Genomic DNA, 288358 nt, shown 5'->3' on the forward strand with positions numbered 1-288358 from the left:
CTGACTTAATTCGACTACATTCCATTATCTTCCTTTTGCTTTTCTTGATGATCATCTTATGTCCTCCGTTCAACTGCTCTTCCAAATCCTTTGCTGTCTCTGACAGAATTACAATGTCATCGGCAAACCTCAAAGTTTTTATTTCTTCTCCATGGATTTTAATACCTACTCCGAATTTTTCTTTTGTTTTCTTCACTGCTTGCTCAATATACAGATTGGATAACATCGGGGATAGGGTACAGTCCTGTCTCACTCCCTTCCCAACCACTGCTTCCCTTTCATGCCCCTCGATTCTTATAACTGCCACCTGGTTTCTGTACAAATTGTAAATAGCCTTTCGCTTCCTGTATTTTACCCCTGCGACCCTCAGATTTTGAAAGAGAGTATTCCAGTCAACATTGTCAAAAGCTAAGTCTACAAATGCTAGAAACGTAGGTTTGCCTTTCCCTAATTTTTCTTCTAAGGTAAGTCGTAAGGTCAGTATTGCCTCACGTGTTCCAACATTTCTACGGAATCCAAACTGATCTTCCCTGAGGTCGGCTTCTACTAGTTTTTCCATTCGTCTGTAAATAATTCGTGTTAGTATTTTGCAGCTGTGGCTTATTAAACTGAGTGTTCGGTAATTTTCACATCTGTCAACACCTGCTTTCTTTGGGATTGGAATTGTTATATTCTTCTTGAAATCTGAGGGTATTTCGCCTGTTTCATACATCTTGCTCACCAGATGGTAGAGTTTTGTCAGGACTGGCTCTCCCAATTCCGTCAGTAGTTCCAATGGAATGTTGTCTACTCCAGGGGCTTGTTTCGACTCAGGTCTTTCAGTGCTCTGTCAAACTCTTCACGCAGTATCGTATCTCCCATTTCATCTTCATCTACATCCTCTTCCATTTCCATAATATTGTCCTCAAGTACATCGCCCTTGTACAGACCCTCTATATACACCTTCCACCTTTCTGCTTTCCCTTCTTTGCTTAGAACTGGGTTTTCATCTGAGCTCTTGATATTCATACAAGTGGCTCTCTTTTCTCCAAAGGTCTCTTTAATTTTTCTGTAGGCAGTATCTATCTTACCCCTAGTGAGATAAGCCTCTACATCCTTACATTTGTTCTCTAGCCATCCCTGCTTAGCCATTTTGCACGTTTTGTATTCCTTTTTGCCTGCTTCATTTACTGCTATTTGATATTTTCTCCTTTCATCAATTAAATTCAATATATCTTCTGTTACCCAAGGATATCTACTAGCCCTCGTCTTTTCACCTACTTGATCCTCTGCTCCCTTCACTACTTCATCTCTCAAAGCTACCCATTCATCTTCTACTGTATTTCTTTCCCCCATTCCTGTCAATTGTTCCCTTATGCTCTTCCTGAAACTCTGTACAACCTCTGGTTTAGTCAGTTTATCCAGGTCCCGTCTCCTTAAGTTCCCACCTTTCTGCAGTTTCTTTAGTTTTAATCTACAGTTCATAACGAATAGATTGTGGTCAGAGTCCACATCTGCTCCTGGAAATGTCTTACAGCTTAAAACCTGGTTCATAAATCTCTGTCTTACCATTAGATAATCTATCTCCAGGCTTCTTCCATGTATAAAATCTTCTTTTATGATTCTTGAACCAAGTGTTAGCTATGATTTGGTTGTGCTCTGTACAAAATTCTACCAGGTGGCTTCCTCTTTCGTTTCTTACCCCCAATCCATATTCACCTACTACGTTTGCTTCTCTTCCTTTTCCTACTGTCGAATTCCAGGCACCCATGATTATTAAATTTTCGTCTCCCTTCACTGTATGAACAATTTCTTTTACCTCATCATACATATCTTCAATTTCTTCATCATCTGCAGAGCTAGTTGGCATACAAACTAGTACTACTGTAGTAGGCGTGGGCTTCGTATCTTGGCCACAATAATGGGTTCACTATGTTGTTTATAGTAGCTTACCCACATTCCTACTATTATATTCATTATGAAATCTAGTCCTGCATTTCCCCTATTTGATTTTGTATGTATAACCCTGTATTCACCTGACCAAAAGTCTTGTTCCTCCTGCCACCGAACTTCGCTAATTCCCACTATATCTAACTTTAACCTATCCATTTCCCTTTTTAAATTTTCTAACCTACCTGCCCGATTAAGGGATCACATTCCACGCTCCGATCCGTAGAAGGCCAGTTCTCTTTCTCCTGATAACGACATCCTCTCGAGTAGTCCCCGCCCCGAGATCCGAATGGGGGACTATTTTACCTCCGGAATGTTTTACCCAAGAGGACGCCTTCATCATTTAACCATACAGTAAAGCTGCATGCCCTCGGGGAAAATTACGGCTGTAGTTTCCCCTTGCTTTCAGCCGTTCGCAGTACGAGCACAGCAAGGCCGTTTTGGTTAGTGTTACAAGGCCAGATCAGTCAATCATCCAGACTGTTGCCCCTGCAACTACTGAAAAGGCTGCTGAACATCTTCAGACACCACACGTTTGTCTGGCCTCTCAACAGATACCCCTCCATTGTGGTTGCACCTACGGTACGGCTATCTGTATCGCTGAGGCACGCAAGCCTCCCCACCAACGGCAAGGTCCATGGTTCATGGGGGTAGGAGTCTTAGTCATAGGAAAGAGGAATTTTGTTAAAATTCAGTAAATGCACGGTTGAGCAATGAAATCTGGGGCCACTGGCAGTGTGTGGTAATAGTCGGCAGCTAGTAGGCCAGACGGAGTAAAGATGGTGCGGAGCTGTAGTGGCATATTGTTCGTACGATTTGGGTAACAGCGAGGCACGGAACTGCAGTGTTGCTGGTAGTTATTGCGATGCATGAGGTGGGACACTAGGCCAGAGCCAGGAGGGCGATGATTAAGTGACTGATGAATGAGAATTTACCCCTGCCATAGTTTCTCTTTCTGACACTGCGTCAGAAGCGAGGGGAAAAGCAGTATAAATAGTCGGGCAATTTTAGTTAGAGACTGGTGTGTGCCACTTTTGTTGAGAGTCGGGTCGGGCGTGTGCTTGTCTACGCTTATAGGGGCCAGTTTGGCAGCGATGTTGTAAATATTCTATGTACTTGTTCGGGCTGTATTCTGCCTCCAGGGCCACAACACTGGGGTGGGACGGAACGGCAGCCAGGTACTTGGACACTGCACAGTTAGCCTGAAGGAGTGCACTGACAGCAGTCTGCAGCGAGTCCAGGAGGGGCGACGTTTGCTTCCCACCTGGCGTGCCGGGGTCTGGGCGAGGCGTACGCTGCTGGAGGTGTGGCAGTGCTGCACCGGCGCCGGAGACGGCAGCGGGTGTTGCCATCCGGCAAGCACCATTAGCGGCAAGTTTCAGCACGGCATCCAGGAGGATGTGGGTTCGAGTCCAGTCCTGTCCTGCGAGCAAGGGCGGCCTGAGGGCCACGGGTGACCAGCATGTCCACCTTTGTGCCATAGTCGGACAGAGCAGGCCCAACTGGGTTGAAGTCGGCGGGCACCAGGGACTGTAACAGTCTCCGGAATCGCGGTCAGTTACGCGACGCAAGATGCGAAGCATTGGCAGGCGGCGACCGGGCAGAGTGCGACCGGCTTCCAGCTGAGCGGCCTTGCAAACGGCAGCAGCGGTATCGGCATACCAGGAGTTGTTGAGCCACCTGGACTTTCGGAACGGCAGCCAGGTACTTGGACACTGCACAGTCAGCCTGACGGAGTGCAGTGACAGCAGTCTGCAGCGGGTCCAGGAGGGGCGACGTTTGCTTTCCACCTGGCGTGCCGGGGTCTGGGCGAGGCGTACGCTGCTGGAAGTGTGGCAGTGCTGCAGCGGCGCCGGAGACAGCAGCAGGTGTTGCCATCCGGCAAGCACCATTAACGGCAAGTTGCAGCACGGCACCCAGGAGGATGTGGGTTCGAGTCCAGTCCTGTCCTGGAAGCAAGGGCGTCCTGAGGGCCACGGGTGACCAGCATGTCCACTTTTGTCCCATGGTTGGACAGAGCAGGCCCAACTGGGTTGAAGGCGGCGGGGACCAGGGACTGTAACAGTCTCCGGAATCGCGGTCAGTTACGCGACGCAAGATGCGAACCATGGCAGGCGGTGACCGAGTAGAGTGCGACCGGCTTCCAACTGAGCGGCCTTGCAGACGGCAGCAGCAGTATCGGCAGACCAGGAGTTGCTGAGCCACCTGGACTCGCGGGACAACGCTGCGGGCGGGCCGACACTACGCTGTTCCCATTGTAGTACTGTCAGTTATGTGAACTCCGCTGTATCACTCTGCACTGGCCCTGGACGCTATTGAACTTGCTCGGCCTCTTGCCGAGAAGCGGCCCGGTGGCTCCCGGCTTCAGCTCAGCCATCTGGAGCCTTGGGTTCGATCATCCAGATGCGGTGCCAGTTACGATGCTGGTACCGGATTTCCACTCCCACATCTAATGTCGAGCAAGTAGCGTTGAGGTGTACCTGTGTAGAGAGGTAGTTGAGGTGTTCGGTTGCGTTCGTGATAGGTGGTCGTACACTTCTTGTTACGTCTTCTCGTTCGGGAAGTGTTCGTCCATACCAGTATAGGAAGGAGAGCAGGGCAGTCACCTGCGCACGAGCACGATGGGGATGGGTGAGTGACGTTTGATTTATTGTCATGTGTCATTCTTTTGTTTTTAAGGGGTTAAGTGTCAATTAGGATGGACTTTTTGAAGGTGTCTTTTGGAAGGCCGGAGGAGCCTGTAGATTTATCTGAATTCGGGGGAAATGGGGGACATGATGACATAGCACCTAAGCGATGTAATTTTTGTAACCTGTCAGGTCATGGATTACCGAGTACAAAGTGGGTACCAACGAGTTGTCTTATTTGTAACAGATTGGGACAGTTGGCGCCCAATTGTTCAGAATGTAGGTGGGCAATGATTCGCCGCAAGAACTAAGTTTTAGGAGTAGAAGAATGGAATAAATACTAACAGTAGAGCTATAAGCAAGAAGAGTGGAAACACGTCAATCAGTGGAGCCTTTGGCAGTGACTACAGCAGAAGCTGTAGCCGCTCTAACAGAAAACTCGGGTATTGTCGGAGGCAAGGCTAAGGGACAAAGAAAAATTTGAAGAATTAGCGGTGAGATTTGAGGCATTCCAAGTAGGGGAAGGGACGTTGGATGAAAGTAAACTGCAGGTCGGGGAGTGTCGTGGACCAATCGCGTCATTGATTAACCCCTTTTTGCGGATGGAGGATGTGTCGGTGTTCCTCAATGACATTATCACAATGGCTGAGTACAAGGGGTGGTCGGATGTTGTAATGTTGAGAGTGGCAAAGTTACGCTTCATACAGCACGCCAAGTCGTACGTATTTTACCATGAAACGTGGAACAATGTGGGGACGTTTGCAGAGCTTGAGGCTGGGTTACGCCAGAGGTAGCAAAAACAGAATAGTACCAAGTTTTTTCGGGAAAATTAAGTGACTTCCTTGGCAAACATCGTGCGAAGATAGACCTTTGGGAACAAACAGAGGAACTCAGTGGAACAATGTTTTGCATCGGGGAATTGGTTGCAAATGGACGAATGTCGTAAGGCGCACTTAACACAAAGGTGACGCCAGCTAAACTGCTAATGGATTCATTAAAGGTCGATCAGTAGGATAACATACTGGCAAGTACAGGGAAGGTAGTCTGGGTTTCGATAAATACGGACGCACGAAAGGAGACGTTGTACATGGTGGAGCCGCTCTCGAGTAATGAGGAGCTGGATAATGTGCACTGCTTTGTGCGGAGGAGTTTAGCTCACGTAAGTCATGTGGAAGGAGAGTATAGAGTACCTGTAAGTATAGATAACTTCGGCAGGGCGGATTTTAGCTTGTCGAAAGGATTGTTATGGGCCACATTGGGGGTTTTTGATGAAGATTAGCTCGGTAGGGAGGATTTAGAGGCGAGCCATAAGCTAAACATCGATGCAGCGCAATTGAGGGGAAAATTACAGCATTTGCAGGAAGGCGACAGGGTCGTGTTGGAGGAGTTGTTATTGACATTTAGTGATTTATTCGGAACGGAGGGTAGGTTACTGGAGGGTAGGTTACTGGCAACACCGATTATGAAGCATCACATACCAACGGAGGATAATACACCAGTGTTTAGAAAACCATATAGGATAGCACGTCATATGCAACCGCTACTAGAGGAGTTTAAAGAACAACTACGCGATAGTCCATATTCAAGCAATACAGTTCTCGTACCTAAGAAGTCGGTGGATGGTACAAGGAAATATAGGTTTTGTTGCGATTATAGGTTTCTGAATGCGAAAACCATTTCAGACGCATATCCGATTCCGAATATCACGGACACATTGGACCATCTGGGACAATGTATTTTGCGACGGTGGATTTACGGAGTGGATACCATCAGTTGGAAGTAGCGTCAGAGGATAAGGCAAAGGCAGCTTTTACTGTTCCTGGTGAACACTATTAGTATATACGTATGCAGTTCGGGTTGAAGAATGCACCGGCAACTTTTCAGCGATTGTTAGATGGGAATTTAAGGGGATTGAAACCAAAGACTTGTATGATTTACCTAGATGACATTATAGTATTTTCGAAGGATATACCAGAACATGTATGGCGTTTAAGAGAAGTCCTTAGAAGATTGTGGTCGGCACGGTGAACATTAAGTTTAGAAAAATGTAATTTTGCGCAGACGTAGGTCAGATATTTAGGTCAAGTAATCAGTGAACAAGGGGTTCAAATCGATCCTCGGTTAGCAGAGGCAGTTCAAAATTTTCGACACCACGTACAACGAAGCAATTACAAAAAAAATGGTTCAAATGGCTCTGAGAACTATGGGACTCAACTGCTGTGGTCATCAGTCCCCTAGAACTTAGAACTACTTAAACCAAACTGACCTAAGGACATCACACACCTCCATGCCCGAGGCAGGATTCGAACCTGCGACCGTAGCAGTCGCACGGTTCCGGACTGCGCGCCTAGAACCACGAGACCATCGCGGCCGACGAAGCAATTACAATCGTATAGAGGATTATGTTCATATTATCGTAAATTTTGAAAGGATTTTGCTAAATAGCCGAGCCATTAACAAAGCTTTTAAAGAAAGGGGTTAAATTTCAATGGACAGAGGAATGACAACATGCTTTCGATGAATTAAAAATGAGATTAGTTTCTGGTCCGGTGTTGGTGTTTCCGAATTTTGAAAGAGACTTCATCTTATCTTGTGACGCTTCAACGGCACAGTAGGATGTGTTCTGGGGCAAATGGTAAACGGACAGGAGCATACGGTGGCGTATGCTTCCAGACAGTTAAATAGGGCAGAGCGGAATTATTCCACAACGGGAAGGAGATGTTGGCTTTAATATGTGGAGTAACGTATTTTCCTTGTTACCTTTCAAATGGTTCAAATGGCTCTGAGCACTATGGGACTTAACATCTAAGGTCATCAGTCCCCTAGAACTTAGAACTACTTAAACCTAACTAACCTAAAGACATCACACACATCCATGCCCGAGGCAGGATTCGAACCTGCAACCGTTGCGGTCGCGCGGTTCCACACTGAAGCGCCTAGAACCACTCGGCCACTACGGCCGGCTGTTGTTACCTTTATGGGAGGAAGTTTAAAGTCGTGACAGATCATGCAGCGTTGAGATAGTTACTGGGACTCAAGGATCCTTTCAGTCGGTTAACACGGTGGGCTCTAAAATTAAGTGAGTTTGACTCTGAAGTAATTCATAAGCCATGGAAGAAACACGGGAACGCAGATGAATTAAGTCGCAAGTTAGACGCTTTAGAAGTAATGGGTAAGAGTGTCGCAGAATGGCGAAGGGCACAAGCAGAGGATGAGGAGTGCCAGAGTTTTAGAACTCAACCACATTTCATTGTGGAAGGAAATTTGTTGTGTAGAGTTACCAGGTGTGGGCCACGGGTAGTGGTACCAAAGAGTTTGAGAGAGGAAGTCTCAAAGCAGGCCCATGATCATGTTCTGTCAGGGGATGGGGGTTGTCGAGCAACGGAAAGACGAGTAACAGAACGATTTTGGTGGCGCACCGCTGAAGGGATGTGGAACAATACGTAGCAAATTGTGTACCGTGTGTGCAGCGAGCGGATGTGACGCACGCAAGAATTCCATTGCAACAGTTACCAGAGGCTTCGGAACCTTTCGAATTTATCGGTCTGGACGTCTGCGGGCCATACAACAAAACATCGGCAGGGAATCGTTACGTTTTAACTATAATTGATCACTTTTCGCGTTTTCTAGACATGGTCGCAATACCAGACCAACAGGCAAGTACGGTAGCACAAGCTTCAGTCAATAACTGGTTATTGAAGTTTTGGGTGCCTGGTACTATAATTACGGATCAGGGAACGAATTTAATGTCAGAATTAATGACACAGTTGTGTCTGTTATTGAGAATTAAAAAATTATGGACCAGTCCATTTCATTCGCAGGCGAATGGGAGAACGGAGCGAGTACATAAGACAATTTCAATAATGCTAAGTTTTAATGTGAATGGAAACCATGATAACTGGGGCGTATGTCCTCTGTACGTGGTATCAAGTTATAACACCAAAATACTTACGGGGGTCGGAATGTTACTGTTCGAGGTGGTCTATGGAAGAAAGATGCCATCACCTTTTGACGTTCTATGTCCGAAATCTGGAGCTAAAGGTGACACAGTGAGGAACTTTGTACGGACAATACAGGAAGTCTGGAAGAGGGTACAGAAGGCCAATACGAAAGCGTTGGAAAGGCAGGAAAAATAGAATAAGCGGTTGGGATCTATACCACAGAACAGGGTAGGTCAATGGATACTGATCACGAATCCATATACACCTAAGGGAAAGAGGAAAAAATTCTTGAAGTACCAGGGATCATACCAGGTCGTGGAGATGACTTCGCCTGTAAATGTTAAAGTACAGCTGCAAACAAAAACATCCGTTATTCACGTAAGTAGAGTAAAGCCTTTTAAAGGAATGCTGGACGGATTACCTCAATTACAAGGAAGTGACCCAACTGCAGAGGCTTGGCAAAGCAAACGGAAGTAGGTCTTAGCGGAGGGACAACAGCGGACACATAACGTCTGTATGCGTTATGGTCACGGAGGGAGTAAATTATTACATGTGTAATATTGTATGGCATGTTTACATTTTGTTTTTTTATGTTTTGGTGGGTCAGATAATAGTTGTGTTTTTCTTATTTGTTGTTTAGGTTTTGTCATGGTATGGGGGAGACTATTTTATTTTGTTCAGAGAGTTCGATACGGGCGGAGTGTACTATCGGGAATTTTTGAGGACGTCGTACGATGATGTAGTAACTTGTAGCGGATAAAATAAGTAGATTACAACTGCAAGAGAGTGGAATAATTATAGATGGTGTGGTTTATGAGATTGTGGGGAAGGATTTCCGTCTTCCAGCATATGAACGGGTGAAACAGCTTTAACTTTGTCACAGGGAATGTTGCTTTGTCCGGAAGGGGTCCTGGAGATATTACCAATGCCGAATCTGACATATTTAAACTCAACGTTAAGTCCAGAGTTTTTCGAAGCGTTGCATTCCTTTATCCCAGGAAGAATCTACCACGGTTAATAAAGTATTGGAACACGTTCGAATGTTACAACAGTATCACACCGACAGAATAACGACAGTGAGCATTTCAGCCACAGGGTGTGCCGTCTTTCTATTTTTCTTGAGTATAGCTTTATGGAGAGTGTCGAAAAGTGCACCAGAAGAGAAGGTGCCAACACATCAGTTGCCTACGGCATGAGCAACCAATGTAAACAGTGTAAAGGGGTATGGTTAATGTTTCTATGTTCTCGTTAGTTTTAGTCTGTAGCATATACGTTTTGTGAACAAGGTATGTGCGCAGCCACGGGCCACGGCTGTTATATTTTGATTCAGGACGAATCTTCTTGAAAGGAGGGAGATGTGCTGCGCTACTATTAGTCTTAGGAAAGTCGCAGGAAGCAGGAATTTTGTTAAACTTCAGTTAAGATGCGGTTGGGTGATGACATCTGGGGCCACTGGCAGTGTGTGGTAATAGTCGGCAGCTAGTAGGCCAGACAGAGTAAGTAAACATGGTGCGCAGCTGTAGCAGCGTATTGCACGTACGATTTGAGCAACAGCGAGGCAGGGAACTACAGCGTTGCTTGGAGTTATTGCGATGTATGAGGTGGGGCACTAGGCCAGAGCCAGGAGGGCGATGTGCAAGTGACTGACGTATGGGAATGTACCCCTGCCATACTTTCTGTCTCTCTCTGACACTACGTCAGAAGCGAGGGGAAAAGCAGTATACGAGGGGGGACCCAAAAGAAACCGGATTGTTGTCATAAAAAATTTATTGATGAACCTTTTTATAAAATTACGTCAGTCACCTTCAAAATACTCTCCATTACATGCGATGCACTTGTCAAGTCTCTTTTCCCACTGTTGGAAGCATGTTTGGAACTCTTCAAGTTTGATATTGTCCAGTGCCCTTTACGAACCTGTTTTAACCGTCTCCAATTCGCCATAACGCTCCCCTTTTAGCGTTGTTTTTTTTTCATTCCTGGAAATAGGAAAAAGTCGCACGGGGCTAGGTCCGGCGAATACTGAGCGTGGGGAACGACAAACCACCTCTGAGATGCCAAATAGTGGGTCACTCGTAAGGCCGTGTGTGCTGGAACGTTGTCGTGATGCAGAAACCAGTCACCCGATCGTAAAAGTTCCGGGCGTTTCCTCCTCGTATCCCTCGCAGACGCCTTAAAACATCCGAGTAAGCCGGCCAGAGTGGCCGAGCGGTTCTAGGCGCTACAGTCTGGAACCGCTACGGTCACAGGACATGGATGTTTGTGATGTCCTTAGGTTAATTAGGTTTAAGTAGTTCTAGGTTCCAGGGGACTGATGACCTCAGGAGTTAAGTCCCATAGTGCTCAGAGATATTTGAACCATCCAAGTAAAAGTGCTCGTTAACAGTCTGGCCAGGGGGTACGAATTCCCAAAGCACAAATACACGAACATCAAAAAAGACAATGATCATCGTCTTCATATTTGACCTCCCTTGCCTTTTTTTTTTTTTTTTTTTTTTTTTTTTTTTGGTCTGTGAGAGTTGGGAGTCCTCCACTGGCTTGACGCTTGATTGGTTTCTGGGTCATACCCGTAACGCCAACTCTCATTCCCTGTAATGACTTTGTTCGAGAAGTTTAGGTCAGGTGCAATGTCTGTTTTCAAGTCCTGACACACATTCATGCGGATGGTTTTTTGCTCCTGTGTGAGAAGGCGCGGAACAAATTTAGCAGCAACACGTCTCATGTGTAAATCCTCACTCAAAATCCGCTGGCACGAGCTCCAACTGATTCTTGTCTCTGCTGAAATGTGGTCGATCGTTTGGCGACGATCCTCGCTGATCTTTTGGCGGACCTTTTCAATGTTCTCCTCATTTCGCTACGTTGAAGGGCGTCCAGAACGAGCTTGGTCTTCAACACACATCTCACAGCGTTTAAAGCCCCCACCCCACTCGAAAACCTGTGTGCTGCTCATAGCGTCCTCCTGGAAAGCTTCCTGAAGCATTTTGTGTGTCTCCGTTGCAGTTTATTTAAGCAGGAAACAAAATTTCGCACACTCTTTGTTCTTTTAAAGTTGCCATAACGACTTTGCAGAAGTAACCCGCCAATAGTCAGACAAAGACAATACCACACTTGCACGTTCAGCTCTACACTGAAGCCGTCTGCACATCTGTTTCATGAAGGTCTCTAATATCACCATCTAGCGTGAGAACCCTGCACTACGTCTACGAGTGGCAGCGCCCTCGGAGTCTGGTTTCTTTTGGGTCCCCCCTCGTAAATAGTCGGGCACTTTTAGGTTGAGTGTGTGTGCCAGGTCAGTCGAGAGTTGGGTCGGACGTGTGCTAATCTACGCTTATGGAAGTCAGTCTGGCAGCGATGTTTTAAATATTCTGTGTAACCTGCACTTTATTTCTGTGTTCTTGTTCGAGCTGTATTACGCCTCCAGGGACACAACACCAGATACTTGGAGATTGCATGGTCTGCCTGAAGGAGTGCAGTGACAGCAGTCTGCAGTGGGTCCAGGGCGGGCCACGTTTGCCATAGACGGCAGTGGGTGTTGCCATCGAGCAAGCACCAATAGCGGCAAGTTGCGACACGGCACCCAGGAGGGCACGGATCCGAGTCCAGGCCTGTCCTGGGAGCAGTGGCGGCCAGAGGGTCGCCTATGGTCAGACAAAGCAGGCCAAATGGGACAGAGGGCGGCAGGGACCAGGGACTGTAACAGTTCCCAGAATCGCGAGCAGCTACGCGACGCAAGACACGATGCATCCTCAGGCGGCGACCGGGCAGAACATGGCCGGCTTCCAACTGAGCAGCCTTGCAGACGGCAGCAGCGGTATCGGCATACCAGGAGTTGCTGAGCCGGCTGGACTCGCTGGACAACGCTGTGGGCGGCACGCTGACACTACACTGCACCCATCGTAGTACTGTAAACTATGTGAATATAGGAATACGTCCGAATACCGCTGCATCACTCTGCACTGACCCTTGACGCTATTGAACTTGCTCGACCTCCTGACGAGAAGTTGTGCAGTGGGTCCCGGCTTCAGCTCGGTCATCTCGAGTCCTGCGTTCGACCATCCGCACCCCTGCAACGAGATAATATGGTGATATGAAATTTCTGGATCATTGAAAGTGTGCACGCCAGAAAGAGATTTGAACTCGGGACCTTTGCTCTACCAGCTAAGCTACTCAAGTATGACTCATGACCTGCCCTCACAGCCTTACTCGTCTTCTATCTTCCAAATTTTATAGATGCTCGCCAGTGAAACCTGGAAGAAAGAAATTTGCAGAGGCATTGCTTGGCTATAACCTGGGGCTATGCCACGTCTCCACAATATCCTTTCTTCCAGGAGTGGAGGTCTTGCATGTTTCGCAGGAGAACATCTGAGAGGTTTCGATGTACACAGAAGCGCCAAAGAAACTGGTACAGACATGAGTATTCAAATACAGAGATGTGTAAGCAGGGAAACTGCTGCGGTGAGCAACGCCTATATGAGTGTCTGTGCAGTTGTTAGATGAGTTACTGCTGCTACAATGGCAGGTTATCAAGATTTAAGTGAGTTTGAAAGCGGCATTGTAGTCGGCGCAACAGCGGTGGGACACAGCATCTCCGAGTTAGCGATGACGTGGAGATTTTCCCGTACGACCATTCCATGCATGTACCGTGAATATCAGGAATCCGGTTAAACCTCAAAACTCGGACATCGCTGTGGCCGGAAAAAGATCCTGCAAGAATGGGACCAATGATGACCTAAGAGAATCGTTCAACGTGACAGGAGTGCAGCGCTTCCGCAGATTGCTGCAGATTTCAATACTGAGTCATCAACAACTGTCAGCGTGCAGACCATTCAACGAAACACCATCGATATGCGTGTTCGGAGCTGAAGGCCCACTCGTGTACCCTGTATGACTGCACGGCACAAAGATTTACACCTCTCCTGGGCCTGTCAACACCGACATTCGACTGCTGATGACTGGAAACATGTTGCCTTGTTGGACGTCGTTTCAAAATGTATTGAACGAATGGACATGTTCGGGTATGGAAACAACTTCATGAATCCATGGACCCAGCATGTCAGGTGGGGACTGTTAAAGCTGGTGGCGGCTCTGTAAAGGTATGGGGCGTGTGCAGTTGGAGTGACATGGGACTTCTGGTACGTCTGGATACGACTCTGACAGGTGACACGTACGTAAGCATCGTGTCTGATCACCTACATCCATTCGTGTCCATTGTGCATTCCACGGACTTGGGCAACCCCAGCAGGACAATGTGACACCCTACACGTCCAGAATTGCTACAGAGTGGCTCCAGGAACACTCTTCTCGTGTTTAACCACTGGGATGCCTTGCTGTGATGTTCATAAGGGATCTCCATCCACTCGTACTCTTACAGATTTATGGACAGCCCTGCAGGATTCATGACTTCAGTTATCTGCAGCACCACTTACAAATTATTCGAGTCCATACCACGTCGTGTTGCGGCTCCTCTGCGTGCTCGGGGGCCCCTAGACGTTATTAATTTTCTCAGCCTTTCAGTGTATTAGATGATTTACTGAGGAAAGTAAGGCGGTGAGGGTGTTGTTCTCGGCGGAATTGACCGAACACTACAGCCCATTTACGCCCCTATTATTATCGCTGTACAGTTCCTTTAATTATACGGTGATAATTGTCCGCATACACTATTAAAGTAAACAACAGCAATCACGATGTGACGTAGTTTTCAACAATACAGGGGTCGTTGAGACGGCCCGTGTCGTTTCTTAGCAACAGTCTGGGTCGAGTCGGATGGTTGTAAGTAGGCTGTTTAGTTTATTTTTTTTTTTTTTTTATTGGTAACGCCGCCGCCACGTAGCGCTCTGTATAAAAATCACCGGCTGTGCTGTGCGCAGTCTGTGTTTAGTTTGCATTGTTGTCTGCCATTGTAGTGTTGAGCAGCGGCAGCTGGATGCTAACAGCGCGTAGCGTTGCGCAGTTGGAGGTGAGCCGCCATCAGTGGTGGACGTGGGGAGAGAGATGGCGGAGTTTTGTAATTTGTAAGACTGGATGTCATGAACTGATATATATATATATATATATATATATTTTATGACTATAAAGGTAAATACATTGTTTGTTCTCTATTAAAATCTTTCATTTGCTAACTGTGCCTATCAGTAGTTAGTGCCTTCCGTAGTTTGAGTCTTTTATTTAGCTGACAGTAGTGGCGCTCGCTGTATTGCAGTAGCTTGAGTAACGAAGACTTTTGTGAGGTAATTGATTTTTGGAATGTATAGGTTTATGTTAATCAGGGCCATGATTTCGTAGGGATTTTTGGAAGTCAGATTGCGTTGCGCTAAAAAACTATTGTGTGTCAGTTTAAGCACAGTCGTGTAAAATTTTTCTAAGGGGACGTTTCATATGTCGACCCTTAGCCAAGGATACCTCACTGGAATCTTCTGATTTTTTCTTCTAGTTTGTGTAGTTAGTGTAGCCTTTGTTTATTGCTAGCGCGTAATCATAGAGAGAATTTCCTTTGTAGTTGCAGTCTTTCATTGTTGTACAGTAAAATAGTTGTGGCATGCATGTAGTTTTGCACAAAGTATTTCGCAGCTGCGCTTGCAATTAACTAGATATTATTTTCAGTGCTATGTTAAAGAGTTCTCTTATTTTTGTTCTTCAAATTGTGTTTTTCTGTGTTGTCGTGTGAAAAATTGTGACAATAATGGCGTGTGAAAAACGTAACACTAAGCTCCAAAGTAAACTGAGAAATGACAGTGAAGACGAAAGCAGTGTGTTAGCGTCACCATGTAAGGAATTCACTGACGTTCAAAGTAGTAATTTGGTAATAGCGCGTAGGGAAATGGAGCGGGCTACAAATAATGGTGTAGGCAGTGAAACAATTAGTGAACAGGGAAGCATTATCGATCGATCGGTCGGCAACAGCTCGCCTCACGATTCCGAAATGACAGGACACAATCTTGCAAATACTGTAGATTCAGATTTTGCGTCCTCAACGTTTTCTCAAATAAATCAGGACACATTTTCTGTTTTTCAAACTGCGAATATTGGCGGTTCAAATGCATTGCCGAATAGCACTAAGGAACATGTTTCAGACACCAGTGCACTGTTATTACAATTAATGCAACAAATGGGACAAAAGCTTCAAAAGTTAGACACAATGGAACAAAATCAGTGACAAACACAGCAACAGTTGGACACAATGGAACATAATCTTCAAAAGTTAGACACAATGGAACAAAATCTACAAAAGTTAGACACAACGCTTGAACAAAATCAGAAACAAATGGGACAGAATCTTCAAAAGTTAGACACAATGGAACAAAATCAGAGACAAACACAGCAAAAGCTTCAAACGTTAGACACAATGGAACAAAAGCTTCAAAAGTTAGACATCACACTTGAACAAACACGTGAAGATTTAACTAATGAGTTACATAACATCGAATCGAAATGTCAAAAAGTCTGTAATGACGTAAAAACACAAATTTGTGAGCATTTCCAAGCTATTTTTTCGCGGCATGAAAATGCATTACAGAATCACGAAGCAGCCATAAAAGAACTGCAAACTATTGTTCATGAAAATCATGAGACCTTGCAAGCTAAAATTGACTCAGTTGCATCTACCGATTCGGTTACGCAACTTGCAAAAACTCAAGCGAACTTAAAGGACACACACAGTAGATACTCTGAAAATTGGTTCAGAAAGACACACAGAGGAAATAATTTCACTGTCGGATAAAGTAGCCGAACTTTCAGATCAGTTCACTAACTTATCTACGAAGGTAGATGATGATCTGAATGACACAAAACCTGTAGCCTTCACTGACACTGAAGAGTATGAACAAATTAGGAAATTCAAACAGAATCAAAATCAAATCAACACACAGTACAAAAGAGAAATGCGGGAAGTACAAGATCAGTTGGCTCAAGTAATACAAGAATTACATATTTCGGAGGACACTCGCGCCCCAGTGTGGGAAGAGGGACATAGCAATACAGAACAACCACAAAATAATAACACAGGGCATTTCGGAAATCATGAAAGTAATTGGCAAGGTGCACCGAATTTTGAGATGGAACCGCCGATACGACGTAACAATGACCGATATGCTACCCGCCGACATGATGATTTTGACTATAAGCTGTTCATTACTACACGTAAATTCAAAACATTTAAGAATTCTGGCAACGACATTCATCCACAAGCGTGGCTTCATCAATTCTCTCATTGTTTTCCTCCCAACTGGTCACTAGAGCACAGATTAGAATTTATGTGTGGCTACTTAGAGAATGAACCAGCTGTAAGAATGCGATCGGTCATTCACGATTGCCACAGTGAAGGAGAATTTTACCATGCCTTCCTCTCAGCATATTGGTCCCAAGCCACACAAGACCGAGTAAAACATGGCATCATGATGATGAAACATTTCGAACAATCTGAATTTTCCAGTCTTGTGAGATATTTTGAAGACATGTTGCACAAGAATCAGTACCTGTCAAACCCATATAGCCCTTCAGAACTCATCCGCATTTGCATAATGAAATTGCCTGAACATTTAAGGAATATTATTTTGGCAGGGCGTTGCAAAGACGACATTGAAGCTTTTCAGGGACTCTTACAAGAATTAGAAATTGACACAGACAGTCGCGGGATGCGAAAACAGGAAAACAATCACTACAGGTCACATCCGCCGCAATTCCACGATGAAAGAAACAATAACTGGATACGACAGATACGACAAGGCCATTCTCACAACACAAATCGTGACCAAAACAGACACCACCAATATGACAACCACTGGCAGAGTAATAGTTACAGAGAAAGATCGCATTTCCGTAGTAATGAATATCACAGAGACAATCAGAGAAACAGACAATACGGGAACCAAAATAATTATTATCAAGGGAGACGGAATAACTTCAGACGCAACGGTCCAGCGCGCAGTTACGATTCAGGGAGAAATTCTCCACCACGTGACCGACAACAAATTAATTATAGAAATTACCGACATGACAACAGACGATATGATCATAACGACAGACCTGAATTGCATCAGAACTGGCGGGATTCAAACAGAGCAGGGCCCTCTCAGCAAGGTGAATTTGTAGAAGTTAGGTCTCCTAATCCCATTAACGACGCGCGCCAACAAAGAAACAGACAATGACTCGCACCGCAGGCAGCCGCGTGCGCCGGCTGGCTCAGAGAAAAATAACATAGACGCTAACCTTGAGAAAAATTCCAGTATTCTTTACCGACGCATACCGCATGATAATTGCGTTCAAGTTAACACTGAGCTCTAGGAAAAGTAAAGGATTGTACTACATTTCACACGTAAATCCGTTTATTGAAAGATAATCTGCTTTTTAACTTTGTCTTTGCCATAAAACATTTCACTTCACATTTCTAGTATGCTTTGTCACACAGAGAAACTGTTAACATGCAACAATGTTTTGAAGTTAACTATCCAGTCTAGAACCTAGGGAAGATTTATAACAGAAATTACGAATGCATTGTTATAGTGAACAGACGACACAGTGTTGTATTTGTACATTCTTGCTTGTTAGTTGCACGATTATGTAACGACTATCAGGCTTACATACTTAGGACATATACTGGTACTGCTAATGAGATTTTAATGCAACATTTTGGTTTACTTGAAAATAAATTCTGGATTTAAAGTACTTTCTGTGAGATACCAGATGACTCAGTGGTTAGTTTATGTGAAAGCTATACGATTTTATCACCACGCTACTAATGAGTGACAATTTACAATGTTGCTTTTGCACTGTATCTGTTTTATATCTGCACAGTTTTTCTGTATTATTCTGGAAAGTAAAACACGTTTTATTAGTAACTTTGTGGTATAGCTACAATGAGACAGCCTTTTCTGTAGCACAACAATACGTTACAGTACAGTACTTACTTCATCACGGCAATAAGGGTAGTAACTACGATATCTATACGCAAAGCATTTCAATTTTGTTTATCATTAGGTGAGTACATTGACTTCTGCAGAACGTAGCTTTCGGAGGACGATAACTACGACACTTCCACAGAGATTATTTTACAACACGACGCACAGTTTAGTGTAGTTGAGTGATTAATTTTGTACTGAAAACATTTATTTTTAAAGATATATGAAGTACAATGATACAAAGGTTTTCCGTGATACATTTCATTCCATTGCTGTGACCTGTAACATCTGAGGATATAATTACATTATTCCTCAGGGGGGTACACGCTTACTTTGTGTACCATGTGTTTGGCAAGCACAAGGAGCCCTAGCTAATATGGTATTTGTTTATACAACTTTACACATCGGTACCATATTTCTCTAACACATTAATTACACAGCTATCTGATCATTTAACTGAGAGAGACAAATATTTATTTTACTACGTCAGTGACAGATGTTTACGTAATTACACAGTTGTATAACTTCACACTTATGAAATTGTATATTGTCTGTACTTTGTGAAATTTTCGTATTTTTCGGAACCATTGTGATACTATGAGAGCTTTGAATGATGTATTTGGTATGGGGTCGTGATTTTTAAAGTACGTTTGAGGCAGGTGACACGTTTGACATGAGCAGAGAATTTTTTTTATGTTTTGAAATTATGGAGGAAGCTACGATGATTTTGAGATTTGACTGAGGTGTTATGATGTTATTATTACGATAACTATGTGTATTATGCTGTTGTGGTATGTTTATGGTCAATAAGCTGATGCTATATGAGTTATTTGATTATGCTATGTATCTGTTATGATGAAATATTGAAGAAGTGTCGACGAATAAGGTAAAGAATAAAGAGTAGTGGTTAGGGACTCTGGTTTGTGAAAAAGAATTTCGGAAACCGAGAATCGTACTTTAAGAGTTATGAAATGTATGTAAATGCGTGAATGTATTACAATGCCGACGAAATTTTTTTGGACACTGTTATATCAATAGGATTTTGTTTCTACAGATGTGTAACGCAAATTCTTGACCTGTGAAATATTTTTACATGAGACAGCCACTGTAGCAGAAACTGGTGTCGTAAATATTTCGATAAGACAGTTAAGTGAGCACCTGCACGTAATGCGTCGTGGGCACCCAGCTGCTCGACAACCACCTGACAAAAGAAAGCCATTAGTGTGTGCCTTTCAGAGGCACAGGTGAAAAAAAAGGAGGCCATTATCCTCGCTATTGACATTCCTTTGTAGAAAGCACCGCAAATACGACACGCTCATTACTGAGAAAGATACTTACATCTGACACCTGATTATAACAAACGTCTTTCTACGAGAGTTGAGAGAATTCTACTAACTTATGAAATGTCACATGACTATTGAATGATATTTTTATGCTTTGTCCATAGTTGCTTATTTCATTTGATATCTGTTTTCCAGCTGTGTTGCAGCATTGGTTATATAAAATTAAATGCATTTGCTAATGTGAACACTTTCTGTCGACAGATCTATTAAATAATTATTTTATGATCCACATTCTTCGAAAAAGGAGCTCTTGGAATGGAAAGAGCAATAAGAAGCGACTAATAACAGTAATTGTATATTTAATTTTCTTTTCAAGTACTTGGTAATTTATTTCATTGAATAAGTAGTGGTGCACCACTTTAATTGCATAAACATTAAGATGTGAATAGACATTGTCCTTATCTGCATTGTTGTCTTTAGTGTAACATTTTTTCTGATTGAGCTTTGTCATGTTTAGGTATAAGTTATAGCATTTGCTGCGGCTGTTTGCCATTCATAGTGCTACTGAATGTCACTTTGTATTACTAGGTTAAGCCAATTTTATTACTGATTTATTGTTCTTGTTTGCTGCGCATTGCCTTACATTAGTTGTAATATTGCTGCCTGTTTTTGCCAATTTCCATTTTTTTATCATTGCTGTTTGTGTAAATTGTTTTGTGCTGCTGCATTGCCTCGTCCCTTAGTTAAGCATCTGAGCTCAGTAGATTTAAGTTAGCTTAAGAGGGGGTAGCCTATATAAGAGAATGAGTTGCGATGGATTTGAAGAAATGCACTGAGAGGTTATATGAGAAAAGTACAGAAAGCAGGTATAGATAGGACTTTGTGGAAATAATGAAGAACGAAGGGAGATCTCCGAGAAGTAAAGAAAGTTTTGTTTGCAAAATACTGCAGTAAAACAAACCCATCCCTTTCCTTGTGTTATCCCACTAATTGTTTGTGTACCCTTGTGTATTTATGTTCTTCATGTCTTTATATGTTTATCTGATAAGACTTATGTTGTAGAATTTTCTAATATTCAGCTACATTCATTATGAGGAGGAATACTGTTATCATCAAATATAATTTGCATTAATAATACGTCGTTTTCTTTGTAAATATGTTTAGAAATTATTTATTCTGTTCTGTTTTAATGCTCATGTGTGAAGTTGATGTTTCAAAAGTTATTCTGATCTTTTATGTATGTACTTATGTCGTAATTTTTGTAACACTGATGTATTTGGTATTTCGATTCTTTTGTAAAGCCTGTACTACTGCAAATGTTATCTGTATTGTTATGTTCTTTAAAGATGTATTTTGTACCTTTGTTATTGTATTCTTATGTTATAAAATTATAATTGACACCAGTTCATCAAATTAAGTAACTTGTAAATTACATTTCACTGCACACGTTACTGTTGGTCATAGTATATGGACAATATGTGAGAAGTAGGGACTGATAGTGTTTGCACGTGTGTTAATAATTCAGTAAGGGACTGGATAACAGCATTGCTGGTTCTAAGGACATTTCAAAAACAATTTTTGTGAGTGCACAAGTGGTGGTTATGGACTTGCTATATTATCCGCAAGACTCTTCAATGGTGATTGTGCGCCTTCACAGTCAAACAGATGGCTGCTAGCCATCTCTACAAGGACTACAGTGTGTCTGCACCTTCGATGGCCCACCAATACCATTATTTCTACCAGGACTACAATGGGTCTGCTCTGTGATGACCTAAGTACCGATAGTCTTCTACTTCGACTGACTCTGCTGTGGGTTTCCTCTGTTGTGGCCCATTACCTGTCTGCATGTCAAGAGTCAGCACTGTCTTTCCATTGGAAGGACAACACTACTTCTTCAAGACTGCATGGAAATCCACTATTTCCGTGTGCATTTTCCTTTACTACTCACACCTTGAGAAAAACACTGCAATTTTACTTTGATGAATGATCAGGACTGTCTTTATGGACTGTGAGAAAATTTTAGCTCTTGACCAACATTGTATCAATAAGTGTGTGCATTTGATATCTTTGTTACAGTAATTATGAAAAATTTTATCAAATCATTATTGGCCACTGCCCAAAACAATTTGTAAAAATTTTTTGTGGGGAGCATGGGGGCTATGTAAGTAGGCTCTTTAGTTTTTTTTTATTGGTAACGCCGCCGCCACGTACCGCTCTGTATAAAAATCACTGGCTGTGCTGTGCGCAGTCTGTGTTTAGTTTGCATTGTTGTCTGCCATTGTAGTGTTGAGCAGCGGCAGCTGGATGCTAACAGCGCGTAGCGTTGCGCAGCTGGAGGTGAGCCGCCAGCAGTGGTGGACGTGGGGAGAGAGATGGCGGAGTTTTGTAATTTGTAAGACCGGATGTCATGAACGGATATATATATATATTATGACTATAAAGGTAAATACATTGTTTGTTCTCTATTAAAATCTTTCATTTGCTAACTGTGCCTATCAGTAGTTAGGGCCTTCCGTAGTTTGAATCTTTTATTTAGCTGGCAGTAGTGGCGCTCGCTGTATTGCAGTAGCTTGAGTAACGAAGATTTTTGTGAGGTAAGTGATTTTTGGAATGTATAGGTTTATGTTAATCAGGGCCATGATTTCGTAGGGATTTTTGGAAGTCAGATTGCGTTGCGCTAAAAAACTATTGTGTGTCAGTTTAAGCACAGTCGTGTAAAATTTTTCTAAGGGGACGTTTCATGGTGACCAACGAGAATAGTGCTGTCCGCATTCAGCAAAATCTTAAGAAATGCTGAAATGCCGTATGGGCAACAATAGCGGACTCTGGTAAGCCATTAAACAGCGTTTGATTTCCACCAATCCATAGCAGCAAAAAAACATGCGTTAAATTGATTGCACCTTTCTGCGGATGCGTAACATTAATTCTGGCATCACGTATTTTGAATGAGAATGGGGATCTTCAACACAGCAGTTATATTCGAGCTGATTTAGTTTTACGCGGTTCGTCTAAAGCAGTTTGTGTTGGAGAACCATTAAGTACATAAACCTTGTAATTAGAGTAACATCTGAATACGGCAAATTATACGTGATCCTACAAAGATGCCCATGCCAATTGCTTGCTTTTTTCGCTTGTGTAGATAACGTTCGACAAGTTTAGTACTTCACCAAACACACGTTTTCCATGGCCCTATCGTAAGAAATAATACGTTTTTATAAGACTTTCTAACGTATTTTATATGAATTTCAGATATTGAGCTCTATTTTGAGTCAAATCTAGTGTCCGAGTCCACCTGTCATCTTTGAACATCGCGAGTGAACGACGCCAGGAGTTTACGATGCGAAGGATGAAAGTGGCTTGTTACAAATTTTATCTGTGGTTGTATTAGTAACTGTCGTAAGCTACGCAGTTTATTACAAATACACTCCTGGAAATGGAAATAAGAACACCGTGAATTCATTGTCCCAGGAAGGGGAAACTTTATTGACACATTCCTGGGGTCAGATACATCACATGATCACACTGACAATACCACAGGCACATAGACACAGGCAACAGAGCATGCACAATGTCGCCACTAGTACAGTGTATATCCACCTTTCGCAGCAATGCAGGCTGCTATTCTCCCATGGAGACGATCGTAGAGATGCTGGATGTAGTCCTGTGGAACGGCTTGCCATGCCATTTCCACCTGGCGCGTCAGTTGGACCAGCGTTCGTGCTGGAAGTGCAGACCGCGTGAGACGACGCTTCATCCAGTCCCAAACATGCTCAATGGGGGACAGATCCGGAGATCTTGCTGGCCAGGGTAGTTGACTTACACCTTCTAGAGTATGTTGGGTGGAATGGGATACATGCGGACGTGCATTGTCCTGTTGGAACAGCAAGTTCCCTTGCCGGTCTAGAAATGGTAGAACGATGGGTTCGATGACGGTTCGGATGTACCGTGCACTATTCAGTGTCCCTTCGACGATCACCAGAGCTGTACGGCCAGTGTAGGAGATCGCTCCCCACACCATGATGCCGGATGTTGGCCCTGTGTGCCTCGGTCGTATGCAGTCCTGATTGTGGCGCTTACCTGCACGGCGCCAAACACGCATACGACCATCATTGGCACCAAGGCAGAAGCGACTCTCATCGCTGAAGACGACATGTCTCCATTCGTCCCTCCATTCACGCCTGTCGCGACACCACTGGAGGCGGGCTGCACGATGTTGGGGAGTGAGGGGAAGACGGCCTAACGGTGTGCGGGACCGTAGCCCAGCTTCATGGAGACGGCTGCGAATGGTCCTCGCCGATACCCCAGGAGCAACAGTGTCCCTAATTTGCTGGGAAGTGGCGGTGCGGTCCCCTATGGCACTGCGTAGGATCCTACGGTCTTGGCATGCATCCGTGCGTCCCTGTGGTCCGGTCCCAGGTCGACGGGCACGTGCACCTTCCGCCGACCACTGGCGACAACATCGATGTACTGTGGAGACCTCACGCCCCACGTGTTGAGCAATTCGGCGGTACGTCCACCCGGCCTCCCGCATGCCCACTATACGCCCTCGCTCAAAGTCCATCAACTGCACATACGGTTCACGTCCACGCTGTCGCGGCATGCTACCAGTGTTAAAGACTGCGATGGAGCTCCGTATGTCACGGCAAACTGGCTGACACTGACGGCGGCGGTGCACAAATGCTGCGCAGCTAGCGCCATTCGACGGCCAACACCGCGGTTCCTGGTGTGTCCGCTGTGCCGTGCGTGTGATCATTGCTTGTGCAGCCCTCTCGCAGTGTCCGGAGCAAGTATGGTGGGTCTGACACACCAGTGTCAATGTGTTCTTTTTTCCATTTCCAGGAGTGTATATAGCTATTTCCCAGGTGGTGGTTAAGCAGAAATCTAAGTGCACCGCTTAAGAAAAGAATATCTGAATGACAACTCCTTCTACGCAATAGATGAATTCTTAGATGTGAAGTAGTAACTGAAAAATAAATAAATTAATTATTTTGTGTAAAGACTACTTATGTTAAAGTGACACGTTCCACATCACGAAATGTCGTATTCATGATCTATGGAGCAAGCATTAATGTATGTATGTATGCTCGTGAACCAAGTAGCAATCATAAATATATATGACTACTTTTTTCCAAATGTGGCACCATTTCCAAAGGCTGGATCGGGCACAAACTTATGAGCACAGCTGCAGTTGCCGGTACATAATCTTGCTTCTCACAAATATTTGGCTGTTTTCCCCTAATGTGCCACGATTGCCGAGGGTGAGATTAGGCAGCAACCTAAGAGGACAGTTATATAGGTCAATTCTAGTTCTTCATCCCACGGTTCGTTATTTTTCGTGATTTTTCAATAAGTGCTTGTTGTTATTTCTACCTTGTCTCTATATACTTAGATGAAGTCTAGTTGTGGATTCCAAAGTTAGTTATGTTTCTCGTTCATCCAGTAGCATTTCACGAAATAATTAACAGCCAATAAAAATCATGAAAAATAACGGAACATGGAATCAACAGTTGGAGTGACACCATACATGGCAAGTCTCAAAGAATGCACAGTGCACACCTACACTTTTAAAATTTTCATGGATGATACCGTTCTAACTGTCGACTGCACGTTCCAGTATTATGTCATTTTCATTAGGCGTGGCTCTCTAATTCCGTCAGGATTGACCTGTATGGTATCACTTCCTGTACTACTGCAAAAAAGCGATAAATAACCTTGGAATCGACAACTAGAACTGACCTGTACAGCTCACTTCTGGGTTATCGATTCCAAGATTTCTCATTTTTTGGTTACGTATGTAGTGACTTTTCTTTTAGAAATTCTGTGTTGCTTTCTCGTTATTTCCCGCTGCTACCCTGCTTACGTTTCCTACGTGTTGCTGTTATTTCATTTTGCGGTTGTTGTGTTACATTTTAGTATGTGCCCATTCAAAACCCCATCCCCTACGATTCAGTACTTGCTATTAAGAACTACAACTATTCCGTAACATTACGAGTGTACTGTGTGTCATACTGCGATGAACTTTAAAGGTAGTCTGTGATTCTTTCACTTACTAGCGTGAACTATGATCATAATTCAGCCACTGAGAACCATGAGGGCCCAAAGCACATATGGAAAGTTTATAGAAAAACAGATATTTGTGAAAATCAAATTTGCAGGGAAACCACCAGTCTTGTTTCTTTTTTTAATGTCACGTATTTCCTATAAAAACCATTTAATATTTATTATTATTGTTGATCTACAAATTTGTATATATAGGCTAGAGGCAATTGCGTCTTTTAACTGTAGTGTGATTTGTAATCAATGTAAAACTGGAATCAGAACTTAAATAATAGACACTTAATGCACCACACATAGTTGGGACTTGTCCCAACACTTCACATTCCTCGTTATCATCATTTTCATTAAGTAAATTCTCTAGCTTGAGGTTACAAACCTATCCGTTTACTTTAGGCATGAAATATAGTAGTTTTTTTAAGTCTATGTATTTCACGTTTGATACAGTATTTTCTTAAGTGTTTGTGTTTCAAGGTCGGTATTTGCCTTCCTTCAACGTATTGGGGCACTAGGCTTTACGAGGCATCTACAAATTGTAGAGAAATAGCAAATTGTGGTCTCCTTCGATGTGACTTGAAGAAAATGTTCGCCTCCCAAGTTTCCATTAAAGAATACGTTACTTTAAACAACTGTTCACGGAAACCTGTTGAAAATTTCATAATTTCAAAACTTATTAAAATTACGTTGTTACGATGAACACCAGTTTTCGGTGTGCTAGTGAGGTCGATAACACTCAAAGGTTCTACAATCCTCCATTTTACAAACTGGAATGCTGAAACCACAGAATGTGATTTTATGGCGGGGCATTTCCCCAAGAGCTTCCAGATTTTATGAAGAAATGGGCGCTATTGTAGCTGGTGAGCGTTACTACAGCAATCAAAATTTATGCTTTGGCAGCTATTCGCAACCGTTCACATACAGGGTGTTTCTAAAAGGACTTTACAACCTTAAAAATTCATATAACTTTATCGAAAGAAGATATAGTTTTATTTTGTAGGGAAACACATCAAGTATTTTTTTTTTTTTTACTTTAAACTTAAGATGTTGTATGTGGCTTCCGGTGGTTATTCTGCACACATTCGATCGGAAGTCAATTTCTTTCCAAACTCGTTGTAGCATTGCAGATGTAACTTGCTCAGTGGCGGCGTCAGTTCGTGCTCTAGGCTCAGTTAGAGAAACCGGCACAAGAGGTACAAACACGATATCCTTGATGTTGTTGTTGTGGTCTTCAGTCCTGAGGCTGGTTTGATGCAGCTCTACTTGCTACTCTATCCTGTGCAAGCTCCTTCATCTCCCAGTACCTACTGCAACCTACATCCTTCTGAATCTGCTTAGTGTAGTCATCTGTTGGTCTCCCTCTACGATTTTTACCCTCCACACTGCCCTCCAATACTAAATTGGTGATCGCTTGATGCCTCAGAACATGTCCTATCAACCGATCGCTTCTCCTGGTCAAGTTGTGCCACAAACTTCTCTTGTCCCCAATCCTGTTCAATACTTCCTCATTAGTTATGTGATATACACATCTAATCTTCAGCATTCTTCTGTAGCACCACATTTCGAAAGCTTTTATTCTCTTCTTGTCTAAACTATTTATCGTCCATGTTTCACTTCCATACATGGCTACACACCATACAAATACTTTCAGAAATGACTTCCTGACACTTAAATCTATACTCGATGTTAACAAATTTCTCTTCTTCAGAAACGCTTTCCTTGCCATTGCCAGTCTACATTTTATATCCTCTCTGCTTCGACCATCATCAGTTATTTTGCTCCCCAAACAGCAAAACTCCTTTACTACTTTAAGTGTCTCATTTCCTAATCTAATTCCCTCAGCATCACCCGACTTAATTCGACTACATTCCATTATCCTCGTTTTGCTTTTGTTGATGTTCATCTTATATCCTCCTTTCAAGACACTATCCATTCCGTTCAACTGCTCTTCCAAGTCCTTTGCTGTCTCTGACAGAATTACGATGTCATCGGCGAACCTCAACATTTTAATTTCTTCTCCATGGATTTTAATACCTACTCCAAATTTTTCTTTTGTTTCCTTTACTGTTTGCTCAATATACAGACTGAATAACATCGGGGAGAGACTACAACCCTGTCTCACTCCCTTCCCAACCACTGCCTCCCTTTCATGTCCGTCGACTCTTATAACTGCCATCTGGTTTCTGTACAAATTGTAAATAGCCTTTCGCTCCCTGTATTTTACCCCTGCTACCTTCAGAATTTGAAAGAGGGTATTCCAATCAACATTGTCAAAAGCTTTCTATAAGTCTACAAATGCTAGAAACGTAGGTTTGCCCTTCCTTAATCTAGCTTCTAAGATAAGTCGTAGGGTCAGTATTGCCTCAGGTGTTCCAACATTTCTATGGAATCCAAACTGATCTTCCCCGAGGTCGGCTTCTACTAGTTTTTCCATTCGTCTGTGAAGAATTCGCGTTAGTATTTTGCTGCTGTGACTTATTAAACTGATAGTTCGGTAATTTTCACATCTGTCAACACCTGCTTTGTTTGGGATTGGAATTATTATATTCTTCTTGAAGTCTGAGGGTATTTCGCCTGTCTCATATATGAATCCCTATAAAAAAAAATCGAGTGGTGTCAGGTCTGGGAAATGTGGGGGCCATGCGAGTGGCGCACCACGGCCAATCCGTTGACCTGGGAAACGGTCACTGAGAAAACTCCGGACGTGAGCCAGGTAATGGGGCTGTGGTATCAAAAAATGCTGTAACATATCCAGGTACGCTATCCTGCTAATGGTTCTCTCACGAAAAAATAGGGGCTGTACACTTTGTTCTTGATCAATGCATGAAAAACGTTCAGTTTAGGACTATCACGAACATGTTGTAATGTTTGATGTGGATTTTCACTGCCCCAAATCCTACAGTTATGTGTGTCAACGATGCCACTTAAGTGAAAAGTCGACTCGTCAGAAAAGATGATTTTATTTCAGAAATGTTCATCTTCATGTTATCGACTTAACATATCTGCACAGAAGTTCTTGAGAGCAATTTTATCAGTGTCTTTCATTGCTTATACAATCGTCAGTCTGCACGGTTTCAAATGCAAACAGTTTCTCAACACACGTCAAAGGGTCGTATGTGTTCGCGAGATGCACGCCGGGTCGATTTCGAAGAGCTGTTGACGAAACGTCATTGTCAGATGTGCTTAGACGACCTGATGATTTCCCCTGTCTTACCGAGCACCCTACTTCTACAAATCATTTATGCCACTCTAGGAGGATCTTTAGAGTACTTGGAATGGAAATTACTCTGGACTGTGTCGGCGTCTTCGATTCGTCAAAGCAAAACACACAACTAGTACGCTAGAAAGTGGTCGATTCCGATCCCCCCCCCCCCCATCTACAGCGCCGAGTGTCAACTTTCTTTGTAGTCTTTTAGTAGGAAAAAGTTTAAAATCTAAAGTCCGTTTTACACAGGACGCGGACAAGAACAAAAAAGCCGCCGTCCACCGCAGCGCTCCACGCGACAGACGGTTCAACTATAAAGTAGTGGTTACTAGAGGTGGGCCAAACGGTTATTCTGGAGTAATCGTTATCACAGTTCCAGTTATTCTTTGATAACCATTATTGTTATCGGTTATTAATAACCGCCAAATTATTTTTCGCTAGCGAATACCGAATGTCCGAATACTTCGAGGGGCTACAGTTAAATAACGACATAGTTGGAATCCATCAGTTTAGTTATCAGTATAACTGCGAGTAGTGTTAAATAGCAGGAATGTCGTATGAATCGTGTCATAACCTTAGCTTATAAACTCCGGGTACATTTTAGTGGATCTTCGAACGATTATTAGTGTTTCATATTATATGTTTGTAGGTTATCGGTCGCTATTAGAAATTTTATCTTTGCAGCTGCAACAGAAAGTACGCGGAACTTAGCCACAGTTTAGGTAAAATGTTAGCAACGTGCGTTTTTAAGTATGAAGTAATGTGTAAACTGAGTACTGTAGGTTAAATTCGAAGCTTAATGTCTTGTGATGCTCACATAATAGAATAAAGTGTACAGCCTTGTAATACATCAAAAATATATGTAATGTGACAGATTCGTTTACTCCTGTGCTGTAAAAGATAGTCCTATTGGGGAAAGTGTGAGTACGATAATCCAAGTTTTATGTGAGATTTGGAAACTGCTCGATTTCTCCAGCTACAGCATGTTTATAACATATGAAGACATGCAGATCGAAAAGGTTGACAGTGTTACATTTCTGGGACTACAACTCGAAAATAAATTCAGTTGGGAAGGGCATACCACATTTTTTCACTCTATTATTTCATAAGGGAGAATATTCTGTGGTAACTCATCAAACGTAGCAAAAGTTTTTCGCATGTAAAAGCGTGTAGTAAAAATCGTTTGTGGTATAAATTCAAGAACATCATGTAGGAACCTGTTCAAGGAACTTTGTATTCTAACCACTGCTTCCTAGTATATTTATTCCTTAATGAAATTTGTTACAAGTATTTCCAACCAATAGCTCAATACATAATATCAGTACTAGAAATAGGAACATCAACCTACATAAAGACCTAAAATCACTTACCTTGATCCAAAAAGGGTCCAATACTCAGGAACATGCCTTTTCAATAAACTGCCAGCAAGTCAGCAACCATTAAAAACTTGGTTTCAGATAAAGCACAGTTTACGGTGTGTTTGAAAGACTTTATGATACAGAAGTGTCTGATTCCACCCATCATCATTATGCCGGAAATGGCTATTTTATGTGTCTATGACGTCACTACATACACATGGCAACAAACACGAAGATACATACATATAAATAATACAATAACATCTCCCACCAAAATGTACAATCAAACCAATGGGACAACTGCGGTAAGTTGGGGGTTTTAGGGTGAGGACAAGCTAGTAAAAAAAACACACCATGATCCCAAAACACAAAATGAAGAACAAAAAGAAAAAAAAATACAGCATTCTGCTACACCAAGAAAAATCTACAGGAATCGGACACTTCCCTTGAACACTATAGGTCAACCATAGGTGACCATACCAAAACACCAATACCCATAACTAAAAACACGAAAATTGGAATCAGACCTACATAGGTCAACCTCAGATGACAATACCAAAACATCAACACGTACAACTATGAAAATGGGAATCGGTCATTTACAGTGACCTATATAGGTTCACCACAGCTACTGATGCCAAAAAACCAACACCTACAACTGCTAAAAAAAACACAATCCCAAAAGACCACATATCAAACATCCCTACATAAATTAAATCACATTCAATACTCCATAAATACACAAAACATCACAGCTAGAAAAAAAATAATTACCACCAGCAAATTCAGGCACTGCAAACTAGATCGGCCAGCCCCCCCCCCTCCTCCCACACACAAACCAACTAATAAACACCGTGCCATAATGACATTCACACACCACAACACCTTTACGTTGAAGCAGACGGGTTGAATCGGAAGCTTCCATTGACCCCTCCTTCTACTCTGTAGATGAATATCGTAACAGAGACTGATAGACCAGCTTAGGTAAAAATTCTGCTATATTTCAGTTTTGACAGCACTTGGTTGCAACAGTCAAGGTCGGGTATTCTGTGTATGATAAATTTATTAAAAGTGCGTAACTGTGTTTTTTTCTGACAGTGTATCAATTCTGTAAATATTAGCAGTTACTGTAATATATTCACATATTTTGACAATCTCCTGACAAATGATGAGGATAATAATTATTATATTCAACTGTATTATGTTATACTTTCTGACATGTTATTTGTCATTCACGATGGCCAGCGGCTATTTCCGAAGAAGTACGTAAATATTTGTCCAGTAACTATCATCTCTCAAATATCATCGGGATCTAAGACTGGAGTCACTGTGTCAGGAACACAGACACACAGTTATTCCGTTACCAACTTCCAGGTTACTTGTAATGTATTGGTGGACAGGAAATCACGTATCTGTTAGAAATCATAGTGATTGAGAAGTCACAGATATCACAATAACAACTTTACAAAATCTAACTGCGATTTCAGTCACAGTTAGCAGTCGCAAGTAGCATTTCACATTCAACGCCGTGAGCCATCTGTTGGTCGAATTCCGTACTGCTTTCTGCGATTTCAGTGACAAGTCGCGACTTGAAGTCGCAACTAGCAACTAAAAAGCGCAGTTAACAGTGCCATCTGTTGGTCAAAGTTCGCACTACGCTCATCTCTGCTACACGCTATCGAGTCCAACTGCAATTTCTGTGACAAGTCGCAACTAAGAGTCGCAAGTAGTAACTAAAAAGCGCAGTTAACAGTGCCGTCTGTTGGCCAAAGTTCGTACTACGCTCATCTCTGCGACACGCTATCGAGTCTAACTGCGATTTCCGTGACAAGTCGCAACTAAGAGTCGCAAGTAGCAACTAAAACGCGCAGTTAGCAGTGCCATCTGTTGAGCAAAATTCATAATACGCTATTCGCTACCGAGAAACTGCGATTTTCGTGACAAATCGCAAATAAGAGTCGCAAGTAAGAACTAAAAAGCGCAGTTAACATTCTTTTCCTAGTGCCATCTGTTGACCGACGTACATACTTCGTTATGAGAGCCTTGTGCCTCATGAGATGAAGGACTTATTTCATTAGTGGTAAAAGTCCATTTTTGTTCATTTTGAGATACATAGTCGTAAAGTTAAATGAGCGCTGAAAAATCTGCAGTTGAGATACCAGAAATATTCAAGCATATGGCTTCTTGCTAGAGATGAACCTTTATTTATGTTTGTTTGGCTCGTTAATTTCAGAAGCATTATAGACAGAAAAGTGGAGGCAATGGACTTGTACCACTATTGAAATAAGCCCTTCACATTATATGACGACATGCACATTCAGCATCAGTTATGGTTGGTCAAACACAGCTGTGCCTCTGAAAGTATTATATTAATAAGAAGCAACATTGCCTTTTTCCCTTGAAAATATCAAGTAACGTAACAAATGTGTTTGATTCTGCTTCCAGTATGACAGTTTTGCTTAATACTCCACATGCCTACAGGACTTTGCAATGTTAACACAGCAGAGCTCAGACATCTGTATAATTGTAGTGAAATGAAAACAGTATTATTGAGTCATATGAATGCCTCACTTTTGTTCCGACACAGTTCAAGACTCGGGATGAAAGTTTTACACCTGGTATTCTACGTGCAACTTCACACACAAGAACTTTTTGCCGACACTACTACCATCTACATAAGTAAACTTTTCCCGTGTTACTTTCAAGTAATGCACTTAAGCTATTCCTGATTTAACTGGAAGATCTGTACTTCCCACTTTCATATCAACAGCCTCAAAATGCATATTGTAGACTTTGGGATATGTTACAGGTCAGTGTCACACCAAGATTGTGGAGAAGGGGAGGGTGGGGGCGACAGTCACTCTCCAACTAGTGTTTACCAGTAAATAAGTGGCGGAAAATTACGGGTATAGGACGGCTTAAACATGTGGAAGATGAGATTTTCATTACTCACTCACTGTATTTAACATTTATTATTCCTTTAAAATCGCACAACAACTTCAATAAAACGCAGTTTAATCACTCAGCTACACACTTATTTCACAATTATGTCACTTTTAAGCTGAAAAATCTTCTACGAGAGCTCTTGAATCTTTACGAGTCTCTCTCAACAGCCTTGATGTGGACAGATACGCACAGCAACCAGTAATCAGAGTCAGAACTGTGCAAAATCACAAGGATTATTAAACAATTTTTGCTGTCACTTATTACAAGTAATATAATTGACAGAGTGGATTGCTAATATCTGCTCTAATGAAAGCCACTCAATGGGTTATATTTCACATTTGCAAGAACGATCTCAACCTCTCGTCTGACAAAAACGGGCTAAAGACGCAGTGGCAATTTCTCCAGATCTGTTGACAATGATATTTTGAGTTATCACTTTACTGAGTGACTGAAATGTCGTTCGGGTACCTGTGAACATAAAAGTATGTTAGATTTCATTTTATAAACACGAAATATTACGCTACTGTATGGCTACTTACATATTAATTACACTATTAATATTTTCACAGTTGTTTCTTTAATACAAAATTAAAGCCAACGGAAGAACAAACGTAAAACATACTTACCAATGACAGGTTTGTTGAGATGCAATTTTGTGTGTGTACAGATGTAACTTTTTCATACAGTGGTAAGTCGCAGAAATCGCAGGAGTCACAGAAATTGCAGACATAGCAGAAATCGCAGAAGTAGCAGAAATCGCAGTGGCGGAGGGATACGTGACCTATGTTTCTTAACTGCGACAAATCACAGTTAAGAATAACAGATACTGAAAAGTAGCATTCACAGAAATCACTGATATCCGAAAATTGCAGTTTAGCCCATTACTACTGTAATGGTAGTCTGATAACTGCCAAAGAGCGATAACTGTGAGCCAATAACGATAACTGCCAGAGGAATATACCGATCTCTGACAGTTATTTCCATAATCGCTCGAATTCCTTATGGTACCTCTCTTTATACTACCCGTCCAAGCTAAATTGGCATATGAGGCGGTGGCTTAAGGGACCGACCGTACTTGTTAATGCCTGTACTGCAGCTCCTATCAGCAACCGCTCGGACATTAACTTTATTTAAGTGTTTGTGCTAAAAGTAACGAAGACGCACGATATAGTACACAGTTCTTATCAACAGATGGCGCGCAGTCTCACAGTTATTCCCATGGCCTATAGAACGCCTTCCAAACGGGCTACCCTCTCCTTGGTTCCTATTCAGATTTCCATTGAGTTGACAGGAAAGCATAGTACGATCTTTGGTCAACAGATGGCGCGAGGCACTGTTGACATTACGCAGTTATTGAAATAACTGCCTGTATCAGAGGAACGGTTATCGCAATAACCGTTACTCCTCAGTAACCGGTTATTTCTATCAGTTACATTATTTTTTGCCACCTCTAGTGGTTACACGGTACATGCCTGTCTAGTCGTCTGCTCTACGTATGAACTGTTTTTGTTGTCAACTGCCACCAAGTGAACCGGCGGCTTAAATTTACTTTTCGTGACTATCAAGTATTCTATGTCCTTTTGTAATCATTACTATGTTTAACTACACTCCTGGAAATTGAAATAAGAACACCGTGAATTCATTGTCCCAGGAAGGGGAAACTTTATTGACACATTCCTGGGGTCAGATACATCACATGATCACACTGACAGAACCACAGGCACATAGACACAGGCAACAGAGCATGCACAATGTCGCCACTAGTACAGTGTATATCCACCTTTCGCAGCAATGCAGGCTGCTATTCTCCCATGGAGACGATGGTAGAGATGTTGGATGTAGTCCTGTGGAACGGCTTGCCATGCCATTTCCACCTGGCGCCTCAGTTCGACCAGCGTTCGTGCTGGACGTGCAGACCGCGTGAGACGACGCTTCATCCAGCCCCAAACATACTCAATGGGGGACAGATCCGGAGATCTTGCTGGCCAGGGTAGTTGACTTACACCTTCTAGAGCACGTTGGGTGGCACGGGATACATGCGGACGTGCATTGTCCTGTTGGAACAGCAAGTTAACTTGCCGGTCTAGGAATGGTAGAACTATGGGTTCGATGACGGTTTGGATGTACCTTGCACTATTCAGTGTCCCCTCGACGATCACCAGAGGTGTACAGCCAGTGTAGGAGATCGCTCCCCACACCATGATGCCAGGTGTTGGCCCTGTGTGCCTCGGTCGTATGCAGTCCTGATTGTGGCGCTCACCTGCACGGCGCCAAACACGCATACGATCATCATTGGCACCAAGGCAGAAGCAACTCTCATCGCTGAAGACGACACGTCACCATTCGTCCCTCCATTCACGCCTGTCGCGACACCACTGGAGGCGGGCTGCACGATGTTGGGGCGTGAGCGGAAGACGGCCTAATGGTGTGCGGGACCGTAGCCCAGCTTCATGGTGACGGTTGCGAATGGTCCACGCCGATACCCCAGGAGCAACAGTGTCCCTAATTTGCTGGGAAGTGGCGGTGCGGTCCCCTACGGCACTGCGTAGGATCCTACGGTCTTGGCGTGCATCCGTGCGTCGCTGCGGTCCGGTCCCAGGTCGACGGGCACGTGCGCCTTCCGCCGACCACTGGCGACAACATCGATGTACTGTGGAGACCTCACGCCCCACGTGTTGAGCAATTCGGCGGTACGTCCACCTAGCCTCCCGCATGCTCACTATACGCCCTCGCTCAAAGTCCGTAAACTGCACATACGGTTCACTTCCACGCTGTCGCGGCATGCTAGCAGTGTTAAAGACTGCGATGGAGCTCCGTATGCCACGGCAAACTGGCTGACACTGACGGCGGCGGTGCACAAATGCTGCACAGCTAGCGCCATTCGACGTCCAACACCGCGGTTCCTGGTGTGTCCGCTGTGCCGTGCGTGTGATCATTGCTTGTACAGCCCTCTCGCAGTGTCCGGAGCAAGTATGGTGGGTCGGACACACCGGTGTCAATGTGTTCTTTTTTCCATTTCCAGGAGTGTATTTCAGATGGACATTGTAACGCTGTATTTAGCTGTTTCCATGCAGTTTATGTAAAAGTAAGTCACTTACATGTGTAAACGACCTCACTATAAGAGATGGAAATCATGGATAAACTAATAGATGTGTTGCTTTTCTGTTGCCAATATTAATGTACTAGATTAACTTATGTTTTTCCTTTCATTAAAAGACAATTTATGGCTTTTGTTCGAGTGTATGTGCATATGCGAGTGAAGGAGAATATTTTTCTTAAAGAGCAATTCCAGATAGATCCTGATCACTGGTTTTCATTCAATTCTTCATGCAAGCGTCTTATCGTTTAAATTCCAGTGAATACTTATAGCGAAAGTTCGACCCATTGACTCTTTTTATGAGATGAACGAACTACAACGTTTCGTTTAGCAGGGAACACAATTCACAAAGAACGTCGAGCGGTTTGTCAGTTGCGCTACGCACTTGAACGTCTGCGCATGCACAAAGCACCTACATACGCGTGACCATAGGATCAATCCTATTCACCCTTCTAGCGATCGTATGCGTGAATCTCATTCAAGTAGGCCCCTCTACACGGTAGGCGACGGCGGAAATGGTGCATCATGAGTAATCTTGCAAGGTCGTAAGTCGTGTGTAGAAAAGGCTTAACACAGTCGCTGACCAAGGAGCTAATCAGTGTCGCCAACTCTGGATGGAGATAACGCTATAGAGTGCGTCCGATCTCCGTCAGTTCTGGGTGGGTCCGAGGAGGTGAGGTTACAATCTGTTAAATGCAAGAATTAGATTAGATTTCAACCTCTGAGTGTGGGATGGATACCACGATTCCTCCGTGATTGGAAATGAGTTCTGCAGTGCGGCGTTTGCTATTAAAACAAAAAAAAAAGAGGTCGATAGCCTATAAATGAGCTATTTATGTCTTGAAAAGAACTTGTACACTCTGTCGTCAGTTATTGGAATTACAAGTTTTACGAATAGATGAGGGGGAAAACGCCATGCCACGGAAGTTAAAAAAACGCTTTAACTCTGTGAGACAACTTTCCTTCTCCCACCACCGATTAGTATCCTTGATGTCTTTCATGTTTATGCGTGTGTATTACGAAATATGTACTTGGCTTCAATGATACTTCACATTAAGGATCTCTTCAAAACACTTTGTTTAAAGTATTGTTTAACGTTTGTTCACACGTTCCAACAGCGCAACTACGCATGCACAATTGGAAATGGAGGCTGTGCATATAGCGCGTCTTCACACTCTTCACCAGATGTCGGATAACTGGGGTCCGTATGTGTCGTTTATGTGGGACACATCTTCCAAAAGACGAAAATCAAATTTCGAAAACCATTTTTTGCTGTCGTGTTTACATGTTAAGGTCTGAAGCGGATTTGCTAGTCCAGTTAGACCCTCTGCACACGAAGTGACTCAAATGCAACCCGTTGCCGATGCGTTGGCAACCAAGCCATTTCCTATATTTTCAAATGGGGCTCCGCAGACGGCGCGACTCAATGGTACATCAACGCTCGCAACGCGTTGTCAACCAGTTGCGCGCGACTCAGCGCAAGCGATCCGAGTTGCGTCGTGTCCACGACATCATCTTTGTTTTACGTGATTATGACAGTGGCGTAGCGTAGTTGTAAAGGTTGGGGAGACTCTGCAATTATTAGAGGGAGACAAAATAGTACAATAAACAATAATTTAAACAAATGAAACAAAATGCATCAAATAAAACAACAACAACTACTACTACTACCACCGCCACGAATAATAATAACAACTAACTGCTTCAAGACATTATGACAAATTTGTAGAACTCCAGCAGCAAGAGAAGAAGCGCTTATATTTTCTTGTACACAAGTGCAATGCGCATGTCTTTTCTTTCCACGAATAAATCTATTACTCGGTCTACAAAGATCTGATTACTGGATAACTCTCCAAGTAGTGTCTTTTCTATTGCTAATATGCTCAATCACGACTACCGGATGTAGGACATTGAATTCCTTAAATACTCTTTCGTTTACGAGTGCTTATGATTCGTTCACTGCTTGCTGTAGTTGCGGGTAGGGTGAAAACTAAACGCAGGAACTTCGTTGTTTCTTCATAAACGGAGTCTAAATCATTGTTGACAATGTATCTTAAGAGTATTCTTGGAGACGTTTTTTCTCATCAGTGTATATGTTACACAGTTCATTTTCAAGTTGTTCTTGTTTGAAAAAAGGGTACTGTTCCAATAATTAAAGCAGTTTCAACTTTGGGAATTCTTTTTGATAGTTCGGGAAACACTTTTCTTTCTAAAGTTCAACAAACTGAATTTTGGGAAGTCTTTAAACCTTCTTTCCATCTGAACAATTTGCAAATCCAGTATCTCGTAAGTTAGTGCCCTGAGAGATATATTTTTGACTGTTGCAGAATGATAAGTTGCCATTCAAACACAAGCTGCATTTAATGCATTCATCAACGAATGTTTCCGTTCTTAATTGTCGTAAGTTTCTCAAAACAGTTCTTATTTCGTCGTGGCAAGCAGATATACTGACAGTTTTCGACTGAAGAACACTAAAGAGATGATCAACATAAACAAAGCACCCTCGGTAGAAGCGAAGCAAGTAGACAAACCTAGGATCATCCTTCCGTCGTTTCATTCACACAGCACAGCTCAAAGATTCTGGGTCCCACTGAGAGTCTGTATCATCAAATAGATAATTAAAAGCACTATATAGCCCTGAGAAATAACTAAATGTTGTTGAAACTGCCCTGGAACGAAAGTTCCGGCGAGTGTTCCTTGCATGTTGCAGTTTAAATCCTTTCTCAGTTAGCAATACAGTCCGTTTTGATGATTTGCTGAAAAACGAATGAAATGCAGTAAGATCACTTACAAACTTGCGTACATGTCGTATGATTTTGGAAACATGTAACAGTACCAAATTCAGTTGGTATGCGTAACAATGAATAAACAGCGCACAGGGACAGAACTGCTTCACCAATTCTACCGTAGTCCACTTTCTCTGGCCGCCATTACTGAAGCGCCATCATATATTTGACTAACCAATTTTCGTTCCACATTCCATTCTTTCAATACTGCATGAATAATGTTTGCCAAACCTTCAGCTGTTTTATCTCCAGAAACATAGTAAAATCCAACGAATCTTTCCCCAATTTTGTCAGCAATACAGCACCTGAATATTACACTCATTTGACTCTTGAATGACACGTCTAATGTTTCATCAGACTGAATCGAAATGAAATTGCAGTTCTGAATTTCAGATTTTATTTCTCATTAACTACGAGAGTTATCGTTTCTATTACATCATTCTGTATATCTGGAAAAGTTCCTTTAAAAGTTGAATATCATGATACATTGTCTCGGATTACGTGCTCTCCTTGAGCTAGTAAATCCAACAATTCCAGATAGTTATATTTGTTGCTGGAGGATTAGTCTTCTCGATGACCGCGAAAGGCTCGTTCTTCTTTACAAAAAAATACAATTGCCTAAATAAGACGAGCCAATACTTTCCTGCTGGATGCAACTTGTTTGTTGTATTTTATTGCTGTCAGACGGGAGGCTTAAAAAGGGGCGTGCTCAATTCTCCTTTGCCCAATAACTGAAATTATTCTTTGTTCTGCAGGTGACATTTTGATATTTGATGCTTTTGTGCTTTCCTGTCAAATTTCTTTATTGTAAAAATGCCCTCATTGCATCATTCCTTTTCACCACCAAACAGAATATATCTATCAATATAATCTGTTATTAACTGCATTTGCAGTCAGCCAAGCATACTTTTCGTACCAGGCTGTCTGAAAAGTGTGTTTTTGTTTGGCTTCACTTAAAACTACAGGTCGTCGTTTGTTCTGCAATTCGCACTTTTGTTCGTGCATTAATGTAGAAAAAGGCGTTTTTAATAAACGTTCTATAAGGTATTCAGTTGCTGGATCACTCATGTTGGCGACACAACGAAAATATGCACTAAAATCACACAATAACGATTATGAATACAAACAGCGTGACTTCACTTCCATGTTAAAAGCCAGCATAGAAGCGGCAGAGACTAGTCTCGATACCTGCTAGCAAGTGCAGCGCACCGGCCTTTGTGGAAAACGGGAAGTGGAGGGGAGCCGAGAACACAGCCAAGTAAGGGAAGGGAGGCAGAGACTGAGAGCAGTCGAGACTCAAGCAGGCAGATACACCAATACTCAGCGTGCGAAACTGATGTCTTCGCACATTTAGTGCTCTCAGTAGAAAGTTATGAACTACTTTTGCATCTTTTTGAAGCACGAATTCTGGGGAGACTAAGTCTCAAAGTCTTCCCTCACGCTACGCCACTGGATTATGAGGATGAACAAGCAAGTTTTTAAACATTACTTCTGTGCGAGAAGTAGGCAAACATTCCATTTTATATAGTTACAAGCTTCCAGGCTTCTGCAAGAGAGATTTCACAGACAAGTTGGAAAAAAAGTTCACATGACAGGTATGTAGTGTACTGTACTGTATATCTATTTTTTTAAAATAAAATTACCAATAAATCAGTGGTAACAAATGTACACAAAAATAGATAATTCATACCTGGAGTATTCTTTGTGTGACAATGCCGTTACATTGTTGTGTGGAAACAAACCTGAAAACGGCGGAAAAGACAGAGATGCCTTAAATCTACTATATTTGTTAAGGACGGTGGTGCTCAAATACAAATGATTTAAAAAACATACACCACTAACACCACGTTTCCATGTGTATAAATGTAATCAAGTTCAGGGTTTCAAAATAACAGTAATCCACAACACATCAAAGTGAAGAATGTAGGTTTCATTCATTCACGGAATTTAATTATAGTCAACATGAAAGGAACATTCAAGTACAGTTTATGTTCCTGTGAATGTATGGATGAATGCAGAATTTCCTTCTTTCTTAAATTCATAAGTAATAATAATAACAGAGGGTCAACACCTTGTGTGCTCGAATCTGTACTCAACATGGCCTGTGTAATCAAAAGATGCTCAGGTACAAGAAACAATACTCCTTCTCCGCCAAGTTTGCAAATGGCAACCTGTAGTTTCACATTGCAGAGTTGCGCCATGTGCGGAGCTGCGTTGCAAGCCAGTCTGCAACCAGACATCGCTGACCCATTGCGTTGCTTTTCAGTCACTGTGTGTGCGAATGGCCTTAAATATGGCGCCTAGAAAACAGCTGTCACAGTGTATGATTTACTCAGTGGCATCTATATTTCTCTGTGATTAGACGTGGTGTCAACAGCTCCAGCCTAATATTTCTACTTACCTATCACTGTAAAAAAAACCACTCCATCCATATCACCTGAAAATTTTTAAAAAGAAGACGAAACCTGGCAGCTCAAGAACATCTCAAAACTAGCTGAATTTACATGGTACTGAAAATCGATTGCGCAGTTGCAAAATCGGCAACCAGAAGCGGATTTCCAGAATTGATTTGGAAGTGTTTACATGATCACCTGAAAGCGGTATTTGAAAATTGGGTTACGATTCCAGTGTTAGGAGCCCCATGTTAACGGGGTGACTGTGTAGTGTGTTGAGGTTATGGTGTAAAGTGATTTATGTGTAATACTCTCTGTTGACACAAAAAGAAGCAAGCTTAAGTTTATAGATGATTACGCACAAAATAAAAAGTTGTGCGGAATACCGCATCTGAAGATTACTTGAATAAAATCTCGTGTATGTTGCCCTGAGCATCAAGTATTAGATAAAAAGTCTCCAATCACATTTCTATAAAGAACAATACACCATAAGTAGTACCTTAAGTAGGAAAACTGAGAAGATTAAGCCAAAAATAAATGAAAACTGTATATGAAAACTATGTAATTATATTCATACTGTGTCGACTTAAAAGAACAATTGATGAGCCTGACATCTGAACAAGTGAAGTGATGTACCAGTATGCGATGATGAAAAAAATATGAAACTGAAAAACATGACAACCGTTCTAGTGGATTCTGTCGTCTAAAAAATTCCAGATTTGTTGAGTCTGAGGATATTAGTCCATATACTGCAAAATGGGGTAAAATAGAACAGTGGGGTAACATGAGCCATTTTGACATCGATTGTCTTAAGTGCACATTGTGGCAACACTGGTGATCTAGTGATACTGCTTATGTTATGAGGACATCGTCAGAGAAGCGCTGGTTTGTTTAAGGAAAAAATAAGTTTTTTCATTTGGTGAAGCTGAGTTTGAGCTTATTTATTAACGTCAGGTGTATAAATTACTGTTAAAATATGCCTCAAGAAACTTTGATTGTTCTGAAATGACCTTCATTATTGAATCAGTACCAATGCGTCTATAACATAACCTCAAATATTGCTGTTACAGTAGAACATTTTAAAGTTCAGTGCTGCCAACACAAGTAATGTTCCTTGTGAAAATTCTTTGAAGGAGCAATGATGGGGTAACATGGGGCAAGTGTCCTGTGTTACCTCCTTGGGTTTTCAGTGTCCTATGTTACCTCTCTTGTTATTTGTAAGTGCAATTTCAACATATTGATAGCATTTGTTCTGTTTTAGGAGAATCAGTATGCTTGGAAATCCAAAAAGGAAGCCTGGCCACATAAATATCATCGTTACACTCATGAACAACTACAGACAGCGATTGATGAAGTGAAAAATAACGGTATATCTCTAAGAAAAGCTGCTGAAAAATATGAGGTCAACAGATCCACTGTAGACCTTCATATACAGGCTGAAGATGATAAGTGTGTCATCATGTCTTGTATAATTTCTGCAGGAGACTGCAGCTTCCCTTTGATACCTTTAGACATTCATCTAGTTGTGAAACCATTCCGTGACCATAAAGGAATTATTGAGAGGTGATTCAACAATAATTTACCAGGCAAAGATTGGGTTTTATCAGTTTTATCTTGTCACAAACGAAAACTCAAACAAAGATTGTCTCAGAATGGGCAAAGATCAAGAACTCAAGTCACTTCAGATATAATAAACCAATATTTTGATGAATTACAACAATCTCTTGTATCAAACCACATCTTATTATAAACTATGACTGATAACTCAGGAAGAAAATCAGACACTTTCAAACGTGGCTGACGACATCCTGAAAGAATTGTCGATTCAACTAAATCGAGTGTTTTGGTCATGTTATGAACATTGGTTTGAAATGGTAGCTTTGCCTATTTCAAACAATTCAGCATTGAATCTCCAAAAAAATTCATTAGATTCAATTTAAGCAGCCACATATCAGCAAAGGTAAAATCTGAATGTCAGAATAACAACATCAGATTTGAAACTTACTGGCAGATTAAAACTTTGTGCCGTACCGAGACTAGAACTAGGAGTCTTTACCATCTGAGCTACCCAAGCACGACTCATGACCCATTCCCACACCTTCAATTCTGCCAGTACCTCGTCTCCTACTTTCCAAACTTCACAGAAGCTCTTGCTCGCGATTGACAAAGCCCCCAAGTTTGACTATCTGTCCAGTACACAGTTTTAATCTGCCAGGAAGTTTCATATCAACGCAAACTCCACTGCAGAGTGAAAATCTCATTCTGGAAATATCGGATTTGTTTTACTTCCTCCCAAAGGCACGGCCTTATGCCGACCACTTAATGTTGGCTTATGCCGACCACTTAATGTTGGCTTTTGCATCCCTTTAAAAATTTGACAATAAGGAACTCAGCCTTCAGCTCCAAGGTAAAACTTTTTTACCTTGCAAGGCTGAATTTCTTATTGTCTGAAAAATTCACAGTTGCTGAAGTGCTGCATTATGTTAAAGACTTTATAAATTAAGCAGAAAACTGTTGTTGATGACTGGACACACATGAAAAGAAGAAGTCTTCCAAAAGGCAGGTTTCCTGGACTGCTAAAAAAATGTCTTGATGAATTTGGTGACAATTGTGGAAAGCATCTGAAATCAGAGTTCTGAAGTACAGGCATTGATCTTATAGACAGAGAAGAAGTGCTGAGAAAATTGTCTGGACCCAAAATCACCAGTCTCAATCTTGAGGGAAATGAACCAGAATGGATTCAAACCCTAGAAAATTTTCTTGAGCAAACCAGAAGAAAAGAAATACAACCCCTCCAAAGTAAAAGGAAAAGAATACGTTTTTCTGCAGGAAAAACTATATTACCAAGTGATTACACTACACATACAGTTCCTGGGACTTTAAAGAAACATGTCAACAGCAACAAAGATAAGAAACCCGACACATCATGTAGTGATCAATGTGGGATGTGTTCAGTTCATGACTCTGACTCAGATGGTAACATGATGTCCTTTCTTGAAACATCTGTAGAGGAGACAGCAGGAGAAAATGAAGAAAACCAATTTCCATCTGAAAGTATAAAGTTTTCTCCAAGCTGTGTACTAGAAGGTGCATTTTTAGTCAAAACTTCTGTACAACGACACTAAGAAGGAACATGAAAAGAAGTTTTATGCACAAGTGCTATTCACTACTAATGATCAGGGAAATCTTCAAGGCACGTTCTTGATGAAATCATTAAAATGTAACAAAACATGTTTTCCCAGATGATGTTGATTTAATGAAAGTGGAAATGACATCAAAGATTGAATTAGAGGATGTTACAAGTTTCAATTTCAACTACGATTTGTTTCAGTTTTTTTATCGATTAAAATTTGAAATTATGACCAATGCTTGGTATTAAAATAAAACAAAATTCTTTTTTCTTCATTATTACTTGATTCTGAATACCTTTCATTAGCCTTCCATTGGAAAACACACAAACAACAGCTTTTTTGTAAAATAAAATCTCAATGTCATATGTTACCCCTATCTGTGGGTTAACAGAGGACACATGAATTTTCATTTCAAAACACTGTCAGATGTGAAACTAAATTGAAAATGTTCACAAAATATTTGGGGCTACAAAGTCACCAGGATTTTGGGCATATAAAGTTTATAGGTATACTTTAATTAAATTGGAGAAACCATTAGAAGAGAAAAAAAGGTGTCCTATTTTACCCCATATTACAGTATAATAATTCATGATTAAATGCAGCTGACACATTCAAAGTAAATTGAACATAATGACTGAGTCTTCAGTTTCAGGAATAATCATTTTTATTTACTTATTCGTGTTCCATTGATCTATTTGCAATAGAACAGCATGGATATGGAATGGATCATATGTAATTATACACGAGCACAATACTTAATTATGCAAATAGATACAAATTGTAATACTGCATAGGAACAAAATGTGCTAATCGTTACAATTATTCCACATTACAAGTTACAAATTTGATAGAACTGAAATGCTTTGTTTTCAAATGAGGAGTAAATAATTCAAACAGGTATAAAAGTAGTTACTAGCTAAGGACATTTTATTCCCAAGCAGAAAATCTAAAACCTGGTAGTAACCTCCTGAAATTTCCAGACAAAAGATTGTCATTACTTTGTATTTAACATACCTCTGTTGTTCTTTAGCTACAGTGGCATTTTTGTTTTCTTGCTCTGTTGCCTTTTCATCACAAGAAACACAAAATAAGCTCTCAAGTAAAGAAGGGGATTCATATCATATTGCTTAATACACAATGAGGCAATGTGTGGACACATGAACACCCATGTGTACACACATTCTTTCCACAAATTTTTGTGCTTGCCTTTTTATCCCCATGCATCTGCGATTGCACGCAATGAAAGGGGTATCATGTGGACATACTATACATGGAAACAAAGTTGACACTTGGTGCAGTGGCTGATAGGAGTGACTTTAAAGGCATTTCCCACTTACAGTTGGAACCATCAGCCACCACTCTGAATGTCAACTTCGTTTGAGTGAATATTACCTTTACCATATTTTTCAACCACACCATCGTCCGATGTTATTGAGTGATCTCTGCCAACAGCACCTAACTACCATTGTGAATACAGTCTTTTACAGCAAATTCCATGTGCCTCATGAACGTATTTTCGTATTGTGGCCTATAGCACGGCAACCATTTTTGCAAATGACGATGATCCATTGTGAGTCCAGACTGCCTATTTACACATGCTATCACAGACACTTCTGTAATCTTGCAGGTACATTTAGGGATACACATAGATCTGCCTACAAAGTCGAGTACAGTCGGTAGTAAAGAAATAAAAAATTAAATGTCATGTCTGATGCTGAAGTATTACTGCATGAATAGCGAAAATGTAGTAAGTGATAAACTTACTTACTTTCATCATTTTATGGGGGATATCAGCAAGAACAAATTTTGTTAAGATTTGAAATTATGTGTAAAGTTTATTGGAAGTCGCTAAGAGCTCTCATTCTCACATACTGAATGAATAAAGGCCAGGTATTTGCACACCATCAGTTACACTGCCTCAAGCTGTTTAGTTGATTTGGAGGAGGGGACCAAACAGCAAGGTCATCTGTCCCACTGGATTAGGGAATGATGGGGAAGTATGTCGACCATATCCTTTCAAAGCAACTGTCCCGGTATTTGCCTCAAGTGATTTAGGGAAATCACAGAAAACCAAAATCAAGATGGCCGGATGCCAATTTGAACCATTGTCCTCCTGAATGCAAGTCTAGAGTTCTAACAACTGTGCTACCTCACTTGGTGCCTGAAGGCAAACACACACTTTCTAACAGGAAATCTTGTCTTTGTGTTAAACTTTTAACATAAGAATTTACCTCTTTAATGATTTGATCACAGCAGCATTTTAAATTTTTAAATTCGCTCAATTATTACGTGAAATAAAAATCAAATATTTGTTGCCCCAGAAAGTCATTACGTATGCAATCTGCAATTAGTGGCCAATTCAGAGACTGTCAATTTATAATGAAGATTAATTGCTGTTACTGTCTACAGATTTTGCAAGACAGCAAACTGATCAAAAGATCAAACATAACCGATGTAACCGGTAATTCACCGCACATTATTTGGGTTGTGTAAACAACCCTAATAACATATTTCATCAAATCTTAACACTTCAAATATTACTATCAGAGCCATCGAAACCTTCACAAATTAAAATTTATGGAGAATTTCATAGCCACTCAACCTCTGAGTACCATGATATAGGTAAAGGTATTGGTAAATTGACTCTCACTTCATGGGGCCACCGACCACAGGCAATTATGTTAACTTTGTTTATGACCTACATCAAGACATGGAATCACACAAATCAAATAATGTTGTTTTAACCATTGTCATCATCATTCTTGAAATAAGTAACTTACATACCATAATCACGGAATTATCAAATGGCCACATTGTGCAGCTGACGTCCTGTTGTGTAGTGGTTCCTATAGATGTTAGGTTATATCAGGTGAGGCAGGCACATGGAGCATATACAACAAACAGGCAGCAACAACACATTACACCATACTGTAAAACACGTTCTCACACACAACACCCAAGGCAAAATTTAAATTCTGAGCAACTGATGTGAAACACAATAGCCTACTACTATAATGAGACATAGATCTTGACACCAAAGCAGCACTTTTAGTTTGTTAGTTTGCACTTGGCTAAAGTGAGTACGACATCTATTGACAACTCACCCCTGCCCATATGAAGTGAAGTAAAGTAACATGAAACAAACAAAAAGTGAATACTATTCCTGTGGGGCTACAGTGTGGATTATACAACAGTCTGGTTTGAAGCAGCATACTCGATTGATGAATGAAACAAATAGTGAAATATAGGTCATTTACTATAATTTTGTTCTCATTCTGGAAATAATTGGAATTGATCAGATAAAGATATGTTTATTTTAAGAGTTCTAAAGTCATTTCGGTTTTTCCTGCTGGAAAATGCAAGTCATAAGCCTCCAAGCTCTCATTATCCTTTTCTCATGCCCACATATTATAGAGGGGTGGACAAAAACACAGAAACATCACGAGAAATGTATTTCCCCACTGACATTGCAAGTGTCAGGCATGGTAAGAACAGTTTTCTGTGCAGTTGTGAGTGTATTATGCCAGAGATAAGTAAATTGAAATGTGGGCAAATTGTTAGTGCTCATATGGTGAGATATGCGCATTTTTATAACCAACGTAGCCCAAGTTTTTGGTGTTGCAAGAGGTACCGTATTGAGGATTTGCACGACATGGAATGTGGAAAAACTTCATCCACTAAGTGACATTGCTGGTGTGTGTGTGTGTGTGTGTGTGTGTGTGTGTGTGTGTGTGTGTGTGTGAGAGAGAGAGAGAGAGAGAGAGAGAGAGAGAGACTGTGACAGACGCTCAATGAATGTGAAAACGTAAGAGGGTGACCATTGCAAACGTCACTGCAGAATGTCACACTCATGAACACATTCATCACTAAGACAACACAAGCTAGGATTTTCATGGTGAGCTGGAATTCCTAAAACCAGTGATACAAATGCCTGAATCTATAAAGCCTGGACTGCAGAGCAATGGAAGGAAGTCATTTTGGCCGGTGAGTCTTTTTTCACATTGCTTCCAACTTCTGGTTGAGTTTACATTCCAAGAGTGAAACACGGTTCAGTGATGATTTGAGCAGCATATCATGGTAATGTGTGGACTCCAAGGTTACAGTACTCCCAATCATTATGTGACTATTTTGGCTGATCACATGCATTCCAGGGTACACTATTTGTGTGCATTCCAGTGTACACTATTTGTTTCCCATTGGTGATGCTGTGTCCTGGGCTAACAGAGCCCCTATTCACGTAGTTCACATTCCCCAGGACAGGTTTTGTGAGCACCTGGATGAATTGCCACATCTCCCTGACTAACACAGCTAACTCTCAATATTATTGAAGAAATGAACGCGTGATCGCTATCCACCTCAAACATTGCTACTAGCACTTCCCGTTATTTTGCACGAAGAATGGTATAATGTTCCACGGAAAACCGTACAGGACCTGTATTTACCCATTCAGATACAACAAAGTGTCTGAAAGCCAATGCTTTACCTACACTGTATTAGGTGGGTAACGTGCTGTTACCATATTTTTGTCCAGCCCCTCCATTTTCAATGAGTCATACTGGAGGTAATACATGGTCCAGTCACATTAATGTGACCACCGCCTATGTTCGACATCAACATGCAATAACTACTCATAGATAGCTGGTGACAGCAATAGCAATGGAGGGTGTACAAAATGTGTCAATGGGACACAGAAATCAGAGCAGCCATTGTTGCAATACGTAAATGGAGTGGTTTATCCAATGTCCAGTAGGGCAGGATGACTGGCTTTTCAGGCCAAGAGTGGGACCATTTTAGACACGGCTAAGTTTCTAAATTGTTCGTGTGCTGCTGTGGTTAAAGTATACCCAGCATGGAAAAACAGCACTATCCTGAACCGGAACTGAGACAACTGTACTGACCAATGGGCCATATATGACAGGGGTGAGTGATGACTGCAGACATGTGTATTGGTGAATAGAAAGTACAACTGTTGAGCAAATGACTGCCCACATTAATTGAGGGGCTACCAACACTGTCTCCTCAACAACCGCTGAAGCGAAAGTTGTTGCATACAGACGCCTGCAGCAGGTACCTGGATCTTGCACCTGTGCTGACATGACAAAGGTTCTTGTAAATTGTCTTATTATTTTCTTTGATACTGAACAATTCTCTTAATCAAACATTTTGTTACATTTGATATTACAGATTTTCTTCGAATTTTCTTACAACCCTGTGCAAAACACCATAATAACTTCATTGTATGTATTCTCAAAGTTTATAATATTATTATTAGATGAAAGACTCATTCAACTTTAGTTAAAAATATTAACCTTTCTTAAGACAACACTTTTCAGGTGTGATACCTAAAGTCATACAATCTCGTACAAATTCAGTGACCGACACTGTGTGAGGGAGATACTGTAAGAAGTCAGGACCTGACAGATCTTTCACGCAGTTAAAGAAATATGTGATACCAACTAAATCCTGGACAGATTTGGATTCATTGTAATTCGTAAATTATATTATTTATACTGTGGATGCTCGCAGCGTTTTATAATCGTCAGGAGCTATTTTGCCGTAAATAAAGGAAGAGGCAGAAATGACGGACATTTTTAGAACAGATAGCATTCAGGCTCAGGTAGTAGGAGTAGGAGGACTGATGTGGTCACATGTTTGGTAGCTCCTCCCACTTTGTTAAATCGAGGTCATTGAGTCGTGCACAATGCATTTTAGTCAAAGTGCATTGCACGAGTATACTCGGGGTTTTATACTTGTGATTTTCAAAATTTTGTAAGTCATTATTTTGAGGTTTAAAAGCCATCTTTATAAGTCTTTACATAATGTCATTCATTATGGGAAGTTTTCCTTCAATCAAAAAACATTATTTTTTGGAACATAATTTGAAAAAAATAAATAAACAAAACCATAAAAAGAATTATTAAGTTAAAAGCTAAGGAGTTAAGAGACATTGCTGTAGGAAAGAGAGTGGTTCAACCTTCAATGGTAAATTGGCATTGCATGCCAAATGCAGATAGTCAGTTATAAAATGGCCCAAACGGTCCTTACATCATCCTCCATAACAGGGGGAAGAAAATATGGAATAGATGGACCCTGGACAATAGCCCATAGCAAAACAACAATTTAATTACTTATAGACTATCCAGCACATCCTAATGACAGCCCACAAGTACAGTGACAACATGACGACCACAATGACTGTGCAGCAAAGCATCGGTGCTCGGAGCGTAGTGCTTGTCGCAGCTGGTCTCAATAGTGCAACTGTGCAATGGGACAAGCAACAGGTTAACCTCATCCTGCATACCTGTAAGCAGCCGGCAAAGGTTTGGCCAACTACAACAAAAGCACTAAGCTCCGAGTACCGGTGACTTGCTGTGCGCTCAGTGTAGACCGTTTGTGGCTTCTATCACTAGGATGTGATCGGTAATTTGTTAGTATTCAAACTCTCGGTTCAGTACACGTTATTGTCCAGGGACCTTCTATCCCTTATTTTTTATTATCGGTTATAGGTTCTTCATCGCTTTTAAGGAAGATGATATATACACACCAGCAAAGGTTGCACAATCCTTCTTTCCTACATCAATTTCATTGGTGACTTAAAAGTACTGTGAGTATGTTTAGTGATTTTCATTACTATAGTTTTGTGACTATAATATTATGACATAGATCCACTGTATCAAACAGATAATCATTCAGATTTTTTCTGTTTAGATATACACCTCCCATTACAGGTTACCATACAGTTGTATGTGGTGTCCTTTTTGCAAGATGTATTGACACAGCTGCAGATGCCAGAAGAAGAGCTGTCTTTAACTTAAATTTATGTGCAGTGTTCCAAAGTATGCACCAGTAACATTTGTATCAGTTACAGCACACCAGTCAGTCACCTTGGGACTATTTAATGGTCTCTCGTGCATTAGTTTTTGATTTTCACTCGTGCTTTAATGACAGTTCTGGTGATTTACCATGTTCAAATAAAAATGAGCGTCAGCACTCGGGCAAAATAATGCTGTCATTTTGCTCAACTACGAATTCCATTTCTTGAGCAAAATTTAGCTCCTGTACGTAATGTTTAGGGTTCAATTGTTGCACCACGACCATTTTGTAACAATAAAATCCTACATCAATAGACAAAATACACTTTATGGAGTGATTACTGAGGTTCATTTCAGCAGAATGTCTCCTAGCAGATCGACAACCAGCTTTTACGGCTTGCCAAACTCTTTCTACATTTTCTGCAATGCGTTCCGCGTGAGGCATCCCTGATGGCTTTCCACTCGTCACTGTTCCTCATAAAAGAAATGATTCAGCCCAAAGTAAAATGGTGTTGCAAGTGGGAACACTATCACGTCTCGCACGATTGAAATGGTGACAAAACTCGTGCTGAACTGCAACAGTAGACTCATTATTGCCCACAAAGTACTCCACTTCTCCTTAGGGGCTGACTTAGTGACTGAGATTGTCACTTGCTGTCAGCTGCTGTGTTTACACCAGCTGTCAAAGACTTTGCACACCAGTTGTGAGAGGCACTGGATTTTGTTTTGTTCTCTGTGTACATTGACATTTCATGAATATTTTATAATGATAATTTCTTGGCAGTAATAGACAGTTCTTGTCAAACTCTTCTCTAGCACTAACTAGCCTCAGGTCTTATCCATTATCTATTCTGTGTTTATTTGGTTAATAAATGTTTATTCATTCCTGGCACACCAGAATTCGAATCTCATACAACTGGTTGTGTGTCTCGGTATCCACAATTATAATTGTTCGGGTGCCAGCACGGTTTTTATTGACCAATACCTGAGTTACAAGTAACTTCCGGTTGAGAGTTGAAAATTGTATTGAAGAGAAGGGCTGCCACTTGGATGTTTTTTTAAGTGGCCATATAGATAATAAAAAACATTAACTTCTGATATTGAATAAATAAGCTTTTTCTTATCTTAAATATTTACATACTGCTCATTTGAAGATGATCCATTTGCTACTGCTCACCCTGCAGCAGGTGAATTTTGGTATTTGGCCAGCAAAATAAATGACAATGCCAGAAGTAAAAAGAGTATACAACACAGACTAGTAACAGCAATAAAAACTTTTCTGAGAAAAGATAAATGTATTAATCACTAGAATCAGACCAAGGTTGACTACAATTAACAGTTTCAAGAGGATGCAGGGTATACACACACACACACACACACACACACACACACACACACACACACACACACACACACACATTTATGAAGAGGAAAGCACAGGAGAGACTAACTTGGAGGGCAGCGTAAAACCAGTCTTCAGTCCCACACTACAACAGTAACTAAGTAAGCAGACATAATTATAGTTGTTATGGGAAGTCTGAACTGGCAATGGAGGCTGAAAAGAGTTCAGAAATTTTTATCTAGATTGTAGTGATATTCTGAAAGCCTGAAGAAACACTGACTGCAGTTCATCATGATAAGGAGGACAAGATCATTAGAGATGGAGCACTACATCATCTACAGCCATCTATAAAAAATAAAATAAAAGCCGAGACACTCTCGCAGAAATCTGTTCTGGAAACTACAGGATTTTATGGGTTAGGAAAACTCAGAGCTTCAGTGGTGAGACAGGACTGAAGACTGTTAATCCTTTGAGGTCCTTCACTCGTCATAGGGACACAAACCTCTTTCTCTACCAAACTGCACCACAAACACACACCTGCACATCACTGGCATCAATTTTTATGGTTAAATTAATATCCTATCCTTTGTTGCTTTGAGTAACATCACCTCACAACTAAACGCACAAGGAATAAAAAAAAAATCACAAGTTTTCTTTTACTGTAACCACCATATGTAGTCACACACTACTACATACCAAAAACTGGAATCTGCAATCATGGAAAGAAATATTTTCGGCCACACGGTATTAAAAACATTGTGTGTCATTCATAATATTGCAAAAACTAATTTCTATTTGTATCAGCAGACCTTCCAGTAACATACATCGATAATTAAATGTAATAATTTAAACCAAAACTGAGACACTTGAGACATGTTCAATTACTAAAATCTTCACTGTTCACGTATTGTCAGGTGTTTTCCTCTTCTGATTTCCATATTTTGGGTGCCCAACGCCCTGTTGAAGCTGAGGACAGTAAGCAAATGGAGGCACAGGCTGAGTTTTGTAGTCAGGGTCTTTAGAACACGAGAGCAACTTCCAGCAGTGTGTCGATCCCACAGCTACCCCGCTCCGCGTGTGCCGACTGTGTGCAGACCCTCGAAATGGTGTCACTCGGAGTTACCCTCTTCATAATATTCGTATTCGTCGTAACTATCATCTGTGATTTGTGCCCCGAGTGTGCCCTTCACCCTCAGGTCTGGCATCTGGGCACTGATTCTGTCCAGTACGTCCTGGTCTCCGTCACAGTAGTCAATCTCCAGCTCTCTGCTTGCACAAGACAAGAGACACGGTAATTATCAAGAGTTGCCACAGTCAATTTTCATTCTGCGTAATATAAATACACTCATTCAAAGCTTCCATTGGCTAAAGGAGATAAGTCAGATTACTGCTTCTACCAAAATTTTATTCGGGCTGTGTGCAACACGAAGCAGGAAAGCTACTTATTATTGAGGAATATGTTGTGCTGTATCAAATGTGAGAACTATCAAAAAAGAAGCTTCACTCAGCTATGAATAAAATACTTGAATAGTTGAAGCATATCTATTAAAACCATCCTCAAAACTACACTTTATTTCTCTGTATAACCACCATTCAGATTTAAATGTTCACCATATTTCTTAATCCTTTCTGCATCTGTGACTCCAAATGCCACCGTTAAGTATTCCTTGTATCTTTGAGCTTCCAAATACTTCAGTGATGGTGTTTGGCATTGGTTTGCATAGTTCTGAGTTTGGCTAACAGATCGCAGTGGCATTTGGTTTTGTGACTTGTCGTTCGTTTGATGTACAGAAGACGGAAGAGTCATGAGATTTGCTATTGCATTTGTCAGTGAACAGCACGTTTTGTGTTTAATTTTGTTCTGTGTATACTGAAAGTCTCGGCTACGGAACCAACTTTACTTTGTACCTAAATGGGAAGGGGAAAAAACTATGAAAATACAATAGAGTTATGTATGTATTTTTACCTCTAATTATTACGTAAATACTAATGTCACCATTTGGAGTCATTGATGCATTAGTATGTATGAGGTATACAAAGATGAATTTGTATCATGAGATTGTATTGTTTTTGTTCTTATATAATATTTTGCAGTTTTCATTCTTGCATCATATTTTCTTTATGGGTTAAGCATGGACAACACAAAGCTCTACAAGATAGTGAAATTCTACATCTACATCTACATGACTACTCTGCAATTCACATTTAAGTGCTTGGCAGAGGGTTCATCGAACCACAATCATATTATCTCTCTAACATTCCACTCCCGAACAGCACGCGGGAAAAACGAACACCTGAACCTTTCTGTTCGAGCTCTGATTTCTCTTATTTCATTTTGATGATCATTCCTACCTATGTAGGTTGGGCTCAACAAAATATTTTCGCATTCGGAAGAGAAAGTTGGTGACTGAAATTTCGTAAATAGATCTCGCCGCAATGAAAAACACCTTTGCTTTAATGACTTCCATCCCAATTAGCGTATCATATCTGCCACACCCTCTCCCCTATTACGTGATAATACAAAACGAGCTGCCCTTTTTTACACCCTTTCGATGTCCTCCATCAATCCTACCTGGTAAGGATCCCACACCGCGCAGCAGTATTCTAACAGAGGACGAACGAGTGTAGTATAAGCTGTCACTTTAGTGGACTTGTTGCATCTTCTAAGTGTCCTGTCAATGAAATGCAACATTTGGCTCGCCTTCCCCACAATATTATCTATGTGGTCTTTCCAAATGAAGTTCTACGTAATTTTAACACCCAGGTACTTAGTTCAATTGACAGCCTTGAGAAGTGTACAATTTATCGAGTAATCGAATTCCAACGGATTTCTTTTGGAACTCATGTGGATCACCTCACACTTTTCGTTATTTAGCGTCAACTGCCATCTGCCACACCATACAGCAATCTTTTCTAAATCGCTTTGCAACTGATACTAGTCTTCGGATGACCTTACTAGACGGTAAATTACAGCATCATCTGCGAACAACCTAAGAGAACTGCTCAGATTGTCACCCAGGTCATTTATATAGATCAGGAACAGCAGAGGTCCCAGGACGCTTCCCTGGGGAACACCTGATATCACTCCAGTTTTACTCGACGATTTGCCGCCTATTACTACGAACTGCGACCTTCCTGACGGGCAATCACGAATCCAGTCGCACAACTGAGACGATACCCCATAGGCCCGCAGCTTGATTAGAAGTCCTTGTGAGGAACAGTGTCAAAAGCTTTCCGGAAATCTAGAAATACAGAATCAACTTGAGATCCCCTGTCGATAACGGACATTACTTCGTGCGAATAAAGAGCTAGCTGCGTTGCACAAGAAAGATGTTTTCTGAAACCATGCTGATTACTTATCAATAGATCGTTCCTTTTGAGGTGATTCATAATGTTTGAATACAGTATATGCTCCAAAACCCTTCTGCAAACCGACGTCAGTGATGTAGGTCTGTATTTCGATGGATTACTCCTACTACCCTTCTTAAACACTGGTGCGACCTGCGCAATTTTCCAATCTGTAGGTACAGATCTATCGGTGAGCGAGCGGTTGTATATGAGTGTTAAGTAGGGAGCTGTAACATCAGCGTAATCTGAAAGGAACCTAATCAGTATACAACCTGGACCTGAAGACCTCCCCGTATCCAGTGATTTGAGTTGCTTCGCAACCACTAAGGTATCTACTTCTAAGAAACTTATGCTAGCAGCTGTTCGTGTTTCAAATTCTGGAATATTCCATTCGTCTTCCCTGGTAAAGGAATTTCGGAAAACTGCGTTCAATAACTCCGCTTTAGCGGCACAGTCGTCGGTAACAGTACCATCGGCACTGCGCAGCGAAGGTATTGACTGCGTCTTGCCACTTGTGTACTTTACATATGACCAGAATTTCTTCGGATTTTCTACCAGATTTTGAGACAATGTTTTGTTGTGGAACCTATTAAAGGCATCTCGCATTGAAGTCCGTGCCAAATTTCACACGCCTGTAAATTTTAGCCAATCTTCAGGATTTCGCGTTCTTCTGAACTTCGCGTGCTTTCTCCCATGCCTCTGCAACAGCGTTCGGACCTGTTTTGTGTACCACGGGGGATCAGTTCCATCTCTTACCAATTTATGTGGTATGAATCTCTCAATTGCTGTTGCTACTATATCTTTGAATTTGAGCCACATCTCATTTACATTTGCATAGTCAGTTCAGAAGGAATGGAGATTGTCTCTTAGGAAGGCTTCTAGTGACACTTTATCCGCTTTTTTAAATAAAATTATTTTGCGTTTGTTTCTGGTGGATTTGGAAAAAACAGTATTAAGCCTAGCTACAACGGCCTTGTGATCACTAATCCCTGTATCAGTTATGATGCTCTCTATCAGCTCTGGATTGTTTGTGGCTAAGAGGTCAAGTGTGTTTTCGCAACCATTTACAATTCGCGTGGGTTCGTGGACTAACTGCATTGTGATGGGTTGTGTTGTGATGAATCTGAAATATCAGATGACGAAATTGTTTCAGATGGTGAATTTGATGATGATCCATCAGTGCAGCAAGTATTGCCTCAACAGACAGATGTTGCACTGGACAGTTTTGATGATCCTCCTACTAATGATGAAACTCCTATAGCTGTTATGCCTAGAAAATGCAAATTGCCTGTGCTATGCATGGGTATGCAAGGATCTGCAGGCCATGGATGTTCGCTGTGCCGTGCAGTTTTCAGATCCACTAAGTGAAGAACATACCCCCTTCTAATATTGTGAAAGTTTTATTGATGAGACTATAATTTACAATTTAGTTACACAGATACTCAACTGAACGGTAAGGCGAAGTATAAATGCTAGTGCCAAAGCAATGAGACAGTTCATTGGCATTCATTTAGTAAATGGTATTGTGAGTGTTCCCAGTTACAAGATGAATTACGCAAATGAGACAAGCTATAAACAGATAGCTGACACGATGCCACTCTGTCGATTCTACAAGTTGAGGAAGTATTTGCATGTGAATGAAAATGCAAATATGTTACCCAGATGTGACACACAGCATACAAATTGTTCAAGGTGGAACCATCTTTAGATCAACTAAAGAACAATTTTATCAAAACTGAAATTGAAGAATACAATGGCATTGATGAACTTATTGTCCCTTTAAAATCACACACTTCTATGTGCCAGTATATAAAATCGAGGCCACACAGATGGGACATAAAAGTATTTGTTTGAGCTGGTGCAAATGGCTACATTTATGATTTTAAAGTGTATGTTGGGAAGGGAACAAACACTGCATGTAATCCTGAGTTAGGAATGAGTGGAAATGTAGTGATGTGGCTGATTGAAATTGGCATGCCTAGGCACGTTCTCAAAGTCTTTATGGACAACTAGTTTACATCCCTCAACACAGCAGCAAAGCTTAGAAATGAAGGAATATATGTTGTGGGAACCACCAGAAAAACCGAACTGGGTGGATGCCAACAGAAAACATGCAGAGATGAAAAAAGCAGCCAAAGGAACTTGTGATTATAGGTTAGATGAAGAAAACAAAATTATAGTTTTGAAATGGTTTGACAATAAAGCTGTCCACCTGACTTCTCTTTATAAAGGCAAGGAACCTGTTGCAAATATGGAACATTGGAGTAAAAGAAACAGATTGTACGTAGAAGTTCTATGTCCCAACATTGTGCTGAAGTATAATATGCATGCAGGAGGAATATGTCCGTCCTGATATACCGAATAAACATAAAAAGCAAAAAGTACTACCTGAGAATTATTTTCCATTCCATAGATTTGGCTTGTGTAAATGGTTGGCTGTTTTACAGATAACATTGTGGTCAGAAAAATGAGAAATATACACCACTGCTGAAGTTTCGAGCAGACAGAGCAAGTGCTTCACTGAAGAAAGGAACTGGCACACCAGAAAGAGTGGCCACCCAATCACAGATTCTCTAAGATCACCTGCTCCCAAAAGAAAGCCTAAGGCAATCTGCCCAGATGCTGACGTGCACTTTGACCAAATCGGATACTGGCCTGAGCATTTAGATTCAGAATCAAGATGCAGACTTTGTACAAAGGCCTATTCAACAGTCAAATACTCCAGATGCAATGTTGCATTGTGTTTTAACAAACAAAATAACCGTTTCAAAAATTTTGATTAAATATAAATCAGTAAAAAATCAATTTTGCAGAATGATTTTGTGTTAAAAATAAATGTAAGATTCAAAGAAACATGCTGTTTTATTCCTTAACTAAACAGTAAAAAGTTTTAACACTTTCTAATAAAATAAATAAGAAATTAGTTTATGTATTTGTACTAATTACTTTAAATCTAAGTAATACTTACACTGAATTTCAATGACAATGATGCCATTTAGAATAATTACTTTATTTTTTAACCAGTAGCATCAGAACAACTTCAGCAAAAGCATATGGCATATGTACAACATATATAGTAAATATTCATAAAAAACATTTTTCCCAATTTTTCTCTAAATGCAATGCACAAACAGTTAATGAGCAACAGATTCTCTCTAAGTGAAACCCTGTTAGCTAAGATTACACTCTTCCTGTTACAGGATCTTCAAGTTCTTTATTGTAGCCGAGCCTCTGTTCAGAGTCCATGAAGAGATGGAAACCAGTTAGAGCGAAGTCTGGGCTATAGGGTATATGTTCAAAAATGTCCCATTTGAACTGATGCAGCAACAATTCTCACGTTTGTTGGGCAGAATTTAGCCAAAAACTTTCATCTTAAATTGAGACACCAGAATACTAGAGACCACAGCACTTATATTGAATGGTTATTTTCACTTATCCTGATAACTCACAGTAGTAGTAGTAGTAGTAGTAGTTGTAGTAGTTGTTGTTGTTGTTGTCTTCAGTCCTGAGAGTGGTTTGATGCAGCTCTCCATGCTACTCTATCCTGTGCAAGCTGCTTCATCTCCCAGTACCTACTGCAACCTACATCCTTCTGAATCTGCTTAGCGTATTCATCTCTTGGTCTCCCTCTACGATTTTTACCCTCCATGCTGCCCTCCAATACTAAATTGGTGATCCCTTGATGCCTCAGCACATGTCCTACCTACTGATCCTTCTTCTAGTCAAGTTGTGCCACAAACTCCTCTTCTCCCCACTTCTCTTCAATACCTCCTCATTAGTTATGTGATTTACCCATCTAATCTTCAGCAGTAGGCTTGAGAATTAACTGCCATTCACATTCCATAAAATCTAGGACAAGATTCCTTTGATGTCCAAAAAAGATAGTATCCATAAACTGTCCAACTGACAGGGTTTAGTATCATTTTTTCTGTTTTGTTATGGTACGCAGTATGACCTCACACAACGGTCATCCATTTAGTTCCCTGTTGGAATCTACTACTTGTCTCTTACCACTGGTCACAATTTCGTTCTGTAGGACTTCCCCTTTCACATTTTAGTGATCACAGAGGTCCAGAGAAGAAGTCACCTGTTGAGTGTTGTGGTTCATAGAATTTTTGGAATTCAATGACAACAGAACTTCTGGCAACCAGCTTGCACCTGCTGTATAACACTCCAAGGTGTTTGTGGAAGTTGCCACCCCCCCCCCCCCCCCCACACACACACACCTGTTAGCTAGACTACTACACTAGTATGAATGTAGTGTTACCTGAGGTTCACCAGTCTGCCAGGAAACTTGTCAAATGGGATGGCCCAGCAAATACAATCCTTGAAGAAAAGCCTGCGGAGCTCCGACATTTCAAGAATGCAGTCCACACTGGGCTTTAATTTATAAAATTTAACAGAATTGAACTCCAAAGTGTGCAATGCTGGTACCTTAGCTATGTATGATATTGCTTTTCCACCAAGACAGTGACAATAAGTAATTTTCAATCTGAAACACAGCAAAATTATATTTCTGTAAGACTGCTAACAGAATATATTTGAGCAAAACTTTTTAGTAAAGTTTATAAAGATTTTTAGGATAATATAAATAGTACACTGTTGTCAGTAGTTCAAGTCATTGTTAAATCAAGCAATAGTGTAAAAGAAGCAATATTTTACCAATCTATAATCTATCATTAAGCATTTAAATACACTCAATTTCACCACTTTGTGTACATACATGCACACAAACACATGTGCATTGTGAAAAGGATACAGTAAGACACATTGGGGTTATAATTTAACTTTTGCTACTTGAGCCAGTAATGACAAAATTATTTACTGTATGGGAACCCAACATTCTATGAATTATGTTCAGACTGTGCACTGCAGGATTTGTGATGTTAGCAGTATTAGTGTCGTGACTTGTCAATATATGCCAGTACTGATAGTGCATTACAGCTGAAGACAGTCTGGACAAGGCATGCAGGGCTTTATTTGTAAGGTTGTTTTATCAAAACATCAGCAATAGTGCTGCTACTCTTCACAAGTATCAATGCATTTAAGGAATACGGAGAGGTCCTCTTTCCACATTGGGGTTGAGGAATATTATTCATATATTCATATTAATTGGTGATTTAGGAATTGCTCCTTGGAGAGGCTGACAGCCAACTGTGGTGCAAATTTTTGAAGAAGTTATGTTGCCACGGCTGAGAATGCCGAATGCAATGTGTGGTGTCACAACCAGACACCACACTTGCTAGGTGGTAGCCTTTAAATCGGCTGCGGTCCAGTAGTATACGTCGGACACGTGTGTCGCCACTATCAGTGATTGCAGACCGAGCGCTGCCACACGGCAGGTCTAGAGAGACTTCCTAGCACTCGCCCAGTTGTACAGCCAACTTTGCTAGCGATGGTTCACTGCCTACTTACGTTCTCATTTGCCGAGAAGATAGTTTAGCATAGCCTTCAGCTATGTCATTTGCTACGACCTAGCAAGGAGCCATTATCAGTTACTATAGATATTGTGAACTATGTACCGTCAAGAGCGATGTTCATCATTAGTGCATTAAAGTTAAGTATTCCACCAGCTACATCCAATTTTCTAAATTCTAATTTCCTTGTCCTGTTCCAGACCTCATGCCAGTCTGCGTGAGCTAAAACGTGTGCCTTTCGGCCTCCTCTAGTAACACGGTGTTGGCTCTCCTGCCAACCACAAAATTGGTGACGAGACACAACCGCATTCTTATCAATATTGCCCTGATTTACTTGTGTAATCTCCAGATGTACTGTCCGAATTTTATCGCTTACAGAATGAGCAGACGCAGGTCTTACTGGATGCCCTTGGACAGCTCGCCCAGGGTCAACATGCTATTCAAAACAATGCGGCAGCCGCAGCTCCACCGTTAATGCAGCCACAACACGCTGTTGCACCAACTTTTCGACCTTTTGATGCTGCACTGTAAAGCTGGACGGAGTGGTCACACCAATTTGGATTCCATCTCACCACCTACAGAATTCAAGGTAACAAGTGGCAGCCATTTTTGTTGTCTTCAGTTGGCGTACAAACATACCATGTGATAGTCAAATTATTTCCCCGCCGCGACATAGCAACTCTGTCCTACGCATAAATTTTGTCTGCATTAGATGCATATTTCAAAGAATCAGTCAATGTAGTTGATAAAAACGGTATACCTTCTTTCGTACAAAACGTACGGCAAGTCAGACTAATCAGGAGTGGGTTGCAACCTTGCAAGCCCTGACTAGGGATTGTGCTTTTGAGTGCCAATGCGGACTCCCTTATTCAGATACTATGGTACGTGATGCAATTGCACAGAACGTTTCTGATGTTCGTATAATGGAACAGATTTTGAAACTAGTAAATCCGTCCCTTCAACAAGTGATGGACATCTTGGATCGGCAGGACACACTTGACTTTTCTCAGGAATCATTTGAAACTTCGCCAACAGTGTGTCAGGTTAACCGGCCCGCCGGGCGAGCTGCACGGAGCAGTAAACAGCCCTCGCACCCAGGCCGTGCCGCTGCCGCCAGGCTCTCAGCCACGTGTAGCGCGCCGGCAAGCAAATGCAGTGATCAAATCATGCTCGCTGTGTGCTAATAAACATTTGCGTGGGAATTGCTCGTCACGACAAGCTATTTGCTTTTATTGTAATAAGAAAGGACATGTTTGGAGTGTTTGCCAGAAAAAGCTCAGATCAGAAGCTCAAAACCGTTCCAGGCCCTTTGCTTCGCGCCGGAATCGGAATCGAACCAAGGATACTCAGGCTCACGAACCTTGCCCATGGAAATTCATGTAGTTCATTCCACTCCGCCCAGTGCCACTCTCTCTAACAGTGACTGTGTTCGTCCCAAAAAGTAGCAAGTAGCATGTGATTATGTACCTGTGTCAGTTCACATTGCACGAGACAGTCGCTCTTGTCGTCAGCAGGACAATAAAATTTTTGTAGTCTTGGATATTAATGGCAAAGTGATACCATTCCAGCTCGATAACGGAGCTGCAGTTTCACTGATCAATCAAGACACTTACAAACTGCTGGGCACACCTCCGTTGCGTGCCGCAAATGTTAACTAGCTATTCAGGTCAAGAGATCCCTGTGTTATGACAGTGTAGCCTTCTTGCAACATACAAAGGACAAACAAAACTTGTGTCATTTTACGTCCTTCATCCTTCTTCTGCAGTGAACTTGTTTGGTTTCAATTTATTTCAGTTGTTTAACTTTTCTATAGTAAATCAGGTCCTGTCAGTGAACCAGACGGTGCCTTCGGACAGTGTTTCTCCTCTGTGTGAAGAATTTGCAGACATTTTTGCACCGGGCCTCGGTTGCACTAAGAACTATACAGCACATTTAGAACTGAAAGTAAACGCGCAACCAAAATTTTTCAGAGCGCGCAATGTTCCCCACACATTGCGTGATGAGGTCGCAATAACATTACACGATTTGGAGTCACAAGGTGTAATTGAACGTGTGCAGGCTTCTCTCTGGGCATTACCCTTAGTAATTTTGCCAAAACCTTCCGGAAAGTTTATACTTTGTGTGGACTTCAAGGCAACAGTGAATCCACAACTAGTGATTGCAACTTTTCCTTTACAAACTGTGCTTAGGTAAATATTTTTCGAAGTTGGACCTCGCAGATCCATACTTGCAAATACCGGTGGACAAAGAATCCCAGCGCGTTTTTGTGGTTAACATGCATCTTGGTTAGTATCGATTCAAACGACTGCCATTCGGGTGTGCATCCGCCCCTGCATTGTTTCAGCAATATTTACAAACTGTTTGTGCGCCAGTCCCTACTGCAGCAAATTATCTGGACGATATTGTGATCTCCGCAAAGGTGGAAGAAGAACATTTGGCCACTCTCAGAACATTATTTCAGGTCTTGCGACAAAATGGTCTTCGCTTGCGGAAGGACAAATGTGTGTTTTTTGCTCGTGACTTGCCATACTTGGGACATGTACTCAATGCCCAAGGTATACATTCCAGTCCAACGCACCTCCATGCCATACAAGACTTGCCGTCGCTGCAGAATTTGAAGCAGCTACAGAGTGTGCTAGGAAAAATAAATTACTACCACCTCTATGTGTCGCATGCCTCTTCCATTTCAGCTCCGCTTCATCGCTTACGCCGTAAGAGTGTTCTGTTCATCTGGACGACGGAATGCAAACGCGTCTTTCGCCAGTTGAAATCTGCGTTGCTTCCCAATATTTGCCTTACACCATTCGATCCCCAGAAGCCACTTTTGTTGATGGTGGATGCATCAGATTTCGGGATCGGTGCTGTGCTTGTGCACAAAGATGGATCGCACGATCGCCCTATTGCCTTTTCGTCCAAATTGCTCTCATCATCTGCTCAAAGAAATTATTCACAGATCGAGAAAGAAGCACTGGCTCTCGTATTTGATGTTACAAAGTTTCATGATTTCTTGTATGGTCGTCACTTTACCATAATCACAGACCACAAACCTTTCTGACATCGCTTTTTCATCCGACCAATCCTGTACCTCCACGTACAGTGCAGAAATTCATTCGCTGGCCTATTTTCCTCTCGCATTACCGCTACAATATCTTGTATCGGTCCACTGCTAAGCACAGAAACGCCAATGCATTGTCCCGCTTGCCTGTTGCTGAGGATAGGGCATTCGATTCCTCCGAACTTGCATGTCCATTGATGCGGAAACCGATGACGTGGTCGAATCGTTTCCGATTGATTTTCGTCATGTAGCTACAGCCACAACTGCCGACCCTGTCCTTGCTCCCGTTCTGCGTTTTGTTGCTACGCAATGGCCCCTGTCAAAGTCACGGATCGGGGACCCGTTGGTTCGCCGATTTTTTGCTCACAAGCAGAGACTTTTTGTACGACGTGGTGTTTTGCTGTTGCGTTCTGATAAAGATCAGTCCGGGGTCGTGGTACCACGTTAGTTACAGTCCTCTGTCTTACAGCTTCTCCACCGAGGACATTGGGGTATAGTGAGAACGAAACAACTTGCACGTCAGCACTGTACTTGGTTCAGAATCGATGCCGCAATTACGAATATGTGCTCTTCTTGCAAGGTGTGTGCCGAACAACAATCAGCACCACCGCGGAAATTCTTTGCATGGCCAAAAGTCACTTCCCCTTGGCAACGCTTACACATCGATTTTGCTGGTCCATTCTGGAATGGTCGATCGTTGGTTGTGGTAGATTCATTCAGTAATTTTCCTTTTGTTGTCCGGATGTCTTCCACGACGTCATCTACCATCATCCAAGCGTTATCCGCTATCTTTTGCATTGAAGGTCTTCCACAGACTATTGTTTCTGACAATGGCCCACAATTCATGTCTGCAGAATTTCAATCATTCTGCAAGGCCAATGGTATTCAACACCTGACGTCCATGCCATTTTCGCCACAGTCAAATGGTGCCTCTGAACGATTGGTCACAGACATTGAAGTTAAAAGAGTTGCATTCGCAGGAGGACGCGTTATTGCTCTTTTTGTCCTTGTATCGCTCTCAGGCTGAGTTGCTCCACGGTAGTCATCATGGAACCTTGCTGTCTTTGCTACATCCGCCGCATCAGGTTCCTGTGCAGCGGCAGACACCAGCTTTTGCTCCAAGCGATGTTGTCTGCTATCGCCACTATCGAGGTTCACGGCGTTTGCTCGAAGGGTGCATTCTTCGCTGCCTCGGCAGCGCTATGTATCTGGTTTTGGGGGCCTCTGGTAAGGTGCGTCAGCATCTCAATCATCTGCGCCTCTGTCATCGCACGGGATCTGCCACTCGCTGTCTGCTTTCAGCGACGGTGCCGTCTGGTCAGCGCCCCGGGGACCCATCTACTGGCTTGCCTCAGCCCCAGGTGTTACCGACGCTGCCTTCCATTTTGCCCCATGGCGACGCGCCGCCACCGCCGCTGCCTGTTCTCCCGCCGGCGATGCCCGCAGTGGACGTGTCGCTGCAACAGCCGGGCGCTTCCCTGGGTCACACACCGCCGATCGCTTCCCGTGACCAGTTGTCCTCCGACATGGAACTGTTGCCCGCTCTGGACCATATGTCGTCTTCGCCCGTCGGGTGCCCCCGGCCCGATGGAGGTTGACCCTTCAGCCCCTCCTGTCTCTCTACGGGTGCATACACCGCATGTTGGCGTGCACCCTGGAGTAGGTTTTCAGGCGTTTCCTAGCTCCCCGCGGTCCGAATGGCAGCGTGCGGGTGGCACAGCCTTGCCTGTTGTTAGCCTCCCCACCTCGTCGCATATGTCAACATGGGGTCCTCCCCACGGCAGGCGGAAGCCTTATGCCACAACTGTATGCTGATTTGCGGGACAGGAATGTGGTGTTACTGCCAGACACCACACTTGCTAGGTGGTAGCCTTTAAATCGGCTGCGGTCCGGTAGTATACATCGGACTCGCATGTCGCCACTATCAGAGATTGCAGCCCAAGTGCCGCCACACGGCAGGTCTATAGAGACTTCCTAGCTCTTGCCCAGTTGTACAGCCAACTTTGCTAGCGATGGTTCACTGCCTACTTACGTTCTCATTTGCCGAGAAGATAGTTTAGCATAGCATTCAGCTATGTCATTTGCTACGACCTAGCAAGGCGCCATTATCAGTTACTATTGATATTGTGAACTATGTACTGTCAAGAGTGACATTTGTCATTAATGGATTAAAGTTAAGTATTCCACCAGCTGTGTCCGTTTTTCTAAATTCTAATTTCCTTGTCCTGTTCCAGACCTCACGCCAACCTGCGTGAGCTAATTCGCGTGCCTTTAGGCCTCCTCTAGTAACATGGTGTTGGCTCTCCTGCCAACCACAACACAATGTGCTATTTTCGAGCAGTGCACGAGCTGTGTCAGGACAGCTATATATTCTACGGTCCAGCATTTGAAAAGTGCTACGAACACTTATGAAATGGTATCCATACAAAGTTCCGGGCTGTTGTGTATGCAGATGGTCATCACACTGAGCAACGCTTTGTAAGCCAGAACTTAACATTGTATGCAATTAACAAATGTTACCCTCTCATGCAGAAATTAAGATGTGTTTCTTTCAATGGTTTATTTGTTATTTCTGTTCTGCATGTCCTTACAAATGTTTCCACAAAGTTTCACCATCCTATTATCACACTTTTTTCACAGAGGCCCTCTCAAGTAGCAAAAGGTTAAAATAAATGCCCTGTACATATGCACGTTATCTGCTGCTATTACCAATATAGATACTACAGTCTATAAGCTGGGGCAGTTTTAAATATCACAAAATACTACTACTCCATTGTACAATACATGACATTTATTATGTACCGACATACATGTACAATATAAATGAAACAGCATTAGAACTCAGAATCAGATTCCACTATCAGTTTCCATACTGGGGAAGGCTGCAACATTTAAAGAGTAGATCTGTGGTGCCACAAATCTTTAAGGAGATTACAAACTGCATCTCCTTCGCTTTTTGTAATCAACTACTAAATAGCACCAAAAGCTAAATCTGAGATAAGATCTATAGACATTATGTTATGATACTGAAGCCACATTTTCTGACATTTTATTATGACAAACACATTCTGGAGAGATCTTTCATGTGGTGTATGTTAGCTCTGCTGTGTACCTGATGTTTTTCATGTTTTCAGTTCTGTGGATGTTCAATGCATGGCCTTTAAGAGGTTGTGTGATGAAACAGTTATATTACTTGTCATCAAGGATCCTGTGCTGTGTGTGGCTGACGGAAGCAAACTGATCAGCCTCCATCTTGATTTAAGCATTTGTAAAGCAAATGTACTGTATCTGTCAGGTTTTTAATGTATTGCAAATATATGCAATTTAAATGATACACCACATAAAAGATCTCTGCAAAAGGCATCTTTTTTAATACCTTTTTTGTTGTGCTGAAGTATCAGGAAATGTGACGTTGGTGACCAAACATGCTACTGTACATTGATCTATTGATATTACTTATTATACTCTTGTATGGATATGCACTGTTTTTTGGTCTTGTTTGATGTTTGGTTGGGTACGAGTGTTCCAAGTTTCTTCAGTTTCCCTAAGCTCTTGTTTCAAATTTTTACCTAATAAACTGTACACTGAATTCATGTTGTGCTATTTTCAGACTCATGGTATGCTATGGATACTCATGATAAAATAAAACGCACAATAACTTAGGAACAATACGTTCACAAAAAGGAATGCCGTCAGTGAGTGAGGAAATTGTTGGTAACTACCAGTGATGGGATACGTTTTGCATGCTTATTTCATCTAATTATTTGTGAAAATCTCACTAGCCATATTCTAGTGAACTCTAGTGAGCCATTTACAAACTTCGTGTGTCTTTCCAGCAGTGGATCTAAAAGCCAATGTTGGGAACAAAAGACTGTTTTCAACATAATGGAAACATTAATATTGAATGTAGCTTAATGACCCATCAAAGTATAATAAAAATGTACAGAGCCAGAGATTTGATAACAAAGCTTCTGCTGCTCTGTTGATTCCCTTTCATCGTAAGCAACAGTACGTGAGGTGATGGTAGGAGACCCTTAGGCAGGATGAACAGAGCATTCAATGGATCCGTACTACATGGGACTTAGGCACTCAAACTTTTGATACATAGAGCTAATTGGAATTTCAACGCGCACCCTTAACACTTAGCTACTACCTGTTCGAAAAATGTCACTCGATGTCAACAGTTCCAAAAAAGTTTACTGTCATTATTTACACCCTTGTGGAAGTACACAAAATGTGTCTTGGTGATTTCAGCTCTGTAATTCATTACTGAGAAATATATTTTAATACATGCTCTGCAGTGGCTCCACCTCAGATCATTTTACTACAAGCCACGCCTGCTTAACAGACATTCCAGGAAACCTAATAAATTCTCATACTGCATAAAACATCTTTTGTGTAGATGTTTTGAACACACATGTTCCTTCGCTGGCAATATGTTATATAATTGTAAACCCATGTATGTCATAATGTGCTGATTTTTTTATGTATGGAAGCTGGGATGTTAATCTGCTTTTTAATCAATGGACGAATAACGGACGCAAAGGCTCAACCAGTGTAATACAGTAGTTCAGTGGTTACCTGAAAAACGTGTCCATGAGCTGTCTAAGGGTTGGAGATTTCTACGTGGGAATGTGGCTCTCTGGAAGAAGGATGACTGATTTAAAGTCCTGTCAAGATCAAGGACATTAGAGATGGAGCACAAGCTCGGATTGCATCAAGAATGGAGAAGGAAATCAGTCGTGCCCTTTCACAGAAACCATCCCAGCATTAGCCTGGAGCAATTTAGGGAAATCACAGATGTGACTCTCTGGAGTCTCCCCATGGGTTTAAGTCCTTGGCTCATTGCTTTTGCCACTGTATATCAACAATATTTCATTTGTAGTCTACAAGGTGTGATAAAAAAAAGTAATGGGAATTTTTGTTTTTCTTAAAGAATCTTTATTCATTCATCAGGATCAACCTTGTTCCTTTCTAAATAATCCCCCTCGGATACAAATACTTGTGGCAACACTTCTTCCAATCTTGGAAGCCCTTCTGGAACACACTTTTCATTATGATATTCCGCTCTTTCAGTGATTTTGTTTTTATCTCATCAATGGTGGCAAATGACATTCTTTCACGGTTCTCTTTAGCCTTGAGAATAGAAAGAAGTTGCATGGGGACATGTCCAGCAAATACAGTGGCTGAGACAATGTAACAGTTTTGTTTTAGTTTTTAGTTTTTTTGTGGTTGGGGGGAGGGGGATAATCACGAACAAGTGTGAAAGTGAGAGTGGGGAGTATTACTGTGATGCAATTTTCTTCAGATTGCTTGATGCAAATGTTGTACAACTTCCAGGAAATACTCCTTATTGACCATACAACCATAAGGCAGGAAACACACAATGCATTATCCCATGGTAACTGAACTTCTCAAATTTCTTTTCGGTCTTGGCTCTTCAGGCAGTGTCCAATGGTAGGATTGGGTGTCAGTTTTGATGTCACACCTGTGTATACATGTTTTATCACCTGTTAAAAAGCACCTTTAGACGTTCTGGATTATTGTCAACATGATTCAGCAATTCCTGAGCAATGTCCATGAGATGTGTTGCGGCTCGCGTTGGTGCCGTTGGTAGGTTGGCATCATGTGGTGTCATGTTTTCTTCTTGTGTTTACTGGTGCCTCTACGTTTGCTGGCGTTGTCTGTCCAGAAGTGGCAGCAGCAGCATTAGCGATATCTAGTACCGTGGTACTATCTTTGGAAGGAAGCGAAGTGCTTTCTGGGTCGGGTGTGTCGGCAGTTCGGTTGGGACAGAGCAGCAGTGAGGTCTGGCAGCACGAGGACATGCCGGGACCACTGGCGGCACAGATGCATTGCCGGATCGAGGGCCACTACCTCGTCGTCCACCAGACCCAATACGTTTGAGTTGAGTGAACATTAACCCAGTAGCGAAACCTCCATTATTACGAGATCACACTATTTGTTCATCCACTGCTGCTTGCAGGGTCGCTGAGATGAAGAACAATGAGCAGAGGGTTTGGGGTTGGCGAAATTAATTAGCCGTTCTTCACTTCTTATTATTAAGCATTGAATTCCTTGTGTTTATTGATGAATTTCAACCAGCAGTATTTTTCCGTCTAGTGGTCGCTAACGCCCCAGTTACCTGCCCTGGAGTTTAGCATATTTTGCGGCAGTGTACCTTTCCTCGCCTTGCTACTGCTGTATGGTAAGGCATGTAGTTCGACAGTCTCCATGATTGTGGTTCGGATATTTTGTTCTTTTGGATTACCTTGGTCGTAGTGGTTCCTTCTGCTTCTGGATGTTCTAAACACCAGATTCTCAAGATGCAAGCAATGCTGTTCACCAGTTCCGCATTGCCAGGGTTATTCCATTGTTGTGTTGGTTACCAGACGTTAGGTAGATTTTGGAAGTGTGTTGGTTTGAGTTGCCATACAGTTAAGTGACAACTCTTGGCTGAATGCTCATCGATTACGAAGTTGAGCGACTTTCCCAGGCCAATCCTTGGAGCACTGTCTGAGGCCCGCTTCTCTCTTGTTTTGATCAGATTGCGATGATTATTTTTTAAAAATTTTTTTTAATATTTTAATTTTGAATTATTACTATTGGGGCCTTCAGCTGACAAGTAATTTGAATTTCTTGTCAATAAGGCCTTCAGCCATGAATGCAATTTGTCTGAAGAATTTGCAATTATATATTGTCTCTTAATTGTGAAATTTTGATGATTGTGTTTTATAAAATAGAAAGAACCATTCCACATGGGAAAAATATATTAAAAACAAAGATTCCATGACTTACCAAGTGGGAAAGCGCTGGTAGATAGGCACAATAAAAACACACACACACAAAATTTCGAGCTTTCGCAACCCACGGTTGCTTCATCAGGAAAGAGGGAAGTTGAGGGATAGATGAAAGGATGTGGGTTTTAAGGGAGAGGGTAAGGAGTCACTCCAATCCCGGGAGTGGAAAGACTTACCTTAGGGGGGAAAAAGGACAGGTATACACTTGCACACACACACACAGATACAAGCAGACATGTTTAAAGGCAAAGAGTTTGGGCAGAGATGTCAGTCGAGGCAGAAGTACAGAGGCAAAGATGATGTTGAATGACAGGTGAGATATGAGTGGCGGCAACTTGAAATTAGTGGAGATTGAGGCCTGGTGGATAACGGGAAGAGAGGATATATTGAAGGGCAAGTTCCGATCTCTGGAGTTCGGATAGGTTGGTGTTAGTGGGAAGTATCCAGATAACCCGGACGGTGTAACACTGTCAAGATGTGCTGGCCGTGCACCAAGGCATGTTTAGCCACAGGGTGATCCTCATTACCAACAAACACTGTCTCCCTGTGTCCATTCATGCGAATGGACAGTTTGTTGCTGGTCATTCCCACGTAGAAAGCGTCACAGTGTAGGCAGGTCAGTTGGTAAATCACGTGGGTGCTTTCACGCGTGGCTCTGCCTTTGACCGTGTACACCTTCCAGGTTACAGGACTGGAGTAGGTGGTATTGGGAAGGTGCATGGGACAGGTTTTACACTGGGGCGGTTACAATGGTAGGAGCCAGAGGGTAGGGAAGGTGGTTTGGCGATTTCATAGGGATGAACCAAGAGGTTACGAAGGTTAGGTGGGCGGTGGAAAGACACTCTTGGCGGAGTGGGGAGGATTTCATGAAGGATGGATCTCATTTCGGGGCAGGATTTTAGGAAGTCGTATCCCTGCTGGAGAGTCACATTCTGAGTCTGGTCCAGTTCCGGGAAGTATCCTGTCAGAAGTGGGGCACTTTTGGGGTTCTTCTGTGAGAGGTTCTGGGTTTGAGGGGATGAGGAAGTGGCTCAGGTTATTTGCTTCTGTACCAGGTCGGGATGGTAGTTGCGGGATGCGAAAGCTGTTTTCAGGTTGTTGGTGTAATGGTTCAGGGATTCAGGACTGGAGCAGATTCGTTTGCCACGAAGGCCTAGGCTGTAGGGAAGGGACCATCTGATATGGAATGGGTGGCAACTATCATAATGGAAGTACTGTTGCTTGTTGGTGGGTTTGATGTGGACGGATTTGTGACGCTGGCCATTGGACAGATGGAGGTCAACGTCAAGGAAAGTGGCAAGGGATTTGGAGTAGGATCATGTGAATCTGATGGAACCAAAGAAGTTGAAGTTGGAGAGGAAATTCTGGAGTTCTTCTTCACTGTGAGTCCAGATCATGAAGACGTCATCAATAAATCTGTACCAAACTTTGGGTTGGCAGGCTTGGGTAACCAAGAAGGCTTCCTCTAAGCGACCCATAAATAGGTTGGCATACGAGGGGGCCATCCAGGTACCCATGGCAGTTCCCTTTAATTGTTGGTATGTCTGGCCTTCAAAAGTGAAGAAGTTGTGGGTCAGGATGAAGCTGGCTAAGGTGATGAGGAATAAGGCTTTAGGTAGGGTGGCAAGTGATCGGCATGAAAGGAAGTTCTCCACTGCGGCAAGGCCCTGGACATGTGGGATATTTGTGTATAGGGAAGTGGCATCAATGGTTACAAGGATGGTTTCCGGGGGTAACAGACTGGGTAAGGATTCCAGGCGTTCGAGAAAGTGGTTGGTGTCTTCTTTGATGAAGGATGGGAGACTGCATGTAATGGGTTGAAGGTGTTGATCTACGTAGGCAGAGATACGTTCTGTGGGGGCTTGGTAACCAGCTACAATGGGGCAGCCAGGATGTTTGGGTTTGTGAATTTTAGGGAGTAGGTAGAAGGTAGGAGTGCGAGGTGTCGGTGGGGTCAGGAGTTTGATGGAGTCAGGTGAAAGGTTTTGTAGGGGGCCCAAGGTTCTGAGGATTCCTTGAAGCTCCACCTGGGCATCAGGAATGGGATTACCTTGGCAAACTTTGTATGTAGAGTTGTCTGAAAGCTGACGCAGTCCCTCAGCCACATACTCCCGACGATCAAGTACCACGGTCGTGGAACCCTTGTCAGCCGGAAGAATGATGATGAATCGGTCAGCCTTCAGGTCACGGATAGCCTGGGCTTTGGCTGTGGTGATGTTGGGAGTAGGATTAAGGTTTTTCAAGAAAGATTGAGAGGCAAGGCTGGAAGTGAGAAATTCCTGGAAGGTTTGGAGAGGGTGATTTTGAGGAAGAGGAGGTGGGTCCCGCTGTGATGGAGGACGGAACTGTTCCAGGCAGGGTTCAATTTGAATAGTGTCTTGGGGAGTTGGATCATTAGGAGTGGGATCAGGATTATTTTTCTTCATGGCAAAGTGATATTTCCAGCAGAGACTACGAGTGTAGGACAGTAAATCTTCGACAAGGGCAGTTTGGTTGAATCTGGGAGTGTGGCTAAAGGTGAGGCCTTTGGATAGGACAGAGGTTTCGGATTGGGAGAGAGGTTCGGAGGAAAGGTTAACTACTGAATTGGGGTGTTATGGTTCCAGATTCTATTGACTAGAATTTTGAGGTGTTGGGGGCAGTGGAGCTGGAAGTGGGAGATTGAGTAGATGGGAGAGACTGAGTCTGTGTGCAATGAGAGGAGGTTGAGGTTTGTTGGAAATGTTGTGGAGTGTGAGTGAGTTGCCTTTCCGGAGGTGGGAAACCAGGAGATTGGATAGTTTTTTGAGGTGGAGGGTGGCATGCTGTTCTAATTTGCGGTTGGCCTGTAGGAGGATGCTATGAGCAGCCGGTGTGGATGTGGGAGAGGAAAGATTGAGGACTTTGATTTGGGATAGGAGTTGACGGGTGTGTTCATTGGCCGAGTCGATGTATAGGTGAAGGATTAGGCGGGTGAGGGCTATGGATTGTGCAGTTTGGAACTGGTATAAGGACTGATGGAAAGAAGGATTGCAGCCAGAGATGGGAACTTTAAGTGCGAGGCCTTTGGGGGTAACGCCAAATGTCAGACAAGCCTGAGTACATGTAAATGTAAATAAAATTAAATGGGGTCGTTGTAGGGATGTTGTGAGGTTGACATGGTACTAGAAGGTTGAAAGGGTAACATGAGGTTAAAGTGAATATTATATATATATATATATATATATATATATATATATATATATATATATATATATATATATACAGGCACATGAACAAAACACACAAACACACACACAGAATTACGAGCTTTCGCAACTGGCAGTTGCTTCGTCAGGAAGGAAGGAAGGAGAGGGAAAAATGAAAGGGTGTGGGTTTTAAGGGAGAGGGTAAGGAGTCATTCCAATCCCGGGAGCGGAAAGACTTCCCTTAGGGGAAAAAAAAAAAGGACAGGTGTACACTCGCACACACACACACACACACACACACACACACATATCCATCCGCACATACACATGTATGGCCAGCACATCTTGACAGTGTTACACCGTCCGGGTTATCTGGATACTTCCCACTAACACCAACCTATCCGAACTCCAGAGATCGGAACTTGCCCTTCAATATATCCTCTCTTCCCGTTATCCACCAGGCCTCAATCTCCACTAATTTCAAGTTGCCGCCACTCATATCTCACCTGTCATTCATCATCATCTTTGCCTCTGTACTTCTGCCTCGACTGACATCTCTGCCCAAACTCTTTGCCTTTAAACATGTCTGCTTGTATCTGTATATGTGTGGATGGATATGTGTGCGTGTGCAAGTGTATACCTGTCCTTTTTCCCCCCTAAGGTAAGTCTTTCCACTCCCGGGATTGGTGTGACTCCTTACCCTCTCCCTTAAAACCCACATCCTTTCATCTTTCCCTCTCCTTCCCTCTTTCCTGACAAAGCAACCGTGGGTTGCGAAAGCTCAAAATTTTGTGTGTGTGCTTATTATTGTGCCTATCTACCAGCCCTTTCCCACTTGGTAAGTTATGGAATCTTTGTTTTTAATATATTTTTCCCATGTGGAATGTTTCTTTCTTGTTTTTTTGAGTTATTACTATTGGGGCCTTCAGCAGACAAATAATGTGAATCTCTGGTCAATAAGGCCTTCAGCCATGAGTGCCACTTGCTTAAGAATTTTTTTATTAAACATTGTGTCTTAACAGCCAGATTTGATAACTGTTCCTTATTGTCAACCTTGTTTGCAATTGGTTCCAAATAAAGTGTACATAACTAAAAAAAAAAAAAAAAAAAAATCATCATCTTAGCAACCAACGGTAACTGAGTAAGGCCCCGTCCACACTGAATCCTACCTTCCCTAAGTACCACATCTCAGTCCACATGATGCTGTTTTTGGTTGAAATTAAAGAATTTCAGAACAAACTTTCCTGCTACATGTTTGACGCCCAAAATATCTGAAAAAACTGCTTAGTATGAAGACACACGAATCACATCGTCATCAGTAACCTCTCTGATGGTGATTCAGTGATTTTCCATAAAAAAAAAAAAAACAATTTTCTTACTTCTTCCACACTGTCATCAGTAACTGATTTGCTAAGGCGTCCAAGGCAGTCACTGTCTTCAACGTCTTTTCTACTCTCTTTAAAAAATTTTATGACTCGGACAATATCTGCTAAAAGCCAGTCAACAATTCAAATTCTGTGCTGCACTTTATTCCATATTTCAAGAGAAATTTAATGCAGACTCTTTGATCCATCAGCTTTGAAAGTAAAAATTTGCCGAACACTTGAAAACACATATAACCTATTCAACTGCCAACAATAAACTAAATATTCAAAACAGCTGAAAATGCAAACACACATCAGAAATGTGTGTACCAATAAGATAACGAAACTGGAAAAACTGCAAGCTCTGAGAACATTGCTACTGCCGTATCACATTTTAATGATGACTAGAATGAAATTTCCACTCTGCCATGGAGTGTGTGGTGATATGAAACTTTCTGGCAGATCAAAACTTTGTGGTCTATCACTAGAGCACTTGTCCACAAAAGACAAAGGTTCCGAGTTCAGACATGTGCAACATCACTAGACATTTCTCACCCCATACAGTGTGTCATTTTTCTTCTCTCTTGGTCTGCACACTATACAGTTTCAGGAGGATGTTTTCTTGATGGCATTGAGGATAAGGGGGGTAAACCTAGCAAAATGTGCCCAATTTGCTGCTTCCACTTTTAATAGGTAATCCCATATTGAAGCCGTCCATGTCTAGAATAATCTGGTAGAGTGACTGTTTCTATTATGTCCTCAGCCAACTGACTTCTAAACTGATTAAAACAAGATTTTTCTCCTGTCAATTAGTTTAGTGTGGCATATGAATTGAAAATCCCAATGTCCATCAGGTACAAGAAAATTTTGTTCTATCCTTTGGCATATCTTCTCAAAACAGAGAAAGATAACAACTGCTGGTCTTGTCTGTCAACTGCATTCATTGAATTACTTGTGTTGTATAACTGCTTGGGACTTCTGGACTGGGGTTTTGGTTTTCCTGTCAGTTTTTCCTGTTGCCGTCATACTTACATCTGTATGGATAGTTGATAGAATATTTACTTCTTTTATATCCATCCACTTCAGAGCCAGTAGCTTGTTTGAAAATAATATGACAGGAAAGTGTAGCAGCTGTCAACATATACCATTTTCTAAATACAGTTTCAGGAAGTCCATACCAACAGCTTCATTAATCAGGATTTCTTTATTGCTTGGCTCAGGCTTTTTTCCTGAATAAACACCAAATCCTGAACAGTAGCAAGTACTTGACTCACAGATTTTGAAGAACTTTGTTCTGAAATACACCCTTTTTTGGGAACTGAAATGGATGCATCATTCTACCTCTGAATTTCATGAGGCTTCCATCAATTGCAATACTTTCTTTAGCATACTAATCACTTTGAAAATTTTGTTTCAGATGGCCAACAAGAAGCTCAAACTTGTTCAGACAGTTGCAGGGTCAGCATTTTCACTGTTTACAACACAAAGGAACCTAGAAATACAATATGTGACCAAAAGTAGCCAGACACTCCCCAAAACATATCTTTTTCATATTAGGTGCACTGTGCTGCCATGTACTGCCAGGTACTCGATATCAGCGACCCCAATAGTCATTAGACATTGTGAGAGAGCAGAATGGGGCTATCCGCAGAACTCACGGACTTCAAACATGGTCAGGAGATTGGGTGTCACTTGTGTCACACGTCTGTATGCAAGATTTCCACTCTCCTAAACATCCCTAGGTCCACTGTGTCTGATGTGATAGTAAAGTGGAAATGTGAAGGGACATGTACAGCACAAAACTGTACAGGCCAACCTTATCTGTCAACTGACAGAGACCGCTGACAGTTGAAGAGGGTGGTAATTTGTAATAACGCAGGCATCTATCAAGACCACCACACAGGAATTCCAAACTGCAAGTACTATAATAGTTAGGTGCGAGGTGAGAAAACTTTCATGCTCGAGTGAACAACATCTCGCGCCAACCGGTGTGGCCGTGCGGTTCTAAGCGCTTCAGTCTGGAACCGCATGACCACTACGGTCACAGGTTCGAATCCTGCCTCGGGCATGGATGTGTGTGATGTCCTTAGGTTAGTTAGGTTTAAGTAGTTCTAAGTTCTAGGGGACTGATGACCACAGATGTTAAGTCCCATAGCGCTCAGAACCATTTGAACCAACATCTCGCTTGGTGTAATCAATGGATGATTGAACAGTGGAAAAACATTGTGTGGAGTGACGAATCACAGTACTCAATGCGATCATCCGATGGCAGGGTGTGGGTAAGACGAATGCCCAGTGAATGTCATCTGCCAGCATATGTAGTGCCTACAGTAAAATTTGGAGGCAGTGGTGTTATAGTTGGTGACGTTTTTCATGGAGGGGACTTGCACCCCTCATTGTTTTGTGTGGTACTATCACAGCACAGGCCTTTTTTTTATGTTTTCAGCACCTTCTTGCTTCCCACTATTGAAGAGAAATTCAGGGATGGCAATTGCATCTTTCAATGCAGTCGAGCACCTGTTCATAACGCATGGCATGTGATGGAGTGGTTACAAGACAAAAACATCCCTGTAATGTTCTAGCCTGCACAGATTCCTGACCTGAATCCTATAGGACACCTTTGGGATGTTTTGGAGTGCTGACTTCGTGCCAGGCCTCACTGACCGACATCGATACCTCACCTCAGTGCAGCACTCCATGAAGAATGGGCTTCCATTCCCCAAGAACCCTTCCAGCACCTCACTGAAAATATGCCTGTGAGAGTGGAAGCTATTATCAAGGCTAAGGGTCGACCAACACCATACTGAATTCCAGTATTACCAATGGAGGGTGCCACGAACTTTTAAGTCATTTTCAGCCAGGTGTCGGGATACTTTTGATCACATAGTGTATATAAGAATCTTCTATATGGAATAATGTGGAAAAGAAAGGAGTATATTTTTTTTTATCTTTTTGGGACCAGTATGACAGATGCTCGGCTTCTTGACCTGTGCCATAAGAATACATACTGCAAAATATGTTTTTGAATTTTGTCTGATGATGTAGGAAACCAAGCACCGTTTGATTCCGAAGTAGGACTTTTTAAAATAACAATCTGTTGCATATCTATTTCTTTCCACTGCTACATCCTCCCAGAAAGACACATGAACCATTTTTCTGTATATATATTAAGGGGGCTGGTTGTTGAGAGAGTTATCTTTGACCCCCAGGATTGATACCACTAGAATCAGAAAATGAAATTTTAAAAGGTTTATTCTGATTTATTCACCTTTTCATTTTTATGCCTTGAGTTTTTCAGCAACACTCACACCTGCTGCTGCAACATCATTGTCACCATCTGTTTCATTTGCATCACTGTCATCATTATCAAAACTATCAGAAACATCACATTCAAGGAATATTACTTTCAAGGGACATCACTTTCAAGAAACATTGCTGTAATTTTGATTCAAGAGAATTTTTATGTTCTTGTCCGAGAGAAACTTTTTGCAATACAGCATTGCTTGCTATTACACAGCTGGTGAAAAAGCCTGAAAATGATTGCTTATAACTCCCAAAATACCAAAAGAAATCAAATGTGGTATACATCACTAAATAGATCAATTTTTCAGCTTTCTAATGATATATAATCCACCACACACCATCTATTGACATATTGACAGAAAATAAGAAACACTAAGAAGAAGCTATAGCTGACTGTACTACCAGCCAACAATTTAACAGCAGCTTGAAACCTGCAGCCAGCTGTATAAGCCAATGGGTTAATAAATGTCAATACGGTACTGAGTGAAATGCTTTTCCAAAGTCAGAACACAGTTCTGCTGACTGGATAGATCAGTGGCTTTCCATTTGTCGTGTAGGAAAAACACGAGGTTGGTTTTACATCACAAATATTTTGTACTCCGTGTTGGCACAAGAGAAAATTATTCTGTTTGGGATAACTCATTACATTTGAGTGCAAAACGTGTTCTAAAATTCTGCAGTAAGTGGATGTCAGAGAGATCTGATGGCAGCTTCACTAATCACTTCTGCTACCAATCATATTGATGGTATGATCTGAGATTTCTTTTCACAAACAAGCAGTTTCTTGTTTGAGTGATCCATAGTAAAGTACTCTAAAATAGGTGCTGGCCCATACATAATTACTGTCTCGAATCCAAGGATTCCATGGAACTAGTTCACTCTAGCACTTTCAGCTGTTTCTTAATGACAATTAAACTAACATTTTTATCACTCTTCTTTTCAATGGTGTGAGAATTGAACTGGGGCAGTCCTCCTGTTATTTCCTTTGTGAAAAACATTTTAAACTGCAGTACAACATATATGCTTTTGCTCTGCTACACTCAGTATGAGTTACCGTTTCACCACGAGACTCTGGACATTAACTTTGGGGCCACTAATTGTCTTTTCAGTCAGCGTGGATTTTGTTTGAGTTCAGAAGAGTCCTTTTGATAAGATTGTGCCACAGTTGTTGTTGAGCTAGAAGTGTGACTGAACCAAGTACAATAGCGAGAAAATTTTCGAGATTGTTATGTGTGCAAGCTATGTTGCAAAGAAACTTTTTTTCTGAGATTAAGAAGGAACATGGGTATTTCTAGAGGGGGTGGGGGGTGGGGGCATTATCTGATATGATAAAGATTGATGATAAGAATTTCTAGAAATACCGGTATTACAGTTTGTCTAGGATAGCATTGAATGATCCTTTAGAGTCAGTCATAAGAATAAAACAAAAAATAAAATAAAAATAAGAATAAAATAAAAATAAGAATAAAATGAAAAAGAACAAAATAAAAAAGAATAAAATAAAAAAATAAATAAAATTTCCCTTTCCAAACTCATTTCTGAACACAATTGAGCACAGCAGCAGAGTTCAAGGAGGTGTGAGGCAACTGTGTTTGACCACTGTTACTCATAAAAGCACAAAATGGCTGTGGGAGAAGCGAGGCCACTAGAAGTTGGAGAAAACTGTGTTTATGGAGAGCAGCGAAAGAGGCACCCCGAATGTTCTGGAAGGTTGATATAGGAGCATCTAACGTTAAATTAAAAGGAAGATACAGTTTTGAGAAGAGAGCTACTCTTTGGCAACAGTAGAATGGACTTGTCCATGCACACTGAAGGAGATAAACATGAAATAGTCAATAAAAATATTTTACGATAATTTCAATGTTATGCAAGGTGATGTATCTGACATCAGATGTTTGTTGAGGCTCAACATGATGGACGTTGGCTGAGAGCAGACAGTGTCACCTGAGACAGCACAACCTCACTGATGCTCTAAGCGGAATTGGTAGTATATCTGATGTTACAAATTAAAACCACGTACACCTATGACAGTCTACTGCACAATGTCTCTCAAATGCATTGCTACATGGGCTATGGACACTATCTTGCAGTGTATATAGTGGAAGATGATTGTGTTTCACCTTATGGTCATAACTGAGTGGGGAAAATCAACAATAGTGCTGGATCTTATTGTGAATGGTGCCGAGCAGTGTGTTAAATATCTAGTGTTTCACAGATAAGGTCCCTTATGGCATCATATTTCATACAGCCACTTTTGCACGAGCAGGTGTAATGATCACCCATTGGCTTATCTTCCACTGGTGTTGCTAGTTCATAGAGAGCACAGTGGGTGACAGTTACTCAGAATTATTGGTTCCATGAACGTTCCTCAAATTCTAACATGATATATAACATGATGCATATATATCTTTGAGTTGGAATATGATAAATATGTATACCAATAATGAAAACTCCTGGATGGAAATATACGTAAGATATGTGAAAAGCAGCCACTTACCTTGTAGTGTAACGTGTGACTTTGGTGAAGTGATGTGCCGCAAAAATAAATGATGACTGCCAGTGTAAAAAGTTTAGTTAGGTACTGAATTTGTATAACCTGACGTTTGGCTGTACGTTTTATTTATGCTCATGTATCACGAGACAGGTCGACACAGTGTATATGCTAGTTGGGCCAACAACAGACATCTTAAACCCATTCGTGGTGGAATGTAATGCACCTGCCATTGTTCAGGCATAGTACGGAGGTGGACTGTGTAAAGGTTTTTGTGGTCGCTATAAGTTATCTATATTACCAGCCTGGCCATGTCGTTACATCTGAAGACAGCAGACTCCTTTCTCCAAGATGCAGAGTCTGTGTCAGCTATAAATCTAAAAGACCAATTATGAAAAAATAAATTCATGTGCTGTATTTCACTGCCATTGTATACATTATGCTTTATACTTTATCACAGTGTACAACTTTAACCAAACTCACAACAAAGACTGGTCTTTGCCATTTGCACTAGACAGATGGAATATCCCATCACTTTTCGTGAATGTAATAGATTACGTCTCAGTGGTAACTGCTAGTCGGACAGCTTATTCTGAGTAGTCAGGTCCAGCCTTAGAGATACAGTGTGAACCACGGAAGAAAAGTGGCTGTGACAATGCCTATGACATTCTGGGAAGAAGGGAAAACTTATATCTGCATATCCAGTTGGAATCTGTTAACTAACACAGACCATTTGTGGATGTAGTCTATATCAAACTATTTGTGATGGTCCGCATAATTAACCAACTTCATTATGCACAGTCATTATAAATGAGAACATAAAATTTATATCTAAAAACAAAGATGATGTGACTTACCCAACGAAAGCGCTAGCAGGTCGATAGACACACAAACATACACATAAAATTCAAGCTTTCACAACCAATGGTTGCTTCATCAGGAAAGAGGGAAGGAGAGGGAAAGACGAAAGGATGTGGGTTTTAAGGGAGAGGGTAAGGAGTCATTCCAATCCCGGGAGCGGAAAGACTTACCTTTTCCCACTAAGGTAAGTCTTTCCGCTCCGAAGATTTGAATGACTCCTTACCCTCTCCCTTAAAACCCATATCCTTTTGTCTTTCCCTATCCTTTCCTCTTTCCTGATGAAGCAACTGTTGGTTGTGAAAGCTTGAATTTTGTGTGTATGTTTGTGTTTGTTTGTGTGTCTATCGACCTGCCAGTGCTTTCGTTGGGTAAGTCACACCATCTTTGCTTTTAGATATATTTTTCCCACGTGGAATGTTTCCCTCTATTATATTCATATCAGAATATAAAATTTGATACACCAGCTTACTCTACATTGCCACCCAATATCGCGATAAAGTAGAAGCAGAACATGGCAACCTATAGACGATTGATGTGTTGGCCACACAAACACATAATAGAAAATGGTTAAAATTAGCTTTTGAGCTCTCGATTATTTTTCAGTAAGAGTACACACATTCACACATGCAACCACACAGATACCAAAATGTACACACTCAACACAGCAGAATGAATACCAACTTAGTTGAGAACACAGGGCATCAACAATACAGTCTGTTCTTTCTGGGCATGTTGAGTACTTACTTTCTGGCCAGCTATCCACTTCCCCATCCTGTAATTTCATTCAAAGTGTACGCATGTGCCACCACAATCCGAGAACTTTCGCAGTGAACGAAAGGCAGGTGAGTATTGCAGGTTGCAGTGTAGCTAACGTGCACTGACTTTTAGGAACAAACAACGCTTTAGGACACAAATGCGAGTGCCTGTACCTCAAAGTGCCACCAATGTGTGTATGTTCCTTCTCTAGAGATTTTGTGTGAGTTCTGCTTTTCACCTATCTTGTATGAATAAAAGTTTATGCCATATTACGAAATTGGACACAAAGTTACAAGCATTTAATGCAAAACAAAGACACTGTCATGTTGCTCACACTTACGTTTCCAGCTTTTTAAGTCGGCGGAGTGGCTCAAAAACAGCATCTGTGTGTCCCGCACATCTGAGCAGTTCAAGTTCTCTTAGGTCCGGGCAGTGCTGTACCACGGCGCGCACCATATCATCCTGCACCATGTAACTCAGCTGAAGGTGCTGTAGTTTCTGCAATCGTCCATTCCTAAAGGGACAGTAAACAGGCGTATACTAGACTTATAACAAAACGTACAATATACAAAAACAATCTAATGCAAAATGTTGGAAACTCCGTGAGGCTTTTCGCAGACAATACTCTCGTCTGCAGGGATGTCACAAGCCCAGAGTATAGTACCACAAAGCAGGAACATTGCAGAGGATCTGTGATGTGTGACTGGAAGATAACACTAATGTACATAAATGTAACGTACTACACATAAATAAGCAGAGACATTGATTAACGTCCGGTAATGCTGTTGGTGATAAATCGGTGAAAATGTTAACAACAATAAAATATTTAAGTGTATACACCTGGAACAATATAAAATTAATGACTATAAAAAGTTAGTTCTGTTGTAAGTAAATGTCAGGTTATGACTCCTTGGAAGATTAGTAAGGATATTCACCCAAAAAAGAGATTTAAAAAAAAACTGAATCAACTGAACCTTACATATTCCTTCACCTGGTATCATTAAGTGAGGAAGTATATGAAAGTGACCAAAACTGTGAGAATGCTCTTCATTACTACATGGAACTGAAATTTCAGTTCCTCAATATTATCTTCAATTTCCACTTCTAAGTGTGATAAAAATAATAATTAACAAAAGCTTGCATGGACCACACCCATTTGTTGGCCTGTATTTCCACATATTATTTATTCCAGCAGTGTTTTCTTCCAGTTTTATGGCGCCACAATGTGGGGAATATTTTGGTGTTTGCGGATTCAGTATGCGCATGGAAAACTCAAAACCCTAATGAAATTTCGAACTCCCTGGTAGGGTAACCATGCCCCAAGACAACATTTGTTTCCACAACTGCTGATGAATTTGCACCATATGATGCTTGTTTAGTTTTGAACTGTACTAATCTTGCAGACTACAGACTCTAGAGAGGCTAGTATTTGCTCCAAGAGCTTTCACACTGGAGACATTGAAGGAAATCACCAGCAGGAGAATTGATGCTGCTGACATTACTGTTACTCAATTTGAAGATCAGATTAACCTAAGAGGACAAGCAAAGTAAAGACTACTTGAGGATGAAAAGGAGAAAGCATATGATTTGCACTGATAAGGTAAGGCCTAATATAAACACTGTCAAATCTTTGACTCAGGCTCCCCACAATCTATATTTTGCCAATTTTATGTAATTACATTTGGCATAAATCAGTCACTACTATAGTGACACATTCTGTGGAAGGAATTTTCATTTACTACTATAGTACGGCAAACCCCTAAGATTTTTTCCCCTGGGAATAGCTGTAAAAATCTAGCAAAAGAAGGTATCAATATTCTGTTCCAGAAATATTTGTAATAATGAAATATCAAAGTTTGTACACAAGAACATTAATTCCAGTCTGACAGAATTTCATAGGAGGGACATTTGTACTCACCTTGTTGAAAAATTTCAATTATTTATAATTAAAACATACAACTTTAATAAGCATGACAACTTATGTGTGTATTCATATGACATTCTTTAACAACTGTGCCAAATTTAGTTACATAGCCCTGAGAACTTCAGATTTTTTTCAAAGTACTGCAACTTCACACGTGTCCCCCCTTAAAAGAGCAAATAGAGAAAATCCAGCAAAGACCAGCCAGTTTTCTCTCTGCATTATATAGTATGTGCAACACTATAACAGAAATCCTATGAATTCCAGTGGCAGATGTTACAGGAGGCATTCTGCTCTGTGCAGAAGCTTACTGTTAATATTTTAAGAGAATTTGTTCCATGAAGTGAAACGCTAGATACCGCTTCCTCCTCACACGCAGCTTGTAAAATGATTGTAACTGGAAAATAAAGAGAATTTAGACCTCGCATGAGGTATTATATTACATGCCCTGTGCACCATTTGCAAGCAGAGCAGGCATGTGGAGAAATGACAGTTCCCTCCACCACACACTGTAATGTGCTACGTGGGGAATACTTGGAGGTGTACAACTACATCATAAGTTTATGTATGTTGATAGGCCTGTGCCTCCTGGTATGTAACATGGTAAAACATTCTTTTTTGTGCTGATAAGGAATTCCTACATTGACACAAGGAAGTCCTACCTCGATACACTGTTGTTTATTGCCAGTGTACCTTGTTAGACACTAATTAAAATTTTACGACATGAAATGACTTCTTTTCCAGTATATATGAAACACTCATACTCAGTCATGTGAAACTCATTTATTCATTTGTTGTGTTCTGCAGTCCTCATTAATGATCACAGCTTCCCGGAACCAGAGAGTCAGAAAACAAACAAATTAAGATTTAACTAATTCAAATTTAACAAGCAGTAGGTGTATTTTCTATGGAAAAGATGAGAATCCAGCTGAGCTGTGATGCCATAGGAAGTGTTGAAAATCAAGTTAGTTTCACGTTCCACAATTCAACTGCACCATAAACTGTAAAGTGGAACGAGTCATTTTTCGTTCACGTTGCAAGATAACTTGTAAATATGGCTCATCCTGAACATTTATAATTGTACTTACAATCACTTTTCAAAATACGTACGTGAGTTAGTAATTCCTGCCCGCCACCTTTTACACATCACAATAACAGAACTTTTTTTTTTTATGAAGCAGAAGGAGTTGTCGATGAGAAACTTTATTTTGTTTTCAAATTTTTCTTTTTGTCAGTCAGACATTTTATAACACTGGGTAAGTTATCAAAAATTTTAGTTGTAGCATTGGGCATTTCTTTTTGTGCTAAAGACAACCTTAATGTGGAGTAATGAATTACATTTTTCCTTCTGTCCTTTTGAGTAGCACTGGTTTCTTCAAAACAAACTGCGTGAGGGAATAGATATACTGTGAAGCACTAGTCAGAATGCCCAACTCCTTAAACAGATGTCGACAAGACGATCATGAGTGAGCACCACGTATTATTCTTACAGTATGTCTTTCAGTAATGAAGACTTCCTTTTCTTATAGATGAATTACCCCACAACAGTATTCCATATTAAATTCTTGGATGAAAATACGCAAAATATATCCACTTACAGATCTCTCTCTCCCCAAGATTTGTGATGATTCTAAGTGCAAATGTGTCTGATTTAAGTCGTTTCAGGTTCCAAAATGTGCTTTTACCAATTTAAATTTTTGTCAACATGGATATAAAAATGCAGTAAATGAAGCAGGCAAAAAGGGATACCAACGTCTCAAAAATGAGATCAACAGGAAGTGCAAAATGGCTAAGCAGGGATGGCTAGAGGACAAATGTAAGGATGTAGAAGCTTATCTCACTAGGGGTAAGATAGATACTGCCTACAGGAAAATTAAAGAGACCTTTGGAGAGAAGAGAACCACTTGCATGAATATCAAGAGCTTAGATGGCAACCCAGTTCTAAGCAAAGAAGGGAAGGCAGAAAGGTGGAAGCAGTATATAGAAGGTTTATACAAGGGCGATGTACTTGAGGACAATATTGTGGAAATGGAAGAGGATGTAGATGAAGAAAAAATGGGAGATAAGATACTGCGTGAGGAGTTTGACAGAGCACTGAAAGACCTGAGTCGAAACAAGGCCCCGGGCGTGGACAACATTTCATTAGAACTACTGACGGCCTTGGGAGAGCCAGTCATGACAAAACACTACCAGCTGGTAAGCAAGATGTATGAGACAGGCGAAATACCCTCAGACTTCAAGAAGAAAATAATAATTCCAATCTCAAAGAAAGCAGGTGCTGACAGATGTGAAAATTACCGAACTATCAGTTTAATAAGTCACAGCTGCAAAATACTAATGCGAATTCTTTACAGACGAATGGAAAAACTGGTAGATGCAGACCTCGGGGAGGATCACTTTGGATTGCGTAGAAATGTTGGAACACGTGAGGCAATACTGACCTTATGACTTATCTTAGAAGAAAGATTAAGAAAAGGCAAACCTACATTTCTAGTATTTGTAGACTTAGAGAAAGCTTTTGGCAATGTTCACTGGAATACTCTCTTTCAAATTCTGAAGGTGTCAGGGGTAAAATACAGGGAGCAAAAGGCTATTTACAATTTGTACAGAATCCAGATGGCAGTCATAAGAGTCAAGGGGCATGAAAGGGAAGCAGTGGTTGGGAAAGGAGTGAGACAGGGTTGTAGCCTCTCCCCGATGTTATTCAATCTGTATATTGAGCAAGCAGTTAAGGAAACAAAAGGAAATTTGGAGTAGGTATTAAAATTCATGGAGAAGAAGTAAAAACTTTGAGGTTCGCCGATGACATTGTAATTCTGTCAGAGACAGCAAAGGACTTGGAAGAGCAGTTGAACGGAACGGACAGTGTCATGAAAGGAGGATATAAGATTAACATCAACAAAAGCAAAACGAGGATAATGGAATGTAGTCAAATTAAATCGGGTGATGCTGAGGGAATTTGATTAGGAAATGAGACACTTAAAGTAGTAAAGGAGTTTTGCTATTTGGAGAACAAAATAACTGATGATGGTCGAAGTAGAGAGGATATAATATGTAGACTGGCAATGGCAAGGAAAGCGTTTCTGAAGAAGAGAAATTTGTTAACATCGAATATAGATTTATGTATCAGGAAGTCATTTCTGAAAGTATTTGTTCGGAGTGTAGCCATGTATGGAAGTGAAACATGGATGATAACTAGTTTGGACAAGAAGAGAATAGAAGCTTTCGAAATGTGATGCTACAGAAGAATGCTGAAGATAAGGTGGATAGATCACATAACTAATGAGAAGGTATTGAATAGGATTGGGGAGAAGAGAAGCTTGTGGCACAACTTGACTAGAAGAAGGGATCAGTTAGTAGGACATGTTTTGAGGCATCAAGGGATCACAAATTTAGCATTGGAGGGCAGCGTGGAGGGTAAAAATCGTAGAGGGAGACCAAGAGATGAATACACTAAGCAGATTCAGAAGGATGTAGGTTGCAGTAGGTACTGGGAGATGAAGAAGCTTGCACAGGATAGAGTAGCATGGAGAGCTGCATCAAACCAGTCTCAGGACTGAAGACCACAACAACATGGATATCCACAAATTTTGAACTGTCCAATCTATTTATTATTCCCTAATTATGTTACACTTACCATTGGTGTAGCAACCCCAAGATGTGCAAAACTGAATGCATTTTTATTGAAGGTGATAGCATTCACAGAAAACCATTCAGTCATACTTTTTAAGAATCTTGTTTACCATTCTTCTGGTGCTATATGTATACTTTTAAGAACCTTGTTTACCATTCTTCTGATTCTATATGTATGCTTGGAGTGATTACAACACTAGAGTCATTTGCAGAAATAACTATTTCTGTTTGTGTACATTAGACGGAAGATCACTTACACATATGAGGAATAATAGCAGACCAAATATTGAGCCTCGAGGATACCCATATGCAATTCTCCCCAATCAGAACAATGTCCTCAGACTAAAATGGTTGATTCTTTTGGTTAGATCTGACATTATCCATTGCTTGGCTATACCATCAATTAGATAAAAGTTCTGTTTATCTAAGATAGTACTGTAATTCACTAACTCTAAAGTCTCATTTTGGTTGTACTAAATACCAACTGGCACTGGCATGCTCCCATGCCCCCCCCCCCCCCCCACCTCCTCCTCAATCTAACTGCTCATTGCTGCCCCAGTCTGACACAACTGCTTTGTAAGCAAGAGATCCGGATTCGATTCCCAGCCTTAATACAAATTTTCACTCGCTGCTTCAGTATATATACACAAAAAAAATCGTATCTGTATGAGACTAGCGAAGTCTCTGAAACTGTGCCATGTCATTTGCATTAGTACTTGCACCTGCATTTCAAGCTGGATCCTCCATTTATGTTTGATGCTGAGGTGGTATTCCAAAACACAGAGCCTCAGTAATTCTGTAGTTCTGTTCACGTTTAAGGGGGGAATTAAAAAGTAGTATGGAGCGGCAATGATAATTTGGAATGAGGAGAGGTGAGCCAGGGTAATCCTTGCAGTTGTGTGAACTGCTGTGCCAAGATGGTTTAGTGGCTAACGCATCTGCCTAGTAAGCAGGAGACTTGAGTTCAATTCCCAGCCTTGGTACAAATTTTCACTTGCCACTTCCGTTTGTATGCATAAAACCAGGGTTTAATGTCCTGTTGACATCGATGTTATTAAAAATGGAACACAAGCTCAGATTGCTTCAAGTATAGGAAAAGAAGTAGACCGTGTCCGTTCAAAGGAACCCTCTCGGGATTTGCCTGGAGCGATTTAAGAAAATTGCGGAAAACCTAAATCTGGATAGCCAGACACGGATTTGAACTATGGTCCTCCTGTATGCGAGCCCAGTGTGTTGACTAACCTTGTTGTGTGAGATAAAGATTTAAACCGTTAGATGCAAAGCACTCACAGGCTCATACTGCTATCTTCTGAGCTAGTCTGGTAACAGTTTGATTAGATTAGCTCAGTTGTGCCACTGGCAAACATTAAGGCTTTGGAACACACCAACAGACCTTGTTAGGAAACAAAAATTGAAATTCATATGGAAAAATGCAGCCATATTTGGTTACTGTAGGATAAGCTACATTATCTACTTTGTCTAGGGCTATTTCTAATCACAGACAATAGGAAACTTTTTGTTTAGATAAACTTCCCTCGAGGTCCTTACCGAATCTGTACGGTGGGTCCGATATTGCCACTACATGAGACACAGTTCAGCCGTGGCGAGTGAACTGTCGACAGCTGATACTCTTGACATCACCTTAGTAACATAAGCTCCACAAGTAACTTTTCATGTAACATCCCTACGATTCACACTACCCTTGTTAGCCACACCTCAACTCTGAGAAAACAAACTCCTTTTACCAGGAAAGTCTCTCTCCTGTACACCAAGTTTGAACATCGTGCTTCAAAGGGCTCTAGGAACAGCTGGACAATGGGAAGAGTAATTTTTTTGTTGTGGACTGAAACAGGCAGGTTTGAAAAAGCATTGAAATGTTTATTACATTGCAACACATTACTGTACAGTAGTTATATTCCATGGATCTTGTACAGAGGCAGCTCTGGGGTGTGAAAAGTACTCAAACATGTACATTTTACTTATGTGTTTTATAATCACTTAAGTCGTTACCACAAAACATTATTGTATTACAGTGCTAATTTTGATTATAAAGTAACCTAACCCTGAATTTTAAGTGTTTCTGTGAAGATATCTGCAATGCAGTAGGATGGGTTACCCAACAGAATGTTCTTTACTTCAGTCTGAAACTCTAGCAAGTTGTTGAATACGTGTGCTGCCACCAAACTGACTACTTCCTGCACTAATCTAAATCTAGAGATCATTTATAGTCCTGATAGCAAATTCTTATTTTCCCCATCCTTTTGTGAGAAAAGACAGGTATTAGTAATGACTAAGGACACAAATGAATGTATCTACTTGTGAAATAGCTTTCAAATACTAAGTTGTATGAAAAGTATCTCAGCAGGATGTCCTAGAACAAACACTTGTTATAATTATTGCAACACAATTCTGTTTTCTGAAAATACTATCCCCTTAAGTTGAACCTGGCCCCTCTGCCCAAAAGAAAGGTTCCAGAACTCACTGGTGAACATAACTACATAAGTACATTTCTTTATTTTTAAATCATCTATAGCAGTTATCACACATATGCTGAACAAAAGGTGCTTCAGTAATTCCAGGCAGTGGGTTACGCAACTTGGACTTTGATCTGTCTGTAGGGCCAAAACTTTAACATTTTTGCTCCATGCACGTATTTGTTTGAAAGGACTCTTATTCGGTGTCCAAAATTAAAGCAAAAAACCCCTGTTTCTCTATTCTATGTCTAATTCATGATGTAATCGTACAAACTGTCAGGAGATGTCTGTACGATTGTGTTGTGTACAGAATATGGCATTCCACCAACAATGAGGCCAGGGCACCTATCGAGCAGGACAGTGTTCTCCAGGTAGTCCCTCATCCACAGATGCTGTGTGCACAGTCAAAGACAGTGCACTGCAGCACAGAGAAGACACCTACCAGACACTCTGAGGTGGAGAGCCATAGGAAGAATGGAAGCAGGACAGTGGAAAAGGCTTAATGTGAATTGTTCCATTATTTCTCAGGTGTGCAAACAGTTTAGAGAGACCGAAACTGTATCCCGAACACCAGGTCAGGGGCTATCATTTGTGACATCAGAAGGAGAGGATTGTTATTTGGCTTAGTACTGCTCAGCAACTGATATCTGACCCCACAGCATCCACTGGACGTGTCGTATCGAGGCCGATGGTGCACAGAAGGCTTCAGCAGAGTGGCCTCTACTGTCGGAGACCAGTCATACGTTTACCCCACAGATGGGAAAGTCTAGAGTGCAGTTGTCAGCATGCCACCTGAACGGTCAAACAGTGAGTCGATGTTTTTTCAACAGACAAGTCCCGATTTGGTCTGGAGAGTGAGTCTCAATGGATTCACATCTGGAGGGAACGTGGAACTCAATTTCGGGTCCGAAACACTGTGAAAAGAGACTGATATCACGGAGGATCCCTAACGGTGCAGGCAGGGATTATGTTAGCCACACTAACACCTCTTAACGAAATTGTTCGAGTGAACTGACAAGCTTTAACTGCAGTCAGGTATTGTCACGAGATCTCGGGACCTCATGTGCAGTTGTTGTGAGGTGCTGTGGGCCCGGACTTCATACTGACAGACGATAACACTCGACGTCATAGATCGTGGGTGGTTGTTCTCTTGGAAAAAGAAGATATTGCACCCATGGCATGACCTGCTTGCTCTCCCAATTTGAATCTCACAGAGCATGTCTGGGATGCATGGTGAGAGGGGTTGCATCACGTAAACTTTCACTGACCACTCTCCGATACTTGCATGCATTACTCCTTCGACACGAGATCGATGACATCATTCGCAGCTTGCCCCGTTGTCATCGTGCCTGTACTGGTGCCAGTGGTAGTCACACCCCATACTGAGCACATTAATCAGTTGTCAGAATGTTTATGCTGATCCGTTAAATTGGAAAAATTGAAGAACATTTTTATCTATTCTTATCTGTGTTGCAGTTGTTTACATTCTGTATTTTTTACCTTGTGTCTACTTTACCATAACCTGTTTATACTGTTTTGTGGCAAAATAAATGCAGCATTGCAAAATTTCCATTTCTTGCTTTAATTTTGGACACCAGTATGTTATAGTTTGTGGAGTATCACTGTACGCTTTTGAAGTTTGACATGATATATTTAGGATGCCACCTCCCACTCCCAAGCTTCTATGAAGATGAAAGTTGTTTGTGTCATTTAGCAGTGGGTGTTGGGATATTCCACTATGGGATATACAGATTTGTGCAGATAGGAGAAAAACCAGGCGAACACATTCCTCAGGCTATATATGTTTTGCTCATGGTGAGTAACACTGCTGCAGAGTAGGTTGGTGGTGTGAACACTGGGGGCAAACAGAAAGTAAATGTTCAATCCCACGATTGCCCACAGCAAGCAGACGTGGCAATGAGCCAGCATCTTCATCCTCGATGCCCCCTCGTGGCCACTGTGCAGGTTGTCCCGCAGGAAGGACGTCAAAATCACTACCCGCGGCACTGTGTCTTCTGTTGTCAACAAGAGTCAATCTGTGGCATAGAAGAAAATAACTACAGACAGGGTCTGAGGCTTGAGCCAGAGGCCACCCAGTCACCCTCTGTGGATATGTTGCCTCACCTGGCAGAGAATGAGATCTGAGCTGACCGCATGAGCTCTTAATAGGGAACCCATCTATGGTCTGCTGAGCTGCTTCGTTGAGGTACAAATGGATGATTTCTTCCCAGTCAAAGTTGGGGTCAGGTCCCATTTGGAAACATGAGAGTCCATTTGGGTTGGACTGCTGAGCCATCAGGCAAAACTGAATCTCACACTGGTAACAGGTGAGGAACTGGCCTGCTGTTGAAACCTGTGTGCCATCTTGACTGGCAGATGTACCGTGCAGCTAAACAGAGAGACAGGAATTATTGGGATTCCAAAGGACCAGTGTAGCCCGCATGCCTTACCGAGATGCATCTGTAGCCACAACAAACTGTCAGCCCAGCTGAAATGTGGCCAAGCACAAGTCCAAATGATGACTGTCTTTCAAACTGTTGAATGCTTGTTCACATGCTAGCATCCAAAGAATCAATGTGCCATTTTTGGGCAACTGCTTTAGAGGATACGCCATAATAGCTGCCTTTGTAATGAATTTAAGGTAATAAGCAACATTGCGTAAATCTGCGTGTAGCTCCTCGATGTAAGCAGGTCGAGGGAGGGCCTCTATAACCTCGATGTGTCAGTTGGATCTCCCGACAGTAATGATGCAACATACGTATTCAATAGATCGCTGAAAGAAATGCGATTTATTCAGTTTGCACTTGAGATCCGCATTACGCCGTGTCTGAAACAGAAGCCAAAGGTTCTGTAAGTGTTCCTTGGTGATGGGACTCATGACTACACTTTCAGCTAGATAGTCTATACAAAAAGAGACCTGTTCTGTGAGTTGGTCCAAATAAAGTTGAAAAAAGGCCATAGCACTCAAGATCCCAAAAATAATCTGCTGTACTTGTAGAGACCAAAGGGAATGTTGACTCCAAGCAACTGCAGGAACTCCTCACTTAGTGGTAGTTGGAAATATGCTTCTCTCACATCAAATATGGAAAAATACTGTCCCCCACCAGTTTTTCAATGAGTTCTTATTGATACAGGACGAGGTACGTGTTGACTATAAAGTGTGCATTAATTGTCCTGTTGAAACTGCTGCAAAGACACAGCTTGCCAATCGGTTTCTCAATAACCACTAACAGCATAGGGCACTGGCTAGACAATACATATTGAATTACATCCAAAGCAGTGAACCTGTCGAGTTCCTCCTTTACTTGGTCACAAACCACATGTGGCATTGGCCTGGCTCTGAAGAACTGAGGTTGTGCTTTGGGGTTAAGAGTAAAGTTTGTCCTTGCCTTTCCCAGGTGGAAATGTGTCTGAAAATTGCTTGCAAAGTTCAATAAGTTCTTGAGAGGGCACTAGGTCAGAAACTAAGTTAACCAAATCTGTGACCATAAACCCAAACTCCAGAAGAGCAGCTGAGTCAAAAAGATTTGCAGTAAAAGCACTGTCCAATATAAGGAAAGTCAATGAGAGGACCAGGGTCTCGCATGCCGCCTCTGCTATTGACTGTACGATAATAGAGATTTGTTGCCTGCTATAACTGACAACAAGACTCGAGATAGGAGAAAATGGTGGAGAGCCGAGGTGCAGATATGCGTTAGATTTTGTAAGTGGTGCTGCAGTGCCTGTATCATTTGCAAACGTATGGCTGTCTCATTAATATACACACACTGATGAATAGTTTGTTAGAAGCAGTCACCAGATTGTCACTTAAAGGGCAGACGGTGTTAGTGGACTGAGAGGTCAAAGGTGGAGCCTGAGCCACAATGCGTCCTTTCTTCCCACAGTAGTAGCAAGAAGACCACTGCTGAGGACAAAACAAGTGCGACAGGAAGGTAAAGTGTTGTGGGAACCAGTGCACTGCAGAAGTGACTGTGCGGAGCACGGCAGCCACACACAGCGCACCACTGTGATGTCAGTTTCCGAAGTTGAACTGGAACTGAGAGCCTACCGTCATCTAATCTGACAGAAGCCATCTCTGCCCGGGAATCCAACTGACAGCCCAATGCGCAAGAACAATTTTGCAAAGGAGAGGGCCTTAAAACCACAATGCCTGTTGACAGACCTCCTTATTGGGAGTCAATCTAAAGATGGCATCCTTAACAGAAGTATCTGCATAAGATTCCTTGGGTTCAGAAGTAACGAAATGGTGCATGTGGCTAAGACCTCACAATTCCACAGCCCAAGTCTGATATGATTAGTGGGGTTCCTTTGAAATTGGATTCAACAATTGGACATGTAAGATAGACTTAAAAAAAATAGCTTAAAAAAACACTTTACACTTTTTTGGCATCCTTATGATATGATTATATGTTCCAGCACAATGTGGGGTAAGGAAGTTTTGCTTTGTAATCATAAAACTAAAGTCCCTTGCCATAAGGAATTAACCACTGAAAATAGATCAAATGGGTCTAAAAGCCAGGTTACAAGCAGAAATATAATCTCATTCAAAGCCTATGACGAATTCGTCACTGCAAAGACCATATTCAGCCCTATTCTCCAGTTGTGCCTAACTGGGAGCTCCTGTTCTTGCCAAGGGTGACAGCCGACAGTGCTCGGAGCGATATGGACATCACTTTCCCAGGTACCGAGCGCCATCCCAAGCTTGGAGGGGGGGATTTGCAGCATCTCAGTCACACCTTCGAGGGGAGAGGACTGCGCTAACACTAAGTCAACTCTCATAACGTACCTCAGTGACTGCTATTGTCACTATTCAACTCACCACTCCAGTGCTCAGCAGCACAATCAAACATTGCACGCATTGGGGTCAGTGCGTGCAGCCGATAGACGGTGCCACCTTGAGACGCTTATGAGCAATGAGCAATTTATCCCATATAATCCCAGAACGGAGTGCACACAACTTTAGTTTGTTATCTTGTATGCTCGTGGTAACTTGACTCAACTCTTGGGACTCTTTGCATCATATCAGATTTGGCATGGCATTACTCTTGGACTGTGAATGGAACTTCTAAACTTGTTTCGCATTAAAGTAATTTACACTTTAGGCATGTACTGACTTGGGTGTGTAGTTGCTATAGACCGGGGGCCTGTCATGCTGAGAAAACCAGTCACTTGCTGACAAACATCAGACCTTTCTACTGCACATTTTTGTCTTCTCCTAATGTATAAACAGGAAACTTTATTACGGTCTGACCTGGTGGAATAAACTCTAATTTCACTATCCTCCTCAACAAACCACCACTACCTCAATGTGTGACTTCAATTCACATGTCCACTTGGGGAAGCAGCACTGACATCTTCCATCTGTTTAATTGTCATTTAGGTTGCGTGTCATTACTCTAATACTGAGAAACACTAAGTTAAACAAACCTGTGACAGTCTGGTGACATTCTGTCGAAACATAGCACACTTCCAGTCGACACTCATTTTGCTGGACTGTACAATGTAGAAACTGCCAGATGTCTAGAATGAGGTGTGCCATCAATCAACATTTCAGCAAATTAGAAATGAGCAAAGCACTGATACGTTCAAGTTTTCCACACAGCATCAACTCTGCGAACTTTTTCAACTCCACAAGAGCTTTAGAAGCATTTTTCCCAGAGCGGGAAGCAAAATTTCACAGCTGGTGCTTTTCACTTATAATCATCTTTCCACTGTAAGAAATGAGAGAATGAACCAAATGCAGCAAAAAATTCACTACAGGCAGAGAAAACTTCGCAGACCATTCATCTCTCTCTCTCTCTCTCTCTCTCTCTCTCTCTCTCTCTCTCTCTCTCTCTCTCTCTCTCTCTGTGTGTGTGTGTGTGTGTGTGTGTGTGTGTGTGTGTGTGCGCGTGTGCGTGCGCAGGGGGGGAAGAGGGACCGAAGGAGGGAGGAGGGAGGAGGGAGGAGGGAGGAGGGAGGAGGGAGGAGGGAGGAGGGAGGAGGGAGGAGGGAGGAGGGAGGAGGGAGGAGGGAGGAGGGAGGAGGGGAGGAGGGAGGAGGGAGGAGGGAGGAGGGAGAACTGCATGCTGCAGATGCTTCACACAGCGCAGCATGGAACTCTTGGGTAGTCCCCTACACAGCCATTCGAACAGCCTCTACACACTAATACAATAAGAAGCAAATTTTATAACTAGACTGGGCACTCCAACAATGACAGGCTTTTTACAGAAAAAAGAGCCTTCACAGGTGCGGACGACTATGGCAATGTGCCGAAGATCCAATTACTGATGTACCCTAGTACAGAGTACAAGTTGTTGTGAGTGGCACACAACTTTAGTTCCACCACTTGCCCTGCTCTCTGTCTGGTCTCTCACAGAGGTATTTTCACCAAAGCGAATGCTGCAGCTCTTTCTTCCCTTTGGCCTCAATCTCTGAGTCCACAATCTCCTAGATGGGACCACGTCAATTGACAGTAAATTCTAGACATGCAGATAATTTGAACCTACAGTGATATACTAGCACTGTACATGGCAGAACTAACAGATCTTTTTGTAATGGTCACTGTGTAATTTTGGGCATGGACAAGCTCCACTTTAAAAGAAAAGTATGATATTTAATCTGGTGTAACTCACTCAAACACAGCAGGAACCAAGTGTTGGACTTCCCGATTAGTGGCACCGAAGTGGAGACGCCGCAGGTTGGGGAGTTTCCCCAGGGCGGTGAGAGTTTTTGTGGCCTCCTCGACGCTGATCTCACGGTGGTTTATCAGCTCGAGGTGCTCCAGCACGTTGGCACACACAAGTAGCAGCGGAACTATACTCCTGCGGAGAAGAGCACAATACGGCTTTATGTGCTGATGAGGTGTACAGGTAAATCCTTCTACACAACTCAGTCAAGTTCACAACTCTGTAACAGTCAAACATGGGGAGTCAGAACTCAATTGATATTTGAAAATTCCACAGAAATGTAGGAAGACCTGAAGCAGTGACTCGACTATTGGAGAAAAGCAAATATACATTATAGTGTTTACAGATTTCAAGCAATTTTGAAACAATTCCATCTGGAATACACTGTCTGACATTCTTAAGGCAGCAGGGATTAAACATAGGAAGCAAAACATGATCTGCAATTTGTACAGAAACAATTTGTACAGCAATTTCTGCATAGTTAATATATAATGTGGCTCCTTTCAATATAGCCACACCTTTTACAGGGTAGAAAAAGCCAGTGAGGCTAGCTATGGTAAAAGGTCACAGGTAGTCTTTGGGACAGTACTGCACCTTGGTCGACTACGAGGGAATGACTTGTGGGGTGTAGGGTCAGGAGCAGGGTCGCGAGCAGGATGAACAAGGATATTCTGTAAGTTTGGTGGGCTGCAGAACACAGCTTTGGGTGATGCATGTAGGATATCCCTCATCTCAGAGCTGAACCCCTGGAAAGGATGGACTGAGCTCTTCAAAGCCAAGGAGACACTGGGTGATCAGAGAAGCACTGGTCAGTGGTCAGTTAACACATTTACTGGTGTCACTAGAGGAGGCCACAGTGGATATCTGTTTGTGGATGAGCTGGATAGAATAGTCTGTCAATAAAACCTCTGGTATGCTTATCTGTACCTCTCCAGGAGAGACTGTCTTAAAGCAGTACTATTCGCGTGGGTCGAGAGGTTTGCATGTTTGTGTGACGCTAAGAGCTAAGTGGTAGCATAGTTACTGGGAGGTTCTCCCGAGCCGGACAGGTCTCGGTCGAAGAACCAGACGATGTGTATCTCAGAATGCTCTATTTACCCACTCCTTGTCCTTCACCTTTTCACATTTTTCGGAATGGTAAAATGAACCTTGACAGCTGTACAGAAAGCTTTGAAATTCTGCAGGAAGAGATGGCAAATGCAGTCACCAACAAGTAAATCAGGAGCAACAAGATTTGGGTTGGAGATGAATGCATTAAGGCATCACGAAGAGAAGAGAAGCTGAGGAAGGCTTGCTACAAGTCGTACATATTGCTCGAGGCAAAGCACAGTTTAAAGAAATATCGAGAAATAACTGAGCAATCCTGATGAGAACAAAGAGAATGTGCATCAAAGGAATGAGGAGGCTCAACAAGATTTCTTGGGGAAAGAGGTGCAAAAGATGTACTGTAAAGTCACCTTCTTCAAATATTGATACCAGAGTTGACAAAAATTCATCAAGGACAATAACAAGATCACATTCACCAATGAGATCAATACTGCTGTGAGATGGAAACAATACTTCAGGGAGCTCCTCAGCTGTGATGATCCTGAAGATGTGCTTGAATTTCAACATCCTGATATTTTATATTTAAATTACTGGAGGAAATTAAGATCAGCTACATTGGAGGATATGAAAATTCATATAATGAAGCTGAAGGAGAATTAAAGTCCAGGAGAAGATGGAGTCCAGGCAGATGTCATTCAAACTGAAGGAGAGACACTTCAGAAGAAAATACAGTTAATCGAGAGGATCTGGAGTTTGGAGGAGATCCCAGAAGATTGGAAGAAAACAGTTGTCTGCTCTGTATACAAGAAACATGAGAAAAAGGATTGCAGCTACTACAGAGGGTGCCTCTCTTAAGATCTTGTCTAACTGTATACTGGATAGAATCCAGCCATTTGCAGAAGCAGTGACAGTGGTTTCAGAAAGGGCTGTTCATATGTCAACATCTATGTGCTGCAACGGCTTACCGAAAACATGTGGGAATGTGGCAAAGACCTACATATGCTATTCAGGGATTTTACAAACGGATATACTGCATCCACTGAGAAAGCCTTACGAGTTGCCAATCAAATTTGCAATGCCCAAGAAACTCATCAGCCTAGTTCGAGCCTGTCTCACTGATTCCAATGGGAAAATGAAGCTTGTGAAACAAGTCAAGGAGAGCTTTTACATAAAAGGAGAGCTTTTACACAAAAACAGAGTTCAGACCAAAAAATGGTGTGTCACCGATATTGTTCGACCTGGTGTTCAAAAAAAATAATAGGGAAGCTTTCCATAAAAAATTGAAGAGACAGAGGTAGATGTTGAGAAAATCACATACCTCCATATGTCAATGATGTGACCCTGTCATCTAGACCTAAGGGAAGGTCGACAAGGTGGAGGTGGAAGTGAGTAGAATAGATCTCCTTGTGAATAAACTGAAGACAGAGTATCCACTGATAAGCTCGACCCATGCCTGTTCAAGAGACCCACTCCAGTCTCTGATAGTCAGAACCTGATCATACAAATGGGTTCATAATTTTAAATGTCTGGGGGCAATCTTTACAAATGACACATCGTGTGAGGCAGAAATCAGAGCGAGGATCAGAGTTGCAAACTGATCATACTTAAGTCTGTGTCAGCTTTTTAAATCACATAGTCTCTAAAGGAATTTCAAATTCCACCTGTACAAAACACTGACCAAACCTCTAGGTCTGTAGAGTTGTAAAACTTAGAATATGCATAAAAAAGACTTAAATAATAAGATTATTTTCCAGTAAAATGTCTTACGGGAGCTCTATGGTCTGGCAGAAGATAAGATCATTGGAGAATGGAAGATCCAACATAATTGCGAGGTGGCTGAAATCTGTAACAGACCAAACATTGCAGACCTGATGAGAAGCATGCAGCTAGTATTGGCAGGTCATATCACTCGGCTGGGTAAATACCAAAGGCCTTTGAAATCCGTGGATTTTACTTCATGTGGAAGAAAACCACTAGAAAGACCAAAGAAAAGGTGGAGAAATGGAATGTACAAGGACTTGCTGCAGATTACAGAAGGTGACAGAAGGCACAAAACAGATTCCAATGGAAGAAGAGACTCATAGCCATGCACGATCCTCTGGACCTGATCGCATAAAGTATGTAAGGTAATCTTTACATTTAGCCAACTCCTGTTTTCCTTTCAGATGCAGTAAGACTGTAAGGAAGACACTTTTTGAGATGGAATGGCTGACAGTTTACAAAGTGGAGATATAGTTGGTGGTCGGTCCACTCGATATGAACAGAAGAGATTGAGATTGACATATAAGAAAATGACTTTGTAAGCTGAGAAGGACCAGGTGAAGTGGATTTCAGAGCAGATGTTGATGAAGTGGAGATACAAGCAAGGATTTTCTCATCATGAGCCAAGTCGGGAAAATATTATCAATAAATCTGAACCAGATGGAAGGAATCAAAATGTTGTCAGACACTTAAAGAATCATCCGATTTAAATGTTGGCAGAATATCAGTGGGCTCAAGTGAAAAAATTATTCTTTCACTATCCAGGGACACAGCGCAGCGATACCAGTGCACTGTACATCCCATAATAATTAATCTAAAAGAATATTGAAGAATGCTAAAAAAATCCATTATTTTGGTAATGACTGTGAGGGACCATTAAACAAATTAATTTTAAAAAGACACAACAAGAACAGCTGAAAGATAGCACAAAGACCAGACAAAATCAAATACTATCTTCATCAAGTTAGCTTCAGTTTTAACAAGTTATCATCACCAAAGTTGAGTTTTATTTTATTTTGGAAGAGAATTGAGCAAATTCTTCTTTTGTAGAATGGTCCTCAGAATTCAGACACATCCTGAAGGCAGAAGTTTCCATAACTTTAAACCATTTGAGAGTTTTTAGGGAACCTGCAAGCAAGTTGGAGGAGTAGTGTTGTGATGTCTCGAGACCAGCTCGTAATATAACTTAAAGAATAAGTTAGCATCTTTTGTGTGAGAAGAAAATTTGATACCAGTAAGATATGTAGCTTTTAAATATTTAGAACTGTGGATGTTTCGGACAATCATAGAACTAAATACAACACAATATGATGTACAGTTTAGGCATTCCTGAGGACCTTCGCAGTCATTCCATTAGCCCAAGTGAGAGGTTCACATTCCTCGTGTGCTTGTTGTTGTTGAGCATCCTAAAACATCAGTGGGAAGAACTTACCAGTTTACAAAATATTATCTGTGCTCTCTTCAGGAGAAATGTATGTAGCACAGGTTAGAAAAAATTACTGGTAATTGAACCTATTTCTAAGTTTAATCAATTAAATTTCCAGTTAGATCAAAAGTATATTATCCAGGCCTCTCAAATCTTCAATTATTAATTTTACATGTTGTTGTTGTTGTTGTTGTGGTGGTGGTGGTCTTCAGTCCTGAGACTGGTTTGATGCAGCTCTCCATGCTACTCTATCCTGTGCAAGCTTCTTCATCTCCCAGTACCTACCACAACCTACATCCTTCTGAATCTGCTTAGTGTATTCATCTCTTGGTCTCCCTCTACGATTTTTATGCTCCACACTGCCCTTGGTGATCCCTTGATGCCTCAACACATGTCCTACCAACCGATCGCTTCTTCTAGTCAAGTTGTGCCACAAACTTCTCTTCTCCCCAATCCTATTCAATACTTCCTCATTAGTCATGTGATCTACCCATCTGATCTTCAGCATTCTTCTGTAGCACCACATTTCAAAAGCTTCTATTCTCTTCTTGTCCAAACTATTTATCGTCCATGTTTCACTTCCAGACATGGCTACACTTCATACAAATACTTTCAGAAATGACTTCCTGACACCTGAATCTATACTCGAAGTTAACAAATGTCTCTTCTTCAGAAACGCTTTCCTTGCCATTGCCAGTCTACATTTTATATCCTCTCTACTTCGACCATCATCAGTTATTTTGTTCCCCAAATAGCAAAATTCCTTTACTACTTCAAGTGTCTCATTTCCTAATCTAATTCCATCAGCGTCACCCGACTTAATTCGACTACATTCCATTATCATCGTTTTGCTTTTGTTGATTTTACATTCTAAAGGAAAAATTAATAACCATTATTTGTTACATGAGCAAAAAATATAAAGGTACAAATAACAAAAATTGAGGTTTCTTCCATTCCCACAGGGGTGGAAAGGAAGAAGCACACGAGATAAGAGAGACGCTCAAAAATAACAGACCCCGTAACGAAAGGAGTGGGAAGGCAGGGGGCCGGCGTGAACCACCAAGCCCAGTTGAAGCCAATCCAGTCAGGGTGAAGGGGGAAGCAACACAGATAAGGTGGAAGGTTCCTCCCTTAAATAAAGCGATAAAAACCCCCATCAAGAATAAAACATAAAACGAGATCTGCCACTGAGGCATTGTCAGCCAACATCAGGGTTAGCGAGTCTGGAAAACTTAAAGTCCATCACAGGGTGGCTAAGTTGAGGCAGACCAATAAGATGTGAGCCGCAGTCAACATCAATCCACAATGACAGATAGGCAGGTCCTCATGACGGAGGAGACAACCCTGAGTCAAAAAAAAAAGTATGGCCAATGCAGAGCCAACAGAGGTCTTACAAGAGGCCTGTAAGGAGGACTGGCATAGAGTTGTAGAATCCTTAGTTGCCCTGAGCTTGTTCGGCGAAGAAAGAGTGATCCATTCTGCATCCCAAAGGCCCAAAACCTGATGTCGTAATGCCAATAGCAAGAGATGGTCTGGTAGTAGCTAAACTAGCCAGTTGACTGGCAAGTTGATTGCCAGGAATCCCAACATGGTCTGGGGTCCAAATTAAAACCACCGAGCATCCACATTGAGCAAGGAGGTAAAGGGACCAATGGGTGATGAGGGAAGCACCGGCCGATAGCGTGCATGCTGCTCAATGAGTCACTACAGATAATGAAGGGTAGTCCTGAGCAGAAGCGGATATGGTCCAGTGCGCGCAAGATGGCTACCAATTCAGCAGTAAAAACACTACTGCCATCTGGCAAGGAACGAAGCTCCATGTGTCGCACATAGGTGTAAGCAAAACCAGTGCGGCCAACAACCATGGAGCCATCAGTATAGATCACTTCTGAACCCTGAATTGCTGGAGTTCAGAAAAGAGCGACTGAATGCGGACAGCCATGGTAAGCCCACATCGTGGCCGCCACTGCAGCAGGGTGATCGTGTCTGGATAAAGGAGACCATAATTAGTGCGCTTTGGGGTGCAGGGAATGCGGAGCGCATAAGATATCGGACGTTGCTGGCGCAAAACTTGCAGTGGTGGAATCCCCGTCTCTGCGAGAAAGCTAAGTACAGGGCTACTCTGGAAAGCACCAGTCGCAAGTCAGACCCCATAGTGGTGGATGGGATCTAGTATCTGCAGTGTCGAAGGCAATGCAGAACCATAGAAAGGACTTTCATAGTCTAAATGAGACTGGATCAACACTTGATACAATCGCAGGAGAACAGAGCGGTCTGCACCCCATGTAGTATTGCACATACACATAAGAACGTTGAGATGGGACCAGCACGTCCTCTTCAGCTGGCAAATGTCAGGGAGCCATGTCAACTGTGCATCGAAGACCAGACCCAAGAGCGTCCACCACCTCGAGGGGCTGGCCATCGAGGAACAGTTCCAGATGGTGGATGGACTGCACGACAATAACAGAAATGTATGACATGACTCTTGGCCGCCAAAAACTGAAAACCTTGGGAGAGAGCCCATAAGTGCGCCGGACAGGTTACGCCCTGTAAATGTCGTTCTGCAGTGCCCATTACGGAGGAGGTGAGGTAGACACAAAAATCTTCAACATACAAAGAGGGGGACACTGTTGGCCCAACAGCTGTCACCAGACCATTAATGGCTACGAGAAAGAGAGGGACGCTCAGCACGGAACCCTGTGGAATGCCATTTTCTTGCTGATGGGGAGAGCTGTAGGAGGAGCCAACTTGGACCTGAAAAGAGTGACAAGAAAGGAAGTTATGGATAAAAATGGGCAGAGCACCACAGAAGCCCCATTCGTGAAGGGTGGTGAGGATGTTGTGGCACCAGGTGGTGTCATAGGCTTTATGCAAATCAAAGAAGACTGCAAGGAGATGTTGCTGATGGGCAAAAGCCAACCAGATAGCAGACTCCAGGTGGACCAAGTTATCCACCGTAGAGCAGCCACAGCAAAAAACACTTTGAGTCAATGACAAAAGATCCTGGGATTCAAGGATCCAAAACAGCTGCCGACTCACCATGCGTTCAAGGAGCTTGCAGAGGGTGTTAGCAAGGCTAATTGGATGGTAGCTATCCAACTGAAGAGGTAGCTTCCCTGGCTTCAATACCGGAACAACAATGCTTTCCTGTGACTGTAGAAAATACTCCCTCACCCCACAGACGGTTGAAGAGGGACAGTATACGACGGTGGCCACCCACTGGTAAGTGTTGGAGCATTTAGTTATGTATCCGATCCGATCCAGAAGCCGTGTCAGGACAAAGGGCGAGGGCGATGACAAATTCCCACTCACTCAATGGGGCATTATATGGCTCCAAGCAGTGAGAAACAAAAGACAAAGGCAGTCGTTCTGAACGCTCTTTCAGGAGAAGGAACGTTGGATACTGAGTTGGTGCTGAAGCTTGAGCAAAGTGCTGAGCGAAATTTTCTGCCACAAAGTCCGGATTGGTAAGGACAACACCATGCACCGAAATTCCTGCAACCCCGGTGGGAGGACAGTGGCCAAAACTTCGTCAGAGTTTCGCCCAGACTTGTGAAGATGGGGTGTGGAGACCTATGGCAGCTACATATCATTCCCAGCAAATCTGTTTCTGAAATTTGATTAGGTAGCGGGCCCAGGCACGGAGTTGTTTAAAGACCAGAAGAAGAGCAGTAGAAGGGTGCCTCTTGAAGGGTTGAAGAGCACGGCAGCAGTCTTTTATACCTGCAGCAATTTCTGGAGTCTACCAAGGGACCATCTTCCGGTGGGGGGAACCTGAAGAAGAAGAGATTGCTGAAACAGCTGCTGAAAGGATGGAGGCAGTCAAAGTCTGAGTAGATTCATCAACACTGTCGTGTGGCAATACAGGGGGGATGGGAGCAGAGCAGAAAGCACCCCAATCTGCCTTATATGGCCCACCTGGGAGGGTGACGGAGCGAGACACACTGAAGGAAGGTCAAAACAATCGGATAATGGTCGCTGTCTCATAAGTCATCGTGGACTCCCCCCTGAACAGAGGGAAAAAGGCCAGGACTGCAGATGGAGAGGTCAATGGTTGAGAAAGTGCCTTGCGCCACACTAAAGTATGTGGGAGCACCTGTGTTTAGTAAACAGAGGTCAAGCCCTGTCTGAACAGATTCAACTGTCCTGCCCAGGGCTGCAGTTGCATGACTACCCCACGGAGGGTTGTGGACATTTAAGTCCCCTAATAGCAGGAAGGGAGAAGGGGATTGTTGAAGAAGGATGGTTAGGGGAAGGGATGTGGGCGGCCTGTCAGGTGGGAGGAAGAGATTACAGATTGTGATTGAAGTGGCCAGATGGACCCTGACAGCAATGGCTTCCAGAGTGGTATGGAGGGGAGCCCATTTACTAACGATGTCCTTACAGACCTAGGTGCAAACACCACCAGAAGCCTACAAGGTGCCAATTCGGTTCTGACAGAAAGTGTGGAACCCAGGAAGGGTGGGTGAGTAAGAATTGACAAAATGGGTCTCCTGGAGCGCAATATAAGCGGCAGAGTAGAAGGAAAGAAGGGGCTGCAATTCTGGAAGGTGACACAAATATACATTACAATTCCACTGGAGGATTCTCAAGCCGGAGTCCAAAGTGGAAGTGAATGAACCGGAGTCGGTCACGCCACCGAGTCGCTATCCGTCACCGATAAGGATGGGGTAATATCCATATAGGTGAGGCCAGATTCTGTTGGTTCATTGACTGTAGGAAGGGAAGGCTGCACCTCAGGGGGTAGCAAAGGGGCCTTGACCTTGTTCCTGCATTTCTGCTTCTTCTCTTGGCAAGGAATCACACTGCCGATGTGGAGCAGCAGATCGCCTTTCGGGGGGGGGGGGGGGGGGGGGGGATTGGGGAGGGGGGGGGCGAGGAGTCCTGGTAGGGAGCTCTTATCTGGCGGGGAAGGCGTAGCAGCACCCGAAGGGGTGGGTATGGTTACTGAGGGGGAGGGGGAGGGGGACGGGGAGTGGGAGTGGGAGAGGGTGGGAGGATAAGGGGGAGGGCGGGAGGAGGAGGAGGAGTAGGAGGGGGAGGGGGAGGAGGGGGGAGGAGGAGGGGGAGGAGGAGGGGGAGGAGGAGGGGGGAGGAGGAGGGGGAGGAGGAGGGGGGAGGAGGAGGGGGAGGAGGAGGAGTAGGGGGGAGGAGAAGGAGGCTGAAGGCATGGGGTGAATGGAGGAGGGAGTAGGAGGAGGAATGGGTGTAATTGAAGCAAAAATAGATGTCATAGACGCAGGATGGAGCCGGTTATATTTTTGACGAGCCTTAGTGTAGGTGAGCCGATCTAATGTTTTGTACTCTTGATCCTCCTTTATTTCACGAACATCGGGCATTTAGGGTGAAGTGGAGAATGCTGTCCATTACAATTTACACACATTGGCGGAGGAGCACAGGCACTCTCCTCAAAGAGGGGGCACCCACAGTCACCACAGAGGTGATCAGTGGTGCAGCGGAAAGCCATGTGTCCAAACTTTAAGCATCTCATCAGTGGTGGAACATAAGGTTTTACATCACACCGATACACCATTACCTTGACCTTCACTGGGAAGACATTACCCTCGAAGGCCAGGACAAAGGTGGCCATAGCGATGCGATTGTTCGGAGGGCCTCGCTGCACATGGCGGATAAAACAAACGCCTCGCCACTCGAGGTTAGCACGGAGCTCCTCGTCAGTTTGCAGGAGAAGATCTTGGTGGAAAATAATGCCCTGTACTGAGTTCAAAGATTGGTGGGGTGTGACGGAGACTGGGATGTCACTGAGATGGTTACAAGCATGCAGGTGGTCACATTGGGCAGCAGAAGATGTCTCGATGAGCAAAGCATCGGACTGCTTTTTAGTCATCGATTTAACTTTGCAGTACTTATCTTCAATCGTCCCCACGAAAAACAAAGGTTCAGTCATGGCAAAACTATCGCCATCCGACCTGGTACAAACCAGGTACCGAGGGAAAGGTTTCAACCCAAGCTGGCGAGTTTGACCCTCCTCCCAGGGGGTAGCCATGGGATAGAAGGCTGAAGGATCAGAAGAAGGAGTGTCACGTCTGCTACCACTCTTAGAGACGGCCACAGGATGGCCAGGATGGTGAAGCTTTTGTTGCTTCATGCACAAGGCGTCCGCCCTAGTATCACCCACTCCGATCAGGGGCTCAACCCTTGGGCGCCACCCAGCCGCAACAAGAGCCATATGGCACGGCGGCCATTGTAGGGAGTTCTGGTGCCCCAAAATGAGGAGCATCAACTCCTGGGCATACACGAGGCATTAACAGCTCAGGTACTAGTAGTTTGATCCCTGTGGTTTCAGGGGGCTAAGCCAAGTGGGTACTTAACAGACCCACCACATGGACTGGCTACAGTTCTGGTGACCTAGCAGGAGGGGGGCCAGTGTGCAAAGGGAAAGGGGAGGGGAGGGAAAGAGGAACCTGCACCATGGAAGCTAGGTAGGGAGTTCATCCCCAAATGGCTCACACGAAATGGAAAATTTTGGAAATGGAGGTCAAAACCCCAAGAGGACAAAAAATGCTGAAAAGGACATGGAAACAGCAAACTAAACAATAGCACAGACCAAAACAAAGCCAGGAGGATAGCCAAGTTGACATAAAGAAGTCCATTAAGAGGGAAAAGAGAGGCAGGAACAAAGCAGCAAGGATAGGGAGGGTGAGGAACAGAGATGGTAATGCAGCCTTCAGAGTAAAGGAAAGGAGACTGCAATAGCTTGAAGGCCCATGCGTACCACACACGTACCAACAAAAGAACTGTGGGCCCCTTGGGGATGAAATTTTTCTTTACAATCTATAGTCTAGAGCAGTGGTTCCCAACAGGTGGTCCGCGAGCTATGGCAGAGGGGTCCGCAAGATGCTATTAGAATAAAAAATATATTAAATATATTTCGTATGATAACAGAGTTTTTGTTTTGGCCACTTCCTGCATGAGCAGAGCTTTAGCTAACGCTAACTTCTGTGTCTAGCAATAATCAAAACTTTAACAATAACAATAAATTGAAAAAGTTTTAATCTCAATATGTTTTCAATAATGAATATGTCAATGTTTTTTCTAAGTACCAAAAATAGAAAATGTATAAAAAGACTCTTAATTTGGCTTTTTTAGGTGCCTGATACTGTGGTATGACAAGTTACCAATCATGCTCAATGAGGAGGTCCTCGAGAAAATTTTGTTGGTAACCCCTGGTCTAGAGAGTATATAACCATGTAATTTCACATAGATTGGCTGATAAAAAATACATAAAAATCATAATTGTATCAGACCAAAAAAGTCTCGAAAATTGTATCATTTCATTTGAGAAAAAAGAAGTTTCATTTATTCTCCAAATATTAAAGTGTAATTTCATGCCCGCACAATAGTAAAAACAACAAAACTTCAAAACTTTGAAACTTTGAAGTAAAATAAAATGGAAAAACAGACAGAAAAATTGCTAAAATTTTGTGTGATTATCATTTACTTATAGAGGATGGACACAACAAAACTTGTTTGTGTCAAAGACTGAGCAATAAACACAGTGATATGTAATGATCAGAATTACATGCCTTCTTTGGAAATGACTGCATGATGTGTAAACTTTACTTTCGGTAATTGGGAATCTAAAGATAACCAACCACAATTAAAAGTTATTAATTAGGACAGAGTGGTACTAGTCACACAGAGGAGGGGTTGTGCAGAAGATGGGCACACTTAAAAGTAGGCTAAGCTATGGGACAAAGCCCTTACTCAGATTTATAACCGCCCCCCTCCCCCCCCCCCCCCCCTCTCTCTCCCCCCCCCCCCCTCCATACTATCACAACAACTAAACATGCATATGGTCACTGGTGTCTCTGGGTGCTGAACCAAACTGTGGGGCTCAAGGCCTCTTCAATGGGGTGAGCAGAAACCTATCCTAATTCACACTGTTATTCCGTTCAGGTTTTTCCAGTGTTAAATTTTACACATAAGTGGATTTCAAAATAAAAGTAAAAACTATTACTCAGTTAATGCACAGAATTTTGCACATAATTCAGTTATTTAACGTCTGACAGAAGAGAGCAGGTAAAAAAGACTATGACAAAAAATATCAACACTTTTGGAGGCATGTGAGGTTTAGCTGAAAACTTTTTGGAAAATACTTTTTGTATTTATCTTTTACAAATTGGATGCATGAATTCAATTCCACAAACATTTCAAGACAATTTGAATAGTAAAAATATAGGTCCCAATATACCAAGCTTGACTAAATTCCAAAACTCTTGCTCCATTATCAATGCTAATTACTTCCAAACTGGAATTTAGCACATAAAGTTCACAGAATATTCAGCTCACACTAATATGTCTGAAATCATCAATTTTTTTTTCAGATATTCTGAGGAGACAAAAGAGACTTAAAATGAAATTTTAGTATTAACTGTGGTATCTTTCCTCAAAGCACCGTCTAGTGGAGTAAGATATCTTTCTGTGCTCCACAGTATATTCGTCATAGTTCATGGCAAAAGCTATTTATTGGCAAAAGTACCTGTGATGAATTTAAATTAAAACTACAAGAAGAGTATTCAGTTTGTTATTTTTCAATTTTCTTTATAACCAGTGTGCCAAAGCATAATTCTGTGTCATAATTTGCAGAACTGATACGAGTACAAAAACAAAGTCAATGTGTGCGGATTTTAGAGTCTTTCAAAAGTTTGTAAACAGCAAACTGGCAAACATGATATCTCTCATGTGACTATGAAATCTGAAAAATAATTAACAGTAGTTGATACCTGTCTTCAATTCTACTGACTTAGTCATCTTTTATCCTAATTAATCTCCTGAAACATAAATGAAAACAGCCAATACATTAAATTGTAAGGCAGAACCTCCACACACCTAAAAAAATGAAATTATTACAGTAGGAATCAATCAAATTCCAGAAATGATTAATAATGGGAGTGAATTGTTTTGTTTATGATAAAATGAGTATTTTTTTTCGCAAGCTTTGATTTGAGTGACAAGTTCTTTAAGACAGGTCCTTTGCACAGAAATGAACATTTTGATTATGCTCTACATGTAGTTCTTAAACTAGAAGTTGTACATTTTCCTGCTGAGATGGGCTCCGAGCTCATGGAGGACTATACTAAATAATGTACAAAACATCAAACACAGAAGCTTCAGTTTACATCTCATTTCATTGTAAGTTACCTTGGTATATATATACAGTTTTATCAACAAATAAGATTTTTTAAAAGAAAAGGCAATTTTTTTAGACAAAATTGCTGGATAGCACTTAGCATCAGTACTGCTAACAGATGCATACGGAAGTAAAACAGATACACTTACTAGCTTTCAAAACCAACAGTTCCTTCCTCAGGAAGGAGGGAGGGAGGGACAGTTTGACAAGGGTTAAACAGGAAGGGCAGGTCACATGCCAGGATGAGAAGAACTCATCTGCAGTGAACAAGCTGAAAGATAGAAAGTGTGCACACAGCGGAGGTGGCAACACAGTGATTGATCATACGAGATGAGTGTCATGACTTTAGACTCACCTGCCTTTGACTGATGTCCACCTGATACGCAGGCTCTTGAGCACACATTTATGGGAACTGATGAAATACTCAGCATCTTGATACTGGTAGCATAGGCCAAAAATGTCCCCCAAGCCCAAGTCACTTAAATGTGGGCAGCCATCAGCTATAATGTGCAGTGGAATCACCTTGTCTGCAACTTCAGTTTCACGTATGTGCAGCACTCGCAGGTCTACCAGCCGTGCCACAGCATCCAAGAATCTCACATTTGCCCGGACACCCTTGTCGGAAATGGACAATGTGTGGATCTTTCTACAGCCAGCAAAGAGGTTGTCTGCTTCCTGAATCAAAGCGAGGCAGACACGAGTCAGGTTTATGATACACTATGGATAATTTGCAGAACTGATACAAGTACAAAAACAAAGTCAATCGCGTATATACAGTAAATCGAAACTGCACATCTTAACAAATCAACTCATTAGATACAGGGAAGAATAAAAAGGGTGACAAAACTGCCCCAGAATTCCAAAATTACACAGATTACATCATCAGGGGTATCCGTCTATGCTACATGTGACAGAATTTCAGCTACACTGCAGTACTTGCCATCTGAATGATGTAATGTAAATAGAGTAAGACAAAAAAATGACACACCACAAAGGAGTTAAGCAAACCGGTCACAAATTGATATTCATACAGGCATTGATGAATGATGCAAAACTGTAGACCTTGGCAGCTGACGGATGGATGTGTAATGCTGCAGCACAATGTTGTCATGCAATTGGCAACGGTAGTAAAAAGAGGAATTCAATACCAGGGCACAAAGTCTTTTCAAATTTCATTATGTGTTCTCAGTTGTACAGCAACTATTCCTCACAGACAAGAGCATGAACAATATATGCACATGTCGGGAATTGAGAGAGAACATGTAGTTGGGCTCAAAGAACCCTGTCAGAATAATCAGTGAATCGTTCCACATTTGAATAGGGAGTGATACCACTATTTGAAGATGTCAGCAGCCATAGGTGAACGGTGGCAAAACAGTGTCACGAAGGAAGCGGTGACCTAGAGAGATGACAGAATGTGACGGCCGAGCAATCATCAAAGGGGCACTAAGAGCCTCAAATTCATCATTATCATTGATCCATTGTGCAACTGGTACATCAGTGACTGCAAAAATCATTAATAGTAGGCTCACACAAAGGGGGCTGAGCCCACAGCAGCCCTTGCACCGACTACCATTGACATCTGCACATCGCCATGCTGTTGGGCACATTTGGCTAGGAATCACATTGACTGGAGAAGAACTGTCTTCAGAGATTAGTTCCACTTCAAACTGAGCACTGATGAGCAGTGAAGACGTATCTCGAGGTGACACGGACGAAGGTGTAATACCAACCTGATTGTCGCCCATTATATGGCCTAATAACCAGGAGTGATGGCCTGGGGTACCATTTCTTTTCATAGTAGGACCTTTTGGTTATCATCTGCAACACCCTTACAGAACAGGACACTGACGATATCCCACACCCCAATTTGTTGCCCTTCATGGCAAACAACCCTGAGCTTGCATTTCAGCAAGATAATGCCCACCACACAGTGTGATAATTTCTACAGCTTGTCTTTGTGCTTTCCAAACCATACCTTGGCCAGTAAGGTTGCCGGATCCCTATCCAACTGAGAACACTTCAAGTATTCCGGGCAGGTCCCTCTGACCACCTTGAGATTTTGATGATCTAATGTGTCAGTCGGATGGAAGTTTGCACGATATGCCTCAAGAGGACATTGGACACAACTTTCGATCAATGCCAAGCTAACTGCTAGCAAAAGGACCACAGCTGGACCAATGCATTATTGGCTTACTCAATTTGTGATGCTCTTTGTCTTGAATAAATCATTCAATTTTTCTCAAACTGTAAACATTTGATTGTTATACACTACACTACTGCTATATACTTCATCCCATTTGGATGCTTCTGTCCTGGTGTGTCTTTTTCCTTCTTATTGTGGGATTGGTTTATGAAAGAATTTTAACAAAATTTTGATGTTTATAATTTAGGAATTAATACAAAATGGTTATTTCAAATGTCTTTGATGTTGAATGAGTGGGGATCATAACAACACAGATTCATATACATACTGTGTTGGGAGTAGATCCTTGCCATCCCAGTCAGCACGTTGCATATAGCTGGTGGCCTGTGACCACAAGGAGATACTACCATTTTGTTCGCACTTCCTCTAATCATTTATTTAAAAACTGTACCCCTGTGTGTGTGTGTGTGTGTGTGTGTGGGGGGGGGGGGGGGGGAGAGAGAGAGAGAGAGAGAGAGAGAGAGAGAGAGAGAGAGAGAGAGAGAGAGAGAGAGAGAGAGAGAGAGAGAGAGAGAGAGAGAGGGGGGGGGGGGGGAGGGGGTGTGGCGAATAAAATAGGAGAGTGAAAGCGGCTTATTAAATAATTATGTTGCACTAGTTATATACCATTCGTTTCTCGTACTGAAAGGTTATTTACCACAAGCATCACTCAAAAATTTTAAAATAGCAACAGATTTGTAACTGAAGTCATACTATCACAAATTATGAAGTTAAATATTTTGCTTGTAAAGTGTGAAAATAAGCTGCATCACCTAAAAATTTATCATAGCAGATTCCCTTGATATCTTCCCTTTTTTCTTTTGATGCACAGTGCAATCTATTTGGTGCAAATAGTTATTATAGCTATATCTAGTTCAATATAACAGTACAAGTAAGAAATACTGATTAATCAAGGGGAGAGCTACTCTTGAACAAGGCTTCCAATATCTGGTTTGGCACAACTCTAAGTCAACTCACCACATGAGTGTCAGTGATTAGAAAAAAGTGATGCAAAACGGACAGAGCACACTAATAAGGCTGCAATATTTTTCCTTAAGGACATAATTTTGACAGAACTCCGATAGAGGTACACTTTCAAACTTTTTTCCAAATCTGAGTGACACTGAAAATCTTCACAAGCCATATGTAAATCCTTGGAGACTTTGTCTGCACTTATGCAGAGAGGGGAACAAAAGAGATTGAAACTTACTTTATTGCCCTTGAAGTCTCAAAATCTACTACTGAATTCCTCTATTTAGGGAATGTATAATGTGTAAATCTCAGACAGAATTTTCATTGCTGCTTTTCTGCTGGTGAGGAAAATACACAAAACTTATTTGTGATTCCCAACTTCACAGAGTTATTTTATCTGAAATGGCTCCACATGGTGATACATAGTTCTTATTAACTGTTATTTCCATTGGAAAAATATATTTAGTTTATCTGAGTGAGCCGTTGTAACTACCACAAAAGTAAAATCCCACATTCATATTGCACCTTCAAATTCATACTTCAATCGGTCCCTTGGTTCCTTCCACCAGAGCAACGCAAATGCCTCAAACCAAGAGGCCTACTGATGAAAAAGGCACTTCGAAGAGGAACAGCAAATATTTGCATGAATCACCGCCAGTGGAGAAATGAAGGTTGATCACCAGTCTGGTTATAACTGGTAGAAACAATTTCATATAGGTATCGGTCTCGCCAACTTTTGGATTAATTGCTTTTAAACGATATATTCAAAATAGTGTTTCAGCATTCTAGAAAAGGCATTCATCTGACAGTTCATTTACTTAATAAATAACACATCCACAAATTGCAACTTCTCATGTGTGGCCACAATGTTGCTGGACTATAATGTTGGCAATAACCAGCTTTTACAGTCTGTACCTCAATTGTCCATGACAGAGGTTGGATTGTTTCAGTTGTCAACAAACTGAGTCCATTCGGACTAGCCTTAATTCTGAGCAGCATGAAATTGGAACAACATGTAACTGTAAGGATGCACACAGAAACAGTAATACTGATACTGAAAGTCTAAAGCTGACTGACAAGGGACTGTACAAATTTCCCTCATTGATTTGATTCTTATGGGATGCGCAGGGCATGACTATGATTTCAACACACATAAATATGAAGATGCAACTCTCAATTATTTTTGAGAAAATTACGTTTGAACATGCTACAGATATTTATATACTCTGTATGGCCACTAGTACTAACAAAGTCCACAGTAAGTGTGTTAAGCAGTTGGTTTTGGGAGTGCAAGGTCCAAGGATCGAATATCACCGCCTGCACTTTTTTCCCCTTCCCACATAATTATTATGACTGTCCAAACCATCATTACTGAATCATTCATTTATTATTTTCATAGTCTTCATGCTGAAAAAAGAAAAAAAAAAGGTTCATAATAAGAACAAAAAATGGATATACAACTTCCAATTAATTCTACAGTCATTTTATTTATATTGTTTTATCTACATGAATGTGGTTCATGGTGTGGGTTCCTGTAGTCATGTCCTAGTTCATGAACCACGGGCAACATATGAGTGGCCAAGTAAGTGGTCCCGATAGTCGGGATACCAGTTACTTTGGAATAAGGCTGGGCATCTCGGACATATTCTGAGTCGTGGTCACCTTTGTGCTCATACGGCAAAGACTACCAAATCCACCGGTTAGTCCCTCAACCGTTAGGAGTAAAACCCAATGGGGCTCGGGGCAAGTAAGGCTAGCAACCTGCTTCCCCGGTACTTTAAATATGATGCTGTCAAAAATCAGAGCAAAATGCCTCGGACCTTTGGAGGTGACCGAGTCCCACCTCTAACTGACAAAGCAGGGACTCCTAAGATATGACTTGGCAAGCAAATGGTAATGAGATGGGGCGCTATTAATATCAATGGGGGCGACTCTGGGAAGAAGGTAGAGCTGGCAGAGGCTGCAAGTAAGATGGGGCTGGATGTTTTAGCTGTTAGTGACATTCGGGTAAGGGGTGAGAAAGAAGAGGAAATGGGAGAATACGAGGTCTACCTGGATTGTGTCAGTATATTCGCATTGTGAAGGGACAGATCAAGATAAGATGGATAGTTTTTATGAGGCACTCAGTGATGTAGTTGTTAGAGGAAAGGACAAGGACAGTGTTCTGCACATGGGTGATTTTAACGCCAGGATTGGAAATCGAACAGAAGGGTATGAAAAGGTTATGGGTAAATTTGGAGAGGATATGGAGGCCAACAGGAACGGGAAACAACTCTTGGATTTCTGTGCCAGTATGGGCTTAGTAATCACAAACTCCTTTTTAAAACATAAGAACATTCACCGGTATACTTGGGAAGGCAAGGGAACCAGATCTGTCATTTACTATATAATTACAGATCAGGAATTCAGGAACGCTGTGAGGGATACATGTGTATTCAGGGGATTCTTTGATGACACTGATCATTATTTAATCTGCAGTGAAATTGGGATTGTGAGGCCGAAAGTGCAGGAGGTCAGGTCCATATGCAGGAGCATAAGAGTGGAGAAACCTCAGGATAAGGAAATTAGGCACAAGTACATAACAGCGATCTCAGAAAGGTACCAGTTAGTTGAATGTAGTTAATTACAGTCATTGGAAAAGGAATGGACAAGGTACAGGAACACAGTACTAGAAGTGGCTAAAGAACGTCTTGGAACAGTAGTGTGTAAAAGTAGGATGAAGCAAACAGCTTGGTGGAATGACACAGTCAAGGCAGCCTGTAAAAGGAAAAAGAAGGCGTATCAAAAATGGCTACATACTAGAACTCAGGTAGACAGAGAAAGCTATGTTGAAGAAAGAAACTAAGCCAAACAGATAATTGCAGCATCCAAGAAGAAATCTTGGGAAGACTTTGGAAACTATGGGTCAAGCTGCTGGAAAACCATTCTGGAGTGTAATTAGCAGTCTTCGAAAGGGAGGTAAGAAGGAAATGACAAGTATTTTGGACAGGTCAGGAAAACTGCTGGTGAATCCTGTGGATGCCTTGGGCAGATGGAGGGAATATTTTGAAGAGTTGCTCAATGTATGTGAAAATACGATCAGTAAGGTTTCAGATTTCGAGGTAGAATGGGGTAGGAATGATGATGGAAATAGGATCACATTTGAGGAAGTGGAGAAAATGGTCAATAGATTGCAGTGCAACAAAGCAGCTGGGGTGGATGAAATTAAGTCAGAACTCATCAAATACAGTGGAATGTCAGGTCTTAAATGGCTACACAGGATAATTGAAATGGCCTGGGAGTTGGGACAGGTTCCATCAGACTGGACAAAAGCAGTAATCACACCAATCTTTAAACATGGAAACAGGAAAGATTGTAACAACTACAGAGGTACCTCTTTAATCAGCATTGTAGGTAAAATCTATTCAGGTATTGTTGAAAGAAAAGTGCGAGTATTAGTTGAGGACCAATTGGATGAAAATCAGTGTAGGTTTAGGCCTCTTAGAGGTTGTCAGGACCAGATCTTTCGCTTACGGCAAATAATGGAGAAGTGTTATGAGTGGAACAGGGAATTGTATCTATGCTTTATAGATCTAGGAAAGGTATATGACCGGGTTCCTAGGAGGAAGTTATTGTCTGTTCTACGAGATTATGGAATAGGAGGCAAACTTTTGCAAGCAATTAAAGGTCTTTACATGGATAGTCAGGCAGCAGTTAGAGTTTACGGTAAATTGAGTTCATGGTTCAGAGTAGTTTCAGGAGTAAGACAAGGTTACAACCTGTCTCCACTGTTGTCTATATTATTTATGGATCATATGTTGAAAACAATAGACTGGCTGGGTGAGATTAAGATATGTGAACACAAAATAAGCAGTCTTGCATATGCGGCTGACTTAGTTGTGATGACAGATTTGATTGAAAGTTTGCACAGTAATATTTCAGAGCTAGATCAGAAATGTAAGGACTATTGTATGAAGATTAGCATCTCCAAAACGAAAGTAATGTCAGTGGGAAAGAAATATTAACGGATTGAGTGCCAAATAGGAGGAACAAAGTTACAACAGGTGGACGGTTTCAAGTACTTAGGATGCATATTCTCACAGGATGGCAACATAGTGAAAGAACAGGAAGCGAGGTGTAGCAAAGCTAATGCAGTGAGCGCTCAGCTATGATCTACTCTCTTCTGCAAGAAGGAAGTCAGTACCAAGACTAAGTTATCTGTGCATCGTTCAATCTTTCGACCAACTTTGTTGTATGGGAGCAAAAGCTGAGTGGATTCAGGTTACCTTATCAACAAGGTTGAGGTTACGGATATGAAAGTAGCTAGGATGATTGCAGGTACTAGTAGATGGGAACGATGGCAGGAGGGTGTCCACAATGAGGAAATCAAAGAAAAACTGGGAATGAACTCTACAGATGTAGCAGTCAGGGCGAACAGGCTTAGATGGTGGGGTCATGTTACACGCATGGCAGAAGCAAGGTTACCCAAGAGAATCATGGGTTCAGCAGTAGAGGGTAGGAGGAGTCAGGGCAGACCAAGGAGAAGGTACCTGGATTCAGTTAAGAATGATTTTGAAGTAATAGGTTTAACATCAGAAGAGGAACCAATGTTAGCACTGAATAGGGGATCGTGGAGGAATTTTATAAGGGGGCTATGCTCCAGACTGAACGCTGAAAGGCATAATCAGTCTTAAATGATGATGAGGATGATGATGATGATCACGTCTACATGTGGCAAGTGTAATGTGTAACCTATGGAGCACTGTATGAGAACATTAATTATTGTGAGATGTAGCAACTGTAATGAATGTCAAATCTTTGTATGTGTATGGCTCTTTCAGTGCGTCTATTGCATAACAAATTTGGGTTACATTCGTAAGCAGTTCTCGGTCATCACACAATTCCTTCCCTATCACACATATCTGTTGTTAGAATTATGTGGGAAGTGATAGTTGATCCACAGACCTCACACTTATGAAACTACACACTTACTCAGCTGGCTACAGAATCCTCGGTTACATTTCACTACATGAATCGTGTAACCACATGTAAAATGTTCAAATTCGATTCTCTCAAAAATGGTTGTATGTTGCGTCTTGCTATTTGCATATGTTGAAGTCCTAGTCAAGCTTTACACAGCCTGCCAATACAAATCACATCGGTGAAAGGAAGTTTGCCCTTGTGAGCTAGACAGCATTGTGAAGATAAGACATCACCCAGTTTAACTGATCTAAGTCAAATTGGTCGAGATAGGTGGGAGCATAGCTGAGACTGGTAGGAGCATCAGAAGAAAAAAAATTATTTCATTACTGTTAAGACACCCCTCATAGTGAGTGATACTTCCTCCTCACCAGGGATCTCTCCAACACCAATATGAGACACTTACCACGCAAGTCAGCATCTGCCAAAGGTTAGTCTCGAGAGTGGTGAGGTTTGGGCAGCTTCTAGACAGAGCCTGGAAGACACCAGGTGAGACTTCTTTTTCTAGGATCACAGTCCGCAGCTGTGGCACTGCAGAAAATGTCGCAATAGCCTCCTCTTCACTCATTTCCTGTCTGTGCCAAGAGTAGTAGATTTGATTTTAGTTTCATTTGCACAAGCACAACATTTTCAGCAATAAAATCACATAACTGCAAATGTAGCTTTACTGATGCAGTCTCACAAGACGTTATTTGGAGACACTTTCACAACATACTCTATAAAAGAAGTGTTTTCAATGGTTATTCAGTGCTTATTACAACCAACCCTTGACAGAGATGCAGTGCATAAAATTCGGCCTCACCATGTCTCTCTCTCTCTCTCTCTCTCTCTCTCCCCCCCCCCCCCCCCCCCCCCCTCTTCTTCTTCTTCTTCTTCTTCTTCTTCTTATTTCACAATGTTTCGTAGCTACCAGCCCATTTTCAAATGGTATCTTACAAAATTACACCAGCAAAATGTAGTATAAAAAAGATAATTCTAACACACAATTACCATATTTACTCGAATCTAAGCCACACTCGAATCTAAGCTGCACTCGAATCTAAGCTGCACTCGAATCTAAGCCGCACATGAAAAATGAGACTCGAAATCAAGGACCAAAAAAATTTCCAGAATCTAAGCCGCACCTGAAATTTGAGACTCGGAATTCAAGGGAAGAGAAAAGTTTTCAGCCGCACCTCCAAATCGAAACAAAGTTGATCCACTGTAATATGAGACACAATTTAGGTCGAATGAATGACCATACAGCTACAGTAGTTTAGTTCGAGTCATAAGCTTAGCAGTTAAGCTTTACCAGGTGGCCATTGCTACGCGTCAGGCACTCCGTCCGTATTTATACGGGTACCATTCCTTTTTCACGTGCTTCATCTGGTTTGAATTTACTGCTTATTTTTCTTTGATCTGATAAGTGCCATTTTCTTTGTTATAGGTGTTTACATCACTCTAAGCTGAAAATGCATTACTGTACTGTGTCATGCATTGTTTGTCGCATTCTGATAATGAATGTTTACAACCTGTCGTCACTCGCCGCATGGCTTGCTTTTGTGCACGCTACCGCCTCTTACAATTTAAAAAGAAAAAAAAAGATAAATTGTCTCATTAGCGAAACAATGGCAAGAGGCTGCTATTTGTTGTTACTTACACTGCTGCTGCTTTCTTTGATAATGATCAACAAGAACTAAATAATAGACTGCGTATGATAGAAGATGTTCTGAACGAGAGCTTACCGAAAATTTTTCTCCGTTTGAAAATCTTTGCAGACGCCTCTTTAGTACATTACTTTCTGCACAGAAATTAGGGTCATCTTAGATTTAAAAACCTAGTCAATTGCCATGCTTCATTTCTAACTCTATCACTATTAGGCATAAGAATAATACGGATATAAACATGACATGATATGTATATTCTTCCGCATTTGCTGTTGTCTCACTCTAGCTTCGTAGTTTATTAGGCAGACAGGATTTAAATGAGATAGCAGCAAACACGAAAGAATACATGGCAAAATGTTTATATTCGTATTATTCTTATGGTGAAGAGAGTACTGCATGTGATACACAATTCAGAAAGTTCCTATTAGTAACCATCTCTTCTCACAGGTAGTAAAAAATTCAGAACGTAGAGTTGGCCATATTGACAAATTTCCCAAACAGCCTTCCCAGTCGGATTTCCGTAGTACATTGAAATGCTGCTACATTCAAAGATGACCAATATGGAATTTGTATTTACTTTGTTGAATAATGTATTAAAATGCAGTGGTGGAAACTTGGGGCGGAGAAAACAGCTCATCTTCCACCTTTTTTTTAAATTTATTTACTGATGCAGATATTTTGGCACCAGTACTTATCATTGTGCCTGTAAAACATGCCTGTGTAGCACTACATATATTCGATGGCAGAAGTTAGTTGTGGTGGCACCTACCAACATGTTTCAGAACTTCTGCCTACTTTGCACTCGATTCTAAGCCGCAGGCAGTTTTTTGGATTACAAAAACTGGAAAAAAAGCACGGCTTAGATTCGAGCAAGTACGGTATTCAAAGACAACATTTATGTACTAGGCTTTAAAAAAATCAGCAATAACCATGTGTTGTCCAGTACTAAAAAATTCAAACTGGATCATATTTAGAGGTCACATACTAAACATATAACATTCCATCTAAAGATTTTTAGAACAATTACTTTTCATTTCAGATAATTGTAAATGTTATTATTTATCTTTTGGAACACTGTTCCTGGGAAGCAGAGATTAAAAAATTAGAATAAAAGCGTTTAAATACAAACTGTCTAGAACAGAACGCACATCGCCAAAATAGAAAATTTATGAATCAGGTGACGGGTCTCAATTGTCGAACAATCGTCATCTGAACCTTAAAACCATATGAAGATACTAATATAGAGTTTCAGAGGACAAGACTTAGGCATGAATATAAATTACATAAAAAAATTTAAAATAGGATTCTGTATTTACTGATGATGACAACTGGAGAATGGGGCTAGGAGCAGCCCGTTGTGTAGCAACGATAAAAACAGCCGACCACCACCACCACCACCACCACCACCACCACCACCACCACCACCACACAGCCGCTTGCAGGTCGACAGCAGGGGCTCTGCGCACTGTCTCCCACATGTCATTTACAGGCAACGATTATGGAGTACAGCATAATTTCATAATAAGATTGCAGTAAAGTGTAATTATTATAGATGTAATGGCAAAAAATATAAACATGAGACAATGCATAAATTAAACTATTGGTTGTAAATGATGTTATGCAGGAGGCAGTGGACGGAGCTTCTGCTACCTAACTGCAAGCAGCTATGTGCTAATCAGCGGTGTTTATTGTCACTTCATAGTGGGTTGCTCATTGCTTCTCTACTCGGTACTTTGTCGAGTTTATGTAAAACGTGTTAACGTAATTCGAAAACAACTTTCACACTTATCAATAATAACAAGAAACTCTTGCCTTTGATCATGTTGAAGAATGTTCTATTGAGTACAAAATAACAATAACAGTTATATACTTCTCTTATGTTTGTGCATGTTAACTGCACAGGAATCATCAAAAGTAATTGCTTTGGTTAAATAAGATTGTGGAAGTTATGTGATTAACCACTTTTTAATACTTATAAAATATAATTTGTATTTTGTAAGAACATAAAATGCACAATGGACTGACACTTATCAATGTGCGGTTCTAATTATATGCAAAACAAAGACCCTGTGAGTTGACTGTTTGTAAGGCCAGTCCAAAAGGCACCTGTCGCAAGTCAGACCCCATAATGGTGTATCGGGTACAGCATCCACAATGCTAAAGACGGTGCTGATCCATACACCACAATCCCATAACTGTGACACAACAGGATCAGAGATTTGTAGAGCTGCAAAATTATAAAGCGTTCCGCACCCCAGAAGGCATTGCAGAGGCAGTGAAAAGTATTGAAGTGTGGCCAGCATGTTTGCTTAAGCTGGCAAAGATGGGGAAGCCATGTCAAACAAGGTTTAAAGACCGATCCCAAAAACTGATAAAGACTCAACCACATTCAGGAATTGACGGACAGTACAATGGTGACATGTCCTCGCAATGGAATACCCAAAGCTGTGGGTGAGAGCTCGCGACTGCACTTTTCATATGGCACCCTGCTGTCAGTGTTCTGCACTACTCACAGTTGAGGAGCAACAGTAGATGCAAAAGTCATCAGCATACAGGGAAGGTGATACTGTAGATTCCATAGTTGCAGCTAGACCATTGACAGCTGCTAGAAAAATAAGAACTCTCAATACAGAGCCCTGTCAGACAACATTTTCTTGTATATGGTGAATACTGTGGGAAGCACCAACTTGAACCTGGAAATTACAGCAAGACAAAAAGTTCTGGACAAAAATGGGAATTGGTCCTGGAGACCTCACTCATGGAGGGTAGTAGGGATGTGGTGATGCAACTTAATTGTCTTAAGCTCTATGTGAGTCAAAAAACTGCAATAAGATGGTGATCATTAAATCACTTTTACCTGCTCAAAAAAGTGTCCCAGTTGTATGTGAAACCAATGTCTACAAGTTTCTGAAACAAGACGATGTTCAGCTACCAGGTGTCATTCCTCGAAGAATGTTCTGTAGCAGTTTATACCTGCTACCCATTCTCAGTAAATAATTGAGACATTGTTGTTTTCTGCATTCAGCTGCGTGCTCATTAGTTTCAAGAAAGTAGATGTGGTGGAGGAAACAAAGCACAATTACTTGAAACTACTGAAACTATGTTTATTAATCACCAAACATACATATTCTACCACTTTGTAACACATGCCTCATACCTCCAATGCACATAACTGACAGTGCAGTTTTTAGATATTATATTGCTGTCAGGTGAATAACTTTCAGATACATGAAAGTATATTCTGTATTCACATATCTTTTTGCATTTTTGACACTGCCTGGAAACACAGTAAAAAACATTGTGAATTGAAGCCATAACATTACTGGAAACTTTTAGAACACAGAGTCATGTGGAACTTGTAATCGCAATCGCAGTTAACAGGGAAATAGTTTCGAGGTTTTACACAAAATTCATCTGGGTACAGTTGCTACTACTAGACAGCGCACATTACTTTTTCAGGCTTTCTTCAGACTGATACACCAGTCTGTGAGATGGGGCACAATCCAAGTACAGTTTGTGAATATTGTAAAGAGAAGGTTCTGGGTGGAACTTACACAACCTGCTGCTTTGTGGACATAAAGGCAAATTCTTGCATATAGTTTTCATTGGCTATCTTTAATATCTCTTATTCCGAGACACTTGTGTCTGCTAACAAACTACAAATGCCACATGTTGTACTCTCACACTAACGTGTTTCTTCCTGGAAGGCAGCAAGGACTGAGGACACCTGCCCTTCCCTGAGAGTTCCCAGGTACAATCTCTATGGGAGCAGTGATGATGAAGTGAACTTGACATCTGCAGTGTCATATAAAGAGATCTTTCAGTCTACAGGAAATGACGGCAGGAAAATGTCCACTGTTTTGTGATGATATCTTAAGTTCTTTATTGCAAAATTAAATAAAAAAGATATTCATTGTAAACTAACTTTGTTGTGTGCAAAGGGGGAAAGCCAATACCCGCCTGTCAGCTGAAAGATACAAATCTGTCACTGAATTGTATTAAAGCTGTCGATAGCAAATTCTCTGTATTGGAGCTTAATAAACTCTGATTCAACATGAAACTACTCAAGGAAAAGAACTGAGAAGACTATTTCCAAAGAAGTATACTCATTTTAGACAGCTAAAAAATTATTTACTGGCATGTGTAGAGAAAATAAACAGAAATTTATATCAAAAGAGTGATCTGAACTTTTTCAGATAGAGTTATCCAAAATGACCATCCTATAAGAAAATAGTCTTTTTCAGGCGTCTTATTTCTTCTACATCAAACAGCTCAAATGTTCAAGAACAGAAAGAATGCAAAGAACCTACAACAATTTATTTCAGATATATCAATCTCAGTGTTGAGATACCCTGCACAACTTATAACAGTGAAGTAGTATATCATGCACATGATCACTGAAGCTCCAAGAACCAATATTAATTCAATATAAATATGTAAGGAGAGAATGAATATTGATTCAGTTGATGAAAACACGATAAACTTCATTTTTTAAACTTCCTGCCAGAATAAAATTGTCTGCCTCATAGCTTCTCAAATCCTTGTCCCAGTCTTGTCCTCAAAGCTTTAGTCTCGCCAGGACATCACTACCTAATTCCCAGATTTCACAATAGCTCTCCTGCATTACTTGTGGAAAGACACTGCTCTGCGACATTCTTTCTTCCCGGGCTGTTAGTCCTACAATGAATGCAGGTCAGTTTTGTGGACTTACAAAGTAGGGAAGAAGCCCTGTTGGAAGCAAAGTTTTGGAGACAGGTTGGGAGAGGTCTTGTTCACAGTGAAGTTGTAGGGATAGGTTATGAATCATGCCCGGTAGCTCAGTCGGTAAGGGAAATGTCCACAAAAGCGAGGTTCTGGGTTCAGTTCCTGCTCTGGTGCACAATTTTATTCTGCCAAGAAGCTCCAAAACAACACAGACACTCTAGAACATCTTTTTGGTGTTCAGACTGCGTCAAACTGGAGTTATAACTTGAGATTTCCCAAAAAGTCACACAGTCTTCTTTGTCAGCTCCTCAATCACGGCCTGTCGAAGGAGTAGTAGGCATACCACCACATTAGCGATTCCCTGCATTTGTGCACACGACTCCTGTTCTATGGGTGACATCACCTGGCCAATGATGAGTTGAGCACAAATGCAATAAAGGAAGTGGATATTACTCCCAGCAGAGAGTCCTCTCCTGACGAAGAAGACAGTGCTAATCTTTGAAAACTCAAATTTTAATGCCAATCAGATGTGGTCTGAACAGTGAGGTGATTTGATACAGAAATGCCACCACAATAGACCTAAATGTCGCAGCACAGACACAGCTTCACAAGGCTCGTTCTGAACTCATCACTGTCTGCAAGTGACACCAAATCGTAGCTTCTTACCTAACAACATACTTCTCATGAAGCCACAAATGAGCGTCCTGGGCCAGAATCCTCCAGCGAGTGCACACCTTCTGTAAAACATTAATGTTTTCACTGAAGCTCACATATGAGAAAATCTCCAGCATCAGTTCATCTGGCAGGTCATCTACTGTGGTGCCTCTGCAATCCAGTTTCAAAGCACTACTGGCCACTCTTAAATGACTGTCTCCTTCCAAATGTCTTCTGTCATTCAGTTCGAGGTCTGAAACCAGTGGAGCACCTGATAAGTTATCCCCATCTGCAGTAGATGTAGGAGAGACACTGCTCTTAAACACTGTATCGGCATCCTCTGATATTTTCAAAGGTACAGTAGGAGACCATGTGGCCATGACCTGTAACAACCAAAATATATTTCACAAACATGTTGAATAACTTCATATTTTAGAAAAGTAAACACAAACTCTGTGCAACACAATTGAAAATTAGGTGGTATTTAATCCATTCAAAATAAATATTCAGTGGTACAGATTACACTGATAGGAGACACCATTTTCCTTCCTGCCATACAGTGAGGACTTAACGATGAGAGCATAATTTATCTCCAAAGTTTATTTATTTACCAAGCATATAAGGTTGACTAATATTTGCTGTGAGGCTATGACCCCAAGCATTCAGTTCATTCATTATATTCTGCAGATCTCATCAAAAAGGAGGACATCACAGGTGTGGGATGAGCCAGGGTATATATTTACAAAAGACAAGGAAAGTGTACAAAATTAATTTGTGTACTGTACTAACAGCAAAGTAACACTATGCTGCTTACTACTATTGATGCTGATGCCAGCTAAAGTCGATTAAGTAAATTAGCAAGAAAGTTCTACTTTGAAAGTGCCTGCTGCCTCCTTACTTATACATAATGGCTCCCTTTTTATCTTCTACTGAGAGCTTATCAATTACCTTATTATACCAGGAATTCTGAAAAATATAGTTAACTGAATCTGTAGATAATCAGTCATGTTTAAGCACTTCTTGTCATGGAACATTTCTAGCCTAGATTATAAAAAGTGTGATAAATGAAGTATGCTTTTAATTTTATTTTGAATTGGTTGCTATTCCCAATTTATTCCTTTATGTTAGATGTGTGCTTGATGGTTGTCTTACTACCAGTGCACATGGCTTCTCATGAATCCTATTCCAGAAAGCAATGTCTACATGAAAATTATTTTTGTCTTGTGTTCTGATTGTGTACATCACATTTCTGTATTCGATGTCAGAAACAACCATTAAAGAGTGAATGCACGGGGAAGTGAATGCAACAATTCAAACATCCGTCAACAGGCTTCTGCAAGATGTGAGGTTATCTACTCCACACTATAATCTTACCGTTAGCATCTCCTGAATAAACACTATATTTATTTCAGGTGCACCATTCAATAAGATAAGTGTAAAAAATAAGCAAAATACGCCAGCACTCTTGCCCTTATTTCATTTATGGATTTATTTACTTACATACTTATCACACCAGGCAACGTTGGGGCCTTTATGCCCTCGCTACTATCTGACCAGTCATCCACGGCATTACAACATGTGTTAGCAGTACAATATGTGTAGCATGAGCAATACATAATAACAGTAATAATAATAATAATAAAACAAATAAATGAAGAACAAAAAGGCTGTTGCACAAAAAGGCTGAGCACGAGGATGTAAAGAGCAACTGATAATAGATGCAGAGGTGACATATCAAGGTAAAACTAAACAAAGGTCACTACACTACACATACATTGATTACCAAAAAAGTTTTTGATAGTGTACCCCACTCATGGTTACTACAAATATTGGAAATATACAAAGTAGATCCTAAACTGATACAGTTCCTAAATATAGTAATGAAAAATTGGAAAACCACACTCAATATCCAAACAAGTTCAAATAATATCACATCACAGCCAATACAGATTAAGTGTCGTATATACCAAGGAGATTCACTAAGTCCTTTCTGGTTCTGCCTTGCTTTGAACCCACTATCCAACATGCTAAATAATACAAATTATGGATACAATATTACTGGAACATACCAACACAAAATCACACATTTGCTATACATGGATGATCTAAAACTACTGGCAGCAACACAACAACAACTCAACCAATTACTAAAGATAACAGAAGTATTCAGCAATGATATAAATATGGCTTTTGGAACAGACAAATGTAAGTAAAATAGTCAAGGGAAAACACACTAAACAAGATGCCTATAAATATCTAGGATACAGACAAAAAATAGGAATAGATAATACAAATGTTAAAGAAGAACTAAAAGAAAAATATAGACAAGGACTAACAAAAATACTGAAAACAGAATTGACAGCAAGAAACAAGACAAAAGCTATAAATACTTATGCTATACCAATATTGACCTACTCATTTGGAGTAGTGAAATGGAGTAACACAGACCTAGAAGCACTCAATACACTTACACGATCACAATGCCACAAATATAGAATACATCACATACATTCAGCAGCAGAAAAATTCACATAAAGCAGAAAGGAAGAAGGAAGGGGATTTATTGACATAAAAACCTACATTATGAACAGGTAGACAATTTAAGAAAATTGTTTCTAGAACGAGCAGAAACTAGCAAAATACACAAAGCAATCACTCATATAAATACATCGGCTACACCACTGCAATTTCATAACCACTTCTACAACCCTTTAGATCACATAACATCAACAGATACAAAGAAAGTAAATTGGAAAAAGAAAACACTACATGGCAAGCACCCGTATCATCTAACACAGCCACACATCGATCAAGACGCATCCAACACATGGCTAAGAAAAGGCAATATATACAGTGAGACGGAAGGATTCATGATTGCAATACAGGATCAAACAATAAACACCAGATATTACAGCAAGCACATTATTAAAGATCCCAATATCACAACAGATAAATGCAGACTTTGCAAACAACAAATAGAAACAGTAGATCACATCACAAGCGGATGTACAATACTAGCAAATACAGAATACACCAGAAGACATGACAATGTAGCAAAAACAATACATCAAAAACTTTCCATACAACATAAATTAATAAAACAACACGTTCCCACATACAAGTATGCACCACAAAATGTACTCGAGAATGATGAATACAAATTATACTGGAACAGAACCATTATAGCAGATAAAACAACACCACATAACAAACCTGACATAATACTCACCAATAAAAAGAAGAAATTAACACAACTAACCGAAATATCCATACCCAATACAACAAATATACAGAAGAAAACTGGAGAAAAAAATTGAAAAATGCATCCAACTGGCTGAGAAAGTCAAGGACATGTGGCATCAGGATAAAGTTGACATTATACCAATTGTATATCAACTACAGGAGCCATACCATGCAATATCCACCAGTACATCAACGCAATACAGATACATCCAAACGTATATATACAACTACAGAAATCTGTAATTAATGATACATGTTCAATTACCCAAGACTTCCTAAATGCAATGTAACATATACCGTACAGTTAAAAGGAAGTGACGCTTGATCAAGGTCCGCGTCACTGTCCATTTTTAACCAGACTTAACGTCTGAGAAAGCAAAGAAACAGTAATCAATATATATGGAATTCCAGAAATTTCAGTTGTGTTAACATTGTGTTGATGTTTCCTGATTACGTTCTTGTAAGATGCCAATAATGACATCTAGCAGAAATGGCAGCACTGAAGGAAATCAATGACAGAGCAAGAACGAGAAACAATAGGAAATATATTAAAAACAAAGATTCCAAGACTTACCAAGCGGGAAAGCGCCGGTAAATAGGCACAATGAATAAAAAACACAAACACACACACAGAATTTCGAGCTTTCGCAACCTGCGGCTGCTTCGTCAGGAAAGAGGGAAGGAAAAGGAAAGATGAAAGGATGTGGGTTTTAAGGGAGAGAGTAAGCGCGCGCGCGCGCGCGCGCGCGCGCGCGCGCGCGCGCACACACACACACACACACACACACACACACACACACACACACACAAATAGGGAATGCTTGACATACAACAGTGAGACAAAAACACCAATGTGCACTTTGCTGAATTGTTCCAGTGCCACAAGTGGCCATGCCTTAATAGTGCTGGATGCAGGTTTGAGGATGACTCGGGGCATGTTGTACAGGTACCAATTGGAACTACTGACAGTTGGCTCTTCACAACGTCGGGGCTGCAGGTTACAGGACTGCAAGGGGAGGACGGATGAGCAAATAATTAGGAGAGCACAGTAGGTGGAACTCAGGTCATGTATGTCACTGTTTCGAGGAATGGGTATTTTTAAAAAAAGGGCAAAAGGTGCCTCTGCTTGAAAAATTTTACAGTTAACATAAAAACTTCTACAGTCAACTCACAAGAGATAAACTCCATCAGAGCACAAAGCTTGTTTGTTAAAAATCAGAATCAGACAGGGGACACAAGGTTACACAATATTGGAATTCATACAGCTCAAACAATCTTTCTTCAGAATATTCAGACAATAAATAATAAAATACAGCAATTTTAGATTGAACTTAAGTCCTTAAAATATACAGTAATTTGCATCACAAACACAAGCACAGAGATCCAGAAATCCAACAAGTAACATCATCCTGATATGAAAGGATAAGCTCTTATTATTGGACTTCCTTAAAACTGAGAGGATCATGCACATATCTGAGAAAGGCTTCACAGTACAAACCCAGACATGACGTTACCACAGCTACTGATGAGACATTTTGAAATTTCAAGTACTGAACTGCCAAATGATGGGGAAAAAAAGGAATAACCATTCTTTGTGTGTACTGATAACCTAAAACAGTAATAAATCATGTTGTTGCAAGTTACAAGCAGAGACAGGGAACACAGTGTTGTACATGCGAAAGATTTTAGATGCTGATCATTTCAGCTAACTAATAAAAATAAAAGCTGTCTCGCAAAAGCTCATCAGACACACATGTACCAATGACCTTTTTTGGGGGGCTTTCATTTTTCAAGAGCATTTTTAGACCAAAGCAGGGCTGAAGTTTATACACATAATAATGCAGATGTAAAATTCTCTAAGTTCTGTAATATTTAAATAAATTTTCGAATGTATCCACATTGGCTGCAATGGGCAGTAAAAAAAAAAAAAAAAAAAGTAAATAACTGCAGGTATAGGGAAGTCCTCTCTTACCAGAAATATATCTGTTCCATAAAGGAAATCACACCATATTGCAAGTAGACAAGAGAAAGATTTCCTACAAACTATCACCAACACAGTGTGATACTTTGCTCTCCCCAATGTAGATGTTCATGCACAATTACACCAAGAACTTTTACTGTTTTGGATAAGGTAACTGGATATCAAAGATTATTTGAGAAATCACTTCACAAAAAGGTCCAGTGACAAACTTTTGTTGTCATATGAGGATTGTCTGCAACTTCTCAGCATTTAGTTTACGACCAAACTTTTGTGCCCATTGTGAAAATGAACAAAAGTCTTTCATCATAACTGATGCACCAGCAGCAATGTTGTTATGACTGGCACAAAGAAATTACTAGAAGTAGTAGTTAAAATAATGTTGCATAGATGCAATATCATTGATGTACAGTAAGGAAAGTAATGTGATACTAACAGAACCCCGGAGAACTCAGCAAATATGTTCCCATGACATCATCTCTGATCCACTAAGGATTTAAATAAAATAGAAAGTTACTTCCACATGGGAAAAATATATAAAAAAACAAAGATTCCAAGACTTACCAGGCGGGAAAGCGCCGGCAGACAGGCACATGAACAAAACACACAAACACACACACACACACACACACACACAGAATTACGAGCTTTCGCAACTGGCAGTTGCTTCGTCAGGAAAGAGGGAAGGAGAGGGAAAAATGAAAGGATGTGGGTTTTAAGGGTGTGTGTGTGCGAGTGTACACCTGTCCTTTTTTTCCCCTAAGGGAAGTCTTTCCGCTCCCGGGATTGGAATGACTCCTTACCCTCTGCTTCATTTTCATAATACACAGAAATCAATATTATCAAAGGCTCTGCTAAGGTCAAGCAACAGTCTGGCTGTCATGGCATACTAAGATTCACGATGCCCTGGGGAAATTTTACTTCATAAAGCTTTAATGAAAATGTACCTGTGAGTCGTATTTACTTACACTTCGAGCGGGCGAGCCTACGTATAAAGTGCACCAACTGCAAATAAAAGTGTTTTGCACCATTCCAATGTTGTTTGGCAATGGCGAGCCCATGCCTATTCCTACATTATTGGTTGTTCAGCTAACGAAGTGATAAATTGTATTGGCATACGTCCAAGTAAGCAGCAGCAATATAAAATAAACAGTGAGCTAGGTGGGAAAAAATTTACGTTCCGTATGAGAAAAAGACCCAGATTATGAGCTAGCAGCAAAATCATTCAATGAAGCAGTTGTCTATGAGAGAATTAGTTGGTTGGTTGGTTTGTGGGGGTTAAAGGGACCAGACTACTTAGGTCATCGGTCCCTTGTTCCACGACCATAATAATACACGAAGAAAAGTCCAACAAGCAAGAAACACATAACGGAGACGACAAGGGACGACACAGTACAAGAAAGACATAGACGAAGACCAGAGAAAAGAGATTAAAAGACACACAGAGTGCGACGGTCATTGGCCGACCATGAAAATAAAACTGGAAAGGCCAACAACCAAGGGACACATTAAAACACCACAAACTAAAACCCCAGGCCAAAAGCCACAGTCGACACTAAAAAAAATAAAAAGGGACTCTCATATTGAATGATAAAAACCCCCTGCTCGAACAAAACGGAGAACTAAGTCAGCCATAGTAGAGTCATCGGTTAAAAGAGCAGGGAGTGTATCAGGCAGCGCGAACGTCTGCCTGAGGGCAGTTAAAAGTGGGCAGTCTAGTAAGACGTGTACCACGGTCAGGGCCAATCCGCAGCGACAGAGAGGCGGGTCGTCACGGCACAAGAGATACGCGTGCGTGAGCCGGGTATGTCCTATGCGGAGCCGGCAGAGGACGACAGCGTCCTTGCGAGACCCCCGCATGGAGGAGCGCCACACACTGGTTGTCTCCTTGACTGCCCGAAGTTTGTTGGGAGAGGGCAGGGTGCGCCACTCATCACGCCAAGCAGCAAGGACCTTCTGCCGCAATACGGATCGGACGTCACTCTCCAAAAGACCGATCTCCATTGCCGGGGAACTGACCGCCTGTTTCGCCAGTTCGTCAACCCGCTCGTTACCCGGGATGCCGACGTGACCCGGGGACCAAACAAAGGTGACAGAGCGGCCGCAACGGACGAGAGTATGGAGGGACTCCTGGATGGCCATCACCAGACGGGAACGAGGGAAACACTGGTCAAGAGCTCGTAAACCGCTCAGGGAGTCACTACAGATGACAAAGGACTCACCTGAGCGGGAGCGGAGAAACTCTAGGGCACGATAGATGGCAACCAACTCGGCAGTGTATACACTGGAGCCAGCTGCCAATGACCGTTGCTCACAATAATCCCGTAGAGTGAGAGCGTAACCAGTGTGACCAGAGACCACCGAACCGTCGGTGTAGGCCACCGCCGCGTTCGGAAACTAGGCCAGGATGGAAAGAAAGCGGCGGCGGAGGGCCTCTGGAGGCACTGAGACCTTCGGACCCTGTGCCAAGTCGAGCCGAAGGCACGGTCGGGGCACACTCCACGGGGGCAGACGGAGATTGGCCCGGAAAACAGGCGGTAGAGGAAAAAAGTCAAGGCCACGGAGAAGGTCCCGGAGGCGAACCGCAATGGGACACCCTGACCGGGGCCGCCTGTCTGGAACATGGACGATCGAGCGCGGGAACAGGAGACGGTAGTTTGGATGCCCTGGCATGCTATAAACGTGCGCGGCATAGGCGGCCAGAAGGCGGTCACGCCGGAACCGCAATGGAGGGACACCGGCCTCCACAAGTATGCTGTCGACGGGGCTTGTCCGGAACGCTCCCGTGGCGAGGCGGATCCCGCAGTGGTGTATGGGATCCAGCAATCGCAATGCTGAAGGCGAGGCAGAACCGTACGCCACACACCCATAATCAAGGCGGGACTGGATCAGCGCTTGATATAGGTGGAGGAGGGTGGACCGGTCGGCACCCCACCTGGTGTGGCTTAAGCAACGGAGAGCGTTTAAGTGCCGCCAGCATGTTTGCTTCAGCTGCCTAATATGGGGCAGCCAAGTCAACCGGGTATCGAATACCAGTCCCAAGAACCGATGCGTCGCGACCACAGCAAGAGGTTCACCGGCAAGGTAAAGGCGCGGCTCAGGGTGAACCGTGCGACGCCGGCAGAAATGCATAACGCAGGTCTTCGCAGCCGAAAACTGGAAGCCGTGCGCTACAGCCCATGACTGCGCCTTGCGGATGGCACCTTGCAGCTGCCGTTCAGCAGCGGCGATGCCACTGGAGCTGTAATATAGGCAGAAGTCGTCCGCATATAAAGAAGCCGCGACGGACGACCCCATCGCCTCAACGAGCCCATTGATGGCAATTAAAAACAGGGACACACTGAGGACAGACCCCTGTGGGACCCCGTTCTCCTGGACCCGGGAGGAACTATGCAACGCAGCTACTTGCACGCGGAAGGAACGATACGAAAGAAAATTCTGAATAAAAATCGGGAGCGGGCCCCTAAGGCCCCACCCATGAAGTGTGGCCAGGATGTGATGGCGCCAAGTCGTATCGTATGCCTTCCGCATGTCGAAGAAGACGGCAACCAGATGTTGGCGGCGCGCAAAGGCTGTACGGATGGCAGACTCCAGGGAGACCAGATGATCGACGGCAGAGCGGCCTTTACGGAACCCACCCTGAGACGGAGCCAGAAGGCCCCGAGACTCGAGGAGCCAACTCAACCTCCGGCTCACCATACGTTCCAGCAACTTGCAAGGAACGTTGGTGAGGCTTATGGGGCGATAGCTGTCCACCTCCAGCGCGTTCTTGCCAGGTTTCAATACGGGGAGGACTATGCTTTCCCGCCATTGAGACGGGAAAACACCCTCGACCCAGACGCGATTGAAAAGATCTAGGAGGCGTCGCTGGCAAGGCACTGAGAGGTGTTTCAGCATCTGGCTGTGAATGCGGTCTGGTCCAGGAGCCGTATCAGGGCAAGCAGAAAGTGCGCTCCGGAATTCCCATTCGCTGAAAGGAGCATTGTACGACTCCGCGTGGCGCGTGTGAAAGGAAAGCCTCCGACTTTCCAACCGCTCTTTCCAGGAGCGGAAGGCCAACGGGTAGTTCGTCGACGCGGAACACTGAGCAAAATGCTCTGCTAACCGGTCCGCAATCGTGTCGGAGTCGGTGCCCACTGCTCCATTCAGCGAAAGCCCAGGGACAGAGACAGGTGGCCAATAGCCTTGGAGTCGCCGAATCTTGGCCCAAACCTGCGATGCAGAGGTACGGACGCCAATGGTGGAAACATAACGTTCCCAGCACTCCTGCTTCCGTTGGCGAATAAGGCGTCGGGCTCGGGCGCGGAACTGTTTAAAAGCAATGAGGGTCTCCAACGACGGGTGCCGCTTATGGCGCTGAAGAGCCCGCCGGCGATCTCGAATCGCCTCTGCGATCTCGGGCGACCACCACGGCACAGTCCTCCGCCGAGGTGACCCGGATGTACAGGGAATCGCAGATGCCGCCGCAGAAACGATGCTGGTGGTGACCGACTGAACCACCGCATCAATCGGATCAGTGGAAGGAGGTGCGATCACTGCGACAGATGTAAATAAGTCCCAATCAGCCTTATTCAGAGCCCATCTGGAGGGGCGTTCAGAAGAGTGACGCTGTGGCAGTGACAGAAAGATGGGGAAATGGTCACTACCACATAAGTCGTCATGGACCCTCCAGTGGATGGATGGTGAAAGTCCGGGGCTGCAAATAGAAAGGTCAATGGCCGAAAACGAGCCATGGACCGCACTAAAGTGGGTCGCCTCTCCCGTGTTTAAAAGGCAGAGGTCAAGCTGTGACAGAAGAGTCTCGACATCTCTGCCCCGGCCAGTAATCGCGGCGCTACCCCACAAGGGGTTATGGGCGTTAAAGTCGCCCAGCAACACAAAGGGAGGCGGCAGTTGTCCTATCAATGCAGCCAACACATGACGAGAGACATCACCATCCGGCGGAAGGTACAAACTGCAGACAGTAATAGGCTGAGGCGTCCACATCCTTACAGCGACAGCCTCTAAGGGTGTATGAAGAGGCACACACTCGCTGTAGATAGAGTTAAGGACGTAGACGCAGACTCCACCAGACACCCTCTCATAAGCTGCCCGGTTCTTATAATAACCCCGATACCCTCGTAGGGCAGGGGTCCGCATTGCCGGAAACCACGTTTCCTGGAGGGCAATGCAGAAGAAAGGGTGACTGCTGACGAGTTGGCGGAGCTCAGCAAGGTGGTGGAAAAAACCGCTGCAGTTCCACTGGAGAATCACTTTGTCCATGGGCGAAATAGGCGTGAAGGGACCGAGGAGGCAGATCACGTCACTGGGTCACCTGCTGTCACCGATCGAGGACCAGTACAATCGGCGTCCTTGGCGTCTGAGGGTATGGCGAGATCCAGGTCCTCAGCGGACGCCAGGATCTCCACCTCATCCTCAGACGCAGAGCCTGTATGGAGCGGTGGGGTGGATGCCACCACGTGTTCCTTGGCCTTAGAGGCCTTCTTCTTCTTCGTCTTCTCTCTCTGCTCCTTGGGCTTTACTGGCTGGGAGGGCTCCACCGAGTCAGTCTCCGGGACGGAGGAGGAGCGGGAAGCCCTGCGACCAGCCGCTGGCCTGCTTTTCAGCCATTGGCTGACGTCACCCTTCCCAGAGGTGGAAACCTGGGAAGGGAGGGACCCGAAGGATCCCTTGCGAGAGAGAGTCGCCGAAGAAGTCGGACGCTTCTCCGGCTTAGAGTTGGGGACTTGTGTCCCCGATGGTTGGGGGGTCGTTGCTCCTGAGGTAGGTGGTGCAGGAGCAACAGATGGGGAAGTGCCCCCCACCAACAAGGGGGCAGGTGTAGTATTCCGGCTCAGAGTGTTCAGTGGAATCGGTGCAGCAGATGACAAAACTACTGTTTTGGTAGCGGTGGCATAGGAGCTGGTCAGAGTCACAGGATGTAGCCTCTCGTATTTCCGCTTAGCCTCAGTATAGGTCATGCAGTCCAGGGCCTTATATTCCATGATCCTTCGTTCTTTCAGTAGAACCTTGCAGTCTGGCGAGCAAGGGGAATGGTGTTCGCCGCAGTTCACACAGATGGGAGGCGGCGCACATGCAGTATTAGGATGTGAAGGGCGTCCACAATCTCTGCATGTCATGCTGGAAGTACACCGAGATGACATGTGGCCGAACTTCCAGCATTTGAAACACCTCATCGGGGGAGGGATATAGGGCTTCACATCACATCGGTAGACCATCACCTTGACCTTTTCGGGTAGGACGTCACCCTCGAAGGCCAAGATGAAGGCACCGGTGGCTACCTGATTATCCCTCGGACCCCGATGGACGCGCCGGACAAAGTGAACACCCCGCCGTTCTAAATTGGCGCGTAGCTCGTCGTCCGACTGCAAGAGTAGGTCCCTATGGAATATAATGCCCTGGACCATGTTGAGACTCTTATGGGGTGTGATCGTGACGGAAACATCCCCCAACTTGTCACAAGCGAGTAACCGCCGTGACTGTGCAGAGGATGCCGTTTTGATCAATACTGCCCCAGAGCGCATTTTGGACAAGCCCTCCACCTCCCCAAACTTGTCCTCCAAGTGCTCGACAAAAAACTGAGGCTTGGTCGCCATAAACGATTCCCCATCGACTCGTGTACAGACTAAATAGCGAGGTGAATAAGGTTCGCTGCCCACCGTAGCCTTTCGTTCCTCCCATGGTGTGGCCAGGGAGGGGAACGATTGTGGATCATATGCCTGAGCGTTGTATTGAGGCCGAGAACGCTTAGAGACTACTGGCGGCTGGCCGCCAGCAAGAGATGATGTACCACGCTTCATCGCGGGTCATCCGCCCTGATGCCACCTACTCCGACCAAGGGCCCTCCCCACGGGCGCCACCCAGCCTCAGCAACGACCACCTGGCGGGATGGCCATTGCCGGGAGTCCCGATGCCCCAAGGTGACAGGCATCTACTCCTTGGCATACGCGGGGAGTTAACGGCGCAGGCATCAGTAGAGCGATCCCTGTGTTGTCAGGGGGCTACAACCGACAGGGTACATGGCGGCCCCACCACAACGGACTGGCTACCGTGCTGGATTTCAGGTGAAATGTAGTCCATGATCGTCATTGGCACATAAAGCGACACAGCAGAGCAGACTGCAAAAACCGCACCCAAGAACAAAGCCACGCCCTAGAGATGGTGAGTGGGCGGGACAGCTATGCGACGACGACCAACCAAGCTAGAGATGGTAATGAGCGATGGACACATTGCACCTTGTAAGGCGCCCTTCCCCAATCAGCTCGCTCTTCGGAAGAATTTAGAAGATGGAGGTCAAACCCGGTAGGGGACCATCACATAAGGCCGAAACGTTTGAGACTCCTTTTAGTCGCCTCTTACGACAGGCAGGAATACCGTGGGCCTATTCTTACCCCCGAACCCACAGGGGGGGAGAATTAGTAACTGAATAAGTAATTGGCTGGTATCTGATGCAACTGTGCTGTTTAATGCTTCAAATGGATTATTACTGTGGGGTAATACTTGTCCGTGTAATCAGTGACTCAATGAAAGCAGTGTCTTAGCTAATATTACATAAGTTTATTTTATCATTGTTTAATTAAGCTAAGATTAAAGTCTTGAGTTTGCCCATACATGTTTACCATGGTAACATAACGAAATCTACTCTTTATATGTATACAAAGTATACTATGCACTCGCTCATGGGTTCATGTGGCACACATACAAAATTTTCCCTGAGTTATGTTTAACACATGTGGCAATCAAGTTGTTAAAATGATTGCTTTACACCTGTCCAAAAATATGTTTGATTTTGTCAGTCACACTGATTAATGTAGTTTATTTACTATGCTCATTTCCAAAGCCTGCTTGATATTTATCATGGTTCTTTTAAGGTAATCTGTCAGCTGGTCATGAAGAATGTACTCTGAGGCTCAAATACTGCATACAATATGCTAATCTGTCAATAGGTGCCTTGTATTTTTGGATTATGATTCCTGGGTATTGGCTGAACTAAATTTTACTTCCACTCAGCAGTATATGTACCACAAACATGAGACAGACTGAAGGTGTTTCTAAGGACTGGAATAATATATAAACACTGTTCCCAATCATACCTATACACGCTCGCTTCTTATGTCGCAATAATACAAAGAGCAATACAGAGATGCAATAAGCTATCTTAATCATCCATAATGGTGGGAAGTCACAATTGACTACTGTTTACAAGAGTACTGCTGTCAGTACTTAGCTTCTCCACCCCCCTCCCCCCCCCCCCCCCACAAAGCTCAAACTATTACTTGTGAAGACAAGAGTTGACACTTTTACAGTCAAGGATCCATTAAAATAAACTCCCCCATAACTATCATTTCTACAATACTTTTTTTAACCTTGAAAATGATGAAATTTATCAGCAGCCACAAGTTTTAGAGATGTTTAAAGAACCAATGCAGCCCAAGCTGCTGACTTCAAATGATTCAAATGGCTCTAAGCACTATGGGACTTAACATCCGAGAGCGTCAGTCCCCTAGACTTAGAACTACTTAAACCTAAATAACCTAAGGACATCACACACATCCATGCCCGAGGCAGGATTCGAACCTGCAACTGTGGGAGCACTGCGGTTCCAGACTGAAGCGCCTAGAACCACTCAACCACAGCGGCAGGCAGCTGCTGACTGATAACTAAGACTGCTTATGGGTAATTCTAAGTCAGAATCAGACTTTCAATAATCTGCTCCAAAGATCATCAGTGTCAGCAAATTAAAACTATTTTTTGCTCTGACAAACTTCGTAATCACTTTAGGGGGTGTATTTTTGAAACTAACATCTGTTGCAATACATACAGTGTCTACACAAGTAATTCCAATGCATCTATATTTGGGATTGTTAGTGGGTGCTCTGTTTGCTGTCACAGTGGAATACTAACTGAAGTTGGTGGCAAATGATTCGAGTGTCATGATTTCTGTGTCACAAATTTTTTGAACACTGGAGTTCATTAGGAGAGTTAGTTTTGATTGTTTATTACTTAATATTATTCAACACTGCTGCAGTCACATTTTTAGTGTTTTAATTTTTTTTAGCTTTATGTCTGTGTTCCGCCTTTTTTTTTAACAATGGTCTGGATGAGTTTAGAATACTGATGGTAATGGAGTTTCAACTACAGACCACAGCTTTTCTTCACAACCAAGTAGAGGTCTCTTCTTGAACTACATTCTTTAACCACATGAATTATCCATTTCTTATTCTTGTTTATGTAACTTCTCTCAAACAACTATGATTGCATCACTGTTCATGATTCTAGGCCATCAGACTTTCATTCTGTGATCTATATTTAACTACTACACATATTTTACTGTGTACATTTGCCCATTACAATTAGGTGAACTGTGGATGTGATGAGTCTAAAAACATATCCCACATGGCTGTTTTTCTATGATTTACCTAAATCACTCAACCCAATGTGGGGATGTTTCCTTCTCCATCCCTGAAACATTCCAAGTATGTGCTCTAGTTCCAATGACCCCAATGTAGACTGGACATTAAATACTCATCCACCCTCCTCCTATGGCTGTTGCATTAACTCCTTCAATTCCTGTTGGGAATTTTACATGGCAAATAATCAAGAGCTAGTATTAATGCTTGATCACAGCTATCTGACAGGAAGACATCATTTAATTTTCCATAAGCAATGATGCTCCAACTTTATTTGCATACCCTCACAAAAGCAGTCAGTAGCTGCTTTATGGACCTTCAGATACGTACTGTCGGTGGCATGTGATCTGTCAGTAGAAATCTCGTGTGCTTCCTGATCCGATATTGATGCATGGCATTAAGAGATATTCAAATAATATTTCACAATCCAAACATAATATTTCACAATCTAAATTGGAACATACCCCATTTTATGCATATATAGACAATATTTACGTATCTTTCTGCCCCCCCCCCTTTCTTTTTTTTTTTTTTGCTAATATACAATATAACTATATTAACTTTATCCACAAAGATGAATCTATTAAGTATTCATGTGACTCTGATATGCACTAAAGATTTATTATTATTATATTATTATTATTATTATTATTATTTCCCACAGCAAACTAGATGGAGATCACTTTTCTGAGCTTGTCAGGTCATTTAATGAGAATCTTTGTAACGTATTATATTTTCAAACGTACTGTGATATGAAAAGACAGGTTTGCAAAGTAAATTGCTTTGGAGGGAGAAACATTTTAACTTCGAATCTTTGTCACATTCTGGATTATTTAACTGTGGCACGAATGAAACAAAAATAAGTGATAAGAGATGTTATTAAATGATATTAATATACAACAATGAATCACAAAAAAAATTCACTGGTAAGTGCAACGCTAAGACACTTATCTAGTGAGTAGCATGGGCCAGCAGTAAATTTCATCTTTGTTTGGCCTTAAACTTTGCAGTAGGGAGCGATGTCACTGATGACTGAAATTTGTTGGCAAACCTTAGCCCTCCATGAAGTGAGTTAATTCACACAGAAGTTACAGTGATCGTTTCTAATATTGAGTGTGAGTAGGTCGGGGCCCACATTTTGTTTAAATGTTGGCAATTGTTACCCAAACATTCTATTGCTGAGAGAATTTATTTCTTGCGAACCGTAGACGGTAAACACAAGCGTGCTACAGCTATCACAACAAACACAAATAGTAACCATTCAACTTCTGAAAGGCATGATCCCAAAAGCCAACAACTCATCGGAAAGTGACACCTGTCACCCAGGTGTTTGGATTAGGGTTTAACACGCCCAAGTTGGGGAAATGCGGCGAAGTTCCTTAAGCATAATACCCCATTTTCATCAAAACTTTTTTAAATTACAGAATCGTCCAATATTGAAATTAACACTACATTCCACTTCGCAACTTTGTCATTCTTAGTTAGCTATAACAACGCTAACCTGACTACCAAAACGTTTTGATAATTCTTAAAACTAATTTGGGTTCGGATTCTCAACTAACCTACATTCAACCAGCGTACACTTGCCGTCTGTTATCTTATGACGCAGTACACCTCCAAACTATCTAGAAATAGTTTGCGCCACCTTGCAAAACGTTTCACTATGCCGGATAATGAAGTACGTGCTATCATATACGTCATATTTTCGCAGAAATGATTTCCCCTTAGTTCCCCTTGTTTTGTACCCTCCTCTCCCTGTCTCAGTGTCTTCGGAAAAAGTTGAAAATCAAACACAGTTGCCGGCCAAAGCGCTAATCAGTGTTGCCACCTCTGTTACACGTCTTTCGGAAAAGTTGGTTTAGCCAAAAAGCGTATAGCTTATGACAGTTCGTGGGATGGAGGTCATAAAAAAAGGGAGGTGGCGCTTTAGACTTACGCTGTCATCCTGATTACATGAGGCTCCCAAAACCGAATTTCGTAAACAGATTTCCGAATTCCGCCTATGGATGGTCGTCTTGTTTTGCAACAGCCAGAGTGGGCGGGGCATGCCTGCGTCTTAAACAGCACAAAACATTAGCAGACAACCGTTTGCGATTGCTTCTTGTCGATTATGTCTGTCGTGTGCACACAACAGCTGATTTAAATACTAAAAATTACAGCCGTACATGAATAACGTAGTGTAAGGAAGGCAATTTCGAACGTTTTTCTGTTCTTGAACGAGTATTTGTTCCAGTAATACGACACATGTGGCTTCGTTGATGTAACTTGATTAACCGAGAATTATGTAAAGTGTAAATGGTGGTTTTGTAATGCGTATTATTTCACATTTACTATATTTGAATCAATAGTAAATGACGCTCGAACTCCAAAAACGGCCTGATAACCTTGCAGTTTAATATCTTTAATCTACAAACCAACCAACTCTGGGAACAATACTTGTCTGTGTACTACTACTACTACTGCATCTTGTTCGTCACATTTTGTGTTCTTTGTTAGCCCATAAACTTGTGCAGTGAGGAAAGAATCAGGGCTTGCAATCTATCTTCTGTGTGGCAACTGGATAAAGAATTTACGAACTTGCAGCATGCAACAGGTGAAGAATAGGTCCGCAACTTGCCTTGTAATCGAAATAAATAATTGTTGCTCACTCAAGAGTTGCATTTGAAGAATCTATTTTATATATCTTGATGGTGACTAGTTTTGTGTACATTATTTCAAAGTGAATGATTACTGAAATGTCAAAGAAACAATTGCATAGATATGTACCTTCCTGCTTAATATTGTTTTTGTGTTATTAGATTGTCAGTGCATTAGTCTCTCTGTAGTTTAGATGTCTTCTCACTTTGAAATCTTACATATGGTGCATGATTCAGTGTGTGGCCAAGTATAGCATTTTACATGGTAAAAAAGGACATTTTTAAACATCTTCCAGAATTGTGGAATGCTATAAATGCAAGTAAGGGAATGATCTAAATCGCTTAAGACCCAGTAAAATGGATATTTTGCTTTGACATGTTTCTAAGTAGGCCTAAGTTTTTTTTTTAGTAATGATAGTCTAACCTGTGTAAGATGTAGTCCTACCTTTCCAACAGTAGTGTATTTGCCCTTTTTTCCCCCAGTAGCTCTCACTAGTAACTTTGTGAGTTTTTCAAGAATACCCAAATCTAGTTCAATTGGAATGTATGCCTACTTTGATCGTCTACTTGAATTTACTTTTGAGTTTCATTCTGAGTTTTTCGAAGTAGATATGCCTAAACAATGCTATGTGATATACCAGTAGTTAGTGAGTTTCATGTTCAAAGAATCAATTGCATGATAAACCATAATGATGTGTACTGAGTCTTGTATATTTGTCACCCTTTTGTAAATATGTGTCCGTACTCATCATTTATCAGTTAATTTCATTTCCTAACTAAAGACAGGCATACATTAGTCAGTAATTCCTGCCTATCACCATTTACCTGTTACAGTAATAGATAATTTTCAGAATAGGAGGAGTTGTCAAAGACAGACATTTTCTGTTTTTCACTTTTTGCTGTGCTGTCTGTCAGTTTTCCAATTTTAATCTAAAATTTGTCGTCCAAATCCACATCTACCCCTGGAAATATCTCACAATTCTAAATTTGGTTCTTATGTCTTCGTCTTACAACTATATAATCAGTCTGAAGCCTTCCAGTGTTTCCAGGCCTCTGGCATGTATACAACCTTCTTTTACGATTCTTAAAATAAATTTAGCAATGATTTAATTATGCACTGTGCAAAACTCTCCCAGGTGGCTTCCTCTTTCATTACTTTCCTCCAGTCCATATTCACCTACTGGTTTTCCTTCTGTTCCTTTTCCTACTATCTAATTTCAGTCTCTCATCACTAGCAAATTTTCGTCTCACTTAACTATCAGAATAATTTCTTTTAATTTGCCATACATTTCTTCAATCTTTTCATCATCTGCGGAACTAGTTGACATATAAAGTTGTACAACTGTCGTGGGTGTTGGCTTCATGTGGATCTTGGCTGCATTATTGCCTTCACTGTGTTGTTCATAGTAGCTTACCCGCATACACTAATCATGTATGAGTTACATATTCTGTGTACTGACACATTCTATACCATTTTGACTAAAGAGGTCATTCAAATTATCTATGGAATATGTAACTAACTACAGCCACATAATAAAACAAAATTAGAATGTCTTCATTTGGACTTGCTCATGAAACATTTACAAAGTTATTGCTTTCAAAGAAACTGGGGTGCTTCTCTACTGAACAATTCATTCACTGTGAAACTTTTAATACACTAGTTTCAGAACAGTTATCTTTCAGTGCAATCTGACAAACAGGCCTGAACCAGACTGTGTGTCATTTTCAAAAGCTGATTTCTAAGCAGATATTTAGAAAATTTACTAAGGCTAATTTGTAGAAAGCAGGTATGGGTAAGCCAAGAAGGATGTCAAGAATGGCATCCAGGAGCGGTAGAAGCATTTCAGCGCATACACTACAGATGGTCTACAATCAGAGCATCTTGACCATATTTTCTTGACACGCTAACAGTTGCAGTAGCACACTTACTTTAATTTCATAAATAGTGACCTCTCATACTCCTGAGAAAGTAACATAACAGCAGCCATAATGTTACTGAACACCAACCTTTGGCAACGTTAAACATCCATCACTGTACAAAAATGCCGGGACAAAAAAGTAAACAAATCACTCCCGACAACATCCTGCTGGAAGTTACAGGCATTGAGATCGTGATTTCTTTGTCACACGAAATTAGTGATTCGTAAGGGAAAGAAATGTTCTGCCACTTAAACTATTTTCTCTCTTCCACAACACCAGTCACCACAACAAAGCTATCTTAACAGTCTTAGGTACAACATAAAACAGAATGTCAGAAATAAAAAATAAGTGATAGGGATGGATGAAAATGGTTACATGTATAAACGTAGAAACCGTGCAATTGCAGCACTAGTACCCTCACCTCCTGTCACCTCTGCCTCAATGCTCCTGGTAAACATTGATGGAACTAACCAATTGTCACCTCCTGCCACGTTTGCCTCAATGCTGCTGCTAAACATTGAAGGAATCAACCAATTGCAGAGGTGTATTTCCTTATATTCTTCAGATTTCCCCACCGCTCTCCATTGCACAACTTTGCTTTTGTGAGTGACGAGACCTCACTGAAGTCTTCTACCACACTTTTACTTCTAAAAAGAAAACTCAAGAACTCAATGTTAGGAATAAACGTCTTTTGAATATAGCTTAAACAAAGATTTATTCGGTGCTCATAAACACGCTCATACTGACAAAGACATCTAACTTAAAATTCGAATATTTTCACTACAGATCTGACTTAAATAACTTTTTCAATGGTGTTGCATTACATTAACTGAACCTACAAAGTACATGGTATTTCTGTCTACAAATAATTATACCACAATAAATGTTAGGAAACTTAAATTTTCATGACACTGTGAATATTAATCAAATCGGTAAATAAAAAACAGGAAAACAGCCATCAGCATTGATTTCACTGACATATATAACAATTATAGATGGGTCCACTCCGGTTACTATACCCAGTCAACTAGGGTTGGAAGGGTTTTATGCCAAACGCTACCCCCCCCCCCCCCCCCACCTCCCCCCAAAAAACGGGTTAGATTCAGTGTTGCCAATTCTCCGAAACAAAATAATCTGACTTTATCTATAAAAAAATAATTAAAAAAAAAAAAAAAAACAGAATAAAACTGAAATAAGACAAGGTGTATTACTGTGCAGTTTTATTTCTCCAATAATTATAATGTGTAAGTATCTAACCTTTCATGGGCTGTGGGTTAATACTTTTTGAGATACTCCTCCTGAGGGTCTGACAGCAACCAAGATGGTCATTTACTGTAAGCTGCCGTGTTTACACAAGCTGTCAAAGACTTTGTATGCCAGCTGCGAGAGGCACTGGATTTTGTTTCATTCTCTGTGTACAGTATGGCAATTCCTGAATGTCTTACACAGTCCTGGCGGTTATAGACAGTCCTTGTCAACTATTATGTTTACTTGTTCCTGGCACACCGGAGTTCGAATCTCGTACAATTGATGATCTGTCTCAGTCTTCACAATTATTGTAGTTCGGATGGCCAACACAGATTTTATTGACAAATGCCTGTTGACCTAAATTATAAGTAACTTTTGGTTTGGCTGCCACTTGCACGACAGTTTTTGTAAGTGACCATATACATAACAGCAAACTTTAACTTCTGATACTGAATAAATAACATTTTCCTTTTCTTAAATATTAACATACTACTGCTTATTTGAAAATGATCCATTTGCTACTGCAGCAGATGAATTTTAGTATTTGTCCAGCAAAATAACTGACACTGACAGAAGCAGAGAGTATAAAACACAAACTAGTAACAGCATGAAAAACTTTTCTGAGAAATGTATTAATATTTTGAAGAAAAGCAAAGCTTGACTACAATTAACAGCTTCAAGGGGATGTAGGGCACACAAGTTATACAGTTATGAAGAGAAAAGCAGAGGACAGACTAGGTTGGAGAGCTGTGTAAAACCAGACAATGGTAACTGAAGTAAGAAGGCAAAATATAGTTGTCACAGAAAGTCTGAACTGGCAATGGAGGCTGGAAAGAGATTGGAAATTTTTATCTCAATGGGTGATATTCTGGAAACCTGAAGAAACACTGATTGCAATTCATCATGATAAGGAGGGCAAAATTATTAGAGATGGAGAAATAGATCACATACAGCCATTTAAAAAATAAATAAATAAACTAAAAACCGAGGCACTCTTGTAGGAATCTTTTCCAGAAACTACAGGATTTCACAATTTAGGAAAAATCACAGTTTATACGGCAAGACGGGACTCTGAAGACATTTAATCCTTTGAGACCATTCACTCACAGCCTAAGAGTGCAAACCCTTTCCCTCTACCAAATCATACCACAGACACATGCCTGTACATCCTTGGCAACTGTTGTTACGTTTAAATTCAAATATATTTTCTTTGTTGCTTAGAATACTGTCACCTCACAACAAAATCCTTAATTGTCTTCTTCCTTATTTGTCTTTTAAATAATAAAAAATCACAAGTTTCCTTTTAGTGTGATCAACACATCATTTAGTGAATGTAGACAGACATCACTACATAATCAAAAACTTGAATCTAGAATTACATAGGAAAATTTTTCAGCCACACAGTATTAAAAAGATTGGCTGCCACTCATAATACTCCAAAAACTTATTTTTATTTGTGCTGGTACAATTTCCAATAACAAACAGTCACTCAAGTCATTGATAAATAAATAGAATAATTTAAAACAAAACTGAGGCACTTGACACATCTGCAGTTATTAAAATCTTCACCATTGTTATATTGTCTTTTGTTCCCCTTTCCCATTCCTTATTTCAGGCATCCAATAACCTGCTGAAGCTGACAATATTAAAAAAATGGAGCACAGGCTGAGTTTTGTGGTCAGGGTCTTTGGAACACCAGTGCAGCTTCCAGCAGTGTGCCAGTCCCGCAGCTCCCCAGCTCCAGGTGCCGAGTGTGCGCAGATGCTGGAAATGGTGTCACTCGTAGTCACCCTCTTCGTAACTATCATCTGTGATGTAGTCACCCTCTTCGTAACTATCATCTGTGATGAGTGCCCCGAGGGTGCCCTTCACCCTCAGGTCTGGCATCTGGGCACTAATTCTGTCCAGCACGTCTTGGTCTCCATCACAGTAGTCTATCTCCAGCTCTCTGTACAAGACAAGAGACATGATAATTATCAAGAACTGTCACAGTTAGTTTTTATTCTGTATAATATAAATACACTCAGCTGAAGCTTGCACTGGTTAAAGGAGACAAGTCAGATTACAGCTTCTACAAAAACTTATACGTGCTGTGTACAACATGAGGCAGGGGAGCACTTATTATTGAGGAATATGTTGTGCTGTATCAAATGTGAAAGCTATCAAAGAAGTCTTCATGAGGCTATAAACAAAATACTGGGATAGAGGGGCTGGCCAGTACTTACCTCAGCTCAGTACAGCCGATAGAAACACAAAAAACAACCGAAAATTTAAGTTCCTAGCTTTCGGAATAAATGTTCCTTCATCAGGGAGGAGAGAGGGGAAAGAAAGGGAAGAAGGGAAAGTGGATTTAGTTACTCACAACCCAGGTTATGAAGCAACAGGGAAAGGAAAACAGGGAGGGTAGCAAGGATGGATGGGGATAAGGAGTACGCTAGGGCGGGGAGGGGGAGGGATAGGAGGGTAGGGATGGGGGACTGTGAATTGCTGTTGGGAATGCACAACAATGAGGTGGAGAGAGGGTAGGGCAGCTAGGTGCAGTTGGGAAATTAGACAGTGGGCAAGGGAGAGGTGGGGGGGGGGGGGGGGGTGGCAAAAAAGGGCAGAAGTAAAAAGACTTGGTGTGTTGGTGGGCTGAGACTGTATAGTGCTAGAATGGGAACAGGGAAGGGTGAGAAAAATGACTAATGAAAGCAGAGGCCAGGAGGGTTATGGGAACATAAGATATACTGCAGTGAGAGTTCCCACCTGCACAATTCAGAAAAGCCAGTGTTGGTGGGAAGGATCCCTATGGCACAGGCTGCGAAGCAGTCACTGAATGAAGGATTCCGTGTTGGACAGCATGCTCAGCAACAGGGTGGTCCCCTCGATTCTTGGAGACAGTTTGTTGGTGGCCATTCATGCTTACAGACAGCTTGTTGGTTGTCATGCCCACATAGAATGCAGCACAGTGGTTGTAGCTTAGGCTGTAGATTACACGACTGGTTTCACAGGTAGCCCTGCCTTTGATGGGATAGGTGATGTTTGTGACTGGACTGGAGTAGGTGGTGGTGGGAGGATGTATGGGACACATCTTACATCTAGGTCTATGATAGGGATATGAGTCATGAGGTAAGGGGTTGGCAGCAGAGGTTGTGTAAGGATGGACAAGTATACTGCATAGGTTCAGTAGATGGCGTACTACCACTGTGGGAGGGATGTGAAGGATAGTGGGCAGCACATTTCTCATTTCAGGGCGCGATGAGAGGTAGTTGGAACTCTGGTGGAGAATGTAATTCAGCTGCTCCAGTCCCAGGTGGTACTGAGTTATGAGGGAAACTCTCCTCTGTGATCAGACAATGAGACTTCGGGGGGGGGGGGGGGGGGGCTGTGAGAGACTGGAAACATAAGGCATGGAAGATTTGTTTTTGTACAAGGTTGGCCTCCCAACGGACTGTGAAGGCCTCAGTGAGACCCACGGTATATTTCGAGAGGAACCACTCGTCACTGCAGATGTGATGACCACGTGTGGCTAGGCTGTATGAAAAGGACTTCTTGGTATGGAATGGGTGGCAGCTGTCAAAGTGGATTTATTGCATGTGGTTAGTAGGTTTCATATGTACAAATGTACTGATGTAGCCACCTTTGAGGTGGAGATCAACATCCAAGAAGGTGGTTTGTTGGGTTGAATAGGACCAGGTGAAGCAAATGGGTGAAAATCTGTTGAGGTTCTGGAGAAAAGTAGATAGGGTATCTTCACTCTTGATCCAGATCGCAAAGATGTCATCAATGAATCTGAACCAGGTGAGGGGTTCAGGATTCTGGGGGTTTAGGAAGAATTCCTCTAGATGGCCCATGAATAGGTTGGCATATGATGGTGCCATGTGGGTGCCCTTAGCCGTACCCTGGATTTGTTTGTAGGTAATGCCTTCAAAGCAGAAGTCATTGTGGGTAAGGATATAGTTGGTCATGGCAACTAGAAAGGAGGTTGTTGGTTTGGAGTCCATCAGGCATTGGGAAAGATAGTGCTCAACAGTGGTAAGGCCATGGGCATTAGGAATGTTAGTGTAAAGGGAGGTGGCATCAATAGTGATGACAGGGCACCGTGTAGCAAAGGGACAGGAACTGTGGAGAGTCGGTGGAGGAAATGGTCAGTATCTTTTATATGAGAGGGTAGGTTCCAGGTAATAGGTTGAAGGTGTTGGTCTATGAGAGCAGAGATTCTCTCAGTGGGAGCACAGTGAAAATAAGTGTTCGGCATCAATGGCCGGGAATTCCCTGGCGGGAAGTTTGGCAGCCAAGTGCAAGCCTTATTGAGTGCTACGCCACATTGGGCAACTTGTGCATTGAAAATGGGGATGAAATGATGATGATGATGGCATGACACCCCGTCCCTGAGGGGAGAAAATCTCCCACCGCAGCCAGGAATCGAACCTGGGCCCCCTTGCATTGCATTCCAATGCGCTGACTTTTCAGCTATTGGGGCAAACTGGAGGCACAGTAATTGGCCACAATGAGGTATCCTGGTTGGTTGGGTTTATGGATTTTAGGAAGCATGAAGAAGGTAGGAGTGCAGGGAATGGTGGGGGTATGCAGAGTGGTGGACTCTGGGGAGAAGTTCTGTGATAGGCCTAAGGATTTGAGTAGAGACTGGAAATCCTGCTAGATTTCCAGAATAAGGCGACTGTGGCAAGGTTTGTAGATGGATGTATCTGAAAGCTGGCAGAGTTCTTCTGCCAAGTAATCCTTGTGGTTCAGCAGTGGTGGTGACTTTGTCCACAGGTAGGATCATAAGGTCGGGATCAGTTTTTAGATGGTGCACTGTGGTTCTTTCTGCAGATGTAAGGTTAGTTTGCATGTTGAGGGATTTGGGGAACGATGGTGAGGTATAGTTCAAGTTTAAGAAATTCTGAAAAGTTAACAGGGGGTGATATGGGGGCAGCAGGAGTGGATCACAGTTGGATGGAGGAGTGAACTGAGTCAGACAGTTTAACATTGGTCTTTGGTTAAGTCTGATTGATAGTAGGGTTGGTGGCAAAAAAATGTTTCCACTGTAGGGACTGGGAGAAGGAGAGGTCTTTAACATGTCCTGCATGATTGAATTTTGGATTTTCCATTGTTCATGTTGAGTGTTATTTTTATACGAATATTTGCTGACTACAGGTGGAGAGCCACTTTCTAAATCACCAATACCATTCGACCATCCATATTTAAACTGAAGACGCCAATAGCCTGGAATACCTTCACACTTCACACTTGACCAGTATACAGCACAAATTTCATAAGTCTCGACAGATTTTTGCCACCTATAACAGTATTACACAGTGAATTTCATATCTGGCAACATTTTCAACTGTGCTGCTCATACCAAATTGCTAACTTCGAGGAATGGTACACAATGATGTACTGTGTGAGTCAGTGTTTCCCCAGCAATTTCACATTACATAAAAGGCAGATGTTACTTTCTGGATAGCCCTTGCACAAGCCACATTGACAGGTTATTCCATTTGCAGTCCCCCCCCCCCCTTCCCCCACCACACACGCACACACACACACACACACACACACCCCTATTGCCTAGACTACTGCACTAGTATGAATATAGTGTTACCTGAGGTTCACTAGTCTGCCAGGAAACTTTTCAAATGGTATGGCCCAGCAGATACATTCCCTGAGGAAAAGTCTGCGCAGCTCTGACATTTCAAGGATGCAGTTTACACTGGGTTTTAACTTATAAAATTTAATGTCACTGAATTCCAAAGCATGCAATGCTGGCAGCTTAGCTATGTATGACATTGCTTTTCCACCAAGACACTGACAATAAGTAATTTTCAATCTGAAACATAGCAAAATTATCTTTCTGTAAGGTTGATAACATTAAATATTTGAGCAGAATGTTTTTTAGTTATGTCTATTAAGATTTTTAGGATAATGTAACAGGAAGCTGTTGTCAATAGTTCAGGTCATTGTTAAATCAAATAACATTCTAAAAACAGCAATATTTTACCTATTTATAATCCATTATTAAGCATTTAGATGCACTAAAGATCATCATTTTGTGTGCACACATGCACCACGCACACACATGTGCATTGTGAAAAGGATACAGTAAGACACAGGGTGGTTATAATTAATCTTTCGCTACTTGGGCCAGTGATTCAGATGTTTGAATTAACTGGTGATTTGTGAATTGCTCACCGGAGAGGCCAACAGCCAACTGTGGCACAAATTGTTGAAGAAGTTATGTTGCTGTGGCTGAGAATGTTAGATGTGATGTGAAATCTTCAAGGAGTGCACAAGCAGTGTGACGACACCTGAACATCCCATGGTCCACCATTTGAATAATGCTGTGTACAATTATGAAATGGTATCTGCACAAATTTTCAGGCTGTTGTGGATGCAGGTGGTCATCACACTGTGCAAGTTTGTAACATGGAACCAAACAAGGTAAGCAGTTAAGAAATGTTACCCTCTCACATAGGAATGAAGATGGTTCTTCCAGTGGTTTATTTGCTGTTTGTCTTATGCATGTTCTTAACAAATGTTTGCACAAAGTTTCATCATCCAATGATCAGTCATTTTTCATGGGGACCTCTCAAGTAGTAAAAGTTTAATTATAAATACCTTGTACATACACAAGTTATCTACTACTATTACCAATATAGGTACAACAGTCTATAATATGGAGCAGTTGTAAATATCACATGACACTAGTTGTCCAATACACAATGTATGACACATTCAATATCTGCTTACATACATGGACAATATAAATGAAACAGCATTAGTACTCAAGATCAGATTCCACTATCGGTTTCCATACAGGGGAAGGCTGCGATATCTAACAAGCAGGACTATGGCGCCGTGACTCTCTAAAGAGCTTACAGACTGTATCTCCTTTCCTTCTTGTAATCAACCACTAAATGAAACCAAAAGCTAACTCCAAGATAAGACCTATAGGTATCATGTTAAGCCACCAAAGCCACATTTTTTGACATTTTATCATAACAAACACATTTTCAGACATTTTTTGATGTGGTGTGTGTTAGGTTTGCTGCATACTTAATGTTTTTCATGTTTTCAGCTCCAAGTCTGGAATGTTTAATGTTTTTTGTGCATATTCAATCTGTGGCCTTTATGAATTCACAATATGAAAGTTATGTAATATGCTGTCAAGGATTCTGTGTTATGTTTGGCTGACAAAAGCAAACTGAGCAGCCCCCATGTTGATTGAAGTCTTTGTGAAGCAAATGTACTGTATCTGTTGGTTTTCAAATTAACACTTATGTATTGCAAAAATATGCAGTTTATGTGATACACCACATTAAAGATCTCTGGAGAAGGCATCTTTTTAATAATTTTTTGTTGTTGTACTGAAGCATCAGGAAGTGTGACATCAGTGACCAAACATGCTACTGTGCATTGATCTGTTGATATTGCTTATTATACCCTTGCACAGATATGAACTGTTTTTTTTGTTCTCAATTGATCTTTAGACTGGGTATAAGTGCTCCCAGTTGCTTTAGTTTCCCTAAGATCGCATTTCAAATTTTTGCCTGATAAATTTTACACTGAATTCATGTGGTGCTACTTTCAGACTCATGATATGCTGTAGTTACTCACAATAAAATAAAATCCATAGGCACTCGAAAATGATGCATTACAAAAAGAAACTTCCTAATAACACACTTCATCCCTCAAACGCCATCAGGAAGTGAGGAAACTGTTGGTAACTACAGGTGATGGGACATGTTCTGCATGCTTATTTCCTTTAATTACTCATGGAAATCTCACTGGATGGTACCACTTATGCTACCACATTCTAGTGAAATATAGGATGCCATTTCTAACTTAGCATGTCTTTACAGCAGTGGATACAATAGCCAATGTCAGGAACAAAAAACTGTTTTGTGTTTAATATTAAATATTGGTTAATGACCCATCAAAGCACAATAGAAAAATACAGAGCCAGAGCTTCAATAACAAAGGTTTAGCCACTCTGTCGGTTCCCTTTCATCATAAGAAGCAGTACGTACAGTGATGGTACGAGACCCTTAGGCAGAATGAACAGAGCCTTCACAATGCCTGTAAGAGCTGTACTACATAGGACTTATGCAACACATTTATGACTTGGCTACTACAGGTTTGAAAAATGTCACTTGATGTCAACAGTACCAAAAGCATTTACACCCATGTGGTAAATATACAAAATATGTCCTGATGATTTCAATTCTGTAATTCGTTATTGAGAAATATATTTTAATACATCCTCTGGAGTGGTTCCACCTAAGACTATTTTATCACAAGCCGCCATCATATATTGATTACATAACGACTTGTAGAGTTCTTACACTTAAGGCTATCTGGAGCCATCAAGGGCATCCCGAGGTAGGAAATCGGAGACACAATGCAGAGAGAGCAGGCAAAAGCAGTAGCATTTAATTTACCGGTGATAAACAGTAACCCTAGAGCTGTGCAAATTGCAGATGCTCTTAATGCTGTCCCACCGGAGAAGTTTAACTTCAGGGAATTAACTGGTAATTCCATCCACCACCTAGATATTGTCGTAAGGCATCATTGTAAAAGATGCTCATGAAAAGGCATATCTTAGCAGCGGCGGCGAACTCAATACTTGTTCCTGAGAACTGACACGTCTGTGGGTTTACAGAGGTTAGAGTGCTACTACAACAGTCCCCACCCAGAGGAGGGCAGAGGGTGGGGCCGAGTGACGTAAAACACTGTTTTTTCTGGGCATAATAGGAGTGGCAGTGACATTTAGCTTTCAGCTGAATGCTGTTGATACTAAACTGGAGTTTGTTAATGTAAAATCCAGAAGGATCCCTGCCTACCAAGTAGGAGTAGGGGAGGAATCTAAATGTGGTTAGTCAGAGGCAGCCTGGAGGTATAGAATGACTTGCCAGATTGGACAAAGCTCATTAAATGCAGGTGAATTGGTGGGTCGATTATAGGAAGGGAGAAATGGTGCACCACCACGATTCTTTAAAAATGTTAGGATTAGTTTTCAGTGTAGTAGTAGGAGTGATCACAAATAAATAGTATTGATCAGACTCCTGAATTCCATGAGTCTCCTGCTGCAAGCATCCTGTCGTGCCCCAAAATCCACGTGTCTCATAGATGCCCTGTGACAGTGTTTGGCACCGATCCGAGTTGTCATCCTGTCTTCACTAGGAATTTGTCTTTCTGCATTTGCTCCTTACCATTTGGAAATTGCAGATGGACCCTCCCTATTCTGTGTCTGGACATGACACTGTACCTGCTTAACAAAATCTTCAGAAAACCTTATGAATTCTCATACTGTGTAAAACATCTTTTCTCTAAGCCACTTTTATGTAGTGGTTTTGAACACGCATATGCCTTTATTGGCAACAAGTTATATAATTGTAAACCCACATATGTGACAATGAGCCAAGTTTTGTTATGTCTGGCAGCTAGGATGTCAATCTGATTTTTAATGAATGAGCAAATAGTGAGAGTAAAGGCTTAAACAGTCAAATACACTAGTTCAACAGCTACCTGAAAAACATGTACAAGAAGTCATCTTGGGAATGTGGCTCTCTGGGTTTAATGTCCTGTCGACATCGAGGTCATTAGAGACAAAGCACAAGCTCAGACTGTGTCAAGGATGGGGAAGGAAATTGGTTGTGCCCTTTTGAGGACACTAGGGCATTAGCCTGAAGTGATTTAGGGAAACTTAAATCTGGATGGCAGGACTTGGGTTTGAAACATCGTCCTCCCAAATGCAAGTTCAGAGTGCTAACCACTGCGCCACCATGCTCGGTGTGGCTCTCGCAGGCCTCCAAAGTTAAGTCCTTCGTCCATTGATTTTGCCACTGCATATCAACAATATTTCATTTGTGGTCTACCAGGTGTGATCAAAAAGTAATGGGAATTTTCACTTTCCTTAAATAATCTTTATTTATTCATAAACTTCAACTTTGTCCCCTTCTAAGAAATTCTCCCTCAGGTACAATATAGCTGTGGCAGCAATTTTGCCAATCTTTGAAGCACTTCTGAAACTCTTTTCATTATGATCTTCAGTGATTCTGTTTTTAACTCATAAATGGTGGCAATTACATTCTTTCAAGTTTATCTTCTGCCCAGAGAATAGCAAGAAGTTGCTGGCACAAATACAGTGGCTGAGGCAACACAATGGTTTTGTTTTTTGAAAAAAATTAGAACAAACACTGAAGTGTGAGCAGGGAGTATTATTGTGATGAAATTTCTGTGCATGGTTTTGTCACAATTGTGGTTGTTTTCTTCGGATCTCATGATGCAAACATTGCATAACTTCCAGGTGGTATTCCTTATTGACCATATGACTCTAAGGCAGGAACTCATGATGTGCTATCCCATTGTAATTGAAGAAAACAGCGAAGAACCTTCACACGTGATCAAAATTGTCAATTTTTTTTTTCTGTTTCGTCTCTTTAGCAGTTTCCATTGGAACAACTGCATCTTGGCTTCAATGTCATATCCATGTATGTGTGTCTTATCACCTGTTATAAACACCTTTAGAAGTTCCGGATTGTTAAAACTCAATTCATCAGTTCCTGGGTGACGTCCACATGATGCTGTTTTTGGTTGAAATTCAACAATTTTGAAACAAACTTTGCTGCTACATGTTTCGTGCCCAAAACATCTGAAAGAAACTACTTGGCATGAGCCAAAGGAACACAGCATCATCTTATGGTGATTCAGCAATTTTCCACAACCATTTTCTTACCTCTTCCACATTGTCATTAGTAACTGATGTGTTAGGGTGTCCAAGGTGATCATTGTCTTCTAGACCCCCTTTGAAACATTTATATCACTCACTCTTATCTTATTCATAGCAGATTCACCAATAGCCACAGTCGGCATTTGAAAAAAATGGCTCTGAGCACTACGGGACTTAACATCTGAGGTCATCAGTGCCCTAGAACTTAGAACTATTTACACCTAACTAACCTAAGGACATCACACACATCCATGCCCGAGGCAGGATTCGAACCTGCGACCGTAGCAGTCGCGCAGTTCCAGACTGAAGCGCCTAGAACCGCTCGGCCACCGCAGCCGGCCAACATTTGAAATGTAATGCTGCACTTTATTCCATTTCTCAAGCACAATTTAATGCAAATTCTTTGAGCCACCAATTTTAAAAGTAAAAATTGACCCAGCACTTAAAAACACATATAGCCTTTTTAACTGTCAATAATAAACTGAATATTCAAAACAGATGAAAATGCAAACATACATCAGGAATATAGGTACGAATAAGGAAAAAAAATGACAATCAGATGCAAAAAGACCATGAAATTTAAAGATTCCCATTACTTTTTTATCACATCTTGTATTTTCATAACCACCAGGTACACACTGATACTGATGATGTCAGGTTGTATTTAACCATCAGCCCTAACAACATTGCTACTATCGTATCAAGTATTAATGACAAGAAGAATGAAATTTCCATTCTGCAATGGAGTGTGCAAAGATACGAAACTTTCTGGCAGATTAAAACTGTGTAGTCTATCAATAGAGCACTTGCCAATGAAATGCAAAGGTCCCAAGTTAAGGGATGTGTAACACCACTAGACATGTCTCACACTCATACCATGTGTCTTCCTTACTTTGCACACTACACAGTTTCCAGAGGATGTTTTCTTAATGGCACTGGGAGGGGGGGGGGGGGGGATAAATCTAGCAAAATGTGCCCAATTTGCTACTTCCAGTGTAATTGGAAATTCCAGTGGGGCCATCCATGTTTAGGGTAGTCTGGTAGAGTGACCTGCTCTATTATGTCCTCAGTTGAATTCCAAACTGATTGATACATGATTTTTTTCCTATCACTTAGTTTAGTATGATAGAGCAATTGAAAATTCCAATGTCCATATGCTTTGGCATATCTTCTCATGGGAGAGAGGAGAGATGACAAATTGCTGATCCTGTCTGTTACTGCATTCAACTGTATTAACTGCTTGGGCCTTATGGACTGGGGTTTTGGTTTTCCTGTCAGTTTTTCCTGTTGCTGTTGTACTGACATCTGTATGGATAGTTCACAGAATATTTACTTCTTTTTTATCTATCCACTCCAGAGCCATGAGCTCATGTGAAAATAACACAAGAGCCTCTTCTTTTGTAGTTTAGATTTTTGGAACTGGTCTGCCATATTTCACCTAGTAGATCTAACTGTCCCTATGGCATTTGTGCCTCTTTCAGTAAGCCTCGCAAAAAATTACCGGGAAACTGGGAATTGTAACAGTTGTCAGCACATACTGTATGACCATTGTCCACATATAGTTGCATGAGGTCCATAACAACAGCTTCTCTAATCAGCATTTCTTTATTGCATGACTCAGGTTGTTTTTCCTTCTTTTTTTTCAGGATAAATATCAAATCCCAAACAATAGCCAGTATCTGACACTCATATTTTGAAGACTTTTATTCAGAAATATGCCCCTTTTTTGAGGACTGAATTGGACATAGCAGAGTCTACCTCTGAATTTCATGAGGCTTTCATCAATTGCAATATCTTCTTCAGGATAATAAACACTTCAGAAATTTTGTTTGAGGTGGTCAATAAGAGGCTGAAACTTGTTCAGTTTGCAGGGTCAACATTTTCATTATTTACAACATGAATGAACTTAACAATATTTAAGAATCTCCTATATGGCATGACATCAGAATTAGAAAGGAGTATGAATTGATTTTTTTTAAGGACAAGTATGACCAGAGTCTTTGTTTCTGCACCTGTGCCATAAGAATACATAAAGTAAAATATGCTTCAATTTCATCTGGAAACCAAGCAGTGTTTGATTTCCAAGTAGGACATTTTTTAATAACAATCTGTTGCATGTCTATTTGCTTCTACTGTTACATCATCCCAGAAAGACATATGAACCATTTTTCTGTACATATCTAATGGCATTAGTTTTTGAGCGAGTTGTCTCTGACCACTAGGACTACTGTCACTAGAACAAAAAAAAAAAAAAAAAAAAAAAAAAAAAATGAAATTTTAGGTTTATCCTGCTTTATTCCCATTTCCATTTTTCTACCTTATGTTTTCTAGCAACACTCACACCTGTTGCTGCAATGTCTCTCTTACTATATGTTTGATTTGCCTCACTGTCATCACTAGTATCATTTACATAGCTGTCACTTTTTTTTCAACAGAGTTTCAATTTCCTCATCTGAGAGAAACTTCTTACAGTACAGCACTGCATGCTACTTCAGAGCTGGTGAAAAATCCGGATAACGATTGCTTATAACTTCTGGTAAACCTTCCGGGATGTAAGGTCGTGGTCCATGAAACTCTTCAACTCGTAACGTTTCGTCCAGAGCTGTGCTGGACATCTTCAGAGGGGTGTTTCTCCTCCGGTGAGTCTTGCTGACTGACGGGTCGGACGTCTGAGAGCGACTTATATATCGTAGAAAGTGGGCGTGGCCAGAGTTACACGTGTTATGCAGAGATAATCTTTGTCAGAGATAAAACTGTCTAGCAATTCTGTAGTGCTACTGTCCAAATATCACTAAGTTTTACGGTCTCTTCTTTCCGATTAAAATTATCCCTATGTTTATATATTTCAATTGCTTCTCTACAAAGCCGTGGGTAATAGTTCGCCGTCGTAGATAAAATTTTTGTTTCATAAAACTTCACTTGATGATTTCCTGACTGAAAGGCGTGTTCTGCTACGGCCGATTTGTCTGTTTCTCCTAATCGGCAAAGACTTCTGTGTTCTTTTAACTGTGTATTTACGATTCTCTTCATTGTTCCAATATAAACTTTACCACATGTACACGGAATTTTATATATGCCACTGGCTGATAGAGGAGCGCGTTTTTCTTTTACAGACCAGAGAACATGACAAATTTTCTTCATCGGTCTAAAAACAGGTCTAATATCATGTTTACTTAAAATCTTTCCAATCTGATCTGTTAGTTTCTTTATAGAAGGGAGAGAGACTGTATTCTTCCATCGTTTTTCGGGCTTGTCCTTAGGCTTTCTGTTGTTTGGGTGCAGTATTCTGCTTACTTCTTTCTTTGAGTAGCCATTTTTCTCAAAAGCGTGCTTCAGATGTTTTAATTTGGCGTCTAGATACTCCGGCATGCAAATCCGTCTGGCTCTGTCAACAAGACTTTTAATCACACCTCTCTTTTGTTGCAGATGGTGGTTAGAGTTTTTATGTAAGTATCTGTCTGTGTGCGTTATTTTTCAGTAGCACTACAGAATTGCTAGACAGTTTTATCTGTGACGAGATTACGATCAATAGTTAAGTTTTACCTCTGACGAAGATTATCTCTGCATATCACGTGTAACTCTGGCCACGCCCACTTTCTACGATATATAAGTCGCTCTCAGACGTCCAAACCCATCAGTCGGCAAGACTCACTGGAGGAGAAACACCCCTCTGAAGATGTCCAGTGCAGCTCTGGATGAAACGTTTGATTTTGTAAATCATGGAATTCTTTTAGATAAGCTAAATCATTATGGTTTGAGGGGGGCAGTGCACAAATGGTTTAATTCATATTTAACTGGAAGAATGCAGAAAGTTGAAATAAGTGATTCATGTAATGTTAAAACAACAGCTGATTCCTCAAACTGGGGGGGAGCTATCAAGTACGGGGTCCCACAGGGTTCGGTCTTAGGTCCTTTACTGTTCTTGATATACATTAATGACTCACCATTCCGCATTGATGAAGATGCAAAGTTAGTTCTTTTTGCTGATGATACAAGTACAGTAATAACATCCAAGAACTAAGTGACCTAATTGTAAATGATGTTTTTCACAAATTATTAAGTGGTTCTCAGCAAACGGACTCTCTTTAAATTTTGATAAAACACAGTATATACAGTTCTGTACAGTAAATGGCACAATTCCAGTAATAAATATGGACTTTGAACAGAAGTCTGTAGCTAAGGTAGAATTTTCAAAATTTTTAGGTGTGGCCATTGATGAGAGGTTAAACTGGAAGTAACACATTGATGGTCTGCTGAAATGTCTGAGTTCAGCTACGTATGCTATTAGGGTTATTGCAAATTTTGGTGACAAGAATCTCAGTAAATTAGCTTACTATGCCTACTTTCATTCACTGCTTTCGTATGGCATCATATTCTGGGGTAATTCATCGTTGAGTAGAAAAGTATCCATTGCTCAAAAACGTGTAATCAGAATAATTGCTGGAGCCCACCCACGGTCATCCTGCAGCCATCTATTTAATGATCTAGGGATCCCCACAGTAACTTCACAGTATATATATTCACTTATGAAATTTGTTGTTAATAATCCTATCCAGTTAAAAAGTAATAGCAGTGTGCATAGCTATAACACCAGGGGAAAGGATGATCTTCACTATGCAGGGTTAAATCTGACTTTGGCGCAGAAAGGGGTAAATTATGGTGCCACAAAAGTCTTTAGTCACCTACCAAACAGCATCAAAAGCCTGACAGATAGTCAACCAACATTTAAAAATAAATTAAAAGAATTTCTAGATGACAACTCCTTCAACTCACTGGCTGAATTTTTAGATATAAATTAAGGGAGGAGAAGTATAAAAAAAACAAGCTTAAACATTAGTGTCATGCAATATTTTGTGTAATGCAATATCTTGTACAGACATCTTTTATTAACCTGACACGTTCCACATCATTACGAAGTGTCGTATTCATGATCTATGGAACAAGTATTAATCTAATCTAATCTAATCTAATCTAAGCTGAAGAGTTTCATGGACCACAACCTTACATCCCGGAAGGTTTACCAGAAGATATGTCATTCGGTCATGAAAGCCTTCATACTATGATTGCTTATAACTTGCAAAACTCAAAAGAAAATGAGTGTGTTATACGTCAGTAAACAGATCACTTTTTCAGTTTTCCAAAGGTATCCACAAAAGCCCGGAAGGTATGTCATACCATCTGTTGACAGAAAAGAAGAAACACTGAGAGGCAGCTATAACTCTTCAAACCGTCTTAACAGCCAGCAATGTAATAACGGACTTGAAACCTGCACCTAGGTGTGAACCAGCTGTATAAGCCAATGGATTAATAAGCATCAATGTAGTACTGAGTCAAATGGTTTTCAAAGTCAAGATGTGCGGTATCCACCCGACTGCATCAATCAGTTGCTTTCCAAGCGTCGCATGGGAAAACATTTCTGGCATTCACGCTTGTCAGCACGGAAGATCATTCTGTTCGAGATAACTCATTAGATTTGAGCACAAAACATGTTTTAAAATTCTGCAATAGGCAGATGTTAGAGATATCAGATGGCAGCTTCATGAATCAATTCTGCCACCGATCACACGGACAGTGTGACCTGTGCTTTCTTCTAAGTAACGGGCCGCTTCTTGTTCGAGTGATCTATACAGTAGATTACACTAAAGGAGGGACTATCTCATACACAAATTCTGTTTAGAATCAGGGATTCCACTGGCCCTGGAATCAGTTCGATGCTAGCAATTTCAGCTGTTTCTTGATGACACTTACCCTAATCTTCTTGGCAAGCGTGTGGCAATAGAACTGGGAGAGCCCTCCTGTTATTTCCTTTATGAAAGACATTTTAAACTGCAATTTATCATTTCTGCCTTTGCTCTGCTTCACAAAGTTTGAGTTACTGTGTCACCAACAAGTCTCCAGGCACTAACTTTGGTGCCACTAATAGCCTTTTCATTTGACCTAGATTTTGTTTGAGTTCTTTCAATCAGATCCCACCACAGTCGTTGTTGAGCTACAAGTGTGACTGAAGAACCAAGTGCAATAGTGAGAAAAGTTTTAAGACTGTAAATTGTGAAAGCTATGTTGTAAACAATCTTTTTTTTTTTCAAAGGGTATTTCTGGGGTGTAATGGGGGACCGGGGGCGGGAGGGGGGAGGGGGGTGGAGTCTGCATCCTGGCCCCCTTGACTTACCACTGACATTGTCTGATATGACAAGGAGGTCGTGGACAATTTAGATTAACGATAAGAATGTCTAGAAATACTAGTATAACAATTTGTCTAGAATAGCAGTGAATAATTCTTTACTGCCAGTCATGACGATAATATGAGAATGCTACCTGAATTCATACAAACCTAAGGAAAAATGTAAAATTATAAATGGTTTAAAAAATTGACAGTAACGTATTGTGGTCATTCCAAAGACTTAAGTTTGTATAGAAAGTTGGTTCTGGTTTACTGATCTTCAGTATTATGTCAGATTTAAAACCAATGGAGGTGGGATGAAATGGGGCAGTAACATGTAATTTTCCCTGCCTACACTCATTTCTGAACATTATCAGGCATAGCAGCAGAATCTGAAAGGGTGCAAAGCAACTGTTTTTGACTACTGTTATGCAGAATGGCTGTGGCAGAAGTGAGGACACTAAAAGTTGTAGAAAGCTGTGTTCCGAAGAGGGGGAAGGGGCATCTCGAATGCTCTGGAAGATTCACATAGGAATTCTTCCTGTGAAACTATATAGGAAGGTGCAGTTTGAGAGAAGATCTGACCCTGGGCAACAGTAAAATAGACTTTCCTGCCATTGGCGGGGAGAGGCATGCAACTGTCAGTAAAAATATTGTTACAATAAGATAAATACTTCCTAAAAGTCTTGCTAGAGTTGCTCTGACTAACTGTAAGTGTTAGTCACCACTGGAGCTAATAAAAGTGTTTTAATTATGGCTGTTATGCAGAGTGATGTATCTGACATCACTTGTTGCTTAAGGCAGACCATGACGAGCTTCGGCTGAGAGTAGACAGTGTCACTTAAGGCAGTACAATCTCACTGATGCTCTAAGCTGAATTTGTAGTTTATCTGGTGTCACAAATTAAAACCATATATGCTGATGCCAGTCTACTGCATCATCTCTGAACTGCATTGGTACGTAGAGCTATGGACACAATTTTGCAGTGTATATTGTGGTAGATAATGACAGTTGCCAGGCACAACTGAGTGGGGAAACATGATAAAGTTCCTTCTGGCAGCATATTTCATACAGGCATCTCTGAATGAATGGGTGTAATGACTGCCTGTTGGCTTATCTTCCACTGATGTCGTTAGTTTGTAGTGATCAATTTGGGGAGACAATTACTCAGAAATAGTGGTTCCATGAAGGCTCATCAGATTCTAATGTGAAGCATATATATTTTTGATTTGGAATATGATACATATGCGTACCAATAATAGAAATTGCTGAATGGAAAAATATGTGAAATATCGGAAAGGCTACCAGTTACCTGATGGTGTAATAGTGAGGGATGTGCTGCACAATTATTCACTGAACCGCAAATGATGTTCGCCAACATAAAAAATTTAGTTAGGTGAAGAATTAGTATACCCAGCTGTTTCGATGTTTGTTTTATGTATGCTCATGTATCACAAGATTGACGAGCACAGCGTATCTGCAATCTGGGACAACGACAGACATTTTAAACCCATTTGCAGTGGAAGGTAATGTGTCTGCCGTTGTTCAGGCATGCGGAGGTGGGTATGTAAAGGTTTCTGTGGTCACTATTAGTTATCTATTCTATTGGCCTGGCCCTGTTGTTGCATCTGGAGGCAGCAGGCTCTTTTCCCCAAGATGTGAAGTTGATGCCAGCTGTAAATTTCAAACACTAATTATGAAAGAAAATAAATTCACGTGCTGTATTTCACCCCTACTGTAAACATAAAACTTAATACTTTACTGTGGTGTACAACTTTAACCAAGTTCACAATAAAGATTGGTCTTTTCCATTTGCACTAAATAGAGGAAATAACCCATCACTCTTAGCGAAAGCGGTAGGTTACTTCTCAGTGGTACTTGCTAGTTTGGCAGCTTATTCCACGACACCGTGTCCTGCCTTCGAGATGTGGTGTGAGCCACAGAAGAAGAGTGGCTGTGACAGTGCCTATGACACCATGGGGAGAAGAGAAAACCTGTTATCTGCATGTTATTTGGAATCTGTTAACTAAGACAGATCGTTTGTGGTAATAGTCAATATCAATGTATCTGTGAAGGTCCGCATAATGAACCAACTTTGTTATGCACGATCATTGTAAATGAGAGTGTACGATACATAGTTCATGAGAAGCATTTATTTATTTCTATAATTGCATGCTGGAGTGCACTTTTAACTTCCAGTGGTAACTGTATCGAACAACAGTAAGTCATAGCTCTTTAGCAAACTTACTTTACATTGCCATCCGATATCACAATAAGGAAGGAGCAGAATATCACAACCTATAGATGACACACACAAACATTTAACATAAAATGGTTAACACTAGCTTCTGAGCATTTTGATCATTTTACAGTAAGAGTAAGCTTACACGCTCAGGGTAGCAGTCAGTATACTAGCTTAGTTGAGGACACAGGGCCTCAACAAAACATTGTTTTCATTAGTCACATTGGGTACCTATTTTCTGGCTACCTGACCTCTTCCCCATCCTGTAATTTCATTTAAAGTGTTCACTTGTCCCACTGCGATGTGAAGCAGTTGCGCAGTGAATGAAAGACAGGTGAGTTTGCACACTGCAGTGTACCTGACGTGCATCGGCTTGTAGAAATGAGCAATGCTTTAGGCCACAACTGTGGGTGCCTGTAGCTTAAACTGACACCAATGCATGAAGTTCTTTCTGTACAGACTCTTTGTGTGTGCTGGTTTTCACCTACCTCTCACGGACAGAAGTCGACAGTATAATAAGAGACAGGTAACTAAGTTACAAGCATCTATTGGAGAACAAACACACTATCGTGTTGCTCACACTTACGTATCCAGCTTTTTGAGTTGGCGGAGTGGCTCAAAAAGAGCGTCCGTGTGTCCCTCGCATCTGAGCAGTTCAAGTTCTTGCAGATCAGGGCAGTGCTCCGCCACAGCACACACCGTCTTCTGCTCCACAATGTAACTCAGCTGGAGCTGCTGTAGTTTCTGCAATCGTCCATTCCTAAAGGGACAAACAGCTGTGTACTACAATTATAGTAAAAAATGCAATATACACAAACTATCTAATGCATAATGTCGGAATCTCTGTGATGCTTTTCTCAGAAAATACAGTCATCTGTAGGGAGGTCGCAGGCCCAGAACATAGTAGCACAATACAGGAAGACTGCAGAGCATTGGTGATGTGTATAGGGACGGGGAGGTAATAGTGAATGTAAATAAATGTAACAAAATATATGTAAATAAGCAGAGAGACTGATTAATGTCTGATAATGCTACTGGTGATAAATCAATGAAAATGTTACCAACAACACAATATTCAAGCATATCCATGTAGCACAATGTAAAACGCAGTACCTCACACCAAAAAAACCACAACAACAACAACAACTTGTTCTGCTCTGACTTTCAGTTACGACATGGTAGTAAAATTTCAGTTCCTGAATATTACGTTCCAATTCCACCCCTCTGTTGTTCCACATTTCTTATTATTTATTCATGTGGTGTTTTTTTTTCCTAGTTTTGTGTGTCACAATGTGGGAAGTATTTTGATGTTTAGCAGATCCAGAACTTATACAAAAGTATGCACATGGAAAAAATAAAAATCCTAATGAAAGTTACAACTCTCTGATAGAATAACCATGCCCCAAGACAACATTTGTTTTCACAACTGCTAATGAAGTTGCAGCATATTATACTTCTTTAGTTTCTAACTGTGCTAATTTTGGCAGCCTGCGGACCCTACATAGGCTAGGATTTGATCCGGGAGCTTTCACACTTTCAATACTGGAGGAAATGAATATCAGGAGAATTTGTGCAGCTGACATTATTGTTACTACATTTGAAAATCATGTTAGCCTTAGAGGACAAAGTAAAGACTACTTCAGGATGAAGAGGAGAATGAATACGATTTGCAGCAGTTCACCCAGATAAGGTAAGACCTAATACAAAACACCCTCATCCATCATTTTTAACAGCCCTCAGCACGGGTACAGATGAGCTTCTGTATCGGGCTGGGGCCCCTACTGGTTCAAAGGAACTGTCCCAGCCAGTTGCTGTTACTGTCCCCCTGGCTGGTACTGAGCACCATCCCATGCTGTGAGGAGGGATGCTGGGGTTGCATCACGTCAATCACCCCTCCAAGGTGAGAGGACTGCAGTAAATGGAAATGAGTGTGTGGCATTGTGGGGCCAGGAGTCCCCCATTCGCGGAGGTTGGGTCGCCGGGGCAAGTGCGTATTGCATTCGACACCACATTGGGCGATTTGCATGTCAGAGATGGGGATGAAATGATGATGATGATGACAACACAACACCCAGTCCCTGAGTGGAGAAAATCTCCTGCCCCAGCCAGGAATCGAACCCTGCCACACTGAACACTCGGTTAACAGGGGCAGACAGGACTGCAATAATCCTATGTCACCTCTCATACCGTATCAGCTCTTCGGCGGCCACTACTGTCATTATTCAGCTCGCCTGCTCTGGTGCCCAGTGGCACGGTCAGACATCGGACACATCAGGGTCGACATGTGAATATGACAGAAAGTGCAACCTTGAGAGACTCACGAGCAATGTATCCAATATAACCCCAGAACAGAGTGCACACAACTACATTCTGTTATTCTGTGTCCTCGTGTTAACTCAACTCTGCTCTCAGGACTCTTTGGATTGTATTGGATTCAGCCTGGCATCACACTTGGCCTGTGAATGGAACTTCTACATTTCTTTCTCATTAAAGTGATTTACACTTTAGGCATGTACAGTACTGGCCATTAAAATTGCTGCACCACAAAGATGACGTGCTACAGTCGTGAAATTTAACAGACAGGAAGCAGATGCTGTAATGTGCAAATGATTAGCTTTTCAGAGCATTCACACAAGGTTGGCACTGGTGGCGACACCTACAACGTGCTGACATGAGGAAAGTTTCCAATCGATTTCTCATACACAAACAGCGGTTGCCCAGCATTGCTTGGTGAAACGTTGTTGTGATGCCTCATGTAAGGCGGAGAAATGCGTACCATCACATTTCTGACATTGATAAAGGTCAAATTGTAGCCTATCGCGATTGCAGTTTATCGTATTGCGATACTGCTGCTCGCGTTGGTCGAGATCCAATGACTGTTAGCAGAATATGGAATCGGTGGGTTCAGAAGGGTAATACAGAATGTCGTGCTGGATCCCAAAGGCCTCGTATCACTAGCAGTCGAGATGACAGGCATCTTATCTGCATGGCTGTAACGGATCGTGCAGCCACGTCTCGATCCCTGAGTCAACATATGAAGACATTTGCAAGACAACAACCATCTGCACAACCAGTTCGACGACGTTTGCAGCAGCATGGACTATCAGCTTGGAGACCATGGCTGCGGTTATCCTTGACACTGCATCACAGACAGGAGCGCCTGCAATGGACTACTCAATGACGACCTGGTTGCACGAATGGCAAAACGTCATTTTTCCAGATGAATCCAGGTTCTGTTTACAGCATCATGATGGTCGCATCCGTGTTTGGTGACATCACTGTGAACGCACATTGGAAGCGTGTATTCATCATCGCCATACTGGCATATCACCTGGCATGATAGTATGAGGTGGCATCGGTTACATGTCTCAGTCACCTCTTGTTCGCATTGATGGCACTTTGAACAGTGGACGTTACATTTCAGATGTGTTACAACCTGTGGCTCTACCCTTAATTTGATCCCTGCGAAACCCTACATTTCAGCAGGATAATGCACGACCGCATGTTGCAGGTCCTGTATGGGCCTTTCTGGATACAGAAAATGTTTGGCTGCTGCCCTGGCCAGCACATTCTCCAGATCTCTCACCAATTGAAAACATCTGGTCAATAGTGGCCGAGCAACTGGCTTGTCGCAATACGCCAGTTACTACTCTTGATGAACTGTGGTATCGTTTTTAAGCTGCATGGGCAGCTGTACCTGTTCACGCCATCCAAGTTCTGACTCAATGCCCAGGCATATCAAAGCCATTATTACGACCAGGGGTGGTTGTTCTGGGTACTGATTTCTCAGGATCTATGCACCCAAATTGCATGAAAATGTAATCACATGTCAGTTCTAGTATAATATATTTGTCCAATGAATACCCGTTTATCATCTGCATTTCTTCTTGGTGTAGCAATTCTAATGGCCAGTAGTGTACTTATCTGTGTGTGTATTTACTACAGGGAAAAGCACTGTCGTGGTGGGAAAACCAGTCACCTACTGCCATACATCGGTCCTTCCTACTGCACATTTTTATGTTCTCTTCTTCTAACCTATAAACAGAAAACATTATGACAGTCTGCAGCCCACTGCTTGAGGCAACACTGACATCTATCAGCTTTATTGCCATTTAGGTTACAGGCCATTACCCTAGTACCGAGCGCCATTACCGGTAAATTTTTCAGAAAAAAATTCTGTGACAGTCCAGTGACATTCTGTTAAAGCACAGCATGCTTCCACTTGATACTCATTTTGCTAGACTGTAAGAAAAGGAGGCTGCAAGATATCTAGAATGGGATGTGCCCTCAATCAACATTTCACCATCTTTGAAATGAGGAAACCACTGATACATTCGAGTTTCCCAAACAGTGTCACATTTGTGATTTTCTTTGATTTCACAAGAGCTTTTAAAGCATTTTTTCTTGAGAAGGAAGCAAAATTTCACAGCTGGTGCTTTTCACTTTCACTCACCTCGCCACTGTAAGAAACGAAATGCACTTGCCCATACACCAGTACGCATGCATGCCTGAGCACACATACCCAAAGGGGGGTGGGAGGAAGAGGGGAGAGGGAACTGTTTACAGCATAAGCTCCACCCAGTGGAGCTCAAAACTCTTGGGTAGCCCCCTGCACAGCCATTCACAGCCAAACAGCCCCTATGTGACTAATACAATAAGAAGCAAGACTTACAACTAGACTGGTTATTCTAATTATGACTCTTTTTTTTCTTTTTTTGCAAAAAACCAATAGACTGCGCAAGGGCTGACAACTACAGTAGCAATTACTAATGTACCTCAGCACAGAGTATGAGCTGTAGTGAGCGGCACACCACTTGCGCTGCTGTCTGTCTGTACTCTCACAGAGGTTTTTCCTCACAGTGAATACCGGAGCTTTTTCTTCCCTCTTCCATCAATCTCTGAGTCCACAATCTCCTGGGATAGGACCACGTTAATGAATGGTCAATTTTAGACACACTGGTAACATCACCAACCTGTGTGACGTGGTCATATAGTGGTGTACTAACTCCATGCATGGCAGAACTGACAGGTCTTTCTGTAATGGTCACTGTGTAATTGTGGGCATGTACAAGCACCACTTTAAAAGAAAAGTGTAATATTTAATCTGATGCAACTCACTCAAACACAGCAGGAACCAAATGTCGGACTTCCCATTTAGTAGTACCGAAGTGAAGACAGCGCAGGTTGTGGAGTTTCCCCAGGGCAGTGAACGTTTCTGTGGCTTCCTCGACACTGATCTCATCATAGTCTATCAGCTCGAGGTGCTCCAGCACCTCGGCGCAAGCAGGCAGCAGTGGAGCAATACTCCTGTGGAGAAGAGTACAATAGGGCTTTACGTACTGATGATGTCTACAGCTAAATCCTGCAACCCAACTCAGTCGAATTCACTACAACAGGCAGTGTTGTTAATTCAAAGAAAAATAAGGCACCGACTGTACGTACACATGAAGTTGTGGCAAAAATGACGGGACACACTGAAAGAAGTCCCTACAAGTCAACACAATGATTAAAACAGCAATGTGGAATGTCTCGCAGGTCATGTCAACGCATCCTTCGTGGCTTAAAAATGAAACCTTACTGTGTGAGTGTTGTTCAGCAAATAAAAGAAGCGGACAAGTGTAAGCGTACACATTACTGTAATTGGTTGCTGGAAAATGTCGTTCCTCCTTTTTTCGACAGATCTAGTTCAGGTTCATCTGCCGGGTTGCGTTAATTCACAAAACACAATATACTGGGCTACAGAGAATCCCCACGGTATACTGCAAAAGCTGTTACATGATTTAAAAATTGGTGTATGGTGTGCAGTATCTGGTAACAGAATTATCGGGCCATTCTTCTTCACGAAACAGTCAACACACATGTTTACTTGCAGCTCTCCAATGAATTTTCAGCTCTGTTAACTCCAAACGAAAAATGTTGTGCATATTTGCAGCAAGATAGGTCAACTTCTCATATGCCAGATTTGTCCTTAACTCATATACATACAGATTTTACAGAAGAGAGGACCATTAGTAAGGGCTTGTGGCCACCCTGCTCTCCCGACTTGTCACCAGGTAACTAATACCTCTGGGGATTTCTAAAGGCTAGAGTCTACTGCAACAATCACAGAACAGTTGAAACATTAAAAAACAACATATGTGAAGAAATTTCGAATATTGCTCAAAGAGTACTGAAAAGTGTTTTCCTTAAAATGTTTCGACATGCACTACTTTGCTTGGATGTTGGTGGAGAACATTTTGAACACAGACTATAAATTCCTTTCTAAACTACGCTTATTAAACTAATAAAAGAATTAAAGAGACCTTTGGAGAGAAGAGAACCATGTGTATGAATATCAAGAGCTCAGATGGCAACCCAGTTCTAGGCAAAGAAGGGAAGGCAGAAAGGTGGAAGGAGTATATAGAAGGTTTATACAAGGGCGATGTACTTGAGGACAATATTGTGGAAATGGAAGAGGATGTAGATGAAGACGAAATGGGAGATAAGATACTGCGTGAAGAGTTTGACAGAGCACTGAAAGACCTGAGTCGAAACAAGGCCCCCGAAGTAGACAACATTCCATTGGAACTACTGACGGCCTTGGGAGAGCCAGTCCTGACAAAACTCTACCATCTGGTGAGCAAGATGTATGAGACAGGCGAAATACCCTCAGACTTCAAGAAGAATATAATAATTCCAATCCCAAAGAAAGCAGGTGCTGACAGATGTGAAAATTACCGAACTATCAGTTTAATAAGTCACAGCTGCAAAATACTAATGTGAATTCTTTACAGACGAATGGAAAAACTGGTAGATGCAGACCTCGGGGAGGATCACTTTGGATTGCGTAGAAACGTTGGAACACGTGAGGCAATACTGACCTTACGACTAATCTTAGAAGAAAGATTAAGAAAAGGCAAACCTACGTTTCTAGCATTTGTAGACTTAGAGAAAGCTTTTGACAATGTTGACTGGAATACTCTCTTTCAAATTCTGAAAGTGGCAGGGGTAAAATACAGGGAGCGAAAGGCTATTTACAATTTGTACAGAAACCAGATGGCAGTTATTAGAGTCGAGGGGCATGAAAGGGAAGCAATGGTTGGGAAAAGAGTGAGACAGGGTTGTAGCCTCTCCCCGATGTTATTCAATCTGTATATTGAGCAAGCAGTGAAGGAAACAAAAGAAAAATTCAGAGTAGGTATTAAAATTCATGGAGAAGAAGTAAAAACTTTGAGGTTCGCCGATGACATTGTAATTCTGTCAGAGACGGCAAAGGACTTGGAAGAGCAGTTGAACGGAATGGACAGTGTCTTGAAAGGAGGATATAAGATGAACATCAACAAAAGCAAAACGAGGATAATGGAATGTAGTCAAATTAAATCGGGTGATGCTGAGGGAATTAGATTAGGAAATGAGACACTTAAAGCAGTAAAGGAGTTTTGCTATTTGGGGAGCAAAATAACTGATGATGTTCGAAGTAGAGAGGATATAAAATGTAGACTGGCAATGGCCAGGAAAGCGTTTCTGAAGAAGAGAAATTTGTTAACATCGAATATAGATTTATGTACCAGGAAGTCGTTTCTGAAAGTATTTGTTTGGAGTGTAGCCATGTATGGAAGTGAAACATGGATGATAACTAGTTTGGACAAGAAGAGAATAGAAGCTTTCGAAATGTGATGCTACAGAAGAATGCTGAAGATAAGGTGGATAGATCACATAACTAATGAGAAGGTATTGAATAGGATTGGGGAGAAGAGAAGCTTGTGGCACAACTTGACTAGAAGAAGGGATCAGTTAGTAGGACATGTTTTGAGGCATCGAGGGATCACAAATTTAGCATTGGAGGGCAGTGTGGAGGGTAAAAATCGTAGAGGGAGACCAAGAGATGAATACACTAAGCAGATTCAGAAGGATGTAGGTTGCAGTAGGTACTGGGAGATGAAGAAGCTTGCACAGGATAGAGTAGCATGGAGAGCTGCATCAAACCAGTCTCAGGACTGAAGACAACAACAAGAACAAAAGTGAATCTGTGATTCTTGAGTTTCTCCCAGTGTATTTGATAATCAAAGTATCCACGGGTGTACTGCCGGTCTACAGTGTCCAACGGGCACAATATTTCGGCGATCATACATGTCGCCATCATCAGGTGAACTGACGGACTGAGCTCCTGTGAACGTGCCGGTACAGAGATCCATACGCTATGGCTGCTCAGGGGGAACTGGGTTCAGTCGCGGTGGCGGCCAATTTAAATACTCTCCGCCTGCGGCGCACTCCATCCGCCGTCCGCGCCACGGTCACGCGGTGGAACAAATTGCGACAGCGTCTGAGATGATGTCGGTGTCATGGCTCTGTCCGCCGTGGTTGTCACAACTATACGTTTGATTGATTTACTCTTGGTTAACCCAATCATTGGTTCCCAAGCCTTGCTAAGATTATAGCCACAGTCACGGTTTATGAGGTCATCATTGGTGCGAATTTCGATGGCCTCTCTAACAACGCTGTCCCAGTATCTCGACATCTGTACCAGAATCCTCGTGCATTCATACTCCATAGCATGATTTTCTGGCAAACAATGTTCAGCGACTGCCGACTTGCTCAGATACATCAGTCGAGTATGCCTCTGGTGTTCACGGCATCGATCCTCAATGGTACGCATTGTCTGACCAATATACGACTTGCCACGTTGACATGGAATATGGTACACACCGGCCTTCCTCAAACCGAGGTTGTCTTTGGCGCTCCCCACCAGTGCACAAGTTTTATTTGGAGGACAAAACAGTTCCAACCTGGTGTTTCTCCAAAATGCAGGTGATTTTCCCCGAGAGTGCACCTGTATTTGGAATAAACACAGTGTCTACCTCCTCCCTCGTGATTTCATCCATCTCCACAGGGTGTACTGTAGTGGTTGGGTGGAGAGCACGTTGAATCTGCCACTCTGAGTACCCATTTCTTCGAAATACAGTTCTCAGATGTTCCAATTCCTGGGGTAGATCCTCTGCGTCAGAGATAGTGCGCGCCCTATGTACTAGAGTTTTAAGTATCCCAATCCTCTGTGAAGGGTGGTGGCAGCTGTCTGCGTGCAGATACAGATCAGTGTGCATTGTCTTCCGATACACCCCATGACCTAGGGTACCATCAGCCCTTCTCTTGACCAAGACATCAAGGAAAGGTAATTTACCCTCCATTTCAGTCTCCATAGTGAATTTGATGTTGGGGTGTATGGAGTTTAGATGTGTAAGGAAGCCAAGGAGTTTATCCATACCATGTGGCCAGATGACGAACGTGTCGTCCACGTAATGGAAAAAGCAAATAGGTTTCCATTCGGAAGACAACAGGGCTTCCTCCTCGAAGTTCTCCATGTACAAATTCGCTACCACCGGTGAGAGTGGGCTACCCATGGCAACTCCCTCCATTTGTTCCTAGTATTCTCCATTAAAAAGAAAATATGTGGAAGTCAAGACATGCCTAAAAAGTTCAGTGGTCTTCTGGTCAAACTTCTGACTAATCATAAACAAGGAAACTACATCAAAACTCACCATGATATCTGACTATTCAAACCTGAAGCTATCAAGGCGTTTAGCAAAATCCACGGAATTACGGATGTGATGAGGGCATTTACCCACATAAGGACTTAATATTCCCGTCAGGTATTTGGCCAGCAAATATGTAGGTGCCCTGATGTTGCTGACAATGGGGTGTAATGGTACCCCCTCTTTGTGAACCTTCGGGAGACCATATAGTCTAGGCGGTACCGGACCTTAGGGTAACAATTTCTTAGCGTCACCCTCTGGTAAATCTGCATCCTTGAGAAGCGACCTCGTCTTGTTCTCCACCTTCTTTGTAGGGTCAATGCCGATCATCCGGTAAGAATTGTCATTTAGCAGGCTCTGCATCTTATCAGTGTAGTCCTCATGGGAGACAACAACTGTAGCATTGCCTTTGTCAGCCGGTAAGACAACAATTTCAGAGCGCTCCCTCAGATCACGAATGGCCGCTCTCTCTTTACTGGTAGTGTTTGACTTCATCGGCTTGGATTTTGTCAATGCACGACAAGTTTCACGATGTATTGCCTCAGCTGATTCAGGTGGAAGTTGAGCTGCAACCCGTTCAACAGCACTAATAATTTCTGCGACCAGAATGAACTTGGGGGTGGGAGTAAAGTTGAGACCTTTCTGCAAAACCGAGACAACATCATCACTCAACACCATGCCACTCAAATTGATGACAGTCTTGCATGGAACCTGCAGAGATGGTTTGTCAAGGAGACGTGAGAACTTAGCTGTTTGATGTCCCGTTGCCTTCTTATGGGCGGAATCAGCTGCAACCCAGGTGACATCATCAATCAAATCCCAGGAAAAAGAAGTGAAATTACTAGCCAGTTGCAAATGTAGTTTGAGTAATTCCTGTGAGATAAACTCAAGGCTCTGGCGGTGAATTGCACTATCTCACGTACCAATGCGAGTCTGGCTTGTTTCTTGATTCTCTTAGCAGCTGCAGAGTGATGCATAACCTTAGCAAAATTTGGAACAACATTCTCTACTGCTGAAAAAAGCCTTAATGGCCAAAAACTATAATTGTGTGAATATTTTTGTTGTGCCTATCATGACTCAGCATCTCCATTACATGGTGAGTAGCAACTTCCCTTCTCTGGTATTGTTACATACCATCCTGGATTTTCCATTGTTTGGTTTAGTTTCAGTTTTAATATGTTACCATCACCAAAGTTCAGTTTTATTTTATTTCAGAAGAGAATCAGACAAATTCTGCCTGTGCAAAATGGTCCTCAGCATCCAGAGACTTCCTGAAAGCAGAAGTTTCCATAAACTGTACAGTTTATGCCTCCTTGAGGACCACTGCCATCATTCCATTGGCCCAAATGAGAGGTTCCTATTCCTCAGTGTTTTTTGTTGCTGGTCATCCTAAAACACCAATTGGGAGAAGTGTCTGTGCTTTATTCATAAAAAAATATGTCTAATGTATGTAGTACTGATTAAAGAACATTATTGGTGGTTGAAGCTATATCTTTAAAAGGTTTAATCACTTAAAATTTCAATTAGGTCGAAAGTATTCCAACTTGGATTTTCTAAGGCTTTCCAAAGCTGCTAAAGTGAATGCTGGTTCCACTGACCAACTCCATGCCACATCCTCATCTAATCCCATCCTACATTTTACATGTTCAGTACACACTATTTCTGTAATGTACCTTAAAAGTCTAATACTGTTGTGCTACAGCCTAAGGAAGAATAAATCAATAAATAATGGAGCATAGTTGAATGTCTGTGGTTCTGGAGACGGTTTTCCGAACAGACTGAAGTTAGTGCATGAGGCATAACAGCATCTTCATGTCCAAGAAGTCATCAGTGGGAGACCATAGTGTGTGTGGCAATGAAGAGCACTAAGCTGACCCTCGAATTGTCAGTTATTAATTTTACATTCTCACATAAACAGTCAGTAACACAACAAAAAAAGGAACAAATAAGAAAAATTATGTCTTATTCCATTCCCTTTATGTGATATCTGATGTAATGGTCAGCCTTGTTTTATGCAAACTAAAGTAGAAAACAGGAAGTATGCATTTTTTCCTACATTGATACTTGTATTTAAAAGTATGAGATTCTTCTTTACTATCAACAGTAGTCTAGAGAGTGTATAATCATAATTTCACATAGACTGGATGGTAAATAAAAAAAAAAAGTTAAATAAAAATCATCTCTCTATGAGACCTGTACAGTCTCCGAAATTGTGTCATTTCATTTGAGAAAAGAGAAATTTAATTTATTTTCCAAATGTTCAAGTGTCATTTTGTGCCAACACAATGGTGAAAACAACAAAACTTCTAATCTTTGGAGTACAATGAAATGGAAAAACAGAGATAAAAATTGCTAAAATTTCGTATGGTTATCATCCCCATACAGGGGATGGGCATGGTAAAACTTATTTGTGCCAACAAATGTGCATTAGAAGCAGTGATTCATAGCAATTATAATTATATGACTTCATTGGAAATGACTGTAACATGCATAAATTTCACTTTGGCTATTTGTGGATGTAAGGGAAAATCAAACAGTTAAAAACCTGAATGGAATAACAGCAGTATGAATTAGGATGGAGTGCTACTAACCACATAGAGGAGGGGTAGTGTGGCAGATGGACACACTTAAAAGAAGGCTGCGCTATGGGACACACACACACACACTCTCACTCTCACCCACACCCTCACCCACACCCTCACCCACACCCTCACCCTCACCCACACCCACACCCACTCTCACTCTCACACCCACACTCTCACTCTCACACACTCACACTCTCTCACACTCTCACACTCTCACACTCTCACTCTCTCTCACCCTCTCTCACACTCTCACCCTCTCTCTCACACTCTCACACTCTCACACACACTCTCTCTCTCTCTCTCTCTCTCTCTCTCTCTCTCACTCTCTCTCTCTCTCTCTCTCTCACTCACTCACTCACTCACTCTCACTCTCACTCTCACTCTCACTCTCACTCTCACTCTCACTCTCACTCTCACTCTCACTCTCTCTCCACCCTCCCCCCCCCCCCTTCTCTCTTCTTTTTCTCCCTTCATACTTGCAAAACAACTACACATTTTGTCTTTGTGCTGAATCATAACTGTGGGGCTAAAGGTCTCTTCTATGGGGTTTTTCCATTGCTTAAATGCATTTCAAAATAAAAATAAAATCTACTACTTAGTCAATTCCAGCAATTTTGCACATATTTCAGTCATTTAACTTATTTCAGAAGAGAGTAGGCAAAAAATATAAAATAAAAAAATATAAATAAATAACAAAAAATACCAACAATTTTGGAGGTGTGTGAGTTTTAAATGAAAACTTTTTGTAAAAATACTTCTTGCCTTTTACACAATGCATGTCTGAATACAAGCGCGTAAGCATTTTTTTCGGACAATATGAATAGTAGGTACATAGGTCCCAATATACCAAACTTGACGAAATTTCAAAACACTTGGTCCAGTATCAATGTTAATTACTTAAAAACTGAAATTTAGCACACAATGGTGATGGAATATTCAGATATCTCTAAAATCATCAATTTTTACTCAGAAATTTTGAGCAGACGAGAGACTATTAAACTGAAATTTTAGTATTAACTGTAGTCTCTTTTCTCAAAGACACCATCTCATGGAGTCCATATCGTTCTGTGATATCAAGTCTGCTCATAATTAACAGTGGCAAAAACAGTTTATTGTTGAAAAGTACCTGTGATAAATTTAAATTTAGATCACAAGAGGAGAACACAGTTTGTTATTTTTCTATTTTCTTTATCACCGTGTGTGTCAAAGCATAATTCTGTGTTGCTTCTGAAGACAAACCATTGTGCTTGGATTTTCAAGTTCTTTCAAATGTTTGTACATAGCAGACTGGCAAACATAATGTCTCTCATGTGACTCTATGAAAATTGAAAAATAATTAACGGTAGATGATATCGGTCTTCAATTCTATTGACTTAAGTCATCTCTTATCCTAATTAATCTTCTGAAATTCGCCAGATTTGATTTAGGTGACAAGTTCTTCAAGAAAGGTCCTTTGCACTGGCACAGAAATGAGCATTTTGATTATACTCTACATATAGTTCTTAAACTGAAATTTTGTAAATTATCCTGCTGAGACAGGCATCAAGGACTATAATAAATACTTTACAAAACATTGGACACAGAAGCAATACACACTCCAGGCTACATCTGATTTCACTGTAAGTTACCTTGGTATAAAATATAATTTTATCAAAGAATAACTTTTTTTAAGCAGATTTTTTTTTACCAAATTGCTGGGCAGCACTTACCTTCAAGATGTGAAATCAGTACTGCTGATAACAAGCACATAGATGTACAACTGATACACTTCCTAGCTTTTGAAACCAACAGTTCCTCAGGAAGGAGGGTGGAACAATTTGGTGAAGCTCAAAAAGGAAGGGCAGGTCAGATGCCAGAAAGGGGACCCGCCTGTAGTGAGCAAACTGAGGGACGGTAATAGCAGGCACAGCAGAGGTGGAACACAGCACTCAAAGAATGAGTGTCACGACTTTTAGACTCACCTGCCCTCGACTGATGTCAACCTGGTACGCAGGCCCTTGAGCACATATTTATGGGAACTGATGAAATACTCGGCATCTTGAATCCGGTAGCATAGGCCGCAACTGCCCCCGAGGCACAAGTCACATAAATGTGGGCAGCCCTCAGCTAAAATGCGCAGCGGAATCACCTCGTCCACAATTTCAACATGCTGTATGTGCAGCACTCGCAGGTGTGGCAGCCGTGCCACGGCGTTCAACAACCTCATGTTCGCCCGGAGACCCCTCACGGAAATGAACAGTGTGCGGATCTCTCTACAGCCAACAAACAGGTTGTCAGCTTCCTGAATAAAAGTGAAGCAGCCTCATAATACGCTGTAGATAATTTGGAGAACTGGTATGAGTACAAAAAAAAATTCCATCTCTTAAATACAGTACATCAATACTGCAAATCCTTACAAATCAACTCATCAGACAGGGGGAAGGATAAAATGGGTGACAAAACTGCTCCAGCATTCCAAAATTAAACAGACTGCATCTGCAGATGTAACTGTGTCTGCTATGTGTGGCAGACTCTTTGGTCATGCTGCAGTGCTGTCATCTGACTGATGGGATAGGAGGGGGGGGGGGGGGGGGAATATAAATGGAGAAGAAAAGTGATTTACTAAACAATTGTGTTGTATTAATTAGTTACCATTTGTTTCTGAAAGGTTGTTTATCACATATCTCGCTCAAAAATCTAAAAACACATAATGGCAGCCACAGATTTGTACCTGCGAATTTATACTAATGCAAATTATGAAAGTAAATGTTTTACTGGTGAAGTGCGAAAATAAGCTGTATCATGTCAAGAATCTATTTTAGTAAATTCCCTCTTTTTTTGGATAGTGTTAAACCACTGGGGGCTACCTAACCCTTTTACAGCAACTGGCACATGGGTTGCATGGTTAACACTGTAGTGATTTGAGAATTTCTGTGTGTTCCAGAACAACTCAGACTTCTACCATCTCGAACACACGATATTCTAGATATGTTTGTGGGATGATAAAATCCTATCTACTGCACATCACACGTTTGTGTGTGCACGTTTAAAATCAGTTGCTGGAAGAAAGTAGACACGGCAGTCAAACGGCACTGAACAAAAACTGTTGAAAAAGTACTCTTGTAGAGTACTGACTCAGCCCTGGTAGAGGCAAGACTTATTTTAGGATTCATTTTAATACTGTGGTGCATGAATTTCTCTGCAGTAGACAATTTTTAATGGTCAATTCTCTAGCAGTTTCAACCAGTCATGAGGCTGCAAATGCATGCAGGACACAACACCAGTAGGGAGTGCCCGCTGCACTGAACAGTGTGCATTTGCAGTCTCAGGACTGACTGAAAATGTCAAAGAAGTGACTATTAACAGCTGTCCACTGTAGTGGACACTATGCGCCGCAGGGTAAAGAAAGTGATGGTACTCAAGCCAACTTTCTTTTAACTGTAACTCAATTTGTTACTAATGTTCGACGGTACGAGGTACTTACAGAAAGTTACATATGTATGTTAAAAGTGTGAATTATATTGTGCACAAAAGTCAAATACATCGTTAACTGACAAAAAGGAAAGTTTGTATGCCTATTTTCACACTTTAAGACATCAGAACCTGTGTGAAAGGACTGAAAAAACATGAATTTTCAGCCAAAAATGAGAAAAGAAGCTGTTATTTGTTGCCATAGCATCCAAACATAATATGACAAGGAATTTAAGCTGAGACATTGAAATATGTTCAAGTATCTAATGGAACAAAATTTGAATGAAAATTAGTGAAAACATGAAAAATTCACAACGATAAAACAGCAAAGAAGATTTCTACGTATTTGTCTGAGAAGAAATACGCATAGAACGCTTCAACCAAGAAGATCCAGTGCGGGGATTATAGAGCTCTCACACATGTCGCAGAGATGCACACACGAAAAACCAACGTCCATCCGACTCCGCCGGCACCGGCTGATGTTCACCAGTGCTGACCTGCCTCCACATCCACTCACCTATGCTATGAGAATTCTACGCCAGGTGAGCGTAAAACAAAACTTCATTACTTCAGTACGAAGTGGTACAAGATACTTTTGAGTGAACTTTATTTGTGTAGTTATCATATTTAAAGTTAGTTTTAAATGCTTACAAGAGCTAAAGCATAGAAAAGTATGGAAATCTACAACAGGTTGGGGAAACTCAAGACCCAACTATGGCCATAAAAATTAGCAAAGAGGTTCCTGACTGGGCTGAGTTGGTAAATTTAATCAACACTCAGAATGCGACTCTAAGGTCGGTAAATTCTCAATTAAATACCCAGAGTGAAGCCTTAAATTCTCAAGGGAAATTCTAAACATTCAAATGACAAATTTAGGTTTGTCAAGTGCCAATGTAGACCCTCCAAGCGAAGAATTCAACAGTCTGTGCGAAGGCATGGGTACTTTGAAGATTGAGTTCAACGCTCTAAGTACTAAAGTAGAGGATTTAAAAGTAGATCTAAAGAATGAGTTGACAAACTCTTTGACTACTCATACAAAATCATATGTTTACCAACCTTAGTCAGAAAGAGATGTGTCAAAAAGGTTAGAACTTAACATTGAGAATAAATGTAATAGTGCAGAATCGGAACATATTGAAAAGTTATGGTCTTTTGCAAATGTGTACAATATTAAGTGTAATGACATAAGACATGGGTTGCATATTTTGGAAGAGAGCGTAGATTAGCAGAATGAGTTAATGCCAATCATTGAATCGCAAATTACAGGTGTCAGTACACGGGTAGACAATGTAGAAAGGAATTTCAAAGAGAAAATAGCTAACTCTGATATTATATTAAAAACAAAGATTCCAAGACTTACCAGGCGGGAAAGCGCCGGCAGACAGGCACATGAACAAAACACACAAACACACACACAGAATTACTAGCTTTCACAACCGATGGTTGCTTCTTCAGGAAGGAGAGGGAAAGACGAAAGGATGTGGGTTTTAAGGGAGAGGGTAAGGAGTCATTCCAATCCCGCGCGCGCCCCCACACACACACACACCCACACACACACACACACACACACATCGTGTACGTGCGGATGGATATATGTGTGTGTGTGTGTGTGTGTGTGTGTGTGTGTGTGTGTGTGTGTGTGTGTGCGAGTGTACACCTGTCCTTTTTTTCCCCTAAGGGAAGTCTTTCCACTCCCGAGATTGGAATGACTCCTTACCCTCTCCCTTAAAACCCACATCCTTTCATCTTTCCCTCTCCTTCCTGAAGAAGCAACCATCGGTTGCAAAAGCTAGTAATTCTGTGTGTGTGTTTGTGTGTTTTGTTCATGTGCCTGTCTGCCGGCGCTTTCCCGCCTAGTAAGTCTTGGAATCTTTGTTTTTAATATATTTTTCCCATGTGGAAGTTTCTTTCTATTTTATTTATAACTCTGATATTATAAATGTAATTAGTTTGGAGCAACAATTTGGGGGAATTATAGATCGAAAAGTTACTGAGAGAATAACATCTGGGAATATATCACCTATTCCTTCTTCTGAACTTAATGATACCAGGAAGAGTATGGACGACCCGTGAAAAGAGATTAAGCTTATCCAAGATAAAGTAGAAAAATGTGTATCTTCACCTAATGTTTTATTAACTAGTAAAGCTGTGACTGATTTACAGTGGGGAGCTAATTCAGGGTTATCTAGACAATTCCCTAAATTTAAGCCAGACAGAGATGAACATATGACCTATTTCTTAAAAAGGTTTACCCCAGCATTACCAAAAAATTGGGAAGATACTAAGAAAATCGAATCTGCTGTGGGGTACCTTCTAGGGGAAGCCTCAGAATGGGGTACAGTGATCAAGAAAAGTTGATATCAGATCTATGGGACTCAAAGTATTACAATAATACTTGGGATACTATGAGGAAATATTTTGATTGGCATTAACACAAGCAAAGTATTTACATAAGCCAATGGAAGAAGAGAGGGATTGGTATGTATTTTAATTAGATGATTGCCCATCTATGCGAGAAAAGAAATCTTATGTAGAGGTTGGAAAATGGCAGAAGAGTCTTTGTCTTTTGTTGATGCTCTTGATGCAATAAATAAGGACTGCAATGAAACTTTACACCAATGTTTAAGTTTAAACTGTAAAAGAAATAATGGGAATAACTTTAAAAAGCATGAAACAAACTTAGCTTAGTACACCATTACAATAATAAAAGTTGTAATGACAATTATCAAAAGAAGCATCCACATTCAAATTTAGATCTGGTAACTTCTCAAGAATTTGTACCCTGTAACCAAAAAATACAAATGGGAATGTAGTACCTCGTTAAGGTAAATGACCTGTAATTAGTTGTAATGAGGAAAACATTGATCGACCTCGATCCAGGGCCAGGGCCCAGGTCATGGAAATACACTAGGAGGCCGTATTCTGTATGAGTATGTTAACTTTATGAACAAAATACCCACAAAGGAATGGTTGTTACTTGAAGAAACAAGCCACAATAGCAGGGACAGTGGAAAATTTTGAGGCTAACACATTTATCGACTCAGGAAGTGAGGTATCACTCATCTCAAATGCATTTTTTAACTCAATACAGAATAAACAGCTCTTACCATTATTTCCAGTGGCCGGAGTGTACATAATCGGGATAATGGGAAAAAAAGGAAACTAGTTAAATACGCAACTCAGGTGAATTGCAGTATTGGAAATATGTTATTTCATCAAACGCTGTTGGTAGTAGAGAATATTAACAGAGATGTACTGTTTGGCTTTGATTGGTTGTTAGAGTTTAAAGTCATCTTAAACTTTGACAAACATCATCTTTGTTTTGGTAAAGGGGGCAGTACATGCTGGACACCTTTTGTGACAAATAGTCACTGCTTCCCTTTCATTCCCCTCGACTCTTATAACTGCCATCTGGTTTCTGTACAAATTGGAAATAGCCTTTCGCTCCCTGTATTTTACCCCTGCCACCTTTAGAATTTAAAAGAGACTTCCAGTCAACATTGTTAAAAGCTTTCTCTAAGTCTACAAATACTAGAAACACAGGTTTGCCTTTCCTTAATCTATCTTCTAAGACAAGTCGTAGGGTCAGTATTGCTCCACTTCTTCCAACATTTCTACAGAATCCAAACTGATCTTCCCCGAGGTCGGCTTCTAGAAGTTTTTCCATTCATCTGTAAGGAATTCGTGTTCGTATTTTGCAGCCGCGACTTATTAAACTGATAGTTCTTTGGGATTGGAATTATTATTTTCTTCTCGAAGTATGAGGGTATTTCGCCTGTCTCATACGTCTTGCTCACCAGATTGTAGAGTTTTGTCAGGGCTGGCACTCTCAAGGCTCTCAGTAGCTCTAATGGAATGTTGTCTACTCCCGCGGCCTTGTTTCGACTTCGGTCTTTCAGTGCTCTGTCAAACTCTTCAAGCAGTATCATATCTCCCATTTCACCTTCATCTACATCCTATTCCATTTCCATAATATTGTCCTCAATCACATCACCCTTGTATAGACCCTCTATATACTCCTTCCACCTTTCTGCTTTGCCTTCTTTGTTTAGAACTGGTTTTCCATCTGAGCTCTTGATATTCATACAAGTGGTTCTCTTTTCTCCGAAGGTATCTTTAATTTTGCTGTAGGCAGTATCTATCTTACTCCTAGTGATATATGCCTCTACATACTAACATTTGTCCTCTAGCCATCCCTGCTTAGCAATTTTGCACTTCTGTCAATCTCATTTTTTAGACGTTTGTATTCCTTTTTGCCTGCTTCATTTACTGAATTTTTATACTTGCTCCTTTCATCAATTAAATTCAATATTTGTTGTGTTACCCAAGAATTTCTACTAGCCCTTGTCTTTTTACCTACTTGATTCTCTGCTGCCTTCACTGTTTCATCTCTCAAAGCTACCCATTCTTCTTCTACTGTATTTATTTCCCACATTCTTGGCAATTGTTCCCTAATGCTCTCCCTGAAACTCTCTACAACCTCTGGTCCTGTCAGTTTATCCAGGTCCTATCTCCTTAATTTCCCAACTTTTTGCAGTTTCTTCAGTTTTAATCTATATTTCATAACCAATACATTTTGGTCAGAGTCCACATCTGCCCCTGGAAATGTCTTTAAATTTAAAATCTGGCTCCTGAATCTCTGTCTTATCATTATATAATCTATCTGAAACTTTCCAGTATCTCCAGGCCTCTTCCATGTATACAATCTTCTTTCATGATTCTTGAGCCAAGTGTTAGCTACGATTAAGTTATGCTCTGTGCAAAATTTTACCAGGTTGCTTCCTCTTTCATTCCTTATTTCCATTCCATATTCACCTACTACGTTTACTTTTCTTCCTTTTTCCACTATCTACTTTGTCACCCATGACTATTAAATTTTCATCTCCCTTCACTATCTGAATAATTTCTCTTATCCCACCATACATTTCATCAGTCTCTTCGTCGCCTTCGGAGCTAGCTGGAATATAAACTTGTACTACTGTAGTAGGCATGTGCTTTGTATCTATCTTGGCCACAATAATGCTTTCACTATGCTATTTGTAGTAGCTTGCCCGCACTCCTATTTTTTTGTTCATTATTAAACCTATTCCTTCATTACCCGTATTTGATTTTGCATTTATAACCCTGTATTCACCTAACCAGAGGTATTGTTCTTCTTGCCGCCGAACTTCACTAATTCCCACTATATCTAACTTTAACCTATCCATTTCCATTTTCTAACCTACCTGCCCGATTAAGGGATCTGACATTCCACGCTCCGATTCGTAGAATTCCAATTGTCTTTCTCCTGATAACAACAGCCTCTTGATTAGTCCCCACCCGGGGATCCGAATGGGGGACTATTTTACCTCCGGAATATTTTACCCAAGAGGACGCCATCATCATTGAATCGTGTAGTAAAGCTGCATGCCCTCGGGAAAACTTACGCCTGTAGTTTCCCCTTGCTTTCAGCTGTTCGCAGTACCAGAACAGCAAGGCCATTTTGGTTAGTGTTACAAGGCCAGATCAGTGAATCATCCAGACTGGTGACCCTGCAGCAACTAAAAAGGCTCCTGCCCCTCTTCAGGAACCAAACATTTGTCTGGCCTCTCAGCAGATACCCCCCTGTTCATGGGGGGGACATAGGGAATTATGTGCAGATATTGGAGAGTTATGATGGTTCTACATCAAATATACATAAGGAGAGGTGCCCATACATAATGAACAACTATAAACTAGTAATGAGTAATGGATAAATAAGAAAAAGGCATGAGCAACATCAGTGCAATAAAAACTCTGATGAATTGAAAGATAGAGGGACATAAGTGGTATTTATAGACATAATATCTATTGAAAATATAGAAGTTGATAAGTAGAGGAGGACTCTAGGGAGTAAATTATATATTAAAGAATGAATGCAGGTTTAAGATATAAATCTATCTTTGCCAGAAGATACTTAATTACGGTATACATAGAAATGTATATTAGGGTAATGAACGGTGTGGCCTACTCAGAAAGGATAAGGGGGAGGAGGGGGGGAGGGCATACCCAGCAATCATTAAGGATACATGGCAGACATACCTATGTGGAGATTGGATGATCTGTGGCCTATAAATTAGATATAGGATGATCTGTGGCCTATAAATTAGATATATTTTGTAAGGGGCATGCCTACCAGAATGAAATGAGGAATTGCTCTCATAATGTCAACCTACAAGCAAGGAATAGGTGCTGATCCTAGTAGAAGGGGACAGTATCATGACAAAAGTCACAAATTTTATAAGAATTATTCTGGAAAGTGTAAATTCTATGAATGACTCACATTATTATGTTTCATGAAAGTAAATGACTGTCAAAAGAACATTTTCACTTTGACAAGAGTTCCTCCAAGCTACAACTAATGAAAATAGTTCATACTAGTTCCTTCCTCGAAAGATTGATTCATTATAAGGGACAGAGGATGTGCAATACTACAGGTGACTGCCTTTATTATTTTTGTAGGAATTTCATCCCAGCCTACAGAATTTAAATTCTTCAAGGACTTTATATCAGCTACTTCAGAATAGGATACATGGGTGAATTTAAATTTAGTGGGGTTACATAAACTGGAAACCAGTTACACATTTGGCAGTGAAATTTCATCAGTTTTACATGGATTTATGAAGTGGCTGTCAAACACTTCACAGATTTGTGTAGGGTCCCGAACAGCCTCACCTTCAACCACCAGTTCAAGTTTCCATTGTTTACCTTTTTTGATACCTATTTTGTTCTTTACAATGGTTCATATTGCTTTAGCCTTATTTTTAGCATTTGAAATGTAATTACTATTTGCCATTTTTTTGGCTTGTCTGGCAACTTTATCAAAGATTTTCTCATATTGCCTTACATAATTTAAGAATTCTGGGTTTCGGTTGACTTTCACCTCCATATGAAGTTCTCTTTTCCTCAAGCTTGAAATCTGAATACCCCTTGTTATCCATGAACCCTTCTTAGGTGTGTTAGTTTTTATAGTTATAAAAGGAAAGCATTCATTGAACACCATCAAGAAGGCCCCCAGAAAGTTTCTATATATTCTTGTCTAAAATTTCTGATTTTCTTATTTGTGTGCTTTGGGCTAACACGGGGTAATGGCACCAATAGAGCACTGTGGTCTGAGATCCCTAAGCTTAGTATACTTTTTTCTGTTACTCTGTAGTTTAAGCTACTAGCATTGTTATCTATGAAGGATGCCGACGAAGCAGTTACCCTTGCCATTTCTACAAAATTCAGAATAAAACCAAATGTGGACATCAGCTGCTTCATCTTAAAGGCAAATTGTCATTTTTTTATCACATCTGTATTAAAATCAGTGCAAACAACAATTTTTTTACGTAACTTTTCAGTTTTGAGTTGATGGAGTAAATTTTCAAGTTTGACCAAAAAACTGCAGGAGATTGAGTAACCAGGGGTACAATGTATGCTGAATATCATCATGTTATAGTCCTTAATTCTGTGCAGCAACTGTCAAATGTGTGTTCTTCATTTAAATTATTGAAATTTTGCTTAATTTGGTATTTTACTGATGAATAAACCAGACTACATGAACCATCATACCCATTGCCTCTACAAAAGCTAGCTAATACTTCATAATCTGTAAATTTGTTCAATAAATTTATATTTTCATCCTTAAGCTGATGTTAACTTAAGCAAATAACGTTTACAAACCATTTTGTTCTCTCTAGAAATATTTCTAAGTCATTACTTGATAAACCTCCAATATTCAAATGCATAATTATTATTTGCTATTCCAAATGTGATGTCATCAAAATTTTCTACTCTAAACTGGCCAGACACAACTTTTTGTAGATTACTTATCTTAATGTTTTTTCCCTCCCAGTTTCTACTAAAAAATCCTTAAGATGGCATGGTGTGAAGTTTTTCTCTTGTTAGGAGTAGCTCCTATTGATTCTTCTGCTGTTGTTTCTTGTGTCGATGTTGTTGGTTCTTCTGCTGTTGCTTCTTCCCTTGTTGCTTGTTCATGTGATTGCATAACATTTGTAAGCTGTTCTCGGTCATCACACAATTTCATGCCACACCACATATATGTCTTGTTAGAATTATGTGGGAATGTAAAAAGACTGCCGGAACCGATATTCGCTGCACGGACCTTGCACCAATGAAACTACAAACTTACCTGCTTGGCATACAATCCATATGAATCATGTAAGCACATGTAAAATGTTCAAATTCCATTTCCTCATAAACGGTTGCATCTTGCTATTCACATATGTTGGAGTCCTACTCTTACCCTACACGGCCTGCCAATATGAATCATATCAGTGAGGGAAGTTCATACAATCCCCTTGTGAGCTAGACAGCATTGTAAAATTATGATGTCACCCAAGATATCTGATTTCGTTCAAATTGGTCGAGATACGAGGGAGCTTAGCTGAGACTGACAGGAGCATGATAAGAAAGAATAATTTAATTACTTTTCAGACACCGCTCATAGCGTGCGACACTACTTCCTGAGCAGGGATCTCTCCAGCACAGATACGGGATACTTACCAAGCAAGTCAGCATCTGAAAAAGATTCATCTCCAAAGTGGTCAGGTGTGGGCAGCTTCTGGATAGAGCCTCAAAGACCCTGGGTGAGACTTCTTTGTCCAGAATCACAGTTCGCAGCTGTGGTGCAGCAGTAAATGTCGCAATAGCCTCCTCTTCACTCGTTTCCTGTCTGCATGGAGAGCAGAAGATATGACTTCAGTTTAATTTTCACAAGCAGAACATTTTCAGCAATAAAATCCTGTAACTTCAAATATAGCATTATTGACACAGTTGTATCCACTGCCTGTCCACTACAGTACAAGTGGGAAATTAAGATATCTTGACTTTCAAGCATAGTTAACCCGTTCATAGTGGTTCAGGTGACCTGATGACCATACAAGCATACTTTGGTTAACAACTTTGTTCCTTTCACAACCTAATTCAGAAAGCAGTCTCACAAAAAAAGATATTTGGAGACACTTTCACAAATTCTCTGTAAAAGATGTTTTTCACTAGTTATTCAGTGCTTATTACAACCAACTCTTGTCGTTTTGGGGTAACCATAGCTGGTGATGTACACAAAGTGCTAAAATTCCACACGATCTACTTTTCTTTCTTGTACCACAATTTGTTTCACAGCTTCCAGTCCATTTTCAAATGGTATCTTAAAAACATGCACCAGCAAATGTAGTCTACATAAGATCATTCTAACATGCAATTATCCAAAGGCAACATGAAATTAAATTAAATTAAATTAAATTAAATTAAACTAAAATAAACATAACTACATATTTTTCAGTACTAAAATACAGTCAAAAGCAGGAAATACACTGGACGAAGCCAGTATACAAAAATAACTCCAAGCACTGACTGTTCAAACTGGATCATATTTAGTGATGACATACTAAACATGTAACATTAGGTCTAAAGATTAGAAGATTTTTTTTTCCTTTCATATAACCGACAATGCTATTAAACAATGGAAAATCCAGGATGGAATGTAACAATATTATGAAAAGGAAAGTTGCTATTCACCATACAGCGGATATGCTGAGTCGCAGAAAGGCACAATAAAGGGACTGTCACAAATAATAGCTTCGGCCAGTAAGGCATTTGTAAAAATTAGACAACAGATTCACACATACACACTCTCACAAATGCAACTTACATACACATGACTGCAGTCTCAAGCAACTGAGGCCACGCTGCGAGCATCAGCATCAGTGCAGGATGGGAGTGGTGACTGGGTGGGGTTAAGGAAGAGGCTGGGGTGAGGTGGGGAGGGGGAAGGATAATAGGGTAGGGGTAGCATTGGGGAGCATGCAGGGACGAGGTGGAAAGAGGGTAGGGCCACTATGTGCAGTTGGTAGGTTAGATGGAGGGCAGCAGAGAGGTGGGGGGGGGGGGGGGGAGGGATAGTGGAAAAGGAGAGAAGCAAAAAGACTGGGTGCCTTGATGGACTGAGGCCTGTGTAGTGCTGGAATGGGAACAGAGTAGAGGCTGGACGGGAGAGGACAATGACTAACGAAGGTTGAGGCCTGGAGGGTTATGGGAAAGTAGGATATATTGCAGGGAAGTTCTCACCTGCACAATTCACAAAAGCTGGTGTTTGGGGGAAGGATTCATATGTAATAGGCTGTGAAGCAGTCATTGAAATGAAGGATGTCATGTTGGGCAGTGTGCTCAGCAACAGGGTGGTCCATGTGTTTCTTGGACACAGTTTGTCGGTGACCATTCATGCAGACAGAGAGCTTCTTGGTTGCCATGGCCACATAGAATGCAGCACAGTGGGTGCAGCTTACCTTGGAGACCATATGACTGGTTTCACATGTAGCCCTGCCTTTGATGGGATAGGTGATGTATGTGAACAGCCTGGTGCGAGGGGTGGGAAGGATCGTGGGCAGGACATTTCTCACTTGCGGGCAATGATGAGAGGCAGTCAGAACCCTGGCAGAGAATGTAATTCAGTTGCTACAGTCCTGGGTGGTGCTGAGTTACAAGGGGAATGTTTCTCTGTGGCTGGAAAGTGGGCCTTTGGGAGTTGGTGGGAGACTGGAAAGATAAGGCAGGGAAAATTATTTTTAATGTTGGGAGGATAATTACAGTTTGTAAAGGCTTGAGTAAGATGCTTGGTACATTTCGAGACTGACTGTTCGTCACTGCAGATGTGACGACCGTCGGTGGCTCTGCTGTATAGATGGGACTTCTTGGTATGGAACGGGTGGCAGCCGTTAATGCAGAGGTATTGCTGGTGGTTAGTAGGTTTGATATGGATGGAGGTACTGATGAAGCCATCTTAGAGGTGGAGGTCAATATCTAAGAAGGTGTCTTATTGGGTTGAGTAGGACCACATGTAGCAAATGGGAGAGAAGTTATTGAGATTCTGGAGGAATGTGGATAGGGTATCCTCACCATCAATCCAGATTGCAAAGATGTCATCAATAAATCTGAACCAGATGAGGAGTTTATGATTCTGGGTTTTTAGGAAGGATTCCTCTAGATGGCCCATTAATAGGTTGGCATAGGATGGTGCTATGTAGGTGACAATAGCTGTACCCTGGATTCGTTTGTAGGTAATGCCTCCAAAGGAGAAGTGGGTGAGGATATTGTTGGTCATGGCCACTAGGAAGGAGGTTGCTGATTTGGAATCCATCAGGTGTTGGGAAAGGTAGTGTTCAATAGCGGTAAGGCCATGGGCATTAGGGATGTAAATGTAAAGGGAGGTGGCAGCAATAGTGACGAGTAGAGCACTATGTGGTAAAGGGGCAGGAACCGTGCAGAGTCAGTGGAGGAAATGATTGATATCTTTTATATAGAAGGGTAGGTTCCAGATAATAGTTTAAAGGTGTTGGTCTATGACAGTAGAGTGTCTCTCAGTGGGGGCACAGTAACCAGCCACAATGGGCCATCCAGGGTGGTTGGGTTTATGGACTTCAGGAAGCATGCAGAAGCAGGGAGTGCAGGGAGTGGTAGGGGTGAGCTGAGAGATGGACTCTGAGGAGAGGTTTAGGGATGGGCCTGAGGATTTGAGGGGTGACTGGAGATCCTGCTGACTTACTGGAACGGGGTCACTGTGGCAAGGTTTGTAGGTGGAAGTATCTGACAGCTGGCAGAGTCCTTCTGCTTAGTAATCTTTGCAGTTCAAAAGAATGGTGGTTGGAGAGAGTTTTGAAATGCAGGATAAATGTAGCAGGCCTGTGGGACAGGGTTTCTCAGCTATGAGGGGATGTGGAGGAGGTTTGGAGGTTGTTGTGGAGGGGGTGGGCTGTGGTACTCCAAGATGAGAGTAGGAAGTGAGCAGAGTGGAGAGCTTTCTGAGGTGGCGTTGTGCATGTTGCTCAAGTTCCTGCAGGGCAAGAGTTTCAATATGTGTTATGGGTTCCAGGAATCTGGAATTGCATAGCAGGAGAATTCTATGGATAGAGAGAAGATGTAGCAAGAAGGTTTGGGCTTGGTTGGTATGGGGCTCAGGAGATAGGAGATACCCTTCTGGGCATTTTCTGGGCGATATTTCCACCAAAGCAAAGGACAGATGGTGGGGTACAACCGGAAGTCTGATGTTCCCTGCAGCCACAGCTTCCGGTCCATCAGATCATCCACACTCCTGTCTCCTCTCCCGCTGTTGTGTTCCATATATGAAGATGGTCCGTCACTGGGAGGGGCAGGGGGAGGGGTGGGGGGGTGGGGGGGGGGAGGAATGTTACGACATAAAGTCAAGCACCAGCATGCCAGTCGGGAATGACAAAGAAGGGAAGGCTGTGAGAAGAAGTCAGCCCATCTCACACTGACTGACCTCCCTTGCAGGACAACAATGCAATAGGAGTGTCCACTACGTAAAGAGGTCATAAGCACTGCTCCTGACTGGTGCGGCCAACTTCAGTGGCAGCTTCAAGATTAGCGAGTTGGATAGCAGCCTCAACAATAGGCACTTTGATAGCAGTTCAGGAAAGACTTTTGTCAGTTGGAGATCAACAGTCACTGCAAAGACTAATTATTTCATATGTCGCCTTATGTTTGTGACACGTCTGTGTAATTGCCAAAGTTAACTATTGTATTTGATTAGCTGTAATAAAACTCATTAATACGAGTTGTTTGATTGTATAGTGAACCAAGCAGGTAGGATTCCTAGACACCACAAAGCCTCCAACAATTGTCAGCATTGAGTAGACTGATTTTCCTTGGATCCTAGTGTGACAAGTTGTCCATACATAGATGACCTGCCATCCATTATTGTGGAGGTCATAAAGGAGATTCCAGATGGTCACAATCAAAGGGCGTCGAGTGTAACACTGGTCAACAGCCTGAAGACTACTCAAGAAGTCGCTGCCAATTAAGAATGAATTTGCAGTGTAAGAACAAAGGTAGCTAAGGGCTCAAGCAATGGCCACCACTTCTGCAGTGAATACACTGCATTCATTTGGCAAGGAGCATAGTTAACTGCTTCTCACCTGTGGGAGGAAAAATGGTTCACCTGCTGACCATAGAGCTGTCAGGAACTGAGTCAAGGGTATCCAGGAACAGGCGGCGAAAAACCATATCTACTTTCAGTTGGGGCATGCGCGATTTCTTCCTGATAAGAGGTGACAGTGGGGACAGATGGAGTTCAGAGTAGAAACTTCGAATGCAAACTGCATTTATGCCTTCTGACCTTGTCCTCTGTTGTGGGAGATAGAGCTCCCTACTAGGAAGAGGAGAAACTAGTTCAGATGCTCAGGGGCACAGCAAATGTGTACTGCATAGCTGAGCAGCAGTTGTTGGTGCCTGATCTGTAGGGGAGGGCTCCTGTCTCTGTGAGTAGGCTGTTCACAGGGCCATTATGAAAGGAACCTGTCACATATCAGACCCCATAATGGTGTATTGGGTCCAGCATTGCAATGCTGGAGATGATGCTGATCTATACACCAGGATCCCATAACTGAGATACAACAGGATCAGAGATTTATAGAGCAGCAAAACTATAGTGCGGTCTGCACCACAGATGATGATGATGTTGAGACAGTGAAGAATATTAAGGTGTGACCAACACATTTGCTTAAGTTGATGAAGATGAGGAAGCCTTGTCAACTGAGAGTCGAAGACCACTCCCAAAAACCGATAAGACTCCACCACATTCAGCAATTGGTCCTGGAGGTAGACGCCTGGTTGGGGATGGACAATACAATGTTGACAGAAGTGAACGACATGTCCTCGCAGTGAAAAACTCACAGCTGTGGGTGAGAGCCTATGACTGCACTTTTCATATGGCACCCTGCAGTCAGTGTTCTGCACTACTCACAACTGGGGAGCAATAGGAGATGCAAAAGTCATCAGCATATTGGAAGGCAACACTGCTGATTCCACAGTTACAGCTAGATCATTGACAGCCCCCAAAAAAGGGGAACACTCAATACAGGTCTCTATTACACACCATCCGCTTGTATATGGTGAATACTTTGGGAAGCACCAACGTCAACCTGGAAGTACAGCAAGACAAGAACGGATAAAAATTGGGAATTGGCCCCAGAGACAACAATCGTGGGGTGTTGTGAGGATGTGGTGACACAATGTGGTATCATAAGCTCTATGCAAGTCAAACAAAACTCTAACGAGAAGTTGATGCCGAGCAAAAGCTGACCAAATAGCAGAATCCTGGCAGATCAAATTGCGGCAGTAGAACAGCACTGACAAAAACTGCCCAAGGATCCCGAGACTCAACGTAGGTCATCGGCTCACCATACGTCCAGGCAACGTGCAGAGCAAAGGGCTAGGATAGTGAGGAATTCTCACTTAGTGAATGGAATGTTTATGGCTCTAGATGGCGTGTAGTAATTGGTGAAGGAAGTCACCCTACCCACTGTTTGAAGACATGAAATACAAACTGGTAATTCTCAAGACACAGAGGATTGAGCATAATGAAAGGCAAAACATTCTGCAACAGTGTCTGCATCAGTGTAGACATCATCATTCACAGAGATACTGAGTACACACACAGGGTACTGGTGTCCACAGAGGCACCAAATCTTCACCAAAAATGGCAAAGGAGGGGTACAGTGTCTAAAGGTAGAAATATATCACTCCCATCATTCTTGTTCCTGTTGTTTATGAGGTGGCAGACCTCGGTATGGAGCCATTTAAAGGCAATGAGATGCTCCATCAACAGATGTCGCTTTTGGCATTGGGAAACCTAATCCCTAATGGCCATAACAATTTTGGGGGTCTGCCACCGCCACAGTACTATCTTCCGATGGAGCATCCCAAGGAAGAGGGGATCGCTGAATCAACTACTGACAGAGCAGCTGCAGTAATTCTCTGGACAAACACATCGATACTTCCACATGGCGGGGTGCAAAAGGCAATGGTAATGGCAAAACATCCCAATCAGCTTTGGCAAAAGTCTGTCTAGTTAAACGCTCAGGCAAATGATACCGAGGGAGGGTCAAACCGATCGGAAAATGATAATTGTTGCACAGGTCATCACCATGAACTCTCCAATAAATGGATGGGAGAAGACCTAGAGTGAAAATGGAAAGGTCAATGGTCAAATAAGACCCAAATGCCACACTGAAGAGTGTGAGAAGATCAGAATTGTCAAGACGCGACAATCAAGCTCTGCGAACAAGTTTTTGATAGCTTTACAGCAGTCAGTGGTCATATTTCCAGCCCACAAAGGGTTACGGTCATTGAAATCACCCAATATTAGGAATAGTGGGATGAGATGAGAACACAGGGCAGACAACGTGTTCTGGCCCACTTCATCAGAAGGCCAAAGTACAGTTGGTCAATTCCAGAAATGTCTTCACACAACCAACCAATCTCTAAAATCGTGATGAGTGGCGTGCGTTTGCTCTAGAAAGAATCCAGAACATATGTGCAAACACCACCCAATGTTCTTTCGTAGTCAGTGAGGTTCTTGAAATAGCCAAGATAGTCATGTGTAGTAGGAGGATAGCTGAGGAGGTAGTGGTCTGCATTTCTGGGAAATAAGTTTCCTGGAAAGCAATGGAAAAAGCAGGGGAAGCACACAAAAGATGATGTAGTTGAGCCAACTGGTGGAAAAACTGCTAGAGCTCCACTGGAGGATTACACTACCAGTATCAGATACTCCATCAGTAACACATCTGTTCTGAATGATTCTGGAGAACTACTTCTTGAACTTTTAGTCCTTAGCTTTTGTGAGAGCTTGTCTGTCCCAGTTTCTGGGACGGAGGAGGAACATGAAGTCCTATGACCTGCAGCCTGTGGCTCCTTCAGCCACCAGCTGGCATACAGTTGCAGGTCAGTAGAGTCTCGGGAAGGGAACAACCTGAGGGACGCCTTCCTCTTAACGAGTGCCAGAGGAGGGCATTGTTTCTCCAGCTGGAAGTTAGGGACTGACGTCCCTGGTGGATAGGGAGTTGATGCTCCCAAAGTGGGTGTGGAGGAAGCAGTAGGAGACCTCCAACCACCAGGTTCTCACCTAGGTCCCCAGGCCCTCAAGTGGACGACCCTGCCGTAACAGTAGCGTAAACTGCTCTCATACAAAAGGGATATATGTGATGGTATTTCTACTTGGTCTTTTGAGGTAATCAAGATCTTGTATTCTTGGTTTTTCTGTTTGCATCTGAAAACTGTGCAGTCTGGGGAATGGGGGCAATGGTGCTCCCCACGGTTGATACAAGTGAGGAGTGGGAGTGGGGGAGGGGCACAATGAGCTCTTGTGTGCAGGGGATGGCCAGGATCCCAAGAGAGTGGGTGGCATTGCGACATGAAGACATGTTTCCATATCACACCTTTGTAGCACTGCACAGGAGGAGGAATACAAGGTTTGACATCACAGCAATATGCCATCACCTTAACCTTCTCAGGCATCGAGTTGCCTTCAAAGGCCAAACTGAAGCGTCTAGTCTCCACTCTGTTACCTTTTGATCACTGCTGGACATGACGAAAAAAAAAAATGCACACTCATAGCTCCAAAATAGCATGAAACTCGTCATCAGTCTGTAAAAGGAGCATCTCTGTGAAAAATGATACCCTGCATCATATTCTGACTTTTATGGGGGTGCTATAGCGACAGTATCACCCAGTTCGTCGTATAGGCAAGCAGCTACCGTGACTGAGCAAGGTGGCCATTTCCAGCAGAACACAGTCACTTTTCATTTTTGAAATTGCTGCCATTTCCCCCAAACCTGCCTGTCCTCCAGATGTTCAATGAAGAACATAGGCTTTGTAGTTGAAAAAGAATCCCTGTTGTCCTACAACAAACCAAGTATTGGGGGGAGGGGGGGGGGGGGAGTATTTCTTGCCTTTTCTCTGACCAGTATGTTTCTCCCATGGCATAGCGAGGGCAGAGAACATTTTTGGGGTCATACCTCTCCACACTGTGACATGTTTTACCTTCAGAAGAAACTGCAGGGGCCACACACACACACCAGCGGAAGAAAGTTTAATTCACTTCATGTGTGAATCTTCCACCATTGTCCCACCAACTCTGAACAGTCTCTCCTCATATGAACCATCCAACCACAAAATAATGTCAACTGACCAGTAAACCATTAGCTGGAGTCCTCGTGCTCCAGCCGTGATGGGCACATTTTCATTGTGCTTGCATAGCGAATATCCAGCTCAGGCATCAACAATGTGATTGCTGCCTGATCAGAGGACTACTGCCGTGCAGGTACTTGACGAATCCCCTTCTCCACAATGGAATGGCTACCATGTACCATGTGGCATTTTCAGCATAGTACTGTTGCAAGAAAGAAAAGTGCAGAGGCGCAGAGAGAGAGAGAGAGAGAGAGAGAGAGAGAGAGAGAGAGAGAGAGAGAGAGAGAGAGAGAGAGAGAGAGGGGGGGGGGGGGGGTGGAATATATCCTGCACAAGATAATCTTTCCTCTATGAACCACTCTGCAGTAAAATTTAGAGATCAGTCAAACCAAGCAAGGGGACTATAGTTAATAATGAAAAGGTGTAGAAGGCCAGAAGGTAAGATAATGAGTGTGCAAAACATGAAACAGATTCAAGAACATTCAGCACCATGAAGACCAACCAATGGACAGGTAAAGAAGGAAAGAGATTAGTAGAAGGATAGACTTGCAGCACAGAAAGGGAAGTAGTGATGCAAGGCCAGGCACCCGTTGTGGCCAAGATCGTACTCACAAATGAGACGTTAGCCCCCTAGGATTTTAATATTTTAGTACAAAAGTTATTATTTAATTATAGATTCAAGACAGAAATATTGCCAATTTCTTTACATTACGGTGCTTATGAATTTCCTTTTAACAACATGTTTTTCATCAGAATCATGATCATATTTTTAAAAATATTACAAAAAGTATAGTTGCTACTCCCTATGTAGCAGATATGCTGAGTCACAGATAGGCACAATAAAAAGGCTGTCAGAAAGCGAGATTTTTGGACATTTCTGACAGTGTTTTTATTAGGCCTATCTGCGACCCACCATCATCACTATTTATGGTGAGTAGCAACCGTCCTTTTCATAATATTGTCACATTCCATCCCGGATTTTCAATTGTTTAGTTATCATATTTCATTCGTGTAACCATGAATACTATGTTTCTATTTGCAATATATTTTAAGTGAACATTTTCAACTGCAAAATTTGCAGTTTCTATAAACAGAATTTGGAATGTAAAACAGTTAAATAAAGCATTTGTTGTGACTCGCCGATCTTTCAAAGTGCCGCCATGCAGTTACGAGAGCCCTCTACATATGACCCTGTCTGCCAGCGATGCAGCAGCCACGCCACTTAAGCGGCCAGCCAGCCACCGGCCGCTAGGCTTGGACTCAGTGCTGATTTGATTGTTACAGTGTACACTTGTCTTACCTTGTATACTTGCTCTTTGACTTACATGTATTGTGTCATCCTACAAATATATTTGTTCAACTTGACATTATAACAATTGGCGACGAGAATGGGATTTTTCATTTTCCTTGTTGAGCAACTGGTTTTCATGGCTACTTTAAAGCAACTTTTGCAAGGTATCATTGAACATCAAATGCTTCTCACTTCTACGATTCATGATTTCGTCACGGCATCAACCTCCTTACGACGAGACGGTGGAAGAATGGTTTGATTACGAAAAGTGTCTTCGGCAGCACATCTTAGCATTTCATGACGCGGACGAACAAACATGTAAGTCTCTGTTCCTTTCCTGGATTTCACCTCAAATGTATCGGTTGTTGTCACAATTGGCTCCTTTGAAAGATCCTGCGTCTTTGTCCTTTGCTGAAATGTGGTCACTTCTGTCCTATTTTCGAAAGCAAATGCTTGTGGCAGCCTCTCGTGTTGCCTTTTATCATTGTCAAAAACAACCAAATCAATCCTATTGCGCTTGGGCTGCTGAACTTCACGGCCTCAGAAGAAAGTGTCAATTTGTTACTGAAGTTCAGAAAGAATCCTACGCCAATTCCATGGTACGGGATGCTATTATCCGATTGGCGCCCGACAAAGAAGTTAGGCAACATGCCCTTCAGTTGGCAAATTCGACTCTAGATGAAGTCCAATCCATCGCTCAGTCTTATGAAATTTCTCGTGCCGCTGGGGCACAAATAGAGGTGTGGGGTGACGTTGGGGAAGTACAACCTCTGTGCGCTGTTGACGAAGTGTGTGGCATGTCCCCACCAGCCGACGTGGCCGCAGTATGCTCCCAAGCACAGCATCGGCCTAACTATAAACAAACCTCTAAGAAACTGCAGCAAAGCTCATGGCAACTTCCTTCACGTCCGCGGTGTTTTACACAACATTCACGAGAAGATTGTCCACAATGTTGGGCCGTGTGTTACAAATGCTAAAAGAAGGGTCATGTGTCATCCATTTGCAAATCTGACCACATACCTGACACTCATGAACATGACGCTGATTCTGCTTCTGTGTTGGCTGTCAATGGTACTTCTTACCATTAAGGGAAGTTATTCCTCACTGTTCAAATTCTTGGTCGGGATGTTCACATGCAGCTGGATACTGGCTCTGCTGCCACTATCATCAATTCTCAGACGTATCTTCAGTTGGGTTCTCCCATCCTATCACCTTTCACTCGGCAATTAATGACGTACAATAAACAGAACACTTCTCGCTTGGGACAATTTAATGCTGAGGTATCTTACAAATCCATCACTCGCACTGTTCCCATATTTGTGGTCGACCAGAGTATCACAGAGAATCTTCTTGGTTTCGATGCCTTTCACGTTTTTGGGCTCTCCATAGATGACTCTGTCAATATCGTCTATGATGCTATTCCTTATGCTCAATTGGATTCCTTGTTGATGACATTTTCTTCCCTTTTTTCTCCTGGCTTAGGCTGGGAAATGACTTTGAAGCTCATATCACGCTCAAACCCACTGCTTGGCCTAACTTTTTTGGGCTCAGCCCATTCCTGCGGCCCTTCATGGTCGGGTCAAATGGGAGATGGATCGTCTCACTGCTTCAGAGGTCTTACTTCCTGTCACTTCCAGTGAGTGGTCCTCTCCTGTCGTTGTCATTGCTAACCCCAATGGTGATTTCAAAGCCATTGTAAATGCTCAATGCCTCTTTGACACTTACCCTGTGCCCCGACCTGAAGAATTGTTCACTAAACTTGCTGGAGGCCAGTATTTTTCTAAACTTGACCTGTCAGAAGCTTATTATCAACTTCCTCTCGATGCTGCTTCCTGGCAGTTTCTGGTCCTTAACACGCCTTTCAGCCTCTATCAAGACCAACAATTGCCATTTGAGTTTGCCAGCACCCCTGCTCTCTTTCAGTGATTCTTGGAACAATTATTGCTCCCTGTCCCTGGGTGTATCAATTACATGGACGATATTGTTGTCACTGGCTCCACCACTGAAGAACATCTTCAGAATCTCCGAACACTTTTTCATGTCTTACAGACAGTCAGTCTTAAGTGTAATCTTCAGAAATCAAATTTTTTTCAGGCATCTATCACGTACTTGGGCTTTCAACTCTCTCGGGATGGTATTCGTCCGCTTCAGCAAACTGTCACGGCGATCGATGCCCTTCCTCACCCTACATCTGTTAAGGAACTGCAGGCCTTCTTGGGGAAAATAGTATATTATCACAGGCATTTACCACCTGTGGATTTGGTGGCTCAGCCATTTCATTGCCTGTTGCATAAAAACGTTCCCTTTCACTTGCCCGCGTCATGCAATGCGGCTTTCCAGAAATTGAAGACTATGCTGGCCCTGTGCCTGGCTACTTATCATCCTGGCTAACATCTTGTTCTTGCCATGGACACCTCTCAATACAGGGTTGGTGCAGTCCTTGCACACCGTTTTTCTGTCAATTCTGAACAACCCATTGCTTATGCCTCCTAAACGCTCACGGATGCCCAACAAATATATCCTCAAATTTAAAAAGAAGCTTTGGCCATTATTTATGCTCTTCATAAGTTTGGTGTTTTTCTTTATGGATCCAAATTTCATCTTGTTACAGACCATAAACCACTTGATTCCTTGTTTCATCCATCAACATCGCTTTCCCGACAAGGCTGCACACTGCCTCCAGCGTTGGGCTCTTTACTTGTCTCGTTTCAATTATGAGATTCATTTCTAGCTGACGGCTCAACATGCGAATGCTGATACACTGTCTTGCCTTCCCGTAGGTCCTGATCTGGCATTCGATATGGACAAACTTTTGTGTTTCCACCTGGATGTTGCGGAGCAGCGGGTTGTGGACGGGTTCCCCATCACCGGGGACCGGCTGGCAGCTGCTACGGGTTCTGATCCTACCCTCTCCCAGGTTTTACACTGTATTCAGAAGGGTTGGCCAGATTGTCCATCCGCTAAGACTTCCGATCCGTTACAGAACTACTATGCTTTGCGCTACTGTCTCATGGCTAAGGATGGTGTTATCCTCCTTTCCACCGACAATGCTTTGCTGTGTGTTGTGGTACCAGCATCTTTGTGTGCTTCGGTCTTGCGCGTCCTTCACCAAGGACACTGGGGTGTCTGTCGCACAAAATCTCTGGTGCACTGTCATTTGTACTGGCCCGGCATCAACTCTGAAATCGCACACGTGGTTGCTGCCTGCAGCCCTTGTGCGTCACAGGCTGCCGCCCCGAAGTCATCTTTGTCTCCGTGGCCTCCGTGTGAGAAGCCCTTGGAGCGTATTCATGCTGAATTTGTGGGATCTTTTTTAGGTACTTATTGGCTACTCATAATTGACGCCTACTCTAACTTTCCTTCCATTGTCCATTGCACGTCACCTACCACCACGGCAACCACGAATGCTCTAGCTCGCATTTTCTCTTTGGAAGGCCTTCCCTCTACTCTTGTTACTGATAATGGTCTGCAATTTGCCTCTTCCAAATTTGCAGATTTTTGTGCCCGTCATGGCGTCATGCATGTCATGGCCCCCCCCGTTTCATCCACAGTCAAACGGTGAGGCTGAACGATTGGTCCGCACATTTTAGGCTCAGATGAGGAAACTCCTGACTTCTTCTGCTGCTGATGATGCACTTCTCCAATTTCTGGCTTCTTACCGTTTCACCCCCATGGGCGACCACAGCCTGGCTGAGCTCTTACATGGCCGACAGCCCCACATGCTACTTCATCTTCTTCGGCCTTCCACCTCACGGCCGCGAATGCCTTCGCTTGGCTGGTTCACTGCCGGCGACCTTGTATGGGTACAGGGATATGGCAGTCCGCCAAAATGGAGTCCTGGCCGCATCTTACGACACCGTGGCCAATGCCTGTATGAAATCCAGATGGACATGGGTGTTGCAGTGCATCATTTGGACCAGCTTCGGCCTTGTGTGCCAGCAACACCTGTCCCGAATGCCACTACACCACCTTCGGCTCTACCTGACACTTGGGCTCTTGGCATCTCTCATTACTCACAACGCAGACCTCTCACCATCATCTCTGTGCCAGCACAAGAACAGACGCCATCAGGAGATGTGCCCGTGCAGGAACTGGATGACCATCCTCTGTCGGAGCAACTCTACTTGTCTCCTTCTCCTACGGACGCCGACACATTGCCCATGTCTCCTGTTATAACAACCAGACTTGCCGCAACAGGCAGACTAGTGCACAGGGCACCAGCAGATTCGACCCCTACGTCTCCTGTCATCTTGACCCGTTATCATTGGGGACACTTCCATCCGAACGGGAAGCCTCCTCCTCGAGACTACGGCCCGTCAAACACCTATGGACATTAGCAATCTACAGGCCACCTCCATCAAGACCAGTGCAAAAAATTCAAAGTGTGGGAAAGTGTTGTGACTCGTTGATCTTTCAAAGTGCTGCCGTGCAGTTACGCGCGCCCTCTACATGCGGCTCTGTCTGCCAGCGATGCAGCAGCCGCAACACCTAAGAGGCCAACCAGCCAGCAGCCGCTAGAGTTGGACTCAGTGCTGATTTGACTGTTACAGTGTACACTCGTCTTACCTTGTTTACTTGCTCTGTGACTTACATGTATTGTGTCGTCCTACAAATATATTTGTTCAACTTGATGTTAGAACAGCATTCTTTTTGGTTTTAAGAATAGTTTTTCATGTTTAATATAAATGATGTGATGACAAAACTTTTTCCAGAAAGTATTTTACTTATGTATTGTGCAAAATAATAACTGAAAGAAATGTTTACGTTAACTATTGCCAGTTCTAAATGAATCATTTACTTTATGTCAACAAATATAACATGTAATAGTCTGTTATCGAACACTTCATAAACAAGTTTTTGCCTATTCCTTGATACATAACAGGGTCCTTCCAACATATCTCTTACAACTAACTGGTTTTTAGTATTGCATACAATGTGAGTTATGTTAATCTGTTTTATTTCAAATCAGTTATGCTACAAATGGCTTAACTAACTGCATGGTAAAATGACTTCATTTCTTCTACATTTTTCATGTGAGTTTTCAAATCAGTTATGCTACAAATGGCTTAACTAACTGCATGGTAAAATGACTTCATTTCTTCTACATTTTTCATGTGAGTTTTCAAAACATACCACTTGAAAATCAACATGTAGGTCATTTAATTGAATAAATCATTCATTCATCACATTCTGTGCATCTTACCACAAAGGATAACCTTCAGGGACATGGAACAAGAAAACATAAAAAAAAAAATTAAAAAAAAAGCTGACAACAAAAAACCAGATAAACCCAATCTGTGAACGAATAACTTTAAGCTGCCATTCAGCTACTTAATGCTACACATGATTATGCAAAGTTAATTTAATCAAATAAATTGTAAATAAAGCCACTACTATGGCTGTTGCCTACTCATTTATAACAAGTAGCTGTCATTTATCTCCTATTGCTACCTGAATATTTACCTGATTCACTGGTATTTTTCAAAGAATTCAGTTACCCACATCTGTAGCAACAGAGTCTTTCTTACAGTACATTTCTACTTGTCATGAAACTTTACAACAATGGCCATGTAGATAACAGAACTTTCCAATCATTGAATCTAGATATTAACACTTTGCCATCCGCACATCTCGTACAAATATATTCACTTGGTGATGGCAGCGCTCATTCGGATTACTTGGCTTGTCACCAGCTGTTTTTGAGATTATCGGGAGATTATAAATTGTTAAGTTTTACTAATCTCATCATTATTTCTCATAAATTATCAACCCTGTTCCCCTACTTTCATGAAATTTCGAAGATTTACGTATGTAAATAAATACAAAAGTTGTTTATTTGCATTGTCTTTGTTACTTAGTATTTCTCTTTCATATGATATGCAGCAAAACAGATTCCAAGAGGTAACGCAACTGCACAAGACGTGTAGATTAAGTTGTTTGTTGTTCTTTTTTGTTTGTTTTTGGAACATACATGGCAGTTTCTTCATTTTGGAAATAAATATTAGTTGGTGTTGCTTTATGTGACCAGATAGTCTGTCAACCGGACCATGATGAGATGCACATGATTTAGTAGCAACCCCCACGATTTGCTCAGAAGCAAGTATATGGTCTTTTATCCATGAATCAGACACCTTCAATAAAAAATCGTGAAATCAGAGACTCTTGCGTTCCATATTCAAATACTGACCTGTACAAAATGCATTAAATAATGCATAATTAAAGAGGTACATGCAAACCTTTTTCGGCCATTTTATAGTTTTTCTGCATATAGAGTAATAACTCAAATATTGTTCTGCCTGATCTATTTGTTGTAGTCTAATATACTTTCAGGTTTTTTTATTGAGTAATTGGTTTTTCTGCATTCTCTTTGAGTGTCAGTCAAAGTGGCATTATATACTGTAGAGGTCATTCAGATCATTTTAGTTTTTGAAGCTCTCCATACCTGCGTGAGTACTTCACCTTTCCGTAGATGACAAGCTTCAAACATATTGACCTTTGAGCGCTTTAATTTTTCCGGAAATCCTCTACTTAGCCATATCATTCCACAAACTCAAATTTTATTTTCAAGTAACTTCTCTGCAAGTTCTTCACCATTATAATAACCCATGTAGAGGTGATGCCACTTTCTACATGAAGGAGTAAATTCTTCCATCATTGTTTTTGCTAAAGGCTGTCCAGTGCCGGAATATATCTCGAATGAGTAAATGTATCACATACTCTACTCATACAGCATCCGAATGAGTATGCCATATTTCATAATTTTTAACAGATTGTAAACTTTAAAATTTAACCATCCACGCCACGGTGCCATCCTTTCATCAATTCAGATGTTTTGACTTAGATTAAAAGTTTCTTTACACTTTCTGGAAAAATAATCAGTTACGAATTGCACTTTGAAAAGCCAGTCGGCATTATCCAGTTTATTGTTGTTATCATAAAAATGTAAAAATGATAATATTTGCCTGAATTGGTTGCAGGACACCGGTTTACGAAATATCGGTGTGTCTATCAACAGATTTGTTGGCCAATAATCATCGATCCTTGCTTTTTTCACGATTCCCGTAAGGATAGCAAGCCCAAACGATTTTCTAAGTTTGGGTCCCATAACATCAACAAATTTAGCATGATTTTTGTCCACTTTCCCTCTGTTGCAATTCTGACTCTAGTACTTGTTGGTTATGTTGCTAATATATTCAAATAGATCATTACCAATATACAATTCTACGATATCCTTGATGCTCTGTGTATCTTTGGGAAATATGTTTGGACTCTGATATCCTTCAAATTTATTATTGGTCCTCAAAAAATCAAAGGCTGACCACTGTGCACTGTCTTCTTCATGTGATTCCTCTGAATCAGTTAGCAACCGTAGCGTTCACCGAATTCTTCTTGGATGTATTTCACTCTCTTCTGACAATTCCGCTTCACTTTAATTTTTAGATGTCCAATATCTTCTTTCCAACTGGCCAAGTTGTGCGAACATCAGAAAAGACATCGGCGCATTAATCATAAATAATCGTATTGTCTCTTTTGTCTGCCATGATGAAAGGTCACAAGTACTTCCAAAAATTAAAAAAAATAAAAACTTGTTGATATGTATAACTTATTGCTACCTAAATTAAACACCAACTGAATGCAAAGGTACTAAAGTGTTCTCATGGACCAATGCACAATACTATGCTCACGACACCACTGTGGTGTCGTCGGCCATTGACCACTATATCGTGCATGACACCACTCTGTTGCCGCCAGATGGCAGAGTGTTACGGTGATCTGTAGGAAGAGTGGTTAATGAGGTACATTGGTTATTGTTTATTTATTTGTAACACAGCCTACTCCTCGCAAATCGCAGCAAGGGAGCTGCTGAGCTTAATGTCCCCATCCGACTAACACAGCACTGTCAATAGTATCACATGGCCTCACTTTATGAGACACTGCGGGGAGAGGTTTGGTGTTTAAATCAGGATGTTGGCACAAAGTCTGGTAAACAGGAACTTTACGCCAGCAGTGGCAGTGAACATTTTTTCCAGCACAAGAATTTGAACCAGCTTACCCCCGCACAGAGATACGTTAGTGACCTCGGCCACAGAAGCGGGTTGACTAATGAGGTATGTTTTTAATGTTCTTTTGAACTGGTAAGGACTCCCAACTACTGGCTGTGTGCTGAACTGGAGCTTATCAAACATCTTACTACTGAGGTGTGCGACTCCTTTCTGAATCCTAGATGAAGAAGCAAAGTCTACATGGGAAGTATTTCTGTCTGAAACCAACTGCAGTACAATAGAAGATGTGCAGCTGAGTTCTAGCACTACACACTGCTTACTTACCACTTTAAATGGCTGAAACAAGCATAGCAGCATTAACTATGTGCATTGTGGTGTACTTCCACCTAAGACTTCTGCCTCTCTGAGATGGAGTAAGTTCGGCAACCAGTTACTCAAGAATGTAAAATTTATCCACTCCCGAGAAACACTGTGTATGGGTAAAATGCTTGCACCAAATTATTTCTCATTACTGCAATTATGGGATCAAAGATTGCACATATCACTGCACACAGAAACTCCTTCAGTTGTCCTGTTATCTGTTAAAGTTTTGCAACAGTACATCCTTGATCAATTATGCTTTGTAGAACCCTTTATGTTAAGTACTTATTTGTTCCTCATTGCTTTGAGGCAAGTTACAGTAATGTTCACTCATTACGTTCAATTGTATGACATAATTTTTAACACCATTTAAAACTTGCTGCACATCAACCACATTCACTGACAAGTTTTTAAATTGAGCATCTGGACTATATCAGTATGAGTCTGTGGTTAGGAGACAACCGACAAGGGAAATCTGAGATATGGACCTCAAAGTGTTCACAAGAAGGGGTAACCGAATGTGTATAACTGGGTAGACACTTGAAGCGTGCAGTATACCTACTTAATAATGAAATGAGGAACGAAAGCAGCTATGCAACTATCATAACAGCTTTCTTTCTTTCTTCAAAGCCGTGCCCTTCTCTAGCATCCCCTTGTCATATTGTAACCACTCTTTTACTGGCCATTTCTTTCTTCTTCCAGTGCCTACCTATTCTGAATATCAGTGACTGCCATAACTACATCACTTCTGCTCAAAAAAGTTGCCAAGTCATACAAGAAATCCATGCCCCTATGTTTCTGAGCCAAGATGATGATCTTTTACCAGGTGTCATTCCTTGAAGAACATTCTGTGGCAGTTTATACCAGCTTTCAATTCTCATTACGTATTTCAGACAGTGTGGTTTTCTGCATTCTGCTGTGCCCTCATTAGTTTCATGAAAGTGGGAGAGCTGACAGAAACAAAGCACAGTTACTCAAACCTACTGAAACTATGTTTATTACTCACCAAACAAACTGATACTAGGACTTTGTAACACATAACTCTCACCTCCAACACACACAACTGAGCATGTGTAGCTTTTACCCATCATATTGTTTTCGGCCTTGGGAGGGCAAGTCCTGACAAAACTCTACCATCTGGTGAGCAAGATGTGTGAAACAGGCGAAATACCCTCAGACTTCAAGAAGAATATAATAATTCCAATCCCAAAGAAAGCAGGTGTTGACAGATGTGAAAATTACCGAACAATCAGTTTAATAAGCCACAGCTGCAAAATACTAACACGAATTCTTTACAGACGAATTGAAAAACTAGTAAAAGCCGACCTCGGGGAAGATCAGTTTGGATTCTGTAGAAATACTGGAACATGTGAGGCAATCCTAACTTACGACTTATCTTAGAAGAAAGACTAAGGAAAGGCAAACCTACGTTTCTAGCATTTGTAGAGTTAGAGAAAGCTTTTGTCAATGTTGATTGGAATACTCTCTTTCAAATTCTGAAGGTGGCAGGGGTAAAATATAGGGAGCGAAAGGCTATTTACAATTTGTACAGAAACCGGATGGCAGTTATTAGAGTTGAGGGACATGAAAGGGAAGCAGTGGTTGGGAAGGGAGTGAGACAGGGTTGTAGCCTCTCCCCGATGTTATTCAATCTGTATATTGAGCAAGCAGTAAAGGAAACAAAAGAAAGATTTGGAGTAGGTATTAAAATCCATGGAGAAGAAATCAATACTTTGAGGTTCGCCGGTGACATTGTAATTCTGTCAGAGACAGCAAAGGACTTGGAAGAGCAGCTGAACGGAATGGACAGTGTCTTGAAAGGAGGATATAAGATGAACAAAAGCATAACGAGGATAATGGAATGTAGTTGAATTAAGTCGGGTGATGCTGAAGGAATTAGATTAGTAAATGAGACACTTAAAGTAGTAAAGGAGGTTTGCTATTTGGGGAGCAAAATAACTGATGATGGTCGAAGTAGAGAGGATATAAAATGTAGGCTGGCAATGGCAAGGAAAGCGTTTCTGAAGAAGAGAAATTTGTTAACATCGAGTATAGATTTAAGTGTCAGGAAGTCATTTCTGAAAGCATTTGTATGGAGTGTAGCCACGTATGGAAGTGAAACATGGACGATAAATAGTTTGGACAAGAAGAGAATAGAAGCTTTCGAAATGTGGTGCTACAGAAGAATGCTAAAGATTAGATGGGTAGATCAGATAACTAATGAGGAGATACTGAATAGAATTGGGGAGAAGAGGAGGTTGTGGCACAACATGACTAGAAGAAGGAATCGGTTAGTAGGTCATGTTCTGAGGCATCAAGCGATCACCAATTTAGTATTGGAGGGCAGTGTGGAGGGTAAAAATCATAGAGGGAGACCAAGAGATCAATGCACTAAGCAGATTCAGAAGGATGTAGGCTGCAGTACATACTGGGGGATGAAGCAGTTTGCACAGGATAGAGTACAATGAAGAGCTGCATCAAACCACTCTCAGGACTGAAGACCACAACAACAACAATCTTAAGTTCTTTATTGCAAAATTCAATAAAAAACATATTCATTGTAAACAAACTTTGTTGTGTGCAATGGGGAAAAGCTGATACTCACCTGTCAATTGAAAGATACAAGTCTTTCACTGAACTGTATTAACATTTCTGACAGCAATTCTCTGTACTGAAACTTATATAAAATGAGTGATCTGAACTTTTTCAGATATAGCCATCCAAAAAGACCATATTATAAGAAAATAGTTTTTTTCAGAACTTTTCTTTCTGCTACATCAAACAACAGCTCAAATGTCCACTAACAGAAAGAGCACAAAGAATGGACAACAATTTATTTCAGAGATATTAATCTCAGTGTTGAGATACCCTGCACAGCTTATAGCAGTGGAGTAGTTAATTACATACATGATCACTGCTCCAAAAAACCAATATTAATTCAATATAAATACATAAGGAGAGAATGAATATTTATTCAGTTGATGGAAAAATGTTAACCATTTTTTAACCTCCTCCCAGATTAAAATTTTCTGCCTCATTGCTACTCAAACCATTGTCCCAATCTTTCCCATCTAGGCACGACTTGTGGCTCACGACTTGCCCCCCACAGCTTTAGTCTCACCAGCACCTCATCTCCAAAATTCCAGATTTCACAATAGCCCTGCTACATAACTTTTGGGACTGGAAACATTCCCCCTATCCTGTGGCTAAGACACTTCTGTGGAACATGCAGGGCAGTTTTGTGGACTTGCATAGTAGGGGAGAAGTCCTGTTGGAAGTGGTGTTATGGAGACCGGTTGGAAGAGGTCTTATTCACTGTTCACAGTGAAGTTGTAGGGACTGGTTATGAGACATGTCCCGGTGGCTCAGTCGGTAAGGGAACTGCCCACAAAAGTGAGGTTCTGGGTTCATTTCTGGTGCATTGTTTTAATCTGCCAGGAAGTTCCAAAACAAGACAGACACTCTAGAAAATCTTCTCGGTGCTCAGACTGCACCAAATTGGAGTTACAACTCGAGCTTCCAAAAAGTCACACAGTCTTCTTTGTCAGTTCCTCAATCATGGCCTGTTGAAGGTAGTAGGTGTACCATCACATTACCGATTTCCTGCATTTGTTCTCTGGGTGACATCACCCAGCCGAAGACGAGTTCAGCACAAATGCAATAAAGGAAGCGGACATTGCTCCCAGCAGAGAGTCCTCTCCTGACACAGAAGACAGTGTCAATCTTTGAAACTCAAATTTTAACTCCAATCTGATGTGGTCTGAACAGTGAGGCGATTTGATACAGAGATGCCACCACAAAAGACCTCAATGTTGTAGCACAGACTCAGCTGCACAAGGCTCATTCTGAACTCCTCAACGCTGCCTGCAAGTGACACCGAATCGTAGCTTCTTACCTAACAATGTACTTCTCGTGAAGCCACAAATGAGCGTCCTGGGCCAGAATTCTCCAACGAGTACACACATTCTGTAAAACTTTAATGTTTTCACTGAAGCTCAAATACGAGAAAATCTCCAGCATCAGTTCGTCTGGCAGGTCATCTACAGTGGTGCCCCTGCAGTCCTGTTTCGAAATGCTACTGGCTGCTCGTAAAGGACCATCTCCTTCCGAATGTCTTCTGTCATTCAGTTCGAGGTCTGAAACCAGTGGCACACCTGATATGTTATCCCCATCTGCAGTACATGTGGGAAAGACACTGCTGTTAAAAACTGTATCGGCATCCTCTAATGTTCTCAAAGGCATACCAGGAGAGCTCATGGCCATGACCTGTAACAACCAAAACATGTTTCACAAATGTGTCAAATACCTTCATATTTAAAATGTATGAACAAGCACAGTTGCAAATGAGGTGGTGTTTAATCAGTTCAAAACAAATATGCAGCGGTACTGATTACCATTGTAGGAGACACCATTTTTCTTCCTGTCATACATCAAGGACTTAACGGTGAAAGTGTAATTTATCTCCAAAGTTGATCTACTTACATAACATACAAGCTTGGTTAATATTTACTGTGAGACTATGATCCTGGACATTCAGTTCATTCATTCATTGTGTTCTGTAAATCTCATCAAAAAAGGAGAACTTCCACATATGTGGAATGAGTCAAGGTACACACCAACAAAAGACAAGGAAATTGTAGAAACTTAATCTGTTTACTGTTAACAGCACACTATCACTTCCCTGCTTACTGCTATTCATGCTGACATCAAATACATTTGATTATATAAATTAGCAAGAAAGCGCTACTCTGAAAGAAGCTGCTGCCTCCTTATTTATACACAAAGGCCGCTCCTTACCTCCTACTCTAACAGCTATCACATTACACCAGCATTTCTGAGGAATATATTCATCTAAATCCATAAATAACCAGTCAGGTTTACAATACTTCTTGTCATGCACCTTTACAGTCATTACTGCTTGCCGTGCAGCAACTGGAACATTCTATCCCACATTATTAAAAAAGTGTGATGAATACGGTGTAGTTGTAATTTTCTTTTGAATTTGTTGCTATTCCCGATTTATTCCCTTATGTTAGATGGGTACTTGATGATTCTCTTACTACCAGTGCAAACATGGCGTGAATCCTATACTAGGAGCAAACTCTAGATGAAAATTATTTTTGTCCTGTACTCTGATTGTGTAAATCTCATTTCTGCTAAAATTTTTATTTAATGTTACAAACAACTGTTAATGAGTGAATACACTGGGAAGTAAGTGCAACAATTTCAACATTCTTCAATAGGCTTCTGCAGATGTGAGGTTATCTACTCCACACCATAATCTTACTGTTAGAATCTGCTGAAAACACACTATATTTACTTCAGAAATACCATCCCATAAGATAATCTCGTAAGATAACAAGGAGGGTAAAATACACTAAATATGCCAGGACTCTTGCCCTTATTTCATTTACATATTTATTTACTAATGTATTTATCACACCAGGCTAGGTTGGGGCCTTCATGCGCTCTCTACTATCTGAACAGTCATCCAGTCACAACATGTGTTAGCAATACAATACGTGTAACACATGAGCAGTACATAAAAATAGTAATAATAATGATTATATGGAATTCCAGAAATTCCTGTCTTATTAACATTGTGTTGGTTTTTCTGATTATGTTCTTGTAAAATGTCAATAATGACTAACAGAAATGTACGGCAGCAGCACTGTAGGAATTCAGTAACAGAGAAAGAATGAGAAATAATAGGGAATGCTTGGAGATGACACAGCAAGAAGGAAACAGAAATAGTGGTGCCACTGTACACTTTGCTGAACTGTTCCTGTGCTGCGAAAAGGGCAGTGCACTGGCAGAGCTGTCATTTGTACTAAGGTGCTTCACGTGAAAAGGTTTCCAAAGTGGTTATGGCCGTACCACAGGAATAAAAAGACTCAGAACGTGGAAGGGTACTTGGAGCTAGATGTGCGAGTCATTCCATTTTGGAAATCGTCAGGGAAATCTGTATTCCAAGATCCACAATGTCAAGAGCGTGCTGAGAATACTAAATTTCAGAAATTACCTCTCACCGTGGAAAACACAGTGGCCAGCATCATTCACTTAAAAAGCAAAAGTAGTGGTATTTGCACAGAATTGTCAGTGCTAAAAGACCAGCAACACTGCGTGAAACAACTGCAGAAATGAATGTGGGATGTACAACAAACATATCCGTTACAACAGTGTGCCAACTTTGGCATTAATGGGCTATGTCAACAGAAAACCAACATGAGTGTGTTTGCTAACAGTACTTCATCACCTGCAGTACCTCCCTGGGCTTGCAATCATATCAGTAGGACCCTAGATGACTGGCAAATTGTGATCTGGTCAGACGAGTCCCAATTTGAGCTGGTACTAGCTGATGGTATGATTCGAACATGGAGCAAACTCTATGAAGCCATGGACTAAGGTTGTCTCCAAGGCAATGTGCAACCTAGTGGTGGCTTTATAATGGTTTGGGCTGTGTTTACAGAGAATGGATTGGCTCTTCTGGTGCAACTGGACCAACCATTGACTGCAAATGGTTATTTCTGGCTACTTGGGGATCATCTGCATCTATTCATGGAATTTACTTCCCAAATAACAATGTCATGTCACCAAGCCAAAATTATTCGCAATGGTTTGAAGAACATTCGGGACAGTTCAAGTTAATCATTTGGCCACTGGGATCGTCCAGCACCAACACCACGGAACATATACAGGACATAATCAATAGGTCAGTTTGCGTACAAAATCCTACACCGGTAACAATCTCGCAATTATGGAAGGCTGCAGAGACAGAATGGCTCAATATTTCTGCAGTAGGCTTTCAAAAACTTGAGCCTTTTCCTCATTGAGTTTCTGCATTGCTCTGGGCATAAAGAGGTCCGACACCATATTAGCAGATCACCTGATTTTTCTCACATCAGTGTACAATGTGTTAATACAGGGCAGAGGATAACTTCTATGGTGGCTGACTTTGGGCCCACTGCGTTGGTACCAGCTGGCCTACTGACAGGTGGCACCTCATGAGAAAGGGACAGCAGCTGAACAGGACTGCACGGGGATGATGGTTGGGCTAATTAGGCAGAGCATAGTAGATGGGGCTAGGGCCACACATATCACTGTTTGAGGACTCTGTATTTTTATAATAAACCCATGCAGCTGCTGCTCCTGCTTAAAAAATTTGTCCATTAATGTAAAAACTATTAATCGGTTCACAAAAGATAGATTCTATCACATCAGAAAGCTTGCTTCAGGGTCAGAAACAATAAACAAGGATAAGTAACATTGGAATTCATATGGCTCAAACAATCTTTCCTCAAAATATTCAGACAAAAAAAAAAAAAAAAACAAATTGTACGTCAGTCCTTAAAACATACAATAACTTGCACTACAGAGCATGAGATACAGAAATCCAACAAGTAATGCCATCCTCACATGAAAGGATAAGCTCTTATTATATGACTTTGTTGAAAGGGTTCACAGTTTAAACTCAGACATGACATTACCAGTGTTAGTGATGAGAGACATTTCCAAATTTCAGGTATCGGACTATCGGATACTGGAACTATGTTCCAATGCCCAAGAATGAATGTGAATATAAATGCAAACATTGTGAATGGAAGCAGTAGCAGTCTCATACATTATTCACAGTTCTGGTACATTTCCAGTAACACATTGGTCAACAGCACAAAAAGGGTCGCAGAACTCAGCACCAATTGTGCTGTTGTAAGTTACAAGGAGAGAGAGCGAATGCTGTGTTGTACAGTAGAACATTTTGCACACTGATCATTTTTGGCAATTAATACAAATAAAAGCTGTCTCACATAAGCCCATCAGACTACACCGGTACAAAAGATCTTCTTTTCAAGCCAAAATCAACATTTTTCAAGAGCACCATTAGACCAAATCTAGGCTAAAGTTTATACAGAAAACACTGTGGATGTGAAATTCCTTAAGTTCTATACAATACTTAAACTATACTCTGAGCAATCATTTTAGAAAGTATCCACATCAGCAGCAATGACCAATAAAAACAAGTAAATAACAGCAGGTATAGGAAATTCCTCCCTTACCATGAAATACATCTGTCCCAAGAGGGAAACCCAGACAGACTGTACGTATACAAGAACATGATATCTTGCACAGTGTGATAGTTTGCTCTTCTCGATGCAGATGCTCATCAAAGATTATGTCAAGAACTTTTACTGTTTTGCATAAGGTGACTGGCTATCAAATATCATTGGAGTAATCACTTCACAAACTTTTGCTGTCATATGAGGACTGCCTGCAACTTCTTAGCATTTACTTTACGGAAAAGTTTTGTGGCCATTGCAAAAATAATTAACAGTAATCTTTCTTAATTGATAGACCATCAACAATGTTCTTATGACTGCCTAAAGACATTACTAGATGTTGTCAGCACTGAAGTAGTAGTTACAATAATGTTGCACAGATACAAAGTGGTTGATGCACACTAGGGAAAGCAATGCAACAAGAACAGAACCCTGAAGAATTCTGTGAGCATGTTCCAATGACGTCTTCTCTGACTCACTGATGATTTACTGATATTCGTCAGACCACAGTATTGCAGTCTTTCATAAACTCAACTGTTTTATTTTCATAAGTAATACACAGAAGTGAACAGCATCAAAGACTTTCCTGAAGTCAAGCAGCAGACCGGCTGTCATGGCATTTTGGGGTTATCGAGGCCCTGGGCAAATTCATTTCACAGAGCTTTTAAATGAAAATATATCTGCGAATTTTATTTACTTAACTTTCGACCGGACGCGGCTATGCACAAAGTATGCCATCCATAAATAAAAATGTTTGCACTATTTCATTGTTGTTCTGCAATGGCAAGCCCATGCCTATTCCTTCACTTGGTTCAGCTAACAAAGAGATAAATTGTGTTGTCATATGCCCAAATGAACAGCAGTAATATATAATAAATAACGAGCTAGGTGGGGAAAAATTTACAGTCTGTGCAAGAAAATAATCCAGATTATGAGCTAACAGCACAATCCCACAATTTGGCAGTTTTCTATGACATACTTAATAATTGACTGAGTGGTTGGCTGGGATCTGATGCAACTGTGCTGTTTAACGTTTCAAATTGATTGTTACTGTGGGTTAACACCTGTCTGTGGCAACAGAGAGATACAACAAAAGTTTATTTCATTATTGTTTAGCTAAAAAGTGCTTTAACTAATATGTAAGATTATTTTACCACTGTTTAATTAAACCAAGACTTAACTGTGAGTTTACTCATAGATGTTTACCATGGTAACAAAGCCAGCTACTCTTTGCATGTATACAAAGCATGCTGTGGACTCACTCATGGGTTAATGTGGCACACAGATAAAATTTTGTGAAGTTATATTTCATGCAATTGGCAGTCAAAGTGTTAAAACGGTTGCTTCACATCTGTCGACAGTATGTTTGATGCCAGTCACATTGATTAATGCAGTTTATTTACTATGCTTTCTTCAGGAACCTGGTTCATATTCATCGTGCATGTTTTAAGGTCATCTGTCAGCTGTTCACAAATGATGCACTCTGAGGCTCAAATACTGCATATAATATTCTAAGCTTCCTGGTAATTTTGGGTTAAGATCCCTGGGTAATGATTAATAAACTTTGATTTCATTCAGCAGGATATGTACTAACAGGAGACAGATTGATGGTGTCAGTGAAATCTGGAATAATATAGACCTATACACATTGTTTTTTTATCATACCTACACCTTGCAATTACATGTGGCAAGTTCAATATAGGAACACAATAAGCTATTGTTGTCACTGACTGCTGTTTACAAGAATACTGCAGTAAGTACTTGCCTTTTCTTCTTCTTTTTTCCCCTAAAATTCAAACTATTCCCTGTGAATACACGTGTTAACATTTTTACACCCAAGGATGCATTAAAACAAAACTTCCAAATAGTTTTCACTTCTATAACAGTTTTTTAATCTTGAGAATAGCAAAATTTATCAGTGGCCATAGCTTTTAGATGTGCTTGCAGTGCAATTGTCACCCCAAGTCACCGACTGATAATGAAGATAGCGTATGGGTAATCCTGCAAAGTCAGGATAAGATTTTCAATATTCTGTTCCAAACACTATAGAGTCAGCATAATTAATACCATTTGGGATCTGGTGAACTCTGCAGTCACTTTACGGGTTGTATTTTTTAAACTAAAATTTGCTGGCAATACATGCAGTGTCTGCACAAGTAAACCCAATGCATCTGTATTTTGTTGTTTATTAGTGGGGGCTCTATTTGCCACCACAGTGAAGAAGTATTAACTGAAGTTGGTGGCAAATGATTTGAAAGTGCCATGATTTCTGCCAGAGCTATTTTTTGAACACTGAAGTTCATTAGGACAGCTAGCTTTGATGGTTTATTACTTAATAATATTCAACACTACTGCAGTCACATTTGTTTTTATTTTTTTGCATTATGTCTCTTTCACTTTTTTAAAAAAATAGGTTGGAGGAGTTTAGAATACTAATGGTAATAGAGTTTGAATTACACGCTACAGCACTGCCACAGAACCAGGTACTGGTCTCTTCTTAAACAATATGCTTTAACCATAGGAATAATCTGTTCATTATACTTGTATATGTAATTTCTCTCCAACAACCATGACTGTATCACTATTCATGATCCTGGGGTATCAGATTTTCATTCTGTGATCTATACTTAGCTATTAGACATATTTTACAGTTTACATTTGCCCATCACAGTCAGATAAACCATGGACTTTGTGAGTCTAAATACAAATCCTGTATGGCTGTTTTTTCTGTGTTTTTCTTAAATCAGTCCAGGCAAATGCTGGGATGGTTCCTTAGGAAGGACACAGCCAAATTCCTTCACCATCCTTGAAACATTCAGAATGTGTGCTTCGTTTCAATGACCCCAATGTAAACAGGATGTTCAATCGTAATCTATCCTTCCTTCTATGGCTTTTGCACTATAACCTTTAATTCTCACAGGGAATTTACTAATGCCTCATGTTCATGATCAGAACTATCCAACAGAAATTCATCATTTAACTTTCCATGAACAATGATGCAGTTATATTTGCTTAACCTTATAAAAGCTCTCAGCAGCTGCTTTATGGATCTTTAGAAACAGGTGTTCCACATAATATTTCACGATTTTAAGTGCTAGGAACCTAGCCTACTCCATTTTTTTTACATATATTCTCTCTCTCTCTCTCTCTCTCTCTCTCTCTCTCTCTCTCTGTCTCTGTGTGTGTGTGTGTGCCCCTTATCTACCCAGAAGAAACTATTCAATTCTGTGACTTTCTGATATGCATGAAACATCTAGTAACATCAGTTTTATTATTTTTTCCAACAGAAAACTTCACAAACATCACTTTTCTGAACCTAACAGGTCATATTGTGACAATGTTTTTAACATAATTATATTTTAAAACATACTGTGATGCGAAGAGACAAGTTTGCAAAGTTAACTGTAAGTTGCTTGCATGAGAGGCTTGATTTGGAGGGAGAATCATTTCAACTTAGCATCTCAGTCATGTTCTGGATTATTTAGTTTAAAACTGAATGAAACAAAAATTTATGCTAAGCAATATTATTAAATAACATTAAAATACAACTGTAAGGCATACATAAAATTTTCATGGTATGTGCAACACTGAGACACTGAACTAGTGACTAGTGTGGGCTGACAGTCAATTTTATCCTTTGGCTGCCCATAAATTTTGCACTGGTGAGAAATGTCACTGAAATTTGCATACTGTTGACAAGCGTCAGTCCTGCATAAGAAGGGTTGCTTCATGTAGTGTACATCTATAGCTTAAGGAGGATAAAGTTATGTTTGTTTCTAGTTCTGACTGCGAGTACATTGGGGCTAACATTTTATTTAAGTGTTGAGAATTATCACCAAAACATGCTACTTCTAAGAGACTTTATTTCTTGCAAACTCTAGACTGTAAACAAAAGCGTGCTACTACCGACCCAACAAGTACCAACGGCAAACATTCACCTTCCGAAAGGCATGACCCCAAAACCCAACACACAATGTTATAAACTGGTGGTAACGTTACACCTGTTACCTTGATGTAGGTTTTGACACCTGCAAGTTTGGGGAAATATGCCAAAATTCCCTATGCATAGTACCCAATTTTCATGGAAACATTTTTAAATAACTAACTGGACTGACCTATATTTAAGTTTACACTACATGCCTCCTCGCGTCATTATTACTTAACGAAGACGGCGCTAACGTGACTACCACTACGTTTTGAAAATTCTGAAATTAGTTTCGGATTGTCAACTAACCTTTCAGCGTTCAGGCGTTGTATTTAATGTAACTGTGGTGCGACGTGTTAAGTCTGTAAACTGCTGGCACTGCCTTAGTAATAGTGATACATCAATTTCAAGTTAGTTTAAGACCTTGTTCAACATTCACATTAAACTTATCAGTAGACACTAGCCGGCTATTATCTTGCAACGGAATATAACTGTAAACTATCTACAAATACGTTGTCCACCTTGCAAAATTTTTCACTGTGCTGGAAAATGAGGTTCGTTTTATCACGTACGTCATATTTTCGCAGAAATAAGTTGCCCTTGTTGTGTACTTCCACCCACGTCAAAATTTAATATCTTTTGGAACTGCAAACCTGGATACAGACTAAAGAGCTAATCAGTGTCGCAAACTCTGCCACACGTATTTCGGGTAACCAGCTTTCAAAACCAAGTGTTGGACAAAATACGTGTAGCAGTTCGTGTTATGGATGTAAAATTGGAAGAGGGCAGCTTCTATGCGATTGAACGTTGTTTATGTAAACAAAGATTTTCCAGCGTGCATAATGGCGCACAAGATATGATGAGCAGAGTGCATTAGACTCTATGGAATATACATGTTTCGTGTTTGTTGTTGGAGCAACGGAATATAATTTGGTAGTCAGATGCATTATAATGTGTTGTGCCAATAAAACATAAATTTATTTTGCCCCTTAAACCGTGTTATCTGTCATTTAGTTTCGTTAACCTGCATAAACTACAACAGGTTATGGGCCTAGGATTAAAGAAATAATAAGCTTTAAGGTGGCGTGTATTTGCGCAAAAGGTGCGCGGAAGTTCGTATAAACTTGGATGGTGTATGCTATACGAAGAAGAAAATAGCTGTAAAATGAGTACAACCCAGATACCGCAAATAGAGCGGCTTGCAGGACGCGAAAATTAGGCGAGCCGGAAATTTGCCGTTGAGGCGTATTTGCACCTGGATGACTTATGGGACGTTGTAAACGGTACATTGGCACATACGGAATAAAGTTTTGCTACTAAGGATCGCAAGGCGAAATCAAAACTAATCCTTTTGATTGATCCAGTGAATTATGGTCACATAGAAAAGGCTGCGTCAGCAAAGGAAATATGGGACAAACTGATAAACGCATTTGAAGATGGTGGTTTAACCAGAAAAGTAGGAGTACTTCGTGAGCTGATAACCACAAGACTGAATAAGGGTAAAAGCGTCGATCAATATGTGAATAAAATAATTTCTATCTCCAATCGTCTGAGGAATATTGGTTTTGAAACTGAGGATGAATGGATTGGAACTTTATTGTTAGCTGGACTACCTGAGAAATATTCGCCAATGATTGTGGATTTGGAAAGTTCGAGAATATCCATTACAGTCTTGCAACTCATACAATCAGATCTCTGTGGACCTATGGAGAATGAATCCTTAGGAGGTAGCTTCTATTTCCTGCCATTCATAGACGATTTATCTAGTTACATGCATGTTTATTTTATAAGTAGCAAGGATCAAGTGAATGACGTATTTGTTGTTTATTGCAAATTGGTCGAAAGACAGACTGGGAAGAAAATTAATATCATTTGATCAGACAATGGATCAGAATATGTTAATAGACGGTTTAAGGAATAGTTGAATGGAATGGGTGTTAAGCATCAGACTACCATTCGCTACAGTCCTTCTCAGACCGAGCCAACAGAACCATTGTAGAAAAGGCAAGAAGTATGTTAAGCAATGGTGAACTACCTAAGTGTTTTTGGGCAGCAGCTGCGTCAACAGCAGTGTATTTAATTAACAGATCACCTACCAAACCTGTGAGACACAAGACACCTTATGAAGTATGAACCGGATCTAAAGGACTTAAATGTCTTTGGATGTGAAGCCATGGTTCAGATTCCAGAATCATTAAGGGGAAAGTGGGATGCAAAATCTCAAAAACATATTTTTGTTGGCTACTGTAAGGATTCAAAAGGCTAAAGATTTTATAATTCTGTGAATAAGAAGATAATAAGTAGTAGTGATGTAGCATTTTTGGAGGATTATATACCGAAAATAATGTAAAGTAGTCAAAATGACACAGTAATGCAGCCAAGCATAATGTGTGATAGTGCTGAAACAGAGATGGAAACTGGAACAGAGGAAGACGAGAATAAAGGGTAAGCTGGTGTGCTACCCGAGAATCAAACTGAGGAAAAAGATTCAACAGAGGAAGTCAGTTTAAGGCGGTCTTCACGTATAGCAGAATCGAAAGAACATCCAGATTATGAAATGTATGCTGCCCAAACAATCAACAATGAACCAGTCACAGTTGAGGAAGCTTTAGCAAGTTCAAATGTTCAAGATTGGAAAAAAAGCTATTGAAAGGAACTGCAATCTTTTGTGGATAACGATCCATATGAATGGGTTGACATGCCAGAAAATAAAAACCCACTAAGAACAAGATGGGCGTTTAGTATTAAAAATCCTGAGAGTTCAATACCAAAATTCAAAGCCAGGTTGGTAGTTAAAGGATGTTCCCAGAAAGAAGGAATAGATTACAATGAAACTTTCTCACCAGTTGTGAAGCATTCATCATTAAGATACCTTTTAGCTCTGGCTGTAAAGGAAGACTTATTAATTCATCAAATGGATGTGAAAACAGCCTACCTGAATGGAACACTGGAAGAGGAAATATATGTGATTCCACCTAATGAAGTTAAGCGACCTTATCAAGGGAAAAGGAGAATTTGGCGTTTGAAGAAAGGCATATATGGATTAAAGCAGAGTGGCCATTTCTGGAACAAATGTTTGCCTAAAAGTTTGATAAAACTAGGCATTTTACAGTCAAAGGCAGATCCCAGTGTATATCATAAAAGGAGCAATGAAGAAATTGCAATCATGGCCATATGGGTAGATGATTTTTTAAATTTTAACCAATAGTGAAAGCCAGATTGACTTTTTTAAAGAACAGTTATGGTCATAATTTTATATATATACATGATTTAGGGGAAATTAATCAATACTTAGGCATGAAGATTCTAAGAAGTGCCAACAGAGAAGAATTATGGATTGATCAGTCTCTGTACACAAGGAAGATCTTAGAAAAGTTCAATATGGAAAATTGTAAACCTATTTCTACTCCTATGGAAAACAATGCAAAACTGCTAATAACTGATCATGACAAGAAATGTAAGGAAAGCGTACCCTATTTGGAAGCTGTAGGAAGTCTACTGTACTTAGCACAGACTTCCAGACCAGACATTGCATTTCCCACAAATGCAGTAAGTAAGTTTTGAAGTGATCCGAGAGAAAAGCACTAGATGGCAGTCAAGAGAATATTCAGATATTTAAATGGAACTGCTGATTATAAGTTAAAATATTCTGAAACTGGAAATGTAAATTTGAAAGGATACAGTGATGCAGACTGGGAAAATGAGTTGGAAAACAGACACACCACCACCAGAAGTTGTTTTAGACTAATGGGAGGATTGATATCATGGTCATGTAAGAGACAAAGAACTGTTGCTTTGAGTACTGTAGAAGCTGAATATATGGCCTTGTCCTCCACTATCCAAGAGCTCTTTGGATCTGCACAGTGATAGAATCTCCTCCTACATTGAAGCCAACTGTGATATTTTGTGATAATATGGGAGCTATTAAACTAGCAAAAAATGTCACCAGTGTAAGATCCAAACATATTGACATAAGGCATCACTTTATAAGACATCATGTGGAACAGAGGAATATAATACTCAGTTATCTATGCATGGAAGAAATGTTATCTGATCGCCTAACCATGCCTCTCAGTAAGGATAAATCTCAGAATCTGGTGAAACATTATGGTTTAATCTAGGATGTATAGTGTTGAGTAGCTGAAAAATATTTGTTCAAGGGGAAGTGTCGCATTCAAATCTAGCCTAGAGCTCTGGCTACGCTACAGATGACTCTGTCACCACAACCAGATTTTTCTGCAATTTTAACTCGATAAAAGGTTTCCCACACACCTAGAAATCACTACCTTTTCGTAGAATCACAGCCAAGCATTTGTAACAACAAAGAATATAAACGTCACTGCTTCCCACCCAGGAATTTAACCCTATATTACCAAAAGCTCCTAGAATCTACGATTGCAGTTGGTACCAATTCGTGGTTCCTGCCAACATCTTGAGCAGTACAGTTGTCAGTGTAGGGTGTAAAACAGGGGATTTTGTATTTTTTTTTTGTATGTCACATATCACTGGAGACCTTATAATTGTAATTAACTAATGCATAACCTATAACTTATGATTTCCTTTTAATATAATATGGAGCAGTAAAATTTGCGATGGTTTAGCAACAATGTCACAGTGTCCCCTCCACCCCACTCCCCTACTGTTGAGTTCTGTTGTTAGGCGCAAGCGACACAATAACCTCGGATTTCGCGATATGAAAACAACGACATATTCAGAATAAAAGGAGCAATGTCACTGTTTCATTGGCATCGATTTAAGACATCATGTTACAACCAAGTCTAGCCACATTTATGACCAACAAAGAGGACAATCAAAATTATCTATAAAGCCGTCGCTCTACTGTATGTGTATTAATTTGTGTGTGCGCGCTAGGAAATAGTCACGTTGGCATTTGCTGAACAGATCACATCTACTGTACTCACTGTAATTATCTAACTGGATCACATGTCCTATGCAGTTCTTTTGTTCTCTGGGGCCCGCAGTGCAAAATATGTTTTCTAATGGCATGATTATTGTGAATATCAGCCAAGTCTTAATATAATGATGTGTAATTATGATCAGAAAAGTTATAATACATTTGTTTCGTGTTTGTACCTTACATATATTATCGTTGCTGTCTTGTCCTGCCATTTTTTAGAAACATTATAAATAAGTGATTTGTGGAAATTCGATTGTTTGTTATCGTTTTTATAGGTTTGCTTTCAATTAGGTTTTTATCTGCAATTAGTTTCAGCTTGGCTGAATTTTTTGTTACATTTTTATTTTTTGGTAACAATTTTGATATTGTCTATGATTTACAGTGCTTTCTTGATGTTACGTTTTTTATATACTCTTAATGTTATTATCGCTAGTACAATAGATATGTGTTATTTAGGGAGTCATATTTATTAATTTATCCATTCCATTTACTTTTTGTGCTTGAGGTCACTTTGCCACAAATTCTACATACGGCAAACTGGTAAAAACTTCATCAGATATAAAGAGCTCGCCACAGAAAGGAAAACAACCCATCCAAATTTTTTCAACGTCTACAAACAGGAAAACATAATGTAAAACCTGGAGAGTATAATTCAAACACATAACACCAAGAAAACACCACAAATAATAGACAATAACAAAATTATTAGGAAAAAGTAAAAAATATAACAAAAAGCTCAACAAACACAAAAACGAATTTGAATCAATTCTAGTGTCCGATTCCACCTGTCGGCTTTGACTAATGACATATGTGTGACATTATTTTGTTTGTGCCACAGATTTATGTCAATGAACGTTAAATGATTTCTCTGGATTTCCTCATAACATTCATATATTAAAAATTCGATGTAGATTGTTTTGCTTTCAAATCGTAATTTTTTTTTTAGCATCTTCTGTCAATGAAAGTAGTCGTGATTTATAAGATCTTGATTTTCGTTACGTACGAGTCAGTTGTGTTTACAGCAAAAATTCTCCTTCAGAAAATGACAAATGGCAAATCAGCTATAAGATTTTTGCAATCATTGGGCGTTATTGCAGAATTTTGCAAGTGTAATATTTGTGGAAATTATATGGTTTGACAAAGGTTACATTATCACGAACTTCCAATGAAAATATGTGAAGGTGCAGAAAAAATAATATTTGGAGATCCAAACGCAGGGGGACGTGGTTCGAAGGATTGAGGCTGAATCAGGAAGTAACAGTCATGTTAGCCTACTATTTTTGCAATCAATATTCTTGCAAATCTGTCATGCACGAAGCAGGGGTTTCCTGTGGTAGTATTTGACTGGTTTTCATTTAGTAGAGAAGAGAGAAGTCAGTGAGAATTTATATAAAGTACAGGCGATTGATAAGGAGGGAGGGGCAAAGGTTACAGTTGAAGTAGATGAGTCACAGTTTGGAAAGAGAAAGTAAAAAAGGAGGCATGAGGTTGTTGGGCTTTTGGTTTTTGGATTAGTAATTTCTCGAGGTGATTATGCTGATGCTGTATTTAGGGTCATACCAGATTGTACACATTTACATGTAATTCGTGTGTAAATAATAATCGCATAAAATGTATTATTTTATCGCATGCTATATTTGTTTGTTTACCATTATTTTCCGTTCTCTCCATAGACTGAAGATATGCAGCATCTTTGCCTTAGCCTCATAGCCGATGGGTGGTATCGGACATTAGAATTTATCAAACGAATTCCAGGCAAATACATAATTAGAACGAAACCTTTAAAAAATGATAACAATCAACAGATTTCCACAAATCACTTACTTATAATGGTAACTATGTAAATATGTAGTATCGCTGATCCACTGGCATCCAAGCTATCAACAGAAAAGTAGCATACATGATAAACCGACTACAATCAAATATATATCTCCAACGTTCTTTTAAGGAAAAACTAATAATTCTATTTTAAAAAGGGCAAGTCATGGCAGCAATGACGATACATGTAAGGTACAAACACCAAAAAAGTGTATATAACTTTCCTGATCATAGTCACAGACCGTTACACTAAGACTATTGTAAAGAACTTGGTAGGGGCAATATGCCGAGATGAGTTCATCATGAGTAATTTATATAATGAAAACCATTTAAAGATCAGTGTAGCTGGCTGATATTTATAATAATCATGTCATTAGAAGACAAATGCACAATCGTTAAGCACAAGCTCAATTTCTCAGTTTCCAAAACTATCGTGCCATATCTAGTGGATTTCATATTTATACTTGCTTTCTGCTCAAATATGCAGTTTAAATGCTTCACCACATTATAAATATAGCCTAGGGACCTCCTTTTTTCTCTGTTTGTTGTGCTACAGTCCCTGAAAGTGTGATACCGATATATAAAAATTTAACGGTTTGCGTATTGGCTGCTTCGTGTTCGTTACATTTTCAGCTCATATGCACAACATTTTTAATGTTTACATTTGCAAAAAGACTGATCTACATATTCTTTGTTAGCTCATAAAAGTGTGCAGTGAGGAAAGAAACAAGGCATGCTATCATATCTTCTGCATGTAAACAAAGTGAAGGATTATTGAAATGCAGAATAGAGTTCCTGTTTTATTAGATTATCAGTACATTAGTCTTACTGTCATTTACTCATCTTCTCAGTTCAAAATCTTACCTATGATATGTCATTCAGTGTGTAGTCAATAATAGCAATTTACAGTGTAAAAAGAGATATTTTTTCTTAAGGATCTTCTGGCTTTGTGGAATGTTACAAATGTGATTAAGGGAATGGTCTGAAACGGTTAAGACACCACAAAATGGACATTTTGCTGTAACATGTACATAAGTGTATTCGTTTAGTATTGACTTATGTTTCCTTCATATTTCTTGGCAGTAACTATGTCAGTTTTTCAGAAATAACCAAACCTACTACTATAGGAATGAAAGCCTACTATGATCGTCTGCTTGATTTTATTTTTGCAGTTCAATTTGATGTTTCCAAAGTGTACAAACCTATATGATGCTTTGTGAAATTCTAATAGTTATTTTTATGTTCTGCATTGTAGGGAAGCAGCCTACTCACGCCTTATAAAATTCACATCAGTCTTTCCATTGTGTGCCAGCCAGTCCGCTGTAACTAGCTCTGACGTCATAAATGTTGTGCAATGCTTTAAAAATCAAGTAAATAACCTGAAACGTTTCTAGCATGTTAGGAGTAATACAAAATCAATATGTGTTGAATACCAGTTCAAGAACTTTAACCATTTTCGAAATTTGGATGTTTTTCTGTAAAAATCATTGGCGCAACAGAAAAGAGCTAGAAACTTAAAATTTTTTGTTTAGATTCCTTTTGCATAATAATTTAGTAGCTGCAATCAGTTCAAAGAGGATCTGGACAGTTTAAATTATAAAATTGATTACAACCATGAGGATATTAAGAAAAAGGTTGCTCAACAGTTATCTGAGATGTATAAAACAGTAAAATCCGAAGTTGCTGAGGTTCGCAAAGACTTCCAAATGGAAGATGCAAAGCTGGAGTACAAGTTAACAGAAAAGATCGAGGCGTAATCTGCGCTGTGCTCAGATAGGTTTAAAGATGTTAATATAAAAGTAAACATATGTCAAGCAGAAGTAGACGCAATCAAAACTGAGACTACTCATATTGTGCAAAGAGTAGATAATGTTGAAATGAGAGTAGAAAATATTAGTACTAACACTGCTAACATTGAGAGTAAAGTAGCTTCAGTAACTTCTGGTAATGGTAGTATGCAACAAACACCGCTTTCATCGGGTGTCAGCAGTTCTTGCGGTTCGATCCAGATAAAAATATTCTCTCGCTAGATTTCTGGAACGATTTTGAAGATGTGATTGCACCAACTTGGTGGTGACGCCATGCGTTGGTCAGCTGATGTTATGTTGAAGTGTAAAACATTAGCGAAATTTAAAACAGCTTTCATTAATGAGTATTGGTCTAGCAATAAGCAACATGAAGTGTTGAGAGAATTTTGGAGTGGAAAACGCTTCAATGCAGGCGAGGAATCTATTATAGAGTTTGCTAGGTCATGGATTTCACGTTTGTCACATTTGGCGGAAATGCTGAAACCTGAAATGGTAATACTAGGTCTTGAAGCCAAACTGCCATGGTATTGGCAAACTAGAATTATATCTGCTCCTAGAGACAATCTTGATCGTTTCATTGAGTATTTGGAAAGTGTAGAGCGTGTTGCTGCCAGTGAGGAGGAAGCACGTAATAACAGAAATGGTAATAACACTAGTAGTAATTTTAAGAACGAGCAGAATGGCAATGTAAACATCAGAACAGTAGGTGTTGGCCATCCTAAGAGAGGTAGTAATTGGAGAAATAATTATCAGAACCAACAATGGCATCCAAATGATAGGAATTTTGTTGTGAACAAAATTATGCAGGTAAACAACAGTGTGGAAAGCAATGCTGTAAACAGGTAACTATAATGGAAATAAAGGAAACAGTAGTAGGCCGAGGCAGGAAAACTAGTACCCGTCTATGAGAACACTGGCGCTCACCAGGCGATTACTTTTCCTAAGCCAGTAATTACAGTAACTGGTAAGATAGATCAGAATACTCAGACTGAACATGTGGATGAGGGGTCGGTAGCATCTAAGGATACAGCAGAAATATTAGATCACTCACAGTATTTAATAGATACCAGGTTAGAGACGCTTTCTAAGTGGGAAGAGAAAGAGAATGCGCAGCAGTGTAATGGTAGGCAAGAGCTACAAACTACTGAATTGTCAGGTGAAGAAGCAGAAGAAATTCATGCTTATATTTACGATAAGCTGATGTGCTCTTATCTAAAGTGCCTGTGCATGATGTTGATACTGTACTAATAGATTTAGGACAGGAGGTAAGTGAGAATCTAGAGGATAGCCTGTTGTGGGTCGACGAACCCAGTTGACCAGTTGTCACTTGAGAAGGAACCCGACGATAATAGTGAAAGAGGTTTTGCTGTAACTATTGTTATGCCCGGTCTGGAGGCGCAGAATCGCTCAAACTACAGTCATTTGGGTCATGTTCAGCAAACTAAATGTAATGAAGTCATGCGGTGTTTCGATTTAAAACTAATAGACCGACTGCAAAATGCAGCTGAAAATGTAATTCAGGAAACCCGTACACACTTTGACCTAAATGTAATGAAGACAGATGTCGATCACTTTAGTTGGAGACAAATCCAAAAGGAACTATTGGATGAGTTTGAGGAACCATCTGTACAACCTAGAATAAGCCACCCTATAATAATAGTGAATATGTAGGGTATCACTGTATGTTGTCTCTTACACAGTGGAAGTGAGGTGAGTGCGATATCTCAATCCTTCTTTGATGCATTACCTAGTAAATACAAGCTTCCCGTAATGAGGGTATCAGGACTAAGAATAATTGGTGCTACTGGCAAGGTGTCAAAAACGGTAAAACAAGAAGCTTCGCTGCCTTTAAACATTAATGGTAATTTAATTGATCATCCATGCTTAATTGTAAATAACCTCAGTATTGAGGTTTTAATTGGCATAGATTCCTTGTCAAAATATCAGTGTTGTTGACTTTGAAAGAAGCCAGTTAAAAATGGTCTTGCCGATAACTGGAGTAATTACGGTACATTTTATTGATAAACATGTAATAAGCTTAATGATTTCTGTAGGGAGGAGGTTGTTCTGTAACCTCTACACACTGTGGCAGCAGTGCAGTCCCAGCTGTGTGAGATCTTCTTTCCTTTTCAGGTCTCACTCATTCTTCATCTTTCCTATCCACCTAAATTTCAGCTCTTACTCTCAAATACTAAAATCTTCCGGTATGACTATCAGTCCACCATTAAGCTAATGAATTCTGTAGGAGGAAGTTGTTCTGTAACCGCTGCACAGCGTGGCTGCTGTGCAGTCCCAGCTGGGTGAGATCTTCTTTCCCATTTCAGGTCTCACTCTATCTTCATCTTTCCTATCCACCAAAGTTTCCACTCCTTCTTTGCAAATACAAAAATTTTCCGTCATGGGTATCAAGCCATAAGTTCTGTAACCATTCTATCCACCGATTAGTGAAGAAAATACCTAATGTGACAAATCTGGCAGTGACATAAACAACAGAGAAGTATGATGTCATTAAGATACAAAGGTATTTGAGTAACAACTATGTATAGAACCCTAGTGATATTATAAGTACAAAGTTGTTGATTTATTGGAAATGGTCCAACAACAGTAATTTAAAAAGATATACAAATTCGTGTACAAGCAGGAAGCCTAGTGTATGCTGTAGAGCTAACTAATTAATAGTAAAAGAGATTGCTTAGTGTTATGAAAAATATGCAGATAAGTTGTAAGAATGAACTAACCTAGTGTAGCAAGGAATGGCAGTGTAGTAAAATTGAACAGTGTTTGTGGTTGAGACGTGAAGGACACGTCCTTGAAATATTTATAAGGTTGGAGCTGGCCGTTATTTGGTGTAGTGTGTGACAGGACACACCTACACGTATTGAGATTATGAGTTGGAGGCGTGAATGCAACCATAGGTACCCTTATGTTAGATTAGACAGAGCAGCTCATGGTGTCCTACACGTTTAAGGAATTTAGCATTACGCTCGGCCATAATAACTTAATGCACTTCAGTGGTAGGTCGAGAGAGACTACCTGTGGTTTCAGCATCCAATCAAGTGGAAATGGATTGCAGCGTGAGCAAACTGGTCAGCTGCAATACACTATAGATATGAAATAAATGTGCTATCCTACGCATGAAATGTTAATAGAGTGAGTGTTAAATAAGTACACACACTAGCAATATAATTGAGTAACATAATGGCAGACGTGAAACATTATTTATGGCTCAGCATAAATACACTTCGATGCAGTAAGTACATAATTGCAGATGTGGAACTGACACAGGAGCAGAGGTCCTATAAGTGGATTTAGTAGTCAACTAAACGTAGTGTGTTTTAAACATTCAGAACTGTACTGTTACTACAAGTTACTCACATGTATAAAGAGGCTGAGAAGACAACTGCTAATCAGATTTACTCATACTATCTCTAAGAATAAGGTAATCAAAGATGAGTCAGTTAAGTAAATAAAATACAGATTTGTCAGGAATGTACCGAGCATTGGTTCAGAAGTCCGGCCCAGAATTAATAAATTGAGATTAAATAGGATTTATGATTGTATGCCTTGAGCACAAATTTTCTCTAGTGACAAACGGCGTTTTGAGTCATTTGTTTACCGATTTTATGACAGTTAAGTAACCGCCAGAGTAAAATTGAAAAAGTTCTGTTAACTTTGTTCCAGTAACACATTGAAAGATAAAATGTACATATCCCCATTTCATTGTGACCCATCCTTAGATATTAAGTGAACAGAGCCTGAGGCACTCTTTTTGTTTGTTCTACAGGAAAAACCAGATAATGGCAGCCTGGTAGCTGCGTGAAAGCGTGGAGTGACTTGGACACAACACACAGTGACCCCTCCCCTTTCCCCATGTAATTTAGAGTGAACGTGAAGGACGCACACCATAGCAACTTCCCCTCCTCTACCCTTGTGAATGGAAGTGTACAACTATGTGTGTAAAAATGAAATTGTCATGATTTGTGAAATTTTCATTCAGGTTTAGAAAAGACTGCTAAGATATAATTATCTGTTTATGTATCATGAATAACAGTGTTATTTTCTTTGAATTTGTGTATGTAAAAATATTTACAGACAATTTAATGGATTTAAGATTTTCGTAATTTTACATATGTTTATGTGTTTGTCTGTCTAAGGCAATATGTATGCCAGTGTTTCATTGATTTTGCTTAAATTTTGAGTGATAATGTTGCTTAAGAGGCAATGAACCTGCCAGCAATTTAAATAAATGTTTACATTTCAGTTTTAATTTTCATAAGGCGTTAAGCTGTATTCTTGCTTCCCTTTTGTAATTTTTTTTCATTTATATTCAAAAAAATTAAGTAGAGGGTGATGTAGGGAATCAGCGTACTCACGCCTTATAAAATTTACATCAGTCTTTCCATTGTGTGCCAGCCAGTCCGCTGTAACTAGCTCTGACGTCATAAATGTTGCGCAATACTTTAAAAAGCAAGTAAATAACCTGAAACGTTTCTAGCATGTCAGGAGTAATACAAAATAAATATCTGTTGAATACCAGTTTAACCATTTTCGAAATTTGGATGTTTTCTGTAAAAATCATTGGCGCAACAGAAAAGAGCTAGAAACTTAAAAAATTTATTTAGATTCCTTTTGGATAATAATTTAATAGAAAAAGTATTCTGGATCTCACAAATTAAAATTTTAGTTGAAATTCATGATTTTCTGGTTTTTGTCTTAGAAATTAAGGAAGCAAAATAGATTAAGTAGGCGAATAAATAAAGCTAGGACGTTTAAATTTAAGTAAAAGGGAGATCCGCTATAATCATAAAAATGTGAGAAGTTTCAAAAGAATAACTATAAAACTATAGCTATAGCGTGTCTCCAAAGAGCAAGTTCAGAGCTCATCTACTGCGTGTAGCGTAATTAAATTAATTCTCTCGCCCAAAATATTTGACTTAGCCATGTCAAACTTTTATTATGATTACTTACCTGTGTGCTGATTGCACAATTAAATTGAAAGCTTCATCGGCCATCAGCAAAGGAAGCAATGATTTATTCGATGACTTAAAGTGGTGCATTAGTAGCCCAGCGGCTAGTCGGGAGAGCAGGTTTGATCAGGCGTTCCCTTAGCCGTCCGCCCCGTGGCTTTATATGTAAGAACGCTGCACGAGAAGGAAGGCCCCAGTTCTCTCCAGACGCTGATTAGCGCACCACCTGTGCCGTGAGTCGCGTCACGTTGGTATCGTTGATATAAACAGCCTCGGATGCAGTAATAAGTTACTCGGGATACGCATAACCATGAAATCGTTTTCGAGTGAAGTGTTAATTTTGGGATGACTGTAATGATCTATCTTCAGTTTGCGTATATGTCGTATTTTCACGTGCCGCCGTAGGACAGACATTCTACCATTAATCAGCGTGGCGTTTGATGAACATTATCATCAAATTATGGCGAGCATTCACTTAAACATTTAATTTGAACAGTTACAGCTGCATCAGCGCATTAGACTCTCAATTGCTCTGGTAGTGGGATTGTGTGGATTCTTTTTGGTCTGTGACTTTCAGAATATAGTGAACATTTTAGAGAGAATGGTTTTTCATTATGAATCCCAGAGAATCTCCTAATTCATCAGAGCTATAAACTGTAGCTATAAATGTATTTCTCAGATGAAGTGGGCACTAGGAATTCTAATTACAGGCTTCACGTTTTTCTAATCACTTTCTGGTTGCCAATATTTTAGTTAGAGAGCCAGTGTTGAGAACGGCAAACAGCATAAATACAAAACATGTATTCTATTATTCCACCCGCCGCCCCACAGTGTATCATTTGCACAATAAATTGTAACCATGTCAAATGTGTCATTATATATTAATATATATTTATTAGTTTTTACGTTTTTTTAATTAAAGACAGTCATAATTCCTACCTATCACCATTTAGACATTACATTAATAGACGACCTTCTGCGAAATAGGAGGGATTTTGCATTGTTGTCTTTCTGACATTTTATATCAGTGAGCAAATGATCAAAACTTTCATTGCAGCACTGTGAACACCTTTTTGTGCTGCACAAAACCATAATATGGCACAATGAACGTCACTTTTCTCTGGTATTGTAATTATTTACATCATTGTTCATGTTGAAGTGCAGTGGATTATTTACAACAATCATCACGAGGGAATAATTATACAGTGAAACAAATAGATTGCTACTCATGCTAAGCAGCAGGCAGGCAGGCATGAAGAAAGGAGCATTCACATAAGTTTTCAGCCAAAGACTTCTTCAGCTAGGGTCACATGCACGGTCATACAGTCATACACACAAAACTCTCACATACATGGCCACTGTCTCCAGCTGTTCTAGCACAATCTTTTTTAAAGTGGGGAGGAAGTGTGAATATTGAATAATCATTGGAGGGATGAATTTAGGGCATCAGATCAGCACTGTTACGTAGCCGCATGTTGTGTGGGGATTAGACTGTTGATGCAGTGTGGCTCGGATGTTGGAGCGTTTGCGGTTTGAAAGACAATGAAAAACACAGCAAAGAAGAGAAAGAATGCACAGTGAGAAAAGTAAGGAAATCTAAAGTCACTTAACAAACAAAATCACTATAATATAGAAATTCATGTATACAAAAGAAAATATTGCTTGAACGACTCCATTTATGGATAAACTGTGATTCCTTTAAATTTTAGATTACGATCAGGTCGGTTAGTATACCCATAAATATCGCAAGCTGGCATTTTTGATGAAACATCTACTTCTCTGTACAATCAAACTACCCAACACAATCAAAACTGGGTACAGGGATGTTAGAGCGACCTGAAGGGGAAGTATCACCACTGTGAACCATGGAGGTATTTTTGAGAAAAATAAATTTCTGGTCTAGTTAAGATGGTGGACATTAACTTCAAGTTTGTGGTGTAATTACAACGTCCTTTGTCTTCTACCTCCATGGTTCTTGGCCTGCATGTTTGATTCTAACTCTTTCCTACGAGTAGGAAGTCTAACACACACACACACACACACACATATATATACACACACACACACATATATATATATATATATATATATATATATATATATATATATATATATATATATATACACTCCTGGAAAAGGAAAAAAGAACACATTGACACCGGTGTGTCAGACCCACCATACTTGCTCCGGACACTGCGAGAGGGCTGTACAAGCAATGATCACACGCACGGCACAGCGGACACACCAGGAACCGCGGTGTTGGCCGTCGAATGGCGCTAGCTGCGCAGCATTTGTGCACCGCCGCCGTCAGTGTCAGCCAGTTTGCCGTGGCATACGGAGCTCCATCGCAGTCTTTAACACTGGTAGCATGCCGCGACAGCGTGGACGTGAACCGTATGTGCAGTTGACGGACTTTGAGCGAGGGCGTATAGTGGGAATGCGTGAGGCCGGGTGGACGTACCGCCGACTTGCTCAACACGTGGGGCGTGAGGTCTCCACAGTACATCGATGTTGTCGCCAGTGGTCTGCGGAAGGTGCACGTGCCCGTCGACCTGGGATCGGACCGCAGCGACGCACGGATGCACGCCAAGACCGTAGGATCCTACGCAGTGCCGTAGGGGACCGCACCGCCACTTAACAGCAAATTAGGAACACTGCTGCTCCTGGGGTATCGGCGAGGACCATTCGCAACCGTCTCCATGAAGCTGGGCTACGGTCCCGCACACCGTTAGGCCGTCTTCCGCTCACGCCCCAACATCGTGCAGCCCGCCTCCAGTGGTGTCGCGACAGGTGTGAATGGAGGGACGAATGGAGACGTGTCGTCTTCAGCGATGAGAGTCGCTTCTGCCTTGGTGCCAATGATGGTCGTATGCGTGTTTGGCGTCGTGCAGGTGAGCGCCACAATCAGGACTGCATACGACCGAGGCACACAGTGCCAACACCCGGCATCATGGTGTGGGGAGCGATCTCCTACACTGGCCGTACACCTCTGGTGATCGTCGATTGGACACTGAATAGTGCACGGTACATCCAAACCGTCATCGAACCCATCGTCCTACCATTCCTAGACCGGCAAGGGAACTTGCTGTTCCAACAGGACAACGCACGTCGCATGTACCCGTGCCACCCAACGTGCTCTAGAAGGTGTAAGTCAACTACCCTAGCCAGCAAGATCTCCGGATCTGTCCCCCATTGAGCATGTTTGGGACTGGATGAAGCGTCGTCTCACGCGGTCTGCACGTCCAGCACGAACGCTGGTCCAACTGAGGCGCTAGGTGGAAATGGCATGGCAAGCCGTTCCACAGGACTACATCCAGCATCTCTACGATCGTCTCCATGGGAGAATAGCAGGCTGCATTGCTGCGAAAGGTGGATATACACTGTACTAGTGCCGACATTGTGCATGCTCTGTTGCCTGTGTCTATGTGCCTGTGGTTCTGTCAGTGTGATCATGTGATGTATCTGACCCCAGGAATGTGTGAATTAAGTTTCCCCTTCCTGGGACAATGAATTCACGGTGTTCTTATTTCAATTTCCAGGAGTGTATATAGAGGCACTCTGTTCATTTTTTACAAAATATGTCTACCTTCAGAGTACTGAACATTTACACTTCCATATCACGATAATATTTTTCCTAAGTAGACACGTGAATTTAGAGTGCGACAATTCGCTGCTTTTGAAAGTCAGATATTTCAGGCTCACTCACTTCTTCTTCCATGGGGTGTGTTAATGGAGAGGGTCCTTCGTTGTCACTACTAACCCATTACTCTCGCCGTAGGCTTGAATGATGCCTATGAACAAACAATATATTTTTTGTAAAGCATGGTCGTATAGAAAAAAGGTATATTTATAAATTTAGGCTGTTACTCAATTATATCGTATCTTCCCTCTTTCTTCAGAACTTCATCTGCAAACTGAGAGTTGTGACAGCACATTCCGAGGTGCTGAAGGCCAGCACAAATTGTTGGAGTAGAATGGAGTATGGCGTTCCCCATCCTGCTCCTATACGAACGTTTGGCAATAGTCAATTCATTAAAGCAGCTCTCTACTTCTGATTTCCACCAAACAAGTACTGCAAGTATCTTTGACAAATTGCAAAGTTCACTAAAAGGCTTCTGTTTACTTGCAGCCTCATATTTTGATGTTTCAAACGAAAATCCAGCTGTGTATGTGCAATCCTCCCACTCTACAAAATTGATTTTCTGACACTGGAGTTCTAAGTCAGACAGGATGACCAGTGTGATACCTGTTTCCAAAGCTAGTGACGTCATGCTGTCCTTTTCTCGTCTTAAATCGTTTTCTAGAACTCGATGATACATTGCGTAGCACTTCGACATTCCTTAGGAGACAGCATTGGAGCTCACTGGCAACAAGGTGTACAACAAAGTTAATGCAAATTTTCCGAATTCGCATATCAGTATAGCCAATCATCCTACCTCTGGTTCACAAATTCCTACTTACTGAAAAGTGGAATGAAAATGTGGCTTGGGATGAAGGACGTTCTTAACATTTGCAAAAATCAGATCCTTTTCACCTCATTTGTGCAACTGTTCCTATAAAACAGTGGGGCCTTGCAACAACTTGGCGGTGTCGGCAGATCTAGACTGGAGTGCCTACTACTGCATTGCACTCTCACAGAATTGGTTGGAGAAATATAATTGATGTTATTGTCTTTATAAATTTCATTAGTGTCTGAGGGATATAGAGCTTTTCATTCACGGAACTACTCTGTTAGAGCCTCCCACTGATTAATTACACTTTCATGCACGGGCTCGATTGAGATCCACTGTGTACTGATGACTTGCAATATCTCCAAGGTATCATCATCAAGCAGTGCATTATGCAGATCATTATAAGTCTATTGCCTTATCGAGGAGCGGTGAAACTAATATTGTGTTTTTCAAAAAATGAATTTTAAATGGACTGGTAATTCTTCTTTACAAGAGTGAGAGAGGACCAAATGGATGGAGTGACAAGGATGTCGTATAAGACTACGTGTGAAATTTTCCATTTAGGTAGAGCATAAACTCTCTTGACTCTGCCGATCACAACAGATGCATTATCTGTGTCTATAACACTATTTTCTGCAAATTCACTTCAAAGTGTGCAGATGTAACTTTCACGCCTTCAACAATTCTTTTCTTCAGTCAATCTCTAACAGCTTCGAAAATGTTGAAACTACACACGCTCTGTTTTCAGAGAAGTACAAAACAGAGACACCACACTGTTTTGTAATAATAATCTCTGTGCTATCCTAAAGCATCTACTGCACACCGACCAGCGCAGCACCATGAAACGGCATAAAGAAGCCTCGGAATATCACGCCAGTGGAGAGAGTGGGCAGCGCCACATCTCCAGGACGACAGAGTTCATCACCCCCTGTCAACGCTGACTTAACCAGTCATCCGTCGTTCGTCAGCATCAGTTCAGTCGCAGTCACCGAGAGCATCTGTACTGAGTAATAGGAAGGCGTTACTTAGCCTGTGTCTTCCGAGTAGTAGTAACAGTCTATTACTATTCGCAAGACATGCGTCCTACATACAAGTACTTTGACAGTCCAAAGTACTTGTATGTAGGGAGCACAGGAATCAAGAGAAGTTAAGTTTATTTCATTTTTAGAAATAAAGTGTTATATTAATTTTGAACTTTGATGTACAAATAATTTTGGATTCCTGCTACTGGACATTGCAATTTCTCTCGTTCCTTGTTTTTGTCGGTGCAGACTTTTACAGTGACCGACACAACAATCTCAGTGCTCTCATCCATAAGTATGGTATATGACCTGTCACAACATCATTTTTCAACAAAGCTTTAAAGTGTGGATATATTATTTTTTTATTAGCACACAGTAACATCTAGATAAGGGCCAATTGCACAATCTTGGGTGAATCAGGGATGGTTAGTTGAGGAATTTCCTAGCCACAGGTTAACTTTGGCTATGTTTTGCATGGTGCAATTTTATTCCCCTGTTAGTTACTCCTGGAATAGAATTCCTGTTCAGTGGAGATGGGTATAAAGGCGAAAACTGGGATCAGAAAATAAAAATTAAAACAAAAACATTCAGAATAAAAATATATTAATCTATACACATATATTTATTTTATTTTTATTGAATTACATCAGAGAACTAAAATAAGTAGCAAAACTGCCTCTTATGCTTGTTGTGCAGTGTTATACACATATTTTTAATAATCCTAACACTGAAGTCTCCAATAGGCAGAAAAAAACACCAGAGTCAAATATCTGATTGTCAGCAGAAGCTGGTTTATTGGTGGAATAGTCATTTCTGAAAGAAAGAAAAGAATGCCATGGGACAATTTGTGTGACAATTCAAGAGAAATTTAAAAACGTAACCCAACAGACACTCCTTCCACTTTTGTAATCATGTAGATTCAATAACTAAAGATTATTGTTACCTGAGTGACAAGTACCTATAGTCTTCCAGAACACAGGTAACAACGTTTTTATAATAAATATGGGTTTGATTATGTGGATACCACAAATAACTGGGACACACAACAGCTATATCTATAGGATAGAGAACGTACTTGATCTTTCTGCGTTAAACTTGGCTTGAATGGGCACAAATAATTCAAATGTTTATGGAAATAATGCTATGTTGGAGATAATTTTGTTGCTCTGAAGCATCAACTAAAAGATGGAAAGTTGTTTCTCTAATTGGATATAAGAGTGATCAGTATTGTTTGCTGTAGATGTGACTAAGTGAACTTGGGACATTAGGGTAGAATAAAATTTTTGTTGCATTAAGAAATCATAGTATTCTTGTATAATACTGAAAAAGGTGTTAATACACATACCACTCAAGACTGGAATGGTTTCTTGATTTGATTGGTTCCATTTTGACACCGAGTGCTGAATAAAAGAAAGTAGTTTTTCCTGAACTGCAGCAATTTTAACACATGCCAGATAAATGAGACTAATTTGAGACAAATTATCATTTTGTCACTTAGTTTATATAAATAACATAACAGTATATCATTCGCAAAGTACTGATATCAAATGTGTATCACTACAAATATGCAGTATATACTAGGTAATAATGAAATATTCTCACCTTTCAGGCAACGCTTGAATTTCTCATGGACGAGATCGAAAAGACAAACTGAGTCATCCTTCAACAAATGAAATCTATCAATAAATTTCGAATGATCATATTTTTCAAAGCAACTGTCATTATGTTTCACTTTCTCCTCCTTCCTCAATCTAACAAATAATTTTGCCAAAATCTCGTCATCACGTTCTAATTTTATCACCATTTCTGCCACTGTCAAAACTTGTTCTCCATATAGGAATCAGCACAAATCAGTCTAATTGAGTTAATAACACTTATGCATCCAATTCTAAGGGGTTATGCTTGACGGGAAACTCTTTATACAAGGAGAGAAGGAGGCTAATTGCATTTTAATCTAGAGTGACAGTGCAGAACATGAAATATAAAAACATGGAATATAAAAACAGCAATAAACATCACACATGGAGATGGCACAAGCACACACGAAAAATTAAATATCCAGCGGCCATGGTGTCCAGGTGCAGAATTCTTTTGACAGCTGTGATCCACTTGTTACATGTGAAAGCACAGCACCTCTGGTACCAGCATGGAACTACCTTGACAGCCGCACTTCAGCTTTGACACTATGCAACACTGCACATGCATACACTAGTGCATAGCAACTGTCATGTTGGTTGCTATATCAGCCACCTTGATGGAAGTAGAGCATTAGTATCGAGGAAATGGGCAGGGAAGTAGGCACAGCGTGATGCTTGCAGCTAGGCACCTTGTTCAGTCAGACGTCTGCACTGGGTAGTGGCTCGCCCAGTTGGCCATGCAGTCCACGGCTTTCCGGGCGGGAAGGTGCGCCTGGTCCCCGGCACGAATCTGCCCAGTGGATTTCTGTCGAGATCTGGTGAATCGGCCAGTCTGTGGATGGTTTTTAGGCAGTTTTCCATCTGCCTCGGGGAATGCGGACTGGTTCCCCTTATTCCGCCTCAGTTACACTATGTCGGCGATTTCTGCACAAACAACAGTGACTGCGGTAGTCGTCGTGGGGTTGTGGACCACTGTGGTTGCGGTGGGGACGGAGCCTCTCCTTCGTTTCTAGGTCCCCGGTTACCATACAATACTGGGTAGCAGGCAGGGATACCTCTTGAGAAGTGTACACACGCTTGACTCTGTTCGTTGACTTTACATTCACCAATATGTCCATAATCTTTGTACTTCTCTGTAAAATACGGTACAGTCCGTTGTACAGAAGTTTTAAGAGTGATCATACGCCATTGGTGTGGAGCATGACATGTGACAGTGATCCAGGTGCTGACATACCTAACAAAGTGACGTGCTATGTATGAAGCCTTTAAAGGATGGACCTGTGAGACGTGGTTCCACGGCTGATGTAAGAAAACCAGCTGGTCTTGCAAGGAGATTTGCAGTGTATTGGCATCGACGAATTCGCCACACAGACGCAGTATCCCTCCATTGATCAACTCTGTGACTGAAGAATCGATGTCGAGTTTATAAGTTGTTCATAGGTCATGTAGAACCATCAGAGGAGCCGAACTCCATGTGTTTTGATGGCACATGAGTGCTCCCTTCAAGGGATGATGCCAGTGTTCGACCATGCCGTTGCTAGCAGGATGGTAACTGCTGGACATTACCCACAAAACTTGTCAAGTTGCGTGAACAAGTCTGACTCAAATTGCCGTCCATAGTCGTCAGTGATATGCTGTGAGCATCCAAATCTCACTAACCGCACTGATGCAAAGGTAGAGTCTAACGTTTTGGCAGTAATATAATCAATTGGAAATGCCTCTGGCCAGTGGGTAAAACGATCTATCATTGTGAAATAGTAACATTGATCATTTGATGGAGAAAGGGGTCCCACAACATACAGATGTACAGGGACGAAACATACAGTTGTATCTGGAAAAACTGATCGGCGCATGTATGCGACAAGACACTTACAGCTTTGGCTTTGCAGATATGTCCTTGTCCATTGTTGACAGTCGTTTTTCATGTCTAGGCTACACAATACGTTATGAGAAGAGTCGAAATGTGGAACGTACTTCTGGATGGAGCAAGTTGTGGGTGCTGTGGAAAGTTTGTCTTCTGAAAGCTTCTGGAAGGAACAGGAGAAGTCACCTGCAAGGGACTTCACAGTAGAGCCTGACACATTCTTCTGGAATGTCAATGAGCTGCAATTGTAATGCTAATGTGTCGTTGTCGACGAATGTCTAGAGTTCTTTGTCTTCTTGTTGTGCTCAACCCAGTGAAGAAAAGTCTATAGGACTTATGGAATTGCTGAGATGTGAAAGACAGTCAGCCACAAAATTCTCGATTCCTGAGATGTGTTTGATGACAGTAGTGAACTGAGCTATGAACTCTGAGAGTTGAACTGGCGAGGAGAACAATTGGCATTGTCCTGCTTGAATGCAAAAGTCAGCAGTTTATGGCCTGTGAATGTCGTGAACACTCGTGCATCGACTTGAGGGTGGAAGTACTTCACTGCTTCACACATAGCCAGGACCTTCCGCTCATAGGCACTGCACTTTCTATGGGATGGTGGCAGTTTTGGAAAAAAGTAAGTTATTGGAATCCATGAAGTGTCTGACCACAGCTGTAGCGGTGTACTGATAGCTGCCTGGCTTATATCCACTACTAACGGAAGAGGTGGATCGAGCTGAGGATGAGGTAGAAGTGCGAGCTTAGGATGAGCATGCTCAGTTTCGTGGCCTCAGATGCGGGAGGTGTTTCCTCAGTTCACTGTATTGGGGAGCTGCTTTTCGTCCTAGGACTAGTCAGTGCCGCAGTCAATGGTTCCTGCAATTCTGCTGCATGTGGTAAGTGGCGATGACAAAAATTCAGCATACCAAGGAATCGATGCAACTCTTTGGTTGTGGTTGGCCTAGAAATTGTAAAATTGCGTCAACCTTCTCTTTCAGAAGTAAGAAGCCCACATCATACATTCTATGTCCCAAGAAGGTGGTTCCAGATTGTACGAAAACACACTTGGCGACGTTCAACACGACTCCATGATGCTCCAAACTCTTAAGCACCTGCTTCTGTGATGTTGTCAGTGTTGTTCCTCAGTGTTGTTCCTTGAGGACCAGAGGTGATGAATCTTTGCCACATCTGCACTAGGTTTCGTAATTCGATGGTCATATACGTACAACAAGCCGAATAGTGTTATAATTGGAGTGTCCTATTTAGCCACAGGCCTTAGCACCATCTAAGACGCTGAAAATTGTCACATCGTGTAATGCATAGTTGTCGTCTCTTGGTAATGGCACAGGATATTGGTCTGGCATTATTCTCTAATTCAGTGCGCTATAATCTCTGCACGGAGCCAAACCCCACCTTTTTCCAGCACCAGATGTAGGGCGGTGGGCCATGGATTGTTCTACAGTCTAATAATGCCCACTTACAGCATACTGTCGAATTTCGCTTTCACTACTGTCGTACTAAACGCGTAGGTCCGCACGACACTGGTGGTCGATCCTTGTCTCAGTCTGATGCATCGTATTGTGCAAAATCTCTTTAAGTGCACCAGGAGGACTGGTCAAATTCGGAAACTGCTTAAACTGCGAAGCGTATTCATCCTCTGGTGCCGCCACGAGCTTTGCACTATGGATGATTGTACTGATATGAAAACCAGTGACATTTAACCAGTAACGCTGTCCACAAATCGGGTGTTCGTCACATCCGGAAAGAAGTTGTAATGTGTCAGGAGATCTGCACTGATGACTGCATTCGTGATGTGAGCGTCAGTGAAATTCCACATGAACGGACGTAGACCTATGTTCAGCTCCATTCGATGGGTTCCACAGGTCGCAATAGTGGAATTATTGGCCGCTCTTGGAAGCCAGTTGGTGGCCTATAGCAATGCAACGAAGACGGTAGCAGAATACTGAGGTCAGAACCTGTGTGTCCACGAGGAATTTCAGGCCAGAACTTCCGTCGCTAATGAACAGGTGTCTGGTTGTGATGGGCAGCCAGTTGCTCCTATTCCGACCGCCGCCGGCATTTGGGTGGAAGCACACTGAAGTACATTTTCGGACATTCTCTCCAAATCAACGGTGGTATCAATACACAGGTTGCTCACCTTGCGAAGACAGAGTTTGCGGTAAAGCCCACTGTTGGTTTCGGTGCCTCCTTGCGACAACAATGCGCGAGCCTGCGCGCATATCATGCCAAGTTTGCTGCGAGCGACTTGTAATCGGGTGCGCGACCGCAGCTGGGGCTGTTTTACTGCTCCTTCGCGCCGCAACGCCCTAATCTGGACACATGTGATGACTTCCCGTATTCGGTTGGCCAACTCGGCCACAACGGCCAATGGAGTGTCAGTCTGTGATTCCACAACTGCCTTAATTTGCAGCAGTAGTCTAATGGTCCCCAGAGTACATAGTAAGATATCTGGAATGGTGATAGTGTCCACTTTACTGCACAGATATTGCAGCAGCTTACGATCGCCGACGTCTTCTCGCGTAAGAACTTGGCGAATTCGATCGTTCTTGAGAGCAGCGACTGTATGTATCACTTCCACCTTGAGTTTCTCGTGGGAATCTGCCGCTTGGGAAACAGTGATGAGGTCTTGCACCTTGGCCGCGAAAGGTGGTCCATCTGGCTTACAGCGAGTCAATTTTCGTGGTATCGGCCGTAATTCTGGCACCACAAAAACTTGCTTCCACTTCGCGAAGCATGAGGCAGGATTATCGGGCCAAAACGGCAGCAGACGGACCGCTAGTCTCGATAGGTGAGTTCTTCAGACATCTCCTGAGCGCAACAGAAACAACGGATATAGTACAGTTCCTTCAGCTTGAGGGCCATGCCGGGATGACCACTGATCGGCTTAATAATACTGACTGATCTGACGCCACATGATTATGCTTAAAAGGGGACTCCTTGCACAATGAGAGTGGGGAGTTAATTGCATTTTAACCCAATGCGGCGGTACAGAAGATAAAAATATGGAGAACAGGAAAGCAGCGATTCACGTAATACAAGTGAGAGCACATCGCCTCTAGCGGCCAGTGTGGAATTACACTGACAGCCGCTATTCGCCTGCTACACCACGCTTCACGCGACATTGCATATACATCCAATCAGGCACTACGTCAGCACTTCACTAGTTCACTTTTTCGCGGTAGCGTGAATCACTTGTTTTGCCATGTCAGACGCTAAAAAGTACCTTCGAAGTCAGCATAACGATTTGTAGTATATCTAATTGAAGGCTTTCACAAATAACTGTGCAGTAAACAATATGCTTAGAGGAGTTTATCTATGTTTCTCACGTCCAGCTGATATATATATATATATATATATATATATATATATATATATATATATATATATATATATTCCAGTGTTACTTACCCTCGTGTCTTCTTCTGACTCTGAAGCGTAATAAGCAAGCTTTTTGCTGTGATAGATTCTATCTTTTGTGAGCTAGTTAGAAGTTTTTACATTATTGGGGAATTTTCTTAAGCTGGGAGAACAGCTGCATTGGTTTATTATGAAAAAGACATAGTCCTCGAAACAGTGACAATGTGTGGTGCTAGCCCAATCTAATATACTCTGTCTAATTTGCTCAACCATTGTCCCCATGCAATCCTGTTCAGCTGTAGGCCCAGCCTAATCTAGTGTCACCTGTCAGTAGACCATCTGCTACCAATGCAGCGGGCCCCAAGTCAGCCACCGTAGGCACTATCCTCAGCCCTGCATTACACACTTGACACTGATATGAGAAAAGTCAGGGGAACCTCCTAATATGGTGTCAGACCTTCTTATGCCTGGTTCAATGCAGAAACTCAATGAGGCATAGACTCAACTTATTCGAAGCCCCTTGCAGAAATATATTCTGTCTCTGCAGCCATCCATAATTGCGAGAGTGTTTCCAGTGTAGGATTTTGTGCACAGACTGACCTATTGATTACGACCCATGTATGTTCAATGTGATTGGTGCTGGATGATCTCGACAGATGAATAAATAATTTGAATTGTCCAGAATGTTCTTTAAACCATTGTGAACAATCGTGGTCTGGTGATGTGACCTTTTTTTCTCTACAGCCTACAGACTTTTTAAAAAACGGAAGAAGAAAAGAAACAAGAAAAACAGGCGATAAAACGGTGACTTAAAGTGTAAAATGGCGGAAAATTGCGGAAAGTTAAGTCTGAAAGCAAAGGGGTTGGCAATGTTAATAAAATACACAGGAATCAGACAAGTAACATAGTAGACAAACAATTAAAAAACATGGCGACAGTGTGGTTTCTGTTCGCAAGAGACAAAAAATTACACCCAGCGACAGTATGATGGCGGTTCGCAACACTTCCCAAAAGACACACAACATGGAACACTCACTATAAAACACTCACTGTAAATACCGCACGAAAATGTCGGCACAAAGATGACACTCCCTAGCCAAGGGCAGATGGGGGGGGGGGGGGGGAGGACCTGGAGGAGGGGGAAAACAAGAAGGGAGGAGAGGAAAAAATGAAAAGAGGGGGAACCAAAGGAGGGAGAGGACTCATAAGGGGGGAGAGGGGCAGGGCAGACGCAAGAGGGAATGGTAAAAGGCAGAGGAGGGAAATACAAAAGGACTCAGGGGTGAGAAAGGGGCAGAGGGAGGGGAGGTGGGAAAAAAAGAGGATGGAAGGGGGAGAGGGAGCCCGGGAAAAGGACAGAGGAAAGGAGGAGGAGTGAGGATCAGAGTTGATAGGAGGGATAAATGGAGGGAGAGAGGGCATCATCCGGGAGGGGGAGTTGATGGGAGCCACCTTGGGAAAGGAGATGAAGGGTGTAGAGATGGAGGATAGGGGGGACACAACAGTGAAGACGTGGCAGGGGGGTGGGGATGGGAGAGGAGAGAAGCAACCAGGGGATGAGGGGGATCAAGGTGGTGGGAGGTGTAGAGGATGCGGATATGTTCGAGGAATAGGAGCAGATGGGGGAAAGGAATGAGGTCATAGAGGATCCGCTTGGGGGACAGGAGGTGTATACGGAAGGCGAGGCAGAGTGCATGATGCTCAAGAATCTGGAGGGACTTATAGAATTTGGGGTGGGGGAGGGGGGGGGCAGATATCGAGGTGGGACTGGCATAACAGAGGATGGGACGGATGAAGCATTTGTAGGTGTGGAGGATGGTAGAGGGGTGCCACCCCCATCTCCGGCTAGAGAGGAGTTTGAGGAATCAGAGGCGGTTGTGGGCTTTGGATCTGATGGAGCGGAGATGAGGGATCCAGGTGAGGTGACGGTCAGTGGTGAGGCCAAGGTAGGTGTTGGTGGGGGTGAGGCGGACAGGATGGGCGCAGACGGTAAGGGAGAAATCCAGGAGCCGGAAGGAGCAAGTGGTACGACCTGCGATGATTGCCTGGATCTTGGAAGGATTGATTTTCAGGAGCCACTGGTTACACTGTGACATTTTTTGTTTGTGAAGTGAAGTCCATGAATGGATTCAGATGGTCTCCAAGTAACCAAACATAACCGTTTGCAGTCAATGGTTGGTCCAGTTGTACCAGAGGTGCCAGTCCATTCCCTGTAAACACAGCTCAAACCATTATAAAGCTACCACTAGCGTGCACAGTGCCTCGGAGACAACCTTGGTCCATGGCTTCATGGGTTTGCCCATATTCGAACCATACCATCAGTTAGTACCAGCTGAAATTGAGACTCATCTGAACAGGTCACAATTTTCCAGTCATTTAGGGTCCAATATACATGGTCGCAAGCCCAGAGAGGTGCTGCAGCTGATGATGTGCTGTTCAGCAAAAGGTACTCACGTTCGTTTTCTGCTGACATAGCCCATTAATGCCAAACTGGGCCACACTGTCGTAACGGGTATATTTTTTATATGTCCCACATTGATTTCTGTGGTTGTTTCTCGTGGTGTTGGTAGTCTGTCAGCACTGATAATTCTGTGCAAATGCCACTACTGTTGGTCATTTAGTGAATGCTGTCAGCAACTGTGTTTTCCACAGTGAGAGGTAATTTCTGAAATTTGGTATTCTCAGCACGCTCTTGACGTTATGGCTCTTGGAATATAGATTACCCTGACGTTTTCCAAAATGGATTGACCCACTTGACTAGCTCCAAGTATCCTTCCACGTTCTGAGTCTGTTAATTCCTGTCGTACGGCCATAACCACTTTGGAAAACTTTTCACGCCAATCACCTTAGTACAAATGACAGCTCTGCCAATGCACTGCCCTTTTATACCTTGTGTCATCAGTAGCGTGGCATCACTTAGAGGGCAGGAGTCACATGCACAAATGATGCGGAAAATTGGTAATGCGACAGTAAGCCCACCCCTCCCCCACTGGGCCATGATTGTGCAGCAGACAAAGAAGACTGTGTGACTATTTGAAAGCTTGAATTTTAATTGCAGTTTGTTGCATTCGAAACACAGAAAATTTTCTACAGAGTCTGTGCTGTTTTGGAACTTTCTGACAGACTAAAACTGTGCACCAGAGCCGAACTCGAACCCAGAACCTCACCTTTTGTGGGCAGTGCCATTAACAACTGAGCTCCCTGGGCACAATTCACGACCTGTACTTACAACTTCACTTCCAACAGGACTTCTTCCCTACTTTACAAGTCCACATAACTGCCCTGCATACTTTGTGGGACTAGCAGCCCTAAAAGAAAGAATGTTGCAGAGAAATGGCTTAGCCAAATGATAGAAATCTTCCCAGTTCCAGAAATTATACAGGAGTGCTTCTGTGAAATCTGAAAATTAGGAGATGAAGTGCTGGAGGGAGTGAAGCTGTGAGGGCAGGTCTCAAATCACGAGTCATACCCAGATAGGGAAATGGCGAGATGAGGGTTCGAGAAGCAATCTGGCAGACAATCTTAACCTGTCAGGAAGTTATGAAGTGTACCATGTTTCTGTCAGCTGATTCAATATTCATTCTCTCCTTAAGTATTTATATTGAATACTGGGTTTTGGAGCTTCAGTGATCATGCAAGTAATGAACTTCACTGCTGTAAGGTGCAGGACATCTTGACACTGAAATTAATCTCTTAAGTACACTGTTGGAGTTCTTTATGTCCTTTCTTTCTGTGAACATTTGAACAGTTGTATGATGCAGAAGAATGAAGAACTGACAAAAACACTAATTTCTTATAAAATGGTCTCTTTGGATACTGTATTCTGTCTTGCAAGTAAATAAATTCTTAATTGTGCAGAATAAGTAATCTTCTTTGGAAATAGGCCCCTTAGTTCTTTTTGTTTAATACTTTTATCTTGAAATAGAGTTTATTAAGTTTCAATACACCATCTTTGATACAGTTCAGTGGCAGATCTATCTGTTTCAATTGACAGATGAGTATTGGCTTTTGTCCACGGCACATGACACAGTTTGGTTATGGTGATTAATTACTTTTATTTTAATTTTGCGATAAAGAACATGAGATACCTTCACAAAACTGTGGACATTTTCCTATGGTCACTCGCTAAACTGAAAGATCACTTTGTCTGACACTTTGAACATCCAAGGTGAATGAAAATGACGATATTTTGTCATCACTACTCCCGTTGGGATCATACCCAGGAACTGACAAGGGAGGGCAGGTGCCTAAACCCCCCACTGCCCTCCCTTAAGGGAAACACGTTACTGTGAGAGAAGAACATGTGACATTTGAAGTTCATCAGCAGATGCCTTGCATCACAGCAGGTACAGCACAGAGCTTCCAAGTCCATACAGATGATGTAAGGGTTGTCTGTGAAGGAGAGATATTGAGGATTCGCAGTGATAACTATACACCAAAACTTGGTTCTAGTATTGAAAGCTGTAGTGAGATATCCACACAGCAGCATGATGTATATGTGCATGTAATAAATGTACAGAGTTATCCAATCCTGTGAATAATTATTTCAAGTATAAAGAAGAGTTCAGTAATAATAAGGAATATATTTAAAGGAAGATAATTCAAGATGAATAATGTTTCACGATACTGCCACTCAGAACCTACTCATTATGATGTACACAAACTGAACTCACATTGTGCCCCACCTCACAGACATGTGTATCAGTTTGAAAAGGTCATGTGCATTGTTTAGTACTAGCAAGTCTACACACAAGAGTTTGGCGAAAACCTTGGAACTATTTCGCCTTTGACTGGTGTCCTCTTTGCAACTAAAAATGCCACATGGCTCTGGGCTCTAGAAATTACCATCTGCGTTATAACTTCAGTTCGCAGGATTTTTTATCATCTTTTCATACAGTGGCAAAAATGCAAAAAATGTTGTCAAAGAATATATTTGCATGTATCTGGAAGTTATCCACCTGACAAGAAAGCAATGTTTAAAAATCTCATACTACACTCTCTGTTATGTTCATTGAATATATCAAGCATGTTTGGTGGTTCATAGTTTCAGTAGGTTTGAGTAGTTGTGCTTATTTCCTCCACAACTCCTACTTGCATGGAACTAATGAGGACACATCAAAATGCAGAAAACCACAATGTCTCAACTGTGTAATGAGAAGTGGTAGCAGATATAAAATCTGTGAAACATTCTTCGATGATTGACACCTCAAAAAAGAACATTATCTTGAATCAGAAATTTGAAGACACGAACTACACATACAAGTGGGAAACTTTTTCATGCAAGCAAAAGTGGTATGGTATCGATGGCCATCAATGTTGGTAATAGTTAGGCACTGGAAGAAGAAGAAAATAAACTGCTGAATAGTGGTTACTATATTTCAGGGGTACAAGTAAAGGGCATGGATCTGAAGAACAAAAACAGTAATGAAAATTTTACAACTGCTTCCATTCTCCATTCTATTATTAAGTTGGTACAGTGCATGCTTCCATAATGTATCCAGTGATAAACGCTCGGTTACCCCTTCGTGTTAACAATATGAGGTCTACATTGCAAATTTCCCTTGTCCACAGATTAACACTGCTATAGTCCAGAAGCTCAATTTAAAAAGTTGTTGGTGAATATGGCTTGATGTGCAGGAAGTTTCTAATTATATTAAACAAAATTATGTCATACAATTGAACATAATGAGCAAACATTTCAGTAACTTGCCTCAAAGCAACAGAAAACATGTAAGTACTTAACATAAGAGATTTTACAAAACACGATTGATCAATGCTGTATTGGTGCAACATTCTGGCAGTTAACAGAACGAGTATAGATAAACTGGTGGACTTGTGCATGCATCATCTCTTATTGTACCACAATTGGTTTAAGACAGAAATAGTTTTCATAAAGACTTTGCTCCCTTGTTTAGGGTTCAGCAAGGAGCCATGTACCACGGTGCTAAGATGTTCAACAAGCTGCAGTCCAAATAAAATGAGGAGTTGGGAATCCATATCAGTTCAATAGAAAATTTAAAATGTAGCTGATTTGCCCCTCTCCCTACAAATTGTCTGAGTATCTAGATTCAGTGATTGAAAAGCCATGTTATCTGCCTGGTAGTGTTTGATGTAAAGCTTCATGGCAGTTAGTAATGTACTGTTATAGAAGCTCAGTTGCTACAGATGTAATTGTTTTCTCTGAAAAATAAGAGTAATTGAGTAAATATTGAACCACCAATAGGATATAAACGATAGTTGCTTTGTATAACTTAGCAGGCAGCAGCTGTTTGAGTTATTTTCCACTGTACTAGATTAAATTCATATAGAATGAACACATCTAGCATCAAGTAGTAGAGTGGCCACTTATTGTTATTCAGTACACAGATTAATTTTATATGATTCGCTTTTTTCTCCCCTCATTCCATGTCCATGAAGGATGAGATCTATGGAACATGATGAATGAATGATTTATTGAATGAATTAATTTGCAAGTTGATTTTCAATTAGTATATTGGAAAATATACTTTCAGAATGTAGTACAAATGAGGTAATTTGACAGTTAAATTATTTAAGTCAACAGCAGCATCTCTGAATTGAAATACATCTAGCATCAAGTAGTAGAGTGGCCACTTATTGTTATTCAGTACACAGATTAATTTTATATGATTTGCTTTTTTCTCCCCTCATTCCATGTCCATGAAGGATGAGATCTATGGAACATGATGAATGAATGATTTATTGAATGAATTAATTTGCAAGTTGATTTTCAATTAGTATATTGGAAAATATACTTTCAGAATGTAGTACAAATGAGGTAATTTGACAGTTAAATTATTTAAGTCAACAGCAGCATCTCTGAATTGAAATAAAATATATTAACATAACTCACATAACATGCAATACTAAAAACAATATTCTTATTAGGAAAGTTGCTACTCACCATATAATAGAGATGCTGAGTTGCAGATAAGCACAACAAAAAGATTTTCACACTTAAAGCTTTCAGCCAATGACCGTTGTCTCTTCTTTCCTGTGTTCCTCTTACATTGACAAAGGCCATTGGCTGAAAGCTTTAAGTGTGAAAATCTTTTTGTTGTGCCTATCTGCGACTTTACATCTTCACTATATAGTGAGTAGCAACTTTCCTTCTCAGAATATTGTATTTTCCATTGTTTAATACTAAAAACAAGTTATTTGTAGGAGATAAGGAACTTGTAACATATCAGGGGCTAGGGAAAATCCCATTTATTAATTGTTTGACCAGACTTTCAAGTTTTACAGTTTTGGATCAGTGTTACATCTTGTATTTGTCCACATTAAATAAACACTTCATTTAGAACTGCCAATAGTTAATGTAAGCATTTCTTATGGTCATTATTCTCAACAGTACACATGTATAGTATTTTCTGAAAAAGGTTTTGTCATCTCATCACATATTTAAAACAAAAATATGCTTCTTAAAACCAAAAGGAAGCTTCATTTGACTGTTTTACATTCCAACTTATGATTATACAATGTGGAAATATGCAAATTTTGTAGTTGAAAAAATTCATTTAAAATATTGCAAATAAAAATTTATTATTCATGGTTATCAGAATAAAATATGATCATGATTCTTTAGAAGAACATGTTGTTAAAATGAAATTCAAAAGTGCTCTAACGCAAACAAAGTGATGATATGTTGGAATTGTTATCTTGCATCTGTAATTAATTAATATAAAATACTAACTTTTGTATTGAAATTTTAAAACTGTAGAGTGCAAATACATAATATTTATTTACAATTGAAGAGTATTGCAACTAGAAAAGTTCTAGCTTCTAGAAATTTCTGGCGCTTGTAGGAAACATTTTTGAAGACAAAATCACGACAATTTGTCACTATGTTGTTCTGTTGTTATAATGTCAGAAGATTGTCATGGAAAGTACAGTTGTTTTAGAATAACGTATGTAAAAATCAATCTTGTTAAAAACAGAGAGAGAGAGAGAGAGAGAGAGAGAGAGAGAGAGAGAGAGAGAGAGAGAGAGAGAGAGATTTTGTTGTTTATACAATCATGTAGAATATTTTGCAAATAAAATAAACAGGAAATAGACCTATTGGACAATGCCAGTAATCTGCTGCAGGCTGCAATGTTCTGCAGGTTTGTTACCATGAGGTCTGATCTGATTGGAGGCTTGGACTTCCTGTTATTTAATCTTGATCACATTATTTCAGCACACTCACCACACCTCTGAGATCAAAACGCTGCAGTTACTGCTGAAAGTTAAGAACACAGAAGAACACCCAATTCTCAAAACAAATACAATGTTTCTCATAAACAACATATTGTATATTGTACTCTTGCTTACTGTGACCATCCAGTGCAAAAGTGCATCATTCTGAACATTACAATTACATTGCCCACATTGCTGAGGATAAAGTTAAAAATGTTTTGTCTTATTTAACAGATTCCAACTGAGTAACCAGTATTGGCACATCCCTCCTGGCTTGCGCTAAATGGTGAGCACCTCAGTCATTAGCTGGCAACGTTTGAGGAACCTGCCACACAACTATATGTAAGGCTTACTTAAACAAACTGGGCTCTGCATGAGTGGACCTTTATTCCCCTAGTTGCTCATGTGACCGAAATGGAATCCTCGAACTCAAACTTATCAACTCCGTGCATGAAGAATGTAATGCTCGGGAGTACCCACACCTACACATGCCTATGAATAATGGAGGCTAGTCCTCCTGATAATCAAATTGTAACCAGGACTGAAGAGTCATAAATCAGAATGTGTTTGCAGTGATTAAGAGCAAGGAGGGGACATTTGAAAGTGTCCCCCTGCTGTGTCCATAGAGGTTTAGAAGCGCTTACTGGTACCTTAATGTATAGTGAGTAGTTGCAAAATGGTTCTTTGCTGGTTGAGACTAACAGGGCAAAGCAGATAGAACTGCATTGGATGACTACAACATAATTGTTGGGTTGTATAACTCCATCATCTCAAGCACGAATGTTGTCACATACCATAATATTATGAATGTGGACATTGTATAACTCAAACAAAAAAGGGCATCACAGGGGTAGTGGATGTGGAGAAAAGGATGCAGAGGAATAATCTAGAAACTGAGGAGACCACAACCTTCATTGTACTGTCAGTTCTCCAACACTGTCTGAACACATCACAGCAGGGTCCATCTGAGTACTGGTTATGCCTTACGTACCTAAGCCTATGCAGTGCTACAAATTCCAACATTTTGGCCTGTTGAGGTGAAGTGACCTGTGAGACGTGTACAAAAGCAGCCCATGAATCTGAGACTGCCTGCCCCTTCCAACAGTGTGTGTTAACTGCTCTGGGAGCCACCCAATCTAGAGTCAAGACTGCTGAGAAACACAAAATTCATGAAGTAAAAGTGACTGATCAGACCGACTGTGCAGAAGCCAAAAAGGAATATAAGGTGACAAAATCCTCTGCCTTTGCCACTACTTAGGTTTCCGTGGTGCAGAAACTATCCACAAGGTAGACACTATAAAGGAAACACTATCCAGCATACCATTACCCACCACCAACATCTGTACTTGTACAAGTACATGCCAAAGAAAAGTGAGTAAAGACGTAACAATCCAGCTACAACAGAAGAGACTGGCAACACTTTTACAGTTAGCACCAAGAAGGCACCCCAAAAACACAGTGCCTCTCAGTGGACCCTTTCCCCATCTCCCTCAAAGGCAAAGGGTCTCAGTATTCGGCCAATAACCGTTCCAGGTGCCATCAGAAGTCATTCTGGTACACCTGACTGATGAGGAGGAAATTGCAAGTTTGGATGGTTTGTCACCAGACCCAGGCAGCCACTCCACTTCCCCTTGTTCTACACGTGCCTCATCCTCCGGCTCAAGGGTGGAAGTAAATCAAAACTACTCCCGTACACCACTGGAATATGAATGGATGCAGGATTAGTCCTTGTACAGGACACACATTTTTGTATCTATCTCTAAGAGACACAGCCTGATCTGCCTGGCTGTCACCTCTACAAAAAAGATGACCTTACCGGTGACAGGGTGAAAGGAAGGGTAGTAGCGTTCATGAAGGACACATTCCAGTCCTCACTGTGCCCTTCAGCACAGCACTACAAACAATTGGTGTCGGGATAGATAGTAGACCATGTTACTGTCACGGTGTGCCGTGTGTACCTACAGCCCCATTAGCACACTGATAGTGAAACTCTCACGCATCTTGATGAACTACCCAGTCCCTTTCTTTCTTCAGGGGACTTCAGTGTGCACAATGCACTATGGGGATATTTGAGGATCTGACACAAACTAAAGACATCAAATTGATGAACACAGTTCAGTGTAAACATTTTAACAGTGGTACAGGTTCGCTGCTCGCCTTCTTTTGCAGACACTACTAAGTGGGGAGTGGATGACAACTTTCACGGTAGTGACCTATACCATATTTGGATCTGTCTACCACTGAAATGCTTCTTCGGAAAGGCTAATTGGATGCTTTACAGGCAGTTAACTGTTTTTGAGCAGTGTGAAGGACTGGATGGATCACATTACAGTCACGATGCATCCATCTCAAATCCCAAGGGAACACCTAGGAGGCATTCCGTCCCTCGATGGAATGATGAGTGCTTTTCTGCCATCAGGGACAGGAGGGCAGCTATGCAAAGATTCAGTTGGTGCCCTATACATCTGCATCTACACAGCTACTCAGCAAGCCACTGGACAATGTGTGATGGAGGCTACCTGTACCACTACATGTCATTTCCCCTCCTGTTCCACTCGCAAATAAAGCGAGGGAAAAACGATAGTCTGTACACCTCTGTATGAGCCCAAATTTCTCGTATCTTATGGTCCTTATGTATGTCGGTGGCAGTAGACTCGTTGGGCAGACAGCATCAAATACTGGTTCTCTAAATTTTCTAAATAGTGTTTCTTGAAAAGAATGTCACTTTCCCTCCGGGGATTCCCGTTTCACATCCTGAAGCATCTCCATAACATTTAAATGTTGTTCAGACCTACTGTTAACAAATCTAGCAGCACACCTCTGGATTGCTTCAATGTATTTCTTCAACCCAACCAGGTATGGATCATAACACTCGAGCAGTACTCAAAATAGGTCACACCAGCGTCATATATCTGGTCTCCTTTATAGATGAACTAGTCTTTCGTAAAATTCTCCCAATAAACTGAAGTCGACCATTCACCTTCCCTCCTACAGTCTCCACATGTTTGTTCCACATAGTATCGCTTTGCAGTGTTACTCCCAGATATTTACGTGACTTGACTGTGTCAAGCAGGATGATCAGTTTTAATATTCCCACTCATTCACATTAACTTGTATTTGTCCACATTTAGGGCTAGCTGTCATTGATCACACCAACTGAAAATTTTGTGTAAGTCATCTTGTATCTTCCTACAGTCACTGAACTTTGACACCCTATCGTACACCGGGGCGTCATCAGCGAACAACTGCACATTGCTGTCCACCCTGTCTGCCAAATCACTTATATATGTGGAGAACAACAGTCCTATCAAACTTCCCTGGGGCACTCCTGATGACACTCTTATCTCCAATGAATACTTGCCGTCGAGGAAAACTTACTGGGCTCTATTATTTTAAAAAGTCTTTCGCCCATTCTCATATCTATGAACTTATTCTGTACGCTTGTACCTTCGATAACAGCCGGCACTGGGGCTCTGTGTCAAATGCTTTCTGGAAATCCAGAAATATGGATCTGCATGTTATCCTTCATCCATATTGTCAGCATATTGTGTGAGAAAAGGACAGGCTTAGTTTTGCATTAGTGATGCTTCTTTAACTATGCTGATTCATGGACAAAAGCTTCTCAGTCTCAAGAAAGTTTATTATATCTGAACAGATAATATGTTCAAGGATTCTGTAGCAAATGCAGGTTAGGGAGATTGATCTGTAATTTTGCAGGTCCATTTTTGTACCCTTCCTATATACTGGAGTCATCTGCACATTTTCCAGTCAATTAGGACTCCCTGCTGGGCGAGAGATTACCAATATACTCAATATAGATAAGGGCCAACGCCATGGAGTACTCTTTCTAAAATCAAACTGGAATTCCATCCATTCCTGATGATATATTTGCTTTCAACTTGTAGTATGTTTGTTTGATTTTTCTGTGTGAATGATTTCTTGAATGTGAAATGTAAAACTTCAGCTTTAGTTTTGGTACCATCAAATGCCAACTAGACTTGTCAGCAAGGGCCTGAATGGAAGTCTTAGACTCACTTATTGATTTTATGTAAGACCAGAATTTTCTCGGCTGTCTCAGCATCGACTGAATTTTGTTATTAAACCAAGGTGCATCTTTTCCATCCTTTATCCACTCTAACTCTCCAGAACACAATTTAAAATCTACTTAAACTTTGCCCATCACTCCTCTACATCCATCTTACTGGAACAAAGTGATGCCATTTCAGTGTCTAAGTGAGGTGCCAATAACTGCTTATCTGCACTATCTAGCAGAAACACTCTCCTAGCCTTCTTGACTGATTCATTAACTTTCATAATCCTAATGACTTCATGATCGCTAATCCCTGTTTCTATAGTGATGTTGTCATAAGGTCCAGCCAATTTGTAGCTACAAGGTCTAAGACATTCCCATTGTGGGTGGGCTGCTGAGCTAGATGCTCCAGACAATTTTCAGAAAACGTGTGCAAAAGTATTTCGCATTACTGTCTGTACCCCCACAATGAACCCATAGACATCCCAGTCTATACTCAGCAGGTTAAAGTCATTGCAACTCGTATTGCACGATCCCGGTATTAACGCACTATTAACTGTAGGCTTTCTGTAAATGACTAGAACTGCCACAGCAGAATTGGGTGGCTGATAAAAACATCCAACAATTAACTTGGTTTCACCTACACCTGTTATATGTAAGCAGATGACTTCACTGTCACACTCAACTTCGACCTCAATAGAGATTATATTTTTGTCAGCTGCAATGAGCATTTCCCCTTCTATGCCCTCTAATCTGTCCTTCCAACATACATTCCACGACTTGCTAAACATCTGAGAGCTTTCCACTTCAGGTTTCAGCCAGCTCTCTATCCAAGAATAATTTGAACACACGAACTTTCCTGGTGGGCACTAAATTCAGTAACTTTATTATGAATGCTTTGACAGTTTACTGATAAAATTGTGACAATGAAAGTGTGTTTATTCCTAATGCTGTTTGATTTCTCTTGCTGCTTATTGACTGATGAGTGTTTATCAGAGTACCTCAAACTACAACCAAGCCTACAAAGCCCACATGTGCACTCCACAAGTACTCTGCTACCCGAGTAGCTGCTTCCTCCGTGCAGTGCACTTCTTAACTATCAAGGGAGTCCTACAAATCCCCACATAATAATGCAGGTCTAGAAATCTACAGCTGAGACCATCACAGAGTTGACAAAGCCTTTAGTTAAAACCATCCACTCGGTTCCAAACCAAAGGACCCTGATCAACTACAGGAATGACAGTGCAAATTGTGAGCTCTGCGCATGAGGCCAGCAGTCTTCGCCACACCCACCAGCCACCTATGTGAACTGAGGACTGCCTCAGAACCTGTGCGACAGGCATGTTCAGTGCCGACGTGAACGACAATGTGCAGACGACTGCACACTGCATGCTCGATAGCCACAGGTTACGTGCAGACGACTGCACCCTGCATCTTCGATAGCCACAGGTGACGTCACCTCCACATCTCGGATGAGGCCCCTCCAGTAAACATATCAAATGCACACTGGATTTCTTTCCAGCCCTGAATGCTATCTGTGTAAGGGACTCCATACTGTGCATGACATTGGAACTCACAGTAACTAGTAAACCCCCCTCCTGTGTGCTTGCTGAAGGAGTGGCCAGCTGTCCACTCACAAGGTGAATAGATGAGGCCAGGTAGTCAGTCTCCACATTGGCCCTCCTCCTCCCGTCCTGCTGTGAGGGCAGATCCACCATATGGGGTGCACTAGGTGGTGACTCAAAAGAAGAGCCCATGGGCAAAACAAGCGGCACCTGAGGTATCCCATGTGATGTGCCAGACTCTCCACCACCGCTGCACCTCGAGGCAACAGCTCCTCTTGTGTATGCACGTAGCGTAGATGTGTATCTTCAACCTCTCGAATGGCTAGGGAAAAGATGGGGGAAATAATTTGAGAGAATAAGCAGAAGTCTAGCAAAGATTTCCTGAACTTCATCAATAGGTCCACATCTGCAAGTAAAGTACGGGAAGCCATCGGGAGGATCTCGATGCAGAACTCTTGATTACCAATAGTAGCTGCATGTGTCTCCTAACATCAATGAGGGACATTTGTCAGACAGTGGTTCAATCATACAAGTCCATTAAGACCGATTCTAATCAGGATCCAGCTTTCCACCATTGTCGGGAGACACAGGAGAGGGTTGGTTTCAATTTCTGTTTGACCGATATTGAGGATTATGACTAACCTTTCTCTCTGTGGGACTTGTATTCTGCTGTGTCAATAGGTCGCGATATTTCACCTACTCATGACTTCATAATGTAAAGCATGTTGAAATACTTGGACTTGTGGTCAAAAGAGGTTTTTCTTCAGCTCTTTAACCCTCCAGAACTTGCACTCTGAAAATTACTTTGGGATGTTCAAAGACCTGTCAGTTTTTGTGAAGTTTACCACATGAGAGTGTATTTTGTTGATATTTGGGATTTGGAAAAAAGATACAACTTGTTGTAATGAATTATATGTAGAGCTGCATTATAAAAACGGCATATTTTAAAAGATACAGGCAAAAGTTTGCCCTTTGTTACAAAGTTGTCTGCAGAGTTTCCCATAGGACAAAATATAATTGTTTCCTGTTGCAATAGCTTGTATTGTGAATTACATGTGTAAAGTCCAGAAAGGACACATAACTCACTGGAGATATCGACCAAAAGTTACAGAAGAAAAGCTAGAAAATATCTGGCAACAAATCAGACTTACGGATTAGTTTTCGTGCATGTTTCACAAACGGCAATCAAATGTTCAAGGCATAAACAGGTGTTACAAAATTTACAACTAAATCTAGTTGATTTGTTACCCTTTTTTGTAAGCTTGCAGTTTATGCATTTCTTTTGTGTTATTTTGAGAACTACAGAATTTGGAACATCAGCCCTCTTCCCAGCTGTTCGCCACACACGTTGTTCTTGGCGACTAGATTCTTTTGGAGCTTCTTTGTGGCTTGGATTTATTTTCAGGTTTCCTACATTCTTTCCTGTTGTAGCCTCGGTATCTTCTGTGTCTTGGTTTCTATCAAATATTACTGCAAATTCTTGGATTTTTTGACTGGTTTTTATGCTACTTGGAGTAGATTCAGCTGTAACTAATGGCAGGTCATTGGTAATGTTGGTCTCCCTACCTTGATTTTTGTCATTGTTTCCATTACCATTCTTGTAGAAAGACTTTTTTGCTGAAGGTGAAAAGGAATACCTATCAAATTGGCTACACATATATGTAGCTGGTCTTTCACCAACTCCTCACTAAGTTTCTATAAAAAAACATTGCCTTTTACCAAGTTTTATGTTATTTTTTGTGAGAATGAGCCATATTTAGCATGGAATTAAGAACAACCATTGGTTATCATCTTTTACTTCTATTACTGATGTAAGTTTCACACATCTTCTCATTAGTGTCAACTCCACTCTTTGTGTTTGTTGTAGTATGTAATATTTTCAGGTTTTTTTTGTTTTCAGCCACACCAGTATCAATTACATAATCAGTATGCATGTTAGAAATTAGTATCTCTTTTTTCTGTTTTGGGACATACAAAACCCAAGTGGCTTTTGGACAGAAACAGAATATGTTCGATTTTTTGTTGGTTGGTTGGTTTGAAGTTTAAAGGGACCAAACTGCATGCTCATTGGTCCCTTGTTCCATTGCAACAGGTCCATGGTTTAAAATGGAAAACATACAGGAGACACCACAGGAGTTTGGAGAGGGGGGGGGGGGGGGGGAACACAACACACACACAAAGCTGAATGCACCAGGGACAACAGAAGACAAGAAGAGTACGGACATACAAGAAACAGGTAGAAGAGCTTAAAACAGTAGAGCAGATGACCTGGGCTGACTGATCATGAGGATAAAAAAGAATGAGCCAGCCGCCCTGCAACACTTTAAAATCTCTAACCTACAAGGACTAGGATAGAAAGCACGGGGAGACAAAAACAGTAAATAAAACTTAAACTGAAGAAAAACACCAGTGTCATGTATAAAATGTAAAACCAAGTAAGCTGTGGAGGCATTGTCTCCTAAAATAGAAGGAAGGGAGTCAGGGAGATTAAAATTCTGTCTTAGAGCGGCAAGATGTGGACAGTCCACCAAAAGGTGGGCCACTGTCAAACGTGAGCCACAGTGATAACATGGTGGGGCCTCATGCCGGAGAAGATAGCCATGTGTATCAGCGAAGTGTGGCCAATGCGAAGGCAGCAGAGGACCACAGAGTCCCTGTGAGAAGCCCACAGAGAAGACTTCCACTCATTTGTGCTCTCCTTGACGGCGCGGAGTTTATTGGGCACAACTAAGCTGCACCATTCAGCATCACAAATCGCAAGGACTTTGCGGCGTAATACCGATCGGAAGTCAGGTTCAGGTATGCCAATCTCCAGAAGCGGCTTACCAGTGGCCTGTTTGGCCAGGCTGTCAGCGAGCTCATTTCCCGAGATTCCGATATGTCCCGGGGTCCATACAAAGGCTACTGACCCACCAGATTGTTCGAGGACATAAACCGACTCCTGGATGGAAACTACCAGAGGATGGCGTGGGTAGTACTGATCAATGACCCGTAAACCACTCAGCGAATCACAGCATATCATGTAGGACACACCGGGCCAGGAACGAATACGCTCAAGGGCACAAGAGCTGGCCACCAGCTTGGCAGTGAAGACACTGCAGCCATCTGGCAAGGAGCACTGTTTGACAAGCGCCGAGTGAGCATAGGCAAAGCTGATGCGACCATCAACCAGTGAGACGTCAGTATAGATGATTTCAGAACCCTGCGATTCGCCAAGGATGGATAATAAGTGACTGCACAGTGCCTCAGGAGGAACAGAGTCCTTACAAAAGCACAATAGGTCCAGTCGTAGTTTTGGCCAAGGCATACACCATGGAGGCATTTGTGTATGGGCCCACACGAGATACTGGAAAGGTAAGGGCTCGAGTTCCAACAGTAGGGAACAAACACGTACAACAGTGTTGTCCCTGACTGGGACCACCCTTCCGGGAGATGAACCACAGTGCTCGGGAACAATTTGGATGCTGAGGAAAGCTATTGACGTGTGCTGTATAGTGGGCAAGCAGTTGGCGGCGCCTGATGCGCAATGGAGGGACTCCAGCCTCCACTACGAGACTGGCCACTGGACTCGTTAGGGGGCACCCATCACTAGATACACCCCGCAGTGGTGCACGTGCACAGAATCAAGCAGCTTTAATGCTGAGGGCACTGACGAACCATACACTACACTCCCATAGTCGAGTCATGAGTGAATGAGGGTTTTGTAGAGCCACAGCAATGTAGAGCGCTCTGCCCCCCAAGTGGTGTTGCTTAGGCAGCGGAGGGCGTTAAGATGCCACTAGCACTTTCGCTTAAGCTGACGAATGTGGGGGAGCCATGTGAGTCGGGTGTCAAAAACCAGTCCAAAAAAGTGATACGTTTTGACTACCCATAGTAGATGGCCATCCAGAAAAAGGGACAGTGGATGCGACCATGTCCGGGAGCCGTATCAGGGCAAGCAGCTAGAGCACTTTGGAATTCCCAGTCACTGAATGGAAAATTGTACAATTCAGGGTGGTGCGTGTGAAATGATAGGCTCCAATGTTCCAATCACTTTTTCAGGGAGTGGAAGGCCAGTGGGTAATTCGCAGAAGTGGAATTCTGAGCAAATGCTCTGCTAAGCGGTTTTGTATTGCGTCAGATTCAGTACAGACTGCTCCATTCAGTGGAAGCACAGGTATGCTGATAGAACTCCGATAGCCATAGAGGCGCCTAATCTTGGCCCAAACCTGCGATAGAGAGATATGGAGGCCAATGGTGGAGACATATCTTTCCCAGCACTCATGCTTGCAATGGCGAATGAGGCAGCGAGCCATTTAAAGGTAATGAGGCGTTCCAATTAATGATGCCGCTTGTGACGCTGGAGTGCCCACCTGCGATCTTTAATTGCCTCAGTGATCTCGAGCGACCACCAAGGCACAGTCCTCTGCCGTGCGGACCCAGAAGAACAGGGAATGGCAGAGTCTGTGGCAGTAACAATGCCGGTGGTGACTGAGTGAACCACCACATCAATGGCATCATTGGAAAGGGGCTCAATAGTGGCAATGGAGGTGAACAAGTTCCATCTGTAGGGGTGCCCAGAAGAGTAACTCTGTGACAGTGACAGAAATATCGGAAAGTGGTCATTACCGCACAAGTCCCCATGTACACTCCATTGGACAGATGGTAGTAGGCTAGGGCTGCAGATCGAAAGGTCGATGGCTGAGTACATGCCATGCGCCACACTGAAATGTGTGAAGGCACCATTATTTAAAAGGGAAAGATCGAGCTGTGCCAATCCTTGCTTAACAATGCTGCCTCGGCCTGTTGCCACTGATCCACCCCACAGAGGGTTATGGGCATTGAAGTCGCTCAGTAACAGAAAAGGTGGCGCCAATTGGCTATCAGCGCAGCCAGGGCATGCTCGGGACATCCCCATATGGTGGAAGATACAGACTGCAGACAGTAACAGCCCGAGGCGTCCACACCCAAACAGCGACAGCCTCTAAAGGTGTTTGTAGAGTGACAGACTCGCTGTAAAGAGAGTGAAGGGTGTAGATGCAGATGCCACCAGAGACACTTTCATAAGCTGCCCGGTTCCTGTAACAATCCCGATAGCCACAGAGGACGGGGGTTTGCATCGCCGGAAACCATGTTTCTTGAAGAGCAATGCAGAGGAAAGGGTGAAGGCTGAGAAGTTGTTGGAAGTCGGCAAGATAGGGGAAAAAACTGCTGCAGTTCCACTGGAGGATGACATTGTCCATGGCCGAGAAAGGCGTGAAGGGACTGGGGAGGCAGATTACGCCACTGAGTCACCTGCTGCCACCAATTGAGTACCTGTACAAGTGCTATCCATTGTGTCTGAGGGACCGGCGAGATCTACTTCCTCAGTGGACGCCAGAATCTCCACCTCATCCTCAGACGCAGAGCTTGAAGGTTGCAGTGGGGTGGGTGCCACAGCAAGTTCCTTGGTCTTAGAGGTCTTCTTCTTCTTGGACCTCTATCACTGATCCATGGGTTTCACTGGCTGGGAGGGCTTCACCGGTTCAGTTTCTCGGACGGAGGAGGATCGTGAAGCCCTTCAACCAGCCCTTGACACAGATGGGAGGCGGGGCACACGGAGTATTGGGATGTGATTTGCATCCGCAATCTCAACGTGTGAGGCTGGAAGTACAGCGGGAATACATATGGCCGAACTTCCAGCACTTAAAGCACCACATTGGGGGAGGGATATAGGACTTGACATCACAGCAGTATAACCATCACCTTGACCTTCTCTGGTAATGTATCATCCTCGAAAGCCAAGATGAAGGCATCAGTAGCAATCTGAATATCCTTCGGACCTCAATGAATGCACCAGACGAAGTGAACACCTCGACGCTCTAAATTAGTGCGTAGCTCGTCATCAGAGTGCCTAAGGAGGTCCCTATGGAAAATAATACCCTGAACCATTTTTAAACTCTTATGGGGTGTGAGTAAAGGAAACATCCCCCAACTTGACACAAGCAAGTAACACTCGTGACTGGGCCAAGGATGCCATTTTTATCAATACTGACCCAGAGCACATTTTGGACAAGCCCTCCAACTTCCCAAACTTGTCCTCTAAATGCTCTATAAAGAACTGAGGCTTTGTTGACAAGGAAGACTCCCTATCAGCTCTCGTACAAACTAGGAACCGAAGCGAACAGCTGTCACTGCCATCCTGAGTCTTACGCTCCCCCCATGGTGTGGCCAGGGAGGGGAACGTTTTGGGATCGTATTTCTGAGCATTAAACTGAGCCCGAGAACGCGTAGAGACTGTTGGCGGCTGGCCACCAGCGAGAGATGATGAACCATGCTTCACTGCGGTTCATCCTTCCTGATGCCACCCATTCCAACCAAGGGCCCTCCACACAGGCGCCACCAAGCCTCAGCAAGGCCCACCTGGCAGGATGGTCAATGCCGGGAGTCCTGATGCCTCAGGGAGATAGGCATCTACTCTTTGGCATACATGGGGAGTTAATGGCACAGGCATCAGCAGAGCCATTCCAGATAGGGCTGATAGAAGAGATAGAGAAGATCCAATGGAGAGCAGTGCCCTTCTTTACAGGATCATTTAGTAATCGCGAAAGCGTTATGGAGATGATAGATAAACTCCAATGGAAAACTCTGCAGGAGAGACGCTCAGTTGCTCGGTACGAGCATTTGTTGAAGTTTCGAGAACATACCTTCACGGAGGAGTCATGCAGTATATTGCTCCCTCCTACATATATCTCGCGAAGAGACCATGAGGATAAAATCAGAGAGATTAGAGCCCACACAGAGGCATACCGACAATCCTTCTTTCTACAAACAATGCGAGACTGGAATAGAAGGGAGAACCGATAGAGGTACTCAAGGTACCCTCCGCCACACACCGTCAGGTGGCTTGCGGAGTATGGATGTGGATGTAGATGTAGATGTAGAGCGGTCCCTGTGTTCTCAGGGGGCTACAACCAACAGGGTACATGGCAGCCCCACCACAACGGACTGGCTACCATGCTTACCGTGCTGTATATTAGGAGCAATGAGGTCCACGGTCGTCGCCTCCGCTAAAAGCAACACTGCACAGTGCATAGTGAAAACTACACCCAGGAATGTATCCTCTCGCAAGAGATCAAGAACTAGCAGGACAGCAATGTGACGACGAGAAAGCTGGCTAAAGGTCTCAATGCATGAGTGACAAAATCGACCACGTAAGGCGCCCTTCCCCAATAGGCTCACGCTTTCGAAAATTTGGAAACGTGGAGGTCAAACCCGAGAGGGGACCATCACATATAGGCCAAAACGTTTGAGACTCCTTTTAGTTGCCTCTTATGACAGGTAGGAATATCGTGAGCCTATATTAACACCTGAACTCGCAGGGGGTTTGATTTTTTGCACGGTCTGTGACTGTATTGAAAGCTACTCAGGAATTTGTACATTATTTGTTTCAGTGTTGTAACAATATTGAGTTTTTGTCCACCATTTCTTCTGCCAGTGCCACATCCAAGACATGTTGCGACCTGTGTTGTGCAGAAAGGCTTCTAACCACATCAACAGATGAGTTGCTGATGTCATATGTGGTCCTTCTGGTTGTTTACCAAGATATGTTTCCAAACCATATGCATAGAAAATGTCACTGTCAGCCGATTCATCAGTTTTTATTCTATACTTTCGAGGTTTTGATGGTATATTTTGTACAAAGGGACATCATCCCCAGAAACCTTCTAATGTTTCATCAGATGTTACATCAGCTACTGGAAAGTAATGTTTCTGGCAATTTCAGTTGAAATTTTGGAAAAGTTCACAAACATGGCAAAGACGAACGTGTTTTCGTTGCTAACCCATTGTCAGTTTGTCATCAAACCATAAACATATAATTAAACATAGGAAGTGCTTCCTGCTCAAAATGCTTCAAATGGCTCTGAGCACTGTGGGGCTTGAGGTAATCAGCCCCCTAGACCAAAGGTCAGCAACCTGCGGCTCGCGAGCCACATGTGGCTCTTTGGATGTAAAGCTGTGGTTCTTTAGTTCCATATGCAGATATTATTTATTTTATAAGAAAAAAGTTTTTAATCATTCTGAATTGATTAACAAGTATTAGGCACCATTTTTATTCCTCACATTCAGCCCATTGTTCTCACTTTTCACCGTACCCCTCACTGTTGCACTGCGATTGAGCACGTTCTGAGAAGTCTGTTCATGCCAGTCAGTGTTCACCGCACACGGGAGGCGATCACAGAGTGAGACAAACAGTGTTTTGTTTCAGCATTATTCATTTTCATAATTCAGTTATTGGACAATTATTTATTCTATCAAGGTAAGTATTTTTAATTGGGAAATATCGATGTAAAATGTTTTTGATACAAAAAAAGAAGGAAGAAGAAGAAGAAGAAGAAGAAAGAAAGAAAGAAAGAGAAAAACTGAAGAAGAGCATCGCGAATTCAATTGGGATTGGAAGGAGTCATTCGCTTTCATATGCAACTCAGGTAGCCTTCCGACTTGTCTCATTCGCCATGAAAAACTCGTACACAATAAGAAATCAAATTTAGAGAAACACTTCACTACAAAACATACACAGTTTACTAGTAAATATCCAGCTGTCAACGAGCTCCAGAAACAAGTACAGCAATCAAGCTCCATGCTAAGTAACTGTACGCAATCTGTAAGTAATGTTAATCTGGCAAGCTTCGTGGTATCACTAGGGGAGGAAAAAAAACCGTTGAATGATTGCATTATGCGTGCATCTGAAGAACTATTTCGTGATTTCAAAAACAAACCAGAAATCTTGAAAAAAAATCAAAGATCTGCCGCTAACCGCTAAAACAGTACAACGTAGAATAAGTAAAATGTCTTCAAATGTAACACATATGCGGGCAGAAGACATTAAACTGGCTTCTGCCTTATCGCTTGCTATTGACGAGTCTTGCGATATAAAAGACACAGCACAAGTTGCCCTTTTTGTGAGGCATATGTCTTCCCAAGGTCAGAAAGAAGAACTTCTCAGATTGCTACCACTCCTGGGGCAAACTAGAGGGGAAGACATAGCGATGGCCGTGCAGAAATGCCTCGACGATAATAAGATCGATTCAGATAAAATCATTTCAATAGCAACTGATGGAGCCAGAAGTATGACAGGAAAAAATAAAGGGACAACAACGATTCTTCAGAGCAAATTAAACCACCAAATTCTTATATTTCACTGCATAATACACCAAGAAGCGCTTTGTGCGCAAACATTTCCGACCGAAATAGTTGAGGTCATGAATTTGGTAATCAAGATTGTTAACAGCATCTTGTCAAAAGCACTCTACCATCGTCAGTTTAAAGAATTCTTAAACGAAATGGAGACATTGTATTCCGACTTCCTCCTTCACAATAAAGTGCGATGGCTTTTCAAGGGTAAGGTGTTGAAACGTTTTGCTTTGTGCTTGAATGAAGTAAATACATTCCTCAATGAAAAAGGCATTAATCACCCTGAATTAGATAACAGCAAATGGCTGCAAAAAATTTACTTTATGGTGGATATGAAATTAGACGAGCTGAATCTAAAACTGCAAGGAAAGGGAAACCCAGCCTATGTTTTGGTAGAGGAATTGGTTCGTTTCAAAGAAAAATTAATTATTTTTGCAGAAGATATTCAGAGTGGTAAATTTCTTCATTTTAATTTCTAAAGCAATGTAGCGATAAAACCAGTGCAACTGGTGACTCGAGTTACTTCAGTACAGTTATTAAAAAAAAATGAAAGATGAATTTACTGACAGATTTCAGCAATTCAAAGCCAACCAATCCACTCTAGCATTCATAGTAAATCCTCTCATCACAAATAGTAACGAAATCCACATTGAGCCATTTGGAGTTGATAGTGGATCTCTATAAATGCAATTGATCGATTTAAAAAGTAAATCTTTGTGGAGTGGAAAATTCACAGAGTTGAAAAGCAAATTGGAAGAGTTGGAAGTCCAGAAATGTATGTATGTAACGCAACAAAAGTGGACAGCGTTAAAAGAAATGCCGCGAGTTGAGGCACTTGTATTTGACGCATGGAATAGACATTTGGAGTGCTGACTATCTTCGGATCGACATATTCATGCGAGCAAGTGTTCTCTTGCATGAATATAATTAAAAGTAAAGTAAGAAGCTAACTAACGAATGACAATTTAGAGTCATGTTTGAAACTTAAAACAACACTTTATGAGCGAAATTTATCCAAATTTCTAAAACCATGCAAAGCCAACGCCCCCCATTGAATTTCTTTGCTAGAATGTATGTTATTGTTTGCTTTTTTTCATTTTTAAGTACATGTTACATTGTTTAGTAAAGTTCAAATTTTCTACCTGAATAACTATGCAAAGCCATCGCTCCCATTGAATTTGTTTGCTCAATTGTTTGTTATTGAAGTACAAGTTAGTGTTGTAAGTGAATGTTTAATTGTTTTAATATTTTACTTGAATAATAATTGATTATGTAATAATACCATATATATATATATATATATATATATATATATATATATATATATATATATATATATATATATATTGAAAAATGCTGTGACTTACCAAACGATAAAGCGCTGGTAGATAGACACAGTAAAAAAACACACACACAAATTTCAAGTTTTTGCAACCCACGGTTGCTTCATCAGGAAAGAGGGAAGGAGAGGGAAAGATGAAAGGATGTGGGATTTAAGGGAGAGGTTAAGGAGTCACTCCAATCCCGGAAGCAGGAAGACTTACCTTACGGGGAAAAAAGGACAGGTATACCCTCGTACACACAGACATATCCATCTGCACATATACAGTCACAAATGTAGCAGCAGCGTGGTTCCAGACTGAAGCGCCTAGAACCGCTCGGCTACAACGGCCCGCTGCTTCATGAGCAGAACCTAAGATGGCCCCTATTGCACCTCTCAATGTATTTTGTTTTCCTCTTTTCTGGTACAGCAGGGTTTTCTGCCATTGGCAGCTGTTGATAATTTTATCCCTGTTTTTCTTGAAAGTGAGGAAATAATTGCTGTCTCCATCATGTGGATGATTCCACATGGAATTCTCTTGATCGTCTGTATCCTCGGTCTGATCTGTTTCTGAATCTGCTTCTCGTTCTTCAACAACTTCTTCTCCACCACCTCCTCCTCCTTCTTCACTCAGAACTAGATCAGGGTCATCTGTTTCCTTTAACAGATGATGACAAACTTCTTCGACATGACACCAGAATTATTCAGATTGCACAATTTTTGCCTTGCAGTTTTTACCTGTGTAAAACATCACAACGATGGAACTCACAATGACCCCACAGGACTTGAAATTTTTTACATGATTATAATTTTCAGTACTGTGAATCAACAGTCATTGAAGAAATATGTCATATATTATGTCACATATGTATCACATCAGCCCTGACAAGAAAAGCGAATACAGAGAAGAAATAGTCACGGAATTACCTGGTAACATGCATCAGAAGTGACAGGTCTTAATGGGAATAATACACACACACATGTCAAGTAAATCCTGACTGCAGAAAGGAAACTTGGTAAAGAACCTGCAGAAGGTATTGGCAGACCTCACCCTTTCCAGCGGCATGCACAGAAGCAGACAACAACAGAAAATGAAAACAAAGGAGACCTCACAGGTTGCGCGTTCCTGTGGCTTAATGAAATTTGGGTGATCGGAGACTTTCCCAACTTGTGGAAAGACCAGGGAATGATTGGACTAACCCCTGCAGTTATCATAGTACTAATCTCAGAAGCTGCATAGGAAAGACACTGGAGTGTACAGTCAGCCAGCGCCTAGCGTGCGTTCTCGGAACCGGGCCCTACTAAGTCACTCCCAATGTGAGTTCAGGAGGCATCACTCTACACTCAATAACCTGACCCTACCCAAAGTAGCAATTCGACAAGCTTTCGTCTGTAAGCAACACATTATCGGTGTCTGCTTCAATTTGGAAAATGCCTGCAATACTACCTGGCGGCGTAATATTTTGTTGCAGGTCTGATAGTGGGGGTTCTGTGGACATCTGCCCTCATTGATGTGATTCTTCCTCTCAGACAGGTATTTTACATGCAAAGTTGGTAATAAACTGTTGGACCATTTTAACCAGGAGAACGGTGTCACTCTAGGGAGTATTTTAACTGTCACGGCATTCACCACTGCAATCAATAGTATTGCATCCACAGCAAGGCATCCTTTACAATATTCCTCATTTGTGGATGTTTTCTCCATCACACGTGCCTCCTCCAGCCTCGCAGCAGCTGATCGGCAATTGAATTAAGCGGCTGGAGGAATGGTTAAATAGCACAGGTTTTAAATTCTCTTTAGAAAAAACTGTTTGTGTTGCTTTTAATTGCTCCCACTTTTAATTGCTCCCACACTCATTTTAATTCCCACATTTTAAATCTGTGGAATACTGTTTCAGTTTTTAGTAAATTGTAGAGTACTGTTCCACTTTTTAGGAAACAGTGTCCTTCAGATTTGATGAAAGGCCAACATGTCTACCAAACCTTAAACAACTGAAGATGAAATGCCTCAAGGCTTTCAACATTACCAGATGCACCAGTCACAGGTCTCGGTGAGCCGACAGGTCAAGTCTGGTGCAACTCTGTGAAGCCTTAGTGTGACCTTGGCTCGAATATGGATGCCAGATTTTTGGATCTGCAAGGCCTTTGTACCTTAGAATGCAGGATGCAGTTCACTGTGAAGGTATTTGGCTGTCAACACGAGCTCATAGCTGGAGTCCAGTTGCTAACCTTTACATAGAGACTGGCGAGCCTCCACTGTCTATGCATCTCCTTCTCGTGGAACATCGAGCATAGAGGACTCTGTCTGTTCCAAAATTGGCAGCATACATCTCTGTTGCCCAGCTCCCACTGGAATGTTCATTCTGTAACTGTATGTGGGCAATGCGGTTGTATGGAATTAGTGCAAGGGAGAGCCTCAGGTTTCTGCAAGTGCATGGCCTTAAGGTCTGAAGACAGGGGTGGTATAAGGGATCCCTCTGGCTGCTGAAGAGGCCCAGGTTACTTTTCGAATTGACTACACACTGGAAGGATTGTAACTCAGACTATATTTTTAAACTTAAACCTACGAGATTTTAAATTGCTGCTCGGATTTTATTAATGATTACCCAGACTGGCCTCAGTGATGAGATTTTATTGGCTACTCTTTCATGTTCCCTAACACAGTCCTCTGGATAGGGCTCCCAGAGCAGTCTTCATTTTATTATGCAGAACTGTGTGCTTTCCTGAGGGCAATTGAGCATATGAGATGTGTACCTGGCAAGAAATTCCTCATGTGCTCAGCTTCCCAAGGTGTCCTCCTAGCTATTGACCTGATGTGACCCAGAGATGGGACAGGACAGAAAGTGCAGAACAGTCATCTTCTCTTGCAATGAGAGGAAAAGGAAATAATTTTCTACTGGGTTCCAGGGTACATAAGGATGCAGGGAAAAGAACTCACCGATGTGGCTACTGAGGAGGCTTGCATCCTTCCACCTCCTGCTCACTCTTTAACTCCCAACAGACTGTTACAGCATATGTGGTCCATCTGAATATGTGTCAGTGGGAGGCTCATTGGCTGGGAATGAGGAATAATAAGGGCATTCAGTGAAACCTTCAGTGTGGCCGTGGCTTATCTCCTTCAGACCACAATGAGCTGAAGAAGTAGCCCTTTCGAGCCTTAGAGTGGGTCATTGCCCTTCGGCACACGGGTTTCTCTTTATGTCGCACGGAGTCGCCAGTATCTCACAGGCATAGAGTACAGCTGTTGGTATGACTTCTTTTAATTGAATATGTTTTCTATGATGACCTGAGAGCAAATCTGCATCTCCCACACGACTTGCACACTGTTTTGACTGCTAATGACATAAGTATAGTTCATGTTTTAAGTTTTTGTGTTATCTTTGGACTTTGCCCCCAAATATTAGGTGAGAGGTTTTAATGTGTCATACACTGTCTCAGTCCACCATTATATCTACGTAGTCAGCCAGACACAATTTTGTCCCCTTTTAATTGTGTATGTTTTCGTATTTTGTCCTTGATTTTATCTATTTATTCTGCAGTGTTTTCTTTGCTCCTTATGGTTGACCTTTCTAACTCTAACACAGTCATGGTTGTGCTCTCACTCCAGTTGGATTTACATTTCATTGTTGTGTTCTCAATTTCTAAAATTTTTTTAACACCTTCATATACACTCCTGGAAATGGAAAAAAGAACACATTGACACCGGTGTGTCAGACCCACCATACTTGCTCCGGACACTGCGAGAGGGCTGTACAAGCAATGATCACACGCACGGCACAGCGGACACACCAGGAACAGCGGTGTTGGCCGTCGAATGCCGCTAGCTGCGCAGCATTTGTGCACCGCCGCCGTCAGTGTCAGCCAGTTTGCCGTGGCATACGGAGCTCCATCGCAGTCTTTAACACTGGTAGCATGCCGCGACAGCGTGGACGTGAACCGTATGTGCAGTTGACGGACTTTGAACGAGGGCGTATAGTGGGCATGCGGGAGGCCGGGTGGACGTACCGCCGAATTGCTCAACACGTGGGGCGTGAGGTGTCCACAGTACATCGATGTTGTCGCCAGTGGTCGGCGGAAGGTGCACGTGCCCGTCGACCTGGGACCAGAGCGCAGCGACGCACGGATGCACGCCAAGACCGTAGGACCCTACGCAGTACCGTAGGGGACCGCACCGCCACTTCCCAGCAAATTAGGGACACTGTTGCTCCTGGGGTATCGCCGAGGACCATTCGCAACCGTCTCCATGAAGCTGGGCTACGGTCCCGCACACCGTTAGGCCGTCTTCCGCTCACGCCCCAACATCGTGCAGCCCGCCTCCAGTGGTGTCGCGACAGGCGTGAATGGAGGGACGAATGGAGACGTGTCGTCTTCAGCGATGAGAGTCGCTTCTGCCTTGGTGCCAATGACGGTCGTATGCGTGTTTGGTGCCGTGCAGGTGAGCGCCACAATCAGGACTGCATATGACCGAGGTACACAGGGCCAACACCCGGCATCATGGTGTGGGGAGCGATCTCCTACACTGGTCGTACACCTCTGGTGATCGTCGAGGGGACACTGAATAGTGCACGGTACATCCAAACCGTCATCGAACCCATCGTTATTCCATTCCTAGACCGGCAAGGGAAGTTGCTGTTCCAACAGGACAATGCACTTCCGCATGTATCCCGTGCCACCCAACGTGCTCTAGAAGGTGTAAGTCGACTACCCTGGCCAGCAAGATCTCCGGATCTGTCCCCCATTGAGCATGTTTGGGACTGGATGAAGCGTCGTCTCACGCGGTCTGCACGTCCAGCACGAACGCTGGTCCAACTGAGGCGCCAGGTGGAAATGGCATGGCAAGCCGTTCCACAGGACTACATCCAGCATCTCTACAATCGTCTCCATGGGAGAATAGCAGCCTGCATTGCTGCGAAAGGTGGATATACACAGTACTAGAGCCGACATTGTGCATGCTCTGTTGCCTGTGTCTATGTGCCTGTGGTTCTGTCAGTGTGATCATGTGATGTATCTGACCCCAGGAATGTGTCAATAAAGTTTCCCCTTCCTGGGACAATGAATTCATGGTGTTCTTATTTCAATTTCCAGGAGTGTATATTTATTCCAAGCAAGAGCACTGATGACCTCACTGTTTAATACCCTAAAACACCAATCATCATCATTGTTATCATTATTATTTTCGCATCTGCTTTTCCTCCATGGCTTGCGCCGTATCTCCAAAGCAGGACCTGGCAACATGAAAAAAACTGTCCAACCAGTACGCAGTACGAATGTGGTATAGTGTTAATCATCATCCTGACTTGCAGATAAGCTGTGTCCATCCTTTTATAAAACATGCACATAAATAAAGCACACTTCCAAACAGTAAGTTGTAGTAATTCATTATGAAAATAAACTTTTTACTTTGGTGATCATTATTTATTGTTTCGGAAAATGCCTATGCATCATGTCACTTCACCAAAGTGATATGCTGCAGTACAAACCTAAGTACAAAGGAACAACATTAGTATATTTAATATTGCAAGTGCCCTTATATTGAATGTGCTTGGTACTAATTGTGAAATGAACTGTGTAGTTTATATGACTATTGTCTGTGTTTGGTGTGGAAGTGTTATGTATTTTAGATGAAGTATTTTGTAGCTTGCTAACTTGGAAAGGGATTATACAAGTTGCAATAAAAATGAGTTGCAAACGGTCTGCTGTTGATATTAATCAACATTGTGCCATGTTTCACAATGGTACATGCAAAGTGTGAGATTAAATCTAAATATGATTTATAGAAAACACATTCACACTACTAATACATCAACATTAATATCATTAGAAGTTTGCAATTACAAAAAGTCTGGGATCATGTGTAAGTTTTTAAAATTTATTAATCAGATGACCTGTTTCGAAGATGGTATCATCTCCATTAGGCTATTAAAATTGTGTGAAAAGAGTGAGACAAAGTTTAAGAGGACAAGACTTAGATATAAATGTAAATAACATAACCAGTTTAAGGTACAGTTCCATTTCTCATCAGGATAGTGGCTTGAGAAGAGTGTTGAGCAAGCCACTATGTTACAATGATAAACTCCGCCGACCAACACATGGCCATTTGCAGCTGGATAGCGAAGCTTCTGCCCCCTATGTTCCACGCAAGTCATTCACAGGCAGTGGTTAAATTTAAATATTTATATGTTTATACTTTTTGCTATTACATGTATAATACAAGGGTGGCGTGAAAAGTTCTCGGGACAAAATAGAGAAAGAGTACTTACATCACTGAAACTTTTTGTTTTTCAATGTAGTCTCGTTGTACATTAATGCACTTGGTCCAATGATGTTCCCGTGCGTTGATCCCATCTTGAAAATTAGTTTCCTCCAGAAGTCAAGGAAAGCTAATTAGATCCACCTTCCCCAAGCAATCCACTCACTGCTCTTCATCTTGGGGACACTGCAAGTAGCAACACGAACCCAAGTCACTGGATAATCGTGAGATCTCAAAATGTTGGAGGTTTCACTGCTAGGATTAAAATCCACTCACTTAAAGCTTGTTGGATCCAGGTCGTGTACCCTTGCGACCACAGCCCTTCCATACAGCACTGCGTGCAGCCAGCGGTCCCGGCGTGCTCCCGCACTGCCCTCTTGGCTCCTCCAGAGTCTCCAACCGAACTCCTCACTCACACGAGCCGGAAGATCGATGACGTCATTCCAAAGATAGGGCCACAGTTACTACATATCGATAATGCCACTGCTGCCACTAATGGACAGGCAATGCTTGTGAACCCAAGTGGTGCCAGTCAACACAAGATGAATAAAAACAACTGCAAGCATGTTAACTACATGAAACAGTCTGCCTCCAACAGAGGACAGAAACCTACAGCAGCACCAACGCGAGCCGCAGCACGGCTCAGTGAGGCGGTGCGAAATGCTGGGGGACAATTCTCCGACATGGAGGCTCGAGTATAGTACTCAGCAAAGTGCTCGCCATTTGCGTTTGCATCGGCAGATATCACACCATTGATGTTAATGCCAGTAACACCTGTTGGGGTCTGGTACCCACAAACATGTCTGATCTTCGTCCAAACTTGGGAATGTGATGTATGGCATGCAATGATCGAGACATACCTCTCCAAACACTCCTGTTTCTGTCTTTTTTTTAGCTGGTGAACGTGGACACTGAGCCGTTTAAAAACTATAAGGTACTCTAGGGAAGGATGCCGCTATAGAGCTCCCTACGCTCTTTAATGGCCTCAGCAATTTCCAACGACCAATAAGGTACTGACTTTGACCTGGGGCACACTAAAGGACAAGGGATCGTATGTGGCACAGAGTGTGATAGGACTGGTACTTGTGATGGAAATGGCAATGTAGCTGAAGCATATGTGGATGTCAGCCAAACGGGGTGTAATCGTTCAAATTTACATTTAACATCTTGCTAAGTCAACTGGTCCAGGGCCTTGTACTCCATGATTTTCTGCTCCTTTTGGAGTACTGTGCAGTCTGGTGAGCAAGGGGAGTGCTACTCTCTGCAGTTGATACAAGTGGAAGCAGGTGCACATGGAGTATCTGGATGCAGTGGACGTCCGCAGTCTCGACATGTGGCATTCGAATTGTAGCGGAAAGACATGTGCCCGAATTTCCAGTACTTAAAGCACTGCATGGGGAAGGGATGTATGGTTTAATGTCACAGTGGTAAACCATCACCTTGACCTTTTCAGGCAGTGAATCATCCGCAAAGGCCAAGATGAAGGCACCGGTAAGAACCCCGCTACCTTTGGGTCCCCTGTAAATGCACTGGATGAAATCAACACCCCACCATTCTAGATTGGTGCAGAACTCCTCATCAGGCTGCAAGAGGAGGTTGTAATGCAAAATAATCCCCTGTACCATGTTGAGGCTTTTATGGGGAGTGATGGAAACAAAATATCACCCAGTTGGTCACAAGCGAGTAACACCCGCGATTGGGCTGGGGATGCTGTCTGAATCAAGACTGCACCGTATCTCATCTTGGACAGCGCTGTAACAACCCGAAACTCATCGTCAAGATGGTCAACAAAAAGCTGAGGCTTCATAGGTAGAAAGGAGTCCCCATCCATTCTGCTACAGACCAAATACTGAGGCAAATATGGCTCTCTTCTTTCTGTAGCCCTACGTTCCTCCCACGTTGTAGCAAGGGAGGGAAATGATTTAGGGTCACGTCTGTCAGCATTGTACTCGATCTTCCTTCTTAGAGACTGCTGGCGCCATATAGTCACCAATAAGAGATGACTCAGTCCACTTGATTGTGGGTCATCCACCCTGATGCTACCCTCTACAATCAGAGGCTCTCCCCATGGGCACCACGCAGCCACAGCAAAGGCCACCTAGCATGATCACCGTTGCTTGCAGTCCTGATGCCCCAGGAAGACAGGCATCTGCTCCTTGGCATACTTGGGGAGTTTACAGCTCAGCAGTGCGATCACTATGTTGTCAGGGGGCTACCACAAAATGGGTACATGACGGCCCCACCACAATGGACTGGCTACCACACTGGATATTGGGCACGGAGAAATCCAATACTGTGATGGGGGCGAAGGAGTACAGGAGACAATGGAAGAAGATGATGTACTCCACAAAGTGTCGTCGCCCAAATTGCTGAATCACAGGTGGAGATACAAAGTCATGACAAAGGGTTCTGGAGATCAATTCTAAGGGCACTATGAATAACTGATGCACCGCATAAGGCATCCTTCCCCGTATGGCCCACACTACTGTAGAATTTGGAAAGTGGCAGGTCAAACCATAAAATGGGACGTGAACATATAGGGCCGAAAAGTGAGAGACCCCTTCTATTTCCCTCTTATGAGAGGCAGGGTACCTTGGGCATACTCTAACCCCCAGACTCGCAGTGGGGCACTTCCAGGCTTTTTGTTGTTGTTGACCTTTGAGATATGCAGTGAAGTAGCTCATAAAAAATGTTTCTAATGGTGTAGGCGGCACACTGTTAGAGACCACAGTGGCCAGAAACTGGAGGCCACTTAGCCTTTTCCTTTTGCGAATGTACTTCTGAAAATAGCCATTCTCCTAACAGGAGTATGGGGTGTTTTAAGTTTGGAACAAATTGACTATGTGTATATACCACGTCTGATTTTTTCACAACAGGAATTTTATGATAATATGATCAAATGTAAAATCCAAACAAATTTCATGATTATCTCTTGTGGGATTTTTCAGGTGTGCTTTCCCAAAGCGGACACTATTTCCATTAATAGTATTTTGGCCATTGAAATTTCGTCACCTTTTGAAAGCTGAAGCAGTAAGAGAAGAACCAAATGCCAGCTCACCTTTTGGTAGTAAAGCAAAACATCAGAAGAAAGAAGAAACTGCTTTTCTTGCTTCCACAGTGGAAATGCTTGACACTCTGCAGTGCCAATTTAAGAATCTTTAAGAGAGTACTTTACAGATACAAAGCAGGCAGCAAAGCATTAGTTATATGATTTACCCATCTAATCTTCAGCATTCTCTGTAACACCACATTTCGAAAGCTTCTATTCTCTTCTTGTCCAAACTATTTATCGTCCATGTTTCACTTCCATACATGGCTACACCCCATACAAATACTTTCAGAAACGGCTTCCTGACACTTAAACCTGTACTCGATGTTAACAAATTTCTCTTCTTCAGAAACACTTTCCTTGCCATTGCCAGTCTACATTTTATATCCTCTACTTCGACCATCATCAGTTATTTTGCTCCCCAAATAGCAAAACTCCTTCAGTACTTTAACTATCTCATTTCGTAATCTAATACCCACACCATCACACAATTTGACTACATTCCATTATCCTCGTTTTGCTCTTGTTGACGTTCATCTTATATACTCCTTTCAAGACACTGTCCATTCCGTTCAGCTGCTCTTCTAGGTCCTGTGCTGTCTCTGATAGAATTACAATGTCATCGGTGAACCTCAAAGTTTATATTTCTTCTCCAGATTTTTTAATACCTACTCCAAATTTTTCTTTTGTTTCCTTTACTGCTTGCTCAATATATAGATTGAATAACATCAGGGATAGGATACAACCCTGTCTCACTCCCTTCCCAACCACTGCTTCCCTTTCATTCCCCTCGGCTCTTATAACTGTCATCCGGTTTCTGTACAAATTGTAAATAGCCTTTAGCTCCCTGTATTTTAGCCCTGCCACCTTTAGAATTTGAAAGAGAGTATTCCAGTCAACATTGTCAAAAGCTTTCTCTAAGTCTGTAAATGCTAGAAACGTAGGTTTGCCCTTCCTTTAATCTTTCTTCTAAGATAAGTCGTACGGTCAGTATTGTCTCACGTGTTCCAATATTCCTACAGAATACAAACTGATCTTCCCCGAGGTCACCTTCTACTGGTTTTTCCATTCGTCTGTAAAGAATTCGCGTTAGTATTTTGCTGTGACTTATTAAACTGATAGTTAGGTAATTTTCACTACTGTCAATACCTGCTTGCTTTGGGATTGGAATTATTATATTCTTCTTGAAGTCTGAGGGTATTTCGCCTGTTTGATACATCTTGTTCACCAGATGGTAGAGTTTTGTCAGCACTGGCTCTCCCAAGGCCATCAGTAGTTCTAATGGAATGTTGTCTACTCCCGGGGCCTTGTTTCGACTCAGGTCTTTCAGTGCTCTGTCAAACTCTTCACGCAGTATCATATCTCCCATTTCATCTTCATCTACCTCCTTTTCCATTTCCATAATGTTGTCCTCAAGTACATCGCCCTTGTATAGACCCTCTATTTACTCCTTCCACCTTTCTGCTTTCCCTTCTTTGCTTAGAAATGGGTTTCCATCTGAGCTCTTGATATTCATACAAATGGCTCTCTTTTCTCCAAAGGTCTCTCTAATTTTCCTGTAGGTTGTATCTATGTTACCCCTAGTGAGATAAGCCTCTACATCCTTACATTTGTCCTCTAGCCATCCCTGCTTAGCCATTTTGCACTTCTTGTCAGTCTCATTTTTGAGATGTCTGTATTCCTTTCTGCCTGCTTCATTTACTGCATTTTCATATTTTCTCCTTTCGTCAATTAAGTTCAATATTTCTTCTGTTACCCAAGGAGCTCTACTAGCCCTCGTCTTTTTACCTATTTGATCCTCTGCTACCTTCACTATTATTTTCCTCAGAGCTACCCATTCTTCTTCTACTGTACTTCTTTCCCCCATTCCTGTCCATTGTTTCCTTATGATCTCCCTGAAACTCTGCACAACATCTGGCTCTTTCAGTTTATCCAGGTTCCATCTTCTTAAATACCCACATTTTTGCAGTTTCTTCAGTTTTAATCTACAGTTCACAACCAATAGATTGTGGTCAGAGTCCACATCTGCCCCTGGAAATGTCTTACAATTTAAAACCTGGTTCCTAAATCTCTGCCTTACCATTATATAATCTATCTGAAAACTTCCAGTATCTCCAGGCCTCTTCCATGTATACAACCTTCTTTTATGATTCTTGAACCAAGTGTTAGCTATGATAAAGTTATTCTCTGTGCAAAACTCTACCAGGCGGCTTCCTCTTTCATTTCTTTCCCCCAATCCAAATTCACCTACTATGTTTCCTTCTCTCCCTTTTTCTACTCTTGAATTCCAGTCACCCATGACTATTAAATTTTCGTCTCCCTTCACTACCTGAATAATTTCTTTTATATCATACATTTCTTCAATTTCTTCATCATCTGCAGAGCTAGTTGGCATATAAACTTGTACTACTGTAGTAGGCATGGGCTTTGTGTCTATATTGGCCACAATAATGCGTTCACTATGCTGTTTGTAGTAGCTTAACTGCACTCCTATATTTTTATTCATTATTAAACCTACTCCTGCATTACCCCTATTTGATTTTGTGTTTATAACCCAGTATTCACCTGACCAAAAGTCTTGTTCCTCCTACCACCGAACTTCACTAATTCCCACTATATCTAACATTAACCTATCCATTTCCCTTTTTAAATTTTCTAATCTACCTGCCCGGTTAAGGGATCTGACATTCCACGCTCCGATCCGTAGAACACCAGTTTCCTTTTTCCTGATAACAACGTCCTCTTGAGTAGTCCCCGCCCAGAGATCCGAATGGGGGACTATTTTACCCCCGGAATATTTTACCCAAGAGGACGCCATCATCATTTATCCATACAGTAAAGCTTCATGCCCTCGGGAAATATTACAGCCATAGTTTCCCCTTGTTTTCAGCCGTTCGCAGTACCAGCATAGCAAGGCCGTTTTGGTTATTGTTACAAGGCCAGGCCAGTCAATCATCCAGACTGTTGCCCCTGCAACTACTGAAAAGGCTGCTGCCCCTCTTCAGGAACCACACGTTTGTCTGGCCTCTCAACAGATACCCCTCTGTTGTGGTTGCACCTACGGTAGGGCCATCTGTATCACTGAGGCCCGCAAACCTCCCCACCAACAGCAAGGTCCATGGTTCATAGGGAAGGAAGAATTTCCTAGTATAGCCCATAGTCAGAATGCTGGGTGTAGTGGTTCCCATCCACAATAATCCCAGTCAATGGTAAAATAAACATTGCACCCATATAAAGATAACTCCCTGCTGTGAGGAAAGAAACATGTACCACAATTTGTGCAGAACATTGATTACTTTTTGGTGAGCAATGGGATAATGCTTTTAGAAATATAAAGCAAATGAAGGAGCTACCTAAACAATACGATTTATCAAATTAACAACATCCATTATTTAGTAATGTGCATGTGAAATCTCATTTGCACCAAAAACCCATTGAATGAAGAATCTGCTTTGTGGCCATACAACCATATGGCCCTGTTGTAAAGAACAAATACTTAACCACATTTTCCAATTCAAATAAAGTACTCCACTGTGAACTTGATGAATATAAGTGATAACGGTATCAATCAAAAGAAGCTTCTAGCAAAAGAAAGAAGTTTATCCTAATGACTCCAATAGTCAGAATGCTTGGAGTGGTGGTTCCCATCCAACAAAATCACAGTCGATAGTAAAATTAACATTGCACTCATGAAACGGAATCTCCCTGCTGAGAGGAAAGAAACATGTACCACAATTTGTGGAGGACATTGATTATTTTTAGTGCCAATTGGAATAACGTTTTTAAGAATTTAAAGCAATAAAAGGAGATACCAAAACAAGAAGATTTATCAAACTCCGAACATCTGTTATTTAGTAATATGCATGTGGTGTCTCATCTGCACCAAAAACCCATTGAATGGAGAATCTGCTATGTGGCCATACAACCAAATGACCCTGCTGTAAAGAACAAATACTTAACCACATTCCGCAATTCAAATAAAGTACTCCACTGGGAATTTCATGAATATAAGTGATAACGGTATCAATCAAAAGAAGCACCTAGCAAAAGAAACAAGACTTTCCTGATAACTCCAATAGTCAGAATGCTGGGAATGGTGGTTCCCATCCTACAAAATCACACTTGATTGTAAAATAAATATAGCACTCATGAAACAGAACCTCCCTGCTGAGAAAGAAGAAACGAGCGCAACAATTTGTGGAGCACATTGATTATTTTTAGCGCCCATTAGAATAAGGTTTTAAAAATTTAAAGCAACAAAAGGAGATACCAAAACAAAAATATTTATCAAATTCCGAACAGCCATTATTTAGTAAAATGCATGTGGTGTCTCATCTGCACAAAAATCCCATTGAATCGAGAATCTGCTTTGTGGCCATACAATCAGATGACCCTGCTGTAAAGAACAAATACTTAATCACATTTTTGCAAATAAAATAAAGTACTCTAATGTGATCTTGATGAATATATGTGATAAGGGTATCAATCAAAAGAAGCATCTAGCAAACGAAAAAAGTCTGGCCTAATAACTCCAATATCCAGAATGCTGGGAGTGGTGGTTCCCATCCAACAAAATCATACTTGATGGTAAAATAAACATTGCACTCATGAAACGGAATCTCCCTGCTGAGAGGGAAGAAACATGTACCACAATTTGTGGAGCAGATTGATAATTTTTAGTGACCATTAGAATAACATTTTTTAAAATATAAAGCAAATGAAGGAGATATCTAAACAAGAAGATTTATCAAATTAGAACATCCGTTATTTAGTAAAGTGCATCTGGTGTCTCATTGCTCCAAAAACCCATTGAATGCAGAATCTGCTTTTTGGTGATATTACCATATGACCCTGCTGTAAATAACGAATACTTAACCATATATTGCAATTCAAATATATTATTCCACTGTGAATGTGCTGAATTAAACTGATAGGAATTTAAAGGATAAGAAGCACCTAGTTCTCTACCATCAATAGTCTCTTCCTCAGAATGCTTCAATACCTCAACACACGACTCATCTTCCCTAACATCAACCACTTCAACATTTTCTCCCACATTATCATCACAATCTCCTTTCTTCAATTCTACAACTCTATTATTCAGTACTTTTTCTCATTCTCACTCCACATGATTCAGATCACAATTTACTACAATTTTATCACAATACATTAATTCCGTAAGTATCATTGGTGTCATTAGTATTATTAACATAGCAACAGCCCCCTACATCACCTCTTACAAAATTTTCTTCCTCCATAAACAAATTCTTCATTAGATCCCCACTGACTCCTGATTACTAATGTTTCTACAATTATTTTTGCTTGTCCCCCATCACCTATTTGCTGCCAAAATTGTTTGTCAAATGGTCTCTTAACATCTTCCGGTGCCTTAATTGTATAAACACCTGTCTTTTTCAGTAATTAGTATGTATATGCCTACTTTGGTTTCTAATAGCCTGATTTCTGAAGTTATATCTGTTCGTCCCAAACTTACAGGCCCTCATCGGGATGGCTCGTAGTTTAACCACCCTTGCAGATTCCCATCTTGTCTTCTCTCTGATTTATCCCCAATGTCAATTCCCGTTCCCACCATAATTATTTCTTGCCCTGTTCTCATTTCGTCTCCAGTTGCCATTGACTTGAGTACTAGGATTTCCCTGATAGTTATCATGTCGATTTTGCTGATAATTTTGATTGTTCCCATAATTCCCATTTATTTCATACGAAAATTGTCACTACAATTCATAATCAAGTCAACCGGCTGTAATTTTCCGACCCATGGAAAATTACGCACGTTAAGACCTGGCCAAAATCCGTTAAATGAAGTCGCCACCGATTTCATGGCTAGATTGTCCCGAATCCCAGTTAATTGTTTCTGTAATCGTGCTACCTCATGCTCATTGTCTTTAATTACAGTGTTACAACAATCTACATTAATCTCAACAGTCTTTACTTTTTCCATAACATTGTTTTCAAGCATTGACAATTTTCCATAGAAATTTTTCGTATGCAACTCAATTCCGGTAATCATTTCCCCCCTATTTAATTTTTCTTTCATTTGCAAATACTTCGAAATTTTTCGCGGTTTCTTCCGCATCCCGTCTGATCGTTAGTTTGACTTTATTGGGCGTATCTTCTACGTCGATCACCCTATCCTCAGTATTAGTTGCACGTTCTTCTAAATTGATTTTCATTAATTCCATGTCAGATCTGATACCTTCACTTACTTTAAAGAATTTCTGAGACACTTGGCTATTTTCTTTCAAAAGTTTTTCTTCTACAAGTTTTGAATTTTCAAATAATTCGAGACACTTTATTTTCAATTACGTTCTTCCATTCAGAATTTTGTCTTAAAAGTAATCGCAGCATCGTGGATGTATCTAATTCTTCAACGACATTTTTTGATAATTTATTCTCCATTCCTGTACTGGTACGAACCTCGCCATTTGCATTTGAATTTACCTACCGCCCCCCCCCCCTCCACCCCAGATTCTTTGTAATATCCTCCGTTATCGTCATTTTAAAGAAAGAAATTTTTAAACTTATTAACTCACAAAATACGTATAAAAAGGTCAACAATATGAACAAATCAATATATGCACTTATCTTGTTTTCCACATGGTCTTGCATCCGCCGTTAAGTGTAGGCTTAATTTTGTTGGTGCTTTATTGGTTCTGTCCTTTAATAAATGTTATTTGCCTTCTTCATTGGATTCCTTTTCCTCTTCCTCTTTATTGGCTGTTACTGTACCTATTGTTATCTGTGAACATAGAACAAGTATCAGTTCAAACAATGCAATTTGAATCCCAGACAGAGTGTTCCCATGTGTACTGTACCTCTCTCGTCCGGGGAACAAATATTAAATATCATCATTTATTTTATATCAAATTATGACATGTGTTTAAAAACCTGTGAGGTCTTCCTTGTTTTAATACAGGACCACAAGTCCCGGTCAGTCTGTACACTCTAATATTTGACAAAGAGAAGGTAACTTCACAGTACAAACGTGAAATAATTTAATTACCTCACCATGAATACTCATTACTTGCTCATTGTCTAGGAATAACTTCTGGATTTGCTGTAATTGTTACTACAATGGGTCCTTGGATTTGTAACATGCTACATAGCAACTGATACTGTTTAAAGATTTCTATATTATATATTTTTGTAACATCATCTTCATAACAATCAGTACTTCACCAATATAAGGTTTTTCAACATAAGTCGTTGTCTCAAAATGTTCAACAACACGCTCTTTCTCAAAATTGTACACTTCTAACGACTTCTCATGACTCAGTCTCTTGGACTCACTATAACATAATAGTTTCCGCCTCAACAATCCAAGACGTTACAAAGTACGCAGGTGTGCCAACATGAATTGAGCATACATATTTTTTACATCACACGTATACACTTATGAAAACAGTACGAAAATTAAATAGAGTTCTCAAATAGTTCTGCAGCAATACATAATACTATTGTCCTGCAAATTATTAGTTTTTATAATAGAGTGATAATATTTCTGTCTATGTTGAAGTAATGAAAGTCCACTGTAATCTCATATATAATTGTTCTTTCATGTCGATTCACGGCAATGCGTAGCTCGCCAGTGGATGGTATCGATAGTTCCAGTAGTGCTTTACATTACAACTTTGTGGCACATTTGCACAAAAAAAAACACATTGAATGGAGAATAATTTTTGTAGTAACACAATCACATACAACCTGCTGTAAGGAACAAAAACTTTACTACATTTTGCAACCTGAATAAATCATTCAAGTGCGAACTTGAGATGTATATCCGATTAGAATAAAATTTTAAAAAAGGACACACCAAAAGAAAGAAGGCTTTCTGGTATCTCCCATAGTCCGTATGATGCATGTGATGGTTCCTTTCCACCATATTCCAGGTTGTTGAAAAAATTAACATAGCACCCGTACAATGGAATCTCCCTGCTGTGAGGAAACAAAGATTTACTGCATTTTGTAATGTACATTGATTCTTCTAGTGACCGTTTTATATATGGAAACATTCCACGTGGGAAAAATATATCTAAAAACAAAGATGATGTGACTTACCAACCGAAAGTGGTGGCAGGCTGATACACACACAAACAAACAGAAACATACACACAAAATTCAAGCTTTCGCAACCAACGGTTGCTTCATCAGGAAAGAGGGAAGGAGAGGGAAAGACGAAAGGATGTGGGTTTTAAGGGAGAGGGTAAGGGGTCATTCCAATCCCGGGAGCGGAAAGTCGTACCTTAGGGGGAAAAAGGACAGCTATACACACACACACACACACACACACACACACACACACACACACACACACACACACACACACACACATATCCATCCGCACATACACAGACACAAGCACACATTTGTAAAGGCAAAGAGTTTCGGCAGAGATGTCAGTCGAGGCGGAAGTACAGAGGCAAAGATGATCTTGAATGACAGGTGAGGTATGAGCGGTGGCAACTTGAAATTAGCTGAGGTTGAGGCCTGGCAGGTAATGAGAAGAGTGGATATACTGAAGGGCAAGTTCCCATCTCTGGAGTTCCGACAGATTGGTGTTAGTGGGAAGTATCCAGATAACCCGGACGGTGTAACACTGTGCCAAGATGTGCTGGCCGTGCACCAAGGCATGT

The 288358-nt window shown here is 41.5% G+C and overlaps 2 protein-coding genes across 5 annotated transcripts; both read right to left on the reverse strand.

Moving 5' to 3' along the window:
* Positions 1-53424: 53424 nt before the first annotated feature.
* On the reverse strand, positions 53425-142986 carry LOC126291884 (F-box/LRR-repeat protein 17-like). 2 transcript variants are annotated; one of them, XM_049985609.1, is made up of 8 exons: positions 142751-142986; positions 126570-126940; positions 119960-120128; positions 111793-112112; positions 97996-98184; positions 83694-83867; positions 60407-60631; positions 53425-54057 (listed from the first exon to the last, which is right to left on the reverse strand). In XM_049985609.1, exons 2-8 carry the CDS (start codon positions 126935-126937, stop codon positions 53901-53903), a joined length of 1602 nt encoding a protein of 533 aa, XP_049841566.1. In that variant the 5' UTR covers positions 126938-126940; positions 142751-142986; the 3' UTR covers positions 53425-53900. The 2 variants fall into 2 exon arrangements, with proteins under 2 accessions (XP_049841566.1, XP_049841567.1); XM_049985610.1 differs by lacking the exon at positions 97996-98184 and having other exon boundaries at positions 142751-142950.
* A 3429-nt stretch (positions 142987-146415) lies between these two features.
* On the reverse strand, positions 146416-221124 carry LOC126291882 (F-box/LRR-repeat protein 17-like). 3 transcript variants are annotated; one of them, XM_049985606.1, is made up of 8 exons: positions 220602-221124; positions 212209-212579; positions 190182-190350; positions 180167-180486; positions 171230-171418; positions 166698-166871; positions 152583-152807; positions 146416-148940 (listed from the first exon to the last, which is right to left on the reverse strand). In XM_049985606.1, exons 2-8 carry the CDS (start codon positions 212574-212576, stop codon positions 148769-148771), a joined length of 1617 nt encoding a protein of 538 aa, XP_049841563.1. In that variant the 5' UTR covers positions 212577-212579; positions 220602-221124; the 3' UTR covers positions 146416-148768. The 3 variants fall into 3 exon arrangements, with proteins under 3 accessions (XP_049841563.1, XP_049841565.1, XP_049841564.1); XM_049985608.1 differs by having other exon boundaries at positions 220814-221094; XM_049985607.1 differs by having other exon boundaries at positions 220865-221082.
* Positions 221125-288358: the final 67234 nt, after the last annotated feature.

The sequence above is a fragment of the Schistocerca gregaria genome, chromosome 9, assembly GCF_023897955.1.
Source record: "Schistocerca gregaria isolate iqSchGreg1 chromosome 9, iqSchGreg1.2, whole genome shotgun sequence".
NCBI lineage: Eukaryota > Metazoa > Arthropoda > Insecta > Orthoptera > Acrididae > Schistocerca > Schistocerca gregaria.

Coding starts and splice junctions, on each gene's coding strand:
- LOC126291884 (XM_049985609.1), bottom strand. CDS start 126,937: ATGGCCACATGGTCTCCTACTGTACCTTTGAAAATATCAGAGGATGCC. Junction 120,129..126,569: donor CATGAGAAGTATGTTGTTAG/GTAAGAAGCTAC, acceptor CTCTTGGCACAG/ACAGGAAATGAGTGAAGAGG. Junction 98,185..111,792: donor TGGACATCAGTCAAAGGCAG/GTGAGTCTAAAG, acceptor TCTTCTCCGCAG/GAGTATAGTTCCGCTGCTAC.
- LOC126291882 (XM_049985606.1), bottom strand. CDS start 212,576: ATGGCCATGAGCTCTCCTGGTATGCCTTTGAGAACATTAGAGGATGCC. Junction 190,351..212,208: donor CACGAGAAGTACATTGTTAG/GTAAGAAGCTAC, acceptor CTCTCCATGCAG/ACAGGAAACGAGTGAAGAGG. Junction 148,941..152,582: donor GGCAGACTAGTGAACCTCAG/GTAACACTATAT, acceptor TGTCTTGTACAG/AGAGCTGGAGATAGACTACT.